The sequence below is a fragment of the Cucurbita pepo genome, chromosome 2 (genome assembly GCF_057944985.1).
Source record: "Cucurbita pepo subsp. pepo isolate OVF chromosome 2, ASM5794498v1, whole genome shotgun sequence".
Lineage (NCBI taxonomy): Eukaryota > Viridiplantae > Streptophyta > Magnoliopsida > Cucurbitales > Cucurbitaceae > Cucurbita > Cucurbita pepo.
Window position 1 is genome coordinate 3,283,319 of NC_141799.1, and position 211,558 is coordinate 3,494,876.

At 35.6% G+C, this 211,558-nt stretch overlaps 33 protein-coding genes, 1 long non-coding RNA gene, 1 other non-coding gene and 1 pseudogene across 65 annotated transcripts; 16 read left to right on the plus strand and 20 right to left on the minus strand.

Moving 5' to 3' along the window:
- Positions 1-228: 228 nt before the first annotated feature.
- On the plus strand, positions 229-1,008 carry LOC111789149 (ethylene-responsive transcription factor ERF014-like). The gene has a single exon (XM_023669808.2). The coding sequence runs from the start codon at positions 295-297 to the stop codon at positions 976-978; it is 684 nt and encodes a 227-aa protein (XP_023525576.2). The 5' UTR covers positions 229-294; the 3' UTR covers positions 979-1,008.
- Positions 1,009-1,373: 365 nt separating this feature from the next.
- Positions 1,374-1,513, plus strand: LOC147793385 (5.8S ribosomal RNA; annotated as a pseudogene).
- A 1,077-nt stretch (positions 1,514-2,590) lies between these two features.
- LOC111789306 (YbaK/aminoacyl-tRNA synthetase-associated domain-containing protein) lies at positions 2,591-10,034 on the plus strand. Of its 3 annotated transcripts, none has more exons than XR_015419948.1 (13): positions 2,591-2,845; positions 3,252-3,311; positions 3,415-3,468; positions 3,579-3,639; positions 3,805-3,881; positions 4,975-5,024; positions 5,433-5,515; positions 5,916-5,986; positions 6,062-6,218; positions 6,642-6,769; positions 6,845-6,943; positions 7,125-7,260; positions 7,536-10,034. XR_015419948.1 is itself a non-coding variant. In XM_023670027.2 (12 exons), the coding sequence occupies exons 1-12, from the start codon at positions 2,798-2,800 to the stop codon at positions 7,197-7,199; spliced, it is 963 nt and encodes a 320-aa protein (XP_023525795.2). In that variant the 5' UTR covers positions 2,592-2,797; the 3' UTR covers positions 7,200-7,429. The 3 variants fall into 3 exon arrangements, 1 of the variants encoding a protein (XP_023525795.2); XR_002814310.2 differs by lacking the exon at positions 7,536-10,034 and adding an exon at positions 7,465-7,534; XM_023670027.2 differs by lacking the exon at positions 7,536-10,034 and having other exon boundaries at positions 2,592-2,845; positions 7,125-7,429.
- LOC111789307 (E3 ubiquitin-protein ligase RZF1-like) lies at positions 8,534-9,558 on the minus strand. The gene has a single exon (XM_023670028.2). It carries the CDS (start codon positions 9,556-9,558, stop codon positions 8,602-8,604), a length of 957 nt encoding a protein of 318 aa, XP_023525796.2. The 3' UTR covers positions 8,534-8,601.
- A 1,252-nt stretch (positions 10,035-11,286) lies between the features above and the next one.
- LOC111789308 (uncharacterized) lies at positions 11,287-14,977 on the minus strand. 2 transcript variants are annotated; one of them, XM_087120995.1, is made up of 4 exons: positions 13,788-14,977; positions 12,902-13,130; positions 12,621-12,781; positions 11,287-11,980 (listed from the first exon to the last, which is right to left on the minus strand). In XM_087120995.1, the coding sequence occupies exons 1-4, from the start codon at positions 14,687-14,689 to the stop codon at positions 11,938-11,940; spliced, it is 1,335 nt and encodes a 444-aa protein (XP_086977121.1). In that variant the 5' UTR covers positions 14,690-14,977; the 3' UTR covers positions 11,287-11,937. The 2 variants fall into 2 exon arrangements, with proteins under 2 accessions (XP_086977121.1, XP_023525798.1); XM_023670030.2 differs by lacking the exon at positions 11,287-11,980 and having other exon boundaries at positions 12,469-12,781; positions 13,788-14,976.
- A 2,277-nt stretch (positions 14,978-17,254) lies between these two features.
- On the plus strand, positions 17,255-20,646 carry LOC111789310 (uncharacterized). The gene is made up of 3 exons (XM_023670033.2): positions 17,255-17,356; positions 17,953-18,071; positions 18,795-20,646. Exons 2-3 carry the CDS (start codon positions 18,022-18,024, stop codon positions 19,030-19,032), a joined length of 288 nt encoding a protein of 95 aa, XP_023525801.1. The 5' UTR covers positions 17,255-17,356; positions 17,953-18,021; the 3' UTR covers positions 19,033-20,646.
- Positions 19,567-24,308, minus strand: LOC111789309 (uncharacterized). 3 transcript variants are annotated; one of them, XM_087121524.1, is made up of 6 exons: positions 23,946-24,308; positions 23,706-23,820; positions 21,945-23,510; positions 21,659-21,870; positions 21,098-21,321; positions 19,567-20,993 (listed from the first exon to the last, which is right to left on the minus strand). In XM_087121524.1, exons 3-6 carry the CDS (start codon positions 23,344-23,346, stop codon positions 20,207-20,209), a joined length of 2,625 nt encoding a protein of 874 aa, XP_086977650.1. In that variant the 5' UTR covers positions 23,347-23,510; positions 23,706-23,820; positions 23,946-24,308; the 3' UTR covers positions 19,567-20,206. The 3 variants fall into 3 exon arrangements, with proteins under 3 accessions (XP_086977650.1, XP_086977651.1, XP_023525800.2); XM_087121525.1 differs by having other exon boundaries at positions 21,945-23,513; XM_023670032.2 differs by lacking the exon at positions 23,946-24,308 and having other exon boundaries at positions 23,706-23,897.
- Positions 24,309-29,628: 5,320 nt separating this feature from the next.
- Positions 29,629-36,126, plus strand: LOC111789311 (aldehyde dehydrogenase family 3 member H1). 2 transcript variants are annotated; one of them, XM_023670034.2, is made up of 11 exons: positions 29,783-29,924; positions 30,920-31,472; positions 32,779-32,847; positions 32,929-33,025; positions 33,138-33,344; positions 33,908-34,023; positions 34,142-34,246; positions 34,333-34,505; positions 34,600-34,690; positions 35,344-35,493; positions 35,704-36,126. In XM_023670034.2, the coding sequence occupies exons 2-11, from the start codon at positions 31,251-31,253 to the stop codon at positions 35,935-35,937; spliced, it is 1,464 nt and encodes a 487-aa protein (XP_023525802.2). In that variant the 5' UTR covers positions 29,783-29,924; positions 30,920-31,250; the 3' UTR covers positions 35,938-36,126. The 2 variants fall into 2 exon arrangements, with proteins under 2 accessions (XP_023525804.2, XP_023525802.2); XM_023670036.2 differs by lacking the exon at positions 30,920-31,472 and having other exon boundaries at positions 29,629-29,924.
- An 842-nt stretch (positions 36,127-36,968) lies between these two features.
- On the minus strand, positions 36,969-39,249 carry LOC111789312 (uncharacterized). Its single transcript, XM_023670037.2, has 3 exons — positions 38,990-39,249; positions 38,284-38,732; positions 36,969-37,608 (listed from the first exon to the last, which is right to left on the minus strand). The coding sequence occupies exons 1-3, from the start codon at positions 39,167-39,169 to the stop codon at positions 37,158-37,160; spliced, it is 1,080 nt and encodes a 359-aa protein (XP_023525805.2). The 5' UTR covers positions 39,170-39,249; the 3' UTR covers positions 36,969-37,157.
- Positions 39,250-41,686: 2,437 nt separating this feature from the next.
- On the minus strand, positions 41,687-50,532 carry LOC111789314 (protein CELLULOSE SYNTHASE INTERACTIVE 3). Of its 2 annotated transcripts, none has more exons than XM_023670038.2 (8): positions 50,394-50,532; positions 49,922-50,218; positions 49,457-49,555; positions 46,165-49,222; positions 43,166-45,713; positions 42,627-43,081; positions 42,433-42,549; positions 41,687-42,246 (listed from the first exon to the last, which is right to left on the minus strand). In XM_023670038.2, the coding sequence occupies exons 3-8, from the start codon at positions 49,516-49,518 to the stop codon at positions 42,082-42,084; spliced, it is 6,405 nt and encodes a 2,134-aa protein (XP_023525806.2). In that variant the 5' UTR covers positions 49,519-49,555; positions 49,922-50,218; positions 50,394-50,532; the 3' UTR covers positions 41,687-42,081. The 2 variants fall into 2 exon arrangements, with proteins under 2 accessions (XP_023525806.2, XP_086977629.1); XM_087121503.1 differs by having other exon boundaries at positions 43,166-45,706; positions 46,161-49,222.
- A 4,554-nt stretch (positions 50,533-55,086) lies between these two features.
- Positions 55,087-56,572, minus strand: LOC111786117 (NAC domain-containing protein 2). Its single transcript, XM_023666466.2, has 3 exons — positions 56,351-56,572; positions 55,981-56,255; positions 55,087-55,795 (listed from the first exon to the last, which is right to left on the minus strand). The coding sequence occupies exons 1-3, from the start codon at positions 56,508-56,510 to the stop codon at positions 55,352-55,354; spliced, it is 879 nt and encodes a 292-aa protein (XP_023522234.2). The 5' UTR covers positions 56,511-56,572; the 3' UTR covers positions 55,087-55,351.
- A 3,965-nt stretch (positions 56,573-60,537) lies between these two features.
- Positions 60,538-63,219, minus strand: LOC111787691 (uncharacterized). Of its 2 annotated transcripts, none has more exons than XM_023667722.2 (4): positions 63,097-63,219; positions 62,667-62,807; positions 62,378-62,478; positions 60,538-61,161 (listed from the first exon to the last, which is right to left on the minus strand). In XM_023667722.2, exons 2-4 carry the CDS (start codon positions 62,783-62,785, stop codon positions 60,698-60,700), a joined length of 684 nt encoding a protein of 227 aa, XP_023523490.2. In that variant the 5' UTR covers positions 62,786-62,807; positions 63,097-63,219; the 3' UTR covers positions 60,538-60,697. The 2 variants fall into 2 exon arrangements, with proteins under 2 accessions (XP_023523490.2, XP_023523489.2); XM_023667721.2 differs by having other exon boundaries at positions 63,052-63,219.
- Positions 63,220-64,123: 904 nt separating this feature from the next.
- Positions 64,124-71,362, plus strand: LOC111788395 (SWI/SNF complex subunit SWI3C). 2 transcript variants are annotated; one of them, XM_023668729.2, is made up of 9 exons: positions 64,125-64,346; positions 64,517-65,062; positions 65,962-66,503; positions 66,955-67,318; positions 67,405-67,481; positions 68,722-68,858; positions 69,676-69,749; positions 69,831-69,991; positions 70,596-71,362. In XM_023668729.2, the coding sequence occupies exons 1-9, from the start codon at positions 64,319-64,321 to the stop codon at positions 71,085-71,087; spliced, it is 2,421 nt and encodes an 806-aa protein (XP_023524497.2). In that variant the 5' UTR covers positions 64,125-64,318; the 3' UTR covers positions 71,088-71,362. The 2 variants fall into 2 exon arrangements, with proteins under 2 accessions (XP_086977239.1, XP_023524497.2); XM_087121113.1 differs by lacking the exons at positions 66,955-67,318; positions 67,405-67,481 and having other exon boundaries at positions 64,124-64,346.
- A 1,074-nt stretch (positions 71,363-72,436) lies between these two features.
- Positions 72,437-73,411, minus strand: LOC111789202 (uncharacterized). Its single transcript, XM_023669897.2, has one exon. It carries the CDS (start codon positions 73,163-73,165, stop codon positions 72,677-72,679), a length of 489 nt encoding a protein of 162 aa, XP_023525665.2. The 5' UTR covers positions 73,166-73,411; the 3' UTR covers positions 72,437-72,676.
- Positions 73,412-73,597: 186 nt separating this feature from the next.
- Positions 73,598-75,895, minus strand: LOC111787646 (putative receptor-like protein kinase At1g11050). Its single transcript, XM_023667665.2, has one exon. The coding sequence runs from the start codon at positions 75,893-75,895 to the stop codon at positions 74,120-74,122; it is 1,776 nt and encodes a 591-aa protein (XP_023523433.2). The 3' UTR covers positions 73,598-74,119.
- Positions 75,896-76,841: 946 nt separating this feature from the next.
- LOC111787569 (Pentatricopeptide repeat (PPR) superfamily protein) lies at positions 76,842-80,051 on the minus strand. The gene is given in 5 exon segments (XM_023667579.2): positions 76,842-77,163; positions 77,247-77,360; positions 78,346-78,399; positions 78,507-78,662; positions 78,664-80,051. Coding segments are annotated over 2 exon segments (1,362 nt in total). The 5' UTR covers positions 79,998-80,051; the 3' UTR covers positions 76,842-77,163; positions 77,247-77,360; positions 78,346-78,399; positions 78,507-78,634.
- A 603-nt stretch (positions 80,052-80,654) lies between these two features.
- On the plus strand, positions 80,655-83,904 carry LOC111789215 (uncharacterized). 2 transcript variants are annotated; one of them, XM_023669913.2, is made up of 5 exons: positions 80,655-81,254; positions 81,462-81,580; positions 82,909-83,003; positions 83,099-83,275; positions 83,562-83,904. In XM_023669913.2, exons 1-5 carry the CDS (start codon positions 80,881-80,883, stop codon positions 83,598-83,600), a joined length of 804 nt encoding a protein of 267 aa, XP_023525681.2. In that variant the 5' UTR covers positions 80,655-80,880; the 3' UTR covers positions 83,601-83,904. The 2 variants fall into 2 exon arrangements, with proteins under 2 accessions (XP_023525681.2, XP_086977813.1); XM_087121687.1 differs by having other exon boundaries at positions 82,912-83,003.
- Positions 83,905-84,692: 788 nt separating this feature from the next.
- On the minus strand, positions 84,693-86,949 carry LOC111787893 (amino acid permease 3). Its single transcript, XM_023667988.2, has 6 exons — positions 86,661-86,949; positions 86,360-86,593; positions 86,183-86,276; positions 85,868-86,082; positions 85,655-85,785; positions 84,693-85,517 (listed from the first exon to the last, which is right to left on the minus strand). The coding sequence occupies exons 1-6, from the start codon at positions 86,764-86,766 to the stop codon at positions 84,864-84,866; spliced, it is 1,434 nt and encodes a 477-aa protein (XP_023523756.1). The 5' UTR covers positions 86,767-86,949; the 3' UTR covers positions 84,693-84,863.
- Positions 86,950-88,281: 1,332 nt separating this feature from the next.
- LOC111787894 (amino acid permease 3) lies at positions 88,282-91,341 on the minus strand. The gene is made up of 6 exons (XM_023667989.2): positions 91,085-91,341; positions 90,780-91,013; positions 90,610-90,703; positions 90,318-90,532; positions 90,093-90,223; positions 88,282-89,042 (listed from the first exon to the last, which is right to left on the minus strand). The coding sequence occupies exons 1-6, from the start codon at positions 91,188-91,190 to the stop codon at positions 88,389-88,391; spliced, it is 1,434 nt and encodes a 477-aa protein (XP_023523757.2). The 5' UTR covers positions 91,191-91,341; the 3' UTR covers positions 88,282-88,388.
- Positions 91,342-95,199: 3,858 nt separating this feature from the next.
- Positions 95,200-99,471, plus strand: EMB1968 (ATPase family associated with various cellular activities (AAA)). 2 transcript variants are annotated; one of them, XM_023667990.2, is made up of 12 exons: positions 95,200-95,317; positions 95,408-95,486; positions 95,586-95,665; positions 96,131-96,253; positions 96,329-96,398; positions 96,495-96,568; positions 97,284-97,404; positions 97,489-97,551; positions 98,140-98,199; positions 98,582-98,707; positions 98,790-98,873; positions 99,252-99,471. In XM_023667990.2, exons 1-12 carry the CDS (start codon positions 95,274-95,276, stop codon positions 99,339-99,341), a joined length of 1,014 nt encoding a protein of 337 aa, XP_023523758.1. In that variant the 5' UTR covers positions 95,200-95,273; the 3' UTR covers positions 99,342-99,471. The 2 variants fall into 2 exon arrangements, with proteins under 2 accessions (XP_023523758.1, XP_086977423.1); XM_087121297.1 differs by having other exon boundaries at positions 96,152-96,253.
- Positions 99,472-101,058: 1,587 nt separating this feature from the next.
- Positions 101,059-108,337, minus strand: LOC111787898 (uncharacterized). Of its 9 annotated transcripts, none has more exons than XR_015419863.1 (8): positions 108,096-108,337; positions 107,931-107,973; positions 107,289-107,559; positions 106,307-106,452; positions 105,553-105,645; positions 103,774-104,616; positions 103,435-103,662; positions 101,059-102,582 (listed from the first exon to the last, which is right to left on the minus strand). XR_015419863.1 is itself a non-coding variant. In XM_087121305.1 (8 exons), the coding sequence occupies exons 1-3, from the start codon at positions 108,226-108,228 to the stop codon at positions 107,456-107,458; spliced, it is 273 nt and encodes a 90-aa protein (XP_086977431.1). In that variant the 5' UTR covers positions 108,229-108,337; the 3' UTR covers positions 101,059-102,582; positions 103,435-103,662; positions 103,774-104,616; positions 105,553-105,645; positions 106,307-106,452; positions 107,289-107,455. The 9 variants fall into 9 exon arrangements, 8 of the variants coding, with proteins under 8 accessions (XP_086977431.1, XP_086977429.1, XP_086977428.1 ...); XM_087121305.1 differs by having other exon boundaries at positions 107,289-107,552; XM_087121303.1 differs by having other exon boundaries at positions 106,307-106,448; positions 107,289-107,613.
- On the plus strand, positions 102,994-104,397 carry LOC111787897 (2-oxoglutarate (2OG) and Fe(II)-dependent oxygenase superfamily protein). Its single transcript, XM_023667991.2, has 3 exons — positions 102,994-103,239; positions 103,446-103,672; positions 103,788-104,397. The coding sequence occupies exons 1-3, from the start codon at positions 103,138-103,140 to the stop codon at positions 104,395-104,397; spliced, it is 939 nt and encodes a 312-aa protein (XP_023523759.2). The 5' UTR covers positions 102,994-103,137.
- Positions 108,338-112,127: 3,790 nt separating the features above from the next.
- Positions 112,128-116,339, plus strand: LOC111787853 (agamous-like MADS-box protein MADS9). 3 transcript variants are annotated; one of them, XM_023667921.2, is made up of 7 exons: positions 112,129-112,377; positions 112,481-112,547; positions 114,869-114,930; positions 115,041-115,140; positions 115,243-115,272; positions 115,530-115,574; positions 116,005-116,339. In XM_023667921.2, exons 1-7 carry the CDS (start codon positions 112,190-112,192, stop codon positions 116,146-116,148), a joined length of 636 nt encoding a protein of 211 aa, XP_023523689.1. In that variant the 5' UTR covers positions 112,129-112,189; the 3' UTR covers positions 116,149-116,339. The 3 variants fall into 3 exon arrangements, with proteins under 3 accessions (XP_086977117.1, XP_086977116.1, XP_023523689.1); XM_087120991.1 differs by lacking the exon at positions 115,530-115,574 and having other exon boundaries at positions 112,128-112,377; XM_087120990.1 differs by lacking the exon at positions 115,243-115,272 and having other exon boundaries at positions 112,128-112,377.
- A 616-nt stretch (positions 116,340-116,955) lies between these two features.
- On the minus strand, positions 116,956-120,536 carry LOC111788935 (glutathione S-transferase TCHQD). Its single transcript, XM_087121120.1, has 4 exons — positions 120,372-120,536; positions 120,107-120,148; positions 118,467-118,778; positions 116,956-117,740 (listed from the first exon to the last, which is right to left on the minus strand). The coding sequence occupies exons 3-4, from the start codon at positions 118,676-118,678 to the stop codon at positions 117,140-117,142; spliced, it is 813 nt and encodes a 270-aa protein (XP_086977246.1). The 5' UTR covers positions 118,679-118,778; positions 120,107-120,148; positions 120,372-120,536; the 3' UTR covers positions 116,956-117,139.
- A 753-nt stretch (positions 120,537-121,289) lies between these two features.
- LOC111788858 (oligomeric golgi complex subunit) lies at positions 121,290-126,975 on the minus strand. 2 transcript variants are annotated; one of them, XM_087121778.1, is made up of 12 exons: positions 126,898-126,975; positions 126,634-126,863; positions 126,477-126,529; positions 125,392-125,539; positions 125,179-125,286; positions 124,535-124,602; positions 124,285-124,408; positions 124,054-124,200; positions 123,643-123,906; positions 123,277-123,561; positions 122,104-122,250; positions 121,290-121,978 (listed from the first exon to the last, which is right to left on the minus strand). In XM_087121778.1, exons 2-12 carry the CDS (start codon positions 126,856-126,858, stop codon positions 121,481-121,483), a joined length of 2,067 nt encoding a protein of 688 aa, XP_086977904.1. In that variant the 5' UTR covers positions 126,859-126,863; positions 126,898-126,975; the 3' UTR covers positions 121,290-121,480. The 2 variants fall into 2 exon arrangements, with proteins under 2 accessions (XP_086977904.1, XP_023525183.2); XM_023669415.2 differs by lacking the exon at positions 126,898-126,975 and having other exon boundaries at positions 126,634-126,896.
- An 873-nt stretch (positions 126,976-127,848) lies between these two features.
- LOC111789230 (putative zinc finger CCHC domain-containing protein At4g19190) lies at positions 127,849-131,861 on the plus strand. Of its 2 annotated transcripts, none has more exons than XM_087121545.1 (7): positions 127,849-128,162; positions 128,251-128,313; positions 128,868-129,022; positions 129,150-129,275; positions 129,792-129,993; positions 130,683-130,789; positions 130,886-131,132. In XM_087121545.1, exons 1-7 carry the CDS (start codon positions 127,941-127,943, stop codon positions 130,992-130,994), a joined length of 984 nt encoding a protein of 327 aa, XP_086977671.1. In that variant the 5' UTR covers positions 127,849-127,940; the 3' UTR covers positions 130,995-131,132. The 2 variants fall into 2 exon arrangements, with proteins under 2 accessions (XP_086977671.1, XP_023525698.2); XM_023669930.2 differs by having other exon boundaries at positions 127,850-128,162; positions 130,683-130,797; positions 130,886-131,861.
- A 752-nt stretch (positions 131,862-132,613) lies between these two features.
- LOC111789335 (F-box protein SKIP31) lies at positions 132,614-136,537 on the minus strand. Its single transcript, XM_023670068.2, has 9 exons — positions 136,276-136,537; positions 135,906-136,109; positions 135,743-135,816; positions 135,441-135,516; positions 134,941-135,051; positions 134,397-134,571; positions 134,180-134,298; positions 132,990-133,056; positions 132,614-132,895 (listed from the first exon to the last, which is right to left on the minus strand). Exons 1-9 carry the CDS (start codon positions 136,351-136,353, stop codon positions 132,825-132,827), a joined length of 975 nt encoding a protein of 324 aa, XP_023525836.1. The 5' UTR covers positions 136,354-136,537; the 3' UTR covers positions 132,614-132,824.
- A 1,430-nt stretch (positions 136,538-137,967) lies between these two features.
- LOC111789001 (arabinosyltransferase XEG113) lies at positions 137,968-144,094 on the plus strand. Its single transcript, XM_023669613.2, has 13 exons — positions 137,968-138,484; positions 139,048-139,344; positions 139,489-139,694; positions 140,233-140,338; positions 140,811-141,067; positions 141,205-141,340; positions 141,632-141,726; positions 141,837-141,890; positions 142,024-142,137; positions 142,402-142,500; positions 142,597-142,716; positions 143,379-143,465; positions 143,555-144,094. The coding sequence occupies exons 1-13, from the start codon at positions 138,298-138,300 to the stop codon at positions 143,720-143,722; spliced, it is 1,926 nt and encodes a 641-aa protein (XP_023525381.2). The 5' UTR covers positions 137,968-138,297; the 3' UTR covers positions 143,723-144,094.
- Positions 144,095-144,972: 878 nt separating this feature from the next.
- LOC111788713 (ABC transporter E family member 2) lies at positions 144,973-150,007 on the minus strand. Of its 3 annotated transcripts, XR_002814203.2 has the most exons (14): positions 149,793-150,006; positions 149,577-149,685; positions 148,699-148,784; positions 148,510-148,607; positions 148,315-148,432; positions 148,149-148,238; positions 147,042-147,346; positions 146,749-146,944; positions 146,480-146,665; positions 146,104-146,373; positions 145,746-145,991; positions 145,505-145,636; positions 145,329-145,418; positions 144,973-145,262 (listed from the first exon to the last, which is right to left on the minus strand). XR_002814203.2 is itself a non-coding variant. In XM_023669163.2 (13 exons), the coding sequence occupies exons 2-12, from the start codon at positions 149,677-149,679 to the stop codon at positions 145,517-145,519; spliced, it is 1,818 nt and encodes a 605-aa protein (XP_023524931.1). In that variant the 5' UTR covers positions 149,680-149,685; positions 149,793-150,006; the 3' UTR covers positions 144,973-145,418; positions 145,505-145,516. The 3 variants fall into 3 exon arrangements, 1 of the variants encoding a protein (XP_023524931.1); XR_002814204.2 differs by lacking the exon at positions 145,329-145,418 and having other exon boundaries at positions 145,444-145,636; positions 149,793-150,007; XM_023669163.2 differs by having other exon boundaries at positions 144,973-145,418.
- A 1,629-nt stretch (positions 150,008-151,636) lies between these two features.
- On the minus strand, positions 151,637-159,030 carry LOC111787913 (AP-4 complex subunit epsilon). The gene is made up of 11 exons (XM_023668008.2): positions 158,087-159,030; positions 157,804-157,989; positions 157,442-157,657; positions 157,235-157,345; positions 156,665-156,862; positions 156,444-156,575; positions 155,453-155,509; positions 155,261-155,377; positions 154,209-154,286; positions 153,753-153,896; positions 151,637-153,207 (listed from the first exon to the last, which is right to left on the minus strand). Exons 1-11 carry the CDS (start codon positions 158,687-158,689, stop codon positions 152,101-152,103), a joined length of 2,949 nt encoding a protein of 982 aa, XP_023523776.2. The 5' UTR covers positions 158,690-159,030; the 3' UTR covers positions 151,637-152,100.
- A 2,329-nt stretch (positions 159,031-161,359) lies between these two features.
- On the plus strand, positions 161,360-166,942 carry LOC111787981 (decapping 5-like protein). 2 transcript variants are annotated; one of them, XM_023668103.2, is made up of 9 exons: positions 161,360-161,724; positions 162,277-162,377; positions 162,974-163,042; positions 163,127-163,274; positions 163,591-163,949; positions 165,709-165,795; positions 165,886-165,996; positions 166,086-166,140; positions 166,746-166,942. In XM_023668103.2, the coding sequence occupies exons 1-9, from the start codon at positions 161,574-161,576 to the stop codon at positions 166,844-166,846; spliced, it is 1,182 nt and encodes a 393-aa protein (XP_023523871.2). In that variant the 5' UTR covers positions 161,360-161,573; the 3' UTR covers positions 166,847-166,942. The 2 variants fall into 2 exon arrangements, with proteins under 2 accessions (XP_023523871.2, XP_086977542.1); XM_087121416.1 differs by having other exon boundaries at positions 163,621-163,949.
- A 2,925-nt stretch (positions 166,943-169,867) lies between these two features.
- On the minus strand, positions 169,868-175,591 carry LOC111787984 (long-chain-alcohol oxidase FAO4A-like). Its single transcript, XM_087121417.1, is given in 5 exon segments — positions 169,868-170,820; positions 171,268-172,302; positions 172,305-172,374; positions 173,669-173,938; positions 175,180-175,591. Coding segments are annotated over 5 exon segments (2,466 nt in total). The 5' UTR covers positions 175,573-175,591; the 3' UTR covers positions 169,868-170,122.
- Positions 175,592-181,717: 6,126 nt separating this feature from the next.
- On the minus strand, positions 181,718-185,274 carry LOC111787566 (uncharacterized). Of its 2 annotated transcripts, XM_023667576.2 has the most exons (5): positions 184,716-185,268; positions 184,555-184,632; positions 182,845-182,926; positions 182,510-182,652; positions 181,718-182,118 (listed from the first exon to the last, which is right to left on the minus strand). In XM_023667576.2, exons 1-5 carry the CDS (start codon positions 185,016-185,018, stop codon positions 181,915-181,917), a joined length of 810 nt encoding a protein of 269 aa, XP_023523344.2. In that variant the 5' UTR covers positions 185,019-185,268; the 3' UTR covers positions 181,718-181,914. The 2 variants fall into 2 exon arrangements, with proteins under 2 accessions (XP_023523344.2, XP_086977885.1); XM_087121759.1 differs by lacking the exon at positions 184,555-184,632 and having other exon boundaries at positions 184,716-185,274.
- Positions 185,275-190,922: 5,648 nt separating this feature from the next.
- LOC111787648 (uncharacterized) lies at positions 190,923-194,513 on the plus strand. The gene is made up of 5 exons (XR_015419194.1): positions 190,923-191,121; positions 191,737-191,793; positions 191,884-192,201; positions 192,958-193,135; positions 193,200-194,513. It is a non-coding gene; the product is annotated as an uncharacterized LOC111787648 (transcript).
- Positions 194,514-199,383: 4,870 nt separating this feature from the next.
- LOC111787603 (uncharacterized) lies at positions 199,384-201,627 on the plus strand. Of its 4 annotated transcripts, XR_015419602.1 has the most exons (4): positions 199,384-199,683; positions 200,252-200,335; positions 200,691-200,801; positions 200,880-201,627. It is a non-coding gene; the product is annotated as an uncharacterized LOC111787603 (long non-coding RNA). The 4 variants fall into 4 exon arrangements; XR_015419593.1 differs by having other exon boundaries at positions 200,691-201,627; XR_015419597.1 differs by lacking the exon at positions 200,252-200,335.
- Positions 201,628-203,749: 2,122 nt separating this feature from the next.
- Positions 203,750-211,175, plus strand: LOC111788838 (rop guanine nucleotide exchange factor 14-like). The gene is given in 10 exon segments (XM_087121688.1): positions 203,750-203,972; positions 204,690-204,872; positions 207,508-207,897; positions 208,013-208,167; positions 208,257-208,331; positions 208,425-208,694; positions 209,386-209,733; positions 210,676-210,888; positions 210,890-210,928; positions 210,930-211,175. Coding segments are annotated over 9 exon segments (1,731 nt in total). The 5' UTR covers positions 203,750-203,972; positions 204,690-204,796; the 3' UTR covers positions 211,095-211,175.
- Positions 211,176-211,558: the final 383 nt, after the last annotated feature.

Consider the following 211,558-nt stretch of genomic DNA (forward strand, 5'->3'; position numbering starts at 1 on the left):
GACAGTGAAAAATTCAACTCTTACGGTATCCAATAAAACATTATATATAAAACGGACATAATATTTTATAAAATAATGTAATATTTGAGGATTTTGAAGGGTAAAATAGTCATTTCCACGCACCTGTCCCCCATTCTTGCATGTGTTGTGAGCCCTACTTGATTGACTAAGAGATAAGCCATTTAGAGATCCATACTCAAATTTCATTCCTTATAAATCTCAGCCTCTTTTGCCCTTTCCTTCACTTGCCCATCACGTTTTTTGTAATCAAACCACTCTCACACTTGGTGAAAAATGGTGAAGAAATCGGAGAAGACGGCGGCGGAATCGTTTCCTGTGGCGGCGCCGTCGAGTAAAAAGAAGTATAAGGGTGTTAGAATGAGGAGTTGGGGGTCGTGGGTATCGGAGATTCGAGCGCCGAATCAAAAGACGAGGATTTGGTTAGGGTCTTATTCGACGGCAGAAGCTGCGGCGCGTGCTTACGACGCGGCGCTTTTATGTCTCAAAGGTGCTTCTGCTAGCCTTAACTTCCCGGAAATTGCTAACTCTATTCCGATTTCCGATCACTGCCACTTCCGCCGCTTACACCACCATATTGATTCCTCCGATGCCGACATTATGTCTCCTAAGTCCATCCAGCGTGTCGCTGCCGCTGCCGCTAATGGCTTCCGGGAAAATGTCTCCTCCGCCGTTGTCACTTCCCCACCATCCCCCGCCGTCTCGTCCCCGTCTCTCTCCTCCGATCTTCCGGACGATGAAGCGTCGGTCACTGTGTCGTCCGATGGTGTCTACGATCAAATCGATCCGTCGACGGCGGAGATGGATTCATGGTGCAATTACTTTGATACCCTTCAGTCGCCGAAATTCATTGACCAAATGCTCACCGAAGCTTGGTTCGATTTCGGTTCGATTCCGGCGGCCGAAATTCCCGATTTTTACGAGGAAGAAACCGACATCAGATTGTGGAGCTTCTGCTGAAGAAAAAAAAAAAAAAAAAAAAAATCAAAATTACATTATATTTTTTTTTCTTATTTAAAATCTTCTTAAATTTGTGAAGATATTACTGACAGTGACCAAAAATATTTATTTATTTATCTCTTTGGTGTGTTTGATTCAGATTCGAACCAACGACCTCGAGAGATTTAGAGTTTTTTCCCCAATGAATCTCTCAGAGTGTTGGTTTTGTGATGAAACTTTATGTAATGAGTAATTAAAGTATTAATTGTTGATTATATTATAATTATATATTAATGGTAAACTTTAATTTCCTGAATTTTTTTTTTCTTGAATATTGAAGAATTTTAATTAAATTCCTTAAAATTTGTGTGTGTATATATATATAGGTAAATTATTATTGTCGTATTGTTCATAATGACTTGCGACAATTGACATCTTGGCTCTTGCATCGACGAATAACGTAGCAAAATGCGATACTTGGTGTGAGTTATAGGATACTACAAACTACTGAGTCTTTGAACACGAGTTGTGGCTTGAACCTACTGGTTGAGTGTATCGCTTCCCCCATATGCAACACCCGTTTAGGTTCGTTGCACTAGCGGGGGCACGTGTTGCACTCTTGTGCGCTCCGTCGTGTGAATGACTTAAAATTTAGTCATCGACACCTATTGTCGGGACATTATGGTGGTTGACCTAATTGCAATACCATGCCCCAACTGCAGCTCGCGTGTCCTTTATGTGTTAATATATGTATAAAATTTGAGTTTTTAGAAATTATGTTAAATATTATATTATTAGAATTATTATGAGTTTTTAGAAATTTAAATTCATATAATCAACTAATTAATTAATATTTTATTGAAAATTTTATTTTCAACTATTCATCCAATCAAAACCAAGTATATGAGTATTGCTGGACAACTTATTAATTTGTTTTATTGGAGAAAAATAAAATAAAACAAAATATATTATATTATATTATATCGACAAAGGAAATCAAACACAAAATCGAGTACAAGCAAATGTCGCTCTCGTTCTTTAATTAATTTCGCTGCATATTTGTTGCAAGCTGTGGCTTATATTCCATTTTGTTCTATTAAAAAAAAAAAACGTAGGACCAATTTTACAGTAAATTCGGGTCGACTTATTTAAATTTTAAGTTATATTACACGCTCGGTTTGAAATTTTTGCTGGCTTTAAATTTGAAAAATTGCATAAAAAGAATATTAAAATTTTAAAAGTTTGATTTATTTATTTATTTTTATTCAGCTTTTAAAGGGAATAAGTGGACTTTAGGTTTGCAATAAATAAAATTATTAGCTTTTGTTTAGACTAAATTGGAATATAAATTTATAATTTAATAAAAAAATTTAAAAATTAGAAAAAATTAAGAAGTTTACTTAAATATTAAAAAAATATAATTAATTAAGTGAAATTATTATTATTATTATTATTATTTTTTTAATGAAAAGATTAAATTGAGAAGTTTTAATATATTTAAAATAAAATAAAGAATTAAATAAGATTTAGGGGACGCAAATCCAATGGGCCAGGCTTTGACGCGTTTTTGCTAAGAATATAGTCTCCATTACGAGCTCTATCAGGCTTTGATTCCACCCAACGGGGGTCCATGTGGTGGTTAGGGTTTCGGTTGTTGATTGATTTGGACCCGTAGATCCAACAGTGCAAGGTGAAGCCCAAATCAGCGATGGGGTCATGGATTCGTACTAGTTTGATTTTTCACTTCAGCCGGCGTTTCATCTTGGTTAAGACCTTCGTCCTAAAGTTCTTCTCTCTCCGGCGGAATTCTTTGCGCTGAATTCGAGTTTTCTGCTTCGGTATGGCTAAGGAGGTTTACACCAGGGAAGAGTTGCTTGCGCTGTTGCAGGTTTTTGGATTTCTCGCTCTTTTTGTTCTATTTTTTTTCAATTTCGGTTGATTAAGTTTTAGTATTCGTGCTGTACTTCGGAGAATAGGTTTCTTCTCTCGTGATTGAATGTTAGAGACCTGTGGTTGAGTTTTTGTAGAACTCTGCTGATTCTTCTTGTTTTGAGATTGACGTCATAATTTACTTGCTTGGAGTAGCGCTGATAACAGAGTGGCAGACGTTTACTTTTGTTTCTATCGAAATTTATAGTTTGTGTACTGCCGCTAGATTATGGAGTGTGCTTCTTTGCTTAATTATCTGTCGTTACCGATTGAATTCAGATGATTATATTATGTGTGTTTGCTGTTCTTTTTTTTTTCTTTTTGTCTCATTTTCGCTCGCTAATGCAATTAAGAATGCTCTGTAGGATCTTCAAATTGATTTCGCCAAGTACGAACATCCAGCTGTAATGACAGTTGAAGCTCAGGTAATTCTGTATGAAACAAACGAATGAAATCATCCTTTTCATTCTATTGTTAATTCTTTTATATATAAGTTAACGGAAGCATGTTTTTTCGAATCTTCATCAGGCAAAATATGTTGGAAATTTGGGGGGTGGTATCAGTAAGAATCTGTTTTTGAAGGTAGACTTCTGAACAAACTGTTCCTGCCCCATAATTCTAGTTATTAGAGTATTGCATTCTATATTACAACGTATGGTTTAACATCTGCAATGTTTTCCGCGCATTGGCAGGACAAAAAGAATAGATACTATGTAGTTTCAGCATTGGCACAGACCAAAGTAGACCTGAAAGGTCTGTACATTTTACTAATGGCTGTGATTTGTTTTAAAATTTTTTCTTATGAAGGGTCAATCTTGGTCCGTTAATGTCCGTTTATGATGGGTTTCTTGAAGATACAATGTCTATGATCATGTATTTATAGTGCGATGTGATTCACGGTCAATTTTAGTCATGCAGTTCTATCTGCAAGACTTGGTTTGGGGAAAGGAGGTCTGAGAATGGCTCCCGAGGAAGCGTTGGGAGAGAAACTTAAGGTTAGAAATAGCCATTTCAGGGATTTCACACTTAAATAATTCTTTTACTTCGTTGTGTTGGATCTTTCATGGGCTTTTTTTTTTTTTAAATTTTTTATTATCAAATTGGACAGTGCTGATGCCATAATTCTTTGTTTTCACCTGCCTTGTTTTATTAGCAATGATCTTATGGTCATGGAAGCATGTGTAATAAACCAGCTTAGTGGTCACTCAAATTTTTTTTATTGCCTTTTACATTAATGTGAATGTGTTTTCTAACTAAGTAGTTATCGTGATTGTTTTTAAATTTCAAGGTAGACTGCATGTGTGAAATTGCAGTCAAATTCAATTAAGAATATCTGATTTAAATGAAGATTAAGCATTTTAACATTGTTGAGGAGGTTAAAGGTGTGAAGCGTATGAGGTATATGCCTCAGTTTAAATAAAAGACACCAATGTAACTCATATAAGTATAACATTCAGTATTACTGAAATGAAATGATTGCATAAATGTGTGTGTGTCTGTATTTAATATTCTTTAATTGTCTTCTGTTTTTTTAGAACTATTGGGGTAAAAGCACAAACGGTCTGTAATAGTACAACTTATGGTCTATTAGCAATAAATACTGTAGAGACTTCTGATATTTTGGAGAATAAATTACGAATTAGTATTATTCTTCAGCCACTTTATCAGAAATAAAGACTAAGTTTTAGTTCATTCTCAGGGCATGAAATAAGGGATATTAACTTACAAGTAATCAACAATATCTAATTATCCTAAAAAGTTACAGTTTTGGTTCAACTATTTAATTATTTGCAAAAAGTCATCGGCATCAGAGAAATAGATGCAGGGAACCCTAAAGGAGTCGATGAATTGCAATATCCTTGTTGAAACATGATATGCGAAGTTAATTAGTTTATTTAATCGTGTCATTTTGGCATGACTCTAAGGATTTCTTCTGCATAAGTCACTTTCTCTTGCACCAATTAATTGATGCCATTCAATTTATGCTAGTTATGCAGAGTTGATGATATTTTAATTGTACAGTTCTAGATTCTTATTCAGATGGCTGTTATGTGATTACTTATATCTTTGTTTTCATTTGTTGCTCAGGTGTCGTTGGGTTGTGTTACTCCATTTGCACTCATCAATAAAACCGCACGGTAATGTATTAATATATTCCTTGGCAGTGAATTTTATTTTCACGCATCTATCAACAGTTTACCCAAATTTTGTTCTTGACATGTTTTATTTTTCGCTTTCAGTAGCTTTCTATGTTTTGTTGCTGTTTGGTATGTTGCTAGGAAATCTTTTAGAAATTTATGTAACTAAGACTTGGACAATACTTGGAACATTTACCTAATGTGCAATCCTCCGGTGGTGGAAGGAAGAGCTAACCTTTCCTAACAGTTGGACCTGGAAAGTGGGATTGTTTGACAATATAAGGCAGCATATTATACGTTTTTCTTTTATTTGTGTTCATTAACTATGGCTGAATGAACCATCAATTTTTTTTTATATTTTGCTCAAAGTTATTATTTTGTGTTATTGTAAACTCTTTCCTTGTGCAGAGATGTTGCTTTATTGTTAGACCAAGGATTTAAAAGCCAGGAATTCTGCTTCTTCCACCCTTTGTCAAATGAAACATCAATATGTATGTGAGGCACACTTTCGCTTGTTTACTCTTTTCCTCTATTCAACTTGCGATGCTTATGTTGCTGAGACTTCAGATTTCTAACAGTCCAAACCTGACTTTTAATGTTATTATGTACTTTCCCCTTGCCAGATGTTATTCTGTGTTTCACTCTTCATTTTGATGGCTGGTTTCATTTAATTGGATTTGGTGGCTGTCTCTGTGAACCACGCATTCCTCCATATATCTTACTCTATAACTGTGAAAGTGAAAACTTGTTTTTATTATAGAAAAATTCTTCCATGTATATCTGTCATGATATAGGAATCTTGGTCTTGCATACGTGTGGATTAATCAGTTGAACTTTGCCAGCTCTATTATAAGTCAGACTCTAATTCACTTTATATATTTATGTCTCCAGCTCTTAATACCACCAATCTCGACAAGTTCCTTAAATCAATCGGGAGAGACCCTTCATACATTGACTTGGAGGTGAATCCATATCTGGTAACCATTGTGATAATCCAAAAAGTTTATTATTTGTTGATTTTTATTCCTTCTCTGCAGGCTAATCCTTCTGTAGGAAAGGATCAACCCCCCGATCTTGCTGGACTTGTTCCTTCTGGTTCTGCCTTTGTGCCCGATACTCCAGAGAAAACATCTTCATGTCCTGGTTCTAATGAAAATCAAGGTGTTGCGGACAAGAAGTCTAAGGCAGCTGCAGGTAGTATATTGAGCTTATACTTATGTAGGACAAAAAGATAGGGGAGACAAATTAGTATAGGTGATAAAATTGTACGTGGATGTTATTGCTTCAGCTTCAGGAATTACGGATTAGACTAACTAAATGTTAGGTTGTATAGGGTTTTCTAGTTTTGTCTGCTATTAGTGTTAAGAAAATTTCTTATGCCGGCTATCTTAATGTTGAAGACAGTTCATATGTATTCTTATAAGATAAATGCATTGATTCATTCTGGTTTTGCACTCAAGGAAAATAAAATACTTCATAATGCCTGGTAGTTTATTAATCATGATGATTGGACGGGTTGTTCTCTTCCCCCGTCCTCATTTAGGAACTCAATCACAATATATCAGCCCTGAATGATCTTCTCTTTGCTAAAGTAACGAGTCTCGCTCTTTAAAATAGTGAAAGCATCTTCTGCTGTGAAAGCTGGAAAGGACAAAGCCGTCCCAAAAGCACGACCATCCTATGCAAATGTGGAGAAATTTGTCGAAGAGATTCTTGATAAGACATCGGCAATAGTGCTTTCAGAGGTTATAACACCGTTCTTGGCATTAGTATACACTTAGTTCAAACTTGTTCTGAACTGACAGAACCAATTTTGACAGCTCACAGAGGAGACTGTTAAAAAACATGGAGACCAGTTGGGAGATGTGGTGTCAAACAGCATTAAGAAACATCTTAGCTCGGAGTTGAACAATCTTTCTGTGAGTATTTTTCTTGGTTATTTTTTTTATTTGCTTCTTCAGGAGCAACGAAAAACAACTTTAAGAGCCATGCGCACTTGCCGTTTCAAAGTTCAAAATATTTGCATTGCTTACAGATCTTTCAATTTTGAATCAAGCGGTTATAAATTTCTTATGGTTTGTGATTCATCTACGATTGCAGATGATATTTAAGAACAATGCATACACAGAAGGGTTCCATGCTGGATCTTCCCATAAAGTGAAGCATGCGTGCTGATATTTTTGTCTGCTTGTGTTTCCAATAGAAACTGAAGAAGAGAACTCTGACAAAAGGCCGGGTAATGGCTCTAGTTATGTCCAAGAAATTTTAAAAGATATGGTGCAAAACTGTTGGTAGAATTTTTCATAACAATTTAAGATTTGGGTTCGCTATAAGATAATCCATCTTTAGCACCTCTGAAATTCATTATTATTTTCATTAACGTATCTGATTTCATTTGCTGGTGATTAAGTTTCCTCACTTTGGCCTTTGTTTTGTTAAGATAATGACCACCAGCTCAGACTTGCTGATGGGTCGCATGGTTCAGGTAATTTATTAAATTTTAATGATCAGGGTGAATTATGAATTTTGGTTTCATATCAGCACTTGACGTCCTTCTTAAAGGAGGCAAACAAATACGTTTGTGCTCCTGAAATTAGCGCCAACCTTTAATCCACCAACAAGGTATAAACTAAGTACCTTGTATCATTTAGGCAGGTTTAGTTTATCACTATTCGTGCATTTACATGTTTTTCTTCAATGCTTATTCTTGAATCTTTATTGCATAAGATGGTATAAATAGGGTAGAGATTACATCCTGCCCACGTAATGGGCACGGGGATCAGGATAATGTTTTACTTTTGAACATGGAACATGCTTTGAGCGAACACAATCAGGTGTGAGAAATGGTATGTTGGAGATTGTGAATCTTTTAGGACAATCTCAACCCTGCAGATCAAAGAGTTCAAGTAAAATACGAGTTATTTGCAGCATTACCCTTGACATTAGAAGGGCTAAGGAAGAGAGGTAGAGTGAAATACAATATCTCGAATCAGAATCTGTGATTGAAAAAATATATTATTTCTTTCACCAGAAATATGTTTTTTTGGGCTCTTCCATGGAAAGAAAGTCATATGAGCTCGAGGTTTCCTTCGTCACTCCCGTAATTTCTTTTTTTTTTTTAAATAACTTTTTATGTTTTTTATTTCCAGTTTGGAAAATTTGATCAAATTTCTATTTGCTATTTATTTCTAATACTACCTTACCAAATATAGAGTAGAGGAATATGAACCTATAATTTCTTTAGAAGAAGGGATGCCTTGATCACCAAGTTTACTATGTGCCTTACTTTTCTATTTTGTCATATGGAGTAGCTTTCTTTCGTTTTCTTTTCCTATTTCTATGAAGTATATCAATTATTTCTTATCCCGAAGTTTTAGAATAATGGGAAATAGGGAAATGATGCTGAGATATTTGCTTAGTTTTGAACATGATTTTGCTGCCCATTAGACAGATAATGACTGTTAAGAATACACCATTGTTGGGAGACCCTTAATTATTGTATGTGCATCTTTAGTGTATGCTCGCTCATACAAGCTTTTATTTAATTGAATACCCCTTGTATTTTATATCAATGCTATTAGCCACTATAATATCTAGAAGAAGAATTGTGGCGGTCCTGTGGAGGGCTGATCTGCCTATATCTACTCCGAAATGGCCTATTCACCAACTGACCCCACCACCTGGTACATCTTCTCCCAATCCCTTCTCCTTCTCCATCTTCAGAACTTTCTGCCTCTTGATTCTCCGGCGGTGATGGCGGCATCTCCTGCCTGCAAACCGGACATGAGTTGTGAAGTCGTAGCCATGGCACTATGCACTCCGAATGGTATACATGCTTGCACATCAATTCCCTTGCTTCTTCCCCAATCTCGAACTCCTCCTTACAAACTGGACATGCCGAGTCGTTCTTCAAATGCTCCGCCGCTATCTTCACCGTTGGGATTCGCTCTATTATTGCCTCGCTCGCTGGCTGCGGCCCTGGCCGGTCGTTCTGTGTTAGTTCTTCGATTAGCTCGTCGAGTCGTGGTCCAGTGAAGTAGTCTCTTGGGTCTGTTCTCGGCGGTATTATGGGCTGAACCGGCCGAGATTGGTCTGTGGGTCTGAGAATGATGACAGTTCGAGACCGGTTCTGATTTGGGGGTTGCAGGCTGGAGTTGTCCCTCTCGTCCAGGCTTCGATTGCGTCGCCGGGTTCGCCAGTGGAACCATTCGTCGCCTTCTGGATCACTAAACGATCGTTGGTCAAAATTGTCGAATTGGTGCGACGTCGGACGACGGCGGTCAAGGTCAGGGAGTCTAAAGAGCCGAACCGGGGGGTCGAGCATTAGGGAGAGGGCTTCAAGTAAACGAGTCTCGGGAGAGTTATCGAATTGGGGGCGGGTGAGATGGAGCTCTTCAAGGAACTGGCCGGAGCAGCGCGGGCAGATGAGCTCGGATGGGTCTCCGGCAGTGGCGAGGGTGACCATCCGGTGGCATTGGTGGCACCAGTAGAAATGGAAGGAGGATCTGGTATGGCGAGATGAAGCAAAAGACATGAAAAATTAAGTTTAGTTATTTGGGAAAGGGAATTAGAAGATGGAGAGATTTTATATATATGGGGAATGGATGGATGGATGGATGGAAGGGAGGGAGAGGAGAAAAGAATGGCTTTCTGGGTTGGCAGAAGCAATTCTTTGTGGTGTTTGACATTGACATTGCCATTTCTGTATCCTGAGGTTTGTGTTAGTTTCAGAGTGTTTCGTAGAGATGAAGAAAAGGATGAGTGGAAAGATAACTTTTGTGTTGAGAGTTTTGGAATTGAGGGAAGAAGAAGAAGAAGAAGAAGAACAAATTATGGGCTTTTCATGCTTTAGTTTAGTGGGCCTTTTTAAGTTATTTTCTGTTTATGTGGCCACTTGGTCCGAACCTTTCCTTTCGCCAATTTTTGGGCTCAAGCTTGTTATATCCGGCCCAACAAAAACTACCATTCGAAGTTTACAATTCAACCCAATCCAATCTTTAATACATCCTACATTAATATCTAAAATTTTACAAAATTTCAACATCAAACATTCCCGCCCGAGTTACAACGCACCACTAACATCAATTAAAAATTTCAAATATTCTTAAATCTTCGTAATAATATTAAAAGTATGGTAGAGTTGGGTTGTGTGTGTTATACCCATATTTTTGGATTGATTGAGTTGATTCGAAAGAAATTTTTTAACCCATGAAGCGTTTGAATTTTTAGTTTGAACCCAAATCGAAAAAATATCTAACACATCCCCAACCTTTATATTTTGGGTTGGGTAGTTCGGGTTGATCGAATTTTCGGGTTCTACGAACACTCCATCTAATATAATTTGAATTAATGGTAGGTTTGGATGTCTTTATTTAGTAGGTAAGTATATAGGGAATAAGGAAAAAGAAAGCACATGCTACACACTTTATATTTTGTCCATATTATTGAAAACAATGTTCCAATCCAACAGTTTAGCCAAAAAAAATAAAAAGAAAATAAATAAATAAAAAGAAAAAAAGGGAGTGAATTAGGCATATTTCCTTTTGAAATAGAGGACCAAATCTCTTTCAAACCCAACTGCGTTGCTATTTTGTTTTGACATATAAACCCCAAAACCAAAAACTCCCAAATAAAAAGGACCTTTCTTACACCACTTCCCAATTATATACCCTTTTCTCTTTATTCATCAATTTAAATGCTTGCATTATTATCCACTAAAATTTATATATAAAGTTTTTTCTTTTTTTGGTTCAATAACATGGATTTTAATTTGTTTTTTTTGTTTGCATTTAAATTTGGTTTTTTAACTATATTTTTAAGAAGCTCAAATGATTATGGCTCTCGCGTTAAATGAACTAATAAATTCAAGTATAGTTCAATTGATAAGACAAAAACACTCATTATTATGAGGGTAGATGATTCAATCTTCTATCCTAATTAAAAAATAATAATAATAAAAATAAAAGAAACAATTAGGTTAACATTTTTTATTTTCAATTCTTTATTAAATGTTTCTAAAATTCTTATGTTTTAGCTAGTCTAATTATCTGTATTTGACTTGGCGGGGTCTTTTGGGTCTTAAATTAAATAGTGAATTAGTAGACAATTAGTAGAAAAGGTAAAAAAAAACATTAATTATCATTGGTTGGATACTCCATCCTAAATAAAAAAATGAGTGATATAAACACTTTTTTTTTAATTACAAAATGACAGGATGATCTGTATCAGAATAAACTTAAAACTCTTAATCTACTACCATAGAAAGACGTGGTGGTAAGTCATTTGATTTGAACTTCACATCCCAAGGAATAAACATGGGATCATGAAAAAAGAAGAACCCAACAAAAATATGAAACCAAAAATCATAGAATAATAAGAACAATAGGGAAAGTGAAGAAGAAGAAGAGTACAAAAATAAGTAGAAGACAATGCAAGCATAAAAGTAACAATAATGAAAAAAAAAAAACGCACACACACTGCTTGTCTTCCTCCATCTATGCTTTGTTGTCTGTCAGAGACAGAGTGTTGGTAGTGATTAAGCTCAGCAAAACCCATGTTTTGATTTTTGGCCATTTCCCAAGAATCACATTTCTTAACAAGTTCAGAGGTTTTGGCTCTTAATCAAATCACTTAAAAGGGTTTTCTAGGCTTAAAATAAGAGGTTTTGAACTGTCAAGAGGCCTCAAGAAGCATATAAACTAAGGAGAATAGGAAGGAAAAGTAAAAGGAAAGTTGAATTAGAAGTGAATCTGAAGGGAAAAGGGAAGAAAAGGTTAGTGATGATGGGGTTTGAAGAGGGAGTTTTGGAGGATGATACACATGATGGAGGCATGTGGTAGTATGTGCAAAAATTAAGACCTACCATTATCCAAATGGGACACAATCATCCCACATGCCTTCCTTCTCTTAGCCATCATAAAAATATCCCATTTTCTTCTCTTGTGTCCCCCACCTCCCTGAAAAGAATTCAAAATAAGTCTCGAATCTTTAACTTTCAATCTTATATACAATAACGTTGGGAAGGTAGGTGAACTAACGAGATACTGATATCTCATGTACTAAAGAAATAGTCATTGAAAGAAATGACGGAGTTGGGTGTTTGAAGTGTTCTCAAAGTCATTAGAGCTATATTGGCTACAAATCTCCCCTTTTTGTGTCTACCTACCCGAAAAAATAATGGTTACATAGTTTTGGGTTTGAAATCAAGACTATAGACCTGTTTAAATAAAATAATAAAACATTCCATAAAGATGGCTTGATAATGCAGCTATATAGGTGGGGATTGAGTTGAAAGGCCTATTAGACACGTTCTACCGAATAAACATAAACGCCTATTAGACACGTTCTACTGAATAAACATAAATCTAAGACGTTTGGTGGTAGGTTTGGTTCTTTAGGGAGCTTTGGGTTTGGGCAAGAGAGTTGAAATCTCGAGAGAGAGAGGTAGATAAAGTGGTGTATTTCATTAATATAATATACATTGTGTGTACAAGTTGCAGTGTCATACTGATAGGAACTTAAAAACACCTCCGGTGGGTTTTTAGCCACCAGGGTTTTTGTTTTTATGGCTGTTCTATAAAAGTTAGCAAACCTTACATATCTGAACCGCAAAATTTACCGTCCATTCGATTCTGAACGGCTTTGATGGCGGCCACCCTGGCCGCATTAGCCGCTCTATTAGCAGCAACCACGGCTTTACTCACTTGTTCATCCATCCGGGGAAGATTTATAGCATTCTCTGCTGCCTTTCTAGATGCCTGCATTTTGTATAAACACAATCAGAGATCGGAGTGAACTCAATTCACTGTAAAATAGTTACAATTCTCATAAGAATTCTGACTACAGATCAGTGGATGGATTAAGATTAGTGTAGGTACCTGAACGGCTTGGAGAACGGCATCACTTAGCGGCGGGAGAGGATGCTTGAGGTTGCTAGCATCCCACTCGCCGCATTTGGCTTGGCCGTTTCGAAAAGCATACTTGCCGTAGCCTTGCCTATGACCTTCATGCCATGATCCTTCATAACAATGGCCGTTTGCAAAATGGTAGATTCCGAAACCATGTACTTTGTCCCCAAAGTATTCTCCAGCATATCTATCTCCATTTCTACAGCACAAGCAAATGAATTTTGGAATTCTAGTTAAATTAATGTACCCCCAACAGAAAACCAGCCAGCTACTTTCTCAAATAAACAAATGACATTTCAATGCTAGATGCGTAAAGATCAAGATAATTTATGATATGGGTCCATCGTGTAGAATTCTATATTGCAGCTTCAAGTCAAATTGAGTTCACAATTTTTTATTACATGTTCAATCTCCTGGTGGATTTGAAAGTATTGTGCACAGTGAAAAGAGATCAGGGAATTCCAAACAGAGACGTTTCTTTGTTTAAAGTAATAAGAAATAACCAAATTGTTTCAGAACCCAGATGCTAATAAATCTACAACAAATTGAGAAACAGCCTGGAACCAGATCGCCCAAGTTACCAATTCTAGCAAGATTACGTTTATACAAAGATAATTTATGCCAATAAAATCAACCAGATTCCTACCAAAACGCAACCAAATTGAAGTTTGACATCTTACAACCAAATTTTTGGGCTCAAATATTTCACTGTTGTATGAACTGTAAGCAATCAAAATCCAAAAAGAGAAATCCGATGAAATTCAAGCAAGAAAGCCTCAGAGAAACTGTTTGGAGTTCAAAAACAGGAGGAAACAAACCAAAACAATTGAAATTCCTCAATAATTGCAAAATTTACCTGAAATAGTAACATCCAAGACCATGCTTAACGCCGCGCTTGAACTCGCCAACATAGCAGCTACCATCAGCGCAAGTCTGAAGCCCAACGCCATGGCTTTGCCCATTACACCACTCACCGGCACAGGAATCCCCCGTATAGAACTTATATACTCCAAATCCATGTCTAAGACCCTGTCGATACTGGCCCCTGTAACGACTCCCCTTCGCCCAGCTCTCGACACCATAGCCATCGTACCTCCCATCGACCCAATCTCCTTCGTATCTCCCACTTAGGAAATAGTTGTAAACCCCACTTCCATTACAACTCCCATTGTAAAACTCTCCCTCGTAGAAATCGCCATTGCTATAGTACTCTACGCCCTCTCTGATAATTTCCCTCTGTTTTACGGCGTCGTCTTCGGCATCGTTCGAATCCCCAATGTACCATTGGATCGGAGTCGAATCCGTTCTAGAGAAACAGAATCTGTTCGCATTTTCGTGCAATGAATGCTTGATAAACGAAAGAATCTGTGAAATTAACCGCTTATTCTTGCTCATAAACACAAGCGTAATAGCAACAAAAATCAGAGCCAACAACAAGTTTTCAGACGGGAGTAGCCCATCCTTCCTCAGAAAGAAAAAAACGAAGAGCAACGAGAAGAAGATGAAGCAAAGAAGCAAAGCAACAGCAACAACACAGTTCGCAAATCGGTTCGATCCTGTTCTCGGCGATGAACCCAACCTACGAGGCTTCTTAGGCCTCTGCTTCTCTTCATCGTCATCCTCCTGATGACCGACCATAAATATTTCTCCCTCGTTAACGGACGATAAACTATGAAAAGACGATCGGAAAGTCGGTGACGAACGGAGTAACGACGACTGAGTTCTCGTAAGCTTCAACTTACTTTTCACGCCATCCATTACAAGCCCGATTACGACCGAATCTTCAAGAATCTTCAATTCTCCTTTTCTCCTTCAAAAACCACTCCTGTACCTCGAAATACTTATCATCAAAGCACTTCTGTGCTCTGCCGGTAACATTCCAGGGAAACGGCGCAGGATCAGCAGTATCAAACTGCGCAAATTAACCAAAAAACACAAATCCAACGGAGAAAATTGAAGAAGAAATTCAAGTTCCTTACGATTTCTCTCGATTGTTTGTAATTTGGAGATTATAAAGGAGAAGAAGAAAATGGTGCGAATCGGAGACGACGGACCAGGTTTTATATATTTAAACTGAGAATCGCTGGGTGGGGCCCGGTGAAGGAATGTCGTGGAATCTGGGCCGTTGATTAGTTTCACGGTCAGATTGAATTGTGCGACGCTCCCGGTCTCCGCGGGATGTTCACGGCCGTCGGATTCAGATTCAGGCTTAATAATGATTCCATGTCGATGATACTAGTTTAAGTAAGCTGCATCGTGGTGTAATCACCGTTGAACTGGAAATCATGATTCGATCGGACGGCTAGAACCACTGTAACCGTAGTTTGTTGAACGGGTAAGCCTAATAATTTTAGTTTATTCTTTTTTTTTTTTGTTATTTTTTTAATATCTATTTTAATATCAATTTTTTTTTTAAAAAATAACTATTTTATTATTGTTAATATTAATAGTTTCAACCATAAATTTATTAACTAAAATAGTTATTATTTACCGATTAAATTAAATATTTTAAAATTTTGTAAATTTCATCATTTACTACCAAATTTTAACTTAGAATAATATGGTTGAACTAAAATATATCAAATTCTTAGGTAGAAATGGAACGGTTAAAAAGTGAATTTGTAAATAATCAGGATTTTTATTTTAATTTAAATGCATAAATAGTAATAACAAATTAATTAACAGCTGGGTGAAAAATGGTCGAGAGGGGTGAAAAATTTAATGGTAAAAAGAGTAATTAATGAGACTTCGGAGGGCAGTTAATACCCTTTCTGGAATTTTATTTTTCTGTAGAGGTCCTTTTCGTAAAAATCTTCCGTACTTTAAATTGCGTGATTTACAAGAAATTGAATTTCTTTTTCTTATAAAAATCAGTTTATTAATAAAAATATTCCTAAATTTCTATTTCTAAAAAAAAAAAAAAAAAAAAAAAAAAACTTTATTAAATAAAAAAAACCCTTAATTTTTTAAATTAAAAAATATCCTTACATTTATTTATATTTTTAGAAATATTTTTTTTTATTTATCTTAAATTAGAAAATAACTCATTTGAAAATAAATTATCTATTTTAAAATTGAAATTTATTACACACGATAAACGTGTTTTTTTTTTTAGTTTTTTTAAAAAATAAGTTGAGGATTTTTTTAAAAAATATTTTAGAGAATTTAATAATATTTTAAAAATAAAATTGTAAGAGTTATTATTATTTTATTAGAAATGGAGAGATGGTTGAAAATAATTGGGATGTGATTATGAATTATGTAAACATAAATAATTTAATAATAAGATAGACTAGTTCATTAATAATTTATAATTAATTCATTAAAATTTAAGTCTCGTAAATCAGTATTTATTATAATAACATTTTATATTTATATAATATGACAACTTAAAAATCCTCTCATTCCATATTTATGGTAATAAAAAAGTTACTGTGTCTTTTTTTTTTTTTTTTACTTCTTATCCTTATTTTAAATTAATTTGAGTTTTGTAAATAATTGACATGTTTAAAGGGGGATGGAGTAAAGTAAAACCAATTAACTCGTTTCTATAGTAGGTAAAAGAGATAACTAAATGCAGTAAAATTTTGAGTGTCGGGTGTGAAAGTAGTATGTCGCAATTTTCATGTCAAATCGAGCAAGTGCCCACCCGATCCTCCAATCAGTGAGAGTGTAACCGTCCAAGCCCGCCGCTAACAAATATTATCCGTTTTGACTCGTTATATATTATCGTCAGCCTCACAGTCTTAAAACATGTCTACTAGGGAAAGTTTCAATGTTCTTATAAAGAATGATTCGTTTCTTGAACTGCTACAGAGAGAGATAATGTCTTCCCTTACGACTTCATGGTCACTATATGCTCGTGCATTCTCAAAAGTGGTCCATTTCAAAAGATAGTTTGTCATAAACTTCACCAGCACGTGTCTCGTTCAAATCATCCTTTGTGAGCGTTTACCAATTGGGTTGTGTGGTCTCTTAATAAGAGTTGCTTGAGTATCGTTCGAGATCGCAGGTTTAAGCTCATTTATAAGAGAGCAGACGTAAGACGTACGACCCGTTATTAAGCCAAGCAAGTTATGAGGTTTTTATCGAATCATAGGAATAAAATTCTAAATTTAAAATTATTTGCAATTTAATTATTATTATTTTATATTGGTTAGGAACCATAAAATATATTTATACATCTTATTATAATTTAAATAAATTGACTATATTTTATTCTTTTTTAAGTTGTAGTTAGGGGCAAAAGTGTAAATTGAGTTGGTCAATTTTATTTTCTTTAAAATAATTTATCGAAATTACGGACGACATGTCGACATTTAACACCATATAAGGGCTCGGGAGTTGGATGGGAACCCCATAAAGTCGATGAATCTGTAAGGTTCTCGCCGGAGAAAAGCCACTCCACCGTTAATCAGTATTCCGGTATGTGAAATCTTCTTGTTCTTACTTATTCATGATCTTTCTTATTCTATCTTCAATTCCTCTCTGTCTGTGTTCAATTTAATTTTGCTTAGTTTCATTCTACCCGATTTCTTCCATCACTCGATTTCATTCTTTCGGCAAAGAGGAGCGATTGCCTTGCAATGTGTTGCTAATTCTAGTTGCACATCAAATTTGATCATTTGGACTTGTTCGTACTGTTATTGATGGCAATTAAGGTAGTGCGAGTTGAGGAACGGATGTAAATAGAAATGTAGGTTTATGGTAGGGTTTTAGAGCCTTCGCTCTTGATAATTGGTTGAGGATGGATGTTGATTTAGAAGGAACTACTAATTCTGCGTTGGTTTCTCTGTTTTTTTTTTTCCTTATGAAAAGATGGAACTAGCGTTTTACTGTGTTTGCCGCATTGATGAATTGAATTCCTCCACGGACACCTCTTTCTGTAGTTAACTGTTCTGGAGATGCATTATCTTGAAATCTCATGAATTATTCTTTTCAAGTGTTGTTCTAATCGTGAAGTTGATTTCTGCTGAATGTTTTAATGTTGTTCGCTAACATCTCCTCCTTTTCTCTCTCAGCTAACAGTGAAGTTGAATTTCGCTGGTGTTTCTCACAAGTAATTGAGCTCATTCAATCGCGGGAGAGATATGGGAAGCCAAGAAAACGTTAAACATCTCGAGGAGTGTTCAGTCTCGAAGTAAGCTGTCACCTCGTACCTTTTCTTCTATATTGTTATCATCCCTGATGCGTTTTCTCCTTTTTCAATTGTTGAAAACCGGATTATCTGCTTCTTGAAGGAAAAAAGAAAAAAGAAAAAAAAAAAAGGAACTTTAAAATGTTCATATGGCCATGATTTAAACTTCGGTAAAACAACCTAGCTGTTCTCGTTATCTATTTTAGCTATTTCTAAGGTTATTTGGCTAAGATGACAAACAATCTCATGAAGTTTTACAGTTTGAAATCTAAAGTAGATAGTTTTGTCATTGTAATCTTGCATTCTGCTCATTCGAGCATAGTGTTTTGTTCATTTGATCAATGTTTATAGGCACCCTCGAGGCTTCGCCTCTTCAAGAGGCAAGAGGCAAGACGCAAGCCTTGAGGCACTATAAAGCGTAAGCCTCAACTTTAATCTAAAATGATATCTTTAACGTCGCTACTATTATCACTAATAGGATCGACTTAGTCTATAAATTCGTCTTCAATGTTTTTATAACTTAAGTAGTATGAATATTACAACTTGACCCTTTATACGTTAGAGACCGATGCAAATTAATATGATTTTATGAGGTATGGAGACTTTAAGCCTCTCATGGTCCAAAAAAGGGTGAGCTAGAGTCCCCAGCCTCAAATTATAAACCTCAATAGCCTTTTAAGCATTGATTTTGGGTTGATTCTTACTTGTCATTGAACATTCACACAGTGCGTTGGGAACTTGGGTATTCTCAGTAGCAGGAGCGTTGCTAGCAATTCCAGTGGGAATAAAGAGGAAGTCTCTAGCACCCCTTGTGTTTTTTGGCACAACTGGTACAATGCTTGATATCATAATGGGAATTAGTGCCTGTGAGAGAGAACATGCTGAGCGTCAAATGAAGCTATTAGAAGAAGCCCAAAACTCTGCACCCGAACCCTCTGTTGCTGAATCCCAATCCCATTCTTGACATTGTGCTTACACGTTTGTGTCACCTTTGTGGCATGGCATGGCATGGCCTGCCCTGCCCTAGGCTAATTTCTTCAGCCTTCTTTCAAAACCCAGGAACATTTCTGCCTTCACTTTATTGTTTAGCAATAAAATGATACTTTAGACCAAAATTCTCTTGTTCATGAAGGACATTGAGAATTTAGTTGTTCCCTTGAAGAAATCGTTCACAGTTTCATTGATTTTTCAACAAATTTAAATCCTGAAGGCTTATCTTTCCCTAAGAATCCCAGTTTGCAGCATATGGATAATTGCTTCACATGAAGTTTGGCCTTGAAGGACAGAAAAAAAAAAAAAAAAACTCAAAAGCCAAAAGCCATGTAAGAAACATAATTTTCAATACCAAAAATAGAAAATTAAGACCCTTCTATTTTAATTTAGCTTTTGGTAAGAACGACTTCAATTACAAGGATGAAGTCGATTAAAAGTTTAAAATCTTGGTTAAATGTTCAAATCTCTACTCTTTCGCCGAAAGGAAAAAACAAAGCTCTGATCAAAATTTGGGTTAGTTCTTCCATCTAGAGACTGTAGGAGCTAATGTAAATAGCAACAAATGCACCAATAAATGAATTTCTATACAACATTCTTGTTCCTATTCATCTAAATGAGGAGGGTGCTAATGCTAGCTCTCTAAGAAAAGCAAAGCCAAAATTTTCAAAATCTGCACCATCTTCACAGCTCTCCAAGCCCACATCAATGACCATCATCATCATCAATGTCACAATATCACAGACCTCTATAATCCAGGTCTTCTTTAGCCCTTGAAAGATCCCTCTCTTCTAAATTATAATTCAACTTCCAATTCCAAAAATCTCACCTCTAACTTCTAGTTTCTCTTCATTTTTTTCTAGTTTCTCAGTGTTTCTAATCCTTTCCCATGGTTTCCTTCTGCTAGCCTACTAATTTACATACACCAGGTGATCTCATTGGCTTATATATGTACATCATGAAAGGAGGGATTCTTAAATACATGCCTACCAGGATTTGTAAGTGTCGGTATGTAGTATGTTGGAGTGCATCTCCCGATCCGCCAATAGCACGCTGCCGGTGTGAAAACATGAAGTAGTAGGCCGTGTACTGCATCATACAAACCCGAAAGGGTACTCGGAGCCTAGCTGTATTACAGGTACTAGCATCTAAGAGTTTTGAAGCCTGACTTGCTCGTGTGCTTTCGTAACCTCGGAACTGAACTTTTCCAATGCCTCAAAGATGGGAACCAGGCCGGCCTGTATGCTATTTGAAGCAGCATTGTGAACCAGTTTAATGGAATCCTTGTGTTTTACTCTCTCGTCGTATAACTTCTTCCTCAGTGAATCCAAATTAACTTTCAGATCATCCGGTTGAGAAACTTCACCTTCAGAAGGAATTTTTGAGACTACAGTTCCTCCTGATGCCTCATCTTGGTCAGATTTCAACATAGCTCTCTCCATTCTTAAGGTTCTAAGGTGTTCTTCAAAATCCTTGTAAAGGAAATTAGCTTTGATCCTCTGACGTTGTTCCTCATCTTGCCTTTCCCATAACTCATGCAAGTTAAAAGCAAAACCATGAATGGCACCAACCACTTTGTCTTCTGAAATTTCCAGCATAGCTTGGTGCCAATCATTGCAAATAATGAAAATCGGTGGAGCTCCCATCCGACCTGGTGAAAAAGGAGCAATACCATTAGCAGTTTCTTCAGGCTCGTTGTTAAGGCATCGTAGGAGCCATCCATTTAACGATTCGACATAAGCTTTTTGGGTACGAATCCAATCGTTAAATCTAGCGCACCAGTTGACAAGTTCCATTTCAAGATCCACTGTAGCTTTCAAACTCTCATCTCTTCTAGATCCTGTTCTAGCTTTTAATGACCGAATCTTGCTCTCCATCACTGCTTGAAATTGTTTCTGATGGCATTTGAGAATAGATCGCCACATCTTTATCCACCTACATGTAACAAAGAGGCTTTGATAATCAAGACCAAGTCGAGCTACAATGATACAATAGATTGTAAAAGAATCAACCAATCAAGAACTTTAGTGTTTGGATACCCATGAATCAGCTCAGATAGTTGAGGCTGCAATTCTTCTTCCCGCAACCTATGTATCCTGCTTGATATAGCATCAGCAGCTTTGATACAGATGTCGATCTTGGTTAATATCTTCCTAATCGATGCATGAGTAGCATCAATTTTAGTGGTATCAGCTCCATGGTCATCTAACCTTTTCAACTTCTTGCACAGTTTTTCATAATCAACACGTAACCTTTCTTCATCCTGCCAAAAAACACAGAACAGTAGTGAGGAGAGTGAATGGGTTTGTGTTCACTTCAGCAAAAGTAGAGTATAAAAATAAGATTTTAACAGTGTTTCTGATGGCATTTGAGAATAGATTCGACGGGGTTCGAACAAATACTCTATCGGAAACGTAGCAAATGGGTCGGGGGCTATGAACCCGGGAGAGGAAAGGACAGTGTACACATAAATATCCGAACAATTAGGTTACCTAAGACTCTTGACAAGTTCATATTTGAATGCCTTCATTTAGGAACACCATTGGAATCAAATCAACCCCATAATCAAGAAGCAAAAACAAACATAAAGCCATTAATACCTTAACTTCTTTGTACAGTTTCTTCTCCCATACATAAAGCTTCTCCAACGTAGATGAAAGGCTTCCATATTTCAACTCAAACTCATTGCCAGGACTGCCATCTCCAGAGTATGCTTTCGCCATTTTCAGCGTCTTATGGTCCAACAAAATCAATGGCGGCTGAGATGATGCTGAGGAACGGGCTACCGAGTACTGGATCCGAGAAAGCATAACTGCAGAGAGAGCTGTTTTAAGGAATACAACCGGAAGAAGAAAAAGCTTAAAAGACCAGTTCTTGAGTGCCAACCTTTAAGTGCAGTGAGCTTAGACCGATAAGGCAATCTCCCAACTTCAAGCAACATTGATACCTCTTTCCCATAGTTAGAAGCAGCTTCAAATTCATCCTTGATTTCATTTACAACTTCCTGAAGATCCCTCGTACCGAACGCAGCAAATGTCGCCAAATTACTTTTCTTAGAAGATTCAACATCTAAGGTCGAAGTCTCCTCGATCTCGAAACTCACCTCTTTCGTCTCCACTGGCTCCTCCTGTTCCGATTTCCTCGACACAATTGTATCAGGACTGTTATCCATTCCTTTCTCCTTAGATACCGGTGAGCTACCACAATTTGGCAATGGCACTGATTTTGAGCTGCCCTCACTACTCTGAGGCGGAACAAACTTAGAAGTCCCCTCCCCTGAATTTGTGTTCTTTCTCATTGTCTCCACATTCAATTTCTTCCTCTCTTTAAGTTCTTTCAGAGCTTCAGGCTCCGTTTCATCTTCCAATTCAGGTATCCCTTCTCTCTCCCTCACTTCATTGGAATCAGGACTGCTCTGAATTGAACCATACCCATATGTATTCCCTGAATTATAATCCCGGTAGCCATTATCATAGCCATCAAAAACATTCATAAATTCCCAAGCAGAGACCTGCGGCGGAGAAGGAGGAGGCGGCGGAGTTGCAGGGCGCCTCGGTTGCTGATTATACAGGCTATAATCAGGTTGTGAACCCATTGAAAACCCATAGAACCCTCCATTTCCATACGGCAGATATGGCGAATAAGTGTGAGAAGGATCCGGCCATTGCCCATCTGAAGCTGTATGAGTTTCCGGTCCATCGTACATCACCGTCGTCCCTGGAGTGGTTGATCTCTGCATATAATAGGCGAATGTATTCGTCGGAGAACTCCAATCAGGCGGATAAACATAAGGAGGAGGAGGATGGCTATAACCTTGATCTGGTAGTACCACTGGAGTATCTTCAAGATGAATATGACCAGAAGAATTGTGTTCAGATTCAGAATCCGATCCAGATGACAAATGCAAGTGAGAGCAATCGATCTCGTCCGAAACCGAAACGGAATGTAAAATCGAGGAAGACGAAGACGAATTTATGTGTTTCTCGCCGGATTCTGCCTTCTTCTTCTTCTTCTTCTTTCTCTTCATCTTCTTCCCTTTACCTTCATCAGATGGCAGTGTAAGAACAGGAGAACCATGGGAGGAAGAAGAATCAGCACCAGAGATCACAATCTCTTCGTCAACAAATTTCCTTATGGCTTCGCCAATGTCTTTGAGAGATTCAAAATACGTGACATGAGCTGCAGCAAGAGCGTAACGATGGCGAGACGCAGCTTTGATGAACTCCTTACGCTCTCTACAAAGAGTCACCAATTGAAGCTCCTCCACCTTGGATCCTCCACACCCCATGGTAACAAAAACCACAGCAAAACCCTAAGCCAATACCACCATAGTGCAACACCAGCATAACCTCCCCTCCTAATCATGGCCGCCGCCATATCCATCCGATTCCAAATCGACGGCGAAGAAGCATCATGAACAACATCAACAACCACTCCAGATCCAGAAATAATCTACTGGACAAGAACAGCAAATTTCAGAAATCAATCGAAGAAAAACAGAATGAAGCAGCAGTTCATACAAAAACTCCGACCTCCGATTCACACACATTACATCAAATCTCCAAATACGAACTGAAGAGCTAAAAAAGAAGCGCCATGGAAAGGGAGGGAAACCACGCAGAGGTGGAAGAAGGAAGAACAACTGACCGTTGAGATCGATGAGGACGCGTAATAGCCGTCCATGCGAGGAGCACAGAATCAGAGAAAGAGAGAGAAATGGAAGGAGGAATAGTAGTAGGGATTAATTACAGAATCCCAAATTCTGAACATAAAAACAAGAACCCAAATTCACAAATTGCAGAGATTAAAAAAAAAAAAAAAAAAAAAAGGAATTTGAATAATATATATATATATATATATATATATATATGTATATGTAAGGCAGACATTGGAATGCGTGAAGGTGGAGATCCGAGCAAAATTTGTCCATTGGGTCTTCTTCTTTCTCGGTCTACTCGCCTGTTTGCTTGTCTGTGTTTCAGAGAAATTGAATTGAATGAAGAAGAAGAAGAGGAAGAAGAAGATGAAAGAAGAAGAAGAAGAAGCAGAGCAGAAACAGAGCAACCTCAGGCTCGTGGAACCCGCCACTGGTAACCGATTTATTTTTGTCATTATTATATTGCCTTTTCTTTTTTCTTTTTTCTTTTTCCTTTTTTCTTTTTTCCTTTTTTCTTCATTATTATATTACCTTTTTTTTTTCTTTTTTTTTTTCTTGTAATGATTTCATTGGTATTCGGAGTTAATTTTCAAATAATATTTTTCCTCATTTAATAAACTCTTTTAACCTCCTTTTAGCTTTTTAATTTGTTTTATTTCCTTGTATTAATATATCATATTTTATGTGCTCGAGGTTACACACTTTTTTATATTTTTAATTAAAATAAATACATAAAATAATTAAAAAAAAACCCTTTTTTTTCCTTTAAACTTTGTTAGATATAACAATTTAGTTCTTTAATTTTGTATCATTTTAGTTTATATATTTTTAAAAAAATTCATTTAAATTCGGTGGATTTAAAGCTTATCCGTCCACTTGTATAAAATTTTATGACGAGTCTTATTATAATTTTAATAATAAGGACTAAATTATTACAAATATTAGAGTATAGGGTCAACATAGCTACATTTATGGGCTAAATTGGTTAAAAATTAAATATATAATGCATCAAAATTAGATTAAATTGTTAGACCAAAAAAATAATATTAACAACAAAAAAATGAAAATATAATATATCAATTAATTAAAGACTTAACTTAATAAAAATTTAGGTGGGGAATGGATAATATTATAATTATTTTTTTCATATATTTTTATAAATGTTGTTTATTATAACGACGTGGCAGTGGGGCCCACGTTTGTCAAATCTGGTGTGGTGTGGATATGGGCACACTGAACCCGTGGTCCGACAGTTCACGAGTCACGCCTGGACTTGAAGTAGGCACGGGGCAGATCTATCCCAAATAATAAATAATAAAATTTAATGTAATCTTTTTTTTTTTTTTTTTTTAATTATTCGCCGACTTTTGTTCATCCACTTCCATTATTGTCCTTTATAAATATTAATAATTTTCTTCTAAAAATATATATTTATAATGTATGTTTAATTTCCATTTAATTTATAATTTAAAAAAAATATATGTTTATAAATACTACTTTTATTCTAAAATAAATGTAATTTTATATATTTTTAAAAATTAATTACTATTAAAAAAGATAATTCAACTACTTAAAATATATATATATTTAATTAAAAGGTTACATTCAATTTTTATTAAAAAAATTAAATTGCAAATTTATATTTTACCTTGTTTTTCTCAAAACGGGTTTGGAATACATCGGAGGGTGGAGACGGCGTGCAGACAAGAACATTTAATTACGGTGGTCCCTAGCGTAGCATGTTTCCACGTGGCATCTGATTCCCTGAACACGTGATATGGCATCCGATGCATGGCCCACGATTTGTCAAACTCCATCACAACTCACACCTCAGATGTTTTTGTTTCTTTTCTTATCCGTCTTTTATTCATTTTTATTTTATTTTTTCTTCCTTTTAACAATAAATTATCTTCCTATTTCTTTCACAATATTTACTTAAATTAACATTTTTTAATTTTTTAATTCTATAAGAACAAATAAAGTAACAATAAGTTTCCTAGTCCGCCTTATATGGGGCATGCCTTCAACGTGCTCCGGTCACGAGGGATCCTAGTTCAGCTAAATGTAGTAATCCTTTGACCTAATTCAAAAAGAAACCGACAAAAACTCACGATAGTTGTATAAAACAGTAATCTTCAACTCGTAGAACGATTACTACACTAAGATATAATCTACAGAGATTGTGGGTATCAAATTAGAACATGTACGTGAACTTAAAGTAGTGCTTTCTGCTCGATCGACCCACGAAGTTTCCAGGTCCACGTGGAACATGGTTTTGAAAGGGAGAACAAAAGACAACCAAACCCTAGCTCGAGTTCACTTCTTTTTAGTTCATAGTTCTATATTTGGTATGTTAATATATATATATATAGAATTAACGATTGAACTACATTCAGTATGTTAATGTTAAATCTCCTTTATCTCCCTCACCCGAGACACGAAAGCTTCAAAAGAATAGAAGGATGCTTCCCCATTTGAAGACAAGTTTTGAAGATCCCTTTGAATGTGAAGGGGCAATAAAGTAAAATTACTTTTCCAATTTTCAAAAGTCCATGCCTTAGCCCCACTACCCTTTTTCGAATTCAATATTTAGGGTTAGTCAAAGTCTATCTTAGCTTCATAAATGTCTACATCTTTTTTATTTCTCAAAATTAAATAAAAAAAGTACTTTTTTCTTAAAAAAATAAATATTAAATCTTTTAAAAGATTTGATGCCCAAAAACTTCATTAAATATATATATATATATATATATATATATATATCTTTCACACGAATAATAGGTTTGTATCTCGATCTCTTCGTTTATAATATTATAATATTATATAATATTAAAAACTAACCCGACCATAATATAGACTTTTTTAATGCTCTTTTTCTTCCTTCCATTAGTCTTCAATTTTGAGAGCATAATGATACATGTCTTCCAGATATGGTGGTGGATTTCTGTCAACAAGATGAGCAATTTCTCGATTTAAACCTCCAAGGAATCTAGACATGGTATCTTCTTCTTCTCTAACATTTGCTCTTTCCATCATAGTTTCCATCTTTTGATAATAGATCGAGCACAAGTTCAAACTCATTGGTCTAATAGTACTGTTGAGAATAATAAAAGTCAACAAATTACCTAATTGACCCCAACGAGTAAACTTTCAGGACCCAAAAGTAACAAAAAAAAGAGCATGTTAAGCTATTAGCCGGGGAATTGAAACTACAACGGTTAATAATTTGCATTCATCCAAATAAGAACGTGTTAATTTATGGGTATACCATGAAGTTACAAAGATTGTACCCATAAATCAATTTCTTACCAAAAATAATAATAATAATAAATAAATAATAATATTTATCAACCGCTATTAAATTAATTCTTTTGGGCCGGAGGCCCGTAGCTCCATGACTGGGCCAGCATTTATGGGCTTCAACAATGGATTCATTTTGGGCCGTTGGAAAAGTTGGGCTTCTACCCAAACCTCAACATATGGATTTTTTTCACTTTTTTTTTTTTTTTTTTTCATTTTAATTATTTTTATACCTTTGATTTATGGTTTTAGATTTCCGAACGAACTTTCGTGCTTACCTTAGATCGTTCTTAACGATAAGAGCCTATCTATTGAGGATTGTTCGGAGGAGTCCCACACTGTCTCCATTGATATGGGCAGAAACCAAAAGCGAAATTAGATGAGTCAAACCTCGATTAAGGGGAGATTGTTTGAGGGCTCTATAGGCCTCACGGGCACGACGTTAGGTATTTTTTTAATAAAAATATTAACGAGATAATATTGAAACTTTTAATAATATTTTATTAATTTAGCGAAATAATAATAATAAATATTAAAAAAAATATATTTATTGGATATTGGAGAATGGGGTAACGTGTAAATTTATAGAAGTGATAATTTGAAGGTGATCGATATCTCTTGTATTGTCCACTTTGTCAATATTTAGATATTATATCATTCAATTTCAATAATACACTTTTTCAATTGTTCATCCCATAAACAAACAAGGACAAAACGGTCAATTTTAATCATTTTAAAACTTTAATTATATAATTTTAAATTCCGCTCGTTTTATTTATATATATTTCTAAATTATTGTTGCAATAATAACTCGTTAGACTGTTAAATGAAAAATTGACACGAGAGCAACCTAAAATTATATGGGATAACAACACCGTTGATGACATATAACTCGAGTAGAAAGATTTAACAACTAGTCGTATGGCTCTATAGTATATTATGAGACAAACTGTCTTTGGCCAGTAAGTCTCAAAAGGGGCTTGGAACCACGTGCAACATGTCCTGAATCAACATGTTGGTGGGAACCGACATGCTTGTTTGACTTAAATCTCAAATGACAACTTTTCATCACGTCCACATTTCAACGGTATTCAAAGTAGTTTTGACTTTCTCAAAAAGTCAAGATTTTGGGAAACTATTTATAGCTATTTCCTTGACACAAAAGCAAGAATTCGACCCTAGTACTTTTGTCTGTACGTAAAAAATTATTTAAATCTGACTCAGGCTCTCGAAATCTCTGTCGTAGGTGCTCTTATGCATCGGATGCTCAACTAAACTGTCAAACAAAAAGTCAACTAGAAATATAGTTTTGAAACATCTATGAAAAGTCAAAGGTAACGTAGCGAAAAATTGCACATATTTTTATATAATTAATTTAGTACCAAAAAAAAAAAGTCAAAGATGGGTAAGAATCATATGGCTTAAGCAATGCAATTGCAACAAGGAACCATAGATTGGTGGAACATAATATTTACAGGTAGAGTTCGTTACACCAAACATATTTGTTCTTGTGGCCCTAAACTTCTTCAATTTATTTTTCAGACCTCAACTTTATCGATTTTGCATTCTAACCCCCAACTTTATCGATTATTTTTAATTATAATAGACCAATAACAATATATTAAAGTATTAATTAAATTTTGCAAATAAAAAATTATGAAATAAATATAATTAATTATTTATCACTAATATTAATTAATTAGTCGATAATATCTAAAAACGTATTTAATAAGTTAATTAGTATTAATTAGACTAAGCTAGAAGAAAAATTTATCTCTCAATAATTCAAATTAATTATACACGTTTTTTCAATACATATATTCATTTTTCAATACACACTATTAATTATTCAATTAAATATTTATTTGATTATTAATAATATTGTTTTCTTAATTAGTCTATTAAAATAATATAAAGTTGATATAATTAACCCCTACATAAATTCTTTTTATAATAACATCTCATGACAACAAAATATAATAATATTTATTATAATAAAACATATTATTTTGAAACCTTAAAAAAAAAAAACCATTTTAAAATAATGTTTTTCCCAAATAATATAGATAATGATAATTAGGGTTATTATTTATCTTTTAAAATATATATATATATATATATATATATATATATATATATATATATATATATATATATATATATATATATATATATATATATATATATATTTAAAAATTAAAATTATGATTTTTCATATTAGTTTATATATTTAATAGTTTTTTAAACTTATACTTGCTTTTAGTAGTTTCTCGAGCCATTTAAGTCGAGTTGAATTGGCTTACTTATTACGATCTCGAAAGCTCAACCATCGAATATTTAATAATTAATTATAATTAATTATACATAAGATTTGAGAAAAAAAATAAATAAAACGCTAAAGTTTAAAATATAGTAAAGTGGGACCCACAAGAACCAATAATTGTTTTTTATTTTAAAAAATCAAACAATAAAAGGGAAATTGAATAAAATAAATTATGGGATAAAATTTAAGCGATAAGTTGAGATTTTTATTTTTTATTTTAAAATTTAATTTAATTTTGGCATCTTTCGTATTTTGTCTTCTTTCCTTCTCGAATCGATATAACCTCTCTTCGGTGGAGAACGCAGATCAGAAAAGTCCAGTAAATCTTCAGCCTCTCCTTTTCTCTCTGTTTCTTATCAAGGTTCCGGCGATGGCGGAGGAGAGAGCGGTTTTCGATTGCGAAGCGGCGGAGAGAGTGGTGGCGGAGGTGAGGGAGAGCTATAATTCCGGCAAAACGAGAAGGTACGAATGGAGAGTGGAGCAAGTGAAGAATCTGTTGAAATTGGTGGATGAAAACCAGAAAGAGATGATCAATACGGTTCATTCCGATTTTTCCAAACCCGAATTCGAAGCCTTCGCTCATGAGGTTCGTCCGCCTTTTCTTTTTTATTTATTTATTTATTTATTATTATTAATTTGAAGAATGTTAGATTTTATTTCAATTTTTAATTTTAAAATTTGATATTTAAATAACTATTAATCGATAAAATCTTTAAAATCCTGACTGGTTGGATTGGATTAGATTTTATCGTGCTTACGTTCCATATAACACTAATTTCTCAAATCTTGCTTTTAAAACTCTCTGCTCCCGTTTTCTAAAACTTTCTTCTTGAACCGGAGCCATAGGCTCGAGCCTACGTTGCTTGGACGTAGGCCGACGCGTTAACGAATAAGCTTAACTCATTTGTTGCTGAGAAGTGGGTGCCGTATAATCGCAAGTCCACTGCCATCAAAAGTACAATTATGATAAGAAAATTTGGATTAGCTAGCGTGATGACATTTTTATTGGTTGGGTTGACTCGATTAACGAAAAATAGAGTTAAACCCAATTATATTATTAAAAATATTATAAAATTTGAGAATATCTTAGTCTGTTGCTGATATTATATTAGTCATGCATTATAATTTGTGACGGTTTGATATTTGAGCTAATTTTTAAAATAATAATAAAAATTAAAATAACCCAACAATCCAATCTAATCGAACCAAAAATTAGAGTATTAAGTTGAGTTGTGAACTCTATTGTGTTCGGGTCGACCAACTCGAAAGATTTTTTCAAACCCAACCTAACTCGGGCGGGTGAGCATGAACTAATTTTAATTATTTTCATTCAAAAGCTTATTTGCAATATATTATAATTTATAAATAGTTTTCTTTTATTAAATTAGGGTTGAAATTTCAATTTTGTTTTTGGAAGATATACGTGAATGTAGTTGTCATGAAAAAGAAATAATTAATTAATGACAAAATATTTTATTTATTATATAATAATTAAACTATTAAATTTAAAATTTAGGAATTATTATATTAATTAAATTAATAATAAAGTGGAAATCAAAGAAATTATGAACTATACAAAAGCGGAAGAGAAACGGACAATCGGGCGGCAAGTCTGAGAATAAAGCCGGAAACGCTCCATTATTAAGCGCGTGAAGTACACGATATTCTCGGTGGCATCGCGAATGGAGAATGGAGGATGATCAATGGCTGTGTCGTAGAACTGCGGAGCTATGCAGAAAGTGAGAAGATGGCACCTCGATCTTAACGATTTGCGTGCTCCCTGATATCACTCCGATAATTCATTCTCTCATCCAAGGATCACTTGAATCTCCATTCCTTTCCTGCGAATCCTCTCTCTCTCTTTTTTTTTTTTTTTTTTGGATATACTGATAATCGTCGGCGGCGATTCGCTATGTCGGATACGGAGACGAAGGCGGAGGCGGAGGTGTATGACGCGTCGATGCAGGTGAAGGAGTTGAGAGAAAGTTTTGCCTCCGGAAAGACTCGGTGCTATAAGTGGAGAGTTTCGCAGCTTGAGAGTCTCTTGAAGCTTAGCGTTGTCCACGAGGAAGATATCTGCGATGCGCTTCGCTCTGACCTATCAAAGCCTGTGATGGAAGCCATTATTCATGAGGTCTTTGTTCTTAAACTCGACTTCTTCACTGTTCTGATGATCTGTCGTTTCTCGTGTTTAGACTGTTCTTTTTTTTAGCGTTTTCTCGTTACCGCCAATGATTTTTGTTATCAGAGTCTCGTTAGATTTGTGAATCTTGCGTTTAATCCTGTTCATAAATGTTCCGTTCTGTTATCTGTGGTACTTTCTGGTGGTTGAATTAACGAACAACACCTGTTTGTCTAAATGTCCAATCCTTCGAATTCCTGTTGCCTTTCTCCTCCTGTCGAACTCCCTCACACTCACCAAATACATGTTCTCACAGTTGCAGTTTGTGTGTGGGACCACTGATCATTGAAGTTAACTTACTGATGCCATTAATGGAAGGTATTTATTGATGCTCAGTCCATGCTTCAACCAGATTTCAAACTTAGAATTTCTCATTTACTAGGCTCGATGACCTTTCTTGTTTCTAGTCAAGTAGAACTCTATATTTATGTCCATTCCAATGATTTGGTTTTTAATACCACATTCCTTCCTTTCTGGTTGTCTTCTCTATTTCCCTTCTTCCCTCCCGCAGAAAGAACCAGTACTCCGAAATCTTCGAGCTATGAAAATAATGGAGACAATATTCTTCGTTCGCCCGAAAATTTTCTTCTCTGTATTACTGATACATTGGTGGTAACAGTAAAAAGTGGATCATGTTATACTTCGAATGGAAGGGGGTTTTCAGATGACAAGCTTACATCAAATCCTTCTAGGATTACATGTTTCTGTATGGACACTCGATTTGTTATAATTTGGCAAAGGGCCTTTTGTTTCTCATAAACAAAATGGCGAACAGCTTCATCTGAAAATCATGTTTTTGCAACATTTAGAAGGGAAAGCAAAGAGATTTGTTTTACTTATTATGCATAACTAGGAGGGTTGTGCTTTATTCAAGGAGTGTTTCTACAAGGGATAGAAGATTGTTTCGGTTGTGTAGTTCATTGGAAATTTTTTCCAATGAAACTATCAAAATCTCGAGGTAAATCGCTCATTGTTAGGCCACGATTCAAGCTCGATTTTTTTAAAAAAATTTAATTCTTTATATAATTTCCTTATTGATTTAATTAAATTTGGGTGTTACACACTTCAACTAGTTTCAGATTCCTTTAATTTTTATAGAGACTTGAAAGGTCATGAATTATTGAATATTGAAACTTTGACGAGAGGAGGATCCACCTCTTTCCCCTGTTTCAGTTTATTATTCCATGAAGCTTCTTTCAGCCCATTTTTTTTCAGATCACTTGAAGTTCTCTTCCCCTTTGTGTGGCTTGTTATGCAGATAGCTTTGTTGAAAAATTCATGTAAATTGGCACTTAAAGAACTCAGGCGTTGGATGACGCCAGAAAAGGTATTTGGTATTACAAACTTTCTATTTTTTGTTTCCATACCATTCCCTTACTATGAATGACATTATGTTCTACTACTGCAGGTTAAAACTTCAATTACCACATTTCCTTCGTCTGCTGCAATTGTACCAGAACCTCTGGGTGTTGTCCTGATCATTTCTGCTTGGAATTATCCATTCTGTACGTCAGTGTCATGAAGTGTTTTGTTTATATATAATTGAATATCATTTGCAGCCTCAAAACTATCTTAAATATTGAAATTATATGCACTGACTATGTCCACATTTCCCAGTATTATCTCTTGATCCAGTTGTTGGAGCAATAGCAGCTGGTAATGCTGTGGTTCTAAAGCCATCAGAAATTTCCCCAGCAACATCATCTTTAATGGCAAAACTTTTAGGGAAATATTTGGATACTTCTGCTATAAAAGTTATTGAGGGTGCTACTTCCGAAACTTCTGCTTTGCTGGAGCAAAAATGGGACAAAATATTTTACACAGGTTTGTTCCCTTTAGCTTGAAAATAACAGGGCATGTTTGTTAACATCGGGTATGATCATATTGTCTACGATCTATTATGTACGTAAAACTTCTTTTGGATTCATCCCGTATGTCATATTGAACCCAGGAAGGTATGATAAATTCAATGGAAGGCCAATAAGCCTCTAGTTTGAGACTTGAGTAATTGGAGGATCAAGCGACTTTAATAGCTCTCTCTCTCTCTCTCTCTCTCTTCTTTTTCTTCTTCTTTTGGTAGGAAATCAGGATAGATAGGCAGATGGGTGACTTTGATAGTAAGATGAAAAATGGCATATTGGCCCCAGTTGATATGGATGAACTTGTAGTAGTTCCTTTATTCGGAAAATTTCCTGTAATAAGTTATTCATATTTGGCTTCCAGGTGTTGAAATAACTTGCCTGTCACATCTATCTTTAGGAATTTCTAATAATATGTGGTGATGGTAGGCAATGTTTATAAAAATAGCTTCTGGCATGGTGGCTTTTCTCTTATTTCCTTGTGGTCAAATTAGCTCTTTCTTAAGTCCGTGGCTTCTAAACTTGCAGGCAGTGGAAGAGTGGGGCGTATAGTGATGGCAGCTGCTGCCAAGCACCTCACACCAGTTGTTTTGGAGCTTGGAGGAAAATCTCCAGTAGTAGTTGATACACAAATCAATTTACAAGTACAATTTCCTCTCCCCCTCATATCATCATTACGTTTGGAGTTCAATTAGCTACGAATGCTACCATGTCTTAGTTGCTAGTATCTTATACAAACTAAAATATATCTGCTTGTCAAAGGTCGCGTGTAGGCGGATTATTGCTGGTAAGTGGGGTTGCAACAATGGGCAAGCATGCATTGCTCCTGATTATATCATAACTACGAAAGAATTTGCTCCAAAATTGGTAAGTTCCGTTTCTTACGCAAATAAAGTTTGGTTTACTGCACTTGCTAAATTTGGTTATCTTTAAATTCATGTTCATATCTCTAGGTGGAGACTCTGAAACAAGAACTGGAGAGATTTTATGGAAAGAACCCTATGGAAACTAAAGATTTATCTCGCATTGTGAATGCTAACCACTTTGCTCGCTTGTCAAAGCTCTTAGATGATGATAAGGTTTCTGGCAAGATTGTGCATGGAGGTGAAAGGGACAAAGCCAAATTGTATGTTACATTCATCACTGGCCTGTTTTTTTTTGTTCGTTTATCAGTTAATAAATATTAGCTGCTAAGGAGCGGTACTGTTTTCATGATGCAGACAGATTACTCCGACCCTCTTATTGGATGTCCCTCGAGACTCTCTGATTATGACGGAGGAGATCTTCGGTCCCTTGCTTCCTATTCTCACGGTGAAACCAACAAACTTAATATTTTTAATATTTTTTTGCTTTGGACCAAATTCTCATGTTTTAATATTTTTGTTTTGATCGGGTAAAATAAGGATACACCGTAAATTTCTTTTGCTTTGGACCAAATTCTTGTAGGCCAAATTAAAAAATAAAAATTCCCTCTAAAAAATATCATTGACTTAATTATTTATTTATTTATTGTTCTTTAGTTGTTGTATTCTTAAATGTGTCAAAACTACCTTTACCTAGAAAAACTGTCAGAATGTTGGACGATCAATGTGTTTACATGTTATTCTTCCAGACTTACCACACAAGCACCCTAGTTACTATCATGTCGTACTATATCATCGCTATGTTATTTTTCATCCAATATTCTAACAAATTTTTACTAAAAGAATAGTTATAAAACTTTTATTTGGGGTTTAGAGTAATATTCCAACTTCTTTTTTTCGAATGCCAGGTGAAATCTGCTCTTCAAGTATTTTTTTTGTTCGTCAATAATAGTATAAAAGAATAATTTAATTATATAAATATTCCGGCATATGATTGACTGAAACTGCCAATATTAGGAAGTTGCTTTTTGTTGTATGGAGAATTATAATGGACGATGAACAATACAATCTTCTTCCGGTTTTTTATTTTGGCTGGAGCAGGTCGACAAAGTGGAGGATAGCTTCGAAGTAGTGAACTCGGGCACAAAGCCACTTGCAGCATATTTATTTACCAACAACAAGAGGCTCAAGGACCAGTTCGTAGCTTGCATCTCTGCAGGGGGTGTGGCCATCAATGACACCACCTTACATGTAAGAATTCTTTTCTTTGGTTCATAATTCATACTAGAACTTGATTGTTGCAATTTTTTTTAAAGATATTGGCAACGCTGTTGACTTGAAGTTTAGAGTTCTTATCTAGGAAGATCTTTTTATGATTACTTTTGTTGTCAATGGGTGAAATTCTTCCATGATTGTTGGCTTAAAACCAAAGATTCAACGTATGATCATATATATGTGCAGCTGACAGTTAGCACACTACCATTTGGAGGAGTTGGGGACAGTGGAATGGGATCTTACCATGGGAAGTTCTCATTTGATGCATTTAGCCATAAGAAGGCTGTTCTTTATCGAAGCTTCGCAGGCGATGCACCGATGAGATACCCGCCGTACACGAAGGGAAAGCTAAGAATTCTCAAGGCTCTTCTTGGAGGTGACATATGGGGTCTCATTCGTGCTCTTTTTGGGTGGTCATAGGCACATCTTCTTTGCTCTTAAGCTTTTTTTTTTCATTGTGTGGAGTTAGGATCTTAATAAGTTATATATATTACTATGATCTATGAAAGTCAACAAGGTTAAGATAGGGAAGGTTAGTTTATTATTGTTTATGCAAACTCTAAAAGAAACACTTGGGAAATTAAAGTTTAAGTTTTCTTTTGTTTTTCATTTCTAAATCCTACCATTTTCTTGCCTTACCCCAATTTTGTTTAATATATATATATATATACCAATTCTAATTATGATTTCTTGTTCATTAATAAGAATTGCATTATATTTTTTCTCTATTTTTATTTTCAATCCACTGAGATTAATTTTGCTTTTTATATATATATTTTAAAGAAAAAGGGAATTCTAACAAACATTTTTTATAAAAAAAATATAATAGAATATGGTGTAGGACCTTGCTTTTGGGCTTCCCCAAAAAGTCTTATCCCAATAGAAATAGTATTAAGATAGTATTCTTTGATTATGGAAATAATATTCCTTCATCATAAACCCAGATAGTATTCTTTGATTATAAACCCACAATAATTTCCTAAATTAACAGGACTTTCATCCAACACCTCTCCTTAATCGAGGCTCGATTCCTTTTTCTTTTTGCTTAGTCATTTTTTACTATGCCTTCGAGGAGCCTCGAGTACACCTCCCCTTAATCGAGGCTCGACTCCTTTTTCTTTTGGTATAGTCATTTTTTACTATGCCTTCGAGGAGCCTCGACTCCTTTATCTTTTGGAGTCTTTTGTTCGATATTTAAAGATTCTATTGACACCTCCTATAAATTTCACAAAAAAAAAAAAAAAAAAAAAAAAAAAAAAAAAAAAAAAAAAAAAAAAATCCTACCCTTAGTTTTTAGATTTGAAAACATAAATTCATGAAATAAACCCTGAAAATTTCCCATCAATTTCTATGGTATTTTCTATTTTGCAAATATATATAAAAGTATTTTGAATGCATTTTTTGTTTGTTTATCCAAAAAAAAAAAAAAAAAAAAAAAAATTGCGATATTTAAGCTTTTTAACAATAGTTCCAATAATATAAGTGCTTCCTTAAGACTCTTCTACCAACACAATAATTAAAAACAAAACAAAATGATGGTTTGATTTTTTTTTTCTTTTTTTCTTTTCTTTTTCACTCAAAAACCAAAACATAAATTACAAACAAACTTTAGTACAATTCTAAATCTACAAATTTCTAAACTAAGAATAGTTAGAACCTTCCAAAATCCGACCTATGTCGGATCTTTGTTGGTCAGTTAATTCAGTTGGAAACTCGGTTAAAAACTTTACTTTCAAGTTGCCTCTATTTGCCTCCTCTTTAAGTTTTGGCATACCTTGACCTTTAATGATCTTCACACAACCATGCCAAATGACGTCATGTGTCCTGAGGCTCATTACATCTCCTCCCAACAAAGGTATTGAAATGGTGCAACCAGTTAGGGCTTTCAACAAAGGAATTTCCACCGTTAGCTTCAGATCGTCCCCTTCTCTTTTGAAATATAAGTGTTGTTTCTCAACTATCACGAACGATACATCAGCTGGATAACTACCTGGCCTTTCATTCCCCATTCCTTCAAATGTTATCTTTGTCCCCTTCGTCCACCCTGGCTTCACTCTTATTGTTACCGTTTCCTCTTCCTCTATTGCTTGCCTGTCAATCAACAATAAAATATCTCTACTTTTAGAAGCTACGACAGTATGACAAATTAATTCGTAGAAACCATTGAATAATTGTAATCAGACATATAACTTGTCAGGAACCACGGATCTCCACAATAGCATAAGCTCTTATAACTTGTTAGGAATCACGGATCTCCACAATAGCATGATATGGTCCATTTTGAGCATAACCTCTTATGGCTTTGCTTTGGGCTTCCCCAAAAGGCCTCATACCAATGAAGATACTCCAACCCAATAATCCTCAATAATCCTCCCCTGAAGCCTATGTAGTCCTCGAACAAAGTACGCTTTAGTCACTTTTGACTACACCTTCGAGGCTTGACATTGCTAATTTAAGGGCATGACTCTGATACCATGTTAGGAATCACGGATATGAGCATAAATTCTCGTGATTTTGTTTTAGGCTTCTCCAAAAGGTCTCATACTAATAAAGATGGTATTCCTGGTTATAGGTTTATGATCATTCCCTAAATTAGCCAAAGTGGGACTCCATCCCGACAATCCTCGACATAACTAATATATTGAACAATATTTTTTAAAATATTCAGAATGGAAATATCATGTATCAATAATCTAAAGAAATTAAGATGTTATGAACCGAAAGGGAAAGGGCAATAGGGTTTATGAAGAAGCAGAGAGGACGAACCCTGTGTTCAAGATGACGTCTCTTGTGACCTTAATTTTCTTCATGCATCCAAAGCAGAGCTCCTCCAGAGTGCATTCAAGCTGCTTCTCGATCGGCGGCGGTTTCAGCACACCGGAGGAATTCGAGAACATGATCGGCGTCGTGCTCCTCCGGCTACCGCTTTTAGACAGCATTGGAGAAGACGACGCCGAATCGACGCTCAACCCGCTGTTTAACCGAGACGGCATCGATTCCGCGCTCCTCCTGCTTACGCTCCGAAACTGAGACGATGACGATGGCTGCGGATTTAGACCTCTCCGACTCGCATTCCTGAACATAGAACTATCATAGCTTCGATGCCTGGAAATCTTCGGATCGTTCTCCCTCATACTCCGGCTTCCATGTCTAAAGCTCAAACCGCCTTTCTTCGTCATCTGTCGCGGTCCTTCCTTATTAATTTCTTCACGATCCTGAAAACAATGATTATTATATTAAACGCCAAATTTCTTTAAATTAGGGCATCTTCGTCGTTTTACACGCTCGATCAAAATCATCCGCAGATCAATCAATCAATCAAACAATACAAAATCGGAACAAAATAAAAAAAGAAATCACAACGAATTCGAATTCAAAATCACATAAACACGCTTAATCATTAAAAAAATTTAAAAAACTAAAACATTCAAAGGCTGATTAAAACAGAAACGTAATCGAGGAATGGACGTACCTTAGAAGGTCCATTGTTGTTGTTATCAATGGCGTCGGACGAGCCGTCGTGCTTCGAATCAGCAACATCGGTATTCTTCTTGGAATTCTTGACCTTAGAATGCCATTTTTTAAAGAAGGATTTGTAGGATTTGCAGAAGTTTCGAAAGGAGACGCCAAGAACTTGGGGAAGATCCACCATGAATGAGAGACAGAGAGCGAGAGATGGAGAAAACAGAGAGAGAAAATAGAACTTTTTGACTGTCCACAAAAAAATTGTAAGGTTACTCAAATAACCAAGTCTTTTTTTTATTTTATTTTCATTTTTTTTATTAAACTCCTTTTTATTTCGGGATTATTCTGTTAATCAATTAATGACGTGGCACCCTTCCTCTTCTTTAAGCTATCTAATTGGATTTATCCCAATAATTATAATTATAATTAATTATTTTATATCACTATAATATAAACTTATCCTTCTAAGCCACATTAATATTTATTTTCAGTAAATAAATAAATATAACATCATTATACTATATACATATATTTTATTTTTAATAATTTTGTGTTTTTTTTTTCATAATTTAGAATTAAAAATAGATTTTAAGGAAAATAAACAAAAATGAAAAATAATAATAATGTTGGAATATTTTTTTGGTAAAAATCCAATGATTAATACGCTGATATTTTAAATGGACTAAAATACCCTCATAGTTCGCGTTCATTTTTTCTATGACGGTTGTTATCCACCGTCACAACCCACCTCTGGCCATTAGTTCTTTCGACGACCACCACTACCGCTGCTAGAGTCCACTCTAACGATCTCAGTGGTGCTGGTGATGGTAACATTTAGTTACGACTTTGATGTTATTAGTTTATAATGTTTAATAGTCATCGTTTTATAATAATTAAAGACTAATATAAACATAGAACAAATCAAACGTATAAAAAAATGTAACCTCAGAGAAATTAACTAAATTTTAATATAATGCATTATTTCTATCTTCTATAATATTTTATAATATTGAAGATTGGAAGCCAAGTTTAATCGTTGTAGGTTGAAATGACTAAGTCAACTTTGTTATTAGTCAAATAATAATAAAATAATAATTTTGAAACTTGTATTGGTCAACGTTCTTAGCTCCCAATTTGGGGTTTGGGTGTGTATTAAATAATAAATACCAGTTTCTTTTGGTTTGGGCAGGCAACCGTAATTATTTTGGCTACATGCTTCCACAAAACTTGGTACCATTGTTTCTTTACTCTCGTTTTCTTGTCTGCAGTCGTGGATATGATCAGCAAAATGGTGGTTCACCGTCGCCGATGACTCCTTCAACCAATGTAGGAGACGTTGTTCCATCTTCTAGGACGTCGTGGACGTGGACGTGGACGTGGATGCCGATATTACACATTGTATTGTAGGAGGGTTAGTAAGCTTTCAGAAATCAGAACTTTTGATATTGATGATTGCTTCTTAAAGCTTTGGATAGTTGATTGAATTTGTATGTTTGATATCATTTTTAGGTACTACGTGTAACGGTTTAAGCCCACCGTTAACAAATATTGTCATCTTTGAAACTTCTCTCCAGTAGACACATTTTAAAACCTTGAGAAGAAGTCTTTCCCTAGCCGACACATTTTAAAACCTTGAAGAGAAGTTTAGAAAGAAAGCCCGAAGCCTAGAAAGAAAGCCCAAAGATGACAATATGCTCGCAGTGGGCTTGGGCTGTTATAAATGGTATCAGAGTCAGACATTAGGTGGTGCGCCAACGAGGACACTCAACCCCAAGGGAAATAGATTGTGAGATCTCACATCGGTTAAAGAGGAAACGAAACATTGCTTATAAGGATGTGAAAACCTCTTTTAGCAGACGCACTTTAAAACTAAAGCACAAAAAAGACAATATTTATTAGAAGTGCTATTGGATTGTTACACATCAACTTCTCTCATTGAAGTGATGGCTAGAGAAGATGTCTGAACCTCGAGAGATGAATCAATAAAGAAATATGAAGGAATTCAGGTCATATCAAGAGAGAGAAAAGCTTGAATCAAGAACAAGACTCCCTTTCAACTTTCATTCAAACTCTCACTTATTGGATTGTTACACATCAACTTCTCTCATTCTCTCATTGAAGTGATGGCTAGAGAAGATGTCTGAACCTCGAGAGATGAATCAATAAAGAAATATGAAGGAATTCAAGTCATATCAAGAGAGAGAAAAGCTTGAATCAAGAACAAGACTCCCTTTCAACTTTCATTCAAACTCTCACTTATTATCTAAGAAAAGGAGCTCTTAGCATGACCTTTGACCGTTGAATGTTGTCAACCATTAGGCTTGGATTAATCCATCTTCAATGACAATTCTAACTAAAGACTAAAGAAAGAGCAATCCGTTGCGCTAGTGAGACTGATCGGGGAGTACTTGAAGCTCATTGAGACCTGTGCTTTGTCATTTTCATTCTGGGACTTTCTTCTATTTTAGGCTAAAGCCCCTTATATACTAACCGTAGCAAACCGGGAAGCGCTCTTCCAGTCAATTATTCAGATAGATAGCGGAGCATCAAGTAGACTATGCACAAATCTCAACATCAACATTTTATCGATATTTTTCATAAAATTCGACATCGACATTTCAAACCTTCACCTCAACCAAGTAGAACCCAAAAACTAAAAGAAATAAACAAGAAAATGCAGCAGCAGCAGCAATAGACTAGTAGGTAACAATTAAGATGTATGATTGATTGATTGACAAAGCTGCTGCACCTTCGTGCAAAGCTGAAACCATATTTTCACATGTAGTTTCTTTGTAATTGTAGCATTCTTCTTTCTATAGACTAAACCCTGTACAACAAAACTCAAGTACCCTCTTACTCTTCTTAGACTTCCCTTTCATCGTGGGAATCCCCCTCCCTCCTCCTCCACACATATTATTCTCAGGAGATTTTAGAAATTTTAATTTACACTTTTTTTTTCCCTTTTCTTTTTCTTTTTGCATGCTACAAAATTGAAACTTTCATATGACATGAATAATTACAAGCAAACTTACCTCTGAGTTCCATTACGCAGAGTTTGGATAGCTTCGGAGCTTTGTTTTCCAACTCTCCATTCATCATTCATTGTAATTCTTCATCTGATATTCTGTTTGACCAAATGATTTCGATTTCGAGTGTCCGAGAAGAGCCATCTTTGTCTCCATCGTGATTTAGACTGAATAATCCATTGTACAATCCCTCGGTTACAACTTTGTCGATTTGGATCGTTACTCTTCCTAGAGTAGACTGCAAAGGACCAACATTCTCATTTTAGAACAAAGGTAATGAAAGGGAGAAGCGGTATAGGCTGATCATAGCCGACACGAGATTCGGGGGTTGTCACTATAGCTGAACACGGGAAGCGGTATCCGTTTGAAAAAACATTTTGATGAAATAATTCTGATCTAATACTACTATGGCAGGGATAGTTACCTTGCCAAAAGTGCTTTTGCTTTTGCAGATGATGTGCAGCTTTTGCCCCTTTGGAGGCACATCAAATGCCCAAGTAAATCCTTCTTTCCATTCAGGAGATGTACTGTGGCTAACAACCTGACCATGCCCAGAAAATAACTTTAGCCGAATCCCCACGAACCAGAAGAGAGTGAGTCCAATCATAGCTTACGTACCTTCGTTTGTCGAGGAGGGCCGTTCCCGATAGACAGTCGACAGAAAGCATTTGTACTCCCCATTGTCTGTTTAAGGTTGTTCCCACGCTTAATAATAACAGTCAGACAACCTGGTAAGCAATGCAAAAGGCTATCTGCTCTGTCATGAAAACTAGGAGGGCAGGTTTTCATGAGCATTTGCAGTATAGGAATGGCCTCAGCTGCAATCATAGCTTGAGACTTTGCTATGTCGATTGGCATGGTCGACCAGGAATGCTTTAGCAAACATAAAGTATCCAACACAGTTTCCTGAGCTGCCTCGTTACCCGATGTCAGAGCTCCGATTAGATGAGGTATGGAAAGAGTAGCTGCTTCGGAAATATGGAGTTTCGGAAAGTTGGTGAATATCACATTCAAGGTTCTTAAGACCTCCTCACTGATTGTTGCTGTCGACCACAATTCCCTCTCTAGTGCAGCTGCATAACAAACATACAATGCAACTCATTTTCAATATTAGAAACCAAAGGGAAAATAAAGAGATTTCACAGTTCCAAGCATACCTGTCAAAGATCTGATGAGCTCATTTGATACATATTCCTGTAACGTGTGATTCGAAAACAAGAACTTTATCAGCAATGCAGACTGGATAGAAATTTCTGGACTTGGAGACAAAAGAAGCTCCTGAACGACCAATATTCCACCTGCTTCAGCAACTGCTCGCCTATTTGTTCTACTGTGCATGACAAAGTTTTGCAAAGCACAAATAGCTACCATTTTCATTTCTTCTGTTGCCTCATCTTCAAGCAAGCTTATCAATGCTCGACAGGCAGAAACCGAATCGCTGGCTCTTGCATGTCCTGCGTGCTGTGACAGATCTCCCAAGGCTAATGTTGCGAGAAGCTTGCCGGGCTGTGATCGGGTCTGTGGATCTAATAAATACTGTGATAAGGGTGCTATTGCATACTTCGAAACCTTCATCTCTCGCACCCGGACATTATTAAATAAAGTTTCGAGTAATCTTCCCGATGCTTCTTCACATTGATGAGATCTTAGAAGGTCCACCAATGCATCTATAGCACCAGCTTCCGCCATTTGTTCGGCACTTAATGTATTGTTAGCTTCATGATTAACTAAAGCACTGAGAGCCACCGTGATAGTGCTCTCCACGGTCGAATGCAACATCTTCACGAGAACAACTACAGGAACTTTAAAATAGTACTTAGCATTGAATCGCAAAACATTCGACAAAACCGTGGAGGCTGATTCCCAAAGAGCATGAGGAGGCTGAGGGTCCTCTTGTATAATAACCTTCGAAAGCTCGAAAATACCTCCAGCATCCGCAACAGACTTGGGCCAGCTAGTGGATATCTTTTCCAATGCCCTTATAGCTGTTTGCTGTAGATTCAATATTCCAATCCCAGCAAGCTGTACAAGTGGCACAACTGCATTTTTAGTTGTAATATCTTGCTGGAAATGCTCTTGTGCAAGAAGATGAGATAATAACTCTGTGCCAAGCTGCTGGACAGCACGGGATGGGGATTCAAGAAAGGAAATCAGAGGCTCGATAACTTGGCTCGGAGTAAGTTTTAGAGTCAGAAGACTTTGTGGCTTCTCCAAAATATTTACAAGAGCTTGTAAGGCACTGTGCTGCCCCCACAAATTAAAATCTGGACGAAGCAAAACCAAGAAAAGAGGTTCCACAATTTTTGCCGCATCTGAACTCCGAGCAATTGCGTTACTGTTTGTTAAAATGCGAAACAGTTCCGCCACTGAGGAGCATAATGAACTAGGTGCCTCTGGAAGTAAATCGAGGCAGTTATCGATGATCCCCACCTTAACCATATCCATTTTGAGTTGAGTTCGATCTTTTCCCAACTTTATCAGAGAGCATATGCTTGCTTCGATCAATCTATAATTCGTTCCAGAGACCAAACTAACAAGGAGGTCCACAATGTCATAGGGTAAAGTGAGCTCTACTTGTTGCTCATCATCCAACAATCTTTCAAGTGCACATACCCCGGACTCTACTGCTGCACCTGAATCTGACTGCATAAGCATTATGAGTGGCTGTATGCATTCAGAAACAACTGGATTTATTCTTACTTTAATATTACCAAACAGTATAAAACATAGTTCTGCAGCATTCGTCTTCAGCTCCAAGGATGACGACGAAGTTAAAATTTTGCATAAACTGTCAAGCGGGACTCCATCCATGTCATTCAATATATCGGCTTTTGAAGAATGTCCTGAAGTCAGTCTAATTAATGCAGCAAGAGCAGCACCTTGCTCACTTTCTGTTGTGGCATTGAGCATGTCAACTAGTGGATGGAAAGCCTGCTTGGCTAGCTCAGAATCTCTGATGTTCTCACAATCAAAAAGTTCAAAAAGGGCCCTTGCAGCGCTGAATCTTGCATTTCTTGACCCAAGACGTAGGACAGCTATAAGTTGATTCAAGGAACTGGCCGATGCCTCATAACGAATAAGTTCGGGATTGCTAAATAAAATTCTCAATAGATCAGATATTATGGCTTCTGTTGAGTCTTGAGGACTCAAAGACAGGTACTTTGTCAAAGCATCTACAGCTCCAGCTTCAGCCATCGTTAATTTATTTGCGTCACTTCCATCAGCAATACGAATCAATAGCTGAACAGCAACAGGAGGAGCACCAGGTCTTTCTGGTAATGGTCTCAAAAGATCCACAAGAAGAGGTATAGTTTTGCGTGCAGTTGACCCAGTTCTAACATCTTCAATTTCAAATAGATGCTCGAGAACAACTTGATCTGGTTTCCGTGTCAAAGAAAACTCATCCGCCAAAGCAACAAGGTTTGGCATATCCGACTCCACAAACCCAATTAGAGAAATTAACCCAACAATTGCACCAGAATTTGCAATGGCAAGATTTACTCCTTTGCTACCATTACAGACAAGACTTGCCATTGCCTGCGCAGCAAAGAATTTATCATTCACTTCCTCAGATCTTGCAAGAAAGGCTAGTGAAGGTATAATGCTCATGACATCAGGGGACGAGACAACATCTGCATCTTGGAACAAGATAGCGAGAAGCAGAGAACTGACCCATATACCCTCCATGTCCTCCAATTCTGCCTGCTACAATAATTCCCGTGTCAAAATTATAAGAATCCCATTTAAGACAAAAGTATAGCAGCTAGACACTTCATGCAATTATGTGCACCACTGCATACCCTAGCAATGATAATTTTGTTTAAAAGATGTTCATTTTGGGTTGTTATTCTTACTCGATCGAATGGAAAGAGAAAAAAAAAACTATTTACAAGGAAAGGCATCTCCTTGAGAATGACACTTTTGGTTTAAAAGAGCTAAGAAGCTTAGATTTGATGTAAATGCCGGCAGGATACATTCCATTAGTATCAAATCAATTCTTCCAGGAAAGAGGAAAAAGGAACACTAAAATATTTTCATTACATAAGAGCATACTTTCACAGATTTGGATAGCAACGGCAGCAATAATAAGAACTTCAGTTTGAATGAATAATAACTTTTAAGGTGACTGGACAATTTAAGTTAACAAATGACTTGCCTGTGAATTAGAAGTATAGCTAGCAAGCTTGTCAGACACGGCCTCAGTTCCTCCAGCTTCCAGAACAGCTACCTTGTTCTCCACACTAAAAGAAGCAATTATTGACAACAACCAGAGGGCAATAGTACCTCCCATAACTGTGCCTGGGTCAGGGGCATCAAACCTATCTCCTAGGAAAGTAGTTCGTTTCGTAAAACTTCTAGGGGTTCTAACTTCAAAGTCTAAAGAGGAACAAGTAGAATTTTGCTTGATCAAACCCACTAAAGCATATATAAGCGGTTTAAGACATCCAAACGAGTCAAGAGCTTCCACTGACTGCTGTTTGTGCTCCTTCATTGCACAAATGAGTAACGCAGCCCCTCCTGATTTTACTTCTGGACTTGAAGAGGTTATTATTTTACTGGCAAGAGAATCAAGTGATTTTGATCTTGCAACTAACAAATCGCCTAAAATAACAGGTTGGTCTCCACATAGTCTTGATAAAATTTCTATCACCTTGTCCTGCAGTGGAGATGGTCCCTCAGCAAGACAGTATACAAGTGGTTCCAAGCTTGAAGGAACCTCAGCAAGGGCAGACCATGGTGTATAAGCCAAGCTAGCTCCAAGCTTGGTCCTAACTAAGAGTGAAATTACTTCTAAAGCATCCGCAACATTATTCCCATCCATATCCATAGACCTTAAGAAGTCAACTAGAGCAAGGACAATGAAACGACACTGAGTTTCGTTTGCCACCACATCACCAAGTGGAAAATGAATCAACAATTGATGAAGGGCTTGAGCTGCACTCTTCTTACCAATTGGAGTTCCTTCTCCCAGAACTCTCGTTAGAGCTGAGATTACATCTTCTGCCAGAGCTTCAGCAGCTATTTGAGGATCAGACAGAAGATTGGCCAGGGCAGCAACTGCAGTTTCAGCAGCATCAACAGAAGATGTTTTAGCCAACTTAATCAGAAGCTTGACGTCCCCTTCTGCAATATGGCACACCTTATTCATTGCTTTTGTCTTGCTGGGCCGGGAGAGGGCAGCCAGTGCCCGAGCTGATTGAGTGGCAACGTGAGTATTGCTGGCCAAGAGCTTCATGCAAGGATGTACAATCTCATCAGTTGCAAGACTATCGGAAATATCTTGCCTTGTGCTAAATAAGTCTGCTAGAACAGAAGCAGCATGGGCTTGAGTTTCTTCATCTGATGAGTTAAGAACTTGAACAAGTGTTCTCAGTCCTTTACTAGCTGCAGAATCTCTATGTACAAAATCCTCATATGATGCCATAGTAAGCACGTGACCTAAAACTTGAATTATATTAGCCTTTTCTTTTGGAGAATCTCCTAAGAGCATAGCTAATAGCTGATTTATAGTAGCAGAATCAGCAGTTTGGACAAGTTTTGTAAGTGCCATAGCTGAGGCTTCCTGGCCTCTTGATCCACCACTTTTTAAGAGCCACAAAAACGCTGGGATGGCACCTGCACTTTCAACACAGGCTCGAATATCTTCACTATGGCAGCACAAATTCCATAGAATATGTGCTGCATCCTCCCTTGCCTTGTGGGAGCCTGTCTCTAATAACTGAACCAATGGAGGAATTCCACCAGCAGCAGTGATAGCCCACTTGCTGTCATCTACCTGGTCAGTCAAGATTTCCAGCAACTGAACAGCATATTCTTGATGTTGCTCACTTGATAACCCCAGTAATGATATAAGTAACTGAACTCCTTCTCTCTTGCCAATGGCTTCCCAGATGCCAACCCCACTGCAGCATAAGCTAGTCAGAGATGGTATTAGGTACTCTTGCACATCAGGAGCAGCAGTGGTTACAAGTCCAATAAGCACCTTTTTTGTTTCTGCGTGATTTAGACATTTTGAGAAATATATATTACCATATAGACAAGCCATAGCTTCAAGGACACGCTCCTGAACTAACTTATTATCGTGAGGCTTTAGTAGCATCACAAGAATATCTTCTATCTTGGTAGCATTAAAGGGTTCCTCATCACAGGACTTCTCAAAAACCATTAGAGTGTATGCAAGTGCGCCAACTATATCAGCAACTGGTGCATAAAGGCGAGGGGACTGTGAAAGTTCTCCAAGATAGAGTACTAATGCAGACATCCCACCACAAAGATTGGCCAATGCTCGTGTTGCATGCTCCTGCAGAGACTGGCCATGCTTACCCTGCATACACTCTTTAGAAGGGGCAACTATTGCCCTGATAAGTACTGGAATACCTTCCTCGTCCACAATTGCTTTTTTGGCCCCAGTTGACTTCGATGAGAGAGCCTCCAGAGCATCAGCAGCACTTGCACGGACATAAATATCATTTTTCTTACTTATAAGCCCAAGCAAAGCCTTCACAGCTCCAGATTCTATAACCTTAGCTACGCTATCACTGAAGGCCAACATCAGGCGTGCTAGAAGAGAAGCTGCATTTGACTGAACTGCAGCACTGTCAGAAGAAAGAAGATCGACAATGATATCCACTCCTCCAGCCTCAAGTGTTGCTTTCCAATAACCATCCTTGTCTCTGCAAAGATTTCTCAAAGATCCAGTAATGAATCCCTCTACAACTTTGTCTTGCCTATTGTTTGGATTTAGTTGGTCCCATAAGGTGGGTACAACACCTTCTGTAACAAATATCTTCATACCAACGCGGTCATTCAAAAGCCCATTTGAAGAAACTTCATAGATTGCCTCAGCTGCTGCCTTACTAGCCTCAATCGATTCAGATTTCAAGAGTGAGAGCAATGGTGGGATGCACCCACCAAGAAGTACTTTCAAGCGCAGTTCATCATCTTTGCATAGAACACTTAAAATTCTAGCAACATTAACTTTTGCAACAGAAGACCCACTTCTGAGGACATTGATGAACAAAGGCATGGCTTGAGAATGAGAACCAATGAGTGTTCTAGCATCCTTTTGTGTTCTAGCAATTCCCAGAAGACGTGCTGTAACAAGGTCTTTCTCGTGTGAGGAAGACATGCTTGCATGAAGTTGCTCAATAAGCTGAGCAACTGTTGCCATTGTAGTTTCTGGATCATCCATCGTTCCTGCTCCATTATTTTCCCTGCCAATTGGAATTTATCCATCCTCAGTATCTTAAACGATAACTTTCATTTTAACAAGAACAAGATATATTTTACCTAGAGTCCATAATTAATTGGCACTTACCTACAGTTGAGGAAATTACTTTTCACAGTTCGAGAGGATTATAAACATTGCATTAACATATTACCATGCTTTCCATTAAGAAGAGCAACTACAAACACACACACATAAAGGTTAAAGAAACCGAACTTACCGAGGGCTAGAAGTAGAAGGTGATAGGGACTCAATTTGTTCTATGGCAGGGGACTTCGACATTTCATGAATTCACTGCCTCAGCTTTCACCCTTCTCCCCTGCAAGTTGAAGCATAAATCCTCAAAACTCCAAAAATCAATTTCTTTTTACAGAACCAGTTACAAAAGCAGTCATAAACTCGTAAACGAGTTTAAATTACAAATACCCACCAGAAATAACTCAAACATTCATACAAATATCATAAGGCATGCATGCACACATGATTAAAGATCAAATTGAAATCCAGAAATGTTGAAAGCTACAAAAATACTCTTCGATAGCCATGCTTAACAATCTTGAGCATCGATAAGTTCAGATCCGTAACTAAACGATATAGACATTACAAACAGAACTTCAGCTCAATAGCAATAAAAAAAAAATTAACAGAACAGAGTTCCAAGAAAATCAAGTTAACTAACACGAACCAAGTAATCGAATAAGCAGATGCCCAAAAACTTCCCCCTTCCACCACGCGTCGGAGGCCGCTTCTCCCGAGCCAGAAGCATCAAATCTCAATTACCGCACTACCGAATTCAATTCCATTTTCAAATAGCCAAAGAAGCAATTCCCTTGCCAAACAAAAAATTGAAGCAACCGCACTGAAGTTCGATCTCTCCCTTACAAACCAAACACCAGAAAGAATCCAGTTGAAAAACAGCAGCCGCAACAAGCAGATCAAAGCAGAATCAGCAAAAGATCTCGCAATCTCAGTAGTTCAATTCCTTAAAACAACCAAAGAAAGAAGAAATTGAGATAACAACTAGAGATTTTTAATTTCAATTAAAAAATTGAATAAAATAAAGTACGGAGATCGGATCAGAAGTAGCGTCACAGAATCTAGGGCAAGAAAATCGCCATTTTCAAAGTGGAAAAGGAAAGGGGGAATTGAAAATGTACCTGAATTTGGGGATGATGAACTGGGAATCCGCTTATTTGTGAAGAAGCTGAATCAGAAAAACCGCAGTCAGAGAGAATGAAGGCAGTCTCTTAAGTCTTAGTCTTTTCGCTTCCACTCCTCCATGTGTGCAGTTTTTTTTTTTTTTTTTTTTTTTTTGTATTTTGTAATATAATTTTTTAATTAGTGAAAATAATAATAATAATAATTAATAAATAAATAAATAAAATTGTCATAAAAGCGCGGGTGATTGGGAATCAGTTGGAAGAGGAAAAGCGAATGACAATAAGCCATTGCGCACGCAATTTATTTATTTATTTTTTTTTTCAATTTTATTTTTATCCTAAAATTTTGTATTTTAAATTAAATAAAAATAACCTTAATTTTTTTATATAAAAAAAAATTCAATAATTGTTTTCAACTTTAAAAAAAAAATCAAAAAATATCTCGAGAAATCAGCTAATTTTTATTAGTGTTTCAAAAATACCCTCCAACCATAAAAAAAAATCATTAATATCTTTTATAATTTTGTCACGATAAAAAACAAAAACATAAAATATAAACCAGAAATAGAAATTGTCTGAACTTTTAAAAATATATTAATTTACATTTTTTTTATACATAAAATTTTAAAACGTCACTTGTTAATTAAACTTTTAAATTATTACGCACTGATTCTAAAATTATTCATGCATAGAATATTTTATTTAAAAATTGTCAATTGTTTACGAGTTTAATTGATATAATTATAAAATGGACGGACAAATATTAATTAAGAATTTTTTTAGATATAAATTAATTTTTTAATATATATTTTAAGTAATTAAAGAGGAAGAAAATATTAAATTTTTTAATAAAATAAATAAATAATAATAATGAAAATATAGAATATTATAAGAGGGTGCTTGCATTATTAGCCTTGCGTGTCTACCATACAATAATATAATATTAATTGCCCATTTGACCAATAAATTATATCAATTATTTATATTTGACCAATAAAAAAAACCTTTGCTTCCCATTTAATTTATTATTATTTGATCCTAAATATTTCTTATAAAAATATCTATTATTTAAATAAAATATCAAAAGTCACGTCCAAATGAAAATACGTCAATTTTAGAGTTTTTCGTAATTCTTTTATATTCTTATTACTTATCACTGTCGGTAAAGAAATGATGAAAAATTTGTCAATAGACTCGAAACAGTAAAAAAAACATTGAAGGTTAATTATTTTAGACGATCAGTATTGGAATTTTTTTCGGTTCTAATTTTATTATTTAAAAAGTTTTATTTTAATTTTAAATGCATACAAAAATATTATAATTTATACTCGTCCTCGGACAAATGCTTGATTTGGTTCTCGTCAATACTCTACTATAAATTTGTTAATAACATTTTAAATTAAGAGTATAAATAATTTGTATAAGTTTAATTTTAAAAAATTGTAAGAAAAAACTAAATAATATTTTAATTAAAAATACTTTTGTCAAATCAACATCGCATCGATATTTTGACTTTTACAAAATATTTATTAAATACATTCGTCGGTAAACATTTTAAATTAAATAAAAAAAAATAAAGAGAATTTTAAAATATTTTTATAAGATAATAAATTAAAATAAAACCCTATCCACTAAAAATAAACCTTTTAATATTTAAATGAATAAAAAATAAAAATAAAAATGGTGATAAAAAAACAAAATTTGTGGCAATAAAATAAATAACTAAGAGATGAAAAAATAGAGAAATCATCGATAAGAACCGCCCATGTGGCTTAGATTCAGTGGGCCCTAAAGAGATACGAGATATATATATATATATATATATATTTTATCTTTAGAGTCGCTCTCATTTAAATATTTTTTATTTTCTTGAATATTACAAAATATTGTCAGATAAATAATATAAAGATTATTCGGTAATTAATTAGGTTTAAATAAATTTACTACCTCTGTAATTAATTATTTAACAATTTCATTAAAGTTTGATTACATCTCTAATTAGAGTTAGACAACATAATTAATATATAATAATTGAAAAAAAAAGTGTAATATGAATATTAAATATCTCAAATTTAAATATATTGGATAATAAATATTGATATTAAAATTTTGTGTAAAATTAAGGATTTAAAAAAGAATTAATTAAAAAAAAAACATGACAGATCAGCAAGGGATGTTTTTTTTTTTTTTTTTTTGATAATTGAACTGAGTGTGTATTGGATCTTTGAGAATCTTGCACACGTGTCAATGTTGGACAACCATCCATCTGCATAAATTTATTCCCTATTAAATTACTTTTGACCCCATGGAATTGACCATACAAAAGAATTAATAATGATGAAAAAGAATACCCTTTTGGGAAAAATTAATTACTTTTCTATTTACCGTTCTCCTCTCGGGAGGTGGTGCTTTACTTGGAATAATGTATGAATCGATCGATGATACACTTGTTATTGTGACGATATTCCCGTGGAGGGTAAACAGATTAATACAAATATGTTATCTCGAGTCTAGATGTTCACGTGGTAAGGTTGGAACGGGTAAGCCTTTTCCATCTTCTTCTCTTCTCGTTTTTCATTATTTTTGTGAGGATCGAGTTCTCTAGACAAAAAAAATTTCTTTTTTAGTGCGTGCGAGGACGGGCAGTAGGGATACAATCCTCATCTCCCGCCCCATTTATCTAACGGGAAGAAATCTTTCATCAGTCTCTCTCCATTTTACGTTTAAACGAGGATTCCTCACCCAATAAGGAAGCTTCACATGAAGCCTCGACCCTGTGGGGTAAATGGACATTTCTAATCTCGAGCTATGAGGGTTATATATTTTCATGAATTATTTGAATTAAAATTCAACTTTATATTATCTAAATCTCGAATAATTTATTGATTGTCACCTTCCGAACGTGTAGACTTTGAAACTAACATTAATTTTGTTATTTATCGAAATTTTCACAAGACTAAAAAACTCGAACCTGCCTTCTAAACGGACCGGTATTTGAACACACGAGTTAAGTCAATACCGATCATAAAAGCTCAAGATTAAAACTCGAGCGACCTAAAAAATACTTTGACAAAAGAGATCGAACGGTAAGAAACAAAAGGGAATGAAGCAAAATGGAGAAAAATAATGAGAAGAAGCCAAAGAAGGAAAGGGAAGAGGGGCCATTCATTATCAGAAAGGGATGTCCTGTCGAGTGTCCCCCCAATCGAATTGAACGGAGTGAGGTCAAGAAAGTGAGCCAAAACGGCATCGTTTCATTCTCGATTGCGACATTTCCTCTTTAACCTACCCATCGGAATTTTCCTAAACCGTGCATTTCTCAATCACGAGTAGGTATATCAGACATGACGACATTTATTACACGAGCAATTATATATAATTTTGTAATAGTTCAAGTCCACCGCTAGTAGATATTGTTTTCTTTGACCTGTTACGTATCGTTTTAAAACGAGTCTACTAGGAAGAGATTTTCACACCCGTATTAGGAACGCTTTGTTCCCCCTCTAACCAATGTGGAATTTCATAAACTACCCCTATGGGGGCCTAGTGTCCTCGCTGGCACACTATTAGGTGTTGGGTTTGATACCATTTGTAACAGCACAAGCACACCACTAATATATATTTTCTGCATTTTGATACCATTTGTAACAGCACAAGCCCACCACTAATAGATATTTTCTGCATTTTGATACCATTTGTAATAGCACAAGCCCACCACTAGTAGATATTTTCTGCACTTTGATATCATTTATAACAGCACAAAGCCACCACTAGTAAATATTTTATGCATTTTGATACCATTTGTAATAGCACAAGGCCACCACTAGTAGATGTTTTCTACATTTTGATACCATTTGTAACAGCATAAACCCACCACCAGTAGATATTTTCTGCATTTTGATACCATTTGTAACTGCACAAGCCCACCACTAGTAGATACTTTCAGTTTTTTGCATTTTGATATCATTTGTAACCGCACAAGCCCACCACTAGTAGATATTTTATGCATTTGTCTGTTACGTATCGCCGTCATTCTCATGGTTTTAAAACAGGTCTATTATGGATAGGTTTTCACACCCTTATAAAGAATGCTTCGCTCCCCTCTCTAACCAACGATTAGGGATAGGTTTTCACAACCTTATAAACAATGCTTTGCTCCCTTCTCTAACCAACGTAGGATCTCACAAACTTGGTCTCAATTTAGGTTATATGTGCGAGCAATGCATTATAACCGTATCGGTTTCAATTTGGGTTATGTAAGAGCAATGCATCATAACCGCATTGGTCACCATTCAACCGACCACGACTAACCGTTGCCAATGTTCATAGAAAACATGCTCGTGGTAATATGCTAAAAATATTCTCGAGCTACAAGTGTACCAAGAATCTCATATAGTTGATCATATTTGAATTTCTCGTGTGCACTCATAAACGTATTGGGCCGTTTGGGCCTATTCACAAATGCTTGAAATGGGCCGTTAGCGAACTCAAAAAGCCCATTATCGGTAATATTAAATAAATATTAGGTTTCCAAATTTGAAATAAGAAATTAATATTTTGTATCCAAGGCCTTAAAATATTTAATAAAATCACAAATTTAGTAATATAAAAGAATTAATTATGATATTTACTTTTATTATTTCGTACTACTTTTATATCTGAACTTTTAATTAAATTTAAATTCCAAAAATATTCAAAACAATATTAAAAACGTTTTCCCATTATTCGCACGTTTGACAAAATATAGACACCCACATAACACGTGCTAAAATTGCTCATCACTACAAATACATGTCGGTTCCGATTTCCGCCACAGCCGCCGCCGCCATCGCGGTTTTCGAACTCATCGTCACGGCGGCTGTCGACGGGGCAGTCCTCGACCGGCACAGTGATCGACGAGTGTGCCGTCGAATTTCCGAAACTGACGTTTAGATCAACTAGACGACACGTCGAATTCAAAATGGCTTCTGAAGGTACATGAACATATCCTGCAATGGCGACATCTGATTTAATGTCGGAAACTGCAAACAAAACGCGTCCTCCAGTGAAGCGTCCAGGTAATTGAACGTGAATCCAGAGTACTCTTCCTTCAATCTCGGCTGGCTCTGAACCTCGCTCGTGAACTCCGACGACATCACGTGCTCGGAGCTGCTCGAATCCGTGTAAAGACGAGGAATCGAATCCGATAATTCGAAGTTTATGTAATCGGTCATCACGTCGGACGACGGCGACTGAACTCGGCCGGAAACGTTGAGAACATCCGGCTTCTCTTCCTGATCATCGCTTTCCATGAATCCGATTGTGTTCAATTCCGGCGAGTTTATTGAACCGTGGTGCGGAGGTTGCTTTTCGATTACTCCTTTTTTGTTGTATATGCGGCAGAGTACCCAATCGTCTAACTGCAAAATTAGGGCTAATCTTAAAAAACAGAGTCCCAAAAATCAATCGTCTAACTGCAAAATTAGGGCTAATCTTAAAAAACAGAGTCCCAAAAATCAATCGTCTAACTGCAAAATTAGGGCAAATCTTATAAAACAGAGACCCGAAAATCAAGAAAAATATGAACTATTCCGTGAGAATATACCCTAAGACTGTTCTTCTTGCGAGCCGAGGGGTCCGAATTAGCGAGCCGGTACTCGTGCATGATCCAATTCGTTTTCTCGCCCTTAGGAGCTTTCCCGGCGTAAAACACCAGCGCCTTCTTAATCCCGACGGCCTTCGGCTGTCCGATCGGTTTATCAGCGCCGGTCGCCTTCCAGTAACCACTACCAGCAGCCCTGTTCGGCCTCGAACCGTTCGGATACTTCCGATCCCTCGGCGTAAAGAAGTACCACTCCTTCTCTCCATAAAAAGCCAGACCTATAAAGAAACACAAAATTAATCATCGGCGGCCGTCAAACTCCGATCGGAATCAATACGATTAATCTCCATCGGAGTTCATAAAAGAAAATTACCAGGTAGTTCCCAAGGGTTGTATTTATACAGATCGATTTCAGCAATAATCGGCGCCGAAATCGGATGCGATGCACATTTACGGCACAAGTAATGCATCACGAGTTCGTCGTCCGTCGGATGAAACCTAAATCCCGCCGGCAACTGTAAATCGGCGGCCATAATTTTCTCTCTCTCTCTCTCTCTCTAAAAGCTCTGGCGTCTGCGGCGATTGAAACTTAAATCGCATGAGAAAGAGGCGGGCTTTATAGACGAAGAAAAAGGGACACGTGGTTTCATCATAACGAAGCTTTTGAAAGACACGTGGACGGTCATATTTTCCGTGGTCCCATCTGTGGCAATGCTGGCGATAGAAGTTATTTGGTCATTACTTACGAAATGCTTTTGGTCTGTAGCGCTTGTTGAGTCAGCCGGGTCGGGTCTTTTTTAGGACCGCTTTTTTTAATTCGGTACGATTATGAGAAAGATCACGGGCAAAGTCGGCCGATTGTTTTAACGGTGGATTCGTATGACACGTCATCCATAATTTCCACGTGTTCTATTTCTATTGGATAAGATTTATGATACATATATTTCCACGCTGCTACCTTATTGGATATTTTTTAGAAAAAATGTTGATAATGTTATTAGTGTGACACTGGAACGAAGCCACGTCGAATATAAATAATTTTTCACGTCTATTTAAAAAAAAAAAGTAGATTATGAAATTAAAATTTTAAAATAAAATTAGCGACCCGACATTCAGTCGATATATCGTCAATAAAATTGTGTTCAATTTCATAGATTAATGGAAGACGAGTTAATATTAATATTATTAATATAGCGGAATATCAAATAAGGCGAAAGCAACATTATCCTAAAAAAAGAATAGAATCTATAACCTAATTCCAATAATTCCTCTCTTTTTTCATATTTATTTTCCAGAGTCAACTCGGTCAATTCCAATTTCTCATTTTACCCAAAGGAGTATTCTACATTTATTAAATATAAAATATTACAATTATAGATATTTTTCGGGTTATCTAATTATCTTGAATTATTTCTAACACGAACGAGGGCATGAGTTGTATTGGGTTGAGAAAATCTTCGAGTCCAATAAAAAAAAAACGAGGGTTGGCTAAGTTGGTGACCTGAACAGCCGAAGTATAGTTCACAACCGAACCCAACCCAACTCTCTATTTTTCGGGTTAGATTGGGTTGGGTTAGGTTGTGAGTTGGGTTGGGTTCGGTTGTGAACTCTACTTCTTCTGATCACCAACCCAATCAACCCAATTTCTATTGTTCAAGTTACCAACCTAACCAACCCTCGTACTCATTAACAATACATGTTATATTAATAATTAAAATTTCATAAAACTTAGATATCAAGTATTCCCAAGTTACAATAGATCTCTAACATTAGTTACAAACGTCAAATATTCTTAATTTTCACAGTAGTCCTAAAAGTAGAGTAGAACAGGGATGAATTATAACCCTATTTTCGAGTTAGTAAAGTTGACCTAATAAAAAAAAGTCAACTCGCACACCGACCCGAACTTTTATGGTTTGGATCGGGTAGTCCATGTTCATCAGTTACAAACGTCAAATATTCTTAATTTTCACAGTAATCTTAAAAGCAGAGTAGAACATGAAGGAATTATAACCCTATTTTCGAGTTAGTAAAGTTGGCCCAGCAAAAAAAAGTCAACTTGCAAACCGACTCGAACTTTTATGGTTTGGATCAGGTAGTCCACGTTCATCAGTTACAAACGTCAAATATTCTTAATATTCACAGTAATCTTAAAAGTAGAGTAGAACATAAATGAATTATAACCCTATTTTCGAGTCAGTAAAGTTGACCCAAAAAAAAAAAAAAAATCAACTCACAAACCGACCCGAATTATTATGGTTTGGATCAGATAGTCCATATTCATCAGTTACAAACGTCAAATATTCTTAATTTTCACAGTAATCTTAAAAGCATAGCAAAACACGGATGAATTAAAACCCTATTTTCGAGTTAGTAAAGTTGACCCAACAAAAAAAAAAGTCAACTCACAAACCGACCCGAACTTTTATAGTTTGGATCAGGTAGTCCATGTTAATCAGATTCTCACGTCATGTGAACACCTCTAATAGTAAAACTATTTCACGATTCAAAATTCTAAAACGACGTCCAATATAATTACTCTAAACCCAACATCCTCGATATCAGTCTCATTTGAACGTGATATCCATTCATCTACATGTGAGTGACACGACAATTATTTTTAAAAATATTATTATATATAAATTTCAATACATAAACCTAATTTAAATAATTATAATATATAATAAAAGATTTGTTGATGCCCTTACCGTACACATTATTAAATTAAAAAAAAAAAAACATAACGTAATCAATAATTAATATAAAATTTCAGGTTCTCAGATGGGCCGTTGAATAAAAAAAATCTTATTTTTTTCAAGCACTACCAAGACTCGAAACCGTCACGATTAAATAATTAAAAAAGAAATAAATATTTTAATATCAACTAGATAAAGAAATTAATAAACAAATAATGAGGCGAAAAAACTCGAAACCGCTAGGTATTAAAATAAAATAAAAAAGACGTGGCGAAAATGAAATATAATTATTTTAATAATCAAGTGGGCAATAAAATAAAAAAAAAATATTTAGGTAATAAAAAATAATTACTTTTTAATGCGATTCAAAAACTCGAAACCGCCATTTAATAATATTTTAATATATATAAATATATTAAAAGAGTCAAGTAGGGTAAAAAATAATAAATAATTGTGGAGGTTCATTGAACCAGGATTGAATTTTATAATTTATAATAAAATAATCAGAATTTATTTATTTATTTATTTGTAAAGACAATTACTTGGACATTTCCTCTCTAGGCTCATTTCTTAATAAGGAAGTAACGATTTTCTAAGGGTTTTATTATTATTATTATTATTATTTGGAGAAAATTGTTAATTTTTAAATTTTATGTTTTTTTTTAGTTGAATTTAAAGTCAATTTAATACGAGTTGAATTTAACACTGCAAAAAAAAAAAAAAAAAAAAAAAAAAAAAAAAAAAAAATATTGGCTTATCAAATTATTATGTAGCCATGAAAAAGATTCAACAAAAGATAGAAACAAATCTACTGTTTGTTTTACATTAAGGAATGTTGGAGTAACTCTCAGTATAGCAGTAAAGGTAGGACGTGTAAGTGGATCAACTGATTAAGTTTCCATTGAAATAGGATCCATACAAGGAAGAGCATTAGTCATTAGTTGGTTATTAGGGGCATCCAGAAACGTCCGAGTCGAAATATGACTTTCAAATTAAGTTTCGAATTAGTGGAGGCTGAGCGATGTCATACCTAAAAATAAAAAGGAAGAGACTCGTGTAGAATCAAAAAGTGCAATAAATAAATAAATAATATATATATAACTTTGGTCCTAATTTAATATGTACGGAAGAGGTATAATGTTAATTTGGTCTTAAAATTTGAGGTTAAAGTTTCAATTTAGTTTTTATAATTTTAATTAAAAAGTGCATTAAAAATGATAAATTATAACTTTAGTCGGTGTAATTTGAGGCAACTTGGTTCCAATAATTTAAAAATATTCTATTTAACCTGTCGGAAATGGGTATAGTTTTAATTTAATCTATGAGTTATTAATAATTTCAATTTGGTCTCTATAATTTAATTTAATTTCAATTTGGTCTTTATATTTGATTAAATCTCACCCATCATAATTTATAACCTAAATTGAAACTATAAATTTAAAAAAAAAATTAATTTGTAATTTAACGTAAATTTAGTTAATCATTTTAGGAAAATGGTTAATATGTAAACAATAAGTGTTTCTAAAATATTTTTGGATTTTCTAAACTTTACACTTAAATATTCATAAGCTTTCAAAATTAATAATAATGTTGTACTAATAATAATGATATTTAAAAAAAAAAGTTAAAATAAATTGTTCATAGTTTACATCCAAACTTAACGATTAAGAATATATTTATTTATTTATTAATTTGATATTAATGTAATGGTTTAAAACTGGTTCTAATTTTTTAAGGGAAGTATTATGACAATTAAAATATATACTTTTAATTTTATTTATTTATTATTTTATACCCAATTAGATGAATTTTCTAATATTGTCTAGTCACAAGCCACTTGCTAATTATTAAAAAAAAAAAAAAAAAAAAAAAAGGCTAATTATTTATATATAAAAAAAAAAGTCTTACCTAATTAAGTTCTAGACAAGGACAAAGATTTATTAATATATTTATAATAGACCTTGATAAATAATATGATTAATTTAAATTTTGATGTACGGTCAAAAGTTAGAAGTTCAAATCTCTTACCCTCGTATTTGTCTTCCTCTTCTATACTTCCTTTCTTTCTGCACGAACTTGGATGATCCATGCTTACTATAGACCAACACTCTACCGCTTCTCACTCGAATTCCATGGCTCGTTGGCCTCAATGTCTTACTCGTTTGAGAATCTCTGTGGCTCCTCCTCCGTTTGCGAGACACTCGTTTGCTCCTTCTCGACTCGATCTTTTCGGAGTCGTTGCTCGAATCACTTGATGACCCATATCGATGTTTTGCTTCTTCTTCACTTTCGAGTTCTTCTTCTAGGTCTCTCCTTCTATGGCGTTGTCTTGTTCTTTTGACACTGGCAAGCTTGATACACATGAAAGTGCAGCAGTACTCCCATGCATGGCAGTAGGAAGCTAAACATGTCCATATCATTCTGCAGAGACCCCGACCGATGCATCCAAATATGCCAATTTTATGGAATAAATAGAGGAGTAAAAGAACTGCATTCAATTCCCAAAAAAGATCATTCACATATATACTGAAACTAATGTTCAATGTAATAAACAACAAGTAATAATGCACATATATTATTTGGTACTCGAGTTCTAAAGCGTCTAAGGATTCTTAGAATCACTTGAAACTAAAATGGGTGATCCGGGAACAGCAACGGGAGAGGGCTCGTTTAGATCCCTTTCCTAAGGAATTCGTTTGATCTTGGGAGCCTATGATTTAGAGTCACACCAGGCATATAAATTTTTTTTTTTTTTTTGGGGATAAGCAGCCTTACAATTTATAACAGCCTAAGCCCACCACTAGCAGATATTGTCTGCTTTGACCGGTTACGTATCGCTATAAGCCTCACAGTTTTAAGACGCATCTACTAGGGAGGGGTTTTCACACCCTTATAAGGAATGGTTTGTTCCCATCTCCAACCGATGTGGGATCTCACAATCCACCCCCCCGGGGTCTAGTGGCATCGCTGGCATACCGCTCGGTATCTAGCTCTGATACCACTTGTAACAACCTAAACCCACCACTAGCAGATATTGTTCGCTTTGACCCATTACGTATCGCTGTCAACCTCATGGTTTTAAAACGCGTCTACTAGGGAGATGTTTCCACACCCTTATAAGAAATGCTTTGTTTCCCTCTCCAACCGATGTGAGATCTCACACAATTACATCAGTACGCCATATGCCAATGAACTAAAACTTCATTCCCATAACTAGAAGCTATCAAATATCGACTTAGTTGACGTTTTACCATTACATCAGTAAGCCATAGATATAGGCAACTCTAATTCGAAAACTACAAAGTTGAGAGACGAATTATATTTCGAAATATAACAGAAAGAGTCGATTTCTCCATACTACCATATCGAGTAAGTTCTACTACTCGTGAACTAGAAAGGTTCTGTAAATACTCGAAGTGGGTGGGTCTAGAATGCTAACAAAACTAAGGACGTTCACGAGTGATTTTGGTCGTTTCAAAATTACTTTTATCGTGCAACTTTTAGTTATTTTGGACACGACAAGAGTTACTTTGGCCGTTCCAAAATCACTTCAAAACATGTCTATATCATCAGATAACTTTGGACATTGATATGCAAGTTTTAAACTATAAGGCTGCCTTCTCCCAACCACAGAAAACAAAGAAATCCCTACATATTAGAAGTACCAAAATTCTCAAACACATGGAGTTTCTTGTTTCACTCACCAAAGTAAGCAAGGATCACGACCATGCCCATCTTTAGCAAATTGGCAACGCAGAAATTTTCTATGTAGCATATGAAATCCCATGTTGATCCACACACTGAACTGCCAACATGTGCGCCCAGTGACAAAATCAGGTAAACAATACTCAATCAAAAGGCACAAAATAAGACAAAATCTGGTAAACAGCACTCAATCAAAAAGCGCATAGAACATTACAAAATCAGGTAAATTATTAGGTTTATGAGCAGAAGCCACATGATGAGAATAAGCAAACGAAAAATGGTACCAACCTACAGGATTTTCCAGAGAGAAAATCAAGTGGAGATCCAAATACTTTGTTAAGAGCCAAAAACAAACCAGAGGCCAATGAACTGGCTACATTACCCATTGCGTCGGATAGATTCAGCATTCACTAACAAAATAAAACACTCCTGCGAAATAAGATGAAAACGTGAAAAATCAAGACCTAAATTGGAAAAAAAAATTGAACACAATAATCATCATAACTAGAACAAACGATCATCGATCATCAATCATCGATCATTGGTATTTTCACTCGCAGATAAGATTCGCACTCCAGAACAATCAGAGAAGCTTGTTTGGTAAATCGAACTCGTAGAATCAATCATACACGCCATGAAAATTTAAAAATGCAAACACTCCAGAAAGTATTACATCGATTAGAATGTTTAAACAGCAACGGGAAGTGACGAATCGCACATGGAAGAAGAGTGGCGGATGTCTCATTTCCACACCGCCGGATTCTTGAAAGATAACCGTCGGCCACAGCGCGTTGAAAGATCTGGACATACGGCCCATTATGCAGATTCTGCAAAAGGCCGAGTTTTTATTTATTTATTTATTTATCTATTGGTGTTTTGAAATATGACACAAAATTGGAGAGACATTTTTTTAAATATTAAAACTAATTGAGATATAAATTCAATATGACTTTAATAAAAATAAAAAATAATAAAAAATAATAATTTTTTTTTACAAATTAAAAATTAAAAAAATAATTGGACCATGTAAATGTCTTCCACTAAAAATGGTTGAATGAAAGTCCCACATCGGCTAATTTAAGGAATGTTCATGTGTTTATAATCAAAGAATACCATCTTCGTGTAATGAGACCTTTTGGAAAGCTCAAAACAAAGTCATGAGAGCTTATCCTGACAATATTATATCATTGTAGGAATGTTCATGTGTTTAGAGTCATGTCCCTAAACTTAACAATATTATATCATTGTAGGAATGTTCATGTGTTTAGAGTCATGTCCCTAAACTTAACTATGTCAATAGAATCTTCAAATATCGAACAAAATGGTGTCATTACATATACAGTTAAATCTTATTTTTGTAACGTTTTAATAATGTCAAATATTTTTAATATTTATAATAATCTTAAGATTACGGTAAATTCGAATTAGGTTATAATCCTATTTTCAGGTTGGTCGAATTAGGTTATAATCCTATTTTCAGGTTGGTCAGGTTGACTCGACTAAAAAAATGTCAACTCGTGAACCGATGTGAATTTTTCGATTTTCTCAAAATTCAACGTAACCCTAATCGAAAACTAAGACTAAAATAGTTTGAGTTGGATAGTCTAGATTGATCGAATTCTCGAGTCATACGAACATTGCTGATAAGGATGAGAGGACGATGAAATGGTGAAACAAATTCACGCGCGCAGAAGCGCGTGGGAGTGTTGTGAAGATGGGAAGAAGAAGGGAAGGAAAAATCGAGCCAAGCGAAGTAACGAAAACCGAAGCTTTCTCTCAGATACAAACGCAAAGCCAAGAGAGGAGAGAGAGAGATGGAGCAGTCTAGAGAGAGAAAGAAGAGCCCTATTTCTCTCTCCTCCTTCTTCCGCCATGATTTCAATTTCATAGCATAACAAAAATCATCGACCCCACAAATTTGGTAAATTCTTCGTTCAACAATGCCAGCATCTCCTTCCTTCCCATCTGGTAAATTCTTCTGACCTAAAATCTCTCTCGTTTTCTCTCACTCCCCTGTTCTTCTTCTTCTTGTTGTTTTCTCTGCATAATTTCATCATTTACGCATTCTCCACTACATTTCTCATGTTGAAATTCTGTTAATGCTGTGTAATTTTTGGTTTTGACAAAAACCTTATCAGGATCTCGCGGAAAATGGAAGAAGAAGAAGAGGGACACGCAAATTGGCCGTAAAAACAACTATGGGAATAATAATAACAACGGAAGCAACAAGCATGATGATGATGATGAAGATGAAGATCTTGCCACTGTTGAAAATGAGGAAATGGAACGCGATAACGACGATTTGGAGGACCCTCAGCCGACGCCCAATTCGAGTCTTCAGGAGACTGAGCTCTTGTCGGATGATAAAATGCGAGTCTCCGAGTTTCCTCAGGTGGTCAAGCGGGCTGTCACTCGGCCTCACTCTTCTGTGTTGGCTGTTGTGGCAATGGAGAGGGAAAATCAAAGTAAGGTGCTGTCTGGGAATCCCTTGATTTTGGAGAATGTGTCTTACGGGCAGCTGCAGGCGCTGTCTGCTATGCCTGCGGATAGTCCGGCTTTGCTGGATCAAGAGAGGGTGGAGGCTGGGAATGCGGCGTATGTGATAACTCCACCATCGATTATGGAAGGTTGTGGCGTGGTCAAGAGGTTTGGGAGTAGAGTTCATGTTGTTCCTATGCACTCAGGTCTGATCCTCTCGTCCTTGTCAAGTTAGTGAATTCCTGCATATATATTTTGGGGGAAAATAATATACATTATCATCTGTACCTTACATTTGTAGTAGGATAAATTCACGGTTCTTGTTAGCACTATTATGAACAAATGAGAGCTAATTTTGTCTGGAAATAGCTTATTCGGGAATTCTAATGTGTGTTCTTGCCAAATGAAACGTTGCCTTATATGTGAGATCCCACACCGATTGGGGAGGAGAACAAAACATTCTTTACAAGTGTGAAAACCTCTCCTAAGCAGACGTGTTTTAAAAACCTTGAGGGGAAGCCCGAAAGGGAAAGTCCAAAGAGGACAATATCTACTGGTGGTGGGCTTGTGCTATTACAAATGGTATCAGAACCAGACACCGGGTGATGTGTCAGCGAGGAGGCTGAATCCCGAAGGGGGGTGGACATGAGGCAATGTGCCAGCAAGGACGCTGGGCCTTGAAGGGGGGTGGATTGGGGGGTCCCACATCGATTAGAGAAGGAAACGAGTGCCAGCGAAGACGCTGGGCTTGGGGTGGATTGTGAGTTCTCACATCGGTTGGGGAGGAGAACGAAGCATTCTTTATAGAGGTGTGGAGACCTCTCCCTAGCGGACGTGTTTTAAAAACCTTGAGGGGAAGCTTGGAAGGAAAAACCCAAAGAGGACAATATCTACTAGCGGTGAGCCCTATCCAAGTGTAAATATATGGTTGAATAGCTTGAATTTATAAATAGTTTTACGTACTGAGTTCTGTAGTTGTTAGTGTGATGCAGTTCAAGTCCGGCACTATTGGGTAGAAAATTATTATAGAATTTGTGTGTGTTATGCTAGTGTTACATGCCTACAGCAGATTTCTATTATGTAACAGTTGATTTGTTGGAAACAGATTGGTTTTCACCTGCCACAGTGCATCGACTCGAGAGACAAGTTGTTCCACATTTCTTCTCTGGGAAATTGCCTGACCGCACTCCTGAGAAGTATATGGAAATCCGAAACTTTGTTGTTGCCAAATACATGGAGAATCCTGAGAAAAGGGTCACAGTTTCAGACTGCCAAGGATTGGTTAATGGTGTCAGTAATGACGATTTAACTCGAATTGTTCGATTTCTTGATCATTGGGGTATTATTAACTATTGTGCCCCAACACCTAGTTGTGAACCATGGAATAGAAGTTCATACTTGAGAGAAGATATGAACGGTGAGATTCATGTGCCATCAGCTGCTTTGAAGCCTATTGATAGCTTAATCAAATTTGACAAACCAAAATGTAGGCTCAAGGCAGCCGATATCTATTCGGCACGTTCATGCCATGATGACAATGATGATTTATGTGATTTGGATAACAGAATTCGGGAGCGTCTAGCTGAAAGTCATTGTAGCTCGTGTTCTCGAACAGTTCCCATTGTATGCTACCAATCACAGAAGGAGGTTAGTTTCCCTATTGTACTCCATTGTTTATCTGACTCAAGTATTTTAGCATATGAAGCTTGTATATATGCTTGAATGAATGATGGTTGTCAGGGCAAAGATAAGTACAGTTAGAGGCAATAAATATAATGAAAATTAGAAAACAATGTTATAGTGATGTTTTGTGTGACATGCCCCTGACGTTCGAAACCTTTTCCTGTCGAGAGTAAAATAAAAACGACAGGATTTTAAATTATTGAACGCGTGGTTCTCTGGAATGGTAAATTCTAGAGACCTTGGGGCATAGGCCATTCAACTTTGTTGAGGGAGAAAAGGAGCGGAAATAGTAGTAGACTAGGCAATGTTTTCTACTACTATATATATCCACCGGTTTATGTAGTAGTAGAAACCTGGAGTGAATTAGTTGTAAGCTTGAAGAAAACATCACCGGTTGTTGGCATCCTTGCAACAGGTAGATGTTTTACTTTGCACCGACTGCTTCCATGAAGGAAAATATGTTGCTGGTCACTCGAGCATCGATTTTCTGAGGGTGGACATGACGAAAGATTATGGTGAACTAGATAGCGAAAATTGGACCGATCAAGAAACTCTGTTGCTTTTAGAAGCGATAGAATTGTATAATGAGAATTGGAATGAAATAACAGAACATGTTGGGTCCAAGTCTAAAGCTCAATGCATTATACATTTTCTCCGTCTATCAGTTGAAGATGGTATTCTAGAAAATGTTGATGTGCCTGGTGTTCCTCTCTCATCCAATTCTTCACATGGAAAAGATAACGAGAAGTCACATTCAAATATGAATGGAAATGTAGCAGGTACTTTTTAACTTTTAACTAATAGTTTCTCTCATAATGATGACTTTTTGACATTTTCTTTTTCTAAATATTGTTTCTTTCTTTAGGATCTTCCTCTCAAGACAATAAAGAGATGCATGATAGACTCCCATTTGCTAATTCTGGGAACCCAGTCATGGCGTTGGTATGTGTCCAACTCTGAGCTTTTAGTCCCTCCATGTGCCATTACCATAAATTGCTCCTCTCAAGTAAAATTTCTGCTATCTACTTATTTTCATTGTGTCAGCCGCTCGTTTATGGGAATGAGTAATAGAACTAGAAAAAGGACCTGGTTGATGATTTGGAATAACGAGTATAAGACAATTAAGCAGGGAAGAAAGCTGTGAGGAGGCTAACCTGTTTGAAGCTGTCGGAGTTCTGGAGTGAACTTGTTGTATAGTACTAATATTAGTAGCTTGTGTCAAAGTAATAAGAGTGCACACAAGATAGAATTGTAGGGTTAAGAAGCTTACCCGTTTGAAGCTGCTTGAGGCCAGGAGTGAATTAGTTGTAGTACTAGTATTGGTAGCATTTGTCAGAGTAGTAAGTGTACACACAAGATAGAATTGTATGGTTAGGTGGCTTACACCTGTTTGAAGCTGTTTTAAATGGGTATGTAACGGCCTAAGCCCACCGCTAGCAGATATTGTCCTCTTTGGGCTTTCTATTTCCAGACTTCCCTCAAGATTTTTAGAATGCATCTGCTAGGGTGAGGTTTCCATATCCTTATAAAGGGTGTTTTGTTCTCCTCCCCAATTGACGTGAGATCTCACAATCCACCCCCTTTGGAGGCCAGCGTCCTCGCTGGCACTATTCCCTTCTTTAATTGATGTGGAACCTCTCAATCCACCTCCTTTGGGGCCCAACATCCTTGTAGGGTTAGAAGGTCGTCTAGAAAATTAGTTGAGCGAGGCACACTTGAATTGACTTGATTTTCGGAAATAAGTGAAGGAAAAGGAAAGAGGAAGTTGAGCTCTTTTCTTATCTTCAACAAGAATGTAAAGTCATATACTTTAACTACAATTGTTTTAAAATCAATGGTAACTAAGGGGTTTTCATTAATTTTACAGTTTGAAGTGTAGTCACCTGATCTCAATGAACGATACACTGGGTAATATCTTGACTTGCTGCTGTTTCCACCATAGACGATTTGTCTTGCTCGGCCTTGAAAGCATGGGCTGTATTTCAAGCGGTTTAATTTCAAATTTCTACGTTTTATTCTGCTAAGAAGTAACTTTCATCGAGATGTTGGACTCTTCATTTCCAATTTAATATTGATCTAGATCTGATTGAAGGAGCTCTGATTATGAGGTTCTATTTAAAAAATCGAGTATTACTATTGATAAATAGGGTTGCAATTGATTTAACTTCTGGATATTTGCAAGGTTGCTTTTCTTGCATCTTCTATTGGACCAAGAGTTGCTGCATCATGTGCTCATGCATCCTTAGCTGCATTATCTGAGGACAGTGCAGCTTCTTCTGGGAGCATATTTCAAGTGGAAGGTTCTGTGAATCCTAGTAGGTAAATTGCATTTTTTCCTCATATGACTTATTCAACTAGATACTTTTCTTCAACAAATGCTGTTAAGTTTTAACCTTGAACATTTGGAACGGTTCTTGCGAGTTGCTGTTTTATAGCTTTGCTTCAGTGTCGACACTGGATTAGTAGATCTTGAAAAAGGAGCTTGTGCTTGCATGTGTGTTTTACTGAGGGAAAGCCCAAAGAAGAAAAATGTAACCGGCATAAGGGCATATCCCATGGAAAATAAGGGCATCTAACATTTATCCTCTAAAATAAGGGCATCTAGGCTAATGTTAGATACATGGGATATTTTAGAGGATAAATGTAACCGGCATATCCCACCGCTAACAGATATTTTCTTCTTTTGGCTTTCCCTTTCGAGCTTCTCCTTAAGTTTTTTTTAAAATGCATCTGCTAGGGAGAGGTTTCCATACCCTTAAAAGGAATGTTTTGTTCTCTCTCCAACCGATTTGGGATCTCGCAATCCACCCCTCTGGGGGGCCAGCGTCCTCGCTGGCACACCGCCCGGTGTCTGGCTCTGATACCATTTGTAACAGCTCAAGCCCACCGTTAGCAAATTTTGTCCTCTTTGGGCTTTTCCTTCCAGGCTTCCCATCAAGGTTTTTAAAACGTGTTTGTTAGGGAGAGGTTTCCACGCCCTTAAAAGGAATACTTTGTTTCCCTCTCTAACCGATATGAGATTTCACAATAAAAACTTATTCCAACTTCGTCATAATGTGTTTTAAGTACAATTGCATGAATTCTATATTTAAAGTAGGATTTATTTCAAGATTGAATATTCTTTTCCAATAATAAGGACGAATGTGGAGGTCACACATGGCAGAGACGGTGGCTCCTATGGAAAGCTTCCAAATTCAGTCAAGCTAAAAGGTTTGATTTGAGATTTGTTCTATTTCTTGACAAATGTTTTAGATTATTGTGAAACTTATTCAATATATATGGTGGATTCAGATGAGAATAAGGCAGAGACAGAGGTAACACTATTATCTGCTGAAAGAGTTAAAGTTGCAGCAAAAGTAGGTCTTGCTGCCGCTGCAACAAAGGCTAAATTGTTCGCAGACCACGAAGAACGAGAAATCCAACGGTTGTCTGCTAATATTATAAATCATCAGGTATGGCCCTTATAAATGAGTAGTAGTAGTAGTCAGAAACTAAGTGCCCTTTTCACTTAATCATTCAGAACTAAACGTTTATAAGTTCATGTTCTGCTTGAACTACATTTTGGCTCGTGTGTTTTGAACGAGCTACTACGACCTGTTTGACTGATAAACATTGGTTAGTCGTTGTGATATCCCACATTGGTTGAGGAGGAGAACGAAATACCCTTTATAAGGGTGCGGAACCTTTTCCTAGCAAACGCGTTTTTAAGCCTTGAGGGGAAGCCTGAAAGGGAAAGCCCAAAGAGGACAAAATCTACTAGCGGTGGGCCTGAGCCGTTATAGTCATGATATATTTAAGCCTAGTTCTCGAAATGACATATGGAGGGGTTTTGAACGTGCAGTATTCGACCTTTTTTTCCAAAATTTTCTTGTTCTTACTTTCGACTCTGAATGGGCAATGTTTTATTAATTAAAAGCCTGTTCATCAGTTTAGGCAATAATTTTTTTTTTTTGGGGATAAGATTGTCTGTCTGTTGTCTGCTGGGAAAGTTGATATTTATGTGTTTCACTCTAAAGAGTAGTTGATGGTCTCTGTTGTGTCTAAACTTATGAACAGTTAAAAAGACTTGAGTTGAAGCTGAAGCAGTTTGCAGAAGTAGAAACCTTCTTGATGAAGGAATGCGAACAAGTCGAGAGGACAGGGCAGAGATTTGTTGCAGAACGAGCTCGAATGTTAGGTGTCCAATTTGGAGCTGCTGGAGTCAGCTCACCTGCGAGTTTACCGGGGGTTATTCCTCCCGTGGTAAACAACAATAGGGTGAGCTCACCTGCGAGTAGGCCGAATGTGATCTCGCCTCCACCATCCCAGCCGAGCGTTTCGGGGTATGGCAACAACCAACCACTTCATCCCCACATGTCGTATGTGCCCAGGCAGTCGATGTTTGGCTTGGGGCAAAGGCTACCTTTGTCAGCAATTCAGCAGCAGCAGCAGCAGCTGGCCTCGACGACTTCATCTAATGCTATGTTCAATGGCCCAAGCAATGCACAGGCTTCTCTCAGTCACCCAATGATGAGGCCAGTTACTGGATCCAGCTCTGGATTAGGCTGAACTTGGAAGAAGGTACGTGAATTCCTTTTAAGGTCGACGATGCGTGCAGGTAAAAGAAAAACGATAATATTCCATGAGAAAGAGTTGTTCATTCGTCTTAACTTTTTCTTTCTTTGGGAGAAACAAGGGAGATTAACCTGAGGCAATAGTAGTAGGGATTGTAATTGCATTCAATTAGATGTAAAAAAAGGGGAACAAAAAGGAAGAGGAGAAAGTTAGTTGTTGTAGTGAAAAAACCCATTTATGAAAGTGCTTCCATTCTTCCCTTTCTTTTACCCCCTGAAAGTGCTAGATTTCAGGTAGAGAGGGATGGCTAGAAAACTTAGTAATGGTAGAATTGGCTTCTCTTTCAGGATCTTTTTCCTACCTTCTCCACTTTTTACTTCTCTTCATCATCCATCTTTAATTTTCACCTCACCCCATTTCGTCCCTTTAAAACGTGTGGTCGTTTTATTGAGTTGATTTGCCTACAGGTCTTGTCTTTACTCCTATATTAGGAGTTACTTCAGATTTTTCGTAGTACGAGGATCCTTGATATGTTGACATATCTTGTTTTTACTCCTATATTAGGAGTTACTTCACATTTTACATAGCTTCCTTCCTTCAGTCTTGGATCTTTGATATGTTGACACGTTTTGTCTTTACCTGTTGTATTGGGAGTTGCTTCACATTGTACATAGCTTCCTTCCTTGAGTCTGAGGATCTTCGATATATTGACACGCCTTGTCTTTACTCCTATATTAGGAGTTACTTCACATTTTTTCGTAACTTACTTCCTTCAATCTGTCTGAGGATCCTCGATATATTGACACGCCTTGTCTTTACTCCTATATTAGAGTTACTTCACATTTTTCGTAACTTCCTTCCTTCAGTCTGTAGATCCTTGATACATTGACACGTCTTGTCTTTACTACCATATTAGGAGTTAGTTCACATTTTACGTAGCTTCCTTCAATATGGAGATTCTTGATATGTTGACACAAAACAGATCTTAAAGCTGATTCTGTATTTTGTTGAATTTTCTTCATGGCTCAATAGATAATTTGATAAGCTAATGATTTTTTCTGTGTTTCAAACGGTTAGCCAAAGGTACAACCATTTATATTATTGTTAAAACATTGTATTTTTTTTTATAAAGATTTAAAAAAAGATGAAAATTTATACAGCTTATTAATTTATCAATAATATATATATATATATATATTTCCATATTCATTATTATTAAGCCTTTGAAATTTTGGTTCCTCTCATCCTCAATATAAATAAAAATAAAATAAAAATAAATTGTCCCTAAAAATTATCAACTTTTAATTTTATCAAGCATTAAAATGTTTGGATAGGAAAAAAGATCAGAAAAATCCCTATGATTGCAAAGCACAATACAATCGGGATTTAACGCTTCTTATTTCTACTCTTAAAAGGGCTTTCGAGGTACTTAAGCCCAATAACTCTAAAGCCCAATAACTCTAAAGCCCAATAACTCTAAAGCCCACTCAGAAGAACCTGCAAGACGGGGCGAATACTGGGCCTGGCCTCTATAAATTCAGCTCAACATATCTTAAGCCCACGGTCTTATATATATGGGCCAATCAAAAGAGCCCAAACCCGGCCCACTCAGAATCACTAGTCGGACGGGGCGATGACTGGTACGACGAACGCGACGACGACGGCGACGACGAAACCGAATTTCTGAACGGCGAAATCGACTTCTTACTGGAAACCGACCACCGCGGCAAAGTCTCCAACTCAGAGGCGTAATCCGGTTCGGGTTTCCTGTTCACAATCTTGGTCGCTTTCCGGTTCGGCAAAGGCGAGGAGAAGCAACCGACCGAGACCTGCTCGGGTTGGGCAAGTTTGGACTGGGTGGAAGACCATCGGTCGGACCGGGTTCGGAGGGAGTTGGAAGAACGGTGGAATTGGGTTGCAGTTACAGCAGGAGGAGGCTTTAGCTTCTTGTGTTGTTGAGGAGAGTGAGTGGGGAAAGGGTGGAGGCGGTGGTGGTTCCTGGGGACGCCAGGTTTGATCTCCCATTTGAAAGGAACGGCAGCCGGTTGCCGGTAAAATTCATCGACGTCCATAGCTAGAAAGGTGTAAAAGGGAAGTGGAAGAGAAGTGGGGGATGAGATTGGTTAAGTAAGGGAAGAAGAAGAAGAAGAAGAAGAAGAAGAAGAAGAAGAAGAGCGTCCATAACTGGAAATCTCAGCGAAATCAGAGGCATTTGAGATGGGATTTCGGTGGATCCTTTTTTGACTTTGAATTTGGAATAATTATATATAAAGACAAAATAAAAATGCCTAACTTTAAACACACAAATTTATTATTCAAATGTAATGATTTTAATTATGAAGGTTTGTTTATGCTTTTCAATTACTTAAACTCATTTTGATTCTAACATAATTCTGAAACATATCACCGTGACTTAAACTTGTTCCTCTCTTGACTTTTATAACTTCCATGGAATACTTACTATTGACTCGTAAGTCAATCCATACAGTTTCTTGTACCTGATTTAAGAATTTTTTATTTTAAGCTACTTCAAAACTTGTGACAAATGGGTAAGTAATCGAATAAGTAAATCTAAAGATTGTCTCTCGGTCAAATAATGATGATGAGGAGTTGCCAGTTAGAGGTGAGGAGCAAAAAGAACATGATGTAACATTGTAGGGATGATTTAGTATTTTTCACAATTTGCATGATTTTGAGGATGACCGTAAACTCGATTTTAGGAATAGTGCTTCTTATGAGTACAGTCTGGTGGTTATAGCCTTGGTTTCAACCATCCTTGGCTTTCAAAAAGACCCCGTAATTTTAGATATGAAACTTGGTTCGAAACTCAACCAAACAAGATCATTGTGGTCTACCTTGGTCTATGAGGGTCTAGTTGGACTCGAGGTCTACCTTGGTCTATGAAGGTCTAGTTGGATTTGAGGTCTACCTTGGTCTATGAGGGTCTAGTCGGACTTGACCAAGTCGATTTCTGAAGAGTTTGGCTTCTATTTGTTCTCATAATCTACATCATCATCATTGTCCATCTATACAATGAAATGGTGAGAAGAAGATGAAGGAGGGGCAAATTGCAAGGAAACCATGGAATGATGAGAAAGAGGCAAAGGGCGATTTGGTAATTGTGGAATTTCAATATCACCTTCCAACATCTTCAAAGCTTCATCAATGGTGGGTCTAAAGGCCACATTCACATGAGCACAAAGTAAACCCACATGAACAAATCTCTCCATTACCCCTTTTGCCCCTTCTCCACGGATCGATTCCTCAAAAATGGCTTCCACATTCCCCACAAGCTTCCAAGCCCAATCCGTAATCAAATCCCAACTCTCCAACACTTTCCTCCCACTCATCATCTCCAAAATCACAATCCCAAAGCTGTATACATCGCTCTTCTCAGTCAACTGCCCGTATAAACCATACTCCGGCGCCAAATACCCACGAGTTCCGGCCACCCTCGTCGTCAAATGCGACTGACCTTCTTTACTCTGCTTGGCCAAGCCGAAATCCGCCAGTCTAGCCCGCCATTCTGAGTCCAGAAGGATGTTCGTGGGTTTGATGTCGCGGTGGTAAATCGCCGGTTTGGTTCCATAATGAAGGTAATTTAATCCTCTTGCTATATCGAGAATTATGGCTTTTCTCTGCGGCCATGTTAATGGGTTTTTGTTGTTGTTTTTTATGAAGAGATGATCGCTGAGGTTCCCATTAGGCATGAAATCATAGACTAAGAATTTTCTCTTCTGGGGTTTGAATTTCGAGTAGTTTTCTATGCAACAGCCTCTAAGAGATAGGAGATTTCTGTGTTTGATTTTGCTGATGATTTCGACTTCGTTTGTGAAATCTTCGTCCCTTTTTGAATCCAAATCAATGATTTGTTTCACTGCCACTAAACTTCCATCTGAAATCTTGCCTTTGTAAACGAACCCATCGGCGCCTTGGCCGATTAGATTCCTCTGAGAAAACCCATTTGTGGCCTTTTCCAGCTCTGTTATACTGAACCATTTCGCCCCAAAGTGGCGGAGTTTCTGTTCTTGTTCTTGTTCTTTGAACCATTTCTTCTTGGATCTCAAAACCAAAACCGCAACTACAACGAGAAATGTAAACCCAAAACCCACCGCCATTAAAGCGTTTCTGCTTAGAAGGGATGCTCTGTTCATCTTTGAGGCCTTTAATGGCAGCCCCATAATACAAGAAGCTACTCTGGTATCTTTAGGACCGAATTCGTTGGCAATTCCAGCAGCATAAAGAACAGTGAAATAAAAGCACTTAGTTCCATTTGGGTCTAGACCCATGAGGCGAGAGGTGAGTTTCATGCCGGCGTCGACACAGGTGCCGCAATGAGTCAGTCCAGTCAAGTCGCCACCGCACGCGGTGTCGACTGGGGTTGTAGAGCCGACTCTAGCAACCCAATCGTGAGTACTTAAAATTCCGGCACAGTTGGAGGAATTGGCGGCGAATTGAGATGGGTTTAGGAAGCAATTGGGGACGAGAGAAGAGGGGAGGGAGATTGAAGAGAGCTTGGATTGGAAAGAGGTGAGACATGAAGAAGAGGACTTGAAATTGGGGAGGTGGAAAAGGGAAGTGTCTTTGAGGTGTTGGGCTAGGCCGATGCCGAAGAGGCTGAGAAGGGTTTGACAGCAGGGGGCGGCGGCGTTTTGGCGGTTGCAGCTGGTAGTGTCCCACGGGATGGTTTGGACGTAAGTGAAGTCTATGGGGCAGAGAGAAGAAGAAGAAGAAGAAGAAGAAGAAGAAGGGACGATGAAGAGGATTGAGAGGAGGGTGAGACAGAGGTAGTGGGCCGACATGTCGTCGTGTTCGTTGGGCATGAAAATGGGATTGGATTGGTTTTTGTAATGGTGGGGTTTGAAAGAGAAATTTCAGAGGGCGGCGAGGGCAGTCAAAATTGCACGTTTTGGGTTTGGTTTTTGTTGGGATTTGTTACGTGGGACTTTTTAATTGTATATCTATCAAATTGGTGTGCCTTTGTATAAGGCTGGCACAATTGACTCTAAAAAATTATCTATTCTTTACAATTTCTCTCACATTCAACTCTTACGGTCAGGATTATCCAAGGCGTATTGTCTACGGCCGCATATTAGATGTCCTAATCATGCTTGTCCAAGACATATTGTCCAAGGTGTATTGCCTATGGCCGCATGTTAGATGTCCCGATCATACTTGTCCAGGACGTGTTGTCTATAGCTAAACATCCGTTCCAAACTTATTTTACATGCTTTCATCTTAGATAGACCTTTATTACTTCATGTTGTGTTAATGCGGGAGTGTATGACCATTCACCAAAATCACAACTACACCTATCAAGGTTAAAATGCTCCAAAATATACTATAGAGGATATGACTAGCCGTCAATTCTTCCTACCCTAAGTTATATGTTATCTAAGTCATTGTGGTGTCTTTCTTGCTTATAGCTTATAACATTGCTTGCAAACTCTCTTTTGAAAATCTCTCTACCCCCATTTTCTAAAACCTCATTCTCAAAACGGGGCCAGAAGCTTAAGCATACGTTTTCCGATCATAGGCAACGCGAATCCGAATTGGCTTGACTCACTCGGTGTTGGGAGTGAGTGTCACACAATCACAAAGTCTGGGCTAGCAAGATTAAAGTTGTTCTTCCAATGATTTCTCTTGTCCATAAGGAAATCTATCAGCCATTTTAACCCAAACTAGAAAGACAATTTCACATGCAAGCTGCCCGAACACTCACAGATATCAATCTTAGAAAGACGGGTCTAATTCAAAAAATATGCATAAATGAACTAGCACAGTTGGAAAGCATCCCTAAAGTTTCCAATATTTGCACAAAGGTATTTCTGTGACAGCTTATGCATAACAGGTTGATAGAAATGGTCTATCTATTTGATTTGATGTTATGTCATTCACAGTAAATTACAACTAAAACTACAAACATATCCAACCTGATGCACAATCACAGCAGAATTCAAGTGAGCAAAGAATAAAACCTGTGAATTAACATCAGCAACCTTATCAGCTTCGGACCAAGCAAGCTTGTTGCATGATGAACCTTCTGTTCTTATTGCAAATCATGGAATATCTGTAGGGAACATCACGGTATTATCCGTCGACCATCCATCATGAATACAATAACGCAATATAGAGATCGAGCAAGAATAAAACCTGTGAAAACGTCTGAACCATTGGATATCCCTATGCAATTACATTGTTGGCTTCCTTATTTGCAAGATCAAACTTGTCACTATTACGAGCAGCAAAAAGATTGCACAAAACAACCTGAAGGACGACATGACGACGTTCGAGAGTAAGATATGAAGCATCATCTTATTAATAAATCAACTATTGAATTGTCAAAGCCATCAGCAGGTGTATCTAGCATATGTTATAGTTGAAGGAAAAACAGAACACTCAAACTCCTACAAAGAGTAAGATATGAAGCATCATCTTATTAATAAATCAAACCATCCAAAAGGAAAAATCAGTCACAAATAGCTAGTTCTGGTCATTCTCCAATTCCACAGTTTCAAAAGTATCATTAGCCAACCAAAGAGGTCCATGGTTCTACCTCTACACATGAAAACGGTGAGACATTCGATAGTCAGAACATACAAGTTGAACCGCTACTAACCTGAGGCATCAGACGCAAAACGTAGAAAAAAAAGCTTAAGAATCTTCAAGAAACGTACAGTTCAGGATATGAAAACGACGCCTAACCAACGTAACTTCCTCACCATAACAAACTACTTCATATTGTTTAGTCATCTCTACTTCTCGAGATTTTGGAGTTACATACACGTCTCCGAAAACCAAAGTTATCCATCTTCAAAAACCATAAACCTAGGAGTTATGCTTGGAAACAACTTCAAGATGACTAGATAGCTTAAAAAAATTAAGTTTATTTTACATCTATAATCACCTTTCAAAAGCTCGGTTTTTTTTACACGTTTTAAAAACAGATCAGAATAACTCCGAGTAAAACAAAGGAAAAGAAAACAACAAGACAAAGATATTTACACTGAATATTTGTTTTCGAAAATACAAAACCTTTTTTGGAAACAACTTCAAGATAACATCCATTGTTGTGAAGAAAAAAGTTGATGAGAAACTGAGAAATAGAACAGATATACTAGAACTCGAAAACATGAAGAGCATACAATTTACAGCCATTCTAGATACCCACCATGAATGATCACCTAAATCTATACTAAAATACCAATTCACATATCACATCTCTTAAATGAAATTTCTGCTTATTATGTACCTTACAAGAAACCCCATGAGGATTCTTTGTAGCCAATGATGCTTTCCTGCGAGCCTCCACCACCAAATCAAAAGAGAAGGGGAAATAAGCCATTAGTAGCTCAAGCATGAGCTAAGAGTAAGAATTAGACCATAAATGGAACTAGATAGAGAGATCCTTACTGTTCATCATGGAAATGATAGACTAAATAATCCCCTGTGCAATTATATATTGTCATGATCGGCTACACGGGTGGATAAGGAGATAGTCAACCGTAAAACCCTGTTTTCATCCACTGTGAAAGGTCCAGCTATTGTCTTTGCTCATTACGGGCATCAGTATCCTTTCCTCGACATAACGAGCTTTACTTTATCTACTTCCCTGTACCTATTTTCTATTCCATGTCTTATTCTTTGATGCACTTCTTCATCTAGTAAACTAGCTTCACCTGCTGAGTTCAGCAGATTACATACCAACTGATACGTAAATTCTCTAGGCACAGAGCCTCCCTCGAGCAACTCGAGGAAGAAATCACGGGCCTCAATTACCTTTCCTGCTTCACATAGAGCATGAATAATAGGAGTATAAGAACTTGATGTGGCAGTTCCATGGTTCATCTTTTGCATCATCCTCAACATCTTGATTGCTTGATCAATCTCATTCACAGCACTATAGTATCTGATAAAAGAATTATACGTAACACGATTAGGAATACAACCCCTCTTGTTCATATCCTCAAACAATTCCAATGCCCGCTCGATTCGGTATGTTTTGCAACATCCATCAATCAAACAATTGTAGGTGACAACATCAGGTACAAAGCCCTTAAATAACATGATTCTAAACAAGTGATTAGCTTCCCACAGCCTCCTTCGAATGGCCTTTCTGCAACCAGTTTGCAAGCTGTATTTACAATAAGAACTAATCAGAATTGTATACGTGAAAACGTCTGGTGGGCATCTAAATCCAGGCAACTCCATTTGCTCCAACAAAAACCTAGCCTTCTTGAAATTCCCAATTCTACACAGAGCATTAATAACAGTATTATAAGCATAAACATCAGGCTTACAGTGAAACTGTTTCATCCTATAGAATGCAGTAAGCGCTTCATTCACTAATCCCTGTTCTCCTAGGACTTTTATCAAACAGGTTATGGTCGCAGTAGTAATAAGCCCACCGCCTCTCCTGGACATTTCCTTAAAAAAATTCCAAAGACGCATCGATCTATTCCCTCGAGCCAAAACGCAAGCCATCTCTCGGCAAGTCATTTCGTCGTGTTGAAATCCAAAATCGGTTTCGACCCAATGGAAAAACTCCAACGCTTTATTCAATCCAAGCTCGACTTTGAGAGGATCCCTGTGAGCAGCCGGGCCAAGAACAAGCACATTGTTCTGAAACTTGTATGCCTCCTCTTTCAATTTCCTTTGCTTGAGAGGAGCACGATGCCGGAAACCCTTTTGGATACCAATGGATCGAGTTGTTTGAAAAAATAAACGAGGTACTGACCGTAGAACATCGGAAACAGTCTCCGAACTCCAAAGCTGGTGGCGGGTGGAGGAAGTAGTGGCTGCACAATGGATGTGGGTGTCGAAAGGGCGGTTTTGAAGCATTGCCGCCAAGATTTGGTCTACGAGACGTGGGTTCCTGAGACGAAGAGGATTTGGTTGTGCCATGTTTTAGAATGACTGTAGAATGCCAAGGTGAATGGTCTTGGTTAGAACTTAGAACATTCAATATCTGGTTGGAGGGGTTCGAGCCCGTTCGAGCTCATTTTAATAAAAAAAATTACCACTCAAAAATTATATTACAAAAATTACTTAAAAAATTACCACGCTCGTTGAATTTAATAGCCCATGATTAGCTCTAACACTCACACAACAATGTATATAGGTTCGATTGGGGAACTCTTTTGCACCAACCCGAAATTATATAGGTTCGGTTGGAGAACTCTTTTGCACCAACCCAAAATTTCTGATTGGTTGGGATGACGACCTGAGCAACTTGAATAGAGTTCACAACTCAATCAAACTCTCTCTTTTGCACCAACCTGAAATTTCTGATTAGTTGGAATGATGACCCAAGCAACTTGAATAGAGTTCACAACTCAATCAAACTCTCTACCTTAAGGTTGATCGGATTGACTCGACTAAAAAATGTAACTCTAATCGAAAAAATTGGACTAATTCTTAATGACTAATAAAAATAAAATTTTAAAATTTTAAAGATATTTTTAAAAGTTTATTATTAAAAAAAATTTTGAATTTATTAATCTAAACTAATTTTTATATCTAATTTAAAATCAAATATATAATTGCTTACCGGAGTCGCAATGAAGGCAGCGACCTGTTATGCATGACGAAGTCAATCGGTAAGCTTCAAACATGGCGTCATTTGCTTAGCCTGGTTCTCTCTTCAACGTTTTCCACAACGTATAGATGGTGATCAAACTATTTTTTATGCTTCTTCTTCCATTTCTGCTACTTGATTATTGCATCCGCCATTTCCATTTTTTCTGCAACTCATTCTCTGTTCGGACTATAATCCGATTCGCACGAAATGGACGAAATTAAGGCTCTGACTGAAAGTTTAGGGTTGAAATCATCACGGAAAGGACTTCCAATGGCGGCTTCTAGGGCGCGCGATAATGAAAATGCTTCGAAGTTTCAGAATCACAGGTTCAGTTCGGAGTTGGATTTGGATCTTGAATCTTTACATGATCCGACTCCATCTTCGTCTTCATTTGGAATTGACGAGGCGGAGCGGTTCTCGAAGGAAATCGACGATTTCTTTCGATCATTTGAGTCTAAATCGGAGCGGGAAGCTACGATCGGGGGATTTTGCGACGATGATTTGGATGGAGCGAAGATGGATTGGGCCTGTTGCGAAGAGTTGATACCGGGCTTTGATGGAAGTTCAAGGCCCAATATCCGGTGAGTTTTCCTTAATCTCTCATTTTAACCTTTTAATTGTGTACTTAACATCCTTAATTAAATTTAATCTCAAGTCTGTTCACGCAGAATATTAGAAGATTAAAAATATACGAATGATTACTATGTTTATAAGTTGAATATATTGTAATTTTACCTCTGTTTATTATTTTGATTACTATGTTAGATGTTTTGATGTTGATAATACAGTGAGAACCAACAACATCAAACTGATGACTCCAGCTTGAAGTTTGAATCCTGTCCATTGTTTTCTGAACCAATTACTGCCGAGCTCAACAGTTCATCAGAAGCTTATTCTCAGGCTAATGGTAAGCTAGCTATATCTTTTTGTTAACTTAGCATGGATGGAATTAAATTAATCATAACACATCATCATCCGTGATTTAACATGATTCAAGCTTATGTAGTGTCATTTCCTCTTCGATTAATATTAATTTGACATTGCATTCTTGAAGATTGTGGGGAAGAGTCTTATACGAACTAATTAAGGGGAAGATTATGAGTTTATAAGTAAGGAATACTATCGAGAAACCTTTTAGGAAAACTAAAATCAAAACCATGAGACTTTATGCTCAAAGTGGACAATACCATACTGTTAGATGACCACGACTCTCTACAATGGTATGATATTGTCCACTGTGAGCATAAGCTCTCATGGCTTTGCTTTGGGCTTCCCCAAAAGGCCTCTCACCAATAGTGATAGTATTCCTTTCGACTTTTTTTTCTTTTGGAGTCCTTTGTTCGACATTTGATGATTCTATTGGCATGACTAAGTTTAGGGTATGGCTTTGATACCATGTTAGACGAACACGACTCTCCACAAGTATGATATTGTCCACTTTGAGCATAAGCTCTCATGGCTTTGCTTTGGGCTTCCCCAAAAGGCCTCATACCAATGATTCCTTGATTATAAATAAACCCATGATCAATCCCTAAATTAGCTGATGTGGGACTTTCATCCAACACATACCATTGTTGAGGTTCGTGATTCCTAACATGGTGTCAGAGTCATGCCCTTAACTTAGCTATGTCAATAGAACCCTCAAGTGTTGAAGAAAGAAGTTGTGAGCCTCGGAAGTATAGTCAAAAGTTACTCAAGTGTCGAACAAATGGTGTACTTTGTTCAATGGCTCCAACGACCTTAGGGGAGGATGGTTGAGAGGAGTCTCACATTGGCTAATTAAGAAGAAGATCACGAGGTTATAAGTAATAAATACTCTCTTTTTGGAAAAACAAAAAACAAAATCATGAGAGCTTATGATCAAAGTGAACAATATCATACAATTTTGGAGGTTCGTGATTTCTAACAAACGTAGAGTAGAAAGTCATGTGTTCAAACCCATGTATAGTCGTTTCTTTCTCAATTAATACTGACTTGCACTTGTGGGTATTCTACAAATTTTGAGAAAGCGTGTTTGATGTAATTAAATTTACCATAACTCATCCGCTTAAATTTTCGGATTGATCAGTGATTTAATATGTCACTACGAAAGGTCCTCTCGGCTCGAGATCCGCAAGTAAATAGATAAGAAACTTCTTTATCGAAATTCAAACACATAGCCTCTGACTCATGTGATGCATTATGATAAATTTCTGGTTCAGAAGGTTTAAATGGCATTTATTCTAACTTTGGCAGAAGAGGAAACAGTGGAGTTTGTAGATGCTGAAATAAATCGTTGGGCCTCAGGGAAACAGAGCAATCTTCGTGCTTTGCTCTCCACCTTGCATCATGTAAGTCACTGATTGTCTGAGCACATGATTTTAATTATCTAAAAGTTTAAGAATTGGTTTAACAAAAGTGAATCCCAAAATCACTTTGAAAGCAGATACTTGGAGGTGAATATGGTTGGAAGCCAGTTTTAATGGCAGATTTGGTATCATCTTCTTCAGTAAACAAATTTTATAAGAAGGCAATGCTATGTGTTCATCCTGATAAGGTTCAACAAAAAGCTGCCAAATTTCAACACATATACACTGCACAAAAAGCTTTTTTCATTCTCAAGGTACCAAACTCAACACCTGTTCTTCAATGCATACTACTTTTTACACTGAAATCATGCAAAACTTTTAGGGAAACTGTTGGATTTTGCTCTCTCTACAATGCTTAACCCTTAAGCCATCTCAATACCATGAAATCTGGATACATATATGGAAGAAAATTAGTAGCAAACTCGAACAACCTATTAGACATGGAATCGAAAGTTTAAAGTTTCATGAGAAACGTTTCGAAGTTCATAATTTTAAAAATTTAAGGACTAATTCGATGAATTGTTTATTTGTTTGAAACAGGAAGCTCAGAACAAATTCAGAAGGGAGGAACTTGCATAGACCAAAGCTCCATTAGCAAATGGTAAAAATAGTCAATGAGTTTACCTTGTATGGCAACCTCTAAAATGGTAAGTTTTACTTTGTTTCTCTTATTTCAAGTATTCTTTAAAAGCAAATGAACTCATTACCTTTTATTTGGTTGCTTTACTTGCTTGTAAATGTTCTGTTGGGGATAATTTGAAGTATATTTTGAAAAGAAAAAAAGTGGGGTTTAAATCAAATTTGTCTTTAATATTTATGAGACAGTGAAAACATGTCACAAAAGTTCTTGGTCCAGGAAATGTCGGAAAAAGTCAAAGGAAAACAAACAGACGAGTCACAGGAAATGGTAGTTTTTTTTCAAATGTAACGTTCTTTGTTATTTATTTATTTTTTTTTTTGTCATTTTGCAATTAAACTATTCATATACTTAAAAGTTAATGTGATATTATCTATTATAAACTTAGTTTTACTATGTGTATATACAATAAAAAAAAATTCTATAAGATAGCTCGTACATACTTTAGCCGTTCATCTGATTGTCGGAACTAGCTAATGCATACTTCAACCGTTCATCTGAGTGTTGGAACTAGTTAATGCGTACTTCAATTTTTCATTTGAGTGTCGGAACTAGCTAATGCATACTTCAGCTGTTTATCTGAGTGTTGAACTAGCTAATGCGTACTTCAACTATTCATCTGAGTGTCTGAACTAGCTAACACATACTTCAGCCGTTCATTTGAGTGTCGGGACTAGCTAATGCGTACTTTAGTTATTCATCTGAGTGTCGGAACTAGCTAATGCATACTTCAGCTGTTTATCCGAGTGTGGAACTAGCTAATGCGTACTTCAACTATTCATCTGAGTGTCTGAACTAGGTAACACATACTTCAGCCGTTCATTTGAGTGTCGGGACTAGCTAATGCGTACTTCAATTATTCATCTGAGTGTCTAAACTAGCTAATGCGTACTTTAACCATTCATCCAAGTGTCTGAACCAGCTAATGCATACTTTAACTATTCATTCGAGTGTCTAAACTCGTTCATGCATACTTCAACTATTTTCATGAGACGTGTGATTTGTCCTATAATCGAGAACAACGAGGCAAAGCGGGGAGAAAAGGTAATGATTTGCATAGGAATAGTCTAGTTTCCTTCTGATGGATTGATAGTTGTGGATCTCTTAGATTCACCATTTACAGACATTTAAAAACAATACAGAAGTTGCTTTTGTTCTTCTTCAGCAGCAGGTGATCAATGACAGGTAAACAACCTTGTACTGAACTAGTAGCTGGTGTGAAAGGGCTTAACTGACTTAACATCATGAATAATTCCAGCTACTGACCCAGCTGCTGCAGCAATGGATATCACCACGCAAGTCATGCTCAGAATTTGGAGGGCTATCCATCTTGGGCTCCATTTTGGGATCTTCTTTTGAGCAATGTACATTTCAACTGGGAAGTAAACAGTGAGAGGCCAAAACCCTATGGCTCCTAGCAGTCCAGTGACATCGTTGAAGAACGGAACGAGCATCGAGATCAAAGTGGTGATGATCACGAATATCGTCCTCCAAACCATCCTAAAGAGTTTGAGTTTCAAGGAGCGAAAGCCCGGGATTGGGATCTTCACATCTTTATTGATGAATTGACTATCTGGGAATCGGTTCGATACGAATTTCTCAATGAACGAGAATATAGGTTGAGACATAACTTGGTATGCACCAATGAGATGCACTACAATGGCTAAGTTCGCTATGTCGATAAGCCAATATGGGTTGTAGAAGCCGAAACCGGTTAGGAGGTTGCTTGGTGCCAAGTCCCCAAAGGCTGCATACCCCATACAACCACAGAGTAAGTAGAAAGTTGTTGTCACTGCTATACTCATACGACTTGCCTTTTTCATTGTCTTGATTTCTGATGGAGGAGTTTTGATAGTATCCTACATAAAAATGCAACACACTCACATAACTAGCCCCGATCGCTTAATCTTCAAAAATCGAATAGTTATCCTATCAGACAGACAGACACAGTGACACAGAAAACAAGAAAAGTTCGTTCTTTTCGTGTCTCTTTTACCTGAATTTCAATGAGAACGTTCGAAAACGAGTAAGCGAAAGCTATGTCTCCAAGGGCTTGGAAGCTATTCCAAACCTTTTCGACAGTGCCAGGATCAGCTCCTGTAAGATTGCCCTTAAATTTTCTATTATCTGAAGAACAACAACAAGAAACTCAGGTGATTATGCTATGAACTTGAGGTAAATTAAGAGCTTTCAAACGATAACAAGCAACCTGCTACTTGCATGACCCCAAGAACCAGCCCAATCGTGGAGTAAGTAAAAGACATGACAGCAGCAACGATAGATAACCACCATAACTGATCAAAATCTGGAATTTGAGACAGCAAAATTTCCACTACTCCAAATGAAATCATGTAAGGATTACTGTTCATATGACAGGGATTCTTGCCCCCACTTTTGTGGAAGCAATTGGATCTCTTGATTGCCCTGTTCGTACCAAAAAAAAAAAAAAAAAAAAAAAAAACCATGAAATAATGCAATCAGCTCAAGAAATTAAGAACAAAAAATTTTAAAAAATGATACTAACATCATGCTTATGGATGCAGCTATTGTGTATCCAATGGATACTCCAAAAAGATTGACATATTGAACCACTCCACAAAATTTCATCTTGAATTCACCTGAGAAAATAACAAGAGATTAATTAAAAATTAAAATTTACCCTTTTTTTTTTCTTATTAAATTTCTTGATTTTCTGAGATACCGAGGTTGTTTCTGACGGCGTCCACATAAGTATAGTTCCTCTTGCCGTTAACAGGGTCGCCGGTGCGGTAACCGGCGGCGAGAAAAGTGGAAGTAAAATAAGTCACCGCCGAAAACATCACCATCATGGCAGGTCCAGCCACCCATCCCAGCTGCGCAATCGCCCAAGCTAACGACAAAACACCCGACCCAATAACCGCCGTTATAATATGAGCACTCGCCGTCCAAACAGAACCTATTCAAAAACATCAAAATCTCAAAATCCACTTATGAAAACGACAAATCCCCACATGAAAACTCACCTGTCCGCTTTGGACGGCCATCGTCGTCAAAAACCCCACTGTCGCCGCCGTGCTGCAGCGGCGGAGCTGAGGTGTCCAGAGCTTGTTGGTGGCGGTTTTCAGCCATTAAAAACAGAGGTTTCAACGAGAAAAAGCTCCGGTGAAGGAAATGGGTGGAATTTTAAAAGGTGTCCCGAAGTCACTGGGGCGTTAAACTTCCACCATTGACGCGAGCTCCAAAGAGCTGCAGGAATCCAAAAATGGTTCCGTTTACAGAGAATCTTTTTTTTTTTTTTTAAAAAAAACAGAGATTTTTGGTTATGATGAAGAAGAAATGCAGAAGGGGGTGTATTTATAGGTGGTTTCTGAGCACCACGTGGCAATCAGTGGGACCCACTACCATGTCTTATTGTGAAATGAAAATTATATAATTTAAAATAAAAATAAAAATTATGTAATAACTGAATATTTCAAAAAAATATTATCTATTTTTATAATTATTTTTATTCTCCGACTAATTTTTCAAAATATATATTAAAATAGTAATTAAATATTTAAAAATAAATAATTAATTAATTTAAACAACCCGAATCAATCCAAACCAATTACCATCGTAATAATAAAATTAAATATAAAAAAGTCTAAGCAAATTCCCAACAGAATTTAAATTAAAATTAAAGGAGGGTTGAAAAAAAAAATCCAGGTAATTATTTATTTATTTATTTATTTATTTTATTTATTTCCTTTTAAATGCTTTGAGGGTTTGAGAATGGTTTTAAAAGATAATTTTAAACTAAATTATAAATAAATACCCTTAAATATTATATTTATTTTTAAAATAAATAAATGTACTCACATTAATATTTCAATTTTTAATAGAAAAAAATAGTTAATGTCTTCTTTTAAAAATACCGATGAACTTTTGAAAATTACATTAATACCCTTGACCTTAAATAACATTAAAAATGTTAGATGAGGTCCTTAATATCTCGTTTTAAACTAAAGGTGATAGATTAGTTATGTAAATTAGATGAGCTGATTTTCACAATAAAATTCACTTTGACTTAGTCTAACTAATTGACTTTACACATTGACTGGTTGGATTGTGCCCTGTGGTCCATGCACATGTCATGTTTTGTAATTATTTGATTTGTACTATGTTATGTTTATGTCGTGTCATGAAACTATGTTGTATTATCAATGTTGTTTGACGCACAAACTTCCATATGCATGTCATTTAAACTATTTCAACACATACACCTTATGTGTATGAGACATTAGAAAACCATGCACGTTGATCATAAACAACATGGCAAGTGTAACAATCCAAGCCTATCGCTAGTAAATATTGTCCGCTTTGACTCGTTACATATCGTTGTCAGCCTCGTGATTTTATAACACGTCTATAAAGGAGAAGTTTCTATACCCTTATAAGAAATACTTAGTTCCCTCCTCCAACCAATATGGGATCTCACAATCATTTGTAACAGCCCAAGACCACCTTAGTAGATATTGTCCGATTTAGCCCGTTAAGTATCGTTGTTAGCCTCACGATTTTAAAATGTGTCTATCATAAAGTGGGTCTAACCCTATTCCGACCAGTGTCTCGCACCACAGGACTATTGTGAAATTCCCAGATCAATTAAGAACCGAGTAAAAGTTATGATTTCATTACTAAAGACGAACTTTCCATAGGAATACTTTAGTTTCCTTTTGAGGGATTAAAAGCTTAAATTTTTTTGTATTGAATTAGTAGCTGGTGTGAAAGGGCTTAACTGACTTAGCATCATGAATAATTCCAGCTACTGAGCCAGCTGCTGCAGCAATGGAGATCACCAAGCAAATCATGCTTACAATTTGGAGAGTTATCCATCTTGGGCTCCATTTTGGGATCTTCTTTTGTGCAATGTACATTTCAATTGGGAAGTAAACAGTGAGAGGCCAAAACCCCATGGCTCCGAGCAGTCCAACAATGTCGTTGAAGAACGGAAGGAGCATCGCGATCAAAGTGGTGAGGATCACGAACATCGTCCTCCAAACCAACCTAAAGAGATTGAGTTTGAAGGACCGGAAGCCTGGGATTGGGATCTTGATGTGTTTTTCGACGAATTGGCTATCTGGGAATCGGTTCGACACGGATTTCTCAATGAACGAGAAGAGGGGTTGGCAAACAACTTGGTATGAACCACTGAGATGCACTACGATGGCTACGTTCGCTATGTCGATAAGCCAATACGGGTTGTAGAAGCCGAAACCGGTTAGGAGGTTGCTTGGAGCTAAGTCCCCAAAGGCTGCATACCCCATACAGCCACAGAGTACGTAGAAAGTTGTTGTCACTGCTACACTTACAGCACTGGCCTTCTTCATTGTCTTGACTTCTGATGGAGGGGCTTTGATAGTGTCCTACATGAAAATGAAACATCAAATACTTCAACTCACAAAACCCATCAGTTCAAATCCCGAGCATGTTTAGACAAGCTCGTATGCATACCCCTTAGCAGATATTGTCCTCTTTGGACTTTCACTTATGGACTTCCCCTCAAGGTTTAAAAACACGTATTCTAGGGAGAGGTTTCTATACTTTTATAAGGAATGTTTCGTTCCCCCTCTCCAACCGATGTGGGATCTCACAATCCACCCCCTTGAGGGTCCAGCGTCCTCGCTGGCACACCGCCCGGTGTTTGGCTCATATACCATTTGTAACAGCACTATGTTGTCTTTTTTTAGCTTTTCCTTCCGGGCTTCCCCTCAAGATTTTAAAATGCGTCTACTAGGAATAGGTTTCTACACCTTTATCAGGAATGTTTCATTCTCCTCTCCAACCGATATGAGATCTCGCAATCCACCCCGTTAGGAGCCCAGCGTCCTCTCTAGCACATCGTCCAGTGTCTGACTCTGATACCATTTGTAACAGTCCAAGCCAACCACTAACGGATATTGTTTTCTTTGGGCTTTCCCTCCTAACAGATGTGGGATCTCACAATCCACCTCCTTGGGGGCCAACATCCTCGCTGGCTGATATACTTTGTAACAACTTAAGCCAACCGCTAGCAAATATTGTCCTATTTGGGCTTTTCTTTACGGGCTTCCTCTCAAAATTTTAAAACGCGTCCGCAGGGAGACGTTTCTACACCTTAACAAGAAATGTTTCATTCCTCTCTCTAACTGATATGGAATCTCACAATCTACGTCTTGTGGAGACCCAATGTCCTCGCTGGCACACGGTCTGATGTTTGACTCTAATACCATTTGTAACCGTTCAAGCCACCCACTAACAAATATTGTACTCTTTGAACTTTCCCTTCTAAGCTTCCACTCAAAATTTTAAACCACAACCGTGAGAGATTTTTACACCTTTATAAAAAAATATTTCGTACCCCTCTTCAACCGATGCGGGATCTCACATAAACCATTAAGAACCGAAAAAAATCCGTTAATTTCCCACTCTTTTACCTGAATTTCAATGAGGATCATGGAAAAAGAGTAAGCAAAAGCAATGTCCCCAAGCGCTTGGAAGCTGTTCCAAACCTTTTCAGTAGTACCAGTGTTGACTCCTGTAAGACTACCCTTAATTTTCCTATTAACTGAACAACAACAACAACAAAAACAACAACAAACTCAGATCATTACACTATGAATTTGACCCAAACCAACATGTTTCAAACCATAATAACCAACCTGCAACTTGAATGACCCCAAGAACCAGCCCAATCGTGGAGTAAGTAAAAGACATGACAGCAGCAACGGTAGATAACCACCATAACTGATCAAAATCTGGAATTTGCGACAGCAAAATTTCCACCACACCAAACGAAATCATGTAAGGATTGCTGTTCATATGACAAGGATTCTTGCCCCCACTTTTGTGGAAACAGTTGGATCTTTTAACTGCCCTGTTCATACCCATTAAATAATTCAATCAGCTCAAGAAATTAAGAACAAAATTAAAAAAAAAAAAAATGATATTAACATCATGCTTATGGATGCGGCTATGGTGTATCCAATGGCAATTCCAAAAAGATTGCCATATTGAACCACTCCACATAATATCACCTTGAACCCACCTGAAAAAAAACACAACAGATTATTAATTAAAACATTATTATTAAAAATTCGTGTCGTGTCGGTTTTTATTGTTACCGAGGTTGTTTCTGACAGCGTCCATGTAAGTATAGTTTCTCTTGCCGTTAACAGAGTCGCCGGAGCGGTAACACACGGCGAGAAGATTGGCGGTGAAATAAGTCACGGCGGAAAACACCACCATCATGGTGGGTCCAGCCACCCATCCCAGCTGCGCTATTGCCCAAGCCAACGACAAAACACCCGACCCAATAACCGCCGTTATAATATGAGCACTCGCCGTCCAAACATTCCCTGTTTTAAAAACTCAAAATCAAAATCAAAACCTTGAATTGAAAACAAAAAATCCTAACCCCATGTCTCACCTGTCCGATTTGGGCGGCCATCGTCGTCAAAAACCCCAATGTCGCCGCCGTGGTGCTGCGGCGGAGGTGAGATGTTGAGAGCTTGGTGGTGGCGGTTGTCAGCCATTTAAAACAGAGATTCAAGGAGAGAAAGCTCCGGCGAAGAAATGGTGGAATTTTGTGTCGCCGTGCGTTAAATTGCCGCCGTTGATGGAAGTTCCAGAAGGGGGATGGATTTTATAAGGGATCCATTCCTATGTCTACATACATCCCACTCATTTTAGTTTGACCAGTTACAACCAATTACTTATAGTCAGTTTTATGGTTTAAAAATTTGTCTGTTAGCGAGCGTTTTCACATTTTAGGAATGTTTCGTTCTCTTCTCCAACCGACGTGGGATTTCACAATCTACCCATTTGGAGTCAGTGTCATCGCTGACATACTGGTGTTTGGTTCTGATATCATTTGTAACAACTCAAGCACACCGCTTGACGTTTAGCTTTGATACCAATCCACCGCTAACAAACTCGGTCAAACTCAATCGAACCCGAACAAAATGAATTTCAATTCTAATTTCGACTAAATTCATAGTTGTCATGAGTTGTCTAAATTAGTAACCTCTAATGTTCTTTAAAGCTTCAGTTATTTTCTTCCTTTTTATTTTATATTTTTCTAGAAAATTGAAATAAAAATTAAAGGAGGATATAATACGACCAGATTTATTTATTTTTTGGTCCAATAAATGGTTGAAAAATGTTATAAAAGTCAACGGGGTTGTTTAATGTTTTCAAACTTTATAGTATTTAATTTTAATTTTTAAGATAACGGTGACATTATCGTTAGATTCATTGGATAGAAAGTTTAATCTAATTTTAAGATATTTATGAACCTATTGTTACGATCATTCTTGATATGTTTGAAATATATTTATATATCATAAAACAAACATTTAAAATAATAAATGAGCGTTTTAATATTTATTTCCACATGGGTCAACCCGTTCCATTCTCGCCACATATTCATTGTCATGCAGGTAAGTTTTTTAAAAAATAATTATTTTAAATATAGGTAATATATATATATATAATTAATTTTTTTAAAATATTTGTTAAAAATATATTTATATTAAATAAAGTCAGAAAATTAGGCAGGGATAATATAATCTCGTCCCAACTCTATTTATCTAATTGTTTCTCACTCTCTCTCATTTTTATTTTAACCCGATATTAAATTTTTTTTAACTGCTTTTAAAAATTAAAGGAATATTTTAGAAGCTTTTTAAAATCTTTTTTTTATACCAAATATTAAATTTAATTAATTTTTTATATTTAAAAAATATTATGGAAAAATATTTTTTATAATAAAAATATAAAATCAGAATATTTTATAATTAAAGAAAAAGGTAACTGATTAAAGTTTTATTTATTATATTAATTTTTATAGTCCCTAGGAGTCTGGTTGGATTGGACGGTGAAGAAGAAGTCAATTAGCATCTTGTGGGGTCCACGGGGCCCACCGCAACGACTTCTAATCCTTGCTGGCCGCTTATTTAATTATTAATATTCCTTTTTTTTTTAAACCTTTTTCTTTTATTTTAATTGGTCGGGTTCCATTTTCGGCGTCGCATTTTGATTTTCCTTTTATTCGCTTATACGGCGTCGTTTATCTTCTCCCAAAGTGGTGATCTTTGTCGTTAATATTCCGTCAAAATTCTCATTTCTTTTCAATTTTACATTTTAAACATTTATTCTAATTATTCGTCAACATTATGCAAATTAATAAATTAAAAAAATATATTTTTAAATACACATTTTTTACATTTATTCTAATTATTTGTTAACATTAAATTAGAGAATTAATTTAATATATATATATATATATATATATATTTTTTTTTTTTTTTTTCCTTTTTCAAATATGCATTTTCAACATTTATTCTAATTATTCACGAATTAAAAATATATATATTTCCTTTCAAATATGCATTTTCGACATTTATTTTAATTATTCGTCAAACATTAAGTAAATTGCGGATTTACGAATATATATTGTCGAATAATTTGCTTAAATTGATTAATGTTGAAGAATCAATGGGTTAGGGGTGAAATGACACTCGAACCTAGAACTAGCTGGTTCTCTTGAAAATACGTTGATGGACAGTAGTTGACTAGACATTTAGGGGGTAGAGCACTGTTACGATCTGGGTTAAAAGAATCAGTGGGGTAGGGGTGAAATGCCACTCGAACCTAGAACTAGCTGGTTCTCTTCAAAATACGTCGATGGACAGTAGTTGACTAGACATTTAGGGGGTAGAGCACTGTTACGATCTGGGTTAAAAGAATCAGTGGGTTAGGGGTGAAATGACACTCGAACCTAGAACTAGCTGGTTCTCTTGAAAATACGTTGATGGACAGTAGTTGACTAGACATTTAGGGGGTAGAGCACTGTTACGATCTGGGTTAAAAGAATCAGTGGGGTAGGGGTGAAATGCCACTCGAACCTAGAACTAGCTGGTTCTCTTCAAAATACGTCGATGGACAGTAGTTGACTAGACATTTAGGGGGTAGAGCACTATTACGATCTGGGTTGAAAGAATCAGTGGGGTAGGGGTGAAATGCCACTCGAACCTATAACTAGCTGGTTCTCTTCAAAATATGTTGATGGACAATAATTGACTAGACATTTAGGAGGTAGAGCACTGTTACGATCTGGGTTGAAAGAGCGGTATCAGATTAAGGCAAACTCTGAATGCTAGACATGATCTCAAAATAACAACAGTCAAAGTCGGCTAGTGAGACGATAGAGTATAAGCTTCATCGTTGAAAGTGAGAACTCGAATCACTTGCTAAAACCTCTGAATGACAGCTCATTTATCCTTATTTCGCTCCAACTTCTCTCTTGTTTCTAGAAAACAAGTATGTTTTGGAAATGGAAAATTAAGAAAGGTTCAAATTTTAGTGAAAATAGGAAAGGAAAATTAAAAAAAAAAAAACAAAAATGGAATAATTATTTGTTATTTTAGCTGAAAAGTGATTCTAAATTGATATTTATAATAATGGAATGAAAATAAATAAATAAATAAATAAAAAATAAGTTGCTCGAAAAGTGATTTTCAAGAAACTACAGCCTTCTTTTAAAATTTTGAAATTTCCTCTAATTTTAAAAAATTTGTTATTTTTTCAAGTTTAGGAAAGATACGTCAGGTCGGAAAAAATATTCATTTTCTTAATTTAGAATAAATTATATTGATCTTTTTGAAAGTCGGGATAATTCAAACTCTTAATAAATTTGTTTATACACATCGGCTTGAATCAGATCGATTGCATGAGTTCATTACATTAAGATAAAAATCAATACCTTAAATAGACGACTTTATTCAAATAGGGAAAGAATAATATTTATAAATTTAATTGAACGTTTTAAAAAAAAGGTAAGACATTCACGTACTTTTGTCTACTAATAGTAAAAATAATTCAACAAATCAACACAGGTCTGTCTTGTGATTGTAACAAGTAACACAGGTCTGTCTTGTCTCGATTTGAAAATTTTAAAATACTATATTTAAAAATACCAATTAAATTTTTTTTACCATCTATAAATGTCTTATAGATGATCTCATTTTCAACGTTATTCTCAAAAGTTCATGAATATTTTTGAAATACGGTAGGAAATGAATTTTTTTAAAAAAAATTTAAGAGTTTTGATGAAATTTTTAAAATTTTTAAAAACTCAATTATATTTTTAAAGTTAAGAAGGAAACTTCTAGAAGGTTGGGAGTACTTTTTTTAAATAAAGTTAAAAATTTAAAGTTATTTTTATTAATTTAGTCTCATATTATATTATATATTAAAGTTATTCCTTATAAAACAGGCCTTAGGCCCAATAATATAAAATAGGCCTGAGACCCAATAATATAAAATAGGCCTAGGCCCAATAATATAAAATAGGCATTAGGCCCAATAATATAAAATAGGCCATAGGTCCAATAATACAAAATAGGCCATAGGCCCAATAATATAAAATATGCCGTAGGCCCAATAATATAAAATAGGCCATAGGTCCAATAATCTAAAATGGGCCTTAGGCCCAATAAGAAAATGGGCTAAAGCCCACAATTCGAAAGTTTTCCTCTCCAACTGAACGCGGTGCAAACAAGAACCCTATTATCGGTGCAGGGGAAGGTGGACCAGTGGCTGGAGAGGGGAAAAAAATGGCGCCATTGTTGCAGAGCTCTCAACCATGGGTGGAGAAATAGTACGCTCACTTTCTTTTTCTTTCAGTTCGCTTGTTTCTTTAGAATGTGTTGCGTGAGCTCGACTGTCGTCCATTTTTGTCGAATGACAGTCGACCGAAGCAAGTGAAAGATGTGGCGCATCAGGATGAAGTCGTTCGGGTCCTGACCAACACTCTCGAGACTGCCAGTGTACGTATTATTAGCTTCTCTTTTAGATTATGGTGGTGTTGTGTTTTTCTTCTCAACACATTGCTAATTCTTTGTTGTCTTCGATTGTTGGTTGAACAGTGTCCTCATATGCTCTTTTATGGACCGCCGGGTACCGGAAAAACCACCACCGCCCTCGCGATTGCTCATGAACTATTCGGGTTCGTTTCTGCTTCTATCTGTTTTATTTAGTCGTATTTGTGCTATTCTGTTAATGATTTTGCGGAAGCTGTGAATTTATGTTTGGTAGTTCAGAATCCCTTCTAAGAAATATTTTGAATTCCCGGAAGCTTTGGATGAGTATTTTAGAATCCTTTGTTAGAGATATCTTGGATTTTATGCAGCTGGGAATTAGGTATTTATCTACATTGTCTATCTATGAGCTTTTTCAACAAATAGATGTTGAAACATGAAACTATAAATAAACCATGGCCTCTCTATGGTTATTATGATGAGGTGCTAGGTATCAAAGATTTCTGGAGGTTTTTGCTCAAAGCATTCGTGATTTGCTTATTTGATTATGAAACTGTTCAATCTACTTGGATTAATATGAAATGGACTGTTTGGTTTCTTTAAGTTTTATTTTGATACAACGAAATATCTGATGTAAAAATTATTATTTGTAGTCCTGAACTTTACAAGTCCAGAGTTTTGGAATTGAATGCAAGTGATGACCGTGGGATCAATGTTGTTCGGACTAAGATAAAAGATTTTGCTGGTGTTGCTGTAAGCAGTGGCCAACGCCAGGGGTAATTTCCTAATCCTACCGATAACATTTTACTATAATCTTGTTATTTCACACTTTTTTTAAATAAAAAAATTAGGGGTTATCCTTGCCCACCATTCAAGATAATCATTCTGGATGAGGCTGATTCAATGACTGAAGATGCTCAGGTGTGATCATCAGTCTACACACAATCTATTTGCTTTAGTATAGATACACTTTTTTCTTTTCATTTTTTTTTTTCCTAATATTGAAACATTATGTAGAATGCCCTGAGGCGTACCATGGAAACACACTCCAAAGTAACACGATTCTTTTTTATATGCAACTATATCAGCAGGTGAAGCTTAGCTTCCTTTTTCTTGCATTTTTATCTTTCTCTTTATTAATTTATTGTAGATATTTATTTCTTGATTTATTATTATTATTATTATTTAATGTTCACGACAGTCTCCAATTTATTGTTGTTTACTTTGTTTTTTGATCTGTGCTTTTGATATTTATGACAGTCTCTGACCTTTTATGGAGTAAATTAATGATCGTAGCTCATAAGAGTTTTATGTTTAAGCCATTTATGGAAGAGCATTGGGAGAGTTGGTGGTAATTTTGCTTCTGGAGAAATCCTTGAGAGAGAGAGAGAGGGCATGACACTCAAATCTCTGAAAACAATAGTAGATGACCATTATAGCTTTTAACTAGATTTCAATCTAATTGTCGTTAAAGTTGAATTCTCTAGGAGTACGGGAGTCATGATTGTGGATAGGCAGGAACATGATAATATCAAACCAGTTGCTACCTTATTTTCATGAAGTTTTGACCTTCACAATCATCTAATTCTTTTTTTATGGAGGCATGCAAATGAATGTACATATTTTTGTAACGTTTGTTCAATTTACAGAATTGTTGTATCTATTTGTATTGTGCATTCTATATGGTTACATTTGATTTCTTAATTGCTCATGATTTCTACCATGGGCTATTTTTACTTGGTATTGGATCGAGTGCTAGTGTGGGGAAGCTAAACTGTCATCTCAGTGTTTTTTCCACTTCTGTAGGATTATAGAGCCCCTTGCATCAAGGTGTGCAAAGTTCAGGTTTAAGCCACTCTCTGAAAAGGTTATGAGCAAGCGTATATTGCACATTAGCAATGAAGAAGGTCTAAGTCTAGATGGAGAGGTTTGCTCTTTGCTGCTTAGTATTTAGAAATTATCGTTTGAAATAAGCTATATTCGATGTGATGTAAACTTGCAATCTGTATAGGCTCTTTCAACCTTAAGTTCAATCTCTCAAGGTGACCTGCGTCGAGCTATCACATATTTACAGGTTTGATTTAGTCTGCAACATTGCACATTTTGTAGGTTTACAACCTTTCTTTTTATATTCACTGTCATGTTAAACATGATCATGTTAAGAGCTTGGATGATTATAGGGAAGAGAACCACATGTTTTACTACAATTTGACAATGTTATACTTTAGACTATTGACGTATCCTTGCAGTTCCTTTGTCCATGTCTGTGTACTGATAAAAATTGCATTAGTGTGTAGACTTCATAGTGTTGCAAACCAGTTGGGACTGCAAACGATTTTCTGCTTTAAATTTTATAACCAACAATGCTACATGATGTCTAACTCTGATATCCCTCGGAACGGAAAATTAGAGACAATGAGGGTGAGAAGAGCTTATGTTGCGTTAATGCTTAGAATCAGATTACGGGAGAATTTGATGGGCAATAAATCCAATTGCTCATTGCTCATTGACAAGAAGCTCAATTGTTGTAGTTATTAATCTGGATCTTTAAAATGAAGTTTGTTTAAGAATTCATTACTGCTGTTATTGTACATTTCTTGAAGCAAGTGTTTCAATCTTTTCTAACTGCTTTCCTTTTCTTGTTCTTTCTTTTTTCCTCCAGTCAGCTGCACGCTTATTTGGATCATCAATCTCTTCTAAGGATCTGATTAGCGTGTCTGGGGTGAGTTATGTGAAATTTTGATAAGTTATCGTCCCTAGAATACTCAACACAGATGTTTAAAAATGATTGTCCTTAATAATGGCTCACTTTGCTCCCATTCTTGTTGAATATTGTTGCTATCTGTATATGCCTTGCCGTCTCATGATCTCTTCTGAAACTGTAGCATTGGTGCATGACCACAAATATGCTATCTGTTAATTTTATTTTTTCTTTTGTACGAGTTCGGGGTGTTCCATTTTCTGCCATTGATTATAATATAGATTATTAGGCTTTTTGGAAATTCGATAGTGGATGGATTCTCTTTCTTGTTCTCAAAAGTATGCCTATAATTTGTTCATGAAATATTTTCTTGGGTAATCATAATTATTTTTATCATTTGCAGATTATCCCACGGGAGGTTGTTGATGAGCTTTTTGCTGCTTGTAAAAGTGGGAACTTCGATCTTGCAAATAAGGAAGTCAATAATGTAATTGCAGAAGGATATCCTGTGGCTCAGATGCTCTCACAGGTTTTCTTCTTGCTCAATCTATACCATGTTATTGTATTTTCAAATGATGAACGTAGATAGACAAAACTCATGATTCCTACAGATATTTGAGGTGGTTATTGAAGCCCATGATTTGCAAGATGAACAAAAGGCCAAGATATGCAAGAAGTTGGCTGAAGCAGATAAGGTCACTTCTATCTCTTTCCATGTTCTATTGCATTTTTGCTATCTAAAGTTCATGTGAAGTATGCATCAAGTTGGCTACATTATTAGTTTAAATTGTCATTTGGAATTGACAACTTAGAGTCGATAGATTCTACCAATCTTTTATCTATATACCTATATCTATATATATATATATATATTAACATTAAGAGTAGCCCATCTTATCTTCTTGCATTAATGTTGGTAAGTACTTCGTATTATGTTGACAAATATTACCTTGGTTTGGTTTTAATCTTGATTGAAAATTACACGGATACAAAATGGAAATTTACCCAATAATATTCTGGAATGGCATTTATTTCATCATGCAAACCAACATTATTGCCATGCCAATCTGCAGTGTCTGGTTGATGGTGCGGATGAATATTTGCAGCTGCTGGATGTGGTTAGTCAAACAATGCAAGCTTTGAGTAGCAGTATGCAACTGTAAATATTTGATTAAACTGTTCCATGTTGTATAGAAACAAGGCAACTCTTGGCTCGTAGAAATTGTTGGAACTGTGCTCTTAGCTAGCTGGTGTGTACCTTGCTAATTTACAAGTTAGATCTTGTTTATTTTAGGTGGATTTGAGAGTTCTGTTTTTGAATTTATGCCAATTTCCTCACAAATTATTTACTACATTTTTCACCGTTTTGAAAAAATTGAATTCTTAGTCAAATTTAAAAAACAAGATAAATTCATAAAAATTACTTTTGGAGTATGGATTATAAGTTTTATTTTTTTTTTTAAAAAAAAAGTAAATAGAAACTTTATATAAAACTTAATTTAGTTAGGTGAGTAATCATAATGGGAGATGGAATAATAATTAAGGGAGTGTTGGGTGTTAGTAGTTGATTTAGTAGGTTTTGATGAACAATAAATATACTTTATTAGCAGATTATGAGTTTTAATATATAGTTTTCCAGCCAAGAAGAATATTCCTTCATTAATACAATCCCAATGGAACATGCAACCATTTTTCTTATTTTTTTTGTTTGTAGGAAAATTCTTAGACCCATATTTTATAAATTTTGTTCAATAATGAAAATAAAGTAAATTTAAAAAATAAATATAAAGTTAAAATGTTAGTTTTCATTAAAAAAAAAAAAAAAATACAGCATAATTAGATTTTTGATATATATGTATTCACAAACTAACCTTTGGAGACTAATTTTAAAATTTATTGAAAATACAATAATGGAAGTATTTGAAAGTAAAATGAAAAGGTGTATTTTAATCAAATACAAAACTTAAAAGCTAAAAAAAGGAATCAGAATACGAAAAAATATGAAAGCTAAACAATAATTAATTAAAATTAAGAACAAAAAATAAAATAAAAAGACAAGAAATCTATGTAGATACAGGCAACCTAGACAAAATGTTGTGGTTTGTAAGAGAAGCATTACTTAGGCTCCATGTGTGGTCTGAATGAAACAGTATTCTTAAAATGGAAGAAAGGGTCCTTTAATTTTGATGCATTATGGCTGCATGAACTTACATAGTTCAAGCTTCACCCATCCCATTATTATTACTTTTGATTTGCTATCGCAATCTCATGAGACGGATCTCGAGGCAAAGCGAAAAAAAAAAAAAAAGGTAATTAACCCATTTAATACAATTTTTACTTAGTATACATGTCAAATTCATTATATTTGGACATTTATCGTAGAAAATTATTAACCATAACTCAACTTTTTCATACAATGTTTTTCAGTGGCCCGATTAGAGTCTACTCGTGTGGGTTTAAGTTGTGAAGTCTTATGCACATAAATAAATAAATAAATAAATCTCATTTTAGTCTTCTCTGAATATAATAAGAAAAATGAAGAAAAAAAATTCTAAGTGAAAAACAAAAAAATAACAACAATATTCCTTATGAAAAATGACACAAAAATGGCTTGATAAAATAGTTATATATATATATGAAGGGTTCAAAATTTTGTTTTTATTTTTATTTTTATAAATTTAGTGATTTAGTCCATTATTAGTGATTTAGCATGAAAGAAAATACATGAACCCATGTTCCATTCAACAAATAATTAGAAACTTTTAGCAAAGAATCTTTTTCTCTTTGCGCTTTCTTTTTTAAGTATTAACTTAAAAATCAAATCAAATTAAATTAGCAACATTACATTAAAAGAAAAATCTACAAAACTTAACAAACATGTCGTTCAATCATTTTAATACTCCAATTAGAAGAAAAAATCTTGTTCAACTTAGTGAAAATTTTAAGCATATCACATCCAATATCCTCTACTTTCTTTTTTCCATTAAATAAAAATATTAAGAAATAATAAATCACTATTTTGTTAAAAACATTCTTGCACTAATGTAAGGAGAAATAAGAGAGAGAGAGAGAGAGAGAGAAAAGAAAATAATATTTAAAAAATAATGTAAATATTTAATAAAAATGACATATATGATTATTTGTATTTTAAATTTTTATACAGATCCTTGGGGCCCTAAAATTGCAACACTTGGAATCAAATCCTAAGGATATGGATTTGCCAAGTATACATTGCAATGCATAATGAATTATGGGTCATTATTCCCCTTTATTTTAAAATATAAAAATAGTAAAAAATAAAGCCTAACAATTACAATTATTTATTTAAAATAAAGAAATAAATAAGACATTTTATAATTTATTTTCTAGTTTTGGAAGCATCTATATGGCTTTTTCCTTCCCACTTGACTCATTGATATGGATTTGATTTTGAAATTCTTTATATTTAATTTCTATTTCAATCTGTGATTTGTTTGTCTCCCACTCCACACATTATTTTAATTTATGCTCTATTTATAGAAATCCATTGATTCATTGCATTAAACAATTTATGACCATTAATTTAACTAATCCTCACTTACCCTAACTTATATTTATTATCAAAATAAACATAAACATACCTCAATCAAAATTAAATAAAAATTCAAAATTTCAATAATTCCAATGAAATGAATAGGTAAATAAAACAACAAATTTAGAAATTTAGAAAATTGAAAATTAAGAAAAGTGTTAAAAATTATTTTAAAATATGGTGAGTTACAAAAATAGGCCAACCAAAAGTGTGTAATTTAATGATTATCTATTAAATATTTTATTAATATTTAATCCAATAATTAAGGTTATTTCCCTTTATGTATATTAAAACTTAAAAGCCATGATACGATGCTGCCTATTTTCCTTAACCCACAAACTATGCCTTCAAATTAGTGTAAGAAGTAATTAAATATTTAGGTAAACCATTGATAATCAAAAGCGTATCCATGTGAGAGTCAAAGTTAGGACCTAGAAGATCAAAAGTCAACATAATCAACGGTAGTCGGCATAGATTTATGTTTTAAGTAAGATTAATATCATGCCTATTAACCTTATCATTTGCTTAGTTTATTTATCTCATATCACTATCTTAACCTATCATATTTTACTACTACACAAACATTTTAGTTCTTATATTTAGGTAATATTTCAATTTAGTCCTTACCATTTAAGAACGCTCGATTACACCCTTCCTATTGATTGATTAAACGTGATAGCAAAGTAAATCCACCTAAAAGAAAATTCAAATTTTAACGATATCATAAACATTTAGAAGGATTAGAGACTTACCTCGGTTGAGTGCGTAATTCCACTTTGCCAGCTTAATAAGAATTATGCCACAGCCACGAGTTTACATCACTATCAGTAAATCTAAACAATCACAAACAAAAATGGTATAAATTTTAGAACAATAAGACTTGAATTAAAAAATAATAGCGCTGATTAAGAACTAAAACATAAAAATTTGTCCATCAAGCAATCGGATCATTATAAAATGATTATGCACTTGTCCATGGTAGCCCCATGATTGGTAGCCTCCAAGTTTTAAGAGATTGGAGCCAATCAAAACAGTCGGCAACGATTTAATTAATTGCAAGACGAGGTGTGTGGGACCCCACGTAGAGTTGAGTGCCTTCAGCAATGTGTTGCAAACAGAGGTAGAACTTCAGAGGGCATTGACTATTGAACAATTCTTTACTAAAAAAGTCACCGTCCCATTTCAAGGGGGGGCTCTTATTTTAAAAAGAAAAGGGATTTAATAAACAAATGGTTGACATCCAAGTTGGAGGGAAGCCCTTATAAATAGGGACTGCCCTTTCCTTTCCAAACCCACCAACATAAACTCTCTTATTCAACTACATCACCTTAAGATCTTAATCCATCTTCTCAACTTCTCTTCCTAAAATACAGTGTTTTTGAATTCTAATGGCAATCCCAGTCATTGATTTCTCAAAGCTTGATGGAGAAGAAAGGGCCAAGACATTGGCTCAGATAGCTAATGGCTGTGAAGAATGGGGATTCTTTCAGGTAGTTCGCACAAACTTATTAGTTATTCTATTCATTGAGTAGCGGTTTTTCAAGAGGTAGCTATTTGAATTTATCTTTTTAACGGAGATATAATGTCTTAACCAGTTGAGTGAGCTATACTCAAGTTGGTCAATGTTTTCATGCAATAGCGCTAATTAAATGTTCTATAATATTGTGGACTAAAATATATGTTACCTGAATTTCAGCTGGTGAACCATGGGATTCCAGAAGAGCTCCTGGAGAGGGTGAAGAAGGTTTGTTCAGAGTGCTACAAGCTGGAAAGAGAAGAGAATTTCAAGAGTTCAAAGCCTGTGAAGCTCCTGAATGATTTGCTGGAACGCAAGAGCGGCGAGAAGCTGGAAAATCTTGATTGGGAAGATGTCTTCCTTCTCCATGATAACAACGAATGGCCCTCCAACATTCCTGGATTCAAGTAAGCGTGCACCTACACTTCAAACTTATGCTTTTTCGTGAAAATATATCATGCAATCAAATTTTCTTACAAACAGAGAGTAGGTTTTGAAAACAACTCACGAATATTGTGGCAGGGAAACCATGGCAGAGTATAGATCGGAGCTGAAGAAGCTAGCTGCAAAGGTGATGGCAGTGATGGATGAGAACTTGGGTTTACCTGAGGGATACATAAAGGCTGCCTTCAATGGTGGCGATGGGCTGGACAAGGCCTTCTTTGGAACCAAAGTCAGTCACTACCCACCATGCCCACACCCGGAGTTGGTGAACGGCCTCCGTGCGCATACCGATGCTGGTGGTGTCATCTTGCTCTTCCAGGACGACGAGGTGGGAGGCCTTCAAATCCTGAAAGATGGGCAGTGGATAGATGTCCAGCCATTGCCGAACTCCATAGTCATCAACACAGGTGATCAGATTGAGGTCCTGAGCAATGGAAGATACAAGAGTGTTTGGCACCGGGTTCTGCCCTCCCCAAATGGGAATAGGAGATCCCTTGCTTCGTTTTACAACCCATCAATGGAAGCCATCATAGCTCCGGCACCAAAGCTGGTGAATAAAGCAAACCAGGAGGTGGAAAAAGGATATCCCAAGTTTGTGTTTGGAGACTACATGTCGGTTTATGCTGAGCAGAAGTTCCTTCCAAAGGAACCAAGGTTTCAAGCTGTCAGGGCAATGCGAGGGACATGAATCTAAGGACTGTTGGACTTCACTCTCTTGATGGCCTTTCATTCAAGGGTTTTCATGTAGTAGTGACAATATTTGAATAATGCAACTGTTTCTTTCTACACCCCATTCCCCCACCACACACACACACACACACACACACACAAAAGGGGAACCATTCTCCCTTTGGGTGTGTGTGTTTGCTTTAGTAATTGCTGTTGTTTCTCCATATATTGTTGTATGCTGTGTAAGGTGTCCGAAGGACCAATATTTAATATTGTTTTCGATACTATATTTCGTACTAAAAAGAGTGAATAGTTTTTGTTATTTGTTAAATGCATATAATATATAAATTAAAGATATAAATGTCAAATTGAGCCTATAATCTTAAATCCAAAGATCAGAGTTCCAATTCCCTCCCTACATAAATAAATAAATAGACATATACATACACTATGTATTTATCTGATGAATTCATGTAATTACCGAGTTCATGAAACTACATTTTAAGAAACTTTTTTATTTTTCTTAAAACCCAAAAATGAATATACCTTGATTTCTAAAAACAAAATCTAGAAAATATGTATTTTTTTTAATCATCGAAACAGTGCAGGACTTTTTTTGCCCAAGATATTTTTTGGAGGCAGTTTTTCCACTAATCTTGTTTACTTTCTTGATGACTAATTTTTTAAACGCACATTGCGTCTTATTAAATTAATCAAACCTATTTTCTTGACATTTAATTCTCTAGCGTACCAACACGCGTATTTTATATCTTCGCATATTTAAGTCTTATATCAAGCTCTAATCAAACCTTCACAGTGCGGCTCATAGTCCTACCACCATCTTTTAAGGCTTTACGTATTTTACAAGGGTAGATGTAGGTTTAAGTCATGCTACTCCAGGTTCGAACTCTGTCTATAAGTATTTGCATTCCCGACAAATCCTCTTCATAACCCACAACCTACAAACATTGAACTGTTCACAGGCTGGAACTAATAGCCAAGTATGTTTGTTCCTATATCAATTTCAACTTCAATGATGATTCTAAAATCTTATGAGTTGTAATCTATTCAGTTCTTCCAAAATCTTGTCGACAGAGAGGGATACAATTTTCAAACATTCATCACACATAATTGCAATAGAGGTATAAATGACAAAGAAAACACATGCACACACCTGAGACTCGGTTTGTGTTTCACTAAAACCATAATATATGCCTGCGCTCCCATCTCCAGTATTAGGATTCTAACGTCTTCTTTTCTTTCAGCTCTGAGATTATACAAAATAAAAGTCTCATTAACTGAGTTACAAAGGAAAAACTGAACTGTGTTTGTAATTATTCGTCCAAGAGGGATATCAGTATAGCTTTATAGGGTTGAGTCTTTTAGTGAAATGATGTTTTAACCAATATTTTCAAGGAAATATTTTCTTAAGAAAGATGAAACTTATTATAGAGAAATAATGAAAAATCAAATACAATTTTTAAAAATCAAATAGTTATCAAACGGAGTATAAAAGTTTTCATAATGCCAAAATCACGTAAAGGGTACAGTATTGATTGATATCAAGTTTGAAAAATAGTCTACAGTATTGATTAAGAAAAGCATTCGGGATGATTTGAATTTTGCAAATGAAATGACTACTCAAAGAAAGTATAATCTTTATTGTTCTAGGAAACAATTCATCAGACCAATGACGGAACAATCAGGCGGGAAAATCTGGTACCTTAAAGGATTAACCCAAGTGCAAAAGAAATCAAATATTTAAACATAAAAGGCATTGATCCCAATAAAAGGATACACTTTTGGTGAAGCAAGTCTTTCCAGGTGACTTCCGATCATGAATCTTAAAAAGAAAGTGGAACAGAACGATCCGAGAGAACAATATATTGAAATGAAGTAATGGAATTAAAGCTCTATCCATATTTTACCTTGTCTGCTCCAACAAGTTCTCAATTGCAGCAGCAACATCAGGAACATGTAAAGTTACTACAGAAGATTTTGATGTCGTTTCTCTTGTGGTCCTCAACAATCTCCCCTCCCCCTTTTGATTTATCCATTCAACAATTTCAGCTGTCTAGGAGAGAATTCAAATATGATCGTCAGAATATATATCATCAATAAAATGAATAAATTTGTCAAAGCCATAGTTTCATATGCTAAAAGGAATGGTACCCTTTTCATATGCTAAATGACATTGGAATTATCTTAAACTTTTCTTAATCGATCTGTTAACAGGATGGGAGTATACTTGAGATACAATGAGGTCAAAGGAACTGATTTAGAATTATATACACTCCGAAGACTTACTTTCAAAGTTATGGAGCTGGAACTGTTGAACAAAATACAGCTTTCTGCGAGATATCAATAGCTATTCTCACTTACGTACTATGTTACATCAATTATGTAGAATGCAGAAGATTTTGAAGATTATATTCATAATTGCCTCGTGTTAAGATAACAACTGTGCTGCATAATGATTGTTATATAATGCTTTTGGTATAATAAAATCCCTTCCTCATAAATCCTTCTAGTAATAGTCAAGGCTCTGACATCATCAGTATTTCCCATATCATCGCTTCTATTCTAGGCCCTGGATTGCTGTAGTGTTTCAAATAATTAGGAATCTTAATGGTTATAGAAGTGCAGCTATTTCACGGAGTTGCCTTTGCATTTGAAACAAAATTAATGTTTCAACTATCACTAATCCTTTCCCTTTCCCACCACTCCCCACCTCAAAACCATTATCTTACAAGATCTGTCTTTCCATCCATTCTCTTTCTTATTTTAAACTATAATTGTGAGAAATTTAGAAATTTGTATAAATATTTGGAGGATCTTTACACAGATAAAAAAAAAAACAAAATACACATATACATCACGCAATAAAAAGGTAAATTCAAGCATCACAACCTTATATTTTGCAGCCAAGACATTCTTCACGACGATGAAGGTGAATCTAGAGATGCTTTTGTATGCAATACTCCTCCCATTGCAGTAACTAACTTCCCTAACTAAACCTGCAAATTTGTATTATAATTTAGAAACAAACTTCTATAAAAAGGGGGGAAATAGGAACATTAGCAACGTAGCTTTTCATCCGCCTGATAACCGGATGCCAGAATTTTCACACCATCCATAGCAAGGTAACAAGTAAAATCCTGTTGAGGAAGCGGTCTGTACTCTTTTGCACATGAAAGCACGCACTGAGGACCCTCCCAATAGCAGAAATTCAATTCTATAGCAATAAATTACAATGCGATATGAGCACCAGGTCCCAAGCGACGGACTGAAATGATAATTTCAAACAACTAGGCATGCCAATTCGAAATGCAAGCGGACAATGAAGACATATTGCATGGTCACCGGGCTACTATTTATGTTCATTAAGAAAGTTATAACAGTAATTCATTAAGTATCGCATTGAACAAATAATCGAGACCAATTTCCTACAAGTCTCACTCGTCTGTCAAAAAACTGCACTCCGGTCCTATCCCCGCAGAAGAAGGAGAAGAACAGATCGAAACTACAAATTAAAACCTACAAGAACCATACCTAAAAAATTGCACACCTTCGCGCAAAGATCCTCGAACTTTTCCTGCAAACCAGAATCAAAAACCAAAAAACCATAGCCAATACGAAGAAGAATGAGAAATCAAACACAAAACCGATGAAACATTTCATACATGATCGACAGAGAGATAACATTATAATCATTACCCCCGTTTCGAGAAGGATCGCAACAGATGAAGACGTCAGCCCCATTCTGCTTCAGAGCATCAAATATCTCTTGAGCAACAAGATTGCAGGACACGAACACGCTGCCTCCGGCCAAGGGCTTCGGATTCAGCATCTCCGCCGTTGCTTCGTCAATTTTCTCCCTCGATCAAACTTGAACGAGAGAGAGAGGAACGGAATTTGGAGTGTCTTTGGAAATGAAACGAAGAGAAAGCGGACCGTGTAAATGGGTTTCCGCGTAAATTTTCTTACTAAAATTAAATTAGGTTAAATTATAAATAATATTTTTTAAATTATATTAATGTTAATTTGACTTTTTTTTTTTTTTTTTTTTTTTTTTACTTTAGAAATATCATTTTTCTTTTAAAAAACATTATATAATGTTTTTTATATGATTTATATATAATTTTTGTTTAATTCAAACCATAGAGTTCCTACCTTTAGTTGGGCCTTGTGGGCGTGACGTAATAAATATATGATTTATATATGATTTGAAATTAATATTGTATCATTTTAATTAATTATATCACTTTAATTAATATTGTTTTATAAGAAAGATTAAATAATTTAGAAAATTAAAGTAAAATATTTAAAATAATAATAAAATTTATGCGTTTATTTTCTGAGCGTGCCGTAGAGTAATTGACTTTCTTTTACTACTGTAAACAAAAATCAATCGTTCCTCACGTAGGCAATTATTTTATTGAGGTAAATTTCATTATTGTCGTGTTTTTTTACGTGTAGACATGAACCACATGTAGCCCTAAATTCTAGGTCTTGTATTACTTTATATTTGTATTATTATTATTTTTTCCTTGCCTATTAAGCTTTAGGTTCGGTAGACGGAATCTTTCTTGAAAAAAAGTATTAGAGAGGTAGGGTCGATGTTAATGGTCGAAAGAAAAGAAAAAAAAAAAAGATGCTTTCATGAAGATTTTGTACGTCGGAGGATCGAGAATCTTTTTGGACATCAAATGCTAGGTAAATAAGAACGAAATGAAGTCTATTATTGAGAAAACGGGCGATCTCGTATTGCTTGTTAAGAGAGGGGAAGCTTTTGAACTTTTTTTTTTTTCAATTTAATAGTGAGCGAGAGATGAAAGCAGTCGGGAATGAGACCCAACCCTCGAAAAAGGAAAGAAAAGCTTATGGAAAATGTTAATTTAAAAAAAAAAAAAAAAAAAACCCTTGAATTGTAATTAATTTGAACATTCCAAATTAATAAACGGGTCTTAAAGAATACATAAGTAAATGACAATTTTACCCTTAAGGAACAAAAAAACTCGAGAAAATCTAAATATCAAAAAGGGGTTAAAAGAAACAATTTGAACGTTCAAAGTTAAGAAAAGGGTCTCAAAGAACAAGTAACAAAATGACAATTTTACCCCTAAAGAACCAAATAACCCAAGAAAATCTAAACGGATTTAGATAGATATCAAAAAGGGGTTGAAAAAACGGGTTATAGTTGGTTTGGTCGTTCCAATTTAGTTCTTATATTAATGAATTATAATTAATTTGAACGTTTAAAATTAAAAAACGGGTCTCAAAGAACAAGTAACGAAATGACAATATACCCCTAAAAAACCAAATAATCGAAGAAAATCTAAACCCGCATTTAGATAGATATCTAAAAGGGGTTGAAAAAACAGGTTATAGTTGGTTCCGTCGTTCAAATTTAGTTCTTATATTAATGAATTATAATTAATTTAAACATTCAAAATTAAGAAACGGGTCTCAAAGAACAAGTAACGAAATGACAATTTTACCCCTAAAGAACCAAATCACTCAAGAAAATCTAAACCCCATTTAGATAGATATCGGAAAGGGGTTGAAAAGACGGGTTATAGTTCGTTTGGTCGTTCAAATTTAGTTCATATACTAATGAATTATAATCAATTTAAACATTCAAAATTAAGAAACCGGTCTCAAAGAACAAGTAACGAAATGACAATTTTACCCCTAAAGAACAAAACAACCCAAGAAAACGTACACCCCCATTTACATAGATATCAAAAAGGGGTTGAAGAAACGGCCCCACGGGTCAAGTATTCAAATCTAATTCCTATACTAATGAATTATAATTAATTTGAACATTCAAAATTGAAAAACGGGTCTCAAAGAACAAGTAACGAAATGACAATTTTACCCCTAAAGAACAAAACAACCCAAGAAAACCTAAACTCCCATTTACATAGATATCAAAAAGAGGTTGAAGAAACGACTCACACGTCCATCGTTCAAATTTAGTTCCTATACTAATGAATTATAATTAATATGAACGTCAAAATTAAAAAACAGGTCTCGAAAAACAACTAAGGAAATGACAATTTTACCCCTAAAAGAAACCCCAAGAGGAGGAGGTTGTTTGGTTGTTTGGCATACAAAGAATTGAAGCTTATTGATTAGATTGAGTGTGATTTGAGATTTCTCCCATTCAAAAACCCAGTTTTCACGGTGCTTCCTCTTCCCATTTTGGGTTAACAAAAACCCTTTTCATTCTTTGATTTGATGCTTTAGATTTTAAACCCTAAACCCTAAATCCTTCTCCTCCTCTCTATGCTTGACACGTGTCCTTTTAGGGCATCCTTTTACTTCCTTTTCCTTTTCTTCCCAAATACTACCCAATAACCCTAGTTTTTATCCCTTCTACCTTTCTAATTTCTTATAATTTTTTATAATTAATTACCCATGTTTAAGCGATTCCGCTACGTTAAATTAATAAAAATATCTATAAATTTTGTATTTGGTCTCAAAAATACGTCGTAACTTTCAAATGTTTCTGTAATATCCTTAAACTTTAATGAAAAATGTTGGTTGACGTACTCTTGAACGTTCAAAAGAGCTTAACGAGTAACTTTATCGTTGGTTTTGGATGAAAAACGTTCGTACTTTGTTTCAAAAGTGTTTAAAAAATATTTTTACGTTTGGTTTTGGATGAAACGTTAGTACATCAGACAACACAAACGTATCATTGTTCTAACGTATCGTTAAACTAAAAAGATTAACGTTTGTCAACTCGAGCATAGTTCAATAGATAAAGCACATATTAACTTCTCCAAGACCGAGAGTTTGTCCTCTAAATCTTGCATTTATCATAACAAAAAAAGTTAAAACTTCAAATCTATGCTCGCTCCAACATGTCACTAAACTAAAAAGAAACGCTTTTCAACTCGAGTATAGTTCAATAGATAAACCACTTATGAAGCTAAAAAGAAACATTTATCAACTCAAGCATAGTTCAATAGATAAAGCATTTATTAAGCTACTCGAGCATAGTATAATAGATAAAGCACTTAATAAGGTAAAAAGAAACATTTGTCAACTCGAGCATAGTTCAATAGATAAAACACTTATCAAACTAAAAAGAAACATTTGTCAACTCGAGCATAGTTCAATAGACAAAACACTTATCAAACTAAAAAGAAACGTTTGTCAACTTGAGCATAGTTCAATAGACAAAACACTTATTTAGCTAAAAAGAAACATTTGTCAACTCGAGCATAGTTCAATAGACAAAACACTTATTTAGCTAAAAAGAGACCTTCGTCAACTTGAGCATAGTTCAATAGACAAAACATTTATCAAACTACAAAGAAACGTTTATCAACTCAAGCATAGTTCAATAGATAAAACACCCATTAACTTCTCCAAAACCGAGAGCTCATCCTCTCAATCTCACATTCATCGAAGAAAAAAAAAAGTCAAAAGTTCAAATCAACATCTCGACGTACACCGTTCTAAAGTCAAATAACAATTGGTTTGGTTATTGATTGGAAGTAATAAAGGTGAGAGAAATGCATGAACCCAATGGTTAACAAGAAGACCAAACATGACCCACAAAACAACAAAGAGTCAAATAAACAATAAAAACCACATAATTTTACAGTTGAGTTGAGCTTATCACAACCCATAAACAAGCCCTCCATTTCTATGTGGTTTAGAAAGTTGATAAGCTTCCAAACCCAATATAGAAACCTCTTCTATTCCTTCTCTCCTTTTAAACCCTCTTCAATGGCTGCCTTTCCCCATTGCCTTTATCAAAATTCCTTAGCTCAAAAACAGAAAAACACAAACAAATGGGGAGAGGGAAGATCGAGATCAAGCGGATTGAAAACTCAAGCAACCGACAAGTCACTTATTCAAAGAGACGAAATGGGATAATCAAGAAGGCTAAAGAAATCACTGTTCTTTGTGATGCTCATGTTTCTCTTGTTGTTTTTGCTAGCTCTGGCAAAATGCATGAGTATTGCAGCCCTTCTATGCAGTAAGAGATTCAAAAGATTTCAAAAATTTTTAAAAATTGAGCTTTTTTTGAGCTTTTTTTTTTTTTTTTTTTTTTACTTTTTTTTTTTTTTGTTTTTTTGAAGGTTGGTTGATATCTTGGATAAGTATCATAAGCAATCTGGGAAGAGGCTGTGGGATGCTAAGCATGAGGTATTTTGGGTCAAGATCTAAGCTTTTTGATATGGGGAGTGATACCCTTGTTTGGATCTTGGGTTTTGATTTTGATATCTGTTTTGAAATGGGGTTTGGTTTTGATATGGGAAGTGATACTCTAGTTTGGATCTTGGTTTTTTATTTTGATATCTATTTTGAAATGGGTTTTGGGTTTGATTTGGGAAGTGATACCCTAGTTTCGATCTTGGTTTTTGATTTTGATATCGATTTTGAAATGGGTTTTGGTTTTGATATGGGAAGTGATACCTAGTTTCGATCTTGGCTTTGATTTTGATATCTATTTTTGTAATGGTTCAAATCTACCGTTAGCAGCTTTTTCTTTCGGGCTTTCTCTCAAGACTTTAAAACGCGTATGGGGAAGGTTTCTACACTGTAAGGGTGTTTCGTTCTTCTCTCCAACCAAGTGGGATATCACAATTTTGAAATGGGTTTTGCTTTTGATACGGGAAGTGATACCCTAGTTTCGATCTTGGTTTTTGATTTTGATATCTATTTTTGAAATGGGTTTTGCTTTTGATACCCTAGTTTGGATCTTAGCTTTGATTTTGATATCTATTTTTGCAATGGTTCAGGCCCATTACCAGCTAAAAGATATTGTTCTCTTTTAGCTTTCCCTTTCGAGCTTCCCTCAAAGCTTTAAAACGCGTTTGTTAGGCAAAGATTTTCACACCCTTATAAAAAACGTTTCGTTCATTTCTTTTGAAATGGGAAGTGATACCTAGTTTGGATCTTTGGCTTTGGTTTTGATATCTATATTGAAATGGGTTTTGGTTTTGATATGGGAAATGATACCCTTGGTTTTTGATTTTGATATCTATTTTGAAATGGGTTTTGTTTGTTTGAGGATTTAGCATGAAAAAGGAAAGATAAAACTAAGAGTAAAGTGAGATCGAAGAACAAGTACTGAATTATGTATTGATTTGATGAAACTTATTTTTCTTCAACTCATTTGTTTTTCAACTGAAATCATAAGAGAGGGAAGAGGGAAAGGAAAGTTACTTACTAGTTTTATACTTCTAGATCTGCTGCCCAGCAGAGAATATATTTGTGAAAAAGAAGTATAAAACCCTATTTTTGTTCAAATATTTCGTTGTCGATCCAATCTTTTAGACGTTCTTAACGTTCTTCGAAGATATTTTGCATTAATATTCGTGTTAATTTATCATTAGAAAAACTTTTTGATTTGATATCTATGTTAAGTTATGATTCGGTTGACGTTTTACCATAATACCCATGTTAAATTGTCGTTCCGAAAACATTTTGCTTTGATATCCATGTTAAATTATCGTTTTAAGGACAATAATACCCATGTTAAATTATTGTATTAATGATGTTTTGCTATAATATCCATGTTAAATTATTGTTTTAAGGATGTTTTGCTACAATACGTGTGTTAAATTATTGTTTTAAGGATGTTTTGCTATAATACTCGTGTTAGATTATTGTTTTAAGGATGTTTTGCTATAATACCCCTGTTAAATTATTGTTTTAAGGATGTTCTGCTATGATACCCGTGTTAAATTATTGTATTAAGGATGTTTTGCTATAATACCCCTGTTAAATTATTGTATTAAGGATGTTTTGTTATAATACCCCTGTTAAATTATTGTTTTAAGGATGTTTGTTATAATATCCATGTTAAGTTATCGTTTTAAGGTTGTTTGTTATAATACCCGTGTTAAATTATTGTTTTAAGGATGTTTTGCTATAATACCAGCGTTAAATTATTCTTTTAAGAATGTTTTGCTATAATACTCCTGTTAAATTATTGTTTTACCCCTGTTTTGCTATAATACCCCTGTTAAATTATTGTTTTAAGGATGTTTTGTTATAATATCCATTTTAAGTTATCGTTTTAAGGATGTTTCGCTATAATACCCATGTTAAATTATCAATCCGAAGATTGCTCCAATGCCCATATTCGATTATCGTTTTGATGATAACTTGCTATTATACTCGTGTTAAATCATCATTTGGAAGATATTTTGCTTTATTATATTTATTAAATTATCATTTCAAAGACATTTTGTTCTAATACTTGTATTAAATTATCACTTGTAAGACATTTTTGCTATAATACCCCTATTAAATTATTAGAAATTTTGCTATAATACCCCTGTTAAATTACCATTTTACTATAACACCCACATTCGGAAGATATTTTACTCTAATGCCCGTGTTAAAAAATATGTTAAATTATCATGCAGAGGCATTTTACTTTAATACCCTTGTAATATAGTTTTATTTATTATTATTATTATTATTATTTTTTTTTTTGGTATTTGAAACAATTACAGAATCTGAGCAATGAATTGGACAGAGTCAAGAAGGAAAACGACAACATGCAGATTGAGCTGAGGTTAAATTCTCAATTTTTATTATTTATTATTTATTTTAAAAATCTCTGTATATTTATTAAATAAATAAATAAATAATAATAATAATAATATTGATGGGATTTAAGAACAGGCATCTGAGAGGGGAAGATATAACGTCTCTCAATTACAAGGAGCTAATGGCTCTTGAAGAAGCTCTTGAAAATGGCCTCATTGGTGTTCGTGAAAAGCAGGTTTTTATTTTTATTTTTATTTTTATTTTTAAATATTGTAAATTTATAAATATTTAAGTTTTAAATTTTATTTTAATTATAAAAATAATTTTAATTGTGCAGTCGGAGTTCATGAAAATGATGAGGACAAATGTAAGTATATTCATCCACTTCTAACTCATCCCTATTTTTTTTCTCCTAATTATTTTTATTTAATAAAGTATTAATATTATTAATTTATTATTTAAAAAATAATTTTGAAAATATTAAAATTTTATTTTATATATATATATATATATAACCGAGCATATTGTATATATATTTTTAAATATGTAAATTGAGCTATGCTTGTATTGGTTAATAAATAATATAAATTAATTTTTTTTTTTTTTTTTTTTGAATAAAAATAGGAAAGGATGATGGAAGAGGAGAATAAGCGGCTGAACAATGAGCTGGTAATTTAGTTCACAACCTTGGCTCTTTAAATACTATAATTATTATTATTATTTTTTAATTAATTAAGTTTATAATAATTTATTTTGTTATCCAGTTATTATAAATATTTTCAAAATTAAAAAAAAAATGAAATATTGCTAAGGATTCAAATATTTCTTTTAAAAAAAGTTCCGTTTTACAACGGTGGTTCGATGGAATTCCCACATCGGTTAATTTAGAGAATAATCATGAGTTTATAATCAACAAATACTCTCTCCATTCGTATGAGACCTTTTGGAGAAGCACAACATAAAGACATGAGAGCTTATGTTCAAAGTAAACAATATCATACCAATGTAGAGAGTCGTGTTCATAGTGATTATAAATTTAAATTTTAGTTATCTAAATGCTCGAATTTTATTATATATATAATTAATTAATTAATTGCAGTACCAAAAGGAGATGGAAGCCATGGGAGAATGTGTGAGAGAAATGGATAATGGATACAATCAGAGAATGAGAGATTTCAATTCTCAGATGCCTTTTGCCTTCAGAGTGCAGCCTATTCAGCCAAATCTACAAGAAAGGATATAATTACCATATAATATATATATGTTATCATTATCATATAACTTTTAAGCTAATGTTTTAAAACTATAGGTTATATTATGTTATCATATGATGAAAACTTTGGATATTGTTAAAGCATTTTATCTTAATTTTAATTGCTTGTATACGACATTTTAGAGGTAAAACGGAGAATAAATTATGATTCGTATACAACATTCTAGTTCGCCAATTTTAATTTTATGTTTAATATCTCTAAATTGTTTATTTTTTTATTTAATACATTATTGATTTTTTTATTTTTTTTTGTAAAAAAATTATAGTTTTACAAAAAAAAAAAACCCTAAATTTATAATAAACATATTATAAATTTATTAGATATAAAATTGAAAGTTTTTTCATATCTAAATTTATAAATTAACAAACATTCAAATTACCATTTTACCCTTGTGCCATTTACAAAATTTGATAATCATAATTTATAAATTAACTGAAAATTAATACATTCAAATTACCATTTTACCCTCGTGTCATTTACAAAATATAAATAAAATTTGATAATTATAATTTATAAATTAACTGAAAATTAATGCATGCAAATTACCATTTTACCCTCGTGTCATTTACAAAATATAAATAAAATTTGATAATTATAATTTATAAATTAACTGAAAATTAATACATCCAAATTACCATTTTACCCTCGTGTCATTTACAAAATATAAATAAAATTTGATAATTATAATTTATAAATTAACTGACAATTAATACATTCAAATTACCATTTTACCCTCGTGTCATTTACAAAATATAAATAAAATTTGATAATTATAATTTATAAATTAACTGAAAATTAATGCATTCAAATTACCATTTTACCCTCGTGTCATTTACAAAATATAAATAAAATTTGATAATTATAATTTATAAATTAACTGACAATTAATACATGCAAATTACGATTTTACCCTCGTGTCATTTACAAAAATATAAATAAAATTTGACAATTATTTTGGGATCAATACCTCCTCAGCAAGGTTCTGATATGAAGAAAGCACCATGTTTTCATGAGTGTTTTGTGCTTTCTCCATCCCTTGAAATACTTTCCAATCACCTTCTTATAGCTTGGCCTCTGCTGCACCAACATCCAATATTCTGCAATGTTTGGTCTGCTGCTGCTGCTGCCTATGTACTCGTCCGCCACCTTCAACAGCTCGAGTCGAGCCAGCACCGGGATGAACACGGCATCAGCCATGGTGAACTCTTCCCCTGCCAAGAATGCAGTTTTGCCTAGCTTCGACTCGATTTCATCGAGAAGTCTCACTAAATGATCTGTGCTTTGTTTGATAACAGTTTTGTTTTTCAGTTTGTCTTCTGTTTCATATGCTTCTCTGAGCTTATGATGGTATGCAGCTGCCATTTCAGGAGTTTCGGCCATCCGACTGATAACGACACGCCTTATAATTTTGGTAACGATAAGTCGGTACTTCTCAGGGATGTGGGCGAGAGTGAAAAATTTTGGATTCCATTGTTGTATCTTATGCATCCATTCAACAACTTCTTGGCTACTCGGCGTTACGTCGTTGGTTCTCGAGGATACAACTGCAATTCTCTCTATATACCAGAACAGAACCATCAGTACATTACGAACATTAGTTTAGAAAGATATATAGCCGGGTTGGACAGTTAGCAGATATTATCCGCTTTGGCCTAAGCCCACCATCAGCAGATAGTGTCCGCTTTGGCCCGTTACGTAATGTCATCAGCCTCACGATTTTAAAATGTGTCTATTAGGGAAAGGTTTCCACACCCTTATAAAGAATGTTGTTCCCCTCTCTAACCGACGTGGGATCTCGCCATCCACTCTCCTTGGGGGCCCAACATCTTCGTTGGCACACCGCCCAGTGTCTGGTTCTGATACTATTTGTAACAGCCCAAGCCCACTGCTAGCAGATATTATCAGCTTTGGCCCATTACGTATCACTGTCAGCCTCACGGTTGTAAAATGCGTTTGTTAGGGAGAGGTTTCCACACTCTTATAAAAAATGCTTTGTTCCCCTCTCCAACCGATATGAGATCTCACAATCCACCCCCCTTGGAGGCTCAACGTCCTCGCTCGCACACCGCCCGGTGTCTGGCTCTAATACCATTTGTAACAGTCCAAGCCTACCGCTAGCAGATATTGTCCGCTTTGGTCCGTTACGTATCACAGTCAGTGATTTTAAAACACTTTGGTTAGGGAGAGGTTTTCACGCCCTCTCTTCAACTGAATGATGTGAGTTATTCCAGCCAATCTCATGAACATTAAAAGTGTAGGGAGAAAAGAGTAAGGAGCGAGCAAGACGTACTGAATTATCTCGATCGTGTCGAAAATGACGTGGGAACCATTTTGAAAGACGGGAAGTTTTGCACTCGGGTTCATCTTGAAGAACGAGGAGTCCATGTTCTTGGCCGTGATAGGATTGACATGATACGACGTGTAGTCGATGCCTTGCTCTTCGAGGGCAAGTCTCACCTTCTGGCTGTTCAAAGAGTATGGATGATGATATAACTGCATTGCTTAGTTACTAACATCAAGAGAGTACTTGGAGTACTCGCTCTTGGTTTGTGGCTCAAAAATTCGCGTGGGATCTACAGGAAAACGTCGACTTGAAAGCCTGCAATGACCGTAGTGGAAAGCAATCAACATCAAAGAAAACTCGAGTTTCCATAATAGAAAGATGATGAAAATCAAACGAGGAACTCATAGACTAATATGTCAAAGATGTTCCTATTCGTATGCACATTGATTGTAACATCCCAAGCCTACCACTAGTAGATACTGTCTCCGTTTTGGCGCCGGCAGCCTCACGGTTTTTAAAACGCGTTACTAGGAAGAGGTGTCCACACCCTTATAAGGAATGCTTCGTTTCCCTCTTCAACCGATGTGGGATCTCACAATCTACCCCCCTTGGAGGCCCAACGTCCTCGCTAGCACACTGTCCGGTGTCTGGCTCTTGTCCGTTTTGACCCGTTACGTATCGTCGTTAGCCTCACAGTTTTTAAAACACGTCTACTAAGGAGTGGTTTCCACACCCTTAGAAGGAATGTTTCGTTTCCATCTCCAACCGATGTGGGATCTCACAATCCACCCCCTTAGGGACCCTGCATCCTCACTAGCACACCAAACGGTGTCTGGCTTTGATACCATTTGTAACAGCCCAAGCCCACCGCTAGCAGACATTGTCCGTTTTGACTCATTACATATCGCTGTTATCCTCACAGCTATTAAAACACATCTACTAGGGAGAGGTTCCCACACCCTTATAAGGAATGCTTCGTTCCCATCTCCAACTGGGATGGGATCTCACAATCCACCCCCCTTAGGGACCCAACGTCCTCACTAGCACACCGCCCGGTATCTAGCTCTAATACCATTTGTAAAAGCTCAAGCCCACCACTAACAGATATTGTCCATTTTGGTCCATTACGTATCACCTCAGCCTTACGGTATCTACAACACATCTACTAGGGGAGAAGTTTCCACACCCTTATCAGCAATGCTTTGTATCCCTCTCCAACCAATGTGAGATCTCACACTATTACACTAAGAACCAAGAAAAAACGGAGCCCGATACTAGTTTACGCTAAGCAATGTCTAAACAAAACGAGATACCGCCCGCAACATCACTTCTTAAGAACTTCAGATCAACACTTCACTCATTCAGATTCAATGCTACAATGTGAACAGAAACAACAATTTGATAGCCACAACCATCTTCTAAAACATGAAGTTCTTGTAATCAAACAATCCTATTGTACTTTGACAAAGAAAGCATCAAAACTCAAATAATCAAATCAAGAAGCTCATATAAAGGATTCTACATAATCATGTAAAGAACACAAACAACCAAACAAGACTCAGATAAAATCTTCACAATCAGATTCCAAAAACGATTCACTAAGAACCATAAAACAGGAAATTAAGGGCAAAATAAGATTATACCCTCACACCAGAGAGCCAGAAGCCATGCGATTCTTCGGAAACCTGAAGAACAAGAAGAAAACCAAAAGGAAAATCGATAAAGAAACATATCTCTTTTCAGATTCGTGGGGAGAACGTGAAGAAGAAGAAGAAGAAACAAAGAACACAAAAGCTTATCTACACTTTAATGGAGGATTTAACGAAGAATACAGAGCTTAAAACCCACCCATTAGAGGCTGAAAAAGAAGAAAGGAAAAGGGCAAAAGAAAAACGGACAAATAGTTACCATGAAAGGCTTGCAAATTCGCGATTGGGTCGCTTTTCTGGAGATTGATAAAGCACGGAAAAAGAGTTGAAGGAATCGAAGGTCTCTTTGTGAAGCACGAAAGTTGGGAAGAAAATTTGGGAAATGCCGTTATGTTGCTGATATGAATACGAAGTGGATACTCATTTGTTCATATCATCACTAAGCTGAGTGAGCGACAGCTTATTAATTGGTATAAAAGTTTCCAATTATAACCCTATAAGTTTCCAGAGTCAAATTTTTAATTTTACCTCTCATAGATTTGGGAGTTAAAAAAGAAAATACTTTGCGAATGAGTGATGATGATGTCAATATTAACTCTAGAAATGCAAATTTTAACCCGAGTGAAAAGATTAATAACCCTAGATTAAAATGTTAAATCAGTTTAATCATATTCGCTTTAGCCATGATTAGTAATTTAGTAATGAATAAATAGTAATTTAGTAATGAATGTAAGTTCACCCTTTGGTTACTTTAGGGTACATAATGATTGTAATAAAGAATTGAATGCTAAAAAAAAAAAATCAAATAAAGAATTTTTACTCGAAAATAAGGATTAGAATGATTAGGCTTGTCAAAGTAAGGTCAATAAAGATCATAACAAATCACTCTAAACTTTAGCAGCAAAAGAAAATAAGGATAACGACGATTAGGCTTGTCAAGTCGAGTCTAAGGATCATAATGAGCAAAATCATCAAGGTCAATAAAGATCATAACAAGCTAATAAGGTCGATTCGGATCATAACGAGCAGGCTCATCAAGTAAGATCAACAAGGATCATAACGAGCAAGCTCATCAAGTAAGATCAATAAGGATCATAACGAGCGACTTATCAAGTAAGGTCAATAAGGATCGTAACGAGCCTCTCGTACAGATTTTAGGCAATAATCTAAAACAGGGTGGAGGAGAAGAACTATGAAGAGCAATTATATTGGCAGCCTGATCAAGTAATAGATCTAGACCGCATTCTGTACATCATACAGCCGTTTAATCTATAGCTTTGATTCAGAAAAATAATAATAAACAGCAAACTATTCAATGGGATGATACCTCAAATCAAAACAGAATGTCCTAAACACAACTCTATAGTTTTATATTCCCAAAATTGTTCTTATCTGGTCTGGAGGATGCCTTGCAAGTGACTTGGGGTCTGGGTAACCATTGTTGGGATCCATGATTGCCTCGTATATAAGCTCGTAACCTTCAGCCAGCGATCGAGCCACTCGAATACAGGCTTCCGATCGCAATTTGGGAACCTGCAAAAGCTCAAACTCTGGAAGGGAACTCTCACTTCCCAAAACAAACCCGAAAAACGCCTTCAAGTTCTCTGAGAGTGAAGCAGGTGATGTGTGCTGATTATCCGCCAATGGCAGTCCATCTGAACTTTTATGGAAATATGTCATTTTCTCAGATAAGCCGCATCTCCGTAAGATTGCATCAACCTCTTTTTCAACAAGCACGCTTAAGTGATTATTTATCATTACTCCAAGTTTCTTGACATATTCAGCTGCAACCTCATGGCCAGATATTGGTTGTTGGATGGCAGACAGACAGTTGATCAAGAAGATCTTAGAAGGTGTTTCAGTGTCCTGCACTCAGGTGATAGAAAACCAATATTTCTTCAGATCGAAAAACGTATAATTATCCGCATCATTGTACTGAAACACTCGATGAACTTCAGATCAAGAAGGCATACTGAAGAGGTCGTGCGAACCTGAGATGCTGGAGCAGGACTGCTTTGGGACAATAGTGCATCTACTGATGATTTGCTATTCTGGCTAGAATCAGCATTCATCCTACCTCTTCTTGATATATGGCCAGCTCCCTTGGATTTGTGAGCCTCTGCTGCTTGCTCACACATCTGCAGTAATTGGAACAAAATCAAACATAATAATGGCACACCGAGCCTGTTTTGTCTATTTATAATAAGACGGGAGCAGGAGTTTTTGCTTTAGGATGTCAAGATGTTGAAATATAACTGAAAAAGTAGGTCGCTGAATTAAACAGCTATTGTGGTAGCAATATCATGTAGAGAGCATCAATCCATTGAAATAAATGAAAAGTTTAATTGTAAGATCTCACGTCGGTTGTAGAGGAGAACAAAGCATTCTTTATAAGGGTGTGGAAACCTCTCCCTAACATACGCATTTTAAAACACTGAGGGGAAGACTAAAAGGGAAAACTCAAAGAGGACAATATCTGCTAGTGGTGAACTTGGGTCGTTGCAAATGGTATCAGAGCCAGGCACCGGGCGATGTGCCAGCGAGGAGGTTGAGCCTCGAAGGGGGTGGACACGAGGCGGTGTGCTAGCAAGGACGCTGGGCTCCAAAGGAGGTGGATTGGGGTCCCACATCGATTGAAGAAGGGAACGAGTACCAGCAAGGACGCTGGGCCCCAAAGGGGGGTGGATTGTGAGATCCCACATCGGTTGGAGAGGAGAACAAAACATTCTTTATAAGGGTGTGGAAACCTCTCCCTAGCAGACGCATTTTAAAAACCTTGAGGGGAAGCCCGAATGGGAAAACCCAAATAAGACAATATCCGCTAGCGTACATTTTCCTACGACAGGCTATCCCTGTCACACTTCTCAAGGAGCAGAAAACATAACTGGCCAGTTTGATCATGTTTTTCTAACTGCTATAAGCAATTATTTGAAGAACGGGGAATACGTCCCACAACAAAATGGATGATAGATTTTTAGACAAACAAGCACTAAGGCTTGTCTAATGGAAAGAGGAATCATTGTTATTTTCCTCTGCATCGTTTTATAGGTAGAAGGCATCTACCTAAAACATGAAACTAAGTAAACACAGATTTGATATTACACACATGTGTAGATAGTCAGAAGCAAAGCCAAAAAATATAACAAGTCCTGATACAAACAAACCTGAATTATGGGATCAAGTAAAGCAGATAAGACTGGATCAAAAGCAGCCTTTTTCCCTGAAGCTGGAACCATCATGCTATTATAAGTATCGATTATTTCAAGCAGCACAGAAACTCCTTCTCTAACTGCTGGTGGCGGAGAGAGATCAACAGCAACAAAGGAAGGAAATCGCAAAAGCTTCTCTCCTCTACTCTTAAGGATATCAAAGAAAGTCTTCTGAGCAGCATCATTTAGCATCCACAGGGTATTGCATAGAGCCGTATCTCTCCCAAGCAAATCTGAAATCTAATACTTAACAGACAGTTATAACAAAGAAAACACAAGCCGAAGGACTCTCGGGATTCAAATTAATATACATCGACTCACCGTATAGCTGTAAAATTCCAGAGTGTTGCTCAGTTTATATGAAATGATCAGAGATGGTTGAGACTGCAGCACTTGCTCAACTCTCGCTTTAAACGGCCGGCAAACTCCTTCAAAAATTCTATCCAAAACAAAGGTTAGGTCATTTTCTTGTTTTCCAGATTCATGCTCCAAGTACGGGGAGAATTTGTCGGCAGTTGGTCCAACATCAATTACTGCATCTGGGTCTAGTAGTATATATACAAGCTCACGTTCAGATGCCAACGCCTACATAAAAAAAATCAGGCTGGTAAAAAATCAAAGTAGAATTCCTCGTCTTTGGCAGTATGCCACTCCAATATTGCAAGGATCCCAAGGGCTACAATTAGTAGAGCTAGAGAATATACCAAACCAACTAAAAGGACTGTTTCATACCTGATGTAGCCACCCTAACATATCCCCGACATAACGTAAAGGATCGTGGGCATGTACTTCAATAGGTCGAGGCAACCCACCTGGCCCTCCACGTGTGAGAGCACTGATAAACCTTCTAAACAATGCATTATGCCTCATATTTGCAACCTACAAGATTTGTTAATAATTTTAATGAAAAAGAAAAAAAAAAAGAAGGTAAGAGCACCAAAAATCAATCCACGATTATGTCACCTCCTCGGCACAGTATTTGAAGAGGACGGGCCTTTCCCTGAGACAGCGAACAGCTGTTTTCAACAGTTCACCGACTTCAGGATTATCAGTTTCTCCTAGACTCCTGCACTCTGTCTGAACCCACCTGGAATAGTGAACACATACAACAATGTAATACTCGTTCGACCGGACAATAAATTATTCAGCAGGTTTTCAAAAGTTGTAGTTTAAGAATATATGTAAAAAGAATAATCAATTCAAAGCCGCCCACCTGCAGAGACGCTCATATGCTGCTTCTTGGTATACTGCCATCATATCCATCAGCTCCAAACCTGCACGCTGCATTGAAATCCCTGACTATCAGCATAATAGAGAATATGTTTACACCAAAAGCATCCAATGACGCATGTAACTCTAACGAAAACATTTTTTTTTAATAAAATAATCATAATGAAGATTTGTCTTTTGAAGTTAGTTTGTAAAGATGAATAATTTATAATTATTGAGAACCCAAACGTTAAAACCCTGAACCATAAAGTTAAGGTTAATTTACATCTCATATACATGCATATTTTCAATCACACATCTAACCACTTCATACTTCTCATATCAAGTCCTTCAAACAAAAGGTCAGAATCATGCATCATGTGGCAACAAAATTTCCCACAATAATTACGTACTGAAATAAGGGGTACTTCATCACTTAGCTTAGCTTAGCTTGGCTCTAAATGTAAAATGAAATATGCCAGTTACTCTTAATGACGGTGAAATCTCCCAAAATTTATTCAAATTCAATTCTATCCAGAAGTACACTATCAAATATGTTTGCAGCGGAGCAGAATAATTTGCATTAAATCACATACATCATCAATTTGTCTCTCACGACCGTGTTAGTCAGTGGAAAAAAGAGATTACCTGATGATGTGTTCTTAGCAGTGTTTTGCAATTAGCATGGATTTCTTGAACATGGGAGAGAGCCTTGAAGAATTTCTCATTCAGATCTTCATGCCTCAGAGCATTTATCTGTCAATATGTCAGGGAGTAAAAGAAAAGTGTTTATTATATCATTCAAGCCTAAAAAAATTTCCATCCACGAAGGCAGAATGGCGTATAAAATTAAACTTTAACCTCTTCATTAGATATCTGATAACCACGAACAAAGCATGAAACAATCTCTTGCCTCTGTGTAGTGATTTCAAGTTCCTGTTTTAGCCGCTCTGTGGTACTAATAATGTCCCCGATGCTAGCACTAGAACTATTTAAAGCCTTTGCAATTCTGTAATAAATTCAGTATAAAAATGCATCATGGACTGATCTAATTCCATCCTCTAAATTCAAGGTAAGTACTGACAACGAGCATTCATTTTGCTTGATGAGATACACTTATAGAGATAATAAGAAATTCATGGGAGAAATGATCACTGAGATATTTTTCTTCCTTTTCTGAAGGGAAACCCAATCAAGGAATTCATGAAATATTTCAAAAGTGACACCAAAACACACAAAGTGATTAGAAAACTATAAGCATCATTAATTCTCCTGAAACTTCACAATACCAGACCCTATATTAATCCAACCGAAGTCTCGAATGAGTATTATTCTTCTTTCACATTACTTAGAACCGTTTATCTGCTAAAATACACAAGCCACAACACCGAGTGGTTTGAATAAAAGAACTCCAGCTCTCTTTCCAAAGAATTCAAACATTCAGAAGCATCGAGTAAAATTAAGAAGGACAAAACACTAATATATTTATATTGAACATTGACCAGCTAAGAAAAATGTTATTCCGGACAATTGGTTTAATAACTAGACAGAACCCTTGAAGTACGCACAGTACCTGAGGGCTGAGAATTTTCCTCCACTAAAATTCCCACCATATTTTTAATTTGTATGCTACTACTTATCATTTTATACACCTCGGCTATATATCTATGGAAATGGCAATGCCAATTGAACAACACCAGGTTCCCATAGACATAGATTTGGTAAATAAGGTGCGTCCAAACCCGTATGGTTAAGCAACCCAGAAATGAAAGCATTCAGAAACCGGATCACATCGGGAATTCATTGAATATATAACTCCAAGTTCAGATTAAGCACGGATCTCACCGACTGCGAGAAAATTGACAGAGATCGCAACTAAAGGTACCAATAAACTAAAAGAAAACATAAGGCAATAAGGAACTAAAGCCTAGCAATGCAGGTCCTACCTATCGCAGCAATCAGCAAGAGCATTGACCTCCTCCTCGACACGATCCAACGCCTGATGGGGCAGAGAGAACGAAATAACACAGAATCAAGCGAAACAAGCAACCGTCAACTGAATTGAACAAGAAAAGAAAAAAACCTAGAAATCAGAGGAAGAACCTGCTGGGCAGTATCGGAGGCGCGAAGAAAGTCAATATTGATGGAAAGAGAGCGCTTCTCGATGGTGGATCTGAGGTTACGACGATTCTGAGGGGTGTTGTCGGTGTAGAAAGTGGAGAGGGTGTTGAGGGAACCGAGAACGTCCGGCGTATCGGTCCTTGATTCCAACACTTTCTTCAGCTTCCTCGACAGTCCCGGCGCGAGACCTGCCATTGTTGTCCCCATTTCTCCTCTCTCTCTCTCTCTCTCTCTCTCTCTCTCTCTCTCTCTCTCAGATCTCTCTATCCGACGATATTTGTTCTGTTATCAGTTCTTTCTCTCGGCTCCCGCCTTCTTCGTCTTGCACTGACTAATCCGACGACGGTTGAATCGAAGAACGACACCGTTTTAATGGTTTTGTAATTTGGATATTTGGTTGTGTTAGATTATAACTTTTAAAATTACAAGTTTATTCATATTGTATTCAAAATATTAATAAATCATTTTATAAATAAATTTATCAATAAATATATTTATCGTCGAATGGCCGAATCAATTGGTATGATATTGTCCACTTTGAGTATAAGCTCTCGTGGCTTTCCTTTGGGCTTTCCCAAAATGCCTCATGCCAGTGAAGTTCTTCACTTATAAACGCACGATCATTTCCTAAATTAGTCGATGTGGGACTTTCATCCTCCAACATAGTGTTCATATTTTTTTTATTCGGATTGGGCTAAATTTTGAAAAACCAAAAAATCGAGTCGGATTCATTTTTTGTTACTGAGTTGACCCGAGAAATAGAGTTACAACCCAATCCAACCCTACTTCTATTTTTTTTTAGAAAATAAAAAAATATATCCGTATCGATAAAATTTAAATTTTATGAAATTTTAATACTAAATGTAATATGCTGGTTATTTAAATAATTAAAAAAATAATAATTAAAAAAAATAGTATATCAAACAATAAAAAATAATAATTTGTTACAAAATTAGTATAAATTAAATATTTAAATTTATTGGCTGGTTATTTAAATTCGTTTACAATACAAATTATTGCTCATTGGTGAATTGAATTAAGTAATTGCTCAATCTGCATTTCGGCCCAATTGGTATGACTGGGCCTTTGGTCTATGGCTTTTGTACTAAAAAAAGTTTAATATTTGAGGCCCAATTAGGTTGTTAATGGGCCGTAGGCCCATGGGTTAGAGAACTGGAAAAGCAAGGCCGAGCAATAGCTAAGGGCAGAGATTACCGAACTGTCGAGGGTCGTCGGACGAGAAAGCGGGGAATTTGCAGCGGCGACGACGACGACGACGACGACGGAGAATGGATGGTGAAGAAGGAGGGATACGGCTAAGCAAGAGGTTCTCCGACAAATCTGGATCCGGTGAAGTTGATTACAAAACCAAGGCTGGCACCGCTTGGAGCCATTCTTATCTCAACCAGAAGCCCTGGCATCCTCTCTCGTACCCTAATCAACGCCGGAAATGGATCGCCGAGCAGACTCACTCTCAGCGAGAAAAGCGCGCCGAGGAAGTTGCTCGCGAGGTCAATTATACGCTTCGTTTCTGTTGTTTCGCACTCGCTAGATCTTTCTTCTCAATGTTTTTTTTTTTTTCTTTTTTCCTGTTTGCAGTATGCTCAAGAGCAGGAGTTCTTTCGCCAGACTGCTCTTGTCTCCAAGAAAGAGAAGGAAAAGGTCTTACCTAGTTTTTTTTTTTTCGCTTTCTGATGTTTACACCTTGATTGAAGCAAATTTCTTATTTAGCACTTTCGTGAAGCTGTCTAGGTTAACGATACATAGCAATCTTATAGTTTTAGTGATTGGTTAATGTTTGTCTCTTATCTCGTCATCATCTTTTCATTGAGTTCTGTTTCATTCTTTTTATTTCTGGTTGCTTATGTTGCAAATTGGAAAAGGTTTTCTATGGCTGTTGGCTAGGATTTTGTGAGAGTGGCTCTCTCATCTTGTAAATTTCCTACGTCTTTGTTTTCTGAAAAAAAAAAAAAATCCTGCTGCTGACAGTTGCCATGCCAAACTCAATCTTAATGATGATGACATAGCTGAAATTGCTTCTCCCAACGTTACCCTTCCATCCGGACGAAAGATCCTGTAGTTTCTTTACGAGAATAGATAGTGGACTGTAGTTTTCCTTCCATTTGTTATTTAACGAGTTGCTATTAATTGTTTTTCTGCTTGTTGTTCATGGAGAATTTTGGCCATTGTTTCTGAAATCTGTGTTTGGTGGTTAGTTGGAGATGATGAAAGCGGTTAGTTTTATGTACGTACGACCACCTGGTTACAATGCTGAAAGTGCAAAAGCTGCAGAGATCGCTGATGATAGGAAGAATCAAGAGGGTGATAGCTCCACTCAGAATCTGCCCAAGGATGGCTCTGTGAATGAAAGGTACTTCATCTTTATCTTGCGCAATTATGTTCTTATTGTTCAAATGGAAGTGCAAAGGAATGTTCAATGATGAGGATGATTTGAAGTTTTTTCCCCTTTAAAGGCAGTAAAATTTCTCTTCTTGTAGGCCACCAGAATCGTCAGGCACAGTCGGTAGGGACCATGGCGATAAGAAGAAACCAAGGCCAAAAGATGTTTTCGGGCGTGCTTTGCCCACCGAAGAAGAATTTGAAGTCTTAAAAAATGCCCCTCGGTAAGTCGCTAGCGTGCTGAGTTTGAATGAATATGAGTACCACTTTGATTTTGTATGTTGCAAACTCTAGCAGTTAGCATATAGGGAATAAATGACTATGGCTCATTAATTTTGCTTAAGGTGGAGAAAATGCTGTTAATTATCTATCACCCTTTGACTTAATCGACTTCAAGAACATCTGTAGTTAAAATTTCAGTCGATTTTATGCACCACCGATTTCTTGACGTTATTATTGCATGGATTGGTTGTCCCTCTGGATCGATGTCTGCTTGTCCTTTAGTCCACTTATACTTAAAAACATATTGGAGGGTCCTCATCCATAAAGAATCTGATAATGCGTACCATATGCAAAGAGTTTAAAAGGTAGTATACGAAATGAGCTGCCAAATAGCGAATAAACAATCTCGTACTTGTACGGTATTATTTGGATAATTTCACAGTTAATTTTGGGTTATGTAATCTAAATGTTATTCATATTTTGTTTGAGATTTATGGTTTCTTTCCGTGTGTTTCCAGGATGGACACAGGTGTTTTTGCGAGAGTAAAACCATTTGGGGTAGAAGTACGCAATGTGAAATGTGTTAGATGTGGGATCTTTGGCCATCAAAGTGGTGATCGTGAATGTCCGTTGAAGGATGCTATAATGCCAAATGAAGAAAATCGATTGAAAAGAGATGACCCTTTATCCACAATACTTGCCCATGCAGAGAGCAGTGAGGCTAGTATTTTGATTTATTCTTCATTTGAAACTTACATTGCATTATTACCTTGTAACTGCTAGCAGATATGGTCCTCTTTGGACTTTCCCTTTCGGGCTTCCCTTCAAGGTTTTTTTTAAACGCGTCTGCTAAGGAGAAATTTCCATACTCTTATAAAGAATGCTTTGTTCTCCTCCCCAACTGAATAGCTTAAGCTCACCGCTAGCAGATATTGTCCTCTTTGGGCTTTCCCATTCGGGCTTCCCCTCAAGATTTTTAAAACGCATCTGCTAGGGAGAGGTTTCCACACACCTTTATAAAAAATGTTTCGTTCTCCTCCCCAACTGATGTGCGATTTCACATACCTAGTTTGATATTCTTGCTTTAGTGTGTATATTGTTTCTATATGCTGACATTATTTGGGCTTTCCCATTCGGGCTTCCCCTCAAGATTTTTAAAATGCATCTGCTAGAGAGAGGTTTCCACACCTTTATAAAAAATGTTTCGTTCTCCTTCCCAACCGATGTGCGATCTCACATACCTAGTCTGATATTCTTGCTTTAGCGTGTATATTGTTTTCAATATGCTGACATTAATGTGCATCATTCTTTACTTGGTGACTAGCTCTTGCTCTACCATTGATCGGTAACCCGAATCTAGCGTGTTAAATATTTGTTCTCATGCGTTTCCTTTTCCATGTTATCTACAGCCTCTGAAGTGGGAGTTGAAGCAGAAACCAGGAATTAGTCCTCCCCGTGGAGGTTTTAATCCCGACGACCCGAACCAGCAAATAGTTGCCGAGGACATATTTGATGAGTACGGAGGTCGATGCTTTTTCCACCACGACAATCTTCCAATTCTGATTTCTCTCATCTAGCTGGTAACTGATTATTTCCCATCTATAATCTGTAGGCTTTCTCAGCAGTGGCGGTATTGTCCCGGAATTGCTGTCCAATTTTTCAAGCAAACCCAAGAAAAAGAAGTCTTCAAAAGAAAGTTCACGGAAAAAGCTCCAATCTAGTAGAAAAGCAAAGAATCAAGAAGACGATGAGAGAATATCAAAGAAGAAAAGTAAATCTAAAAGAAAGAAACAAATCAGTAGTGAATCAAGTCCAGAAACCTCAGAGTCCGATAGGCGAAATAGAAGGAACAAGCACAAGACTTCCTATTCTTCTGATGATTTCGACTCGGAAACGCATCTTAGGACTAAAAGGCATAGAAGGAAGCATTTAAATACTTCTGATGTTTCCAACTTTGAGCGGCCTCATATTACTGATCGATATTGCCCCGAACGAAGCCCTTCTGATATTTCAGACTCTAGTAGGCAGGATGAACGGAGGAAAGGCAAGGGTTCTGAATCAGAACACAGATCAGGCAGAAAAAACCAATCATACTCTTCTGAAGAGTCTGAATTCGAGACGCATCGACGAAGTGATAAAAGCAGATCCAAACACTCCTCGTCGAAAGATCATCGCCCAGATAGTCATCATTCAAGTAGCAAGATGAGACGTAGGAAGTCTTATTCGTCTGATGATTCAGAAACGAACAGGCGTCGTAGAAGTAAAGGCCAAAAGCACAATTACTCATCAGATGATTCTAGAGATAAGAAGAGAAGACGTTAGTGTATCTTGTCATCAAAATTTGTCGTTAAAACGATCGTTGGAGCATAGTATTTCGAAGTAAAACGACGACGCTGACGATAGCTGGTAATGCCTGATATCTATCACTTAAGATAAGATGTTCTATTTGATCATTACACTTGGGAGTATGATTATGAAAAGAAAAAAAAAATATTCCATTGGTGTTTTGAATGCCTCCTAATCGAAAATTATACACAAGTAATTATTTGATTGAGATATGATAAATTTGAGTTACTTTAAATGTCAAATTGATTCATTGATTGAGGAACACCATATTGCAGCATCTCTTAACCTTCTTTAAGACTTCATTTTTCTCTTTTCTAATTTCTTGTTTAGAATTCATATATCATTATCCATTATTCTTCCGTTTTCGTGTGGAGGATTAGTGTATTACCAATGACGTTTTTATTTGAATATGTTAGGACGTGCTCTATTAAATGTTTTAAGATATGTATTCGGTAACGGCCGTTAAAAAAATGTTTTATAACATGTCTAGTAGACAAGGTTCATAGAACCTGACCTCAAAAATCGAGACGATAGAAAACCGATTAGACTTGGTTGATTTTGTCAGAAAAGAAAGTAAGTTTTGGGGATACCGTTTTGGGGATTCATTGAGTATTAAACTTCCGGTGTTAGTAAGGTTGGGACTGTGGTCGTCCATACCAAATAAATGCACACACTCTTTTGGCCCTGTGCATAATAATGCAAGCAGAGGCCCCCGAGCTCGAGAGGGTCTTAGACGGGCACCCAATCAAGGCCGTCACCCTCGCCCTTCATTATTTCTTTTATATACACATATATACACACACTTTCAGATGCCTGGTTTAAAATTGTTTCCAATTGGTCCATTTTCATCAGATTGCGAAGTACATGACTCTCCTAGGATACCAAAGAATTTATGCATACTTTGTTCAATCAACAGAGGGCAGCATGGAATTTACAGTACAGAGAGAGAGAGAGAGAGAGAGAGAGAGAGAGAGAGAGAGAGAGAGCCTCCGAATGTAAGAAAGTTGATGATGTATATTATGTATTATATATGTTACCTAATTAACAAACTTCTACTCCACAATGAAATTAGCTAATATAAACCATACTGTCAAAGAGGCAGTTTTCTCTCCAAAAATTGGAACCCGCAGGAGTTTCTTTCTTTCAATTAATCAAACAAAGGCTCCAACCACCCAAACCCAACAAACTCGTTCCAGTTCTGAATATCAGCAAAACCTCAATGTAGCTTCTAGCTCTGCCTCATCAGCACAGTTGTATCCCAGCAAGTAAGCTCGAGCTGCAACAAATTAATATCTCTTGTATAATATATATGCATTTCTCATTTCGAAACGATAACAATAAGAGAAAAAAGATAGATTGTGATCGTTTACCAAAACGGCCCGAACCCATGAATGGTTCTGCCTCCGCCTCATCGGTTACACCTGCTAGTTGCTGTTCCTGAAAGTTTGTGATATATATTCCACATGAGGTGTAGAACAGAAATGAACACACAGAACAAACCTAGGCATACAAATGACGTTCCAATGATTCACAATGTGAACGTATCAGATACTGAGCATTATGAACAAGAATTTAAAAAGACCTGTGTGTTATATCTCAAAGAGAACAACGAATCGCACAAAACAGCGAGGGATCGAGAGAGATTAATGAAGTTGGATGGAGTTGATCGAAGGATCCAAGTTATATAATAAATCATAGGCCGAAAATTTATGATATTGGATGTGTAGAAGGAAGAAGAGAAAAAATGCAGGGAGAAGCATTGACCACAACAGACCAAGGTCAGTAATTTGGCACCAAAAATGATAGCCTAACACTGATTGCACAATTCTATCAATCCAAAACTGTTCAACATCCATTTTCGGGCTCAGAAAGATGCAAGCAGACAGACAAAGTCCTAAAAAGAATATACAAAAGCTCGACGAACAAAAGCCTCCGGAAAATTAAGAATAGAAAGGGGAAAATGAACTAAACTAGACATACATGTGTAATAATAATAATTTAAACGTAGTGATTAAACAAGGTATTGGAATAATAAATTGAAATTCTTGCAATGCTATTTTCTCCATCATTTCATATGTCTAAATGCTTGACCTTGTGGATCATTCCAACACCTACATGTGAGGAGTGCTGAGAATATATGATTGAAGTACTTCTAGTCCAAACAACATAAGCATTTGGAATCAAGACATGAAGTCATAATTTCAGATTCTCCATTACATCAACCGAATACTCGAACCTAAATGTGAAGAGAAGTGCCAAAAAGTTGTTAACAATTAAATTATGTTGACCTCATAGCTTAAGCCTGCTGATAATTTAACATAAAGGAACTTAAATTAGAAGTGAAATCAACTGAGAACTTCAAAACAGACAAAAATGTGAAGAAGCTTAATCTAAAGTTGGCTACGAAATCTCTACCATTTAATTTACTCAAGTGATAAAAAAAATCCCATTTATAGTTTCACTCTGTTTTCAGTAGCGAGACCTCTGATAGGAAGTTAGATAGCAGCAGAAAGATCAGACTCATCATGGTCGGTAACGTTTGAAAGAGGTTTGTACTCACCGAATCCGGTTCCATAGAATCTGGCAAAAGCAGATTATCAAAGCAGTGTCCAGATATTCTGCAGACAAGTTGTTCATCATCGGGATCCATAATGACTTCTCTGCACGTATCATCGCATACTAGGAAGAAAATATGCGACTCATCAATTACACGGGTACTAAAGCCACTGGATAATCCAAAACAAAATTTCAATATAAAAGAGAAAGGAATATCCTACCATGAACAAGTCCAGTTTTTTCACATACAAATGCATCTCCAATTTGGTAATATGTACAAGTTTCTCCAGAGCAAGTGTGATCGATGACTATCTTGTCAGCCAAGCCCTTGCTACTTTTCCATGAAGATACTTGATCAGCCACAGTCCTGTCAAGAATTATTTGGTCATCCTGCACCTGCAAATGCCCAATTGTTTTGTTTTTTTTTTTTTCGTTACCAGAAAAATAGAATTAGTTGCCAAGCTAATATCCGCCTACAGACGTTCTTCAATTCTAGGTCTTAACGCTCTACGTAGACACCTGAGAGACCTCCACAAGGAAGACTCCTAAAAAAAGTGAAAAAAGCTATTCTTACTAAGGAGGGAGGGAGGGAGATAGCCTTCGATACACCCAAAAAACAAATCTATAAAAGAAACTATGTGTTGGGTTTCAAGCAACCGTGCATGAACATTTATTCAACCCTTTCTTTAAACATAAGGATAAAGAAACAGAAACAATACGGGTGATTCTTTAACAGCGATAGGAGCTTGTGAGAAAATCAGATACCTGAGAAGGAAGAGGAGCTTGACTTCTTTTTGCTGCTTGCATTTGGATATAGTACTCTTTAAACTCGGAAGAGCAATCTCGAACCAGTTGAGTCATATCTTCTCCGTCACGCTGGGATGAAAGAAAAGACGGGTGATTAGTACATTACCAAGAGGGGAATAAAATCAGCTAACAAGATGAATATACTGCTGCGAGCAGGAGCCTTCCAAAGTACTCCAAGATCCCAGAGTGATAAAGATTTAAGAGAATCAGTATACAAATTTCTTTCTTGCTAGGAGTGATTTCAAATCATACTGGCTTTTGTTCCTCATTAGATTTCATACAATTTTGAGCAAACCACTTCCTAATCATCTTTTAATAAATAAACTTTTTTTTTTATTATTTTCTTTTCATTTCGACTAACATCCAAACAAAAAGAATGTAATTGAATTCATTTCAAATCTTTTCTCTTCCAAACAAGATATGAATTTATAATGGCAGATTCAGGGTAAGAGAAGAACCTGAATGTAAAGTTTTTTCCAAGGACATTGGCGCAACTTCTTGGTCGCGGGCATCAGACCCCATCGTAGACAATATCTGCAAACGAGTTGCAGGCAAAAGTATTAGTAGATATTTAGAGATATTACAATATGTTCCCTATGGTAACTGGGTTCGAACATATTCTAGGGTTCAATGTGACTATTGTCACTTCAGCCAACACACAAGATGAGACTTTACAGAGGAAAACCAATTAACGTTGCACCATAGAGTAGCATGCAGATCAAACACAGATAGATAGGATAAATAAGATGGCATTACTCACAATCTTCGCCATAATGATTCATCAGACGCCACAGAGTTTAAAAAACGACAAACCAGTGAACAAGAAACCAGATCCTGCACCAAATGATGAAGTGAAAAACAAAAATGGAGATGGAATATGAAAAAAATAAATAAATAAATAAAAATAAAACTCTTCACAATACCTCTGATGAAAGAAACTTGAGGATATGGCGGAAGAGCTCCGGAGGAACTTTACTGAAAATTCCAGTCTCAATCCTCCCGGGAACGACGCCCTTGGATTGTGAGGACGAAGTAGTGACCGAAGCTACCTCTCTTTGTTCGTTAGGGTTAATTTGTTCGATTCGAGCTCTCTTAGGTTTTGGTTCCTCCTCCCTGTTCCCCTCTTCCTACAAAAATCCGCACTCAGAATCATCGTCCGACGTAATTGACCCTAAATCGGCATCAACATGATAAAATTTGGAGAAACCAACGAACATATACAAACTATACGCCCTAATTCCAGTCAAACTCGACAAACAACATCGACGAATGAGAACGGCAAGTGATACAAACCTTGTCGGAGACCTCCGAGAGGACCTCTGATTCGATGAATTGAGCTAAGAACTCGTCTTCTTCATCTGGAATGGACATTTCACATCAAGCAGCGGGATTTCCAAACTCCTGCAACGATCGGATCGTGAACACTGAATAGACCACTAAATAACCTGCGTCGTCCGGTGACCGGAGCTGGCAGCCGGCAGTTCCGGCCTTTAGAACGACAACCGACCCCCAATAACCCACCCGAAATCACGGGAACCACACCAGGTGAGGATTCTCCACAACTGCACAACGCGAGCATCCTGCGGCCAGACTCTCCTAATTGGGCCGACGGCCCAAACTTTTTGGTTGGGTTCAATGGGCCGTATCTTGATAAGGCCCAGCCTGCTATAAACGGCCTTTTCCCCTTAAATATATTTTCAATAGAAAATAATAAATATAATAATAATAATAATTTCATTTTGTTTTTTTTTTTTTCATTAATTTATTTTAATTCCTAAAAAGTTAATTTAAACATTGTAATTAGCCTTTTATTAAATTAAATAACAAAAAACTTAATATAATATTACTATATTTTATTTATTACATTAAGCCACATTAATTAGGTTTCCTAATTAAACTTAGAATATTGTTGAGTAACGCTAAATGGCAAAAACTAATTAATTTACAATGTTAATTTAATCAAATTATTTTTAAAAAATAATTTACAAAATGTGAGAAAAAAATAATTAATTAATAATATATATTTTACTCCGTTAAAGTATTTTGTTTGACATAGGTAACATAGTTTTTTACCTCATGTCATCAAATTTGGTGAGTTTTCATCTTTGTACCGATCGGATTTTTTTTTTAAATTCTCTAAATTAGGTCAAAACGTTAAAGTCATGACTCGGGGCATACGTATTCTGAAATTCATGTCAAATTCTGAAATTTGAGATTATGGCTCGGGATTTTACTCATTTTGGAACTCATTTCAGAACTCCAAATTTTAAGGTTATAGCTCGATATCTCGTACACATTTTGGAATTCATGTCGCACTCCAAAATTTGAGGTCATGGCTCGGGATCTTGTCCATTTTGAAACTCATGTCAAAACTCCAAATTTTAAGGTTATAGCTTCATATCCCGTACACATTCTAGAATTCATGTCAAACCCAAAAATTTGAGGTTATGGCTCGAGATCTTACCCATTTTAGAACTCATGTCAGAACTCCAAATTTTAAGGTAATAGCTCGAGATCCCGTACGCATGCTGGAATTCATGTCAAACCCCAAAAATTAAGGTTATGGCTCGGGATCTTACCCATTTTGGAATTCATGTAAAAGCCCCAAATTTCAAGGTTATAGCTCGAGATCTTGTACACATTATGGAATTCATGTCAAACTCAAAAAGTTGAGATTATGACTCGGTATCTTACCCATTTTGAAACTCATGTCATAACTCCAAATTTTAAGGTTATAGTTCGAGATCTCGTACACATTCTGGAATTCATGTCAAACTCTAAAATTTGAGATTATGGCTCGGGATCTTACCTATTTTGGTCATGTCAAAACTTCAAATTTTAAGGTTATAGCTCGAGATTCTACAACGAGACGTGTTTTCCTATAATGTTACTTGTGCTTAACTTGGTTTTGTGGGATATCAATTACCAATATTAACATTTTTAGAAGGGAAGCTAAATTAAAAGAAAAATGGTGGCGGCTGGTCGAGAGATTATAAGAACCCTTTCACTTTCTTCCATTCTCTGGGTTTCAAATGCAAGCTGTCCCTAATAAACAAGAATTTGTATCCGAGAGATGAACAGAGGGAGTTGACTTTCACAAGATTGGCTACAGAAATGGTTCACTGATCGCAATACACAGACCTCATTAGATCACCTAAACTCCAATTTTCGTCGCTCTTCGTTCTCGCTTCTGAGAGATGCAGCTTTTAGAGGACGAATTGACTGCGATGGCGATGATTTAGATGAAATTTGGGCCAATTCGTTGTTGAGATTTGAAGAGTTTCACAGAATCGACGATTTGAAGGCTCTGCGAACATGGTTTCGGGAAATGGGTGTCCGGAGGGAGTCAGTACGAGGCCTCTGTTCTTGGTGATCTATACGACGGTCACTGTTGGCATTGTGTTCTCGTCGTTGTATGTGTTTTCGGCTGTTTATTCGTCTTCTAACTCTGTTTCTGATTCCAGCACCTCCTGGTTTTCGTCTCCTTCTTCTGAATTTACCAGTACGTTTTCTGTTTCTCTCTTTGAGTTTATTGCTCTCGGTTGTTGAGATGAATGGTTGAATGATTGTTGGTATATAGAACTTTAGCCGATTTACTTGCTCTATCGTACTGCATTTGGATGTTGGATTAGTTTACTTGATGCACTGTAAGCTAAACTGGATTTGCGCTTGGTTGAAGACCAAATCCTCTTTGAGTGATGGTTTTGGTCGATTTTTATTTGTGAACAATGGCGCTGTTGAAAACTCTCCTTGAGTTCCAATCCACTTGTAAAATTTTGATTCTCGGCTATTGTGTGGAACGTTTGGTTTTTGTTTCATTCTTAAACAGACCCTTCAATGCATTGTTTGTTCCTCATTGAATTGTGGCAATGGCTAATTAGTTCTAACCAAGTTTGGCTAATTAGTTCCCTAATATATATCCCCTGTTGGTTGTTCATATCCAAGAAGAAAACGTTTTATTGGGTCGTGATGCAAGTTCTTTTCTTTTCTCCGTGCAACCCGTGTTCTTAATTTGATCTAAATTATCGCTGTCTCCGTTCATTTATGACTTACCTCTCTCGCTAGATTCTGGTTCAACTCTAATCAAGGATCAAGAGCCATATGTAACACAACCGATTACAGCGACACCTCCAGATTTCCGCAGAACAGATGTTCACAACAAGGGGGAAAAACCAATTTGGGAAGCTCCAGACACCAAAACTATGCCTCCTCCTGAGACTTTTCTTCTAAGCAAGGAACTAGTTCAGCAAAGGGCAAAAGATAACATAATAATAGTGACATTTGGTAACTATGCATTTATGGACTTCATCCTTAGTTGGGTTAAGCATCTGACAGATCTTAATCTTTCTAATCTTCTTGTTGGTAAGCTACTGAATCCTTCCTAATATCATTTGGCTGGCAGCGTTAGTGAATTGATCGTTTTTCCTTCCTTCGAATTGGAATGAGCATATATATACTGTTTATTACTTTGAAAATATGTTTAGGAAGCTTGGATGATTGTTTCAGGTGCAATGGATACCAAACTGTTGGAAGCTTTGTATTGGAAAGGTATTCCAGTTTTTGACATGGGAAGCCATATGAGCACAGTGGATGTTGGCTGGGGGTCGCCTACATTTCATAAGATGGGACGAGAAAAAGTGATTCTTATCAACTCAATTCTCCCTTATGGTTTTGAGTTATTGATGTGTGATACAGACATGGTCTGGTTAAAGGTACGTTTCAGAATCGCTATTTGGTTGTTCCTTCACCGGCAAGCTACTTCTAAATTTTGGTTTTATGTTAATGGCTAACTTGTTTCATTGAGTATATTCTGCGCTGGTCTTACCTAGAGAGACTTCCTGATCTCAATACTGTAACAAGACATATTCAACATGTCAAAACTCTTTGGATTTGTTTAGCGTGTCGAAGTCGTTCTGTTAGTCTTATTATTTGATAGAAACCGATCTTTTTGATGTTGTTTTACTATTCATGGGTAGGTGGGGAGGTCTCGGGGCGGGATGGAGGTTTTCTTTTTGGATTTTCAAGAGTTGAGAAGTCTATAAAATAATATTGAATGAGACACTGATCTTTATAAGGTTTAAGTCCCATTACAGTCATGAGAAAAATTAACAGAAGTCCCAGTAATCCTCATTGTGCATGCAATTTCATGGTTCATTTTCATTTATTAAAATCTTTCATAGATTCATTTCAGATTTCTTTTAATGTTACTATCAGAAAAATCGTCACCTCATAACTCGTTTCATGTAACAGAATCCGCTCCCATATCTTGCTCGTTACCCTGAGGCAGATGTCTTAACTTCAAGTGATCAGGTTGTACCAACAGTGGTTGATGACAGTTTGGATATATGGAGCCAAGGTGAAGTATTAAATATTCTCCATTCTTCCAAGATATTGATCCAAAGTCACTTCATGAGTTTTCCCAGCCCAAAATATAAAAGAAAATACTATGTGCAAGCATAGAGTTTACAGCATTAGCTCCCTCTATGAGCTCTAGAAGTAAAGCTGTTTAAAATTGTCTTCTTCCTGTGTGTTTCATGAATGTTCATGAAATCAAGAACACATAAGCACATTTGTAAGTAGGAAATGCAGAGGTTCATTTGGATACTGCTAACGCCTATAATTCTGTAAGTTTCTTTTGCCATGATTGAACTTGCTCCATCTTCGTGTCTTCGAAGAGATTCAAACGTTATCGGGACATTGTTTTGTGCACCTGAAGTTTCAATCTCTAACTGGATGATTTTTCAAAATTTCTTGCAAATTTTGCCTTTTGAAATAACTCTGTACTTTGTGCCGTAGAAATATTAAAGGTAGTAATGCTCTTGAAACAGTCTCTGGTGCCTTGAATATTGGAATTTTTCACTGGCGGCCTTCACAAGCATCAAAAAAATTGGCCAAGGAGTGGAAGGAAATGCTCCTAGCCGATGATAGTATTTGGGATCAAAATGGTTTCAACCAACTTGTTCATAAGAGATACGGACCAGCTGTTGATGAAGACAGTGGACTCGTATATGCTTATGATGGTTATCTCAAGCTAGGAATTTTACCAGCAAGTATTTTCTGTAGTGGACACACCTACTTTGTCCAGGTAGGACCTCTTCCGCATTATTTTTCTCTTTAGCATCCGTGAGTTTTCGGGTCACAGCATCCTATTAATCAGAATGGCCATGTAAACGTATCCTCATTAGTCTACTTAATGAACTAAGCATCCAATTACAATGGCAGGCAATGTTTCAACAATTTAGATTGGAGCCATATGCCATTCATACTACATTCCAGTATGGGGGTACTGAAGGAAAGCGCCACAGGCTGCGCGAGGCAATGGTTTTCTATGATCCTCCAGAGTACTTCGATACACCGGGTAAGTTTTGTACAAGATGCATGGATCATTCTTTTTAACTACATGATGCTTAGAGGAAGTGAAGATTCGAGCCATCTGATTTCTATCCCTCACCTTTGAATACTCGTGTTTTCGTGATTAGTCTTGTGTTACCTCTGTACGGGTCATGACAGAACCCGCTTTACGTTGATGTTTATGGGGAAGATTTCAATTTTATTTGTGGCTTCATGATCAAATGAATGGCATGCCCCACTATTGAAGATATTGTGACTGATGCTTGAATGTTTATTCATTCCTTGGGAAATTCTTCAGGAGGTTACATGTCATTTAAGCCATCAATCCCTAGGAGCCTACTGCTTGAAGGAGAGCATAACGTTGATACACACTTCACTCTTATTAACTACCAGGTTGTGTGTTCTAACAATAAACCTAAGTGTTTCTCATATGATGTCCTAAAACGTCGCATTTCTGATTTTCTGCTTCACGTTTTTTTTTTTTTTTTTTTTTTTTTTGTCAGATGAAACAAATAAGAACTGCACTTGCAATTGCTTCATTATTGAATCGTACACTGGTAAGAACACTTGAATCCGATCGCAGTTTTTATTTAAGTTTCGCAATAGTTTCGTCACAGCAAGTATGTGTGTCTCTAATCAATTGAAACCACATCTCGTCGATGTTCATCTTGTCTTGCTTGTGAACTCTAGATTATGCCTCAACTATGGTGCCGGTTAGATAGGCTATGGTTTGGACATCCCGGAGTTCTGCCGGGTTCAGTGACTCGACAACCTTTTATTTGCCCATTGGATCATGTTTTTGAGGTATCTCTAAACTTGTATTAATGTGATTTTCATCATCATGCTAGTCTAATTCCAAAACTAGATAGCTTCTATGGGATTGCAGGCATGGTAATATTTAGATGGCAATAATATTCATATTCAACTAATCTGCCACAGAAAGAACCATACATTCAACACATTAAATTGACTTTAACCTGTCTGGTTGACTGCAAAAAGGGACATTTTTGATTTATACTGTCGATGTCCGAGATATGATATGTTTTTGTTCTTTTTTATGTCAAGCAGGTCAATGTGATGTTGAAAGACTTACCAGAGGGAGAGTTTGGCCCAGGAATCAACTTTAGAGAATATTCTTTCTTGGATAATCCATTACTCCCAAAACAGGTTAGTGACTGTACTGATTATAGAAACTGTTAGTTTTTCACTTTTTCTTGACTAATAGCATTTGCTGAGGAAGTTTTGCCTTGTTTATGTCTTTAGGTGAAAGAATCATGGCTTGATGTTCATCTTTGTAAACAAGATAATGAAGATTGTCATGCATCAAATGATACGGTACATCCGGGCGTCCTCAAATTTCCTAAGGGCAGCAATGAAGACACGGTAATTAGTGCTTTTGACATATGAACTTTTTCACTCTAAGCAAAACGCGTTTATCTAACAACCCGAGCTCACCGCTACAAATATTGTCTGCTTTGACCCCTTACAAATGGTACCAAAGTCAGACACCGGGCTGTGTGCCAGCGAGGACATTGGGCCCCTGTGAGGGTGGATTGTGAGGTCCTACATCGGTTGGAGAGGGAAACAAAACATTCGTTATAAAAAAATGTGGAAACTTCTCCCTAATAGAGGCATTTTAAAACCATGAGGCTAACAACAATAGGTAACAGGTCAAGACGGACAATATTTGCTAGCGGTGGGCTTAGGCTATTATAGTGATGATTGTATTAGACAACTTGGATAAATATGCATCTTATACTTTCGAAAATTTTATGGGGCTGCGAACAATGGAACAGCACCGAGATTGAACAACTACTTTCGCAGTTCCAGAGCAACATATTCAAGATTTTACCTTTCAGTGCAGCCTTAGAATAGGTCGCCATCAATATTTTGTGATACGAGATGCCGTGTTCGTGAAGGCTTAACTGTTAAAAGTGCAGTTCTTGTTTGCTTCAGACATCTGTTTATGCATTCTAGGAATCCCCTTTTGCTTGTTGCAAGTCTCCATTGAACTTACTCTATTATATTTGACGTTTTTCCTGTAGTTCAAGGCAATATTTTCCACTTTCAAGGATGTCAAAGTCATCCAGTTCTCAACGATGCAAGACGCTTTCCTTGGTTTCTCTGATAAGGTAACTAAAACATACCCTTTTCATCCATTTGATCAACAAACAGATTTCATGTCAAGTCTCATAAACATTGATTAAAATTTGATCAACAGAAAAGGGAAGAGAAGTTCAGGAACCGTGTCAAGCGATACGTTGGCATATGGTGTTGTGTGGAGAATACTACTATTGGCCACATATATTATGACATGTACTGGGATGAGACGCCCGATTGGAAACCACACCCACCTCGAACACCTGAGGAAGATCGACCACATTTTTAAGTCTAAAGGAAAGGAAGATAGACTCGAGAATGTTTTATTTATCACTCTGAGGAATTCAAAGCAGAGGCTCAGATGGTATCGTTGGAGGTCGAAACCGAGGCTACTTTCTTACTTCGTGTTCTCACAACACGAATGGTGGTAGAGCAAAAGAATACAGATAGATTTGATTTAATTCACACTCATTCTGTAGATGAGCAGACTTGTTATTTATGTAAGATGGAAAAGAGGATTTGTTATCTCTGAATGAGTGGAAGTTTTGACTTTTTTTTGGGTCAAATAAAAGGGAGGATGTAAAGTGCACAACATTCCATACATGGAAAGAATCGAGTGTTTTATTTTATTTTTTATTTTAATGGAATGTTGAATTTCCAATTTTTTGAGGAGCCCATTTCACATTTTGAAACAATTTACATATAAACATAGTAGTAGAAAGAAAAAGAGTATCACATTCATTCAAACTTCAAATGGTTTAGGTTTAACTTCTTAATAGTCTCACATTCTTAATGTGGTCGGTTGATTGTCGATAGGGAATCAACGTTGATTCATCAATAGATCACAAAATGCTTAGACTCTTCGCTAACAAAATGCTTAGACTCTTCGCTCGATAGAGAATCAACGTTGCTTTATCAATAGATCACAAAATGCTTACTCTTCGCTCGATAGAGAATCAACGTTGCTTTATCAATAGATCACAAAATGCTTAGACTCTTCGCACAATTGGTTGTATCAAACTCAGTAATTAAAAAACTCTTAAAAAGTTCCATCTGTGTTAAACAACATACAAAATATCTTCAATTTTTCTTTAAATCCCATATCATATATATATGTAGATGGGATCGATAGAGAATCAACTTTAATTTATCAATAAATCACAAAATGCTTAGACTCTTCACGGGATCATAAACCTTTTCGTACAATTGGTTATATCAAACTCATTGATACAACCAAAGTTTCAACTGTGTCGAACAATATACAAAAAATCTTCAGTTTTTTCTTTAAATCCGATATCATACATACATACATTCATATATATATATATATATATATAACATATTGTATAAGTTTTTTTTTCTTTTCTAACTACATAAATTCATTAACCGTAGATATTGGATAGAACACAATACCACGATGTATTACAAAATTAATATAAAGTATGAAACAGAAACATTACAAAGAATGCAGCCAGCCAATACGAGTAAAGATTTCAGAGCTAAAATGATGAAAGAAGAATGAGATGAAGAAAAAGTAAATAAACACAAATCTCGTAGTGTAATTAAACTCTACTCATCATTCCTTTTGACTCCAACGAAAGAAAATTGCCGCATTACAACAAATCTAAAATGTGTAAAAATACTATTTGTTCCTCAAAATGTGTTTGCAAATCTTAAAAGATACAAATTAAAAAGCATGGGGGAAAGAAAAAAGTGAACGAACATTCAGACTTGCCTTGTGATGGCTGAGAAAACTGTTGAACTTGCAAGGGGCCAGACCATGAGAGAATTATACTACACATCCAGAGAATCAGAGGAAGGTGCATGCCCTGCTTCATTAAGAAATAAGCACAAACACAGGTTCCACAAATTGAAAACATCCTCCTCGTTTTTACCTCTTTCTTATAAAGATATGGAGATTCAACGATTTGGAGTCAGCAATGGTGTCCTCATTAAGTTAAAAAAAGGAAAAAAAAAACCAGCATCTGCAAGCAAACAAGAGAAAAGTACCTTTTATAAGGAAAATGTAGGAGGGTAATTTGAGAGAAATTGTGGAGGAATGAATAAGTACCCTGCAGAATTCTTAATCATCCAAATAATAGTATGAGCCAGCGGATTTTTGCTCCCGATCCTTTGTCGAGTCCACCTTGTTAATTCTTGGCCTGTAATTTGTTGGATCTCTTCTAAACGTAATATCAAGATGCTGCAATTGATCACAGTTTGTCAACAACCATGGTAATGCTTCTTAGGATATGGTATGATAATAAAAAAAAGAAAGAATGTGAATCAAGGATAGAAGTAGCATGTCATACAGATAAGAAGAGATTCATTCCAGTCAGTAACGACTGAGGTCCGTTAGCAGTACAATCGATTGATGGCTGACCCTCGTATACAATAACTCGATCTGCTAGATACGTGGCCATAATAAAATCGTGTTCGACCACAAAGGCAGTCTTTTTTGCATGGAGGATAAATCTCTTGATGACTTTTGAAGCAACAATACGCTGCTCAGAATCAAGGTAAGCACTAGGTTCATCTATCAGATAAATATCCGCAGGCTGCAAGCATTCGAATAAAGCAAATATGTTAATCATTTCCCTGTAATTATTAAATATTAAATGCAAAAGATTATATCTTGAAAGGAACACTGAAGTCACAAGGTAAATGTACCTTTCCAAGGCAAAGGCACAACGCAACTCTCTGCAACTCTCCTCCAGAAAGATTCATAACTTCCTGATCCATCAATTGTTCGATAAGCAAGGGCTTCATTACATCTGAAACAAATTGGGGATGCATATAGGAGTCCCTTATTTTCTGATGTAGCAAGTGCCTGACTGAAAATTTAAATTTAGGACTGATCTTCTGGGGTTTGTAGGAAACGTTAAACTCGGGAATTTCAATATCAGAACCTTCAACAGAATCGGGTTTCAACAAACCAGCCTGCAAATGTAGTTAATGGTGCAAGTAATGCTTAGGAAGCAGATATGTACTCATTGGAGAATTATTATTTACTACTTGAAAAGAAAATAATGGAAAGACCAAATACCAGCATACGAATAAATGTTGTCTTTCCTGTTCCATTCTCACCGAGCATCACAATAATCTGTGAATCAGTAAATTCACCTTCAACCACACGGAGCCTAAAATTTCCCTGAGTTTTAGTCATGGTTGGGTACTTATATCGTGCATATGTTTCAATTTCCTCAGCACTTTCCTGAGGAGTCTCAGCAACCTAGAAGAAGAAGAAAAAAAGTAAGGACAAATTGTAATCACATCAATGTTGCAATCTGGACTTGAAATCAGCATAATCATAACCTTGAAGGTAAGAGATTCATCTCTAAATCGTAGATTTTCTGTGGGAACAAAACCAGCCAAGAAGATGTTGATTCCTTCTCGAACCGAGAAGGGAAGGGTCACAACTCCATATGCACCCGGTTTCCCATAAAGACAGCAAATGAAGTCAGACAAGTAATCCAAGACACTAAGATCGTGCTCGACAACAATTACATAGCTGAAAAAGGATGCATGAACAACATCAAACTAACGTAAGAGAAATAAGTATGCATACATAAAATGGCAAGGAATATAATAAAATACACAAAAATTACCTGTTGGGCCGAAGCAAAGATCGAATAACTTGAGCAGCTTTAAGTCTCTGTTTCACATCAAGGTAACTTGATGGTTCATCAAACATATAGATCTCTGCATTCTGTATGGCAACAACAGCAATGGCAAATCTTTGAAGTTCTCCACCAGACAGATCACCAACATTGCGATCTATAACTTGATTAAGTTCTAGATCACGACAGAGTTCTTCCTTCACATTCCTCTCGTCTTTTTGCTCTAGCACCTGGCCAACGTTCCCTTGAACTGCTTTTGGAATGTGATCAACATATTGGGGCTTTATGATTGCCTGACATAAAAGTAAAGAATGGATCAACAAAGTAAACTTTGATGAAGCATGTCACTACATCCATCCTTGAAAACATTCAGTTATTTGTACGCAATCAATGCAGGATTATAAGGTGTCGAAGGTAATCAGGGTCTAAAAGAGATGCCATAAAGAACATCATGAAATCTTCAATAATGGAAAGAAACATAATGACTAAAGTAATCTTAATTTCTTTTTTAGAAAGTGGGAGTTGGCACAATGACATTATAAAATTGTTCGTTTAAAAGTACATTAAGTAGAACTCCAAGCATGTCTCTTCCTTATCTATGTTCAATAATAGCAATAAACCATAATACTATTCTCCAACAGGAAATCCATTAGAGATTACAAAACTAATTGATGCAGTTCTGGAGAATGAAAGCACCGCAGTCTCCTTTGTCTGCAAGCTAAGCAGTTAAACATTGCGTTTATCGTAGCAAAGGTACCAGCAGTTTTATATCTTACCATTCCCCTCCCAGTGATTAAAGGTCAAAATGCTAATGCACTTCCCCATAAATTTCCAAAAACAATCAGAACTGTAATCTAAAGTTTTCATAAAGTTTCTTCGGATTTGCTATTTAATCCCTGCTGAAATATGGTGAGTTTTTTGGGATACTAATCAGTTAAGAATGAAGATATTAGTTTCGAATTTCACAAGGGCATCAAGAAAAGTAGGGATGAACAAAAATATTCCTACATGGTATTTTGTACCAATATCCATTCACTAGATTCATTATTTTTTGAAAACATGGACAAGATGTGAAGGAAAGCATCTTAGTATTACCTTTAGATTATCTTCAAGGATACGTGTAAAATAGTTCTGCAACTCAGATCCGCGAAAGTAGGTCAATATCTCCTGCCAATCTGGGGGGTTCTGAAAATATGCATGTAAAGGGTGTGAGCTATATTTCACAACAAAGTGAATCAGAGAAGGCAACGGAGAACGTTACATTGAAACGACCAAGATTTGGTTTCAGTTTTCCAGCCAAAACTTTCAGTGCAGTGGACTTCCCAATACCATTGGTCCCAACCAAACCAAGAACTTGCCCAGGCCGAGGAACTGGCAACCTGCAACCACATTGTCCTCCAATTTCGGAACCACACGAAACAAATTTATAATTTTACAAGCTTGGCCAAGAAATAACCTGTGCAATTTGAAGGTGTTGACACCATATCTATGCGTTGTATCTTTATCCAAATCCTTCGGCAGATTGATGATTTGAATTGCTTCAAATGGGCATTTCTGTATCAATGTATTATAGTTACTCTATATCTCACAAGAAATATATAACAATGATTCACACACACACACACAAACCATAACTTGCACAAACCTTAACACATATACCGCATCCAATACATAGTTCTTCTGAGATGAAAGCGATCTTAGAGGCTGGGGTAACCTCAATACACAGTTTACCTGCAAAGAGATGAAAATTAATGAAGTAGCAAACAAATAGACCCAAAACAAGAATTTTTTTGCATGAATCAATTATCACAAAAAAAATATATTATAATGATTATAGTAACAATAATACAAAGGAGTTGTTCATAATTCGTATCAAGTCAGCATTCAAATGGCCAAACGTACTTACTACATACTAAGAGATTGAAAAATTGAACACTCACGAAAAGACCAAAGAAATCAACCCCAGAAACAGAATAATCCACCCAGAAAAAAAAGGTAAGCAATGAAAAGAAAATCGAAAAACCACCATCCTATTAACTACTCATAAAAGTAGATACCCTTTTTAAGCTAATTGAAAATTATTAATGATGCAAACGAATATACGAAATATGCACGACGACAGACGACTGTTCTATAAAAGTTTCCGCAATCAAACACTTTAACTACGATCAGAATGAATAACCAATTCAAGGTCAGGTCGCTGGGTGCTTTGTCGACTGTCTTGAAAGGTAATTCTACGTTTTCTGGCAAGGAAAAAAAAAATAGGTATCCGAATAAAGTTGTATCATCGAATTACTCCAGGGAACAAACTAGTTGAATTAGAACTCTCTGGCTCAAAGACAGACATTAATACATGACTATACAACCCTACTAGAACAGAAAAATTAGTAACTATCCAGTGGCAACCTTAATCTCCCATACATTATCCGACAGTAGATCAGATCAAGAACATCAAAATCTACAAAACCATAACAACTTGATTCTCAATTACAAAACACTAATACGAAAACGAACATAAAATACCTGTCTTAACTACGGGACAGCTCTTCTTGCATTCCTGACGGCACTTTTTCGGCTTGCACCTATCCGAACTCACAATAGCTATACGCGTTAATCGATCCGCCATCAGTCACTGCGCCGAATTACAGAAACAATTAGATACATACAAACCAAATGAAAATCAAATCGTCCAAAAATCCTAGAGGGAGCAAACATAAAAACGAAATAAAGAAAACTCACCAAAATTGAAAAACTGAAGGTAGGCGGAAGATTATCAGATAGGAAAAGAAGGTGGAATCAAAGAACAACGTGCGCTGAGAAGCGAAGAGGAGATACGAGCAAGCGTATGGCACACGCACGTCCCCAAGTAAGCTTCTAGGGTTTTTTCAGATGCAACCCGAACGGCGGTAATTTTCGGAGGGTTTTTTTTTTTTTTTTTTTTTTTTTTTTTTTCTTTTTTTCTCCCCAAATGAGTTACCAAATAATCAGCCTTATCAAAATCTCGCAGCTGTAAAAGTTTGTCTGTTATAACCTAAATTATATATTAGTTGGACAACTCATAAAATATTTACCGTCTTTTTTCTTTAAATATATTTGCATAATTTATATATCATATTTTCTTTTCTTTTTTTGTTAACAAAAAAATTAAAAATAGTTTCTTTCTTTTTTTTTTTTTAACAAAAAAAATTAAAAGTTTTAGAAATATAAAAAAATGTTTAAAAAACTTTATAATATCGATAATTTTTTAAGTAAATTAATAAGGAAAATAACATTAAATAAGAAATATAATTTAAAAAAAAAAAGATTTAAAACGATGTTTCATCCCAAAAAAAATTTAACATTAAAATATTTAATGGCAACAATTTTGTAACTATTTATTTTTAACATTAAAATATTTAATGGCAACAATTTTGTAACTATTTATTTATGAAATGACATATACAATATATATGTATGTATACACATCTTTGAAAAATGATAAAACGAAAAAAAAAAAAAAATTATGGCGGTTAAATTATCTTGGGATTGATTGGATCACATTTGAAAAATATATCAAAATAATAACGTTTATTTAATAATTAATTGATTTAAAATTTTAACCTTTTTAGTACGTTTCAAGTTTATAGTTTAAAACAAAAATATGTTCTATAATTATTTCTATTTATTGTTTATTTAAATGAACGAGAAACAAAAATATATTTGGCAATTGTTTGTTATTTTTTTAGTAAAAAAAACCAAATTAAGTACATATAATAAAATAAAATATATAACATCATTAAAACAGCAACTAAAATGTTATAAACCCAAAGCAAAATAAATAAATAAATAAAATATATCGAAGTGTTATTTGTAAGATCTCTCGATTTAACTAATTTACTTTAAAACGATGCTATTGCTACATATAATTTCATGTATTGGTAACGAGACGTTAAGGATTCTAAAAATTTAGAAACAAGTTCGTTTATCAAACTTGTTTATTTCCTAAAGAATATGAAAAACAAAAAATAGAAATAGAAAACGAGAACCTAAAGAACGTTGTGGAACGAGCCACCATTAATATCTCAGCTAGCTAGACGATCACTAGACTTTAGCCGACCATAAGTTTGGACCATAGCCTTCATACTTATAGAAACTTACCATACCTAACTTCAAGTTTAGCAATTTTGTTGAACAGATCAGTGTAAATTTAAGCAAATTACATTAGATATAGATAAATACTAGAAACCAATGTATGTGCAAGTAATAGACAGCATAGCAAACGGTGAAGTTTGGAGCAACCATTGACGGGAAAAGAGTTTTCACCAACCTAAGCTGACTCGACTTGTTACGGTTTGTATCCTAGACCAAAAGGTTAGAAGTTCAAACAACTACCTGTTGTGTTGAACTCAAAGTGAGAAAGAAGAGAGGATAAGCAAGGAGATTCTCATGGTTCACTAATCTACGCATATCATGAACGGTGGACGATCCACGACCAGAAGGTCGGAAGCCAAATCGCACTAATGCAATTCATTCGCCCAACGAGCAAGAGGTGGCAAAGAGACCTGTCCAATATACTTCGCTTACAAGAGAAAAAGAATAAAAAGTAAAAAACTAAGAAAGAACCTTCCCTTATTCAGCATTGTAATCAAATATGTAACAAAATGGACTCTCAATTCTTCTTGGGGGTCAAAGAAAACAAGAGACAAAACAAACATCACAATATTTTCTGGTTGCCTCCTCGGTTTTCCAAAACCCGAAGCGTGCTGGAAAATTTTGCCATTTTTCTCACTCGTCGTAAACGAGTTTCGTCTGAAATCCCAAGTCTACTTGTACAAAAACTCGACATTGTCTCTAATATTACAAAAAGTAAACTGATCTGGAAATAAATACATACCTGCACTTGATTTTTAACAGCCTTCGAGGTTTTTATGCGGTTCGTTCCGGGTGCGTGTGCAGTTTTTCAATTGTCTTTCATAACTGTAATTTCCAATCACAAAGCCAATCTGCTAGAAGATGATAATGCGCACAAATCATAAACAAGTCTCGCTCAGGCATTCCCGGAAATTTCTTAGCCAAGCAAGTCTTTAAACAAGTTCGGATTCGGACTGGTAGGGGTCACACCCATCTGCCTAACGACTGCATCCTTTTCCAAAGATGCCTTCGCATCTGGTCCCTTGCTAAATTGTGTCGAATTCGAAACAATAGTTTCTCCCTGACCCGTCTTTGCGGCCACTTTTGACAATCCAGAAGAAAGATTCAAATCATCCTTGTTGGAGGATAGAAGATCCAAGAAATTGCTTCCTTGTCCACTCATGGCTGTCCCAGAATATAATGCCATAAGATCTGGAGATTTATTGGGTTCAACAGGTTTAGAATTCACGGTCGAAGAAACCTGGCTTTCATCAAGAAGCCCTTCCAACTGCTTAAATGGATCAACAAATGGTGTACTACTGGTGACAACCGGTTCACCTAAGTCGAGGAGGTCGGGAGGAGGTGGTTGGTGGCTTGCCTTAGGCACAGCAACTTCTGTTGACGTGACTGCTTTCTTGGCTGCATGAAGCTTATCGGCACCATGGTGTGCCTTGGTAGCTTTATGGGCAGCAGAAGGTGCCCTTTTTTCGGTTTTGGATGAACCTCCAAATAAGGAGGCCGCAAGCTTTTGTTTCTCTTGAGAAATCTCAGGTTCTGAAGTTCTCGAGTTATAAGTCGTGGGTTTTGAGCTTACAGAACTAGTACTATCTACTTGTGAAACACCATTTACTGCTTTTTGAGGAGTGGAAGTAGACACAGATGAACCAGAAGAGGAGTACGTCGGCCTGCCCCACTTCTTCTGAACACCATCAAGTCGTAACTTGACTCGAGTCAAACCATCATCTGATACAGAAGGATCTGATGTAGACTGGTATGTCTCCCTAGGATGATATGGCTCTGGTACAGGAACCAATTCAGCTGAGACTGCAGGCGAAATAGGAGGGACGCTTGATGGCACTGGAGGCCTTGGGAGATCATAGGCCTCAAACCGAAGGCTGTGCGACACAACTTCACGCTGGTCAAGACTTTTAATGGCACTGATGTCATCCATCCTAGATCGCTGACTCTCAGGAATGTAAGGCTGTGCACCATTTTCTAGTGACTGTTGCACATAATTGTTGAGGAACGATAGATCTTTATCAATCTGCAAGGAGAATTGAAGTATATTACTACTACAGCATAATATCAAATTCAATAAATTTTGTGATTAAAAATGAGTTTGGGATGCCTGTTTCAAACGTACATTAAACCGACACTTCTTTGAAGAAAACTAATTAAATGCTTCGATTAAAAGCACTTTTGAGTGATTTTTATTCGTTACTTTTGATTATTAAAAATTTTAAGAAGTGCAAAAAGACTTTTTACAGCTCTTTCAAGTTCTAACCAAAACAGTCTCATTTTTTTAAAAGAACATTTATAGCCCTCCCTAAACATTTAAAAGTGCATTCCAAACCTACCAAACTTCTTGAGATTATGAACTTCAAAACGGAAATCAGAAAAGAATAGCATATGTATTTTAAAAAGAGAAGTTGACCTAAGAAGTTCACTTAGAAAATAGAGGAGAAGCAATAAACCAAAATAGACAAACTCGAAACCAGTTTAATGTCCTCATAAGAAGACATCGACTGGTCTTTCCTTTATGACCAGTAAGGAAAAGGAAATAAATAGTCTTGCAGTGAGAAATATGACCTCGATATCTTCACAGCTTGCATCAGCTGGCATTATATTCTCAACAGCTTGAGCATCTAAGCCTAAGGTGGCCTGCAATTCATACGCACGTTGCTGCAAATCTGTTGAGTGGGATGCTGATAATTCTTCAATCAAAGATTGACACTGCAACCAGGGAAGAAGTAGACCATTTCATAATAAATAGATATTTTACTATTTATAATTTGTAAGAAATAACAAGGGGAAATACTCGTGACAAGCATCAGACGCTCGATACCAAGATTTAAATCAAAATGAAAAATGAAACCGAGACATGGAAGGGGAAAGCAACAAAGTCATTGAACAGTAAGCAACTTTTTTTTCCTTCCATGTTCCACGCATTGAATTCAACAACCAGCTGAATTTTTAATTCTTTCAGTGAGATCATTCATTAAAGAACAAAATAAAGAACGACAAGCATAAACGTCTTAAATTTACCTCAGGTAGCACATCCACTCTTCTCCCGGACATCTTCTCAAATGCATATACTTTCATGAGAGCTGTCACCGCATAAGCCTTCAAAGAGAACCGCATCATTACTTAAGAGTCAAGAACATACGTTGCTATGACTCCTAAATTTTTTTGGCAAAGCTCTATGTTTTAGAAATTAGACAATAGGAAAACAATGGGTTGGGCAGTTGGAAACAAGACAATAACTGCTTACCCTCCAAAGAAAAGCAACATGTGTTACAATCTCAACATCTTTCGTCTCATACAGAAACTCTTGAAATTACTTAAGTGGTGATGAGAGCCTACAGCTACAATAATTTCTTATTTGTCCATGCAAGTTTAGAGCGTTCTTGAAAGAAAGAATATATCCCGATCAAATGCTTGTAGTTTTTCAGAAAGATAAAAAATGCACTTCCTTCCGTGAACCCATAGCACAACTTAATGGCATTTTTGGAACGTTTTGGCCTCAGCAAGGCAGTTAGCTAATAACAGGTTAATAACAAAAAAAAAAAAAATTACACTGCAATGCAACAATAGCTTCCTTCCAAATAGATGACACCAATACCAAATCGTACAATTAACTTGATTAAATTCCAATCAACAAGTTAGAGAAAAGCTGAGAAGAACAAAGGCGCAAATAAACCTAAACTGTTGATCTTTTCAATGCTTCTTATAAATTCAGCGATTGTTTTATGTAATTTTATTGCAACTTTAAATTAACATCGTCAAAAACAGGATTCTTTTTTTGTCATCCATAATTTTGAAGTGTCTAAATCAAGAACTAAATATGTTTCCTATAAGTCCTAAATCATTGAAATTGCGATTTATATTAAATCGTCATTTAAAAAAAAAAAATCATTGAGAAAATAATAATGAAGTAGTTTTCATTATTTCGTGTAGAAATTAAAGTCCATCCCGTTATATTTAACATGTCTAAAAGAAACAAAAAAATAGAATGAGGCAATATAATCGGAATGAACAGGAAGGTTAACCACCTTAACCTCCCTATACCATTGAGGCATTCAAGATTATAGGCATACCTTGACGCTTTCATCATTTGAATAGGCTTCGGCTACATCACAGAGCTTTCCAGCAATATATGAAGCAGAGTACTTTCCATCAGCAGTCCCATACTCCCCCAGAACCCAACAGATGACCTGGAATCAGAACTCAAGATATTAAAAAAGGAGTGTTATTTTTTGCAGTTTTTAGATCCAAGATTGGAGAATAACCTGAAGAAATGCAGATGGAAGCTTGGGGTTCCCAATAATGCGCAAATATGACTCCACCTGTGCACGGTAAATAGTTTACTTTGATAAGGAAACAACTTCAGTAAAGGACAGAAGCTTAGGAAAGAATTCATAACATTCAATCCTTGTAGTTTCACTTATAGCCAACACATTCCAGATGCAACATGGAGGCTAAAAGAAATGAAGATAATACATTATAGAACTTTCAAACACACACACACATTTGCGAGTATCCAAGACAGCATATTCTCAACAATTCTCACAGGACAAGTGTCCTAGAATATAAGGACAAGTGACCATTCTCGACCATACACGCACTTCATCCGACTACATTTGGCTGCCAAGATAACTCATAAGACACTTATCCTAAGTAGTTCATTACCGTGACTTGAACGCTCATTCCCTTTTTCCCTTTTACCTTCACTATTTATGTTGGCCCTTATGGACCATTAGGTCAACTCAAACTTGGTAAATACATAGTAGTGCTATTATCACTCTTAAAATAAGTAAAGATGGATTATCGTGGGAAACAGAAACAATATATATAATATAAGTTTGGACTCAGACAAATGCTTCTCTAGACAAAAGTAAACGAAAACAATAAACATGATGGAAGAAACAACATATTGAAACAAAAGGATGTGTTGATTATCAATGAGAAGCAGCAAAGAAACTTTCGGACTCCCAAGGGCTCCCAGGGTAATGCTTGATTATGAGAGATGCTAAACAATCATTGTAAATCAAAAACACAAATAGTTGGTGTTTATTTAAAAGTGTGAAGGGAGGGACAACAGCTCTCCAAAACTTAAAAGACTTTTCAAGAGGCACACAATATAATTTTTTTTCAAAAGAATAGGTATTATGAAGCATGAGGTTACCACATGATACACAAAGGTGTACACATGATAGTATAACATCGTGCCTTCACATTTTAGCAAAGAAAATATCAGAGAGAGATAATTAAGTTACATACCGCAGATGATCTCAACTGGTTATCTACTGTATCACCATCGTCTCCAAATCCTTCAGCAATCAACCGCATCAAATCATGTGCAACTTTAATATTCACCAAATCTCCAGCGTGCTCAAAAACTTTATTAATGGTCTGAAGAGGATTAAGGGATTTTGCTAAAACTAGAACAGTAATCATAATCACTCAATAAAAGAAAACAAGATTGAGTAGGGTCCAAATACCTGAATGAACCAATGGTTATTAGGTGCAAATTCCTCAGCAAGTTTAACACATCTTGATGCTATATAAGTCTTATAATGATGGTCCGTAATGCTTATCATATATTCAATCATGCGATTGACAATCACTTCGACATTGGTGGACTTGGTCATTGTATACAATAGTTCAAATGTTTTTCTCTTTAAAGTATCATCTGGATCCTGAGGAACAAACACCAATAGGAACAAATATAATTCACAGTAGCATGCATATAAATCAACCTTGAATATTGAGCTATAAACAACATATTTGTAACTGAAATGGGATAAATTACAAATTATTCTGAATCATACTTGAGAAAGCCACTTCCGCATGAATAAGTAGACTATTAGTTGCTTGATGAGACAGTAATGCTTGTCCTCCCAATTTTAAATTTGAGATTGAAAATAAAAATTTGGAATAGAGCTGAATCCATTTTAACACAGAAACAAAAAAGAACAAACCACTATACATGTAAGGGCCTATCTGCATAAATGTAAACCACATTTTTATCAAGACAAGCCACCTGACAAAGAAAGAAGAATATCACTCACCTCCATACAATCAATCACAGCTAACTGATGTTGTTCGGCAATATCCGGACTTAGCTTTATAAGTCGACCAAGTGCATCAATGCCCATATATTTTAGATTATGGCTATCACTCTGAACACAAAATTGTGTAAAGTAAATATAGGTCAAAGCCACAGTTGATTAATACTAATAATAGAGCATACAGTAGACAAGGTAGTATAAACAAACCTTTAAAAATCTAGAGATTACATCAGCAGCAGCTTCCAGCAACTTAGGATTCGGGTAAATAGATGAGACGCAGCATATACTTTGGTAGAGAACAGCATTACCTATATTACTTAAAGGATCACACTTCTTAAATATATCCCCAACAACTGTATACATGTGTTCACTTGCTTGCTTGTCGCCAGCACCCAGTAATGCAAGAATTTTCAATAATTTGATCTGTACAGTTAAATTCACTTCAATTGAAATGGAAAAAAAAAAGGTCATTGCAGAAGGCAAATTAGCAGCAAAGTGACCTTATCAAGCAGAACGCAAGTGAAACCTATAGGAGACTTTTGTTATTAATGATGCAGAGATTATCAGACCTGTATGAACGGAGCCGGCATCTGATGGTATTCATAACTCTTCGGCAATCTGCGGTCAGCTACCTGTTTAAGAATGCTTACAAAGCTGACAACTAAATCTTTATAGGAATTTACATCCGTAGTAATGAGCTCAAAGAGAGGGCAAAGAGTGGCTCCCATGACTCCAGGATCGTTATCACACAGCCTCTGCAACCAAAAAGAAAAAAAAGAAGGAAAGAACTAACAACTCCCGGCACTGAATTGCATAAAAACCAACAACCAAGTATCAAATTTTGAACCCCACCTTTCGGAAATTGGAGAGGAGATGCGATATGGAAGAGGGCGATTTCTGGTGGCAGCGATGAAGAGCCATGATAGCCTTCTTTCTAACGGCCTCCTTTGAGTGTCCCAAAAGCTCGACAACCTGCGGTAACACTGCTGGTATAGTCTCCTCGTTAATAAGCCTACACACCGCATTGAGAGCCGCACAGACGACGAGGTAATTATCGGACTTCAGGTCTTTCTGGATGGTATTAACAATGAGAATGATGAGGTCGTGGTCCTCGTGAAGAAAGAGTGTGACGGCCAAATAACCAGTGCGCTTCAGCAGGAGATTGTCGTCATGAGTCATCTTGACGGCATGGATGTAGCCGAATGAAGGATCATGACCGAGCATCTCAACATACACGAGACGAATAATGTACTCCTTCATCTTGCGCTTCGGAATGTCGGGATCGGTGAGACGGCGTTTCAAAGTTTCCATTTCGTGAATGATAATTCGCTCCTCCTCTGCCTTGGATCTGGCCTCGCCGATCGATTTAATCAGATCCAAAAACTCCTTCGACTGTCCAAATCCTCCCTGAGACCCCATAGCAAGCTCTCTGCCGATCGTCTTCAACTGCTCCATCTTCCAACTTTCTAATTCCAATCAACAGCCTTCGCTTCACAGAAATCCACAAAAATTACCATAAAACTTCTAGGGTTTATGATCAGAGAACGCCACAGAATACTAAGCCTATCAATACTTCTGAAATTAATAATTGGATCCGAAATTGGGAAATTCGGTGCAAATAACCACACAGCAATCGCCGGTAGCCGCCGGAGGTCGGAGATGTAAAGCGAGGTGGCGTTCACAGCTCTGAGAAAGACAGATTTCTTCTGCCTAACTCGTCTTCTTCGTACGGTTGCGTGTGTTTTTCGTCAATTCAGATCGAAAATTTTCACATCCTTCGGTGACGAACAAAATTGATTTTTAACAAACATTAAAAAAAAAAAAAGATTTATAAAATTATAAACATTTATTTATTCATTTTTTTAGTTCAGACAAATATCATATTTTTACCTGAGCTGGTGATTTTTTCACTAGATTCCAGGGATTTTTTTACCGTCGAGACGGTGAAAAAATCGGTAATTTTAATTTTATATTCTTCTTTTTATTTTAAAAAACGATTATCACGTGCGCGTATGCTCGAGGGATTTTAGTGAATTATATTTTTGGGGAAAAAAATTCTAAGAAAGCTTCATTAAAAAATAGATTTTTTTTTTTTCACATTTTCAGATGTGAAATTTCTCTTTTGCCCCTGCCTTTAAAATAGCATCAAATTTTTTTATTTTCTTATTTCAAATTTATGTCATCGTCGTACCATTACGATGGTTATCGTCAGAGTAATTATCACATTGGATATATTATAATTAACTTTATAATTGTATTTACAGTCAGATTGTACGATGTAATCCATACGTTAAAATTAAGTGACTGACTGTGATCTTATGTCATAAATTCCAACAGATATAAGCTACAGGAGAACATGTCGTGTTAGGTAAGAGACATTGTTGTATGCAATAAAAGTAATTCATGCACACATACGTGCAAAGCAATCAACTTATTATCGACTATAACCTAGGAGACATGTCGTGTAGATTAAACTCATGGTTTTTTTTTTTTTTTTTTTAACACGATGTCCATTGTTGTCCCATACAATCTTACTGAGTGTGCACATTGCATAGTGAATGATACGTACTTATTAGTTATAATCATCGCATTTGACGATTCAACTTCGAATTAATGTATCACTATATGAAGCAATGGATATAACTGTATACACTTCTCTAACACTGTCCCATCCCATATCCAGCCCTATTTACTCTCTCCTCTTAAATATTTATCTCGAAAATTCCCTATTTGCCACTTTTCTCACACTAAAGATAGTGAGTTATTTGTTGGTAGATCGTTCAAAAACACTAAAAATTTCTCCTCAATTTAATTTTACGGATAGAAAAGTTGTGACATAATGTGAGAACCTAGATCCACCGCTAGCAGATATTGTCCTATTTGGGCTTTCATTTTCGGGCTTCCCCTCAAGGCTTTAAAACGTATTTGTTAGGGGAAGGTTTCCACACCCTTATAAATGGTGGTTTGTTCTCCTCTCTAACAAATGTGGGACATCACAATCCACCTCCTTTGGGGCGAGTCCAACGTCCTCGCTGGCACTCTTTCCTTCCTCCAATCGATGTGGGACCACCCCCAAATCCACCCCCCTTTGGGGCCAGCATCCTTACTAGTACACCGCCTCGTGTCTACCCCCACTTCAGGGAACAGCGAGAAGGCTGACACATCGTCCGGTGTTTGACTCTGATATCATTTGTAACAACCCAAATCCACCACTAGCAAATATTGCCCTCTTTGGTCCTCTTTGGGCTTTCCCTTTCAAGCTTCCCCTCAAGATTTTCAAACGCATCTACTAGGAGAAGGTTTTCACTCTTATAAAATGGTGGTTTGTTCTCATCCCCAACTAATGTGGGATATCACAATCCACCACTCTTTGGGGCCCAGCGTCCTCGCTGGCACTCTTTCCTTCCTTCAATTGATGTGGGACCACCCAGGGGAAGGTTTCCACCCTTATAAAATGGTGGTTTGTTCTCATCCCCAACCAATGTGGGATATCACAATCCACCACTCTTTGGGGCCCAGCGTCCTCGTTTGCACTCTTTCCTTCCTCCAATTGATGTGGGACCACCCCCAAATCCACCCCCCTTCGAGGCCCAGCATTCTTACTGGCACACCGCCTCGTGTCTACCCCCTTTGAGGAACAGCGAGAAGGCACACCGCTTCGTGTCTACCCCCTTTGAGGAAGGGCGAGAAGGCTGGCACATCATCCAGTGTCGGGCTCTAATACCATTTGTAACGACCCAAATCCATTGCTAACAGATATTATCTTTTTTGGGCGTTCCCTTTCGGGCTTCCCCTCAAGGCTTTAAAACGTGTCTGCTAGGGGAAGATTTCTACGCCCTTATAAATTGTGGTTTGTTCTCCTCCCCAATCAATGTAGGACATCACACATAACAATGATTAATATGTAGCTCGATAAAAAAAAGTTGTGACATAAATATATATACTTATGTTAGGATTCGCTAATTTAGGGAAGGGGACATAAATATAGGGACCATTGTGAGATCGTTGTTCCTAACCATTTACGATATAAATAGAAATAATAAAAATAACGAATATAAAGTTACCGTGCCAAATGGTTTTGGCGCCAACCCAGTCAAGCACTGTATAAATAACCTTACCCCTGGCGGCAGCGTCAACCAAATTCCTTCTTTCTCAAAAGACTTCGATACGAAGAATCGCGAAGAAGCATGGTAACGTTCTTCCAAATTAAGCTCAGCGGAAAAACCCTAATCGTCAGGATCGCTGCGAGTTACAGAGTTTGATTCTTCCAATTTCAGCTTCACTTCACGTTTCTCTGTTATTTAACATCCATCTCGAGGTTTTGAGGTTTTCTTGATCGATGGCGACTGAATCTGCCTCCGAAGTTTCTGCTAGTCCCGTGGGATCATACATCGGGAGCACGATAAGTTTGATTACGAAATGTGAGATTCGTTACGAAGGCATTCTCTACCACCTCAACATTCAAGAGTCTACCATCGGCTTGGCGAATGGTATGTAGGAAATCGTGATTTTCTTAGCGCTCTTCGCTTCCAGTGCTATAGCTATCTCCATGGCTCTGTTTATTCTGATTGTAATTTGAATTCCGGCGTTTGCATGTTTGAATTTATGTAATAAATATTTTCTCTATAATGTTCGGAAATTTGTCTATACCAGTCGCTATTGGCACATGTATGGTCATTACTTGTTAGTAGAATAGTTGGTATTGTAGACGGAGATAATATTACTTAGACACAGACGATTCTATTCCGGTCACTGCCAGTAAACGCCGATGCTTATTATTATTTTTTAATTTTGTATTTAAAAAATTCATTACTTCTTGGTTTTCCATATATATATACATATATATTTGGTGTAGCCATTGACAAGTATGATCAGTTTAATGTACTTCATCTCGATTTTTGTTAGCAACGTCTGCCTCCCATTGATTAAGGATTTATTTTGACAAATTTCTCAAGATTAGTAGTTATGGTTAACCACTATATCTGTTAGAACGATATTCGATACTTCCTAGATATTAAGAGTTGCAGCATTTCTTGTTACAGTTAGATCTTATGGGACAGAAGGACGAAAGATCGATGGTCCACAGATCCTTCCGAATGATGAGGTGTATGAGTATATTCTGTTTCGAGGCAGTGACATCAAGGTAACAGAGATGCGTTTAATTACATTTCCATCTCATCACTACCCAATAGCCCAATGCACGATGATCTATTTGGTTTAGAGCTTTAAAATTTAAAATATAACGTTGCCTTGTTCTAGTATTGATCACTTTCCCCCTCCTCACCACATTTAAGTTTTCAGAAAGGTGTGTATAGAACAGAGACAAGAAACATGGGATTAGATGCATATCTTCAAAGATTAACCTTTGAAAGAAATGTAACTTGTGGCATCTTTCTCTTCTAATTTTAGTAAATGAGTCCTGATATAACATTGAAAAAAGGTTTCTGCATCCCCCAAGTTTCTCCTCCTACCTTCTTGAGTTTGTATCTTAAGGTAGAGCTCTAGGAACCGCTCAGGGGTGCCAAACTGTTCTTAGGTCATGAAATCACGCTTCCGTTTATTTCCCACTTAAAACTTTCAATGTCAGCTAGGATAATGATGTTTCTGTTGTAAAAAAAAAATCAAAACTAACCCTGCATGCTGTAAGGGGTACGTGCACACTATTTACTATACATTTTCTTAAATAAAACTACTCGATATAGTTTGAGTCCATTTTAGAAAGGGTTTTTATTATAACAGGATCTGCAACTCAAGTCCCCCTCATTTGCTGAAATGGACAAGCAGATTCATGATGGCTCTGGGATCCAGGTACTCTTGTTTGACTATTATTATAGAAAGAATTAGCACAATTTTACATGAAAAAGATAATCTCATGTACCTTTCCCTATGCAGTCGAAGCATGCTGGGGTCTCAACCTCACCACTCTATCCTTCAGTTGGATGTGAAACATCGACGGTCTCAAATCAGAGCCAGGATTCTCTGGCTTTTAATAATGGACAGTATCCAAGCAAGTTGTCTTCACATCAATCTGTTGCTGCAGGTAACATTTTACATAGTTATTCGTTGCCCATACAGAACTGTCATTTTCTGTACCCAAGCAGCAGTCAGAGAAGAAAAAGGAAAACAATGGGGAATCCCTTTGTACCAGTTTCTGAAGTACATTGCCATTTCAATTGGCAACAGAGAACCAATGGACTCTTCAAAATCATTTAAATATTGACTTATGATTTACTGAAAACTTAGAATTGTGCATGTGCTGATCCTGTATCATTTCTACTTTTTGCACGTCCTAGTTTTTATCAGCTAATAGATAGTTCACAACCATGTTGTGTTTTGTTCACCATCTCATTCAACAGTGATGACATCTACTTCTTCCTTTCCTTCAGTTTGGCAAGAAATTGGAAATAACAAAGCTCAGATTACGGGTAAACCTATATTCCACCCAACATCAATTCTTTCCAGGCAGTCTGTTCTGAATACTGCACCTTCTATTTCGGGTTCGGGTCCATTGCTTACATTGCCTGCACCTTCATTAACTCCTTATCAATTATCACAGTCTGGGGCAGAAGTACTTTCCTCCACAAAGAAACTGTGTGTTGATGCAAGGAACTTGGGTGCTTCTACACATATTGCTTCTAATTCTTCGATATCAATTGCTGCGGTTGAACATCAAACACCCTCGTTTCCATCTCTGAGAGAGATGCCTGCTCAACAGGTTTTTACCTTTATAAAGTTTTCTAAATTATTTTTTTCATATAATTACTTCCTTGTAGTTCACATCATTTGGTCTATTTATTTTGTATAACTTGTTGATTTATGCTGAACAGTAAGTGGTTTTGTTCTCAATATTGAATAGTGTTTTCTTCTTCTCGAATAATCAGTAGTTGGTGGTATTCTTGGTAATAACCTGAAAGTTACAATGTGGTTCCATGGATCTCACTGAAAATGTCTCATGTTCTTATGGCTTTTTTGATGACCTTAAAATCAGCCCTCTACTAGCCAAAATCTTGCGTCAGACCTATCGTTATCAAAAAAATTAGTTATGGAGACAACCTTTAATCCAACGTCTACATCAAAACCTTTCAACTCCATAATCAAGTCTAGGAAATGCCACTCAACTTTAACATAAGCTTTTTCGAGGTCTAACTTAAGAATAAAGCCTCTCGTCCAAGGTCTCCAATACAACTAAGATAGCATCCAAAATCTGTCCCCACATCCACAAAGTCAGCATGGCAATTGCTAATTGTAATAGCCATCGCTTTCTTCAACCTCTCTGCTGGGACTTCAGGAATAATTTTGTAGAGAGAAGTGACCAGGCTAATTGGGTGGAAGTCACTCACCCTAGAAGCTTTCTTCTTCCTGTGGATCAAAAAAACGCAAGTCTCATTGGTCTTATTAAAAAAAAAAAGTCATTTTCAATAAACTCCTGGAACACTCCTACTAAATCAGCCTTCAAGATGTTTCAAATTTTTTTTTTATGTAAAAGTCGCCTGTCATACCACCTGGCCCTCTGGCCCTGGAGATTTAAGGCATTGAACTGCTTTAAGGATTTCTTCCTCAAGAAAGGGACTTTCCGGTGAAGTCTGACACTGAGCTTCTAACGGCACCCAATCAATCCCAACAAGAGTGAATCTCAGGCCCTCTTTGCAATAAAGCCTCTGGAAGAAACCAATACTTTCATCTTAAATTCCTTCTCTGAGGATAAAAAATCCCGTTTTCTCCTGATAAAGTAGAAATAACGATAAAAGAATGTGTTCTCATCGCCTTCTTTAAGCCATTTAATCTTGCATTCCTGATCAAATAAGCGCTGCTTCTTAATAGTAAAATCCATCAGCTTGGCTTTTATAGAGATTCTAGCGGCCCTTTGACATCTGATAATTTGATAATACATTGTACTTAAAGAACTTGAACCAAAATGATAAAATTATAAAAGCACGACGCAATCATAGGATCTAAAGTAAATCTTTGAAAAGATGATACTTCAGATGTGCAAGCGTACCATTGAGTGGAAAGCCTTCTTCTTTGGTGTTGAGGATTATTGAAAGGAGTAGTCCCACATTGGCTAATTAAGAGGAAGATCATGGGTTTATAGGTAGGGAACACCATCTTCATTGGTCTGAGGGCTTTTGGGGAACCCAAAAGTAAAGTCACGAGAGCTTATTCTCAAAGTGGACAATATTATACTATTGGAGGTCCCTGATTTCTAACATTTGCCTCGTTAAACTTGAACTGCATTATCCTTCAAAATTTTATCACCAGGCATGAAAGACGTGCAAGCATTTCTTTCTATCATAATATAATACTTCTTCTGCGCTCCCGTTTTAATTTCTTGTATCTTGCTTCTTTGAATATAGACTACTGTTTGCCACCAAGAACTTTAAATTCCAGATTCTAGATTGTTGTAATCCCATGAGTACATAATGGACATAGTTGTTCAATGAAGAATTTGATTATCAATACTCTTCAAATTGTAGTTCACTGAAGAATTTGATTTTCAAGCCATGAACGAGAAGTTCAAGAAGGACGAGGAAGAGAGACATTGGGCGATACCTAGAGCTAAGGTATGGGTTGGATTAGTTCGTAATGTCATACATTTCATTCTTTATATTGGTATTAACCAATTTCCTCTTCTCTTGGGTTTCTTTTTGCAGCCGGCATATAACAAGGATGAATTCTTCGATACAATTTCCTGCAATTCTCTTGAACGTGGATCAAGGAATGGACACAGCCGTTTCTCTAGGCCAATGAAATTTGGCTCCGAGGTTTTCTCTTGTTCTGTTTTTCTTGTACATTTCTGTTCTGATAGCTGATAAGTTGAACAGTTCCTTAGAAATAAAGCGGGATTTTGCAGACAAGCGGAGGCCTTCCACATATGGGCGGCAATGTTGGCTATGGCGTTAGACGCGGTGAGAATTTCTGGGGCTCAAATAACTTGGGACAGGGATACAATTAATGGTGGTAGAGGGCTTGAAGGGAGCATGCCATTCTGAATTCTTAGCCTCTTGTTTGTGTGGCCCTACTGCTATTGAATTGACACATGCACACATCTCCTTGTAATTATTTCCATCACCACCTTCACCTGGTGCACTTTGGGTTGGGTAGACTTTTGTAACTTATATATTTGATGCATGCATGATTTTCATGTATATTTATGGAAAAAAAAAAAATCTGCTTGTGTGGTTTATTCATGAATGTTTTTTATAATCATTTTGTTAAAAAAAATTAAGCTTATAAATACTACTTCCTCCGAATGCTTTTAAAACTGTGACCAAATCAGGGGGCTAAATATATGTCTTTACGCGCAATAGATATGCTTAGGAGTAAAAAACACTATTAAAAATGATATTGATACCGTTTCAATTTTGAGATGGAGATCATGAACAATTGGGGGGGATTTTCTTTATTGATGATCGAATAAATACAGGAAAAAAAAAAGGAAAAATATTTGGGTGATGTATATTAACTTCTCGTGGTTATCTAATTTGTGAATGTATTTGAGTGGGCCCTTTAGGGTGGCTCTTCCTTCCAATGGCGGCGGAGAATATGGTGGAGGCCCCATTAATGAGAACCAATAGGGCCGCGCCAACAAATATTCGGTCTTTCACCACATAGCATTCTCCTTCCACCCACCCCTTCCCATACTCTTGTCCGCTGCTCATGCCGATTGCTCCACTCATCATTACCACCGCAATTCCGAAGCTGGCCCTGGTATTTCATTTTATTTACTATTTTAGCCCCTCTTTATTATTTCTTTCGTCATTCAGTTTTTTTTTTTTTTTTTTTTTTTTTTTTTTTTTTTTTTTTTTTTTTTTAGTTTTCATCTGATCTTATATTTTTTTTCTTGAGCTTGGTATTCATTTCGTTCCTATCTTTCAAAATTTTACATACTTATCTTCAATTTTTATTACTGATCACTTTTGATAATTTATGATTTTTTATTAATTAGTTTAATTATTATCACTATTTCAATTAATTAAAAAAAATCTACATCATAATATTTAATTAATTAAATCAATACCAAAGACCAAAAGTAAAGGTTAATAATTAAAACTCAAAAGGTAAAAATGTAGGATCTCAAAACTTAAGAATTCAATTACGACTAAACTCCAGATGAGAAAACAAACTTTTAAAATTTAGGGACTAAATTGAAGCTATATAAAAAAATTTAGGGATCAATGATATTTTTTTTTTTCCTTAATTTTTTATGCTACATAGAGGTTAAATTATAGTTTAGTCCTTTGATCCTTCAACTTTAGAAAACTTATTATATGGACGTTTGAACTTTCAATCGTGTGTTTAATAGGTTTATGAATTTTAAAATGTCTAATAAATTCTAAACCTTCAATTTTGTGTATAGACAAGTTAATTGATCTATTATATATAATATTAGTTTTTATATATGATGTGAATCTAAATTTTCAATTTTGTGTCTAGTTGGTCTATGAATAGTTATTTATTTTAATGAGTTATTGAACACAAATTTTAAAATACGTGAATCTAAGTTAAAATTTTAAATAGCTATTAAAATACTTTCATGTTGGAGTGTTCTCTTATGTTTGAATTATTTTTTGGTCATCTCGTTGATGATGAATGTTGAAATTGATTTAGCAACAGAATATTGGAGACTAAATGATACAATAAGTACTATATGTTTTTTTTAACAATATATGCCAGGAACAAAGGAAATTACTTTATTCTTCAAATAATTATTATCATTTTAGTATTAATAATAATGCTATTTTGTAGTTTACTTGATTTTGCAAAAAAAAAAAAAAAAAAAAAAAAAAAAAAAATCAAAACAATCTTGAATTCAGATTACTGCTATTCATTTTTAAATTCATATGTTGATTTTCACAACTAGGAAATTGCCAAAAAAAAGAAAAAAAAATTATACTTTCAGGTTTTTGTTTTTGTTTTTTTTTGTTACTATTATTAGTTTCATTTTCTTATTCCCCAGATAAACTGAAAAAATACAGAAAAAAATGAAGATTTATATGAAGAAAGAATTACTGACCAAGAGATGAGAAGGGTGGTTGAAAGGAGAGGCCTTTTGACACTGCAACTCTTTCTATTCTCCTTTGGCCAATAGCTATGGCAGATTATAGTGTTTCCAATGATTTGAGCCATTATTAAACAGACCAAACCTGCGACTCCCAATTTGAATGCTTCACTTTCAGGCAGAAAGCAGAATCTGCCGTTCAATTTCAGGTCCTTTTTCTACGACATATTTCGATTTCGAAGATTCAGGAAATTTTTGTATGAAAAATCAATACTGTAAATGAGAAAGAAACTTACACTTGTTCTGTTGAATTCAGCAGCCATACATGACGCGAAGGAGGCGAGGGTGAGGGTTGCAACAATGGAAAACCCTATCACGAAGAAGCTGGATGGTGGCTTTTCCATGGCGGCCAGAAGATCGAAGAAGTGGGACTGAGTTTAAATCAAATCATGGTATTTGAAAGGGAAAGGCTCTTCGAGGTTAGTGGTGAATGATTCATCATTTTCTCTCTTCACTTATGAATGCTGTGACTTTCCTCGAGTCAAATCCCTTGTTTTTCATCTTCATCTCATCACTGGTCAAATACAGACGAAGGGGAAAAGTTGAAGCAGATATTAAAATTTAAATCGATGGGGTTTTTTTTTTTTTTTTTTTTTTTTTTTTTTTTTTAAAATTATCTATTTAATCGTTGGCCAATTGATTTATGGTTTAGTTGGTGGACTTGAACATTTGATAATGACACCCTTCCCCAGATACCCGTTTACCTGAAACTTATTAAACACAGGAAAAGGATTGAAATTCCACCACATGAAAAAGCCATTAGAAAAAGAAGGGGAGAGAGGGATAGATAGAGCTGAGCTGACCTGTTGCAGAAGGGAGTCAAGTTTTGTAGGGGACCCAACTGACTGATGACTTTAAAGAACTGGTTTTCATGGGGGAATGGAATAATATGAAAGCCTTCGACATCTGATGCTCTTAGGAAGCTTCAACTTCAAATGTTTCTTTTTGGAAAGTTCCTCAAAGATGCCTCACCCTCCTCCTCTCCTTTTCGGCTCCCATTTATTTATCCTCTTTACAAATTTGTATTAGTATTAGGTCAACCCGGTAAGGTGGAGGAATTTGAAATATTGACCTCTTAGTCGAGAATTTATCTTATCCTATTGAATTATGCTCAGGTTGACTATTTGAGATACTGAATAGGTAGCAAGAGCTAGTTGGTGCTCTCACCCACCTTCTTATATGTATTCAATGTAATACATATCTCTTTTTTTCTTTTTTGATCTTTTTTCTCTTTCAAACCAATGAACCAAGATTATAACTTGAAAGTTAGAGTCCGATTTTCTGGTTAGAGAATTACTAATTTGGTATGAGACCAATAACCATCTATAAGTTATAGAATGAAAATGAAAGAGATTGATTTATGATTTGGTTCTTTCATTTATGTTTTTAATAAACTAGTTAAACTAACCTAGGTCTTGGACCTGAGGTTAAAAGTTTGAATCTCCTCGTAAAAAATAGAAAAAGTTTGACTCAAATTTTGATTTTGTTCTTATTCAAAAAAAAAAAAAAAAAAAAAAAAATCTCTTAAAGAAGAAAGACGCATCTTGATCAGGGTTAGGGGTTCCAAAGCTTGGTTGTCTCTAAAATTTAAAATCTCTTACTTTCTCTCTTGTTGTGATAAAGAAAGATTTTTCAATCCTCTGTTTTGAAAAGATGATTTATACAATCAAATACCCTTCTGATTTCCCAGAAGATCTGTTTAACCCAACTTAGTTTTGTCCAACCCATTATGTAGCACACCCTTCTTTATATTATTTTCAGAATGTTCATCCAAACCATAAAAATTCCCAAATAAATGACGGATTGTGATATATTAACCCCAAATTACATCAATTTCTCTTCCTCTTAAGAGTTTCAAGGACTTGTGCAGTGCAATAAGCAATAGCCTGAACAGTAACCATTGGATTCACTCCCAAAGCAGTTGGAAAAACACTGGAATCAGCAATAAAGAGCCCTTCCACTTCCCATGTTTCCCCTCTCTGATCCACCACAGAATCCCTTTCTCCAAATCCCATTCTGCAACTTCCCATTTGGTGAGCCGAACAGATTGGCGTCTTCAAATCCTTCAATGCCCTTGAACTTTCCTCTTTCACAAACTTCTCATACTCACGGTAACTCACTTTCTTCACATTTATGCTTCTTCCCTTGTTATGGTGGGTCCCTATTTCCTCTGCCCCAGCTGCCGCCAAAATTTTCAAAGCCTTCTCTAGTCCTTTCTGTAGATTCTCTTCGTCCACTTCCTCCATATTGTAGCTGATACAGTTTGGAGATTTGACTGTTCCTGATCCTTTATCTCTTGCCAATACAAATACATGGGCTGTCCTGGAAAAGTTGCGCATTCTTTGCTTTATATTTGACCCAGAGAGCCATGGCATTAAGATTGAGAAGAGTCCTGGGTGCAATGCTGGTGTCTGAATTACTGCTCCTCCACTTCCAGGTTCTTGATCTGGTTCTGATCTAATGTTGCACATGGCTGTCATTATCCCGCCTTCATAGCTTTTTTTGTGTTCCTCTGGCCATGGTTTATCTGTAATGGAAGAATGATTTAATGAATTTGTTAAACATTTTGGAAGTTCAGAGACCTAGAGACCTATGGACTTATTAGACATTAGGGACCAATTAGACTCAAACATGAAAGTTTAAGGACAAAATTTGTAATTTAACTTTTAATAAACGTTTCACTTAAGAAGTACGTTTTTCAGAAGACTTGCCAAAACACTGTTGGGAGAGGAGTCCCATACCGACTAATTAATGAGTTGATCGTGGGTTTATAAGTAATTGGTATGAGGTCTTTTGGGGAAGCCTAATAGTAAAGTCGCGAGAGTTTATGCTCAAAGTGGACAATATCATACCAACAAACACTACTAATTCTTCTCGATTTTTACAGTGTAATGTGATATTATAATGCTAATGCATATGTTGTTTTCTCTTTTTTTTTTTTAGTAGAAATTTGATAATATCAGCTATCACATACCAGTTTCTGCAGGGAAATGGCCCCACGCCATTGTTACAGGATGAAGATGCAAGTTTTTGCCAATATTTGGATTCATCAAGCCGCTTCTTAGCAACAATGGAGGAGTACTGAGAGCCCCACATGCTACTATAGTCACCTTGGACTCAACCAAGCACACCTGTTTCACTCCTGAACCACACCCGAACTCGAACGCAACGCCTTTCGCTCTGTTGCGTTCGCTCCCGTCATTCTTCTCCTTCCTGATATTAATGGCTTCGCAGCCGGGAAGTATCACGCCATTTCCCGACCTCACCAAGTCCACAAGCCATGTCTCTGCAGTGCCCTTCTTTCTCCCATCTTTACAGCCTAGACAGCACCAGCCACAGTAATGATCAGAAGCTGAATTTCTAGGAATATTGATAGCATGGTAACCCAATTCTTCACACCCTTTTCTTAAAACTGCATTGTTAAACCCTTCATTGTGAATTTCTGATTGAACTCCCATTTTCTTGCACACAACTTCCATTGCTTCCTTGTATAAATTGCTGCTGAACAGCTCCAATTCATACTCATCTGACCATTCTCTTGTTACATGGCTTGGTGTTTGAATTGAAGCTGACCAATTCACTGTTGAGCCTCCACCAACAGTAGAGCCTGCAAGTACAAGCACATTCATGTTATCAGTTGCTACTAACCCACTTGAAAGGTACATTTCTTCCATGGCTGGTCCTTCAAGGAGTGACAGATTTGTTCTTGCACAATAGCTTCCTTTCTCTAATACAACCACTTTGTACCCTGCATTGGCAAGCACTCCAGACCCGACGACCACCGCGTCGCACTTGATGATCATTGAAGGGCTGGAAGCTTTGACCATTGGGGATAGAAGAGTGACTGGAAATCCAAACTTTCTAAGTGCTTCTGCTGCTGCTGCTGCTTGTTGGTTGTCGAGATTGACAATGCCTTTGAATAGAGGTCCGTAAAGCTCTTCTTTATCTTCCTCAACTTCTCTTGATCTGTCATTTTCCTTCTGGTTTGATGCTTCTAACTGCTTAGTTTTGGCTTTGAATTGGGGTCCGCTCCCGGGTAGTCTATCGCTTGCCATGATATGTTGTTCGTTTTATCATCAACCTGATCCAACCACAAAATAGAAAGTCCCATTTTTTTCATCGAGTCGGGTAAAGATCTAAGGTCTCGAAATATAGCTCAATATATCATAAACAATACCCGACTAATTGATTCTCTCATTAGATCTTATGTAGCTAAAGCTAAGAAGTTGCTACAACTCTAACCCGGTTATTTTCTGATAGTTGGATATATCCATATAACTTATAGATCCCAAAATATTAAATTGAATTGAATTAAATGAAAAAATAAAATAAATGAAATAATTGACAAATAGTTAGGTATATTTTTCTTTAAAAAGAAAAAAAAAATCGTTATTAGACTTGATTATAAAAAAGGACAAATCTTGATGAGAAGACTTGAATAATTATCCTCGTTATTTCAACATTTATTCGTGTCAGGTTGTCGGTTGTAATAAAATCAAACCTAAGATGCTGATTTCTCCAAACTTTGTATTAAAATAATAATAATAATAAAAATAAATTACAGTACAGGGTATGGTGCAATGTCAGGGGAAACAATAGAATAGTGTAAAATAAATCTGAAATTCAAAAATTTTAAAAAGTTATTTCAACTTTTAACTATTTTAGTTTTTTTTTTCTTCAAAATTATCCAATAAGATTTAAAAACTTATCCATTTTGTTTTCATTTCTAAAAGTTATATTATTTTTAAAAAAATATCCCAAATAGATAAACTAAATTACAAGTATTTAATTTGAGTTTTTTTTTTTTTAATTTTTTTTAATGATAACTATTTAATTTTTAAACTAATCTGCTTTTTTATAATAATCTAAAATAAGTTTTGAATTGCTTTTAACAGTCTTTGATATATATATATATATTTATTTATTTATTGAGAATAAAGATGAAAATCTGAAAATTGTTATGAATTAAAATCTCAGCTATTTCTATCTAAATTTTTTCAGAGTGTAGTCAGCTACTGACGTAGTACTGCCACCTGCATTACCTTCTTGTCTCCTTTAAAAAAAATAATTGTGATTTATTTACAAGCCATTTAATAATTATTTCATTTTTGAACAGTAAATTAAATTCCATATTTCTTAAATGAATATTTAAATATTTAAGCATTAAGAAAGTCATGAATTTATTGAGTCTTGGTCTTAATCTTGTTGGTTGGTTGTTATTATTGAATGGGTGGGACATTTCATATCTCAGTTAGGTTTTAAGTCTAAGTCTAAGTCTAAGTCTCTTTATTTGCATTATTTTTAAATATAAACAGATATTTTATTTTATTTTTTATAAATAAACAAATAAAGAAAAAAATAAAAAAATAAAATACCTGTGTGAAGAACGTAAGGAGACAGAAGATCTTGATGGTTCTGAACCACATTCTGAGAAGGAAGAAATAGCTTAGAGACCATGAAACCACAATTTGTTCCCTTTTGGTTTGGGAAAGCTTTGGAAAGGTCTGGAAGTATGGGAAATGGTGGGAAAGGCCTCTATTCCCACAAAGAATGTACGTCCCATACCATGTTGATAGCATCCATAGGCTCACTCTTACCAACCATTTCTTTGGATGCTTCACTCTCTCCTTTATCATCTTCCCTACCTGCATGCATGCATTCATCCTTTATATCTTCTTCATTCATTTCAATCAATGTTCGAGACAACCCTTTTCTTTGTTTAAGATCTAGGGTTGAGCTAAAAAGTGATTTTGGAGGTTCGAGAAACACCCGGGGTTGTCTTATTTCTTTGTTTAAGATCAAGGGCTGAGCTAAAAAGTGATGTTCCAGAAACATCATGGGTTGTCTTATTTCTTTGTTTAAGATCAGGGCTGAGCTAAAAAGTGATGTTCCAGAAACATCGTCGGTTGTCTTATTTCTTTGTTTAAGGTCAAGGGTTGAGCTAAAAAGTGATGTTCCAGAAGTGGGTTGTTTTATTTCTTTGTTTAAGATCAAGGGCTGAGCTAAAAATGGATGTTCGAAAAACATCGTGGGTTGTCTTATTTCTTTGTTTAAGATCAAGGGCTGAGCTAAAAAGGGATGTTCGAAAAACATTGTGGGTTGTCTTATTTCTTTGTTTAAGATCAAGGGCTGAGCTAAAAAGTGATGTTCCAGAAACATCGTGGGTTGTCTTATTTCTTTGTTTAAGATTAAGGGTTGAGCTAAAAAGTGATTTTCGATGTTCGGAATACCAGCTGTGAGATCTCATATCGATCGAAGAGAGGAATGAGTGCCAGCGAGGACACTGGGCCTCGAAAAGGAGTGGATTGTGAGATTCCACATAAGTTGAAGGGGGGACAAAACATTCTTATAATTGTGTAGAAACCTCTTCCTAGCAGACGTATTTTAAAACTTTGAGGGGAGGTCCGAAAGGGAAAGCTGAGGGGAACGAAACATTTTTACACGTGTGTAGAAACCTCTCTTTAACATATTTGTTTTAAAACTTTGAGACCCTAGAAGGAAAAGTCTAAAGAGAGCAAGAAACCTCTTTTTAAGAAATTTGTTTTAAAACTTTGAGACACTAGAAGGAAAAGTTTAAGTTTAAAGAGAGCAATATTTACTAGTAGTGTGCTTAGGCTATTTACACTAAATGGAAAACATAAACTATCTTTTTCCCGAGAAGAAAAAAAAGTGATTTTTATAACCATAATTAGAACCGAGTTTGAGAAATGAGATTTATGCCACCAAGTTTGAGAAACACAATATTTATTTTTATTTATTTTTTTCTTTTTTGAAGTGTATATATAAAAATCATTTTTTTGGACATGTTTATTTACACATGCATGCATCTTCGTAAAAAAGCGGTTTCAAGAAATTGAATGATAAGAGTAGAGATTTATTTATTTACCTTTTCGGGAGTTCCGGCGGCGGAGGCGGAGGTTTCAAAGAACATAGCGGCGGATCCGTCGGCGGTGTTGACAACCGACGGCAAGAATGTGTCACAGAGAGCGGCGAGAGACTCCATCTCGGCAGCGGAGAGAGAGCAATTGTTGTTTGAGTTTGCATGTTCTAAAATTTCTGCCGGTGCTCCGTCGTGAAGCTCTATGACATAGTGGTCGAGTTTCCGTTTAGCTTCGCCGTCGCCACCACCACCACCGCAACTCTCCACCTCCACCTCCACCTCCACCTCCTCCGCCGCCGCCACCGCCGCACCGAAATATCCCATTTTTAGGTTTTGTCGCTTTCCAGGGTTGATTGAAACGAGATATTCCTCGTTTGGTTTTCTTTCCTTCGTAATCATAAATAAACAAACCAAAATTCTAAATAAATTTAAAAAAAATTAAAAAATGTTTTAAGGTTGGACACGTGGCACGATCAGAGCCAGAACCATTCTTTTGACTTTTTGAGCATTGAGGTTTAATCAGTTGACTTATGCGTCCAATTTATTTAATTTTGATTTTTTTTTTTTAATAAATATTATGGAACGGACAGACGTAATAATGTGTCCCCTTATATTGTCGGACGCTCTCCGTTCAAATATATCAATTATTTATTTGTTTATTTATTTATTTATTACATTAGGTCAAATAAATCAAATTTTGTCTTTTACCTCCACGTGTTATAATTACAAATTATTATTATTTTAAGAGAAAATAGAAAAATTAATAAAATATTAGATGGTTGCTACATGCAAAATAAATGCTATTTATTTATTACGTACACCATCCTCTTCCCCCATTTGAAAATTTTGATTGCTTCTCCAAATTATTTATTATTTATTTTATTATATTTTCATTATGCCAATTTAAAACGTTAGACAAAATAAAAAGCTATTTTTAATTAGAAATCAAATTTTTTTTTTTTTGTTGAAATTGTTCGTTTGAAAATTTATGAGAAGGCTAATAGTGTTCTTCTCTATATCGTAATAATAGAATCGTAATATATATATATAGTTTTTCTCGAAGATTAGGAGACAACTTTTTCATGATTAGATGTTTTTGTCAAAAAAAAAAAAAAAAATTAAATTGGTTAGGGAGAAGTTTGTTAATATTTTATATGTATTACTTTGTTAATATTTTAAGATGTTTTATTTAGTAAATAAAAATAATAAAAACGCTTTTAAAATGTATTGGTTAGGGAGAAGTTTTCACGTTTTTACAATGAATATTTCGCTCCCCTCTCCAACCGATGTGGGATCTCATACAGTGTGACATTTTGAGAATATTTCGTGTTGGTTTGTAGAGATAGTCTTCACTCTTAAAACTGAAGAGTAAGTAACTTGACTCGGAGCCATCAAATGTCAAATCTAGATTTTGAATCATGATCCGAATCTTGAGCATGAATCGTTACAAAAACGTTTATAACAAAAACTTAGTAATGGTCTGTGTTGAAATGACGAATTTCAACCACGTAATAAAATAAATATTTTTGAAGAAGTTAAATTTTAATAAAAAAATTAAAAATAATGATATTATTAATAAAAAGAGATTCCTTCCCATGATATCCTAGGGAAAGATTTTCTTAAACTTTGTAATCGAATCACAGTCTCAAATGAGAAGAAGATAAGATTTAAAAAAAAACAAAAAATAAAATAATAAAAAAAAAAAAAGTTAAGGGAGGAAGAAGATATTTTAAAAAATATATCTCTTGAAAACCTCTCTTCTAGAAACCCAATCAAAATTGTAAGACATATTCACGCACGTGCTTTATTATATATATATATATATATATTGTAATGACCCAAATCCACCGCTAGTAGATATTGAGGCCTAGCGACCCTCCTTCGAGACCCAGCGTCCTTACTGGCACACCGCCTCATGTCTATCCCCTTCGGGGAACAGCGAGAAAGCTAGCACATCATCCGATGTCTAGCTCTGATACCATTTGTAACGATCCAGATTCACCGTTAGCAGATATTGTCCTCTTTGGGCTTTCCCTTTCGGGCTTCCCCTCAAGGCTTTAAAACGCGCCTGCTAGTCAAAGGTTTCCACACCCTTATAAATGGAATTTTTGTTCTCCTTCCCAACTAATGTAGGACATCACATATATATATATATATATATATATATATATATATATATATATATAATAAACACGAGAAATAAAATTAACTTCCAACTTATTATATGCGAATAACATATTTTAGTTTTGACGGTTAAACATAAGGATGCATTAAACTTTCAATAAAAAAACACACCAAAATGAAAACACAATCTCAAAATCATTCCCTAAACTGAATAAAGACACAATTACGTTGCAAAGTCTCGCAGCCATTATCTACGATGCACCGGGTGGATCCTTGTGACCTACCCCAGGGCTATGCCCAGGCGACGTCGGTCGAAAAGCGTCCATCTCGACATATTTATACCGATTTATCGAGAATGTCGACATCGAAACAGGAGGCGTTATTGCATGGCGATTGCCAAAGCCAACTATAATTGCTGGTGAATAAATATCATGTAGGGGTCGTGATGTTACCGAGAGGAAATAAAGGAGAAAAACGACGAGAGCAAGAAGGTGAAAACTTCTAAGATGCATAACAAAGGGAAGAAAAAACAATACAGAGAGAGAGAGACCCGTAGCGTTTGTTATTGAGATTTTAGAATAGAACGTATGGAGGAGCGAAACACAACTATTTAAGATGAATTTAAAAGAACCTACTCGAGAATTTCTTAAAATTTTTTATAATTAAGAACGAGAATAATTTCCTCATTTAGATGGTTTGATGAGACCACGCTCATTATTTCAAATTAGAGAAAGGAATTTTTAGGAGCAATTAATTTGTATAATCTCTAACTTTATTTATATATATATATATAAAAAGTTGATATTTTATAATATAGTTTGATTTGAATATATTTCATATCACATACTATATATTTATAATTTTCTAAAGCTATTTTATTGATATGTAATGATATATTTTTTTTAAAATAATTAAAAATATAAAATTTTAAAATATATTTTTTAAGGTAAAAATAATTAATTTCTAATTTCTTATTATTTATAATTATATAAATTAATAAATAAAACTAATACAAAATAAGCTTAATTTTGGAAACTAAATTTATTAATTATATATATATATATATGTACCTTGATTAGACAACACCAAAGCAAGCTTAATGAACAAGAAGCTCCGAATTAAATTAAATTAAATTAAATTAAATTATTTAAAATTCGAATTTATTAATTTTTAAGAAAATGAAAATGCTTCTTCCACTAACCTTCTAATCAAGTATCTTAGATTTGACAGATTAATAATATTTTTCATCTTCCTCAAAATAATAATAATAAATAAATTAATTAATTAATTAAATAAAGAAATACTTCTAATAACACGAGTCAATTAAAATTAACGAATTATTGAAATTTAAGAGCGATAAAATAAGATGGAATGAATTAATAAAAAGGAAAATTAGAAATCCTTAATTAAATATTAATGGTAAAAATTGAAGGCTTACTAAAATTCGAGGACTAAAGTATAAATATTTAAATTTGAAGGATCAAATTAGAAATAAATAAAAATAAAAGATGGACTACTTTTCTTAGTAGTATGAGAAAGTGGTTGCTAAATATGTTGTTTCAAAGTCCTGTAATTGCAAAAGTTCTTGGGCGGGGTTCGCATACGACTATGGTGGGCCCTACCTTCTTATTCTCTCGTGATTATAGTTTTAATATCTGGATTCATTGATTGGATACCCGAGAACCATAATCTTTCTTAGGAACTGCTTCTACGACGATAGATAGGGGTCAGGTTTGTTTGGCATCTATGGCCCCTGCCCTCCAAACAGTATGGGAGCCTTTCAGCTTGTACTGCTCACACTCTTAGATCTTCACGACACCTCCTCCACCAGTGTGAATTGGGAGCAGCTCCGCCTACTTCAAAATTCGCTTTCAACAACACCACGAAAAAAGTCAACTATGGTATCCTACTGATCTGATCCATCGTTTGATGATCCTGACATTCTTTTTCTGCTCCTGCAATATGATCACATTACTTATCTTTATAAATCAACACAGATCCTTTTATTCTAAAATCTCAGTACCTTAACGTGTAATATATAAATTAAATTAAATGAGTATTTATTGAATAAAAAATATTGTTAATCCGTTCAGGGTTCAGAGTATCTCAGTGCCTTAAGTTAATGACAATAATATAAGATCCACTTCAATGGCGAATTAATTGACCTAAGTTTATAGGACTATGTCACACCTTTTTGTAATTATTTGGTCACAAACAATATATTTATTACATTTTTTACATGTAAATAAAATTTTGGATTTATTCTAATCTCGGAAATTTTGTTAAATTACGAATTTAGCCCTTGAATTTTCATGTTTATAATTTTCGATTTTATATCCAATAAGTTTTTGAATTTTAACGACGTGTCAATAACTTTGTTAGATACAAAATCGAAAATTTAGGGATTTAATAGACACAATAACAAAAGGTTAAGAACTGCATTTTAAACCATTAAAAATTCATACGAGAGATCACATTTTGATGAGAGATGGTTGTAGCGGTTTCGAATGACGGGAATAATGGAAATAAAGTTAGAAATAAAGAAAATTATAAATTATTTTTTGTTTTGTTTTTTCAAGCTAATTTAATGCAAGAGGGGACATGCTTTATTCATACCATTCAATACACTTGGACCCTCCTCCACAACTTGCCCTATTTGTATTCCCTTTCGGTTAAATTATAAATTTGATCCCTACTTATATTCTCCGTAAATTTAATTAATATATCGAAAGATGGTTAAAAATTAATTTAATTTTTATGATTTTACCGTCAAATTGTAAGTTTGATTTCAGTTTTAAGACGGTTAAAATTTAATTCTTATGATTTACGTTTATTTATGGTTAAATTGAATTTAAGACCGTTAGCTTTTAATTCTATGATTTTAAATGGTAGATTTGATAGTATGGTAGAATTTAATTTCAACTATTTTACCGTTAGATTCCTATAATTTTTACCAATTATACGGTTAGAATTTAATTCCTATGAATTTAAGTGTTAGAATTAGTGTGTTACAGTTTGCTAAAATGCTCGAGGAAGTAATTATTGGTCAAGTTTATAATCGAGGAATACTCTCTCCATTGGTAGGAAGTCTGTTGGGCTCCCCAAAAGCAAAGTCATGGGAGCTGCATACCATTGTGGAGAGTTGTGTTCGTTTAACATTTATGAAGTTTTTGTACGAGGCTTTATCGAATCGTAAAGACAAAAATAGAACGACACGACGTAAACTTATTTTTTGTAAAAAAAAAAAAAATAATAATAATTATAAAGATAGTTATCACATTGAATAAGTTATCTTTGATTAAAGGATGACTTTCTTTTTCTAAAAAATCAATATTAGCATATGTTTAACTTTGATAAATTATATGGTTGGGGTATATATTCCCTTGTAAATTTTTATTAGAGAATTAAAAAGTTAATTAAAAATATTTTAATATTTTTAATTTACTTTTTAGAATATATTAATATATTCATGACACTTTCTTTTTGAACGTGAAATATATGAAAAAATATAGACCGGTAACTCACCAAACATTTGTTTAAAGAGAGAGAGAATGTGGTGTGTAAAATAAAAGAAATTCGCACATTAGTGTGGCATATGTTACACCAGCTCCCGTGCTTAAAGTTAGCTAGGAAGAATTTAGTATATCATAGATTTTAGGAATTAGAAAAGGGTTCGGGAAGTAGAAAGAAAAGTGTTCATACACCTTTCCATTAGGGTTTCATTGATTTCTTTTAGAGTTCAGATAAAAGAGGACCAAGATCACACGAACTAGGAAATGGGAGGAGCATGCCTCATACGAGGCATACCAGGAATGTGACTTCGACCCGAGTTTCTCTTCATTCTTTTAATTGTTGGCCTAAGTCCCTTCATATTTAGTCCATTTTACTCTGCGCTCGGTTTCTTTTTTAATTTCATTTCATCTTTGATATATACATATGTATATTATCCAAACAAATGTATACCAAGTGTATAGGAAGACATTCATAATAAGCAATAATAAGCAATTCATGATAGTAGTGACGAACAAACATACCAAATATATATTTGTCGATAGCTAAATTTACGATCACAATTTCTGAAAAAATAAAACAATTGAGAACATAGGATTTGGAACAAAATATTTAACGACTGAAATGACATTAATAAGATAATTTAGGAAAGTCAAAATAAGATATCAACCATAATTATACAACATCTACACTTACTAGGTTTGGGGTAAAGGTAAGGATATTCTAGTGGTTGTCGGGATCTATAACATGTAAGAGCAGAGAATGAAATATTTATCATTTTGGTTGAAATATGTATGAATCAATTGAATTATACTCAGATCGACCAATTTTGAATATAGTAACACATCACTCTCAAAATTCCCATCGTTCGGCTAATTCTACAGTTCTTAATCTCGACAGGACCCAGAAATGGCTTTCTAAAGCTTCATCCCCTTATTTATTTACTCTTTTGAAGTCACTCTACATTGCAGCAACATCTTCTTACAGCAAACTTACACAGCCATTTACAATAACACTAATATTTCATGGTTTCAACCGTTTTCAGAGGGGGCCAAAAGGGAAAAAAAAAGGATTATATATTTGATATTTGTACATAACTTATTAGTTTTATTCGGTTAGTTTAGACAGCAAAAACAGGCTACCAGAGGACAGGAATACTGAAGCAGCTAAGCAAAGCAAATCACCTGGAGATTGTATAGCCGCCTTTTTACTCTTGTCAAAGAACCCGATTAGAAGCAGCATCACTATGACATGCCCGAGCTTCGTTTTCAGCTCGTTAACCGTCGTTATGTTCATCCATTTTGGTCGTTCCTACAAAAATACCATTTAACATAATCGAATATGAGCTAATCTATACGCGTTTCGGTGAATAAACAATGTTAAAAAACCACCTTTCATCCGTATGTTACATTAAACAATGTTAAAAAACCACCTTTCATCCGTATGTTACATTAAACAATGTTAAAAAACCACCTTTCATCCGTATGTTACATTAAAGTAACAATTTAGTCCTAAACTTTATTAGGTAACAATTTATTCTCTACCATATAAATCTGGTAACAATTCTATTATAAAAATTAAAAGAACTCATTATACGAATTTTCACCACGGACTAAGTCATGAAAAAGTTTAAACGAAAAGAATTAATTCATTACATACTAAAGTTCAAAGACCGAAGACCGAAGTGTTGAGATCGACTCACCTTTAAAGTGAACAAGCCAAATAAATTGGACCTATGCTCAATGTTTCTCTTTGACAAAGTCCGTTCAGTTCCAAGATGGCTGATAAACAGCTCATAGAGACCCGTCCCAAAGACGAGCATCACAGTTCCTAAGAGATACACATCTGCATACCATTTGAAGCAAAAAAGATTTAAAGATTCAAAGATAAACAGTTCTCAACATAAACTTGGCATCAGATCAAATTTCTTTTCTACAAAGATTCAAAGATATTTTTTTACAACAAAAATGAAAAAAATATTCGACCGGTAGAAAATCGAACAAAGATATTAATTCGAGAGTAATTCACGGTAAGTACCGATAGCCTCAACCAGCAACATTATTACTTTTCCACGATTTACAAAATATTCTGAGAACGATGCTGCTACATGAACACACCCCTGCATTTCAGTCATGTAGTATAAAATTAGAATATCAAGAAAGGCAGAGCAGATATCATTTATTTAATGAAAATCAAAACTAAAGGAACATCCATCAGCTTGTGGTGCTCATGGTTATTCAAGTACACCAATCTTGTGAGATCCCACATCGGTTGAGAAAGAGAACGAAGTATTCTTTATAAGGGTGTGGAAACCTCTTTCTAGCAGACGCGTTTTAGAAACCATGAGGGAGAGCTGAAATAGGACAATTTCTGCTAGTAGTGGGCTTGGGCTGTTACAAATTTTCTGGAACTTAAAAGGCGAGTATACCATTTATTCTCCAACCAGGGCCCAACAATACAGAATCTTGAAAAAAAATCTCAATTCATAAATTCCCAACAGTTCTAAATCATTAAAAAGAAAAAGATTATCCTCAACAATATTATTAATCAACACTTTCATTTATAATTTTGTAAGTGAAACCAAGTGTATCTTAAAATAACAGCCTCATACAAGAGCAAAGCTAAACAAGTCAGACTTATTGAAATGATGTCCACCTAACCATGCACAATCCTTACTCGTTATAACGAAATTTAAGAGGAATAACAAGGGCACAGTTAAAAGCACTGACATAACAAACCAAAGTCTTAAAAGCATGTAAAACAAGTTGAAATGTTGACCACCTAACTGTTAGGAATCACGGACCTTCACAATGGTATGATATTGTCCACTTTGAGCATAAGCTCTCATGGCTTTGCTTTTGGTTTCCCCAAAAAGCCTCATACTATTGGAGATGTACTCTTTACTTATAAATCCATGATCAACCCCTTAATTAGCCGATGTGGGACAACTCTCCCAACAATCCTCAACACTTACCACATATCCGGAATTCATTATTAACGAAGTTCTTCTGTAGTAAGACAAAGTACCTTAAAATAACGGCCTCATACAATCCTTACTCTGTACTAGGAAATATAAGGAGATGAAATAAGAAGGGCACAGCTAAAAGCACTAACAGAACAAATTAAAGCCTAAAAACACGTCGGTATGGCAAAACAAGTCAAACTTATTGAACGATGACCACCCATGACCCAACCACATATCCAGAATTTGTACCTATTACCACAACAGAACTGTAAACTATGGCAATCTCCATACTGTCAGACTTAAAAGGAAAAAACTCCAACTCAACTACGTCCATTCCCACCCTATCCGTCTCTTTCTCCCTCATCCCACTAATTCAGGACTTAATTTGAAAGTTATATTTCGACCGGGACGTTTTCGGGATGCTCCTAATGTGTTTTTCGTTGTGGAGATCCTATTTCAACGGGAATGGAAGTCAGAAAGGAAGGACGCATACAATCGTCAACAATTCAGTTGGAAAGAGATATTCGCAAATGTCAATTCGTCTAGGTTAGCTATATCCTTAGTTCACTGCACTCAATGGAATTTCAAGGAGCTCTGCTACCATCATATCTTTGTAAAGCAGACCAAATTTGTCAACTGAATCGTATTCTTAAAACGAAGAAAGTGTAGTAAGCAATTGAACTAAATAGAATGAAGATCTCATAACACACACAAACAAGACGCAAATCCTGGCCTGTGACAACAGAATTATGTGTTAGAGAGCTGGAACTTAATCATCGTACCTTGATGAAACAGAGTATAGACCCAACCAAAGATCCAAAGACGCCCAAAAATGCCATAAATCGGCATCGATAAATGGCCTGAAATCCCATGAAAAAATATATTGTCAAACTACAAAGCTACTACTGAATTAACACCCATATAAAAATTAGACATGCACAACCTTTTCCAGGTCCTCCTCTATGATACCCGACTTTTCCAGTACCGACGTGCGGGACGCCATGCCAACATCGGATTGGATTGAAGGAGCAGAAGCAGCAGGAACATGAGGTCCTGAGCTGGCGGTTGCAAAGGCAGGAAATCTACGGCCACAACCGATAAGGTGGGTTTTATACCCAATAAAGCTATTGAATTTTGGATAAGATTGCAGGTACAGGTGGTAAGCATGGATGATCATCGTGGAAGGTCGGACAGTGGTGGTTAGAGTTCTGGAAGGGCCACTAATGAACGGTGGAGATGGTTGCATGGTGGCAGCCGGAGATGGAAGGGGAGAGGAAGGGTTCAAACATCAAAGAAGATTGCCATACAGCGGCGCCAGCCACTGAGGTCCGAGGAAATGGGAGTTGAGAAAGGTACGGATCATATGACTTAAGGGATATGGGACGAAGTTATGGGCCGAATTTAAAGTTGGATACTCCATGATTAGTTCGTTCTCTGTTTCATCACGGCACGTTGATATTGCCCGCGCTGAGGGAAGCGATTTTTTTTTTTTTTCCCCTCTTTTTTCTGAATAAATTTTTATTTCTTTCACTACTTTCCACACAAATAAAAACGAATAAAAATGGTCTAATTATCTTAATTAAGGAATTTTACCATTAGAATGTATTGTTTATATTGTAATTAAATATTAAGAATTATATGTTCTTGTAAAGATTCAAACCACTAATTTACTTAGAGATTTTGAATAATTGTTGCTAGATTTAGCTTTGGATGATAATAGCAGAAATAGATTTAAAATCATTTTGGACTGATCTTATAAAATAAAAATCCGAAAAAGATAAAAGAGGGGGAAAATAAATAAAAAAATAAGAATAAAAGAGGGGGATAAAAAGCTTCAAGAAAGGACGTGGAATGGGACGTTTTTTTCAATGAAATAAAAGGTGGCAAAACGACCTGCCACGTCAAAACTGCTTCAATATTTGCTTCGACGTGGCAGGTCGCGCGAATTGGGCTTCGTCGCAGACGACAAAATACCATCATTTTCGCGGTTCCTTCTACAACACGTGTAACCTACTCTCCTAAGCTTCCAGGAAACGCTCTGCCAGCCGACACATCCCCAACGACCCCCCGTATCCGTCGTCACTTTATTTTTTATTTTAAAAAACTTCCTACTAACCCACATAGGTAGAAATCTAACTATATTTCTTACTTATAAATTCAGAATTTCTTACTGAGTTGAATTCCTAATTAACTAATAGTCAATGTGAAAGTTCTAAGATCACTTTGTCAAGGATGGTTGGGAGGAGTTCCATATAGGCCAAGAAATAATCATAGAATTATAATAAGAAATATATCTCCATTTATATGAAGATTTTTGGAAAAGTCCAACTAATAAATGATGTACTTTGTTCGAAAACTCTAGAGAAGGAGTCAAGCCTCGATTGAGAAGAGAATGTTCGAGGGCTCCACAAGCCTTATTTATCTGAGGAGAGGATTGTTGAGAATTGTTAGGTTTTATAAACAAGAAATGCATCTCCATTGATATGAGGCCGTTCAAATTGGACAATATCATATCATTGTAAAGAGTAATGATTCCTAACTCTTAGGAGCTTGATGATGTGCTTGATCGAAAATTCTTTATTGATACCCACTCTTCCATTCTAATGATAACCACCAATACTGTACATCCATTCTCGGTATCATTAGTGATCATTTTGAGGCAAGCAAGATTACCACTTCTGCATGAATCATTTTGACCTCTACAATTTCACTACTTTACCTTAACAGATTCTTTTTCTTTTCTTTTCTTTTCTTTTCTTTTTTTTTTTAACTATTACATGCTCTTGCCCCATCTTTTTGACTTAGTCCTCATTCTTAGAGAAGGTAGCAGTAAAGTGCAATGAAATTATTGTTAAAGTTTATGTCTCATACCACATTGATTGGAGAAGGGAACGAGACGTTACTTATAAGGGTGTAAAAATTTCTACCTAATAAATCCATTTCAAAATCTTAAGGGAAAGCCGGAAAGGAAAAGAAAAGCTCACATATGACAATATTTGCTAATGGGGCTTGAGCTCTTACAAATGATATCAGAGTCAAACATCGACCGATGTGCGAATGAGGACATTGGACCCCAAAAAAGTGGATTGTGAGATTTCACATTGGTTGAAGAGAGGAACGAAGCATTACTTATAAGGGTGTGGAAACCTCTTTCTAGTAGACGTCTTATAATGGTGTGAAAATCTCTCCTTATAGACGATTCGAAAGAAAAAGTCCAAGAAAGACAATTTAAATCATTTAAATGGAAAGAATCATCTGATATTTAAAAGCTATTACCTGTTGTAGCATTCAGATGTCCTTCCATTCTCCTGAAAGCTGCGAGGCTTTATATTTAAGATAAATCCTCTGTGTCTGCATTCCAATTGGTGGTAACGGGCAATAAGAGGAACAGCTAGAAAATTACAGTATAAGTTAGGTATTTTACCTTCTAAAGCAAAGTATGTAAAAAAGAGAGAAATTCAGTTGAAATAATAGGTCCAATTATTATGTATCATTCAAGTAATGAAACAAGTTACTTTTTAAAATACCAATGATAATTAAACGTACAAAGAAGTCATCTAGATTAATGTGAAAATGGATCTCTGAAAATCTTAGGACCAAAAAAAAAAAAAAATGAAAATAGCTTCAAATGATTCCACTCACAGAAAAAATCAAATATATGTACGTTTAAAATAGGTATTTCTACGCCTTCATTGGAAAATTTGGAAAACAGTCCTGGCACAAACAACTTTTTCGTTCCTAAACTATGTATATAGTCATTAATTCCTGAGTATCAAAATTTTAGATTCTTACCTTCAGTTTTGAGTTATAGTTTCCATTTAGTTCTTGGTTTTAGAATTTTACATTTTTATCCGTATGTTTTTCACTATGAATACTTACTTTTAATCCTAAGTTTTGATGCTTGTTTGAATTAGTTCATAGAAAATGAATGTAAATGACCAAAAGTGAGCATCAATGAGAATTCTTGAGTAAAGGTGTAAAACTTGAAACATAAAATACTAAATGAAAACTAAAATCGAAACTTTAGTTTTAGAATTACGGATCTCCACAATGGTATGATATTGTCCATTTTGAGATTGACCTCATACCAATGGAGATAGTATTCCACTTATAAACCTCCCCTTAATCGAGGCTCGACTCCTTTGTTTGGAGCCCTCGAACAAAGTACACCCTTTGTTCGACATTTGAGGATTTTATTGACATGGCAAAGTTTAGGGCATGGCTCTGATACATGTTAGGAATCACGGATCTCCACAATGATATGATATTGTTCACTTTGAGCATAAACTCTCGTGGTTTTGTTTTGGGCTTCCCTAGAAGGTCTCATACCAATGGAGATAGTATTACACGCTTATAAACCCATGATCTTCCACTAAATTAACCAACGTCCCAATAATCCTCAACAAGTTTTGAAATCTAAGGACCAAATAAGAACTAAACACAAATTCAAACATAAAAATGTATATTGAAAAACTAAACTCAATAATTTTTCCTAAAATGTATCATAGCAAAGAAAAGGTTATGACTACGGTTCTTAAAAACAGAAGTACAAAAATAAAATCAAATTTGATACTGTATGTTTCCGATCTAATCAGTATAGTTGATTTTAGCATTAATAAGGATCCAATAAATAATTCTGCACATATAATTGAAGGAAACCATCACTCGACAAAGCTTTGAATAAATTCTCAGATAACAAAATATGCTCTAACAGTAGTTCTTTAGTTTTTAGATGCGTTAAAAGAAGGAAAGGAAGATACCTAAACCTTCGCCGCCCATTGCAACGACTTTTTGATAAGTTTGCATTCCTTCTTCAGTGTTTCTCCTCGGCCATGTCTAAAATTGAGCTCTGCAACACAACAAAGTGGTTAAGAGTGATATCAGCTGCTGATTCAAATATACCTTCACCTTTTTTTTTTTTTTTTTTGTTCTCTTTCGTGTCACTCAATTGCAATCCGTTTATGAGAAATTGCATCGATCTCAAATGCCACCAAATTTCTTATCCAGCCTAAAGCGGCATACTCATCCCCTGATTTGGATTGCCGGCATAATCTGTGCTGCCATAGCCCTAGCAGTGATAATCGCAGGCATCGTCATTTTCATCGGCTATGTAACGATCCGCCCTAGGGTGCCTACAATCAGCGTAACCGACGGACATCTCGACAGAATCCGAAGCAGCAGAACCGGCTTGCTTGAAGTCCAGATGAAGATCGTCGTCCGAGCCGAGAATCAAAATGCTAGAGCACACGCAAGCTTCTCACATACCGATTTCGTCCTTATCTTCGACGGCATAGAAATCGCATCACTGGTGGCTCACCGACCGTTCAAAGTGAACAAAATGAGTTACCTGGATTTGCACTTCTTAGTGGAATCGTCGGCGATTCCGCTAAATCCAACGCAGATGCAGCATCTAGGCTGGTCGCTGAAGAGGAATCTGATGCAGTTCGATCTGAAAGGAAGCTCGAGAACTCGATGGAGAGTGGGAGTTCTTGGACCGCTGAAGTTTTGGTGCCGTTTGAACTGCCATCTCAGGTTTTACCCGCGCAATGGAAGCTACATTCCCGCGCCCTGCTCTTCGAGGAATAAGTAATTTGCAGAAAACTTAAAAATTTTAATTTGGAAATTTTAAAAGAAACAAATCTCCGCCGTTCGTTAAGATCGGGCTAGTATAAGTACGTATAAACCTCAGATTATTGTTAGTATCTTTTTTATTATTATTATTTTATTTTCCAAAATAATATCTAAGCTTTTATTTTTATTTTTTTCCAACCCTACCGTACCTTTGTTAGATGAATACGACTCTCCACATTGGTATAATATTGTCCACTTTGAGCATGAGCTCTCATGGAATAGTATGATATTGTCCACTTTGAGTATGAGCTCTCATGGCTTTCATCCCTAAATTAGTCGACGTGGGACTTTCATCCCCTACCATACCTTTGTTAGATGAATACGACTCTCCACAATGGTATGATATTGTCCACTTTGAGTATGAGTTCTCATGGCTTTCATCCCTAAATTAGTCGATGTGGGACTTTACGCTCTACTTTTAGAGTCCTTTGTTCGACATTTGAGGACTCTATTGACAACGCTAGATTTAGGGCTACCATGTTAGATGAACACGACTCTCCATAATGGTATGATATTGTCCACTTTGAGCATAAGCTCTCATGGCTTTGCTTTGGGCTTCCCCGAGAGGCTTCATACCAATAGAAATGGTATTATCTGATTATAAACTTATGATCATTCCCTAAATTAACTGGTGTAACTTTCATCCAACGAGCTTACATAAGGTTATTATGAATATTAAAAAATTTCAAGGTTTGTCCTTAATGTAAGCCGTGCATTGTGACTTTTGAATATTTGATATTTTAATTTTGTAAATTTTTAATTACATGGTAGATAAATATATTTTTTAAAATAAATAAATGACAACCCGACAAACAAACCCAACCCAACTCAAAAATTGGGCTGGGTTATGAACTTGTGGGTTCCACGAGTCACCAACCCAACCAACCTGGATACAAACAGGAACATCGTCTATGCTCTTGTTTACGTTGCATTCAAATGAGAGCAGTCAACTAGCCCATATTAATTTATAAATATACAACTAAACCCGTACATTTTGGATTAGATTATGAATTTATGTGGGTAGGGTTGGGTTTAAATAAATTATGAGTTCCTAACTATATTGGGTTGAATCACTTTCGTGTACCCATCGGACGACAGTCCTTTCGGGAGTTTCTTAGGGACCGTTTCACTCTGCGTAGATTGACTGAACGTAGAAAGCCTTCCACGGGCAGGCGGTCGTGTATTTCACAGGATTTCTCGTTACTCATGTCAGCATTCTCACTTCTGATATCTGTAAGTGTTGTCTCAAAAAACTTTCCTCGATTGACAGAACGTCTACTACTGACACTTGAAAGAGCTGCTTTCAAGGTCTCGTCCATTGACCTAAATTTATTATTAATTTTAAAATATTATAAAAAAAATTATTTAAGAAGATATTTTTTTCAAAATATTTATAAAAGTTTGAGTTATAAATTTTAATTAAATATTTAAAAATAAGTTAAAGAGATGAAATGGCATTTTATTTTGTTTTTTTTTTTTTTTTAATTAAATAAATGGCACTAACAATCGGAATTAACCTAACCGCGAATGGTTAAATTTCCCTCCAAGATTCATCACCATTTCTGGTCCGTGTCAATCATGGAGATGCTTCCATGACCGGTTGCCATTTTCTCGTTCAATATCAAGATTCTCTCGCATGCAGAGTTTCTCTTTCTCTAGCATTACCTTTTGGTTGCGATTCTCTCGTGCTTTAATTCGCCTGCATTCTCCTTTTAACTGTAAGCTTCTTGCTTCATCGTATCGCTATTATTAACTCGCTTTCATTAATTTCCTTTACTCTTTTGATTTGCATCGTTTTTTGATCCATTATGATATAGGAATGATGTCTTTAGTCTAAACACGAAACAATCGTACTCTGTATTTAGGTTCGTTCGGTTTGTGTGTGATGTATGAAAATTTGAGAGGTGGAAGACGAAGAAGGAAGGGAAAATTGATGGACGGGACACTCGATAGTTCATTTTCTCTGATATAATCACGAGAAAATGTGTTGGACGTTTTTTTTTTTTTTTTTCCAACAATCTTTACTCGTATCTGTCGCTCTTTTTTCAGTGAATTCAATTTCGTACGTTTTAAATAATCAATATTATGGTTATTAATTGCTTATTCTTAAGAAGATTTTGAGTTGCTTTGTAGAAAGAATCTGGTGTAAAAAATTATTTTCAGAACCCTATAAATTTTGTTTTGAAATAGAGCAGTTTTGTCTCTCCCCCCTGTGTTGCACTCTGAAGTTGGGAACAACATTTATGTTATTATAAAGTTTTGAGATTCGATTAACAATATGGTCGATTATCTTTTTGTTCTCATGTTCTTCTCGTCATGAGATTCTGTGCCAGATTGGGAAATAATTGCGTCTACCACACAAACTAATGTGCAGCTTTTGAGGAAATTTGGTATTAATTTTTTACCTGCTTAATTGATATCAAGATTTATTATGACTTTCATGGGTCCAGTTTGGTTGAAGGGTTTTGTTTGTTATGCAGAGTTACAGCCTTCAGGAAAAGTTGTTGGCATGTAGTTTAGCAAGAAAGGTAGTGGTAGTGGTACTGGTGGGTTCAATGGCCTTGCTTTCTGAGTTTCTGAATATCACAATATTCTTGGTCACGAGATCTTTCTCGTTTTTCATACGTACGTGCTCATTTATCTTTAAAACCTTTGTTGTTGTTGTTCAAACTTGGTTGGAGCTGTTGAAGACCTTGGTCAGTTTTCACTTGAAAATATTTTGGACCACTTTGATGTGGATAATTGCGTTCGTCTCTCTTCCTGGACGAACTGTAGTTGCTTTACAGAGGGAAAGGCAGGTTAGCCTTCTTGACCTATTGTTTACTGATTGCCTTATGTTCTTGTTCACTTATGATTTCTGTGTTTCTTTGGCTTTCTTTTTTCTGTTTTGGTTCTAGATATGTCTCTTGAGAAAAATATGTTCAAAGAAAATATTCTTCAACCTACTGTAGTCGTTTTAGACTTAAATTTTTATATGCAACATTATGGTGATTGTCGTTTGCTTGCGTGTAGCAGTTAGCTGGGTACTCAAAGTACACTTACATGACACATTTTTACAAGTTTTCTAGCTATAAATGGATATGGTATTGAAGTGGTAAAATTTGAAAAGATCAAATAATTACAATTGTAACCAGCGATCGGAATTTAGTTGGGAATCCTTAATATTCATAGCAGAAAAATTATGTCAATAAGGTTTTCAGAACTTGGAAAGGGATGAAGAAACTAACCATTGAGTTCTTTGCAACGTGAGTTATTGAAACAATAATTTGAACTTTTTTTTCAATTATTACCAGTCAACTGGAGAGTTATTGTTCAAGCATTTGTTTATCCATTTTTCTTTTCTTTGTCAGTCTCATATATTTTTTGTATGATTACAGCAGAAAGTTCCCATCTATGAATTAGATTTTGTTCCAGTATTGTCTGTTGGTGGCTTTTGGGATCTCTACTATTCATGAAGTAATTGGAGTATTGGAGTACCAAGTAGGCTGCTTAGACTTATTCTGGTCATTTATGAATTAGATTTTTTTTTCTCGATAGTGACTGATTTTGTGCAGTTGCAACAAAATTTGCAATTTCTGGAAATTGAGTTTGAAAATGTTGTGGGAAAGAAAGGAGTTCCAAAAACATTTTCAGGCTGCTACGAAAGAGCAGAAGGTGGTGGAATTGAAGGCGACCGACAAAATTTCACACTTAGAAAGTGAGGTAATGACCTGTCATAACTTCTTTAAGCTCTAGCTGCTGTACTAAATCCTGCCCTAAATGTCATAATGACATTGTGGAAGATTGAAACTGAGAGTCACTTATCATAGTTCTGATAAGAAGTGGACAGAGGTATATTTGGAAAGACGATAATATACCTAAAGCAAGATTGATCGAACTTTTAGAATCTGGGTTAAAATCTGGTCTCCGCTCTCTTAGTTCTGAAGTATCAAAAGATGAAGATGATAAAGATGTCGCCAAAACTCTTGATGAACAGAGAGAGATTGCGATTTCCCGAAGTCTATTAAGTACCTTGTTGTCACTTTTGGTTGGAATGATTATATGGAAAGCTGAAGAGTCTCACTTGTGCCTGGTTATGGCACTCTTGTTTGTGGTTAGCATCTCATTAAAGAGCGTTGTTGAGTTTTTCACGACCATAAAGAATAAACCTGCCTTGGATGCTGTTGCTCTTTTGAGCTTCAACTGGTTCATACTTGGAATACTTGCTTACCCGATGCTGCCAAATATTGCTCGTTTGCTTGTTCCTCTGACCTCGAGGTTTGTTGGACAAATAGTGGAATGGTTTGGTTTCTCCATTTTCTGATCCATTCTAAACTACTTCCTGCAACTCGAGAGGTACATCACCTAATCCCATTAGACATTGGATCATAAAACTTTATCTTCTAGTCGTGAATTTTCCACGTAGCATGCGATACATAGGGGTTTAAAAGTTGTTTATTCATCTTTACCATGATCTCAATGTGAATTTTCAATATTGTTTATAACTTGTACATGGGTTAGACTATCTACTTTAATGTAACTTATTTATTTGTTCACTTCTTCTCTGACTATGAGTGATCCGTTCTCACGTCTTTCCAAGCTTTATGCAATTGATTAAGTTTCTATATAGAAAGCCCACAATTATGAGTCATCACATTTGGGGACTTTTATGATGTATTGGGCTCTATCATTGGATCAAGCCGTGGGTGCTGATGCTCATCTTCACTACCATAATTTCAGCAGGTAAAGCAAACAAACTAGTTGGATATGTATTTAGTATTTATTTGACTTGTCTTCTAAATATTAGAAAGTTATTTACTATCTATACTTTAGTTGAATATTCAACCAATGCATATTAGGTTGAGGATTATTGAGAGAGTAGTCCAGTCTCACGTGGGCTAATTAAGAGGAAGATCATGGGTTTATAAGTAAAGAATACTATCTCCATTGGTATGAGGCATTTTGGGGAAGCCCAAAGCAAAACCATAGAGTTTATGCTCAAAGTAGACAACATCATACTATTGTGGAGGTTCGTGATTCCTAACATATTATAAAAAAAAACATACAACTCGGATAATTATTGGATACGTATTGAATATTCTGAATAGTAATACACATACATTAAAAGTAATACATTTCGAGAGTAAGATAAATCTAAGTCATTTTTAGTTTTTTTTTTTTAAAGGTTGAAGTCGTGTGTGCTTTTGCTGGCCTACATGGGTCGGGTCGGGTGGTTGTTGTTGACAACCATACCTACCATATTATGAAGGCCTTTCTTCCAAAGAAATGAGTATAACCAATCCGAATGGGACTTTAAATTGTTGTTATAATTGTTTTGAATGGAAGGACAGATGTGTGGCTGGGGCTGTTCATTGAATAAAGTCCACAGTTTTGTCTTAAGCTTTAGACTCAAAAGTGGATTCTTCTTGATTTAGGTCTGTGCTTTGATTCATTAAATGTTTGGTTTTGGATGCTTGGCTTGTATTTTGCCACATTACTTTTCCTCTCATTGTCTTTATTCTTGAGATATTGGTTGGCCGACTTGTCAGTTAAAATGCTCTGGGGACCAGTTTTTGTTCTTTATTACTCTTTGCTAATAAGCACAATATTGAAGATAACTCCTTGATACTCTAAATTATTGGTTGAGTTGAGAAGTGTCGTAATCAGCTAGAAGTTTTAACTAGATGGTGATGCTTTGCTAGTTGAACTTGGTCGAAATATTAGTTCCTATTCGATAGGGTTAATTGTGTCATTTGGTTCTTGCATGGTACACCATATTGCATAATGTTTGAATTGGGTTTAGGCTAACGTGTTATATCGTGGTCGGTCGAGGATAATACATGTTTCAAAGGAAAAAAATTCTATGGTATCACTATTGAGTGTTTGCATAATGTTTGAACTGTGTTTAGGCTGACGTCTTGTGTTGTAGTCGGTCGAGGATATACATGTTACGAAGCGGAGAAATACTCTAAGGTATCACTATGGAGTGTTTAAACGAGGTATCATTGCCTTTCATTGGTTATTATTGTATATGGATTTGACTGAACTTTTTAGGTAAATTACTCACTCAACCATATTATTGAGAGGGATTGAAATCTTTTCATACTAGATTTGCATAATATTTAAAAGAAAGGCCTTGAATAAAATTAGTTGGTAGGGTTTACATGGGTCAATGTTAAAATTAGTTTATTATTGTTTGCCGAAGTCGACTCTCCACAATAGTATAATTCTGTCCACTTTGAGCTTTAATGGAGAGAGTATTCCTTGATTATAAATCCATGACCATTCTCTAAATTAGCCGAGGTAGGACTTTCATTTAACATCTCCCCTCGAACAAACTACACCTCTCCTTAATCGAGGCTCGACTCCTTTTTCTTTTTGGAGTCTTAGTCATTTTTTACTAGAGGCTCGACTTCCTTTTCTTTTGGAGTCCTTTATTTGACATTTGAGAATTCTATTGACATGGTTAAGTTTAGGGTATGATTTTGATATCATGTAAGACGAACACGATTCTCCACAATGGTATAATATTGTCCACTTTGAGCATAAGCTTCCATCGTTTTGCTTTGGGCTTCTCCAAAAGACCTCATACGAATAGAGAGAATATTCTTTGATTAAAAATGAAAAGTTTGGCGTAGTTCATGTTGGGTTGGTAGGGCTGAGTGATGGGAAATTTGATTAAAGTTTCTGGTCCCAAATTTCAAAGAGGGAGACTGAAAAGTCAATAGATAAAACAAATGGGACAGAAATTGCTATGTGAATTGCTTGACAACTTCCATCACATTATTGTATAGACCCTTTCAAAGTCGTCATTTTTTTTTTCTTTTTCCAATTTTACTTTACAAATATCTCTGACTATTGCATTCAAAGTTCATAAATATAATTTGAAAAAAATGTATTATTTGTTGTTTTTAATTGATTTCTTTGGCTGTGACAAGTTAGAAAATAATTGTGTGTATATTTGTTGCTTAGAATTTTCTTACGAAAGTGTAATGACGCTCATACAAATACTAGGCTTTTTTTCCGAACAATTTGAACCCTAATCCTTGATAAGTTAGTTTAGATATTAACAAGTTCTTATAAAATAGCTTTTCATCATAACTATCTCATAATAAACGAGTACTGATGTAATGTTCTATATTCCTTTGTGGCAGGACTATGTTACTTACTTGACTCAAATTGTTTCTAAGGGCGGAAACTATTCTTATGGATCAATACAAGTCGTTTTACATATGTTTTGCTTAACATAGAATTGTTCCTAGCTTTGTTACATAGAATTGTTCCTAGCTTTGTTACTCTGATTGAGTCGCTTGAAAATAAGGTATACTTTATTGGTTCTTTTAAATTTATCTATAATTTTATATTTTTCAAGATTATTCTTATTTAAATATGATATGATTTCTTTATTGGGTGAGAAGTAGGAAATTTTCGTGTTATTCTTATTTAAATCGTGTTATTCACGATTGAATTAGGTATTGACAATATTAATTGACTAACTTACCCTTTGTTTAATTGATTGGATTAGTAACGTCCATTTGCCAAGTCTAAAACCCGTGCATTCACCATATAATACAAAAATGTCTGAAGATCTTGTAAGGTGGGAATATTTGTTTGTTTGATCTTATAGATCACAAAAATTATATATTTATGAATTATTCTTCTTTTTTTTTCGGACTATGAATAGTATATTAACTTGAAATTTCATATGCTTTTAATTCTTTTCACTTAGAAATTTTTTATTTGAATAATGACTCTTTTGGGGTTTGTTATAAACATTTTAGATAATCTTGTAAGAGAATCTTTACAATTGAAATTTTGAAATTTTGAAATTTTGTTTTTATTTTATAAAATTTGCTGAAAATTCAAATATTGAAAATTAAGCATGAACCATTTTAGTTTTTATTTTTTTTTTATTTTTTTTTTTGCTTATATTACACACTAAAGTTTAACAAACATGGTATTTTTAATTTATATAATATTAAATTATATTCAATTTTATAATAAAAATATATATGGTTGTCTCCACTCCACGTTATTTAAATTTTGGTTATAATTTTAATAAACTTTAAATCTTATTTTGTAATTTAAAATTTAAAAGTTTTGTTGTTTTTTTGTCATAAAATTATTGAGTTGAGTTAACGTTAGTGACAATAATAACAATAATCAATTAAATTGAGTTTAAATTCAATTATATTCTTCAATAGTCTTTTATCTTCTACGAACATCTAATATTTAAGATAAATATAAATTACATTCGAGCAGCGATGTCAAAAATCAAATCGTGTGAGGTATGCAATTTACTTTCAGAAAATAATAAACTGATAAAAATATTTTGCGTAAAAAGTAATTATAAACTTTAAAAATATTCCATTTTGCCCTTAAACTAATAATAAAAAAAAGAATACCATTAAATTATTTTCCTCCGGCTTGTTTTAGAAAACATATGTAGAGAGATTTTGAAAGAGAGTTTTGGTGAAGAGATTTTGCATATAACTATCGGGTAAAGAGAAGTTGACAACTAATCATATCCCCTATAATATATCTTGGAACATTTTAGCCCTTGTAGGTGTAAACACAATTTTGGTGAACGGGTACAAACCTATCTAGGATGAAAGCATGTAAAAGTGGTTTGGAATGAGCATGAAACCATGGACAACACATTCTAGACAAGCAAGACCGGAATATCTGTCATGCAGCCATTGACAACACGAAAATTTTGAATATTTCACTTCAAAAACAATATTAAACTTTCGAAAAATTCTTTAATACTCTTAATTAAAAAAAAAAGTTTACTTTTTAAAGTTAAAATATTTTGAAAATATTAAAGATTTTATTAAAATACAGGTAATAAGGATATTTTTAAAATTTTAACTTTAAAAAGTTAAAAACTTTTTTTTTTTTTATAAATTTAAGAAATTACGTATTTTTTTTTTTTTTTTTTAGAAAAAAGAAAGTCTAAAAAAGGTAAAAAGAGTGGGACACGTCATCATGTAGCATTAGCTGGACAAAGCTGTTTCCAATTTCTTGTCATTTCTCCCAAAATGATTCTTATTCCATTTTAGCATTACCTTAATTTAAAAAATAAATCAAATTAAAGAAATAAATCGAAATTTTAAAATAATAAAGATAAATTTAAAATTAATATTATTTAGAATGGTTTGATCAAACCATAATAATTTATTATAATATTTGAAACTATATAAATTAAAACTATAGTTAGACGACCAAATAATATATATTTATATAATTCCGTCTCCGGCCCCATTTATTTAACGGTAAAAAAATGTTCTCAACTCCCTCTTACATTCACCCTCCAAACAACGAATTCCCTTCCAATTCAAGGCAGAACGCCACGTGTAAAATGAACGTCTTTAAGCCAAAGCTCAACTAATTAGTGACGAGGGAGATGAAAAATTAAACAAAAGGTGCACGTGCATTTACTGTGACCATACTCACCTGGCATTATCGTAAATAATACAAAATCCATGCCCATTTGGTCTAGTGTTCCTCACGCGGAAGAGAGGCCCCCGCTTGGTTTGAAATTAATTATTAAAATCCCTAAAAATACATTTTTATTTATTAAAAAAAAAGGTAAATGATTAAAAAAAAAAAAAACATCTATTTTTAAAATATTTAATATTACATTTAAAGTTGCAAAAATATTCTTAAATTAAGTATCAGATTAAAAATAATATTTATAACCCAATATTTTTTATAAGATTAAAAATAATATTTTGATATTATATTTGTATTTAAAAAGAGTTAACATTTTATTTTTTTACATAAAAAATTATTATTATTATTTGAAAAATTTTAAATAAAAATTATGTAAACTAATTTTAAAATTAATTAAAAAGAGAATAAAACTAAAATCATAGCTTAACCTTTTTATAATTTAGCCCAAAAAGGAAAATCGATGCTGCCACGTGTCAGAATATCATTCGTCTGTGGCTTCTATATATATATATAACCTTCGCACCACCCAATCAGCATCCCTATTCCTCGATAGGGTTTCACAAGCCTTAAATGCTCAACAATTTCTCTTTTTTCTTCTCTCTCGGTGGTGATTGTTCTTCATTTCTCTTTCTCTATGCCCTTTTCTGGTTGGGTCATCGGCGGTCTCTAATTCGCTTGGTGCAGGTCGGGAACTGCTTCGCTTCTTGATTTTGTGCTCTTAAATTTCCTCTGCTGTAAGAGGAAATAATCGCGCGAATTGGATCCCGCCTTGCATCAACTGAATCCGAGACCGCGATGAAGATTGCATGGATCTTGCTTCTTTTTCCGGATGCAGATTCTTCCAGGTTTGGATGTTTTCGTTCTTGTAATTTACTATTTTAAGATCTGGAAGAATCGCTCATAGGAGCTAGTTCGTTATCGAAACTCGAAGGTTTGAATTCGCTTGAGCGATCTGGATTTTATTGATCTTTGCGCGTGGTGTTGTTTGTGTTAATGCGTATTTAGAATGGTTAATTGATTTGTACGAGTATACTTGATTACCTCGTTGAAGGTTTCTGTGTGTTTTTTACTGTTGATTTGGCGGAATCTGTTTATGTTATAGCTTGATGATGTCTCTGTTCGGACTTCGGTGACGGTTCTTCTCGCCTTCTTTGATTTGAAAATTAAATGGTAATGGAAGGAACTAAAAGTGCTTTTTGTCAATGTGAACAAATCATGGTTTGTGCAGTGCGATTACTGTGGTCCACGTTTGCGTCATTGGCTTTCTTGATTCTTCTGTTATGCAATTGTTCTATGGATTCACAATGCGTTTCGAGTAAAATTCCATTAACAATGAATCACTTTTGTTGTTTCTTGTTTTACTACATATATTTATATTTTTTTAATTTCTGTACTCCCTCCTGTTGCTTTTAGCATCTTCTTTATAGAAGTACTTCGCAGTCTGGCACCACACCGTCGTCGAATCTTTTAGTGCTCTTTTCCGACCGAGCTCAGAGGGTACTTTTTATTCTCTATATGTAGTAACTTTTTTTTTTTGGGCATCTTTCTCAAGATGCTTATCCGCTATTATTCTAATTGCAAAGTTCGTAGTTACCCGTTACTCCCTTTGATGGCCATTTTAGTAAACCGTCGAGGCCATTTTCTTTTCAGAATACTTGACTTGGAATCTATCTGTTGATTGCACAGAGTCCTAATTTCTGTTCACGCTTTTTATTCATCTTTTTCTTAGTCGTTGTTAACCTGTTTGCTCATCTTGGGAAGAGTAATTCATTATAACTCGATTGTTATATGGAATATATAAATTCTTTTTTTTTTCCTTTTTACCAATGAACTGGTTTGCTTGAATTTGTAGATTTTGTTTTTTCCGTCGGATTTTGTGCACCCTCCTCCTTGCATTTAGTATTGTAAGCTTTTCTAACAACCTTCTGAACTCGGCAATAAGAAAGGGTGGAAACTAACCAAGGTAAGTCAGCTTTTTTCCTCTGTTTACGGCATGTGAAGTTGTTATATTTGTTAACAAATTCTGTTCATTTCTTGGAAGGTTTTGGGTAATAATGGAACCAAATGGCTCTCTGTTGCAAAAGCTGTTATTTTGATTATGCTGTGGAATGCCACCCATGCCTCCTGTGTGTATATATATATATATATATATATATATATATATATATAATAATATTGTTACTACTTACACGCCTTTGGTCGGTCTTATTTCAGAAGTGAATATTAGAAAATAGCTGTAATGACATATATAGATGAAAAGGAAATCTTATTAAAGTTTTGTTCTGTTTCCTCGAACCTATTAAAAGCTTAGTAAGAACTGTTTGTTTTTCTTTACTTCATGTGAAAACAAACCTGAGTTGTTGAATTATTTTTTCGTATTTCTTGAAATTTGGCTACGAACCCTTTTCTGGAAGAAAACAAAAAACGAAATAATTGGAGATATTCTCTTCTACAGTAGCCAACTATTGCACGAGCACACACGGTGTGGCTTGATCGAACACAGGACCATGGGTGTAGGCCTGGGCTTGGGCCCTTGGACGAGCTTTGTACAGATTGGAAGATGGGCCATGGCTCTTCGACGAGGTATGTACAGTTTTAATGCCACTGGTAAGGGATGTTTCATTGGTTTAGTTTGGTTGCTTTTATTTTATTTTTATGAAATATTTGAAACCAATCCCTTAATATATTATGATTGAACTAAACGAGTTTGGTTCAAGATTAGAAAGCCAAACAGAATCAAACCAGTGGCGAATTAAACCACTTTAATCGAATTCAATTCTTTTTTCTAATGACGTTAGCCTTGCTTGATTCCTTTTGGACATAAATTTAGTTTGGAGATGAATATCTTTGTTCATGTAGGCCCTCTTTTTTTCCATACTCTTTCAGGGTCGATCAAATTTAAGATGAGTATTAATGCTTTTGTGTTTTGTTCATATGGTTTAGGGACTAAAGTATTAGTATCACTCTTTTTTATGACCACACTTATTAAAAAAAAGAAACTATATTTGAACCTAATTATTAGTAACTTACTTGATTATTTTGAGATAGAAACAACGCTCTCATGAAGCTGCCATCCACACCGTAATATATGAAGTTTTTTGAAAAAACTTGCTAGTGAAGGAAACCATCCCTTGACAAAACTTTGTATTGTTTTGTTAATTTATTGCTTGGTGCCCGAAGAAAATTGTCTTAATCAGAACCAATATGTCGATTTAAAGATATTCATTTAACATATCAGGTGAAGGTGAGAATTATTTATTCTCACTTCTCTATTATTTTTTATAATATTTTTGTTTTTTTTTTCCTAAAAAAATATAGATAAATTATTGATAGATTTGATAAAAGCTCAACATTCACAGAAGAATATGGAAGGCATGTGGAGGGAAAAGTGGAAATGGGCAGCCCACTTTGTTTTGTTTTGTTTTGTAGCATTAAAACAAATGGGTAATGAATGAATGAATGAAAATGAAAAGCTTCTAAAAGCCAAGTCCTTTGATCATTCATCTTCACAATGCCATTGCCTTTTCTTCAACCATTTATTTTTCTTTTCTTCTTCATTGTGTTTGTTTTCTTTGGTGAGAGGCCCTCAATCGGGATCGGACCTATGTGAATCGCTATTAAAACGTTAACATTATCAAGCTGGAATCAGTTGTGTTCGTGGGTTCGATGTAAAATTTTAGCTAAATTAATAAAATTATTCACATTGTATTTTGTTTCAAAAATGCACTTTTAGAAGTTTTAATAGTACTCTTAAACTCGAAAGAAAAAAAAAAAACTTAAATGCACTTTTAAAAGTTTCAATAGTACTCTTAAACTTTAAAATTTAAAAACGATAATATTTTGTTTAAAAATTATCTTAAAATTTAAAAACTTTAAATACTCTTACAATTAGTTTTAGACGAAACTCGATAATATTTTGTTTAAAAAACATCTTAAAATTTAAAAACTTTCACTAATATCTTTCGGCTTTTAAAAAAAATGTAAATGTTTAAACACATATTTTAAAGTATAAGAACCAAAGTCGAGTTAATCTAAAATTGAATGACCAATACAATAATTAAACTTTATTATTGTTATTATTATTATTATTATTATTATTATTTTTGTATATTTAAATTATTAATTAAATCAATTAATAAATCAAACATTCCATCAATGGAAGGCAATAAATACATTACTTAATAAGCCTTGTTTAGACTTTTTATGATTGGTGATACTCATTTTACCGTTCATTAATTTCATTCCAGTTTTTATTTTTAAAATTTAAATTATTTTAAACTTTAATTTCTTTATTCTTTTAATTCAAATTTCTAATAGGAATCAATGGCTTGTTTCGTAATTTCACAATCACATATCAAAAATAAATTTATTTCAGTTAGAACATCACATCTCCTTTAATTTGTATATCCCAGATTCATAATTAATTTCATAATTAATTTGGAATTTCTTCTCCATCCTTGTTTTATCAAATAATTAAATTATTAGTAATTTAGTTAATAAATTTTATTCAAGGATATTTTTTAAAATTTAAAAGTTTAAAGAGTATTAATAAAAATTTTAAAAAATTAATAGTGTTTTTGAAATGAATTATTAAAACTATTTTTGAAATTTTTTGAACAAGAATATTATTGAAAATTTTAAAAATAATTTTTTTTTAAAGAAATAAAAGGAATAAGAAACTGCCAAAAAAATTCCAATAAGCGGGCTCGGGGCGCGTAAATTATTTTTGCGGGCCCCACTTTAAATCCAACTGGACTTCCAAGTGCCACATACGAAGCGCGTGAATTACAAACGCGTAGCCCCACTTTGATTTGTCTCAATGGACGGCCAAGATGCAGTTTTGGCGCGTGACCTCACGTGCCTAAAACCGTACGTCACGTTCACGTCCATTCCACGCAGTTCCTTTCTCTCTCTAAATAGTCACTCTTCTTCATCCTCTCCTTCTTAACCCTCTCTGTCTAAAACTCATCCGCCATTTTCACTGTTCCGAAGCTCTGTAATGGCAGTGCATTTCTTCGCTCAGGGCTCCGAGGAGCTTCTGGTGTCGTGGCTTTTGAGGTTGAGTTTGTAGAGATGTTCTGCTTCAGCTCCGCCGTGAAACACCGCTGTGAAATCATCGGCCTTTCGGATTCAGGTTGCTTGGTTTCACTTTTGCATTTTATCTAAATTGCGCTAGATCCTAGAGATGGTTGATTCGAGGATTTTTATCTCTGGTTTATCGCTTCTGTTTTCTGTAAGACTTCACGATTCACTAGGATTGTTTTGTTTTTTGTTTTCTACACTGCCTTGTTTGCGTGTCGCATTGTTCATGAATAGTTTGTCTTCAGCTACAGAAATCGGAGAGATATTGGTGAGGAAATGATGTTTGTGGTTTGTTTGAAGTTCTACGGTACTGCGAGTATATTGAAGTTCGTGATCTTTCTCGGCGCCCAAGCTTTGTGTGCGTGCCTTTTCCGGTTTAGCTCCTTAAGTTTCCTAAATGCAATTTTCGAGAACTGGTTTTTCAATTGTTTTTCTTTGAATCATGATGTTAAAGTCCATTTTCTACCAGTTTCTCTGGACCCAAAAAATTCATATAATCCTTTCCCCCCTTTTCCCTTTATCTTTCTTTTACTTTTTGATTCTATTGACTTTTTCGATTTCCTGTTCTTATTATTTTAAAAGCAAATCAAATGCTAATCATGCTTATATAGCTGAAACACCAACGGAAGTTTAATGCAGGTTTGATTGAATTAAAACTTCTACGCTATTCTTCGTATATACATTTTTTCTTCAAAACGGTCATCTCGTTTCATGATTTCATCAAATTACTCTATCTGAAAGGACTAATTCTTGATGAATAATCATGTAGTGGGCGCGTGTTCGTCGATCTGTTTGTTACATTGTTTGCTGCAAGCCTCAAGTGATATTGATAGATTGTAATTTCCATAACCCAAAGTTGCCAAAGAAGATAACAAGATGATGTCGATGCGGAGAACACTGGCTTGCTGCACAAGGGACCGAGGGATCAGCCTGGACATGGACGAACAAGAGAGTAAGCCTTTAGCTCTCCTTTACTCTTTTACGCACCAGTACCATTTGGCTTTAAAAGCATCGAATTCAATCTTTATTGCAACTTTTGGCCTAAGCTAGATTATAGTATCACGTTAAAAAGCTTCTCAAGTAACTTTATTCTTGATTGATACAAATCTCCCTGTTATATGATTCAAAAAGTTAGTACCATGGTTTTGAATTTGAAAAATTAGGAATAATCCGCATGTCACTGTGGCATTTTTTTATTCAACCATGGTTTGACCAGCTATATCAGTTTGAAATATGCTCACTGTGTCCACATGATACGGAGGATTTTTTTTATTCAAATTTATTTATTGCAAAGAAAGGCTATGGGCGAATTTGAAAAGAAATGGGGCGATGGTAGGCCAGGTGGAGGGTAAAGAACGTGTTTGTTAGGGTTTGGTAAAGAAATTAAGAGGGCTCGAGGCAAACGATGGGTCCAGGGGGTTGGATCATGTGAAAAGGGTTAGTGGGTGTGGTAGGCAGATATTACTACCGAGTGTTCCCGTCTCTTATTAGCCCTACCAGACCCATTGGTTTGCCCCGTGCTAATTCTGGTGCCTTCATTTATGATTCTGAACGCAGTATTTATTGTACTGGAGGACATCAAAACCCGTAAATGTGCTGGGTTTCTGGTACTGTGCATAGAATGTTGGGAGGCTGTTTCTTTTTTTTTTTTTTTTTTTTTTTCCTTTTGATTTGATTTTTTCTAGATTAACATTCAACCTTTGAGAAAAGATGTCTTATTAAGCTAAATTTGAATTAGCCTCTTGATTTGAACCTCAAAATTTATCGTTTGTTCAAAATATATTCATTTTTTTTTTCAAAAGTTTGCAATATTATTTTGGATCTTAAGTAAACATTTCAAAACTACCATTGTAATAGAAATTAATTAGAATGTTGGACGAAAAATAGACGTGGCTATTGCCTAAAACTGAGCGACAGTGACTAAGATGCTTGTCTAGATTAAATTTTAAAAAACATCAACTTTCTGTTCCACATTGTAAAAGTTTTCCTACTCCGAGGGTACTTTCGAAACATATATGGAAGGTTGAAGGTCAATATTGCAAATTTTTAAATAATAAGAGTATTTTTGAAAAGTGGACAAAGTTCAATGGTATTTGTTGAGTTATTGGACATTCATACGCTTGGACAGGTTTTAGATGCTTGTTGGATTGATATGAGATTTAGAGCGTCTATAAGCGCCTTGTTTATTGTTTTTTAAATTTCGTACATGTTTAGAAAATGTGAGAGATATGATAGGGTATTCTCAGGGCATCTATGGGACATTTTAGCGTAGTACAAGCTGAAAAAGAACTGATAATTCATTATTTATTCTTAATTGTACTTTTTTCTTTTCAGAAAATTGTCGAGCCTTTTCTATTAGTCTCCTATTTTTTCTTTTTCTTAAAAGAATGTTTTTGTTTCCTAATCCATGGTTCTTTTGAGCATTTCTTACATATAAATCGTGCTAAAAGATTTAAATCTTTTAGTTCTGCTATAGATTCTAAGTGACCCCCTCCAGGCTCTGTTACAAATATAATAGACATTGTTCCATGTGACTTTGTTGGTGCCAAGCACATGGGTGATGTGTCCGGGTGAGAACTCCGTGACTTTAGATTTCCTGGGTTTCCAATTTAATCAGCTTTCAACGGATGCCCTCAAATCTCGGCCTAGATTCTAATTTGAATAGAATATATTATTTCTTCTTCTTCTTCTTATTATTTATTAAACAGCGTTGCGTTTGGGACTAAATCTTTTTGGAAATTTCATTGCCTTACTCAAGGGACATGTTGAAGCGGGTGGTACATTTCCAAAGTAATTTAGTAAATATAGCTCAGGTAGACAAAGAAAATAGAAGTGGGGACATGATAGAGTTGAGAAAAGTCTGGCTGTACGACTTGTGGATCTTGGGCAATTGATTTAAAATTTTAGGGATCATTGAGCTTCCAACATGCCAGACGAAAAGGACAAATTCATCCCACTAATTTCCGTTGCTTTCATGCTCCTCCTCCCCATATTTTGGTTTTGTTTTTATTTTTGGGTGAATACCATCCAAACATATACCTTCAGACAAATATCCAAATTGCCAGAAAAGACAAGACTGACTTTGTGTTGTGCTTCAGCCAGTTGGCTCTGGAGGAGTTCTGGATGTCTTCTTCTTTCTTGGAAGCAGTATGCTAGTATTTATCTGATTTTGGTCCAAACAACAATAATTGCAGAAGTTTCTGCTTTCGTTTGGGCTGTCTATTTTCAGATACAAGTGAACCCCATCGCTCAGAAATCGATATAAACAGTTAAACTTTGTCAATCATGTTTGTTCTTTAGCTTGTGTAAATGGTATGAAATAATTGCAAGCAATTATAACTCCAAATTATTTAAAAAAGAATAGCCTTTTGCATTTGCATGTGCTTGTTTTTCGTGTACCTGTTCAACGAATAGTTAAAAAAATTTGGATAATGACGAGCACAAGCAATTAAAATCATACTGCTTTGATATTTAAGATCAAGTGCCTTTATCTTTTATCTTTTTAATAAATTACTCGATTTCTTGTTTGCTTAAACGTAAGCCAACCTAAAGTTATCATTAACGAATAATTTTTCCGTGGAATTCAGGGATTATGACTTTTAATGGTCTTGAGAGTTGCGTTTTAAACAATCAAGCCTACGAAAATGAAAGCAGATCAAGCAGAGCAGACGAATGTACAACTGACTCATTGGAGGATCATGATTCAAGCTGTTCTTCAAGCAAGGATGCTTGTGGTTCTTCCTCCTCAAAATGGTTAGCAATGCATAGGGACGAGCAGGACTTGGATGAATGGGAACTACCAGAAAGCCCTCAACATTTTTACATGAAAGAGAAACCTGATTACACTGTTCAGGTTTCAGACGTGGAAGCAATGAAAGAAAAGTTCACAAAACTATTGCTTGGTGAAGATGTCACAGGAGGGCAGAAAGGGCTGAGCTCTGCCTTGTCTTTGTCTAATGCCATTACAAATCTAGCGGGTGAACAATACATTACATTTCTTATTCATTTCAATGTGCCCTTTTGTTTCAATATCTCAATACTTATCATTCATTTCCCAGTTTCAACCTTGAAATAATGGTTAAAGTTTTGCAGCCTCCGTTTTTGGAGAATTATGGAAATTAGAACCTCTTCCTGAGGAGAAAAAGAGTAAATGGAAAAGGGAAATGGATTGGTTGCTCTCTCCTACCCACTATATGGTGGAATTGGTTCCGGCTAAGCAAAATGGTACTAGCGGTAGAGTGATGGAGGTTAGTAGTGATTTAGTTGCAATCAGAACACTGAAACATGTTTTTTAATCTCTCATATTGACGAGATTTTGTGCACAAATTTTCCGCAGATAATGACTCCAAAGGTTCGGGGAGATGTCCACATGAATCTTCCCGCTCTTCAGAAGTTAGATTCCATGTTAATTGTAAGGGGTTTTATTAACATCCATTCTTGCTACTTTTCCCCCTCTTATTGCTAAAACTATAGCTCAATTCCCTGAACTACATCTTTATTACAGGGTACACTGGATTCAATGGTGAAGACCGAGTTTTGGTATACAGAAGTAGGTAGCAGGGCTGAAGGAAAAAGCAAGAGTATGGGCCAAAGCACGAGGTGGTGGCTTCCAATACCGCAAGTACCATCCATTGGGCTATCTGAGAATGAGAGGAAGAAATTGCTCTACCATGGCCGGGTTGTACATCAAGTATTCAAAGCTGCCAAATCCATCAATGAAAGTGTTCTTTGTGAAATGCCCGTACCAACTGTCATAAGAGAGGCAGTCCGAGCTGTGAGCATTCTCTATTCTCTTATACAATGCAAATATATTTGCTAATAACCATGAATAAGTTCTTATCCATAATTTTTATTATGGGCTTTCAGATGAGTTTGTGTCTGGCCGCATGTATAGATTTTCATAATTGATGATTTTTTTTTGCCTAACTTGAGCACACAACAGATAAGACATTGTAGTCAAGAGTAGACATTGTAGTCAAGAGTGACTCAAGTGTCGAACAAAGGGTATACTTTGTTCGAGGGCTCTAGAGAAGGAGTCAAGCCTTGACTAAGGCGAGGCTGTTCAAGTGCTCCAAACGTCTTAGGGAGGCTCTATCGTGTACTTTGTTCGAGGGGAGGATTGTTGGGAAAGGAGTCCTACGTTGGCTAATTAAGGGGTTGATCATGAGTTTATAATTAAGAAATACATCTCCATTGGCATTAAACTTTTTGGGGAAACCAAAAGTAAAGCCAAGAGAGTCTGTGCTCAAAGTGGACAATATCGTACCATTGTAGAGAGTCATGGTTTCTAACCGACATTAGTTCTCTTATAGCTTAAATTTTCGAATCTCGACTTCTGCATGTGCAACGTTGTATTCTATGAAAGTGATGCTTTCCTTATGGTATTCCATAAATAGGTTGCAGATTTAGGGGCTGGTCAATTCAAATTTGTCTTCTAACTATTTTGTTTACCATGAATTTTTCAGTCTGGAAAAGCAACCCTCAGTGAAGAACTATATAAGATTTTGACATCAGAATCTGGGCCAGCTGAGAACATGTTGAATCAGCTTCATCTGAAATCTGACCACGGAGCTCTTGAGGCCATTAACCGCTTGGAAGCTGCAATATTCTCCTTGAAAGAGAAATACACTGAACAAAATGGCAATAAATCTCCAGTTCGAACTGCTTGGCCTTTTGTCAAGGACCCAATGGCTGAGAAGGATAAGCTGAAATTACTCTCTGATCGAGCAGAGCTTCTCCTACAGCTACTCAAATCGAAATATCCAAATCATCCCCAAACGTTTCTTGATGTTTCAAAAATCCAAGATGGGAAGGTACTTGTCTTAGTTCTTTCCGCATTCATTACTTGTCGTCGAGTCAATCGGTCGAACTCGTGTGATTATGTTTTATTCCGTCTCGTTGCCTTTGCTTCCTGTCTAAATAAAAATGTGGTTCTCGTTCTTTTTTCATATTTAGATTAGTAGTTTGTAACATTGAGATCTTTGTCGATATCGTAGTTTCAAATACAATAATAAGTCGTTATAACGTGAAAGCATAGCTGTAATAGTCCAAGCCACCGTTAGCAAATATTGCCTTCTTTGGGCTTCCTCTCAAGGTTTTAAAATGCGTCTATTAGGTAGAGGTTTTCACACTCCTATAAAAAATGTTTCGTTCCCCTCTCCAACCGATGTGGGATCTCACAATCCATCCCCTCAAGGGGCCTAGCGTCCTCCCTGACACACCATCCGGTGTTTAGCTTTGATACCATTTGTAGCCAACCCAAACCCACCGCTAGCAAATATTATCTGCTTTGGCCTGTCACATATCGCCATCAGCCTCATGGTTTTAAAACGCGTCTACTAGGGAGAAGTGTCCACACCCTTATAAGGAGTGCTTCGTTCCCTTCTCCAACCGAGGTGAGATCTCACAATAGCTCTCCAATTTGGAGGGAAAAAGCGAAAACATAAAAATGTGGATTGAACTTTTTGAGCGGAACCATTTCCCTTCCTGTAACAAAACTGCATTATGTTAGGAATCACGGATCTTCACAAAGGTATGATATTGTCTACTTTGAGCATAAGTTCTCATTGTTTTCCTTACTTATAAACCCATGATCATTCCCTAATAGAATTCTATTCTTTCGTTACCTTACTTATAAACCCATGATCATTCCCTAATAGAATTCTATTCTTTCGTTACAATGCTAGAGTTGGGAGTTCTGTTCTTGTTGGCATACTAAAATCAGATATCTTATAAGTTTCTCTTTGATCTTATAGGATGTTGGACATTCGATACTCGAAGCGTATTCCCGGGTGCTCGGAAACCTGGCATACAGCATACTGACCAGAATTATAGATGTTCTGCAAGAGGATGCTCTGTGCAACCCCAATTCACCTACACCAACATGTTGTTTTCCAGGAATGAATCTGTCGAACTTTCGTAACGATCAAATGGCCACTCTCCATGCATGGCAGCCGCTCATCGATCGCTCAAAACAATCCGAATACGACATTCTCAGCCAGAAAAGTTAAAAGAAAACTCTCCGACCACAACTCCGAGCAGAAACCGAGCAGGACGCATTGGCAAAGAGGTTTGTAGTATAGTGTTTCTTCTGGAAACAAGTAAGCATAGGCTTTTGAAGCACATTGGCAGTTGCATTTTGTTGTTGTATATGAAGCCACCAAATATCCAGTGATTGAAATCAAATTTTTTGAACTTATTGTATATTGACATTTGTTAGTAAAGGTTAAAAAGCACAGCATATTTATAGTTTCTATCCCTAATATATCTATATGCACATTTTCTCTTAACATTTAACTAACTTGACTAGTAACGGAACACGTGATCATAACTAGTAGTTAGCATAAGGTCTCGATCTAGAGATTAGATATTCAAATACGGACATTTCATAAAATTATCCCGAACTCTACTATGCTGAAGTGAGCATAATTGTTGATTGGTATATTTTTTATATTAATAAAGGTAGAGATGTCCACGAAGTAAGCCTTCTCCGTCTACATCTTTTTCATTTATTTTTATTGGGATCGGGGCGGCGAGATACCACTGATAATTTTTACTCATTTACTATTCTCTTTTGAAAAACAGTTATTTTAAAGTTAACAATTAAAAAAAAAAAAAATTGTATTAGACGGGTCCATA

Excerpts from the sequence above, each read along its gene's own strand:
- LOC111787981 (XM_023668103.2), top strand. The coding sequence starts at position 161,574 with ATGGCGACTGAATCTGCCTCCGAAGTTTCTGCTAGTCCCGTGGGATCA. Across the intron at positions 163,950-165,708 it reads GAGAGATGCCTGCTCAACAG|TTCACTGAAGAATTTGATTT; the intron begins GTTTTTACCTTT and ends TTCAAATTGTAG. Across the intron at positions 166,141-166,745 it reads TGGCTATGGCGTTAGACGCG|GGTGGCTCTTCCTTCCAATG; the intron begins GTGAGAATTTCT and ends TGGGCCCTTTAG.
- LOC111787913 (XM_023668008.2), bottom strand. The coding sequence starts at position 158,689 with ATGGAGCAGTTGAAGACGATCGGCAGAGAGCTTGCTATGGGGTCTCAG. Across the intron at positions 156,863-157,234 it reads CTGTGATTGATTGTATGGAG|GATCCAGATGATACTTTAAA; the intron begins GTGAGTGATATT and ends TTTGTTCCTCAG. Across the intron at positions 154,287-155,260 it reads CAAATGATGAAAGCGTCAAG|GCTTATGCGGTGACAGCTCT; the intron begins GTATGCCTATAA and ends TTCTCTTTGAAG.
- LOC111787566 (XM_023667576.2), bottom strand. The coding sequence starts at position 185,018 with ATGCAACCATCTCCACCGTTCATTAGTGGCCCTTCCAGAACTCTAACC. Across the intron at positions 184,633-184,715 it reads TAGAGGAGGACCTGGAAAAG|GCCATTTATCGATGCCGATT; the intron begins GTTGTGCATGTC and ends ATGGGATTTCAG. Across the intron at positions 182,653-182,844 it reads GTTGCTGGTTGAGGCTATCG|ATGTGTATCTCTTAGGAACT; the intron begins GTACTTACCGTG and ends AATGGTATGCAG.
- LOC111787897 (XM_023667991.2), top strand. The coding sequence starts at position 103,138 with ATGGCAATCCCAGTCATTGATTTCTCAAAGCTTGATGGAGAAGAAAGG. Across the intron at positions 103,240-103,445 it reads AAGAATGGGGATTCTTTCAG|CTGGTGAACCATGGGATTCC; the intron begins GTAGTTCGCACA and ends CCTGAATTTCAG. Across the intron at positions 103,673-103,787 it reads TCCAACATTCCTGGATTCAA|GGAAACCATGGCAGAGTATA; the intron begins GTAAGCGTGCAC and ends ATATTGTGGCAG.
- LOC111789001 (XM_023669613.2), top strand. The coding sequence starts at position 138,298 with ATGGTTTCGGGAAATGGGTGTCCGGAGGGAGTCAGTACGAGGCCTCTG. Across the intron at positions 139,345-139,488 it reads TCTTTCTAATCTTCTTGTTG|GTGCAATGGATACCAAACTG; the intron begins GTAAGCTACTGA and ends TGATTGTTTCAG. Across the intron at positions 141,727-141,836 it reads TCACTCTTATTAACTACCAG|ATGAAACAAATAAGAACTGC; the intron begins GTTGTGTGTTCT and ends TTTTTTTGTCAG.
- LOC111787646 (XM_023667665.2), bottom strand. The coding sequence starts at position 75,895 with ATGTCGGCCCACTACCTCTGTCTCACCCTCCTCTCAATCCTCTTCATC.
- LOC111786117 (XM_023666466.2), bottom strand. The coding sequence starts at position 56,510 with ATGGCCGCCGATTTACAGTTGCCGGCGGGATTTAGGTTTCATCCGACG. Across the intron at positions 56,256-56,350 it reads CAACCCTTGGGAACTACCTG|GTCTGGCTTTTTATGGAGAG; the intron begins GTAATTTTCTTT and ends GTTTCTTTATAG. Across the intron at positions 55,796-55,980 it reads GCAAGAAGAACAGTCTTAGG|TTAGACGATTGGGTACTCTG; the intron begins GTATATTCTCAC and ends CTAATTTTGCAG.
- LOC111789307 (XM_023670028.2), bottom strand. The coding sequence starts at position 9,558 with ATGTCTTTTGCTTCATCTCGCCATACCAGATCCTCCTTCCATTTCTAC.
- LOC111788713 (XM_023669163.2), bottom strand. The coding sequence starts at position 149,679 with ATGGCGGATCGATTAACGCGTATAGCTATTGTGAGTTCGGATAGGTGC. Across the intron at positions 148,608-148,698 it reads GATGCGGTATATGTGTTAAG|AAATGCCCATTTGAAGCAAT; the intron begins GTTTGTGCAAGT and ends ACATTGATACAG. Across the intron at positions 145,992-146,103 it reads TGTGCCTTTGCCTTGGAAAG|CCTGCGGATATTTATCTGAT; the intron begins GTACATTTACCT and ends GAATGCTTGCAG.
- LOC111789308 (XM_087120995.1), bottom strand. The coding sequence starts at position 14,689 with ATGGATGGCGTGAAAAGTAAGTTGAAGCTTACGAGAACTCAGTCGTCG. Across the intron at positions 12,782-12,901 it reads CCGTTCTCCAAGCCGTTCAG|GCATCTAGAAAGGCAGCAGA; the intron begins GTACCTACACTA and ends TACAAAATGCAG. Across the intron at positions 11,981-12,620 it reads AAATTTTGCGGTTCAGATAT|GGAGGTGGGGGACACAAGAG; the intron begins GTAAGGTTTGCT and ends AATTCTTTTCAG.
- LOC111787691 (XM_023667722.2), bottom strand. The coding sequence starts at position 62,785 with ATGCTGAATCTATCCGACGCAATGGGTAATGTAGCCAGTTCATTGGCC. Across the intron at positions 62,479-62,666 it reads CTCTCTGGAAAATCCTGTAG|TTCAGTGTGTGGATCAACAT; the intron begins GTTGGTACCATT and ends ACATGTTGGCAG. Across the intron at positions 61,162-62,377 it reads CGTGATCCTTGCTTACTTTG|TTCTTTTACTCCTCTATTTA; the intron begins GTGAGTGAAACA and ends AATTGAATGCAG.
- EMB1968 (XM_023667990.2), top strand. The coding sequence starts at position 95,274 with ATGGCGCCATTGTTGCAGAGCTCTCAACCATGGGTGGAGAAATA. Across the intron at positions 95,487-95,585 it reads ACACTCTCGAGACTGCCAGT|TGTCCTCATATGCTCTTTTA; the intron begins GTACGTATTATT and ends TTGGTTGAACAG. Across the intron at positions 97,405-97,488 it reads GTCTAAGTCTAGATGGAGAG|GCTCTTTCAACCTTAAGTTC; the intron begins GTTTGCTCTTTG and ends CAATCTGTATAG.
- LOC111787894 (XM_023667989.2), bottom strand. The coding sequence starts at position 91,190 with ATGGCTGACAACCGCCACCACCAAGCTCTCAACATCTCACCTCCGCCG. Across the intron at positions 90,224-90,317 it reads TGGGGTCATTCAAGTTGCAG|TTAATAGGAAAATTAAGGGT; the intron begins GTTGGTTATTAT and ends GTTGTTGTTCAG. Across the intron at positions 89,043-90,092 it reads TGATCCTCATTGAAATTCAG|GACACTATCAAAGCCCCTCC; the intron begins GTAAAAGAGTGG and ends ATTTTCATGTAG.
- LOC111788935 (XM_087121120.1), bottom strand. The coding sequence starts at position 118,678 with ATGCAGTTATATCATCATCCATACTCTTTGAACAGCCAGAAGGTGAGA. Across the intron at positions 117,741-118,466 it reads ACGATCGAGATAATTCAGTA|TATAGAGAGAATTGCAGTTG; the intron begins CGTCTTGCTCGC and ends TCTGTTCTGGTA.
- LOC111789314 (XM_023670038.2), bottom strand. The coding sequence starts at position 49,518 with ATGTCGAAGTCCCCTGCCATAGAACAAATTGAGTCCCTATCACCTTCT. Across the intron at positions 43,082-43,165 it reads GCTCATCAGATCTTTGACAG|CTGCACTAGAGAGGGAATTG; the intron begins GTATGCTTGGAA and ends TTTGTTATGCAG. Across the intron at positions 42,550-42,626 it reads GCCCTCCTCGACAAACGAAG|GTTGTTAGCCACAGTACATC; the intron begins GTACGTAAGCTA and ends GGGCATGGTCAG.
- LOC111787853 (XM_023667921.2), top strand. The coding sequence starts at position 112,190 with ATGGGGAGAGGGAAGATCGAGATCAAGCGGATTGAAAACTCAAGCAAC. Across the intron at positions 115,273-115,529 it reads TGAAAATGATGAGGACAAAT|GAAAGGATGATGGAAGAGGA; the intron begins GTAAGTATATTC and ends GAATAAAAATAG. Across the intron at positions 115,575-116,004 it reads AGCGGCTGAACAATGAGCTG|TACCAAAAGGAGATGGAAGC; the intron begins GTAATTTAGTTC and ends AATTAATTGCAG.
- LOC111789335 (XM_023670068.2), bottom strand. The coding sequence starts at position 136,353 with ATGTCCATTCCAGATGAAGAAGACGAGTTCTTAGCTCAATTCATCGAA. Across the intron at positions 136,110-136,275 it reads TCTCGGAGGTCTCCGACAAG|GAAGAGGGGAACAGGGAGGA; the intron begins GTTTGTATCACT and ends GGATTTTTGTAG. Across the intron at positions 133,057-134,179 it reads ATTCTATGGAACCGGATTCG|GAACAGCAACTAGCAGGTGT; the intron begins GTGAGTACAAAC and ends ACAAACTTTCAG.
- LOC111787898 (XM_087121303.1), bottom strand. The coding sequence starts at position 108,228 with ATGCTGAATCCGAAGCCCTTGGCCGGAGGCAGCGTGTTCGTGTCCTGC. Across the intron at positions 107,974-108,095 it reads CGATCCTTCTCGAAACGGGG|GAAAAGTTCGAGGATCTTTG; the intron begins GTAATGATTATA and ends TCTGGTTTGCAG. Across the intron at positions 107,614-107,930 it reads GAAGGTGTGCAATTTTTTAG|AATTGAATTTCTGCTATTGG; the intron begins GTATGGTTCTTG and ends TTATTGCTATAG.
- LOC111789230 (XM_023669930.2), top strand. The coding sequence starts at position 127,941 with ATGGATGGTGAAGAAGGAGGGATACGGCTAAGCAAGAGGTTCTCCGAC. Across the intron at positions 128,163-128,250 it reads CCGAGGAAGTTGCTCGCGAG|TATGCTCAAGAGCAGGAGTT; the intron begins GTCAATTATACG and ends TCCTGTTTGCAG. Across the intron at positions 129,994-130,682 it reads CCCATGCAGAGAGCAGTGAG|CCTCTGAAGTGGGAGTTGAA; the intron begins GCTAGTATTTTG and ends TGTTATCTACAG.
- LOC111789309 (XM_087121524.1), bottom strand. The coding sequence starts at position 23,346 with ATGGGGTGTGGAGGATCCAAGGTGGAGGAGCTTCAATTGGTGACTCTT. Across the intron at positions 21,322-21,658 it reads AACTGTACAAAGAAGTTAAG|GATGAAGAAAGGTTACGTGT; the intron begins GTATTAATGGCT and ends GTTTTTTGGCAG. Across the intron at positions 20,994-21,097 it reads CTATCTGAGCTGATTCATGG|GTGGATAAAGATGTGGCGAT; the intron begins GTATCCAAACAC and ends TGTTACATGTAG.
- LOC111789202 (XM_023669897.2), bottom strand. The coding sequence starts at position 73,165 with ATGGACGTCGATGAATTTTACCGGCAACCGGCTGCCGTTCCTTTCAAA.
- LOC111787893 (XM_023667988.2), bottom strand. The coding sequence starts at position 86,766 with ATGGCTGAAAACCGCCACCAACAAGCTCTGGACACCTCAGCTCCGCCG. Across the intron at positions 85,786-85,867 it reads TGGGGTCATGCAAGTAGCAG|ATAATAGAAAATTTAAGGGC; the intron begins GTTGCTTGTTAT and ends GTTGTTCTTCAG. Across the intron at positions 85,518-85,654 it reads ACGTTCTCATTGAAATTCAG|GATACTATCAAAACTCCTCC; the intron begins GTAAAAGAGACA and ends ATTTTTATGTAG.
- LOC111789306 (XM_023670027.2), top strand. The coding sequence starts at position 2,798 with ATGGCTAAGGAGGTTTACACCAGGGAAGAGTTGCTTGCGCTGTTGCAG. Across the intron at positions 5,025-5,432 it reads CTCATCAATAAAACCGCACG|AGATGTTGCTTTATTGTTAG; the intron begins GTAATGTATTAA and ends TTCCTTGTGCAG. Across the intron at positions 6,944-7,124 it reads CGGAGTTGAACAATCTTTCT|ATGATATTTAAGAACAATGC; the intron begins GTGAGTATTTTT and ends CTACGATTGCAG.
- LOC111789310 (XM_023670033.2), top strand. The coding sequence starts at position 18,022 with ATGGGAAGCCAAGAAAACGTTAAACATCTCGAGGAGTGTTCAGTCTCG. Across the intron at positions 18,072-18,794 it reads GAGGAGTGTTCAGTCTCGAA|TGCGTTGGGAACTTGGGTAT; the intron begins GTAAGCTGTCAC and ends ACATTCACACAG.
- LOC111789215 (XM_023669913.2), top strand. The coding sequence starts at position 80,881 with ATGGACGAAATTAAGGCTCTGACTGAAAGTTTAGGGTTGAAATCATCA. Across the intron at positions 81,255-81,461 it reads AGTTCAAGGCCCAATATCCG|TGAGAACCAACAACATCAAA; the intron begins GTGAGTTTTCCT and ends TTGATAATACAG. Across the intron at positions 83,004-83,098 it reads TGCTCTCCACCTTGCATCAT|ATACTTGGAGGTGAATATGG; the intron begins GTAAGTCACTGA and ends CTTTGAAAGCAG.
- LOC111789311 (XM_023670034.2), top strand. The coding sequence starts at position 31,251 with ATGTCGGATACGGAGACGAAGGCGGAGGCGGAGGTGTATGACGCGTCG. Across the intron at positions 33,026-33,137 it reads TGCTTGGAATTATCCATTCT|TATTATCTCTTGATCCAGTT; the intron begins GTACGTCAGTGT and ends CACATTTCCCAG. Across the intron at positions 34,247-34,332 it reads AAGAATTTGCTCCAAAATTG|GTGGAGACTCTGAAACAAGA; the intron begins GTAAGTTCCGTT and ends TCATATCTCTAG.
- LOC111789312 (XM_023670037.2), bottom strand. The coding sequence starts at position 39,169 with ATGGTGGATCTTCCCCAAGTTCTTGGCGTCTCCTTTCGAAACTTCTGC. Across the intron at positions 38,733-38,989 it reads ACAACAATGGACCTTCTAAG|GATCGTGAAGAAATTAATAA; the intron begins GTACGTCCATTC and ends CATTGTTTTCAG. Across the intron at positions 37,609-38,283 it reads GACGTCATCTTGAACACAGG|GCAAGCAATAGAGGAAGAGG; the intron begins GTTCGTCCTCTC and ends GTTGATTGACAG.
- LOC111788395 (XM_023668729.2), top strand. The coding sequence starts at position 64,319 with ATGCCAGCATCTCCTTCCTTCCCATCTG. Across the intron at positions 68,859-69,675 it reads GGTTCTGTGAATCCTAGTAG|GACGAATGTGGAGGTCACAC; the intron begins GTAAATTGCATT and ends TCCAATAATAAG. Across the intron at positions 69,750-69,830 it reads AAATTCAGTCAAGCTAAAAG|ATGAGAATAAGGCAGAGACA; the intron begins GTTTGATTTGAG and ends TGGTGGATTCAG.
- LOC111788858 (XM_087121778.1), bottom strand. The coding sequence starts at position 126,858 with ATGGGGACAACAATGGCAGGTCTCGCGCCGGGACTGTCGAGGAAGCTG. Across the intron at positions 124,409-124,534 it reads GCATATGAGCGTCTCTGCAG|GTGGGTTCAGACAGAGTGCA; the intron begins GTGGGCGGCTTT and ends TCACTATTCCAG. Across the intron at positions 123,562-123,642 it reads TGGAATTTTACAGCTATACG|ATTTCAGATTTGCTTGGGAG; the intron begins GTGAGTCGATGT and ends GTTAAGTATTAG.
- LOC111789149 (XM_023669808.2), top strand. The coding sequence starts at position 295 with ATGGTGAAGAAATCGGAGAAGACGGCGGCGGAATCGTTTCCTGTGGCG.